The sequence below is a fragment of the Petromyzon marinus genome, chromosome 10 (genome assembly GCF_048934315.1).
Source record: "Petromyzon marinus isolate PM22_M1 ecotype Great Lakes invasive population chromosome 10, UKy_Petmar_22M1.pri1.0, whole genome shotgun sequence".
In the NCBI taxonomy this organism is placed as follows: Eukaryota; Metazoa; Chordata; class Hyperoartia; order Petromyzontiformes; family Petromyzontidae; genus Petromyzon; species Petromyzon marinus.
In genome coordinates, this window is record NC_133676.1 from 11,221,065 (window position 1) to 11,471,811 (window position 250,747).

The 250,747-nt window shown below is 45.6% G+C and overlaps 7 protein-coding genes across 26 annotated transcripts; 4 read left to right on the plus strand and 3 right to left on the minus strand.

Annotated features, from left to right (window-relative positions):
- Positions 1 to 4,771: 4,771 nt before the first annotated feature.
- Positions 4,772 to 21,171, plus strand: LOC116940912 (protein QNR-71-like). The gene is made up of 11 exons (XM_032951288.2): positions 4,772 to 5,182; positions 6,368 to 6,508; positions 7,149 to 7,295; positions 8,100 to 8,309; positions 9,686 to 9,850; positions 12,624 to 12,980; positions 13,665 to 13,808; positions 15,264 to 15,351; positions 16,380 to 16,594; positions 17,655 to 17,751; positions 18,914 to 21,171. The coding sequence occupies exons 1-11, from the start codon at positions 5,095 to 5,097 to the stop codon at positions 19,074 to 19,076; spliced, it is 1,815 nt and encodes a 604-aa protein (XP_032807179.1). The 5' UTR covers positions 4,772 to 5,094; the 3' UTR covers positions 19,077 to 21,171.
- Positions 21,172 to 21,428: 257 nt separating this feature from the next.
- On the minus strand, positions 21,429 to 30,498 carry LOC116940911 (solute carrier family 40 member 1). The gene is made up of 6 exons (XM_032951287.2): positions 29,733 to 30,498; positions 26,757 to 26,872; positions 25,589 to 25,715; positions 24,624 to 24,881; positions 23,896 to 24,525; positions 21,429 to 23,041 (listed from the first exon to the last, which is right to left on the minus strand). The coding sequence occupies exons 1-6, from the start codon at positions 29,881 to 29,883 to the stop codon at positions 22,608 to 22,610; spliced, it is 1,716 nt and encodes a 571-aa protein (XP_032807178.1). The 5' UTR covers positions 29,884 to 30,498; the 3' UTR covers positions 21,429 to 22,607.
- Positions 30,499 to 34,215: 3,717 nt separating this feature from the next.
- Positions 34,216 to 39,166, plus strand: OSGEPL1 (O-sialoglycoprotein endopeptidase like 1). Of its 3 annotated transcripts, none has more exons than XM_032951284.2 (8): positions 34,216 to 34,697; positions 36,423 to 36,654; positions 37,321 to 37,482; positions 37,873 to 38,077; positions 38,219 to 38,367; positions 38,463 to 38,593; positions 38,696 to 38,767; positions 38,852 to 39,166. In XM_032951284.2, exons 1-8 carry the CDS (start codon positions 34,414 to 34,416, stop codon positions 38,928 to 38,930), a joined length of 1,314 nt encoding a protein of 437 aa, XP_032807175.1. In that variant the 5' UTR covers positions 34,216 to 34,413; the 3' UTR covers positions 38,931 to 39,166. The 3 variants fall into 3 exon arrangements, with proteins under 3 accessions (XP_032807175.1, XP_032807176.1, XP_032807177.1); XM_032951285.2 differs by having other exon boundaries at positions 36,423 to 36,508; positions 37,388 to 37,482; XM_032951286.2 differs by having other exon boundaries at positions 34,216 to 34,443; positions 36,423 to 36,508.
- An 867-nt stretch (positions 39,167 to 40,033) lies between these two features.
- LOC116940909 (uncharacterized) lies at positions 40,034 to 57,886 on the minus strand. Of its 2 annotated transcripts, XM_032951282.2 has the most exons (18): positions 57,758 to 57,886; positions 56,016 to 56,125; positions 55,414 to 55,577; positions 54,078 to 54,196; positions 53,565 to 53,711; positions 52,949 to 53,440; positions 51,918 to 52,149; positions 51,217 to 51,297; positions 51,038 to 51,104; positions 50,744 to 50,913; positions 49,615 to 49,857; positions 49,420 to 49,518; positions 48,487 to 48,680; positions 47,480 to 47,654; positions 44,993 to 45,149; positions 43,938 to 44,091; positions 42,862 to 42,973; positions 40,034 to 42,329 (listed from the first exon to the last, which is right to left on the minus strand). In XM_032951282.2, the coding sequence occupies exons 1-18, from the start codon at positions 57,776 to 57,778 to the stop codon at positions 42,145 to 42,147; spliced, it is 2,922 nt and encodes a 973-aa protein (XP_032807173.1). In that variant the 5' UTR covers positions 57,779 to 57,886; the 3' UTR covers positions 40,034 to 42,144. The 2 variants fall into 2 exon arrangements, with proteins under 2 accessions (XP_032807173.1, XP_032807174.1); XM_032951283.2 differs by lacking the exon at positions 51,217 to 51,297.
- Positions 57,887 to 60,439: 2,553 nt separating this feature from the next.
- Positions 60,440 to 82,094, plus strand: LOC116940908 (rac GTPase-activating protein 1-like). Of its 8 annotated transcripts, none has more exons than XM_032951275.2 (17): positions 60,440 to 60,577; positions 62,778 to 62,888; positions 64,367 to 64,569; positions 65,503 to 65,645; positions 66,033 to 66,111; positions 66,945 to 66,998; positions 67,746 to 67,844; positions 68,195 to 68,348; positions 70,045 to 70,145; positions 70,869 to 71,036; positions 74,258 to 74,353; positions 75,360 to 75,558; positions 77,058 to 77,163; positions 78,715 to 78,847; positions 79,532 to 79,688; positions 80,369 to 80,465; positions 80,575 to 82,094. In XM_032951275.2, the coding sequence occupies exons 2-17, from the start codon at positions 62,798 to 62,800 to the stop codon at positions 80,648 to 80,650; spliced, it is 1,956 nt and encodes a 651-aa protein (XP_032807166.2). In that variant the 5' UTR covers positions 60,440 to 60,577; positions 62,778 to 62,797; the 3' UTR covers positions 80,651 to 82,094. The 8 variants fall into 8 exon arrangements, with proteins under 8 accessions (XP_032807166.2, XP_032807169.2, XP_032807167.2 ...); XM_032951278.2 differs by lacking the exon at positions 60,440 to 60,577 and adding an exon at positions 60,597 to 60,692; XM_032951276.2 differs by lacking the exon at positions 60,440 to 60,577 and adding an exon at positions 60,603 to 60,711.
- Positions 82,095 to 83,806: 1,712 nt separating this feature from the next.
- Positions 83,807 to 156,137, plus strand: LOC116940906 (band 3 anion transport protein-like). 8 transcript variants are annotated; one of them, XM_076066152.1, is made up of 27 exons: positions 83,808 to 84,043; positions 84,562 to 84,651; positions 87,556 to 87,654; positions 90,295 to 90,528; positions 91,043 to 91,113; positions 96,322 to 96,530; positions 125,602 to 125,764; positions 126,231 to 126,556; positions 126,655 to 126,788; positions 127,823 to 128,025; positions 129,796 to 129,923; positions 132,906 to 133,089; positions 133,902 to 134,037; positions 134,833 to 135,025; positions 137,353 to 137,467; positions 137,829 to 138,013; positions 138,558 to 138,777; positions 139,075 to 139,335; positions 142,736 to 142,884; positions 143,238 to 143,432; positions 144,378 to 144,629; positions 145,196 to 145,285; positions 146,740 to 146,906; positions 148,619 to 148,872; positions 149,564 to 149,733; positions 150,299 to 150,472; positions 151,435 to 156,137. In XM_076066152.1, the coding sequence occupies exons 4-27, from the start codon at positions 90,467 to 90,469 to the stop codon at positions 151,513 to 151,515; spliced, it is 4,122 nt and encodes a 1,373-aa protein (XP_075922267.1). In that variant the 5' UTR covers positions 83,808 to 84,043; positions 84,562 to 84,651; positions 87,556 to 87,654; positions 90,295 to 90,466; the 3' UTR covers positions 151,516 to 156,137. The 8 variants fall into 8 exon arrangements, with proteins under 8 accessions (XP_075922270.1, XP_075922267.1, XP_075922266.1 ...); XM_076066151.1 differs by having other exon boundaries at positions 84,562 to 84,596; XM_076066155.1 differs by having other exon boundaries at positions 83,807 to 84,596; positions 137,356 to 137,467.
- A 23,065-nt stretch (positions 156,138 to 179,202) lies between these two features.
- On the minus strand, positions 179,203 to 237,358 carry LOC116940905 (neuropilin-2). Of its 3 annotated transcripts, none has more exons than XM_032951263.2 (13): positions 231,516 to 237,358; positions 226,695 to 226,926; positions 221,760 to 221,941; positions 218,841 to 219,086; positions 215,365 to 215,523; positions 213,475 to 213,659; positions 205,169 to 205,327; positions 202,797 to 202,941; positions 197,343 to 197,512; positions 193,145 to 193,342; positions 191,505 to 191,649; positions 186,781 to 186,855; positions 179,203 to 181,645 (listed from the first exon to the last, which is right to left on the minus strand). In XM_032951263.2, the coding sequence occupies exons 2-13, from the start codon at positions 226,790 to 226,792 to the stop codon at positions 181,047 to 181,049; spliced, it is 2,361 nt and encodes a 786-aa protein (XP_032807154.1). In that variant the 5' UTR covers positions 226,793 to 226,926; positions 231,516 to 237,358; the 3' UTR covers positions 179,203 to 181,046. The 3 variants fall into 3 exon arrangements, with proteins under 3 accessions (XP_032807154.1, XP_032807153.1, XP_032807152.1); XM_032951262.2 differs by lacking the exon at positions 231,516 to 237,358 and adding an exon at positions 229,952 to 231,484 and having other exon boundaries at positions 226,695 to 226,923; XM_032951261.2 differs by lacking the exon at positions 231,516 to 237,358 and adding an exon at positions 229,952 to 231,484.
- Between the last annotated feature and the right edge of the window lie 13,389 nt (positions 237,359 to 250,747).

Sequence of the window (250,747 nt, forward strand, 5' to 3'; positions counted from 1 at the left end):
AACAATCATATATTCATTCCCCAGAATGAAAAGCCCTGGTAGAATCACTACAATCCAAATGTTTAATAACAAGCATTCAAAATTTTTACAAAAAGGATGCTTCTCCATTCTCCCATGGAGAAGCAAAATGCTCCTTCATGGAATAAATAAAAGGTGACCTTAGTAACTTTAAATAATCAAAAAGTTAATAATGAAAATTAATCAAAATTTGTGTTGTTATAACAATTTTATATTTATTTAAAGTTGCGCATTTTGATGTGACGCTACATTTCTCAAACCCCCCCCCCCTCCCCGCCTCGTCACGCATCGTCACAAATGTCTGACCCCCCTCCCCCCCCCCCTAGGTGCGTGACGTCATTTATGGACGGCCCCTGACGACGATGTGACAAGAGTCGCTTTATTGGGACACAGACACAATCCGGGACCCTAGGCCTTCGTGCTTTGTCCTCAGCTTGTCACTTCTGTGGTGCCACTACCGCAGAGCAACTCCGCAAGCGCCGCGATCCCCTCCCGGCCCCCGCACTAAACACACACCCGCACGCAGCGCACCCACGTAGTGTCCTGGCGGGGGGTTGCCTGGCACATCGGGTTTTAAATCCGAATGGCCCCTAGAGGGAGAGTCCCACGGTTTCCCGGACGCCAGGAGATTGGCCGAGAACTCACAGGACAGGTTACATTGCGGTGCCCCTAAATTGGCTTGAAATTGTATGGGCGCGGAAGGAAAAGGTTCACTGGGCCAACCGCAACAAGTTATTCACGACATTGGGAGAGGCGGAGGGTGGAATATTAGGCAAGGGCAGACCAGTAGGTTGGAATGAATGAGCACGGGAGAACAATGGGTGAGCGGAGCAGCAGCACACTCCGTGGCGCTCCACGTAGACGGCGCAGGTAAGCGCACGATTGGCTGCGCGGTATGACGTCACCCTGAGCCTTTGAACTTAAGGGAATAAAAAGAGAAGCCGGGGACGATTTTGAGCAGTTGTCTTCAACCTCTGGGCCGTCAAGACCCACTCCCTGCCGTCCTGCCTCCTCAAGCCGCTCGCAGCATCCGTGTGATGCCAGCGAGTGCTGCTACGAGGCAGTGATAGGTAAAGTTTTCTCCAGTCCTTCTCCCTCCGACTCTCACAGCGTCCGTGAGACGCTGTGAGTCCAGCTTCGAGGTACGTGGTCGGACGCCTGAAGTTCGTTGGCAGAGTCAGGCTGAGCTCTTCTCGCGAAATACTCCCCCTTCAGGCAGTGTGTATTTGCGCCGTTAATAAACTTTAGTTCAGAGTATCGGCGCAGTGTGATTTCTGTTTGCGTGTGGGTAGAACATCGGCGTGGTGTCTGCGATTTGTGTGTGGCGCAACTGCGCGGGGCGGACGGTGTGCGCGGGAGAGCGTGCGTGGGGCTGTAGCGTCGGTGTGGTGTTGGTAATTTGAGGGTGTGTGTGAGGCGCGCGTGTATTAAAACATAAGCGCTCGCGCGTGTTCACGCAACAACAATAGCATTGACGGCGAGGCGCGCGCGCAAATTCGCGCAGCTCTTTAGCGCTAGCCTTTGTGTGCAAGTGGATTAGGGCTTAACCACCCGGGGGTGCGCATGCATATTCATACAGCCGTTTTCTTTTAGCGCTAGCCTTTGTGTAAAACAAGCGCCTGCAGGGGCGCGTGCGTGCACGCAGCCGCCTTCGTATTAGTGGTGGTGTATGTGGGCGTGTGCGAGATAACCCCGGGCGGTGGTGAGCCAGCCACTTGGCTATGTCCCTCAGAGAGGGCGCTGGCACAGGGGGGCCGATCACTCGATCGGCGGGGGCTCGGCGAGAGGCGGCCGACGAGGAGGAGGGGGGAGTGGAGGGGGTGGACGTCGCGCCCTGCCCGCTGACAGGGAGCGGGGAGGCGGGCGTCGGCCTCCACACTTCCTCCGAACGTCCCCCACTCCTCGTGCTCTCTCCCCTTTTATATTACTCGAGCCCCCCTTCTGGAACCTTCTTGTCCTCTTTTTTTCCCCTTAGCCAATCCCTGCCCTTCCCCTCTAACGGATCCTCTTTGTATTCCTATCAATCCCTTTAAACGTCTGCCTTCCGACCAATCACCGTAGAGGCCTCTTTCTAACAATCGGAGACCTTTGTTTATTTTCAGATCGCCGTTAGGCTGCATATTGGCTTTGGGGTCATTTTTCGGTCATTACACTTGTGCACCGCTGCCAATGCACTACTGATAAAATATGAAGTGTGTCAAAGAAACCTCCCGTCGAGGGAGGAATTTGAGCCCGGCTATATCGATTATCGGTTCAGTTACTCAACTCATTGGATAACAAGAAAATATTTTGGGGGAAAAAAAAACGTCTTATGTCCCGCCACGTGTGCCACTGGACGGGAGGTTATGGGTTGGGCTTACCTACATCATAATCACTATCAGCTGCGTCACTTTGTGCATGGCTCGTGTGGGGTTTCCCGACTTCTGGAGGCCAGATGAGAGGGGCGTTATATTTCAAGGGTCACCGTATCGGCCAAAAAAATAATAATCACAATTAGTCGGTGAGTCGACTTCGTTGACGATTTATCCCAACTACTTTGAACTTAAGCCTATGTACAAATACCTCAAAACATACACGTGCACACACATGTACATGGACACGGGTACTGGTACATGTGGAAATATCTTACCGTTTAGAGGACCGCAAAGGTTGGGCAATTCTTGGCACGGGCTTACCACTTTGCTGCTGCCTTCCAATGTATCTATGTATGTATCTTGTAGTTCACCAGCGATTGTGACATTCACTTTGCATGAACGACGCTATTTAAAACTCAACAGTATTATTCACATATACTGCACGTTTGTGTACTCATGTTTATGCACACACATGTACATAGACATCTGAGACTACAGTATTCGGACGTAAAATATGGCAGTAGCTGAGTGACTACGGTGCAGTTGTGCGTCCCGACCGAATTATAAGGCTCTGAAGAATATTCTGACACCCATTAACGCCTTAACGAAAATCGCGAACAGGCGACAGCTGGTGGCAACTACTTTTGTCTGGTGACCATCTGGGACCTCTTCTTGCTGTCCACGCCCCCCTACCATTCAAATTAATAGTAGTGGCCGGCAAAATGTGACACCATTTGGTGACTCTGAAAGCCCGACCAAAAATTTGGCTTGGGGTGATGACCATATATTAGGTATCACTGCTATGGCCTGAATATTTAAATCTGTTCATTTTTTATCAACTCGTGAATATTTTTCTGCATACTTACGTTACAAATACACGGATCGAATTTATGGCCTGCAAAATAGTGTTGTTTTCAACTGTGTGCAAATGTTGCATGAACATGTTTATGCTGATACTGTCGTAATGAATAGGACAGAACAAAATAGGAAGGACGGGACAAAAGGTTCAAATGAGAGTGTAAAAACTGATCGAAACAATACTTTGACTAAAGGTATTCTTGGATCAGACCGTGCACATAAACTGATCATGACATAATTTAATCAAATCGCCAGACGAAGGGGGATCGATATATGATTCCTGTAACAGTGAATGCATGCGTTAACATGTTAACTAGGGAGTGCAGCAATTTGGAAAGCGAAATTCCAACTTCCAAGTGAAACAAATGAAACCAAATTTTGATTTAAAGCTTTCATGACTGCAGGGATTCATATTCTTGCTTCTTTCGGTAAAGTCACGTAGAAAGGAAACAATAAAATAATTAAAATATAAAACAAAATTATCACGACGTTTCAACTGCAACACAAGCAATCATCATCAGGTGTGAAAACCACAGCAAGGAAATTTGAAAAAAGTGGCGTTTTTTTTTACATTAGCACCACGGAGAGCGATTTGGCAGTTATTTAGATGGACGAGTCCATCTATGTTCGCATTCTTTGCCAAAGATCAATGATCAACTAAAGTTTTATTGCACATTGGTGTGTATTACAATATTAGGTGAACTATATGAATTTAAAAAAGGCTTATGGTAGGTCACGAATAGGGTTGAATGATAAATTATGGTCTATATAAAACATATAAGAGCAAAGCAAGCAAATCGGCAACCTCACTGATGTCTTGCATATGCGAATTTCATGAGCGAGCTAGGAGCATTCTGTCCTGTATTTACAAATTCAAGGTACAAAATAACATCTATATCAGAATATAACAAGAAAAATTGGTCATTTTTTTATCGTGCATTCAGTGTTTTGTTATGATTACATTAGCATAATTTGTTGTGAATGAATCTTTTATGGTATATATAAGCGAGTCACTTTCGTGAAGAACACAAATCGTCAAAAATCGATATATAGTTTTCAACCTTTCATGTGCATGTGTGCATTGCTATTGATTAAAGTTTCTCAAATCCAGAATGCATCTGGATTCTTCAAAATATTTATTTACGTGGTCCATATGGACCCAGGACCAAAAATTGTTCACCACTGATGTTGTCCGTGGATGGAAATGAAGCTCAGTTCACCAGGTTTATCGAACACTAACTACTGCAACATTGCTCCATTTTACAAGAACAGTCAACTTTTACAAGGTAAAAGCCCATGAAGACAACAAGACTATCTTGCAAGGGTGAAGTGATTGAACAAATTACAGCAAAATAGTGGATTTCAGACGTAAATGTACACAGAGGTGAAGAGGTCAACAAGAGACATGTAGTTGCACAATATTATTAAACACAGATTGTCAAATGAATTAAATTGTGTAATTGAAAGTGTATAGTTTTTTTTTATTAATCACTGCAACATCTACTTAATACTGAGTCATCTCTGATAAACGGCTGTGCAATTCTCAAATAAAAGTATATGTATCACAACATCATGGATAACTGCTCATGTGATTCCGGACGGGAATTTGCGATCCTTTCTAAATCTAGACCACGCATAAATATTGTATGACCATAAATAAGCCATCTCTCTGATGGGGGCTGCGTGTGAGCATAGAGCACATGACAAGTCACATGCTTGCATCTAGTTTGCCAAGATCAACATCCATACAGCAAGATTTGCGTGAGTATATAAGAGCAGAGGCACAGAGCCTTTGCGCATAATCTCAGCTGGACCAACAGCACATGACCTATGCGTGTCGTATACGACATGCACATAGAGTGAAATGAAAATGCACCGGTGCGGGTCTTTGCTCGTGTGCTGGCTGGCGATTGTAATGAGCGTGGTGTCAAGGGAGGCATTCGCTAAGCTAAGTACGAGCTGCTTGTACATATGCAGTTTACCACTACCCATTGATTTCAGTTTTGTTGTTTTAATTTTGTTTAAAGTTTATGATCGCACTTTAAAGTAAAAATGCTGGGCGTGGTGACGCACAGCTGTGATCCAACGCTTGGTGGCAAGGGTCGGTGGGTCACATACATATTTGTGAAACTACCAAGCCCATTGGGCTATGTGATAGCCAGCATATGGAAACATAGACAGTGGACTCATGAACCCATCTGTGCGAACCTTTGATACCATATCATATGCATGGTATTTATTCTGTTGCTTTAGTTTCCTCCCATATATAAAACACTTAACTAGAAATTGCTAAACATTCCAATGTAGGATGTTTAACATGTACATTTTTAGTCTGAGTTTTTGTAGATATAGCGTGCCTGTGATGGGTGCAAAAATCCAATAATAAGTTTGCAGTTCTGTTAGGCGACTCAGACCCCTACACAAAAGCAGCCGTTGTTTAATTGTGCTAAGTGGCTTCATGAACTAGATTCGTGATGTTCTTGCCTATAATTCGCATCATCGATGTTGCCCAGCCTGTAAGAACACCCCGTGTTAAATATTCTGAGAATAGAGACACCTTCAATCTTTTGTCATTGTCATTGCTAATTTATCCATATTTGCTCTTGAATAATGACATTCTATGTCTAATTTTCTCTAATTGGACATTTATTGCATTGATAAAAATGTGGAATAGACATTAAAGACAGTAATTTAGACGCCAACCAATCATGAAAGCAAGAAAGTGGTTTTCTTCTATTGACCATATATAACATATTAGATGCTATAAAAGACCACTGCATATCAAATTCTATAACGCCTAGCTTTGTTGAAAAAATATATACTTGATTTAATGTAAACTGATGCAGAAATGACAAAAGGAGACAGGCAAAGAGATATGCTCTCGCCCATCCAGTAACAGTGACTATAAAATACATTTTTGACCATGGAAACAGGAGGACTGAATTTGGCAGTGGATAGATCATCGCTGATTATGATGATGTGGCAGGACATCGCCAAGACATCTGTGCCAGGATAGGTGTACTTTCAGGACCCATGGAGTAAGTGGCGAAGGTACGCTGGCAGGTCGCAGCAGAAATACAGACAGACCTATGCACACACAGAGCTTGAAAGCTGTGGACGTATGCTGTGCCTTGCAGCTTACCGTGATGCGATGGGTGGATTATCATTCCCATCCTCCTACTCCCCCGGTGCCAACTGGATGCCCGACTCCAACGGATGGTCTGACAAACACTACCCCGTCACCCAGATGGGTGGCTTCATCCCTGAATGCTGGCCCGGTACTCATTGCACGTACACACACGGTAACAAACAACGAGGACAGTGGTGCACACGCACAAATCAAAACAAGTTGACAAACATATCCAATAAGGGAGCCTCTGTTTTCTAAGATACATACACGGTGTACATTATCATGCATTAACATATAGATTCATAATGTGATTCCATTCACCTTCGATTCGCACGATTGGCTACGTTTGGTGCGAAATAAGTTCAACATACGTACATTCAACCAATATATTTTAGTATATAAATGTTTTTTTTTTATATGGAAGAGGTGCACATGCACAGATCAATGAAATGTATCACGCCCGTAAAATGTACAACGCTACTGGGCAATGTTAATGATGTGTGGGTATATGTGTTGTGTGCATACGGCTGTGTGTAGTCTGTGTATGCGATTCGGACAGATCTGAGTAAAAGGAGATGTCATGACGGTATGACAAAGATGCGGACGAAAATATTTCACAGCGAGTTCTGACATCTCTCCATTGCCGTCAATACGGCCAAATCGTCAAGGCGACATTCGGGGCAATTTATAATAAAAGCACGTGAATGTGGCCTCAACAAAACCCCGAAATGGAACACCCCATTGAATCTCACACTGCGCTCACGCACCGTCTCTCCCACATTTCGCAGGCGGCTCCTTGAAGCTGACAATGACCAACGATGGGCCCGCTCTGCAGGGCTCAAGTCTCACCGTGAAGACCAAAACCATCTTCCCCCGGGCCATGTGGGTCGCCGACGACGGGCAGGTGCGCTGGGCGCGCGACCTCTCCTCCCGAGGTAGGCGGTCACGGAGAGGGGCACGCTCTGCGATTCGCCACTGTGAATGCGACTTCGGTGCGTGACTGCACATTGATCGTGCCTCGTCTTGAAAAGTGTGCATGTTGAACTTCTTTTAGCACCGTACGTAGCCAACGGCGGTAATCGGAGGTGTGGGGGAAGGACAATAAACTAAACACAAAAAGCAGTTCGAAAGAAATTGGTTTTCAATCTAGATGACTTCAAAGGGCATCGTTCCAGTTGCTTCTTAATATCAGAAGGAAGAGCGTTCCAGACAGCAGCAGAAGCGCATCTGAAAGTGTGCTATGCGGTAACCGTCTTTGTGACGTTAAGGGGTGGACAATCAGGGTACCCGCCAGGTATATAAGGAGAGGGTTCTGAAGATTTCCAGACGAGGGAACCTAGGGACCCAGAGAGACGTAGAAAAGCAGAGGCAAAGACCAATACAGACACTTTGAGACAGTACCACGCCCCCCTTTCAAATTGTGACCACAAGAATAAAACAATGGTTTTCCCAGGACATGTTCTGTTGAGACATGGCCTGCTCAGTAATTATTTTAATTGGGCATGCATTCAATGATTTTGCATGAAATATTTTTTTCACATGGGAATAATTAACGCTGAGTATTTCATGTCGGTAAAGGGAGATGCCACCAAAAATTGCTCTTACCTTGTAAATTCAGTACAGTGTGTACCGTGGTTGTGTGTCCCTTGGCTTCGTGTAATTGTTTTTTTTAAACAGAGAGAGACGTTCAAGTGAATTTCATGAGCGCCACCACCCTGCCCCGCGCGACACGTGCGCAGGGCGTCTGCGAGTCATCGCTCGGCGTCGCGTGGCCTTCGCCCTGAGCGACTCCCCGGACTGCAAGCAGAACAATAACAACAACTGGGGCCCGTGGCCTCCAGACCGGAACGGCAACAACTCGTACCCCACCTATCCCGACGGAATGCTCATGCCCCAGCCGCGCGAACACTACAAGCAGCGCGAGTTTGTCTACGTCTGGCACACGCAAGGTGCTCGCGCGCACGCGCGCACAGGATGGCAACGCCAACATTTGTTGTGAACTCTTGTATCAGATCTAGCCTCATGCTGTCTGCCTCCTCTTGGTGCACTGGGACTTGTTTGTGGAGCGCCCTGGGACCACAGGCGGATCTATAAACTTCCCAAGGGTTGGTATTGGCGGGGGGTAGTCCTGAAATTTCAAGATTTAAAATTAAAAATGACTCTATGTTAATAAACAACAACAATGAAGGTATTTACAATTGTAAATATCACTAAAATAAATGAAAAATTCGGTATCTCAAGGGTAGAGAGGGTGGCAGTACATTTGCCCTCACTTCCTCGCCTCACCGACTCCCCGAGGAATCGCCACTGGCTGGGACTCGTGTGGTGAAGCCACCACCACCACCACCCCCTTCGAGGGTGCCCTGGTTGTCCGGACTGTGCCGGCTATCCCTGGGGCCCGTTATCTCTCCCCCACGTTTCCGTCCCCTAAGCTGCTCGCCTCCCCCAGTCCCCCTTCTGCCCCATGTTTTGTAAAGCCTCTTCAGATGCGATTGCATTTAGATGCCGTAGGCATTCATTTGTTATCGTTTCTCCAGTTTTGTGCCTTTTATTGGAGCAAATCATTCTCCCAACAGAAATGTATTCAAATAAAGTTGATCACTACGCTCTTGCTTTCCAAGCGTCTTGAAGTGCACTCGTATTTGGACCTAATATAAATGTGTTGTATTTAATTTAATTGCACTGACGGTTCCTAAAGCTTAAGTAGATGACTCTTACCAATAACATCTGCCAATTAAGCAGCTGTTTATTTACGATCAGAGGAAACAAGAAGATGCTCGATGTAGTCGGCACTTTGCTTCGTTCATCATTTAGTGTTTTATGCTTTGCTTTATGTAACCCCCCCCCCTCTCTTTCTACCCCCCTCTCTGCTCCCCCTCTCTCTCTACTCCCTCTCTTCCTTCTCCATGTCGCTCTCTCTCGCTCTCTTTTTTTTTACTCAACATGCCTGGTTCTGCTGGTGAGATCCAAAATGTTATAACCGGTTCCGAGTTTTTCTATTTAAACAAATGCTGCTGGAAGATACCCCCCCCCCCCCCACCAAGAATGTCTGTAGTCTGATGGGATTGAAAAAAAGCACGTTATCGTTTCGTGAAGGCGTGGGATTTTCTCTGGGTTTTGTTGTTGTACCATTTAATTGATTCAAACAGTGTTGCGTCTCCAGTGGTGTAGCTATGGAGTGTGCAGGCAGTTCAATTGCATCAGGGCTCGTGGGCTGAAATGGCTTAGGCACTGGTCTTACGAAGAGAGGCCAAGGCAGATGGCCCAGCATGCTACTCGTTACACCAGGTTCCACGCCCAACCCGTCGACTGTGTCTGCGCGCAGGGAACTACTACCAGACAATGGGGGGCACGGACGCGGGCGTGGAGCTCAAGACGGCCACCATGGACGTGGGAACGTTCCAGATACGAGTGCTAGTGTACCACGAGGGCTCGCAGGCTGGCAGGTTCTGTCCGCTGGCCAACGTCTCCGGCACCTACACAATCACCGGTAACCCCGGATCTGCCATAGCTATTATTATTACTCCAGGCCCACTTTCATCATTGCCATCAGTCGGGATCTTTCCACTGCTGAGTGTAGGCCCCCCTCACACTGTCACCATCGCTCACAGATTTGCATCTCGCTTATGCGCATTGAGCTGGTGTCGTCGCTCCATCTGCATGGTGGTTGACTTTTCCGGCGCTTTCTTTCCTTCGATAGCCATTCTGTCCCCAGTTCCATCCATTGGCCATCAATCCTGGCAATGGCGTGTCCTACTCGAGCACACTTGTATGCACAATACATGTGATGTTTTTGATTTGTGTTTGTTTCCTGATTAATTTTCTCCTCTAATAGTCTCTCTGAGTCATTCCGAGCATGCATCTCGCCTTGGTTATATGTTTGTATATTTCAGCTACTTTACGCATTCATCAATGTGCGTGCATCTCTTTATCATAATAATAATGCAAAATAAGACTTGAGTGAAATAACATAATGTGTGTGTGTGGTTCACTCGGATAGTTTCCCTTTTTAAAACATTTGGTAGGAAGTTAAGCATATTTTGCAAGTAATTAAAGATGTTTTGTATAATACTGCAAGACAAATTTTCACACACACATGAATTAGGATGTGTGTAAAGGCTGTAAATAATGTACGTTTATTAGGATGCTAGCAAAGAGTGTTTTTTTATCAAACATATCGTCAGTTTTACAGGTAGGCTTTCGCGACCAATATCATCCATAATAGAGGTTTGTTGGGTTAGATCACGTAAATATATAAATATGTCGTTTAAAAACCACCAAGACTTTATGGGCTACCAAAAAATTCACAAACCTGAAGTCCGATTAAGACCCATCGTTCGTACAATAGGCTCTGCCACGTACAAATTAGCACAATACGTAACGAAACAAATACAGCCCTCCATCGGTAGGACCTCTTCGTCCATTAAAAAACTCTGAACATCTCGTAAATATAATCAACGATATGAAGCTTAACCCAAATGATATTCTCATAAGTGTTGATGTGACTTCTCTGTTCACGACGGTTCCGGTCAACGAGTCAATTAAATTACTCGACACTAGTCACGTACAAAGGTTTAGCCAAAGATAGCCCAAGACTAGCTGAACACTGTCTAAAGAACACCTACTTCTTGTGGCAAGGTGACTTCTTATTCTTAGTTTTTTCGGTAAAGTCACGTTGAAGAGAAACAACAAAATAATAAAATATATATAAAACAATAAAAAAATTCTCACGACGTTTCGACCATAACTCAAACGGTCATCTTCACCTGAAGATGACCGTTTGAGTTATGGTCGAAACGTCAGATGGTGACACCTGAAGATGACCGTTTGTGTTATGGTCGAAACGTCGTGAAAATGTTTTATTGTTTTATATATATTTTATTATTTTGTTGTTTCTCTTCAACGTGACTTTACCGAAAAAACTAAGAATATGAATTACTGCAGTCACGAAAGCTTTAAATCAAAATTTAAGGTGACTTCTATTAACAAAAGAAAGGAGCAGCAATGGGCTCTCCTTTGTCTCTTGTGATAGCAAATTTTTACGTGAAAGATTTTGAAACAAAAGCGGTAGCTTCAAGCACACTAAAACTACGTTTAGATATGTGGATGACACATTGGTGGTCTGACCACACGGCAAAGATGCACTGAACGCATTTCTAAAACATCTCAACTCACAAAACGCATCCATCCAGTTCACCATGGAAGTGGAGGTTGACAGAACTCTATAGTTTCTGGATATTATGCTCGGATGGAGTCGAAATGGTAAAATAACACACAGTATTCTTAGCTCTTTCGGTAAAGTCACGTTGAAGGGAAACAATAAAATACTAAAATATATATAAAACAATAAAAATAAAAGTTTATTTATATATATTTTATTATTTTATTGTTTCGCTTCAACGTGACTTTACCGAAAGAGCTAAGAATACGAATTACTGCAGTCACGAAAGCTTTAAATCAAAATATAACACACAGTGTTTACTGAAAGAAAACGCATACTGACGCCTATCTGAATGCAGAGTCAGACCATCACCCCACACATAAATCTGCTCTTATCAAGACGCTTATTCATCGAGCTAAGAAAGTGTCAGATGGTGACAGTCTGAGAAGTGATATTCAACATGTTAAAGAAGTGCTGCAAATTAACGGTTACAATAATGCACAAATCAACAGGGCATTGAATGCCAAAAACAAATAAAATAACACGAGCATTGAAACTGTTCTGTTTACGTGACAACCCTTACTAGTTGGCTGTGTCAGGTGGTGGCGGGTTGTAACGACACATTTATATAATTACGCGATCTGACCCAAAAAAAACCTCCATTATGGGCAAACATATGGTGTAAATATCATATATACAAGGGAGCACACAATTTTATGGGATTTAAAAACAATATTTTGCATATATTTTAATACTGTGGTGCAAGTAGCATTAACCACTGTACACTGGGGAAACAAATGTGAATGGTTAAGTTGTAAATCTTTGATGTGATAATTTATAGATGAGACTGCAAGGTGGTCATGAGCTAAATCTGTTTGGACCATTGCATCTTACCCTCCTGTATGCGTGGCGAGTTTTTTTATTGGTACTTCCGTTTCCTCCCATATAAAATCAAACTTTTATTAATGGAATTGGCATCTCAAATCTCCCAATGTTGCAGGACCCTTCTAAAATATAGATTTAGTGCTCACTGAGCATTAGTGCAGGTTTATCTTTATTTTGTAACGTACATTATTTTTGTGCTTATGCCCTGCCCTTGCAGACGAGGTGCAGCTGAGCATCAACGTGTCTCAATCTGGAGACCGCAATCCCAAGGACAACGTGTTCCTGGTGGGCAAAGAGGTCAAGCTCAAGGCCACGCCGTACGACCCCACCGGGTATCTGCGCAGCAGCAATGTCACTTACACGTGGGACTTTGGGGACGGCACGGTGAAGTCGGTGCCTGGCGAGAATGGCAGCGACAAGGAGCACGTGAGCCCAACGGACCACACGTACGCCACGGCCGGCACCTTCCGAGTCTCCGTGGAGGTGCAGGCCGTCATCCCGACGCCCTGCGAGCTCCTCAACGCCACCGTCCTGCCTGATCCCGCGCCACAGAAATTCGACTCGTCTGAGATTCGTGAGGAAATGGAACTATTTTAATCATGATATTTGATGAGATTGTGTGCAAAAATGTATCATTATTATTGTTGCTGCTATTATGCTTACCCAGGAAAACTCCGCTGAGTCTCAGGATTTTGCCGTCAGGGGAATGTTGCTATGTGTAATCCCATTTGAGTAACTTTGCAGGTCAATTTTGAGCAATGGGATGTTCGGCCAAAACCAGTTAATGAGTTTTTGTAGCTATTAAAGGAAACCGGATAACCCGGAGGAAACAAACGCAGAGCAGGGGGAGAGCCTACAAACTCTCCACATTATGGGACCCGAGTTGGGAATTTAACCCAAGTCGCATTTTGCAGTGAGGCACGAGTGTGACCACTGTGCCACTCTGCCACGGTTTCATGACAATAGAATACCGATTTTATTCCAGAGCAAGATATTAGTGGTGTAGGCTGAACTCCGATTGTAATATATTTTTCATCAAATTAAAACTATACCCCAAAAATAGATCAAATACTTATTGGAGATGAAAAGTTAATCAGGCCATGCAGGTCTCTATTACAATATAATGTATATCAGTCCACTTTTTTCCCATATAAAGAAGGGAATAATAAGGCCATGCATCAGGAGGGACCATGTCTTTCAACATGGAAGCTAATTTGCTCTCCGAATGAGTTTATTCCCAGCCGCTCGTCTTCCACAGAGGCCGTGGAAGAGCTCGGAGAGACCGCGTTCCGCGACCGCCAGGTCAGTTGGGCCTTGCCAACGAGCGTGGCCACCACGGCCTCGCCGTCCCTCTGCCAGGTGGTGAAGCGCGGCAGGGCCACCACCAGTGTCAAGGTCGTGCGTGAGTCACGCGACGAGACCCACCTCACCCGCACGCGGCACGGCACGACGGCTTCTCAGCTCGTACAAGCACGACACGAACACAAACGTTTTTGAGCTATAACCGTTATCATCGACAAACGGTGGCAGACTGGTGCCAGAAGTTTGCGAAGCCGGTCGCCTCCATAAAGAGGCTTTATAGGAAGAGAGATAGATCATCATCATCATCAGCGATTTTGAGCTCTCACCCCAATGGTAGAACCTTGGCTCAACTGCCTTCCATCTCATCCGATCGTGCTCCCCTACGCTTCAGTTCATAACACCACACCACGGTTCTTGAGCCATGACTGGGCAAGCATAGTCAGCGTGGTTTTATGTTTTAGATCACACCACCGCCCGATGCAGATTGACATCGTGACCAGGGTGGGCGTGAAATTTGATTATTTTGTACTCAGTTTTGTTCTTTTTTTATGGTTGCACTGTTGTTCCATTTTTATAATTCACAGAGATATTTTGAACAGTTTGTTCCCTAGGTTTCCCGTCCTCGTTGGGCTGTCACCTCGTTATAATGTTCAAGTGTGCATGTGTGTGTGTGTGTATATTTATTCAGTCATTCATTTTATTAGATTTGTATGGGCATGCAAACACAGAGGCCAGTGGGGGGACACGTCTCACTACTTTTGAACGTGAGAGCAAGCCATATATTCTTTGGGTCTTTCGGTAAAGTCACGTAGATAGGTACAAATCTTATATTTATTAGTTTTATTCATTTGTCCCTATCTACGTGACTTTACCGAAAGACCCAAAGAATATGAATTCCTGCAGTCACGAAAGCTTTCAGTCAAGCAAGCCTTATGTTGCGCGCTTCAATTAAAAACCCTTCATGGGCCGCCTCCTTAGGTCAATCAACATGAGCCCATCCCCACCCCCCGTGACTAGTTGCTCATGTGATTCAGGATATTTATTTTGTCACTGTTAGGCGACATTTGTTGAACTCTATATAAAGTGTGTCCCATACAAATCAGCATTTTTATTTGATAAGAGCGTTATTGTAATTTCATTTTGTGTTCATTTGATTATAGTTAATTTGTGCATAGCCGGCTGAGTGGCAATGTTGTTAGGAAGCACAGCTTGCAATTATTAGGTTGCAAATTGAAATCCTGGCAGAGGTACAACAATGTCCTTCGTCTCCCCAGGGTCAACACTGAGTGTCCGATAGACATACTCGGTTCGATTATGACAATGCAGAATTTTCACCATTTGTTCGTGGCTGTTAAACGGCTATGCACATCACACCACTCTCGTTCAGGCAAAGACACCACAACGTTTCAAAATAACACCGATAATACCCTTTATCCAGGAAAGCCTCATCGAGTCTCAAGACTAATTGGGTTTTTGGGGGAGTTTTTTGCTTGCCATATATCGTCGGCAATGCAAGTTCAGTAAGTTATATTCTTGTGTGTCTCTCTCCGCTCAGAGGGCATCAAGAAATTGCAGGTGGTGCAGACGGTCAAGTCAACGAACTCCTCCAGTGGCCTGGACATATTAATCACCTGTGAAGGCAGGTCGGTCACTCAGTCCTTATGATATACTAGCGTTAAGTACCCGGCGTTGCCCGGGCGAAAAAGGTAGACACACACATGGACTTACACACAAACATCGACCCACACACATAGAAACCCATCGACTTACACGCACACACACATATGGACTCACACACACAGACATCGACTTTAGAGGCACACATGTAGTGACACACAAAAATAGACTCACATACATACATAGACTCAACAACAACAACCGCCAGTCGCCACTAAGTGGCGTTGACGTCACTACGACGCTTGTGGCAGGCCATGTGCACCTTGAGGCCACGTGAACTGTCGAACGCCCGCTGGCAGGAGGTCATGGGGCAGACCCAGGTGCCACGGGTACTCGGGAGTGGTAGCGGAATTCGCCGGCTTTCGCTTGGCTTCACATGGCTCCATGATTACGGGGATTGTACAGTTTCAAGTGTTTGACACATGGCTTAATGCAATTTAGAACTTTAGGGTGACCCTGCCCTATGATTGAAACCAGTAAGCCTCTGCTAATTGGTGCCATGACGGATTGTTTTTAAAGACTTATAAGCGTATGCATTACTTGACTATGTGCCCACCTTCATCTTCATAGCTTTTCTGGAACATTATAATCGACATCAGTCGCTGACTCAGTCATGATTGTCAACGTCTGGAGGGTGGATGTTTTGTCGAGTACATCACAGTGTTCTGTACCACGAGTAGAATATATGACACGTGCTTCTGGGCTAATGGTATGGGAGGCAAAAGAAGAATGCTTACCATGTCGGAATGCTCACCTATGTAAGCGTCACTGACCCTTCGATGATTGAGGAGCGGACAGCAAATAATTAAAGCAATGCACGCATGACGAGAACTTATTTATATCTTCACAAAAGCGGATTGTCCCAGCCTCACGGATAATCAAGAGTATAGTATGTGATCATGAAAGGCACAGACTGCCACCTCTTCACCCATCTTCTTCCTTTTCCTCCTTCCTCCTTCATCCCACCGGCATGGCCTCCCCCAATCCGGCACAGCATTCCCACAGAGGTGTGCACGGTGATCGCGGATGAGCTGTGCCTGGAGATTCACCGCAGCTCGTGCGTCCTCTTCCATCTGCCCTACACCTCGTGCGCGCTCACTCTGCACCAGGAGTTCAACACGTCCGGCGTCTACTGCGTCAACATCACGGCCTACGACGACGTGGGCGTTTCGGCCACCAGTACCAACCTGCTCGTCGCTGTTCAGCCAGGTGTGTGTGTGTGTGCGTGCGTCTTGTTGATGTGGGGGAGCGGTGGCGCGGCGGTCGGCGCGTTGCGCTACGAACCCGGCGATCCGAGTTCGTTTGCCGCTCACGGCCAATTATCTTAACTGGTTCTGGACTATTATCTTCACTGGTCTTGGGCCTCCCCGAGGTTGACTCAGCCTCAAATGTGTACCCAGTGCGGTGTGTACACATCGCCACTGGGGAGACAAAGGCGGTCGGCATGGTGCTCGCAAACCCATCCCCTCGTGTACGGTGCTGGCCTTCAGAAGTGTTCGTTAACAGCACTTGCCCCAACAGTTTGTTAAGTCTATACGGCGGATCTTTGTTTTAGTGTTGTTGTTGTTGTTGTTGTTTTTGATTGTGGGAAAAGTAGTAGCACAGTGGTTAGTGCACTGCGCTAAGAAGCTGTCGACCTGAGTTAAATTTAAACCGTCATCGTCAACAGCGAATTTTTGAAATAGTCATGCCCTTCCTAGGCCGACTCAGCCTTAAATGAGTATGGTACCTCGTGCGGTGTGTAAACACTAGCACTGGGGATAAAGGTGTTTTGACGTGGTGCTCACCACATCATCCCCGCATGTGCTGCGCCTGCCTTTAGAGGTGCTCGCTAACAGCATTTTCGTGCGCTGGGTTCACACAAGCCGTGGCATTATACTGCTGTTGGTTTTGTCAATATCTGTATCTTTCCAATAATAACTGAAAACCGCCAAAGCAATACAGATATGAACAATGCACCAAAACATCACTTAAAGAAACTTAACAACAAATAATAAAGCACGTTGTTATTATTGTTTTTTTTTTTTACGTGAGAGTTAGGATCTTGGATGCGTCGGAATCGTGCGTGGCGCGTGTGCGCAATGGGTGATGTTTTATTTTTTTATTTCCATTCTACGTGACTTTACCGAAAGAACCAAGAAAATGTGTGTATAGCGTGTGAGAGGGGTTTAAACTCGCGTGCGTCGCAAGCGTGACGCGTGGGGCTCGCTGGCCCTGCGAGTGTGGAGCAGCGCTGGTTGGTGAGAGGTCGTTCGTGTTCCCCGTTCAGAGTCCAACTCAGGGTATAGGCAAGCACTGGGACCTGCGCTCTTGGCTGGAGGGGCGCTGCCCATGGTGCTGGTCATTTTGGCCGTGTACGCCTACAAGTAAGGACGTGTACATTCACGCCAAAAAAAATGTGTGCATTCACCTCGCGTAAATTGTTGCGCGCTGTGCTATTTAGGCTGTATGTGCAAACCCCAAAAACGAGACGGCTCTGGTAGCTACACGCCTAGGTTATGTGTACCGGGATGTCCCACATGAATGTCGAGCTCTTGCCAAAGAGCCTATTCCGCACACTCGCATTTGAGTTATATTATCGCATTGATATTTTATAGGATTTGCATTGCAACAGAAACAACAGACAAGGACCCACATCACACTAATGTTCGAGAGCTTGGGGCACACAACGCTTTCGTGTGTCGCTACTGGAGAGCTGTGTGTTTCAATTGTCTTTTTCTCACAAACAACTAAACACATTCATCAATAACACTGCCTTACAACGAAAAGTACATAATAGGTGATATTTTGGGCAATTACCCTTATTCATAGCACATAAATATCACGTAAATAGATTAGAAAGGCTTCTCTAAAATGTTGCTTATTATATAGCTTTACATATAGGTCTAGAATTTCACTCAGGTCACAGTGTTGAACAGTGCACCGCATGAACCAATGCCTCACCATTTATTCCACTCATCATAAAGTAACCAATTCAGATGAGATACAGGGCTGGTTTCAGTATGCACATGCTACGTTGGATACCAATATCATACAGAGCGGCGTTTGGTGAGTGAATAATTTTACTATGGGTCGGGTAACCCATGCTGCGTTAAGGGCAAAGCTGCAAGAATGATCAATTATGCGCATGGCACAATGATGCCCGTGTTGGATTTACACTCAAACACGGGACCGTTCCTCATCGGATCTCATCTCCAAAGGGCTTCATTATTCACGGAGTATTTCCCCGGTCACTCGTCGACTGGAGTGGGCACGCGACTCGTAGCCGCAGCCATACATGAGAGATTCTGGATGTTGTGTGACAGGCGTTGAAGTATTCTACGGGTCAATGCCATTCTGCTGCACATCCCTCTTACGTGTGTTTTCCGGTTGTACCAAGTGTTGTTGGGCATGAGCGAGCTCACATTCCTTTCAGTTCTGAAGCAAGCCCCCAGCACGTGGAGCGAAATGTTCAGACGCCATGCCGAGCGATACGTGGTACAACCTCAAAACGCATCGGGGAGCCAAAGCCCTCTCTTCTCCGTGCAGGCGGCGCCAACGACGGCGCTCGACGACGCTGCCCTGCAAGGTCAGGGCATACATGGCTCCGAGCAGTGCTCACTTCGCGACGCAGACGGACCGGGTGGTCAGCGGGAAAGCGTCGGCTGAGAACAATCCCCTGCTGGACGCGTACCGCCTCCGCCTCGTGTGATCGCGCTTGGGTCTCCTCGTCCGTGGGGGGCGGCGGGGGGGGGGGGGGCAGACCGGACGTTTCTTGTTCTTTGTTTCTTTCGGTAAAGTCACGTAGATAGAAAAAAGACAGTGAATAAAATTAATAAAAAATGACAAAAAGAATAAAACCACTCATGTAGACTGTAGCCTGATTCTTAATCGGAGTGAGTGTACTGGCAATTTATAATGTAGACTGTAGCAATGGTTATTAAGCTGGGTGAGTGTACTGGCAGTCTATAATGTAGACTGTAGCCTGGTTCTTCTTGTTTTATTGTAAACCTCAGAATGAAAAAACAACAACATATGCTGCAGTACTGAGAGCATATCTCAGTTAATTGACCATATAGAGAGAGATTGGTCCCACTAGAGTTTTTCCATCTCTAGTTATGTCGATGCCTAGGGGCTATGAGATTAGGAATTTAAAAACCACCGAGTCTTCGCCCCCATACTTTAAATCGTGGTCTGCTCAGACAATATGCATTTAAGAATGAGTGTGAAAGTGCTACACCCTTACAGAGGCCTCCGAGATCACTCCGTGATATCCACTTCTGTGGGATGTTCTCGAACATGAAAGGTCACACTCATCTCTTAATAGATCCGAATAGATGCTGCATCTCATTATATAATACCGATAGCAACAAACAGTAAAAACATTTTGGGAAAATTACCCCCAAAAAATAAAAAAAGATAAGACTATTGTTTGTGATAAAATCCATAGAATGGCTATGTAGTGATCCAAAAATAAAATTGCTTAACGTGGATTTTTTTGAACTGTGGTGTCATTTTTACAAAGGTGAGTGTTTGGGTCAAATTTGTAATTGTTTGGGCTGGGGTTCAAATGTTAAGTCTTAGAGAAATGACTCCCTTGCAGCAACATCGTGACAAAAAATTTAACCCTAGAATTGTGTAATGCACAATTAGTTGAGCAATGGACTACTATAACGCAATACAAATGCAAAGATAGCAATTAAGATTCATGGTTGGGTTTTACAGCTGAAAGTAAATTGAAGAAATCACCATTGTCCCATTCGTGATAGCATATATTTGACAGAAAATTGGACGAAGATGTTTCGTTACAGCACACCTTCATGTAACTTGCTGAGTGGAAACAAATATTTGTTACGAAAGATTACGTTTTAACTCATGGGTTTCTTTCTGCAAACACTTTATTACACTTGCATCTGAATTGCTCCGTGATAAGTTATTAATATACTTGTACTGCAGTAGCCAGAAGACATGCTGTGCTTAGCACGAACCATACCCCCCTGTGTTGGCATGCAGTTGAGTGTTGCGCAGATGCAGAAGTATAAAATGGGTGCACCAAATTGTGCGGTGGGGTATCGTGGAGGTCCTCCCACCTATTCCAACACGTCTGGTTGAGTGTAAAAGAGGAGACCAAACATTTCCCTCAACATGAGCCCTCTGGAGCCCCATCTAATGGAGGTCTTCATGCCAACAAGTAATGTGAGCAAGACATTTGAAGGGTGACACGTTTACATATACTTTGGTATTATCACATTAATTCACCGCTTAAGCTTTGCTGTTTCAATTGGTACCGATGCCGGTTTAAGCCCATACGTTACGTGGGTCTGCTTTTTTTCATTATATTCATATAAACAGTTGAAAGCGCGTGATTGTTCAGTTGTTTTCATGATGCATGGGCAATGATAAAGCTTCTTTCAAAAATAAACCGTGACCCGAGAGCCCAAGGCGACTATATTTTGAGAGCGATTCACAATTGGTCATACCCAGACATCAGAGGCAAGATTTCCCGAAGCCTCCCGCATGACCACGATATAAACGCGCATCGTCCAATCGCTTAAAGACTATAGTCTTGCTAAATGTACGAACATAATGCGTGTTCTCCGCACCCAGCAATGGCAAATGGAAATAAGTGACTCAATTATCCTCGCTTTATTGGTGCTTAAATAATTGGTGAAATACTCATCTGCTTTAGCGCATTAACGTTTAATTTTAGAAATCCGGAATTAATTAGCTCTCTCTCCTGGTTATTACAGAAAGGACATGGATTGTAATTGAACGCACACCTGTGCACAGAAAGTCACAGCGTATTTGCGTGCATTGAAAAAATAGGGCCTTTTCTGAATGCAGACCATATACGGTTTCATGCGTTGTGTAATTATAAGAGTGATGGAAGATAATAAATAATCAAGCCTTGGGCAAATATTATATGAATTACCAAATAAATTCTCATTCACACGTACGTTCAACAAGTAGTGCAATTGTGTGTAGTGTTATTAAGAAAATTTAAATACAATACCAATAAAGTTATAATGGCAATACTCTTTTCATTAAGTATTATGGTTCACCTTTGACTGAGCTATGTGCCACCTTTATATACTGCTTCAAAATGTTATTTTTCATGGCATCGTTGAAGAAAACATGCTGTGATGTTTCCATCACTGACAATAAAGTAAATCGCCAAAAAGAATGCGTTCCTGCCTTTTTGTCAAGATAGGACTCTGGCCAGTAATGTCTTAATCAATACACCATACATTAACGACATAATTACTTTATTCATATATTACATAATGCTTAGAAATCGTAATATATACGGTAGTCTAAAACAGTCAAATGTACTCTATATTTTAAGTGCAATCACTTGAAACAAGTTTTTATTATAAAGTGAAGGTTATTTGTAAACATGTAGTACTATGCACCATTAATTTAACAAATTAAACTGAGTGACAAGCTCTTGTGATATTAAATATAACGGGATCGTTCATGAACATCGATTACAATTAAAATTAAAAATACTGAACCAACACCTTTTTTGTTTTTATTCTAAACACAAACATAGTTAAAGAGCAAAAGCAATGACTAAGGTAACAATTAGTGAGTTATTTTATCACCATAATTGTTGTTTTGATTGTGGTTAAATTAACAAATGTATTTTAAAAAAATCTATGTTGCTGATCCATTGCTCTATGACATGTAAATTAAAAGATGCTTCCTCATCGTCTGAAACTCCTTTCATACATGCTGTTAACTCCCTGATCCTATTCAAGTCCACGCCAAAGAGCTTCCACTTTTCCTCTGCTTATGACTCTGTTGCTTGTAAAAAAAATAAATCGAGATTCTGTACAGCACCTGAAAATGTGGTCACATTTAGACGAAATATTAATTCATAATTGCATAATATTAAATTTTGACTTAAAACTTTCGTGACTGCAGGAATTAATATCCTTTGGATCTTTCGGTAAAGTCACGTAGATAGAAAAAATAAAACAACACAAGCGATCGTCATCCTCCCGATGATGATCGCTTGTGTTGTGATCGAAACGTCGTAGTTTTTATTTACTTTTATTTTTTCTATCTACGTGACTTTACCGAAAAATCCAAAGAGTATTATCATATTACATTAACTTTACATGCTACTGCGGTGCTGCCAAGATAATATGCAGCATAGAACACAGGGGGTACCACCAAATTACACTCCTTTTTGCGCCGGCATGTCAAAGCAAGAAGTCATCCACATGCAGGTGGGTGTTTATACTGAATCTACCGATGAGCGTACTTCACCACCAACACCACCACCACTATCTGCTGTTGCGCCATCTTCCTTTACCCCATCACATCCAATATCCATAGCAGATGAAGACGAACAACTGCCTCTGCCTGCTCCGTCTCCTGACCCTTGCCCTCCGTCGGGGCTTTGCCGTCGAGGTGGCGAGCAGATCCGCGGGCCGAGCGCGCCGTGAGCGTAGGCCAGGAAGAGAGCGTGGCCCGTCACGACGAAGGCGACGGACAGCAGCACGAGCAGACCGAACGCCGGTGGTTCGGGCGCTAGCAGCACGGCCGTGAAGTGCAACAGGTCGAGCAGGTAGTTGAGCGAGCTCTGCACGCCGCTCACCACGCCGCGCTCGTGCTCCGCCACCGTCTCCTGGAGCAGCTGCGTCACCGTCAGGTCAAACGACCACAGCCCTGCCGAAAACGCCGAATGACTCGTGACAATGCAAAGGTAGATGTGTCGGCAATTGCCTTAACTGTTGAAGTCTGTTATGCGGTCAACTCCTCAGGTTCGGAAATGCTGTGTAGAGCTTGTAAGAGCATAGACATAGCGTCTTCACAATCGCTGTCCGAGGTTGTTTGTTTAATCAGGTAAGAACTCAAGAGAGCAGAATAGCCTTATTTGCGAAAGTGACCCAGGTCGTAAAAAAATTGAAAATCATGACTATAAAATGAAGCAGAACCATGACAAAACAAAATCAGAAGAAAAACAACTGAACAGAAATTAGAGCACAAAAAACATGCATTCGCTATAAGAATGTTGCGGATGCCAAATGTAGTTACTTTTAGTCATAAACGAGATACTCCCCCTGTTTTTTGCTATTTTTTGTAAAAACAATTATGAAAATTTCGATTTAAAGCTTTCGTGACTGCAGGGATTCATATTGTTGTTTCATTTTATTATTATTTTATTATTTCCCTTCTACGTGACTTTACCGAAAGAACCAAGAATTATGAAAATGTATTTTTCTGGGAAAGCCTCACATTATCTTAAGATTCTCAGGTGGCTCCTGCATGGAAATGTTTGGCCAATTCCATTCAAGGGTATTAGTGATATCACTCAAGTCTCATAATAACAAATGAGAGTGAAACCCCAGTAACATCGCAAGAATACTCCTCACTGTATTTTAAGTATTTTTCATCAATAATGAACGATCAAACTTATATTCAAACAGCCCAGTACAAACAGCTGGTATAGCTTCTAGAGAAGACCTGTTTGTCTTTTGAGATGTTATCATCCTTGACTGATCACGCTATTGCGGACTCACCGATTCGAGCCGCAATCACTCCAGTGAAGAGCAAGGCGACGGACACGTAGGAGTCTGGTGGCGCAAAATCCGGTTCATCATCCCACGTCGCATTGGACGCGACGCGACTCGACATCGTGGAAGCCACGAAGTCACTTCCATTGCGCTGCACGAGCGCATCCGTAGAATCCCCCGCCATGCCGACCCCGATCGAGCGGAACGGCGAGATCGACAGGTCGAACGGGCTGCCGGGTGCGAAGACGGACACGGCGCAGAGAGAAAGGGCCGCGAGCTGGGCCACGCCTGACAGGAGCCCTGTGCGCACCAGCCCCACGGCCCGACGCAGCTGAGTGAACACCACCGTGCCCAGGAGCCCGGCGACCGCCGACAGTGCTATGAGAATGCCGAGCAGCGAGGCAGAGATTCCCTGGGTATACGCGTAGCCCGTGGTGATGCAGTCGAAGCCCAGCACCGTCATGTAGAGGCAGGCTAGCCCCACACCGGCCAGGTACACGGGCTGCCGGCGGTACGTCACCCAGCCACGCCACAGCGTGCGGAATGGCTCCGTGACGTGAAGCCAGCGGCTTGTGGGCGCAGGCCGCTCCTCTTCCGCGCCCTTGCCGATGAGGGACTTGGCTTCAGCTGGGGCTCCTGTGAGTCAAATCAGCAACGTGTCGATCAGCTGCATGCATTCCGACCACTGAGGCTTGGTGTGGCATCCATCGTCCCAGCAACACGACGAGTCTGACCTGTCACGTCGGCCCCCAGTGGCTGCATCTCGAGTGCGGATGCCGGGGGCCACTCCGCGCCGGCCTTGTGTGCCAGGGCCGGCACGGCGAGGTACACACGGCGCAGCAGCCAGTACTCGACGGCCATCGAGCCGAGGTTCCACACGGCCACGAAGGCGCAGGCCACAGAGGACGAGGCGAAAGACACCAGCTGGCCCACCGCCAATGGCGCCAACACGTTGCTAACTTGGTCGATGCGCCGCAGAATGGCATTCATGTCTGCCGGGATAGGTAGCAGCATTAGTGTTGTATTTAGAGGGATGGGTAATGACATTATTTCTGATTCACTAGGGGTGGAATGGCGATTTAAGTACTGCCCTTTGAACCTGGACGCCTGTGTTCGATTCTCAGCCACGGCCAATATCACTGGCAAGTGATATCATCTTATTGTGAACCTCAAAAAATCAGCTGAGGCATTTTAGACATCCATACAGATTACCCCGAGGGTGTGCTTTGGTTACCAAACCTCCACATGGCGTTATGAGTTGCTATCCAAAGCAATACACAAGAAGAAGTGGTAACAGAACTTGTCCTGGACCTCCAATGGGTTAATTCAGCCTTAAATATAGACCTAGCATGGTGTGTAAACATCAGCTATTGTTGTCTTTATAACTTCACACCAACAGCACCGTACAGTGGTCAAACAGTGGTGAGCACATCGTGCTATAAACTAGACAACCTACGTTTAATTCCCGGCCATGGCTAAAATCTATGGCGAATACTATCTAAACTGGTCCTGCACACCTTTCCCACCAACCTGTACCATCCGGAGTGGTAAAGTTTGCTAAATTTCTCCATGACTGATACAATGTGGAGAGGCCCTTTAACCACCAAGTGGATTGCCAAAGGGATATAAATGAACAGCACTAACATCAACAACATGTAAGGCTATACGGGAGGATCTATATCTTTGTGCGTGATTGGACCTGCCAGTCGTCCGCTGTGACCCTCTGCCAGCACCACCACCCAGTCGCGCTGGATTGTGATCGTGGTGGCTGTGCTCGCGAGGTTGGCCACGTTTGCTGTGCCGATCACCACCACGTAGCAGAAGACCTTGTGTCGGTATCAATCATGCATGCAGGACCAGAGTAATATCTTTACACATGCAAAGCACACGCCACCATCGTCATACATCATCGTTTAGATGGCTAGACATTCTGGCATCCTGCTTTATTCTGTGATTTGATCACTTCGCATTGAGTTGATGTTTAAATCTCCACACCTGTCTGGCATTTTTAGCTGGATGTTACCAAGCCAGCCATCTGCTGTTGAGTGGTTGTTGGTCTTGCTTTGACATCATTCAAATAGCGGTTCCACTGTGTGACATTGTCATGCCCAAATACCGAACATGTGACAAATACAATTAATAATGCCCTTCATCCAGGAAACCTCACTGCGTCTTTGGATTTTTTTCAATCAGGTTTTGAATTGAGACATTTTGCCAATTCCAATGTGGAAGGAAACTGGAGTACCCAGAGAAACCCCATGCATACGAGAATATAACATTCAAAGCTCGAGACACAGTTACATTGAATTAAATTATGTACTACCATCTCCTGGCCAGCTAGCAGTCCAAATTTACAAAACTTGGTATTCCATGGCAGTCTCCCATCCAAGTAGTAACCAGGCTCAGTCTGCTTAGCTTCCAAGATTAGACAAAGTCTGATGCATGAAGCATGATTTGGGCTTAGGTAAATCATCCTAAATGACTATGTGTTAACATTAATACTAAATGTTAGAAATGTCTTCTTCAAAAACAGATAATAATTAATCACAAATATGGCACCATTTTGCCTTTATAGTCTCTAAAATGCTTATTCTGTGACACTCTCTTTTAAGAGACACATTACATGCCTTCAAAGGAATTACTGACATCAGTGTCGTAATCTCAAGGAGTAAAATATTAATATGTAGTTGAACATTGTCCTCCCCATTGCCTGACCACACACATTTAAAAGTATAATGGATGAACTTTCTGAAGGTGTTACCTTTACCATAAAGTACAGACTTTCCATGTCTATTATTTACAAAGTCTATTTGAAACTTAAGGGCTTCATAAGACAGATATAATGTATTCATATCAAAGAACCTTACGATCAGCCAGCCATCCCATATGTTGGAGATGTAATTTTGATACATGAAGATCATCATCAAAACGATGCCACAGAAAATGACAGAGGAGTTTTGTATCACAAGCGATGTCTGGGCCACTGCAACACAGAAACAACAAGACAGTCAAACAATGGTGAACCCGTGTGACATTTCACTGGTAATGTCATAAAGCACAAGACATGCACCACAAAAAAAGTGGGATTTTTATTTGAACACCGATCATTTTACATGTTTACAAGTGCCTGCATGTAAATTGTTGACGAATTTCCTCAAAATAATGTTAAGATCTGATCTCTTCGGAATAATGGTGCCATCTATATCCCCAAGGGCTACCCCATTTGTGATTTGTCAATCATTATATTATTTGGGTCTTTTGGTAAAGTGACGTAGATAGGTTAAAAAAATTAACTATGACGTTTCGATCGCAACACAAGCGACCGTCATCAGGTGGAAAAAGGGGAGGGAAAACACTAAAAGCGAGCTGTTTTCAAGGGTTAAAATGGTCGTAGCTCAGGCGTCCTGGTATCAGAACGAAGTGGGCGGGGCACAAGTGCCCTGGGGCCTGCGCAAGCGTAGATGGTTATGTTGATGTGAAATCGTAATTTAGGAGAGGGGGAGCCGCATGAGACGTGGATAAATTAACAGCTTGTGGTACGCCCAATGCAGGGGCGACACCGCAGGAAATGGAATTGCTTTCCCATCTTTGGCAAAATAAAACTAACATCGGAAGGTGACAAGATGGAAACATCACAGCCAGTTATGACTTAAACTGCTTGATGACTTCTTTCCAACGATTGGCAAGTTTGTACCCATCCTCTTGGTTGAAATTGTGTCTGTGTCTGTATATATGGATCGCTTCATGAACGAATCTTTGTTGATAGCCAGTGGGCTTACAAAGTACATTCATCTTAGAGAAATCAATTTCGTGTGACCCAACCGCATTAAAACAATAATCAGCCACGGCTGAAGTGTTGGTCCTCCCGTGTTTCAAATCTGCCTCATGCTCACGAACACGATCGCTTAGTTTCCCCAATGTAACTACTGCCGCAGACACAGCTTAGTTTGTGGAAGCCGGGGTATTTCAGGGATCTAATCCTTCACAGATGGGATCAGATTTTGATTTAAAGCTTTCGTGACTGCAGTAATTCATATTCTTAGCTCTTTCGGTAAAGTCACGTTGAAGGGAAACAATAAAATAATAATATATAAAACAATAAAAATTATCACGACGTTTCGACCATAACACAAAGGGTCGTCATGCAAACCGACACTTCTTTTAAATGTTTCTTGCCGTTGGGTTTTCACACCTGATGGCGACCGTTTGTGTTATGGTCGAAACGTCGTGATAATTTTTATTGTTTTATATATTTTTTATTATTTTATTGTTTCCCTTCAACGTGACTTTACCGAAAGAGCTAAGAAGATGGGATCAGATGACGAATTTTATGCACCGTGTTAAATCGAACCTGGATCTTGTGTTTGCTCATGATTTTGGAAATATTTTTGGTGACCCCTGCTATGTATGGCAAGGTGATGGTTTTGATTGGGTCCTCAGATGGCTCTTTCCTAATGGTTGGGGTGATAGCTTTACGGATTGTGTAGTCCGAATATCCATTCGTCTTGAGAGCTTGGTGCACGTGTTTCAGTTTACTGGCTAGGTGATGATGGTTGGAGATACATCGAGCTCTATGGTGTAGAGTTTTGATGAGGGAATTCTTCTGGGCTGGATGGTGGTGGGAGTCAGGCTTTAGATAGGCATCCGTGTGGGTGGCTTTCCTGTAGACCGAATGTCCCAACGAGCCATCATGTCTCTTCTCGATCAAAACATCCAGGAATGGTAGCTTGCCATTCTTTTCCACTTCCATGGTGAATTTGATAGACGGGTGAATGGAATTTATGTGGTTGAGAAATTGATTCAGTGCTGGCAGGCCATGTGGCCAGATGACGAACGTGTCATCTACGTATCTCTTCCACAAGGACGTAGGGTGGATGTCTGGATGGCATCTGTCTCAAAATTTTCCATGAAAACATTCGCTACCCATTGGGGTACCCTCATTTTTTCTGTAGAATGTACCATTCCAGGTGAAATATGTGTTGGTAAGACAGTGCCTTACCAAAGTTGGTACATCTGGATTCAGTCCTTGTTGGAATAAGCCTTCAATTATTGCAATGGTGTCAAGTACAGGTACATTGGTGAACAGAGAGACTACATCGAAACTGACAAGCAATCATCCGGAAACAGATGTCCTTGATTAGAGAAACCAAGCGAGCTGAGTTAAGTACAGCTGAGGTGGACTTGCCAGTGAGTCTCAGACAGAAATCCGGGCCAGTTTGTAGACAGAGTGGCCCAATTATTAATCAGCTGATGTGTGGGTGCTAGATTTACTTTATTGCTAAATCGCAGGACAACGAGAAATGGAGGCGGCTTGGGGAGGTCTTTATCCAGCAGTGATTTATCGTGGCTTATATTGGACCTTTCCGGCTTCCAGAACACACATGCCGTTATACCACTGTGAGGCTGCGCTTCTCTCCTCACCTTCACCAACCCCCACTGACCAGCATTGTGACGCGGGGTCAAAAAGGCCCTCATCCAGCAGCGGATTGACATGTAATGTAAGATATACTGGAAATAAGCAGGATTCCAGTCTGTGCCTCCACATAAAAATACAATAATTGTTAAATGCGGCTTATTGTATGGTATCGAGCAGCATTTGTTTAACCAAGCAAACTCTAGAGTGATTCCAATCTTCTGGGTCTCATCAAAATAGCCAGGCTTGTTATAAAAATGCTGCCATGTTGCCTGATGTTACTGTTAAGAACAATGTATATAAACCATGGGTCCCTGTTTAACGCAAAAAAGCATGAGAGTAAACAAATGGATTACGCGTTATTGTCGAGCACTACGAATGTAAGCGTGACACTAGGAAAACTATGACGGCGCCGCTGATGACCAAGTACCCTTGATTCTGGAGTTGGTGTCCACCCAGTGGCCAATGAGGGCCCCGCATAGCAGCACAGAGAATGCCACCACCAGCCCGTACGCTGCCGTGAGCAGCAGGCTGTTCCCGTAGAGCTCCACGAGGAAGAGAGCCACCGCGAAGTGCCACATGCGGTCCCCCTGTTTTCATGCAGCACCACCACCAACCACCACCAACGCAGATGCGCTCTGCTCAGTGCGGTCACTTGAGTTTGGTGATGATCTGTGCCACACCCCCCCCCCCCCCCAATTGGCAAAATCTGTGGTGGTGCTAGCCTTCTAGGGGTTCTAGTTCCACAAAGATATCTGTGAACTGGTCATCTGTAAAACCTACTGGACAGCTGTGAAAAAGAGCTTCATAGCTCATCGGATTCCTCCAGTAAAAATACATGCACCCCTATTATGTCATGAATCCAATGACAATTGAGTTACTTACTGGTGGCCCTAAGCTGTTAGTCTATGCCAGCACCACCACTGGGGAACGTGCTGAGAAGACCCTATAACGATGCATTATTATATGGCTAGAAGATGAACTGTTTCATTACAGTATATATTTGACTGTTACATATATGAAGCTGATGCTCCCAAACTTATGAAAAAACAATCTGAAGATATAACAGATCAACTAATTAATATTGATTTAACTTAAATAATGGATATTGAATTATTACTGACATCACATAAATATCTGATTACATAGTGTATTGTGTAATTATATCCTCCAGTATATTATTACTGTACATGCAATTAATTACAGAAAAAAACGAGTTTATATCTAATAAACACTTTTGTATTATTCCTATGTACAGTAGTTTTATGTAATATTAGAGAACGCACCCATGTTGACAATGCATGACAGATGTAAATGAGACACCTTGAGGACCTCAAGAATCTCAACGTGTTATCTGCAGACAAGGAACGTTTAATACACAGCACAGATAAAGCACAAACCACATACGTTAAAATTTTTTATCTGTATATCTTGTAAAAAACTAAAATCTGGGTGAAGAAATACATTATTCCATCATCTGATAATACAAAAAAATGTTTGCAACCTACAAAAGATTAAATACAAGCATCAGTCACCACAAGACACAATGTCGCATACAATACATCGAATTCAGAGACCTTACCCCAGCAGGTCACCATCTCGGCATCTCCCGCAGGTAAATCTCTTTCACTATGTGTATTTCTGGAACTCATGTTGCGAGAATTTCTCTTGAAGTAAAGTTGGCAAACCTAATGTACAGGTCTAGTGAACAGACACTATACAAAACAAGATTATGTTTTATATTCGTGTTGTATAATAAATTGTGACTTCCAATTATACCACCAACAGTACTCTTCACAAAACTGTGAAAACTTATACCCTGACAAAACTGTGCATGCCTAGACGGGCAGACCATCGCTGTGAAGTCGTCTATGAATCATCATCTGTGTAACAGACAATGCATACAAAGTACTGTGCTGTTGTAAATGTGATTCATAAAAAAAACTATCATTAGTTGGTTCAAAGGTGTTCCATTTACTCCAGCGAGTTAAATATTGCAGGTGTCCATGTGCACTCACCTTCTCACGTGTGGCGGAATCATATATTTACGTCGCAGTGGACTTAGTTATAAATGTACGAAGAGCCAAACGTGGTGCACAATACTAGAAAACCTCAAATGTACATGCTGCTTTAAGCATCCATTCATATAAATAGCAAACAATTTAACAGGGCAACGTATATCATGCTGTGAGATTTAATGTGTAAACACTTATGAATTGAACTGGCTAATCGTTTTAAATCCAGAACGTCCTGAAAAAGGTTTTAATAAATACTGAGAATTACGAATATTATTTTGTGTGGCAAGCAGTATAAACCTCTAATGGCAGTTTTCAACACAGTTGCACTTAAAATTTGCATGATCTTATTCCTCAAGAATGTTTACTGCATGCACGTAGGTAATATATTACAGGGATGTCAACATATTGTAATTTAAAAACGAGGAGTCACTTTCAAGAGATCAAAATAAGAGAATTGGTACAGTTACATTTGCATCTAGAACATCCACTGGAGTTGGTTCAGGGGCTTGTATTGTATGTTTGATGATAAAATAAGCTCATCTACACAACATTAAGCTCATGAATTCTGCCTTGGGGCAACGGTTAGCACACTGGACCTGCAATCCGAAGGTCACTGGTTAGATCTCCCAGCCAGAAGTTAAAATCAACACGTTTTTTAAATTCCTCCCAACTTCTGTTCACCCAGGAGTATAAATGGGTACACTATAGTTAGTCGCTCGTGCGGTGGGGTAAAGCGTGGGTTCTCTCGTCTCTTCCAAGACGTTAGGTCATTTTTAAACAGTAGGCCAAAAATAGCTGCTAGTAGAGACACTTCTAGGTGCAGCCCTGCAATTGCTTGCTCATGCAAAAGATAAATCCTCACATTGGCACTAAATCTCATAACACCTGCAGTGCATCTGCCAAAATGACACAGGAGGTAGTTTATCTTTCATTGGCATCTGTAAATTGAACTTAGCGAAGATAGCTGCATACGAGAACGTTGACCACGGGGATTAAAAGCCAGCACGTGATGGCCACGTGGTCCAGGTACATTATTGTGCTTCATGTGTGGTCACCGAGTTGCTCAATAAATCTTCTGCTTTCAGTATTTTGTGTATATATTGTATGCCAGCAGCGTTGCCATTGTTGAGTTTAATACTAATCCTTCTAATATATTATTTAGTTGTGTCATCTATTCTCATGTTGAGATCTGGATAGAGAAGTTTCCTTAAATAATGTCCAACTGTTGGCTCCGGATGATTGAGAATGGATTTGACGTATTCTTTCCAGAGTTTGACAAGTTTTCCATGAGTCCAGATCATTTTCCAATATTGATCTCTGATGAAGCCAACTTGTGATGTCCAATTACCAGAGTTTATTGACTATCCTAAATAGTTTTGGATTCTCCTTTCTTTGCAGATTCTTCAACTTCAACTGTTACTTTCAGAAATCAACCGCTTGTCTTTCATTGTCCTTTTCTCTCTACAATGTTTATGCTTCTGACGTTTGCTACCCTGCGATATGGCTTGTGGTTAATTTACAGGGCAATTGCTTTCCATGTTGTTTCAGAAATATCTTCTTTCTTCTAGAACTCAGGACTTATTGAGCCACTTCAATCAGGTATGGATAGATGACAAGCACCGCGTGACTCTAAGCGACAAGATTATAATCCCATTTCTCTTCGAAGAATTACCTGAGTACGATGCGTATTTTTTTTTAGGTCGAGGTTTTTAGTTAACTCCACATTCATTAACCACAACCAAGGGCACTTACAATTTTACTGCTACGACTTCACCTTGTGGTAAACTGCACTAGTGCGTGACTCTTTCGCAGGGTTCAGCAGCGTCAGCAAATTCAACTTTCCCCAACATTACACATATACATTATGAGACCTCCTTTGCCAGAAACAAGATATAGGAATAGGTTTTACCCTTTTAACTGGCACAAAAACTGACACCTTTATTCAAAGCATCATGTTTGCAATAACCACAACACAAGCAGTCAAAAAGCTGTCTCGGGTGTGGACCAATCAAATTCAAGTACAGTGCATATTATTATCAGAGTTGTCTTTTTTGTTTGCATTTTGACTGCTTGTGTTGTGGTTATTGCAAACATGATGCTTTGAATAAAGGTGTCAGTTTTTGTGCCAGTTAAAAGGGTAAAACCTATTCCTATATTACACATATAGTCTATGTTCCACCTTACTCCATGTCAAATTTGTAAATGGTAACACTCATCATGGCACAAAATCCATAACTAAAAAAATATTTAACAGCACACAACGGTGCGCATTGCATGTACAAAAGCACTCAAGCCTTATCCACACCACCAGTTTGAAATAACTCAATGTATGCCCATTGTCGTATAGACCACACACTCAATACGTTAATAAAATTATGGCCACGTTCCAACGGGCAGAAGCGAAATAGGCAACAACTTTAGACCGGTTTTCGTTTTCATTAAGACCCAACAGTACAGCAGAGTCATCAATGTCCCTTGTTGCATTACGCCTCAGGGTGCCCACATAAATGAAATGGCTTTCCCTTTCACTACTTATTGAGTCATTGTTGCCTTTAGGTTAAGTGATAATCGGGCCCCGTGGTGAGCGTCTTATAATGCGGAGAGTACACAGTACTGTACTATATACAGGTTGCTTCTATTTTTATTTTGACACTTCTCAGAATTTGCATCAATACCACAATAAATGTGCTCTAGCCTCTGGGCTCCTGGAGACCACCTGGAGAATATTTACAGGCGTAGCGTTGACAACGGTGGCGAACAAGCGGAGACTCTTTGACTTTTTCAAGCTATTAACAAACGTTTGTTATCATTTCACAGTTTAGTATCCGTTCTTTAAGATGTTTTGTATTTGCTATTTGTGGGGGCTTAATGTCTCTTGTCCGCCCTCTGCTGGTTTCTTGATGCGATGCAACGCCGCCGCGTCCTTGGTAAAAACACAAGTTGTTCCGGAGCAACATTATTTTACTATTGTATCCAATGCAGCATCAAACGTAAACGCGCCTAAAAGTTAAAACATACGCATTCATACATATAATCGTAACATCACGATAACATCAGCAGCAGCAAACACACACAACAACAACAACGACGAAGATGAACAACTTCACACGAACGCTGCGCCGGGTGAGCGCGAGGTTCACGGTCTCCGGCGCAGGGGGCCTCCCTCGGCTAGTCGCCCCGCGGGGCTGCCGTTCGCCTTCGCGGGCGGAGTCCGGCGGGGCGAGCCGTAGGCCCCAAGCGGTGTCCACGGGCGGTGCACCTTGCCTGGTACTGGGCTTGGAAACGAGCTGCGACGAGACGGGGGCGGCGGTCCTGTGCGCTCGGAGCGGCGCGCTGCTGGGCGAAGCCCTCCACTCGCAGAAGGAGGTTCACGTGAGGTGATGGGAATGCCACGTTTATTAATGTTGGTTTCATTGATTTTGGTATAGCCCCCTGTGAGCCATTCGGCTCTTGAATCGGGTGCAATCGCAACAAATAAACAAAAAACACGAACAAGAAAAATATCTTAGGGTGACTATGTGTTGACTGTGCAAACAGGAAAAATCCAGGGGAAAAAAACAATCAAAATATTCCTGAAATAGCACCGTACACCAACGCTGTGTGCAAAAAATCCCAGTGGGATGCAAGTCAAACAACAACAACCACAAGACAACTTAGTTTAAAAGCCATCAATCTAACTCCGTACTACAACAAAACAAACATGGCCACACCAAAAAACGTTTTCGAAATCACCTAAATAAAGCCATAAAAGCAATGTAACAGTGATCATAGGAGCTGTGACCGAAATTGTCACAATGAACGACATAAACAACATGTACCACCAAACCCTGTAGCCATAGCTGGCTGCATGAATCACTCCACAACAGCAGGGGCATCAGTAGGAGTATCAACATTTTTCAATGCACCTTTAAAGATCAGCACACTAAATAAAAAACACAAGATCATACGTTGTGTTTTATATCTGCGCAGCAACGGGGTTTGTTTGTTTTTATATCACGTCTTGGACGTCACGGGGTTGCTATAACGCCACGATGTTACTGTAACTTTAAATTGTTGCGGGGTTTTCTTTCTCCTCCTCGCACTGAGTGACATCAAGACAGCCCTGTGCATTTTCAGTTTTGTTGTAAAAGTATATCCTGTAGCGGAGAAAAAACACACATGTTCCATAAGTAGTAGCTGTATAATAATGTCATGTTTTCACGTTTCAATGATTTCGCTTTGCACATACGGTAGTGGTTGCTTTAAAGTCACAGATTTCATAAATTAGCTGTAATTTAAAAGTGATCATACAAGAATGTTCGTACGTTTAAAAAGTTAAGTAGTTGTTTCTTGCTCAAATGAGCATTGAGGCGGTGCCCATCTGTTTACAGCCTTGATCTCGTGGTGGTCATTCCATATTCATATGGCGGGGCGAGGGTGAGTCTCTCCATAGTACAACCACTGTTGACTTCCTCACAAAGTGGTACCTATATTTTAACACATTTTTATTGTTTTCTTATCAACCCCCATGAGTGATGAGTCAACAATTTCCTGTAGATGTAGATGCCACTGGTTCTTCACGTTCTGCAGATGCAGATGCCACTGGTTTCTCATGTTCTGTAGATGTAGATGCCACTGGTTCTTCACGTTCTGTAGATGTAGATGCCACTGGTTCTTCACGTTCTGCAGATGTAGATGCCACTGGTTTCTCATGTTCTGTAGATGTAGATGGCATTGGTTCTTCATGTTCTGTAGATGTAGATGCCACTGGTTCTTCACGTTCTGCAGATGTAGATGCCACTGATTATTCACGTTGTGCAGATGTAAATGCCACTGGTTTCTCATGTTCTGTAGATGCCACTGATTCTTCACGTTCTGCAGATGGAGATGCCACTGGTTTCTCATGTTCTGTAGATGTATATGCCACTGATTCTTCACGTTCTGCAGATGTAGATGCCACTGGTTTCTCATGTTCTGTAGATGTAGATGCCACCACCGCCAGCTATTGCGCCGCGCGTTTGAACAGGCAACTGGACATACGGACAGGTTTGTTCGTATCTCTGAAAGTTCGTTAGTCGAATGTTCGTCAAGTAATGGAGTTCCCGGTATTTGTTTTCCACCAGGAATGGTGGCATCATCCCGACGCTGGCGCAGCAGCTGCACAGGGAGCACATTGCTGGAGTGGTGCAGGAGGCGTTGAGGGCTAGCGGTACAAGCCTCTGCCACCTGCACGCCATCGCCACCTCCGTACGGCCCGGCCTGGCGCTCTGCCTGGCCGTGGGGCTGGAGCACAGCGCCCTGCTGCTGGAGCGCGCCGGCCCGCACGCCAAATTCATCCCAATCCACCACATGGAGGTGCACTTGCGTGGAAACAAGGGTTATTTGTACAAAGCATCATCACTTGGTCCGAGTGGGCATTCTACGATTGACCCCGCCCCTAACCCAAGAGATTTGGGGGAATATTTCATAATCCGTGGTTGTGATTTGATGCGAGAAGTAGCGTGTATGTCTCGTACTTATTTGTTCTGCCTCATTTGCGCTGTTTTGTTTTTGCCTAATTACCTTATTGAAATACCAGCAGTTAATTTTGGGTATTATTTATATAATCTGTAATCAAACTATTCTTCCATGCATGAGCCAATGCATGTATTTTGAACTCAAGAATACATTTTAATACATCGATTGTTACGTGCCTCATACCTGGCACTCTTATGATTAGACGATTATTGCATTGTTTGGCAGTCTACTTTTGCCCCTAAGTGTCGATTTTTTTGTCAGTTCCCATGACCCAAAGTGTGCCTGCCTGTGGGATAGTTTGCTTTGCTTTATACCTACATACAGTAGATACTATCCAATATAAGCATTCTGTAGATTGACACATTCAACTGCCATTTTCTGATGAAAGAAAGGCCTCCTTGTGCCGATTTAGCTGCATTTTTCTCATGCTCAAAATATGTATTGAATGTATTGCTCTCTCTCCTTTCTGGATATCCGGTGTGATTGTTTCTATGTGGTGGTCAGGCCCATGCACTGACAGTGCGGATGATGCAGCAAGTGGAGTTCCCATTTCTGGTGCTGCTTGTGTCAGGTGGGCACTGTCTGCTTGCTGTAGCGCGAGGGGTCGATGATTTCCTCCGGCTCGGGCAGACGCTGGATGAGGCACCTGGAGATATCTTCGACAAGGTGCTGACATGTGGAAATATTTGTTATATGCTGTGGTGATTTATGAAGCAATGGTGTTGCGTTTTGGTGGGTATTAACATTTAGCTAGGACATCCTATAATAGATGGGTAAAACTAACAAGGGAATATGGACTGATGGAGAGAAGGATTAAGAGAAGTAGAGAGAAAATTTGATGGTGGGATGAGATTAGAAGATTAGGAGCTTACTGGGTGGAGGTGGTAAGAGATTGTGAGAAGTGTAAGATATTGGGTGTGTTGCATTTTAAAACCTTAATCTATTTATATATTTACAACTCATAAAAAAATGTAGCAGCCTTTTAAATGTACAATAATTGAATTGTCAACTCTTATCAAAGTTTTTACAACACACGTTATTTCATTTTTTCTGCAGGTTGCCAGGCGTTTATCACTGCATAATATTTCAGAGCTCTCTGCAATGAGCGGTGGTCAAGCCGTGGAGCACATCTCAAAAGATGGGAACAGAATGGCGTTTCATTTTAAACATCCTCTTGAAAAGTACAGGGACTGTAACTTTTCATTTTCCGGACTTCGCACCCAAGTCAGCCAAACAATAAAGCAAAAGGAACTTGAAGAGGGTAACCAGATGCAGGGGAAAGACTAAAATGTGCACTGTATGACTATTTTTGTCCTAATAGATTAATGGATATGCTGTTTGGTTCATGTTCAGGAACTGTTGAATCTGTGATAACAATGCTAGTTCTTATGTATGATTACAGGAATTAAAGAAGGACAAGTATTAGAGTGTGCCAGTAGCATCGCAGCAGCTACTCAGTACACTGTGGCAGCACACATCGCGAAGCGCACCCATCGTGCAATGGTGTTTTGTCTGCAAAACTCCCTCATCCCTACGGACAATCCAACATTGGTGTGTTTGATGCACCTTTTTTGGCTTTAACACAAATGCTGCCGTCAAAAAATGTCATCCAAATGTTAAACAAGTATGGTTGGGTGGGCCCACAGGTGGTGTCAGGTGGTGTGGCAAGCAACAGCGTCATAAAGGAAGCTTTAGGGCATGTGGCTACTGCTGTTGGATTCACTGTCATCTGTCCTCCCCCACATCTCTGCACCGACAATGGCATCATGATCGGATGGTAAGCACTTACTATTTAGAGTTATTGATTTTCAAACTTGTCATGTCATTGAACTGATAGACTGTGCAACACTAGCCTTCAATACCGTTTTCTTTCTTTCAGGAATGGTGTAGAGAGACTGCGTGCCAATGTCGGGATACTTCCAAATACAAGTGGCATTCGATTTGAGCCCAGGTGAGTTGGCATCATTAGCACACAACTCTTGACTTTTAAAAGTAATGCATTGCGTGAAAGTGATCTTGTGATCTCACTTTACAGGTCTCCCTTAGGAGTGGACATTTCTGAACAAGTATCAAATGCTTCAATCCGTGTGCCATTGGTTAATCTCAAAATATAATATACTTAAAATAAAACTAGAAGTACATGATCTAACATTTACTTTGGAGTATGGATTGTTGTGATTCTCTACTGTAATACATTTTTTAAAATTCCATCTCGTGTATTTTATTTAAAGTATATTGTTACATGTCATACATATAGCACCATTAGCCAACAGAATTGGTCATATCGGCTATGGGGATGGCACAAATGAGCTGTATTGTTGGTCTTTTCTGCACTTTGTGAAATGCCTTGTAGAAAAAAGACAAGGCTAGTGTGGCACACTAATCATTCCCTGGGGTTAAGGGGGGTCCCTATGAATAGCATTTAACCTTTCAACAACGCTAAGGCAAACATTCACTCCAAGTACTGCGGGAATGAGTGGGGAATGAACATTTAAAGGACTCATTGACAAGACAAAACCGCAGAGCATTGCAAATGACATGGATTCTGTGGCAGTGCTTTTAACTTCCCGTGCCAATTATTAGACAACGGTCAGTAGGTGGCATCACAGAGAATGCAATTGTTCGTGAACAGTGCGAAACTTGCTCAGTGCACACGCAGGTGCTAAGTGGATCGTTACTTTACAGTATTGCAAGATGTCTACAGCTTGGGAATGTCTTTATCCAACAGTACTGACAGCTGCTGCTGATAAAGCTTGCTAGTGAGGCGTGTTCAGGGCAATGCAGATCCCTGGGTTTGATCTTCCACAAACTTCATGGTCTACGCTTAACCGCATCTGCGCAAACCATCGCAGATGCGAATACCTGATCCACAAATTGACAATTAAAAACTATTCAGTGTGCGACTGGTCATCCAGAACAAACCATACATTTAACGACAAAATGCCCGATCCTGACACGGTTATTTGGCTCGACTACTTGGATGTGAAATAGTTGCTCTGCATCTAATCAGCCATTTGAAAGACGACTCCTGGAGCTGCTTACCTAGGGATGGGCGTTGTAAACCTTCCCACGGCTTTCAAAAGTGCCATTATTGCATTGGATCAGCTACTCACGTTTCTCTCTCCACGTGCATCTATTGTGCTTCAAAAGAACTGACTCAAAAAAAATTGTTTGCACCCGATATGCAAAATCGCAAAAATTATGAAACCAGACGGGGTTGACTTTAATCAGAGCTTTTTTAATGTGAAGCATACTTAGTATACTGCCTGCAGTTTTAAAGGATATTAGGGTGCAATATTGTGCATGTTCTGTTTATGTATGAAATAAAAGCTGTCCATTTTTTTATAGATTGCATCTGTATATGCTTTGCTCAGTACTCACAAGAATTTAGAATCGTAACAAATGCAAAACGTATCCTTAATCTTTGGTTTATTAAAAGCTGAAAATATATTACATTATTCTTGCAATTAATGTATTCAGTTTTGTTACATCCATTGGAAATGCTGAAATTCTGTATCATTCTGAACTCAAGATATATATTAAAACATGCAACATTCACAAGGGTTTTTGCAATTAAAATAAGTATGCAACTATGTTGTCACTTTTATAATCACCATATTATTACGGTAAATAATATTTACGTATAAAATGTGAATGGTTGTCTAGTTCATGTGTCCTTTGTGGGCATGACAGTATTGCAGATGTGGTTTATTTAAAATGAAAGCACTTTCCAAAAGAACAATTGCTCAGAAAAATAAAATTATCTATGCATCGACTTAAGGCATTGACCTCAAACAAATATAATTCACATAAAGCAGCTTTTCCAAACTCAACCGCAAAATCCGATACGTGATATATGGCTCAATGTAATTTACTGCATATATATATCTCTATCATACATAGACTGGCATGAAGTGATGAGAGTAATATATCTTTTTTACTTTATCACTATTTGCTCCAACTTTAAAAGATCGTCAGTGCATTTGAGTTCCCTGTACAAAAATAACAAACCTTTTATGTTAGACACCAGCAGAACATGCAAGGCCCTGAGATGAATGTCTTGGATATATGGGTCATCTATGCCATTGCTGCAAAGTATTTAAATGTGAGCATACAAGTGATTAAGAAACAAAAAAACGTAAATGTCAAAATTCAATCCAAGTTGGGGTCAATAATCTGATTGATTTAAATATAGTCTTGCTCATTGAAGCCACTTTGCTGGACAATCAACAAGTCTACGTAATTCAGGGACTGCCATGTATTGCTCACCTGTGTAGGGGACGCATCGCTCACTTGAGTTATCGACACGCAACTGAACATCACAATGCGTGCCAACTCAGTTACGCTGAAATCGACACCGACCCAGTGGGTCTCAGTGCTTACCCACATCGCTTCTCAGCAAATCTGTCGTGAGACAGCGGCCGGTCACGAGTACAAAAAAATATCAGCCCACACCTTCCGATACATTGGGATGTAAATCCAGCGCTGCCTGTTCGCCTAAAACCATGTCACAGCTTCTGAATCGCAGCAGCATCACTCCACACCACAAATACAAATGAAGGCGAGAGATGGAAGCAAGTCTTGACTGCGGCCGACGTCAAAAATAAACATCTCATACAGGAGCCGACCGTCGAACCTCCCAGTTTCAACCTTACACGCTGCCAACGGTCGACCATCAACCGAATCAGGATCGGGCATGGCCAATGTGGCCACCTGATGCACAAATGGCACATCAAAGATTCGGTGCAAGCACGGCCACATCCCAAACCATCGATCGCATTGTAAACACCTGCTGTCTTCATTCCTTCAAAGGTGGAATGGACGAGATCCACTGCGCTGAACAGCCAATAGAATCCATACGAAAGGGACTGCCATTATACATTTTAGCTGATGTCTTTCAAGTGGCACATTGATGTCACTGTTATATGCCAGTTAAGCTAGACTGTATTAATGGTATGCTAAATGGATAGACACGTACATTCACCATGGCAAGAGACCATAAATTTAAGAGCGGATATTTAATAAACATACTTAACAGTGCTAGGTTATTGCTTTATGTTTCAACCACATATCTGGTCCACTTACCCTTCCAATCGGCATACTTTAAAGACACCACCACTTTTTTCACTCTGAAACACGAATTGTACATATCCTCTGAACCACTGCTCTTCCACATGAGTGCATTTTTTCAGCCCAAATTTTTTAAAACTTCAGTGCACAACTGCCAAATTTCTGCATTTCGGTGGAACGTCTAAGGGTACGTGGCAGATAATGCACCAGTGGTATATTTGCTCCATACCCAGTCACAGCCCACTCACGTCAGACAGGCTAAGGACCGACCGTTGCCTCCTCCACATCGGATGCATCATTATTGCTGATGGTCCTCAAGCCACTGGCCCTGAGAGAGACGATGCTGGGGCAGGACGTTAAGAGAGCCGACAAACCAGCGAAGGTGGCCCCCGTGTGGTCCAGGTTCAGCTGCGCGAGCACCGGCAAGCGCAGCTGTCTCAGGCCTGGGGTGGGGAAGGGGAGCAAGTGCATAGCTCTTAATAAAGTCTGTGGCAAATATTTCTATACGGTACAAAACAGTGCAAAGAAATGCTATGCAGTGTCCTTGTGACACTTTAATCCATTTGTTCATTCATTTATTAAGAACAATTTATGGAAACAATGTCATACTAAATTACCAAATATTATGCCTTTCATGATTTTAATTAAGTGTCATTTATAAAAAGACAAAACATTCTTGGATTTGCCAAGCAATATGCAGAAATGTTTAATTTAATTTACAGTCCTGTCAGTCCACTACTGGATGAAGACCTCTGAAAACTCTGTCAGACAATCACAGGGTTATTTGACAATATTTCATCAAGCTGATCAGTGCAGGCTGAAGGTGGGAAGTCAGGAACAATTCAGATATCACTCGTCACTGACGTTTCGTGCACTGTGCTAAGTTCATAGCACAGTGTGCGAAACCATGCCACCACTCTGCCCTGAGTGTACTTAATTTCTGGCCAGTGTACGAATGTATGGAATGTGTCGCACCCCTGTCTGTGATGCGGGTGCGGCTCAGGTTGAGCTTGGTGAGGCGGTTGCAGTGGCGAATCCCATGCTTCAGGACACTGTTCCCCACATTCGTCTCCACCAGGCTTAGCACCTGCGGCATGAGAGATGTGGGAGCGCCACTGTGAGACGAGCAGGGCACTCTTCAACCACCATGTACATGGACATCCCTTTTGTCAATCCACTGCTAGATAAAGGCCAATGCCTGTGTGGGTCGTGGAGGGTTATTCGAGCATATAAAATAATCAACTAAATTAGTTATTTTTTTGTATTAAACTTTTATTTTACCAGGTAAGGCCCAGAACTAGATTAGCTCTTTTCAAAAGCGACCTGACCACAAATGATAGCTCAACAAAGTGGCATATCATGTGTAAATTGATAGCAGCCAAATACTCTAAACCTACAATTATAAATGTGGGGGCAAAAACCAGAAGACCCGGACGAAAACCTACACGAACACGGGGAGACATGCAAACTCCAAATATATAGGCACCGTCAGGGTTGGGATCGAACACATGTCCTCCTGTGTACCAGGCACCCATAACACTGGTATGGGCTGGTGAAAGCAGGGACCACAGATGGCGAAGCATATACAGTAAATCAGCAGATTTTGCTGCTCAAAAGCCATAATGCATGGTAGTCACCCATTCAAGCTTTATCCAGGCTAAAACCTCTGAGAACTGATGGGATCAGGTGCATTTCAGGTTAATTAATCAGAGCTTCATACCATCATTCACCCACAAATATAAAAGTAAATGATTCAGAAATCATTTCCATCTCTTGTCTCTCACATTGTATTTTCTGTAATATGTTTGGAAAGAATAAATCACCACCAAGCAATTAATACCCAAGTACTTCCAAGAACACACTGGCAACCGCAACCAAAATACATCTCTAACGATCAATTTGGAGGTCTACCTGTCATCCAGGAATGCATTAATGGCCTAAACATCTACAGCAGAATTTACATAAATCATGTTATCTCTCTATTACCATAGCTATGTGAAGATAACTCTCTGTGGGGCATGAGCAGATGGCTAGTGATAGTGGCCAGTGACCTGCAGGTGTGGCAGGGAGACGACGTAGGCTGCCACACCGCGACTGGTGACGGGCGTGCGGTCCAGACTGAGTTCCTCGAGCAATCGAAGACCACGCAGCTTCTCGAGGCCACAGTCCGTCACACGCGTGTTGCTCAGCACCAGCTGCTTCAGGCTGGAACAGGGGACCAGGGGGTTAAAGGCAATTGTGAACAATTCATAGTCTGCTCAAATAATTTCCAAGTCCTACGACCCAAAAATATTGTACGTATCAGATAAAGGCTTCCGTACACCATGTTAGTTATAGGTGTTGTGTGATATTGCAGACATTGAAGCATAGTACAATGAATTTTGGTGCAGTACCTCCTGCTGACAAATTAGGCCCACACCAGCCTACATCACCTATCCAAGCTGACCTCTGCATAGCTTCCGTGATCTGACGAGATCGGGTGCATTCCAGGTGATTTGGTCATAAGCAAAATATTAACTGGGTTTGAATAAGTCAGAGCTCATTTGAATAGCGGTGGTCAAATAACCATTTGCATGTATTAATGTTTACACAAGTGCTAATAAATAATCCCCACTTATGCCTCAAAATAAATCAATTACATGAAATTTTAATATTGCCCAATTATTAATATTACATTTATTGTGCAAGTGTACATTACCAGGAGACTTTAGAAGCAATAGCAGACTGCTGTTCATTATCCCAAGGGGACCTTTTGAGAGAACCCATTCACATTGCATCTAAATACCAAGAGGAAATGTACTTTTGTGACAAAAAATGAAAATCCACATCTGTTGTTTATCACTACATGAGGCTTCTTGCAGTTGCTGTGTGCATGTGTGTATGTATGCACATGTGTATCAACTCATAACACTTGGGTCTGTCCTGTGACCTCCTGTGACTTAAGACCTCAAGACTCCTTGTGGACTCAGGAGTCCATCTCGCTTGGCAAAATTGCCATGGTGACATCACTGATATTTAGTGGTAAATGGAAGTTGCTGTGTGTTTTCACGTGCAGGTCCATGTGTATATGTATTAGTGGTTGTTTGTGTGTCCATGTGTGCATTACCCCTTAAGACATGCAATGTGCTGTGCGCCGGCATCAGAGATGTGAATGTAGTCCGTGAGGTTGAGCTCTGTGAGCAGTGTGAGTCGCGTGATATGTTCCAGGCCTGCATCCGTCACGGTGAGCCTGCATGGCAGACGCAGCACGCTGAGCCTTAGCCCTGGTGAGAGGACACATGTAGGACATGCGTGAGCAATTTGAAATGGGACACGGGTGGGATGTGTGTAGGGTGTAAACAAATACAACGATGGCAGTGCCATACAATGCGCATTTACGTAAAAAATATTCTTTCAAACAATAAATTTGAATATTGTTATCGTTAACCAGATGACAGCCTCCCTAAAATTTTGCCATTGCACAATCTACACGTTTTTTTACACAGTTGAACAAAGCGGTGGTGCAGTAGTTACAGCGAGGGGAAAACGTATTTGATCCCCTGCTGATTCTGTACGTTTGCCCACTGACAAAGAAATTATCAGTCTATAATTTTAATGGTAGGTTTATTTGAACAGTGAGAGACAGAATAACAACAAAATCCAAAAAAACGCATGTAAAAAATGTTATAAATTAATTTGCATTTTAATGAGGGAAATAAGTATTTGACCCCCTCTCAATCAGAAAGATTTCTGGCTCCCAGGTGTCTTTTATACAGGTAACGAGCTGAGATTAGGAGCACACTCTTAAAGGGAGTGCTCCTAATCTCAGCTTGTTACCTGTATAAAAGACACCTGTCAACAGAAGCAATCAATCAGATTCCAAACTCTCCACCATGGCCAAGACCAAAGAGCTCTCCAAGGATGTCAGGGACAAGATTGTAGACCTACACAAGGCTGGAATGGGCTACAAGACCATTGCCAAGCAGCTTGGTGAGAAGGTGACAACAGTTGGTGCGATTATTCGCAAATGGAATAAACACAAAAGAACTGTCAATCTCCCTCGGCCTGGGGCTCCATGCAAGATCTCACCTCGTGGAGTTGTAATGATCATGAGAACGGTGAGGAATCAGCCCAGAACTACACGGGAGGATCTTGTCAATGATCTCAAGGCAGCTGGGATCATAGTCACCAAGAAAACAAATGGTAACACACTACGCCGTGAAGGACTGAAATCCTGTAGCGCCCGCAAGGTCCCCCTGCTCAAGAAAGCACATATACATGCCCGTCTGAAGTTTGCCAATGAACATCTGAATGATTCAGAGGACAACTGCGTGAAAGTGTTGTGGTCAGATGAGACCAAAATGGAGCTCTTTGGCATCGACTCAACTCGCCGTGTTTGGAGGGATGCTGCCTATGACCCCAAGAACACCATCCCCACCGTCAAACATGGAGGAGGAAACATTATGCTTTGGGGGTGTTTTTCTGCTAAGGGGACAGGACAACTTCACCGCATCAAAGGGACGATGGACGGGGCCATGTACCGTCAAATCTTGGGTGAGAACCTCCTTCCCTCGGCCAGGGCATTGAAAATGGGTCGTGGATGGTTATTCCAGCATGACAATGACCCAAAACACACGGTCAAGGCAACAAAGGAGTGGCTCAAGAAGAAGCACATTAAGGTCCTGGAGTGGCCTAGCCAGTCTCCAGACCTTAATCCCATAGAAAATCTGTGGAGGGAGCTGAAGGTTCGAGTTGCCAAACGTCAGCCTCGAAACCTTAATGGCTTGGAGAAGATCTGCAAAGAGGAGTGGGACAAAATCCCTCCTGAGATGTGTGCAAACCTGGTGGCCAACTACAAGAAACGTCTGACCTCTGTGATTGCCAACAAGGGTTTTACCACCAAGTACTAAGTCATGTTTTGCAGAGGGGTCAAGTACTTATTTCCCTCATTAAAATGCAAATTAATTTATTAAAATTTTGACATGCGTTTTTCTGGATTTTTTTGTTATTCTGTCTCTCGCTGTTCAAATAAACCTACCATTAAAATTATAGACTGATAATTTCTTTGTCAGTGGGCAAACGTACAAAATCAGCAGGGGATCAAATACTTTTTTCCCTCACTGTATCACATTGTGGTATGACCTGAAATTGATTTTTGGCTACAGCTAATATCTGACATGGAATCAAGAGGCCTCATCTACCAGTTGATTGATAAAGGGCCATGAAAAATAACAATATAAAAACAATTATATATTATCCTATTGATCCAATAGTGTTTCTCAGTGCAGACACTGTTCAGTGACTTACTTTATATATGAATAGAATAGATAATCTCGAAAAGGTCAACCGTGAGAGGTCGCAATGGATGGGAGTTTAAAAAAACACTGAGGTCGGGAAAAGTATATTCTAATCCATGCGTCAGTAAACAGGTAAATATATATTTGGTTTACCAACCAATATAATCAGAGCCATAAACTGGAAAGGTAGTGCAATAACCAACTAGGTTATAAAGGCTCCACTCTGCAAGCTATCCAACTGATATCTATGTAGATGATAGATGTAACTGCACAGCTTGAGTTAATCATTGCAGGCTTTCTATTGCTGTGTCACTAACCTGAGAGAAGACGCAGAGCCTGGTCGCCTTCAACTGAGCGAACGCCAAACAGACTGAGATATGCGAGCGTAGGGTGGTCCGCAAGTGCGGCCAGCGACTCCTCGCTCACCGCCGTGTTGTCCAGGCTGAGTGCATGCAATGATAGCAGCTGGCGCAAGCAGGACACGTCCACAACCTGGTGGATACAAAGAATAATCTTCTTTGGTTCTTTCGGTAAAGTCACGTAGAATGAGAATAAAATAATAAATTGATAAAATAAAATAACACAATAATATTCTCACGACGTTTCAGCCACAACACAAGCGGCCTTCATCAGGTGAAGGGGCGAGACTGGTAGGTAGGACAGCCCTGATGAAGGCCGCTTGTGTTGTGGCCGAAACGTCGTGAGAATATTATTGTGTTATTTTATTTTATCAATTTATTATTTTATTTTCATTCTACGTGACTTTACCGAAAGAACCAAAGAAGATGAATCATTGCAGTCACGAAAGCTTTAAATCGAAAGATACAAAGAATAAATTTAGTTTTAGTTTTTTTTATGCTTTCCAACTAAGCATTAATGGATGAGCTGTCTTTCGGAAATGTTTGGCTCACGATAACTCTCGTAATGGCCACCCAATATTAATAACATTTTATTTAAAAATTGTGTTGTTATTAAGGACACACTATAGACAACTGATTAAATTGATCTAAGGGTTGCCTAAAACCTGTTGATACATAACTGCACTATAATAATTTGCCTTACCGGTAAAGGTGATGACGTCATCACACGTTTTACATTGTGTGACATTCCGTTGTGCTGCTTGGAACATAACAGTATTGTCGCAAATCAAACACTTCCAAGGACAACCGTATATTGGAAACGTCACAGAATCAAAGACTTACGTATGATTTTCTTCCTTTTTTAATACAAAGAGAAGCTATTCATTTGATATGCTTGATTTTCATGCACGGCCATCTACAGGAGCGCGTGACTGAAGAAGGCGACGAGTGACTGGGCTCTGTACCGCGGTGTTTTTGACGCTGAGTCCATGCAGTTGTGGCACGGTGCGCGGCAGCTCCCGCACGGTGGCCTCGGTGACGGCTGTCTGGTTCAGGCTAAGCTGGACGAGCGACGGCGGCGCCTGCTCCAGGTACGCAAGCAAGCCTGCATCGGTCACTCGCGTCCTGTCCAACACCAGCTGCTTCAGGCTCCTCAGCTCTGGAGCATGATCAGTCAGGAAAGAAGTGTCAGAAGGTAGCAGTCACTGTCTAATGTACACTTAAATCCACTGATGGAAGAATGCCTCTGCACACCATGTGGATTATTGGAATTATTTAACCATTCCACCACGATTATCTAAGTAGTTTGATGAAGGTGGGGAACATAGGGTGTGGAAGCATAGATTTTGCTGTACTGTCCTCTGCTGTCCACCACTTTGACCCACAGCAGCCTGTAAAACCGGTTTTTGCATGCTGATCACCCATTCAAGCACTATCCAGGCTCAACTTTGCTTCGTTTCAGAGATCTGATGAAATCAGGTGCATTCCAGGTGACTTAGTGATCGGCTTACTTTACGATACATGCTATTAATTACATAGCTGTTAGCGCAGTCTAAATATGACTAATAGTATAGCATTATACCTCCTTATATAAAAAAGATAAAATCTCACGAGAAAAGGACACTCGTTAGATCAGTCTTCATTATAAAATAAAGAGTGATATCTAAAATTTCCGAGATGTCATTGCCTATGATCCATATTCGTATGTAATAATTCGCTTTTATGGCAAAACAATGTGCCAGATGGCCTGCACGCGTGCTTCAATGACGTTTTGAAACTTGCGGTCCAAAGTTGTTCTACATGATTATGAAAACGTCATTGTCGACTACCAGATTTGGTTTACAGACCATCAAAGAAACTATAAACGAAAAATGATGTACACCGTAAATCTGCATTACCTTTAATGTAAACGAGGCACTTGTCAGACAGCATAACGCAGGACGCCAGGTTGAGGTGGTGCAACCGCGACAATGATGTAAGGCACTCGAGACTCCGGTCTGATAGAATGACAATGATACGTTTCAACTATCAACACATGCAAACTGATCTCACATAGTGCGTCTTTGCAAGGAAGGTGGAGGTTGTGCACAGACCAGTGATGAGTGAGGAGGAAAGAAGGCTAAGGCTCTTGAGGGATGGAAATAGCCGCAGCTGATGAAGCAGTTCATTAGTGGTGAGCGAGTAGCAGTCCAAGCGCAGGCACTGCAATGGACAGCCCCGGAACAAATCAAGGGTCCTCGGACGTAGCCTCTCATCCTTAACCAGATGAGCAATGATCTTCTCGGCTACGGATGGGTTCAGCCCGGCCAGGCTGCTGGTGAACTGCATGCTGGGGTCTACATTTAGAGGAGGAAGTGGGGAAGAACACATTTATAGCAATTGTTACAAAAATTGTGAACAATTCAGGTCACTGCCTTCTATGTCTACACTTTTTATATACAGGTAGTCCTCTACTTACGATGGAGATGCGTTAAGACGACCCCATCGTAAGTCAAAAGTATCGTAAGTCGAAGATGGCCTAGCCTACCCAGGAGTCTTAAAGAATGGTGATAATTTAGCAAAACAGAGCAATTTAGAGTACCGTACTGTATAAACTAAAAACTGTATGTATTTATTAATTACAATACTGTATTGCACAGTAAAATGTAAAGTAAAAACAAGGTAAATTCTTAGCCTACATATACGAACTGCAATTTAATAGAAAGTTTATTCAGGAAACAATCCTACTGCTATAAAAACTTTGAACATGCATTGAACGTATCGTATCGTGGCAACCCTAAAATGAAATCGCTAAAGCTACCTATCATACATGCATTGAACGTATCGTAACGTATCATATTGTACTGTACTCACCAAGATTCGTACGCTGCTGTGTTTGCCTGCCGCGCAAAATTTACAATATTTTACAATTTTGTCGTATCGCTATCGCCATAGTAAGATCAAAATATCGTAAGTCGGACCATCGTAACTCGGGGACTATCTGTAGCACAAGATTTAGTTTCCAAATCCCAAAAAATATATATTTTTGTCAGTCAGAGATGAAGCTGAGCTTTTGTTTTCAGAATAAAGTCACGTAAAAAATTACATGTGACGCAAGTTGAATTTACACCAACACAATCACATATTCAGAAAATGTTGGTCTAAAAACAGCAATTCTGACGTTTACATATGCATGTGCAGCTGTGCTAAGAATGTACACAACATGTGGTATTTGCAGCTCACCGGTAATCAGCACACACACCGTGCTCAATGCCAGCTCGCCAAGTGGTGGAATAACCCTGCCACGTGTTGGCCTCAGTCCAGGATCAAAGTTCACACTGGGAAAGGGGGGCAGCGCCACCTCAAAGTGCGGCGGCTGACGGTCAGGCCCATCGCCATCTGCGCCCTCATCCCTGCCAAAGGGCCCAGGACATAAACAATTTAATATTGTGCCGCGGATGTCTGTGAAAAAGACTCACCACCCATCACTACCATTCACATCCCAAACGCCTGTGCTGAATGAGTGCTGGTACTCACTGTAGCCGGTGTCCCTGCCCTGGGAAAAGATCGTGGTGCTGCCTGGCTCTTGGAGGAAAGCCCAGTACTGTAACACCAGGTAGGGGTGACATTAAACACAAATGCATTGAGTGGTATTGTGTAAAGCACTTAGGTCATTTGCTGATTCTCTTTAATCTGTTTTCGTAGACGTAGCTAACCTTGTTGCAGTCCAAATCTCTCATGAGGATCAAAACGGTGGTCATCATGCTCCTCCATTGCATCAAAGTTGAGTCCTCTCCCTAAAAAACAGATCCAAGCCAACTACAAGAAACGTCTGACCTCTGTGATTGCCAACAAGGGTTTTGCCACCAAGTACTAAGTCATGTTTTGCAGAAGGGTCAAATACTTATTTCCCTCATTAAAATGCAAATAAATGTATAACATTTTTGACATGCGTTTTTCTGGATTTTGTTGTTGTTATTCTGTCTCTCACTGTTCAAATAAACCTACCACTAAAATTATAGACTGATCATTTCTTTGTCAGTGGGCAAATGTACAAAATCAGCAGGGGATCAAATACTTTTATCCCTCACTGTATATTGAACTTCTTTCGCACCGTAAGTAGCCAAAAATGCTCAATCAATACATCTCTCTATATTACATCTAACTGTATATTTATGTAATCAATTCCTCATAGCTATTTGTAAAGAATCACTCATGCCTCCCAGTGGTTAAACTATTAATCACAATCTTGACTTTTATTTTTTCATCTTACGCTTGCTTTTTTATCTTGCTTAAATCGAATTACAATGGAACCCTACGATACATTTTATACATTGGTTCTCTATAATGGCTAAAGGATGGTGCATAGCAAGCACAAAGTGAATAGCTGTGTCAAGTTGCGTGAAGCTATGCTTACCCCAATTGTGATGGAAGCCAAACCTCTGTGGTAGCTGTCCATCCTCGTCCAAGTCTGGATGGGGTTGCTCCTCCAGCTCCATCTGCCCATCAGAGCCACGTGCTGCCTCCTGTACTGCCTCCTCAGCCACGTCCCCACTGCCGATCTCGATGTCCATGGCTTGATCCCTGCCCGATTCGTGGCTCATTGGCTCAGTACTTCTCTCTGTATGTGCACCACGTCCCTGCTCTTGCTGTGTTCAGAAAATAATTAGCCGACAAGTTCTGCGTTAATATTCTAGTTCAAACAAGGATTATTTCTTCAAGAAATTGCTACCAAATTATTTTCCAGTTGACTTTAAATTAAAATTTGGCATAATGCACCCCACACACAACTAATCATATTGGAAATATGGCTGTCTAGTGACAGGACAATTCCAAAAAGCTTCTCACAATTATGACACTCTAAGTCTGTCATTAATTACTTAAGAACTACCCTATAGCCCATCCAATGACGGCCGTATTGCAGTAAATCTGAAACATTCAAGCGAAAAGCAGACCACGTCATATTCATTGCATCCATTCCTGTGCAATTTGAAGGCTGTGGTGACACAGACTTATTTCATTTAAAGGTTATAATCCCTTGTTCATCAAGATGTCCTTTTTACTTCTATGTCTCAACACTGGGGAGGGGGGAGGAGACGCCTCACCCCATGTGGAGTGACGTCACCCTCTAATTATTATTAATGGCAGGGGGGTGTCCATTTGGAGGGCGTCACCTGTTCATGCTTATTGAGGGGGGCTGTTCGATGTGTGACATCACCTGCTCATGATTATTAATGAGGGGGGGGTTTCCATGTGGAGTGACGTCACCCACTCATGATTATTAATGAGGGGCGGGTCCATGTGGAGGACATAACCTGTTCATGATTATTAATGAGGGGGGCTAGTCGACGTGGATTGACGTCACGCGCATTACACTATGACATTCTTGAGTATAGTAGTAAATACACGTCCATTACTGTGTGCTGTATTACAAATGAGCTGAGTCACCTTTGCAGAGGAACATCCCTCACCCTCTATGGCACCCACGCTGCAGTCCTCAGTTGTCTTAACAACAGTGATCCGTGTGACCGTCACGTCTGTCACAACAGGAGTGTCGACTCCAACAGCGCTGCCACCCTGTGTTGTGATAGCTTCATTATTAACAGCCTCTTCATCTTGTGATGCACAGAAGTGGCCCTGTGTTGACTGAGTGACACCACCACCCTCTTTAGGCATGGGGCAGGCACAGCTTGGAGATGCATCTGCTCGGGAACTCTCCTCAGCCCTACGCACGCACAGTGTGCCATTGGGCACAAGCCCCAACTCTGCGAGCGTCAGCTCTAGTTCAGCGGTGCCAAAGTCCTGCCGTGGATATGGCTGGAAGAGCTGCACGGGCAATGGGAGCCCGGGACGGTGTTCGCTGAGGTACGCTTGCACATTGCGCAGAGTGGACGCGCACGGGAAGCGGTCGCGCAATAACTCTCCAGATGGCAGGCGAATCTGCGTTGAACATAAAAAAAGTGAGAAACATTTCAACAATAGCACAGGATTCTGTAAATGAAGCTTGTTCAACAGTCTGCTCGACATGCCTGTATGTTGTCAGTGGCGTAGGGAAAGGAATGACCTGTAGGAGGCACTGTCCAGACACACTGGTCTGGCGGCGGCCTCCAAGCACGCCGCCCCCCTCTGTGCTTGGTCCAGACCCAAGCGATGGCTTTTCTTGCTGCTGCTTTCTGTCCTCTTCAATCCTCTTCAAAACCATCTCACGCTCCTAAAAAAATCCCAGTCGTGAAAAACAGTTTGTCAATAGAATTATTTTAACTTAAGATTGACTTCATTCCTTTAGGATTGAACATAGTCCACAATTAAAAAGTCATGATATTTACAAAATGTTCATTCCAATTTCAACTTTCCTGGTCCTTGAGTTCTCTCCTGGTTAAACAAAAGAAACTTCAACTTTGTCAATATACAAGATGGCTAAAAAGTTTTTAAACCTAGGTAAAATGAAACGTATGATTTTAGTTATCTCAGTAAAATAACTTGGGTTAACTTGTATGGTAATTGATATAGATGTTTACTAAGAGGGAATGTGAGATATGGATACTTGTTCTTTAGACGTGTCCTGCAGCTAGGATACCTTGATCTTGCGCTGTTTCTCTGCCTTGGCATCAATGGCTTCTTGCTCTCTCTGCTTGTCTCCAAAATTTTCTTTTTCGGGGTTCCGTTTTCTGGAAACCACCTTTAATTCTTGGCTTCCTGTGAACAAAAGAAATATATACGCATAATTTTTGTGGCCATAGTGATATTAAAAATGCTTTGTATTTAATAGTTTCCTTTATACAGGAAAGTCTGAATTTGGATGTTTTGCCAATTGCATTAATGCTTCGCATCTGAGAAGAAACCGGATTAACCAGACAACCCAAAAATATGCCGGAATAAGATTGAAAAGCTTCAGACAGATGGAATCAATCCATTGATGTACTACCATCTCCTGGCCACCTTTCAGCTTCAGCTTACAACACCTGGTATTCCTGAGTTATCTCATGCAAGTATTAACCAGCTTTAACTCTGCTTAGCTTCTGAGATTTGATGAGATCAGGTGCGACAAGGGTTATATGGCGATGCTTCTGACACTATGTTGGTCATCGTCGGTGATAAACCTTTTACACTTGTATGAGACAACTTTATGAATTTGCATACTAATATATAAAAACACAAAACTATGGCTGCACTCAAGTGTCTTGGATTTGTATTAAGTTGTTGCATCTGATTACAGTGGAGTAAATAAAGTTATAATGGATTGAATACACAATACCTACGAACACAATTGATAATCATGTACAAATGACAAACTGCCAATTCTTGAAAGTCTTCTTTGGTTCTTTCGGTAAAGTCACGTAGAATGAGAATAAAATAACAAATTGATAAAATAACACAATGAAATTCTCACGACGCTTCAGCCACAGCACAAGCGGCCTTTATGTTGTGGCCGAAGCGTCGTGAGAATTTTATTGTGTTATTTTATTTGATCAATTTGTTATTTTATTCTCATTCTATGTGACCTTACCAAAAGAACCAAAGAAAATGAATCCTTGCAGTCACGAAAGCTTTAAATCGAAATTCTTGAAAGCTTTTGGGAATATGTACGATAGTGAGAGAGCCAAGATAATGCATCATAAAGATGAGATTTCTTTTAACCGTCAACCACGACCGCAGATTACAAAACGTCACACATGCATAGTGACCAGTGGTTCGCACGCTGCACTATGAACCCGGTCATCCGAGTTCTCAGCCATGGGCAAAATTAGTGGTGCACGATATCTGAATCAGTCACGGGACCATCATTAACGAACCCGCAAACAGCACACATGACTGACAGAGCTTGGGGAGGCCTTGATTCAGCAGTGGCTTGACAAGCGGCCATAATATTTATTCATACAGCAGCGGTTAATCACTAATTGGGAAAACCGGACCAGATCCCAGCTGTGCAGAATCCATGCTCTGGGAAGTTCCAGGTAGCTCAGCCGGGTGGTTGAAGGCTGCCATGGCGCCCTGGCTCACTGACGTAGCGGGCCACTTGAGGGAGAGTTGAGCGCTGCTACCCGGCTGCCGCCTCACGCTGTCGCCCTGAATTAGCCTGCAACAACAGCCACCGATTGACTTGCACGTACTCCCCATTCTTGAGGTATACGAGTTATGAAGTTAAAATGCATTCAAATTTACCAATAAAACATGTGTTAAATGGAACCAGTTGCTGACTTTCACAGAACTAAAACTTAAACACTACTGGGTTTTGTAAAATCATAATAATCATGTCATTTACGTATTTAGAAATACCTTTTTAAGGAAGGTACTGCATTGTGATATTTGGTCAAATTAATTGTCCACAAAGATGTGCTCACAACGTACTTGCTGTACAAACACTAAATGCCAATTTTGCATTTCAGCAGGTTTGTCATAAATCTGCCTTTGCCTCCCAAATGCTGGCTCAGTGGCATATGCCCCCTTACCCAGCCAATACACTAACACAAGGAAGTAACTCGCGATGTGCCAATGTAAAACATGCTGCACTGACCAGTCCACTGCGTCTTGCAGTGACACGAAGCCCGCGCTCAAAGCCTCCCGCACACGGGACTCCTCAAAGCCCATGGCCGTCAGGGCCTGTATCACCTCCCCCAGTGTCTGCTGCTCAGTGAGGAGGCATAGGGGAGATACAGACATAGCAGAAGTGAGGTAGGGAAGTGATTTGTGAATTAATTATGGAGTAGAAATTTGACCGTGCCTGCCTTAGTGCCCAGACGTTCGTGTGCTTCTTGCCCCTACACAATAAAATGCATACGGGCAATTCTAAAGTTGCGTAGATTTTAGTCACTCTATAAAGATGCGGGTATTCATTGGTATAATTAAGTGACTCTTTACTTGGGCATGGTATGCGAATTATGATGGTGAGTCATATCGAAACAAGGTAAGGCTAAAGTGGAACAGTATAACAAGACTCATGGTTTACAAGGGCTCGCCGCCATCAGATTATACATGTAGACATGTTTACTATCCACGGCTGGATAATGGTCTGTACACGCTGTGCGTGTCCCAAAAGTTATGTTACCATACTTCACACCACTCTGGTCAATGTGGGTTGGTGCGGGCGGGAGCATAGACTCAAGATCATAGAAGTACAGTACAACTATGTATTTTGATTAATTGCCTGATACTGCGCGCCACTGCTGAAAAATATATATGAACATAAGCGATTGACAGTGGCACGTGAAATGCCAGTTCTGATTGATCATATTCACTATAAACTTGCACATTACTTCTTCCCTCACTGTGTGGCTGAACGACGAGTGGGCCTCGCTCGGGCGTCCACACCTTCCAGCCTTCCGTACCAGCAACCCTAAACTACTCAGCTAAACAATACACATTTGTTATTTTACCAAGTAAGGCCCATTTGAGCGACCTGGCCACAAATGACAGGATTATCACGTGTAAATGTCTAGCAGACACACTACTCCGAACGCGTGTTTATAAACGTGGAAGGGAAGCCGAACAAAAACGAACGCGACCACGGAGAGAAGAACATGCAAACTCCACATGTACAAGCATCGTCAGGATTCGGGTCGGACCCACGCTTTTCCTGTATACCAGGCGAGGCGATTAACATGATTAATGTAAAACGGATTATAAACACCAGCTGTTATCTCAGCGCTACACAGCTAGGCTGCGTGTCCCGGCCCCTACTTTACCCAAACCTGTTGAGTCTAAATATTCGCCCAACAGCGAGAAAGACAATAATTGCGTTCAAAGTTACGACGAAGGGCATCTGTGGTCGACTTTGGAATCTCTTCGCATCGTCTTCTCTCGAGTTCTCAAAACCTTGCTCAAATTCAAGAAATGTCATCTCGTGCATAACAATCTTGAATGGTACCGTTTGTTGCTGGCCGCTTGTACATTTCTGAGCCTTTCCTATTCTTAGCATGCGTGACATTAGAGGAATCCCGTGGCGCCCGCCAGCTCAGCAATGCGTTATCACCGTCTGCGGAAAAAGAGCTTCACAGCTCATCGGATTCATCCGAATTGAATTAAATTCTGCCGTAGCAAGGGGACCTGCGCGCGAGAAGTCACTTTAAAGAGTCTTGTTTTGAATCATTGACGAAGCCACGAACTCGCGCGAGGCGCACAGCGATCGTTCGTGAGAGGCCGCCAGATAAAATAAAACATACACACTTGACACGCTCCGTTCAACGTCGTCTAATTTAAAAGTAATAAATTGCTTAAATTAACTTCGTTTAAATTAAATCAAACCCGTCCCCGTCTCACCTGCCCCGCTGTCGCGTCCATCGCTTTCCTCTCGCTCCGCGCACAGCACTCTGGGGCATAACTCCGGGGAGGGGGGGGAGGTAAACATTGCAAAGCGCGACGCGATTGGCCGAGAGCTCGACCAATGCAGCGGACGTCACGAGCACGGGGGAGGGGAGGGGGGCGATCGGGCAGCAACAGCATCGCCGCACGCGATTCGCTGACGGGCCAACGCAACCCCAACCAATGGGAGATTCGCGTGCGCTTCGTGGTGCAATCAGAATGAGAATATATATTTTATTTTTTTATACTGGTAGGAACGAAGTTGTAAACTGAGTGTACCAGCCTGCAATAGATTAATGTGTCCGTCCGTCCCCTTTCAATACTTTACCGAAGTGAAATCTCGTGCTGTTGGGGTGTAAAAATAAAATTGCGCAAAATTCCAATGTTCCTACCAGCCCACCCTGCAGGGACCTGTTATATATTTTATATAATATATATTTTAATATATATTATATTTTAATATATATTAATATACATTTTTTATTATTTTGTTTCCCTTCTGCGTGACTTTACCGAAAGAACCAAGAATATGAATCCCTGCAGTCACGAAAGCTTTAAATCAAAATTTAAAACAGAATGAGAATATTTATGAAAATATAATAATATGCGTTTACCCTTTCTGGCAATAAAACAACGTTAAGATGTTCAAGCAGCAAATTGAGAATATTTATGAAAAGATAATAATATGCGTTTACCCTTTCGGGCAATAAAATATCGTTAAGACGTTCAAGCACCAAATGGAGACCCTTTGCAAGGAATGGAGTACTACGTTAACCGCACGTACTTGTGGTGAACATGCAATCAGAAATCGTTGTGTACGCGTTGACAGTGCTGGAGGAATCCGATGAGCTATAAAGCTCCTTTTTCACAGGCGTTCCAGTAGGGGCTCATAAGAACAACACATTCAAAATAATTAATAAGGGGTACAAAGTTTATGAAAGGTAAACAAATCAGTTTAAAATATACAAACAAAACTAAATTACATGTTTATTTTAATTTGACCAGGTAAAGTCCACTGAAGCAATAACTCATTTTTGAGAAGCGACCTGGCCACAATGTCGACAAACGAGAAAGAATCCTCGATCTTGATGTGAGCCAATCAAAAACAGGGGAGGAGGGTTGGGCGTGTCACAGCACGCTATACCAGCCAATGGGATTACTCGATCCATGGATCTGTTGGCAGTGGATCGACACAGCGATTAACCCGTAAATTATAAATTAAACCGGTATTTTGAATGTTTATTATATTGTTGTGGCAATTTCTACATTAAATATAATATTTTGTTCTGATATCCGTTTTTATGGTAAACTTGATACCTAGTGTCCGATTTTTTGTTCAACTTTATTCAATGAGTGCATATAAAGCAAGTGGTATTCTTACGTCCCATTGTATATTGATTCTGCTCGCGTGTACAAATTGTGGGGTAAGGAGTTTACTCCCTCGCTCTGCAGAACTTATAAGTACTGTATAGTTTATATGCATTTTTTTTAAACACAGGCCTTTTGTCAATCTACTGCTGGATGAAGGCTTCATCTCGACTTCCCCCGACCCACCACCTCTCCAATTCATCATCAGCAACATCGGCCAGGGTCTCTCCACCGCTGGATGAATACCTCACTCCCTTAGCCCCCCTCTCTAATTCACTATCAACATCAACCAGGGTCTCTCCACCGCTGGATGAATACCTCACTCCCCTAGCCCCCCCCCCCTCTCTACATCTTCAGCCAGGGTCTCTCCACCGCTGGATGAATGTCTGCACTCCCCCCCCCCCCCCCCCCTGTTAAAATCCCGGGGTTTAAATTTTGATTCAAAGCTTTCGTGACTGCAGGGATTCATATTCTTGCTTCTTTCGGTAAAGTCACGTAGAAGGGAAATAATAAAAATATAAAACAATAAAATTCTCACGTTTCGACTGCAACACAAGCAATCATCATCAGGTGTGAAAACCACAGCATCAAATTTTCTTGCTGTTCTTTATTGCTTTCTATTTTTTTATTTATTGTTTTATTGTTTCCCTTCTACGTGACTTTACCGAAAGAACCAACAATATGAATCCCGGGGTTTGTTTCCGTTTGGCGACGTCACGACGAGCCAACGTTTGTCGCGCGCTGCCATTGGTCGAAGGCGCGCGGGTTTTGAATTGTCGAGGGCGGGCGGTGTGGGCGGTGTGATTGGGTGGGCGGTGTGGGCGGTGTGATTGGGTGGGCGGTGTGGGCGGTGTGATTGGGCGGGCGGTGTGGGCGGTGTGGGTTGGGTGGGCGGGGTGGGCGGTGTGATTGGGCGGGCGGTGTGGGCGGTGTGATTGGGTGGGCGGTGTGGGCGGTGTGATTGGGCGGGCGGTGTGGGCGGTGTGGGTTGGGTGGGCGGTGTGGGCGGTGTTGGTTGGGTGGGCGGTGTGGGCGGTGTGGGTTGGGTGGGCGGTGTGGGCGGTGTGATTGGGTGGGCGGGGTGGGTTGGGCGGGCGGTGTGGGCGGTGTGGGTTGGGTGGGCGGTGTGGGCGGTGTGATTGGGTGGGCGGTGTGAGTTGGGTGGGCGGTGTGGGCGGTGTGATTGGGTGGGCGGTGTGATTGGGTGGGCGGTGTGGGCGGTGTGATTGGGTGGGCGGTGTGGGTTGGGCGGGCGGTGTGGGCGGTGTGGTTGGGTGGGCGAGTGGAGAGTTTGGTTCACATATCACGCAAATGCCACTGATAAATCAGTGGCCCGGGTAAGCGAACGAGGTGATTGGCTGGAGCTAACCAAGTGCAGTGCGCTAACCACTTCAGTCACCGCTTCACGCGGTGAGAGCTTTTACTTCAAATCAAATTCGTCCATAACAAAGTGTTTTTTGGGGGTGGGTGGGAGGGATTGACGCGTTCTTAAAGTTGGGCATGTTGTAAGCAGCCGTGTTCCCGGGTACGTTGCATTTTCAAAGGTTAGTGTAAAGTGCCCATTAAATATGCAAAGCGTTTTCATGCCGCGTGTTGTTGAAGGCGCGCGGTTTTGAATTCTCGTTGGCGGACGAGGAGGGAGGGAGGGGAGGTAGCAGTGAGCTCATTGTGCACCACGTGGAGCTGCGAGTGAGAAGCCGGGGTGGGTGCATCGGCACAACCCCCACAACGCCTTTGCTCAATCCACCGCTGGATCCAAGGACTCTTCCCCAAAGAACAACATCGTGTTCACCTGCTCGACACGCGGGATGATGACACGTTGTTTTTAGTTTCTCGTCGCTCCGTCTAAACGCGCACGCCGTCATTCATATTCGTTGTTCCGTCTGCCGGCATTGTTAATGTGTTGTTGTGCTTGCCCTGTTTTATTGCTATTATTACGTGTTGATTTTTTTTAATACACCTCTTTAAGCGTGGTGTTTTAAGTGCAAGTGTGTGCTTGCGTTGACATTTCGGCGATAATATATCACGTTCTGCGGCGTGTGCATTGAGGCATGCAGTCGGCGCTTTAAGCCGCTATAAAGTACAACTTAATCGTGAGTGTGTAAAGGCATCGCTTATTCACCAATTTGTGGAAACACAGTACGGTACTCTGTACATGTTGAAGTTAGGCGATGCGTTGAAGGAGGCTGTACGGACGAAACGACATCCAACACACGAGCAAAATCTCGATACGGTACCCTATTTGAATTAAATCGTGGAAGGGAAAAGAAAAGTGGGTATTTTCTAATACGATCGGAGCAAATTGTGCAACTTCCAGGCTTTTGTTACTCCGCTGCCGAATTGAAGGACCCCCCACCCACCATGCCGTGTTTATAATTGGGGGTACTTTGACCATCCTCCACGCTGGTCATTTTGGGTTGTTGGTAAATGTAGGTTTGGCGGTGTGTTGGCACCGATTCAGATATCACTTAAATGCCACTGATATCCGTGGCCCGGGGTATCGAACTCGGGTGGCTGAAGCTTACCAAGTTGCAGTGAACCCAAAATCGTCGTCGATGCCTTCTAAAGTTGGGCATTCGTTAAGCGCTGTGCGTTCCCAGAGCGTGTTGCGTTCTCAAAAGTAGTGTAAATGGTCCATAAAATAAATGTGCAAAGCGATTTCTTTTTTTACGCAACTTTAGTACATTTAAAATATATATTTAATGACTTGCCGAGTTGCTTGTAAATAAGTGGGAGATTGCGAAACCGGTTAACCCCCCCCCCCACGTGTCTGCGTGGTGGCCAGGAAATTCTAGTTCGGGACAGGTTTTATTGGATCAATCACTACAGAGCTTCGTTAATCCCGGTACTGCAAGTACAGTAATGCAATTGGGCAAAGTCTCTGCAGACTCGAGGTTTTATAGCTGGCCAAATAAATGGTATCATTATTATTATTGCTTATGACCAATTCAACCGTAATGCGTCCGGCCTCGCCATATTTTCGAAGCCGGTCGGCGGGGTTGTCCCACATTTATGTTGAACTTCTCTTGTACCGTACGATTGAGCAATGGTGATGCTCAGACGAGCAATCGAGCCATGTGCGAAATTGCTGCTGCTATATTCGGCGGGGTGATGCGTTGTGGGCAACGAGACAAGGCAGCAACATCTGCAGCTGCTCTGCTCACCCCACCACTTACGCTCCCAGCCTACATTTAGCAGTGTGAAGTGTCCATATCTGTCAACCCAATACGGTTTATCCCGTACTTTTGTACAGGGAATTGAGTGTTCAGGTCCATACGGCGTACAAACTTTTCAATACGAGGGGGTAAAGAAAAAAATATATATCTATTTGGGTTTCTCCCTTGGGACGGGACTTTTTAGGATGAACGTTGACATTTTTAAGGGCACGGGGTGACCAATAAGGTCTGAATTGGTCTGTGATAAGGTAGACACTGATAATGGGTTGACAGGTATGAGTGTCTAATAATCCGCATCGCGTGGGAAGCCCCCCCCTTCCATCCAACAAGTGCATTGCAATACAGTACAGGATCAAATAACCATGTATACGCTCGCCTGGTTATAGTGATAAAAGGTCATCGAAGGTTCAACGTCATTTTGTGTTTGCTTGCAGCTGTTGCCAGCCCTGCAGCGATGGCGAACAGGATGACGGTGTCGTCTCTGCTCAGCCTCTTCGACCAGATCGTCAGTCAAATGGAGCTGCTCAGCTGCGGCATGGAGCCCGGTTCGTCGTTCCCCCTAAAGCTCTTGAGACCAAACAAGATCTGTTGCAGCATGCACAAGTGCCGGCAAATGTGCTGGTTCGACCTTGGCGACTTGGGCGGTGGTTTCAGCCTAATTCCTGATGTCCCGAAGCATTTGTGAAATTCTGGATTGGGTACGGATGGAGGAGGGCCTGACTGCCAGCTCTCGGCCGTGCGTCCAGGCTGAACCTCTGGGAAATGTTGGTAGCTTTAAGCATTGCACATGCAGCACGTGGCTGATGTGGATGTATGTGTGTTGAACTTCTTTCACACCGAACGTGGTCACCCTACTAATTGGAGGTGTGGGAATGGAAAAAAATATGGAGTGAAATCTTATATCAGCTGAACTTACGTGTCATCTTGGGAACGCAGTGTACGAAATGTGTATTATTTGTGCTCTTGCAACGCACCATCACCTAATTGTACGAGCTTATATTGGCCACCAGGTGTCATGTATGACCCAGCAGAGGAGGTGGCACTGTCATGAACCCTGGCGAAGCCGAGTAGGCACTAATGTTGTTCATCCTGGCCCAATGCAGGAATTAGAAAGGGACTTTCTCCCTAGAAATTGTAAATTCCTGGAGTTGGCTTGCATGTTTATTTTCTTTAAAATATAGTTGGTTGCCTCTACCCACATGCACCTCAAGGCTTGACTGGAACCTGTTATACATGATATGTGCCTCTGGCTTGTCCAGTGTATTCAACAAGCTATGCCAATCAGCAGTAGCGTGCCCGCAGTGTTTTCCTCCGGCCAAACTTGTTAAGTGATGTGTGTGATTATGACTTGGCTGATTATTTGATTTTGATCATGAAAGCTGGGTGGCAGAGACAAAGTGACGGAACTCTCGCATGTTCTTTCGACACATCCAGAGTTTAATGTATGGCTCTATTGCACTCTCACGCACATGACCGAGTGAGGAGGCCCTCATCCAGCAGTGCATTTGCAAAGGGCTGTGTATATATATACATGCCTTTGTTGTTTGTAAAACAAATGTATGCGGGTGTATTTGGGGGCTGTGATTTGGCCTATTGGTTCCATGCTTGCCGTTTGTTGCAGGGGTTTGCTGTGCAATCTCAGCAGCTGCCCTGGTTAATTCTATGGGTGTATTCAGCAAGGATATTCGCTGTCTGCTTCACAGTCGACGTTAAAGATCCTGTAATGTTTTATAGATATAAAAAGGAGTGTGCCTTTCCTGCCATTGTCAGTCCACATTTGATAAGTTACTCATAAATTACTTGGCAAAGGTCGCATATCAACATCGTACTGACAAACTAATGTCCGCTTGCAGCCCAGTGCTGCATTCACCTTGGGACAGCTTCCACCAGGGGTCTCCTCAGCTAGACTGTGTAGCAGGGGCATCGGGCATGGTTGAGATGAGATGTGAAACGAGGCGCTCGGGACTTGCCGAGCCATTTTTACCTCTCCGCACCTTTGCTTACGGCTGTGACGCTCGTGCAGAGTTCATACAGCTTGCGCGCAGCTTCCAGGAGTTCCAGGTTCGCTCGCAAAACATGGGGCGGGCGCTCGCTGCCAGGGAGGAGCAGCTTTCTCAGGCTGAGGCGGAGCAGAAAGCGCTCGAAGTGAAGCTGAAGCACGCGCGTAACCAGGTGGACGTGGAGCTCAGGAGGAGGCACAAGGTGGAGGCCGAGTGCGAGAAGCTGGTGAGCGCACTCCTTGCGAGGGAAGAAATCGGCTGCTGGACGCCACGGTGGCGAGACGTTAACCACCTCGCATGGTATACAGGAGGTCGTAGGTTCAACCCTAGCACCTCTGTTTTTTGGAGTTTGCATGTCCTCCCTGTGGCCGCGTGGATTTTTGTTACATAGTTTAGTTTTGGGGGATTGGTGTTATGAGAGGCTAGGAGAGGTGTAGATTCTTGAGCAAGCCCACTCGTGGTTCAGCCACCCAGTGAGGGAAGAAGTCGTGTGGTGCAAGTAGGTTTGGTTAGGTGTCCACACATCCCAACCTCGCGCTCCACCCATATGACCCTGGTCATTTGCGCTCGAGACAGGATGCCGCTTAAGACCTAAAAATGTAACTTCTACGTGTACACGTTACATGCTTTGTCAATCCACTGCTGGATGAGTGCCTCCCCGTGCATTGCAGGTTGCGGGGTTATTTGACCATACTTCACGATGGTCCGTGCAGGTTACTGAAGACAGGGAGCATAGACGGAGTAAAGTACAGTATAACAATTGTGTTTTATGCACTGCCCTTGGCTGAGAATGTTGCTCCAGAGCAGCCTTATAACACCTGCATCCAAATACTATACAGGCTCAACACCTGCTTAGCTTCTGAGATCTGACGATTTCGAGTACACTCTGGATAATTTGCTTGCAAGCGTAAACAAAAAAACAGCTTCCCAAATTCCAGTTGCGCCTAATCAAATAAAGTTAACACGATTACACATTTCACTAATCTGATTCTAATGATTGTAATGCATGAAGACTTGGATTTTAGAGTTATTGTGGACTGGAGTATGGTTAACTGGATAGAAACTATGTTTTTCCTTCCGAGAGCTGTAAACCTACAGAATTGATAAGTTTTTCTGTGGCATAGTCTTAACACAAGTTTGCATGGTTGCCTGTCCGCAGCAGAGTCAAATGCAGTTGGTGAGGGAGGTGCTGATGCAGGACTTAAGCGAAAGCCGTCTGTTCTTGAACGAGGAACAGAGAACCGCACTGGGCTTCCTTAGTGGATGCGGCCCGACTCCCACCACTCGCAAGTCGCATGGCAGGTCGGTCAATATGTCACGGCCGCAGTTATGCATCAGCCAAAGCACCTGGGTTTTAAATTAAATTTAATACGCAAATCGATACTCTTGTCGGTTAAGTTAATAGAGGAAAAAGTAAATGGCTCTTGAAATTGAAGCCAAGACATTAAGGAAACCACTAATCTCATTCTTATCCTAATTAAACCCCCCTTTACCTGATTTTCCCACTGAACATCCTTGCAGCATCATCTAGAAAATCTGGGTTTTGTGGAGGAAATCTGTTTTGTGTGGGGAAATTTTTTGTGTCGATAGCACTGATGGCCATGCACTTTTTGATAATACGTCACGTCGTTTGTGCTTGACATCCTGAGCTGGTATCTGTCATCACGGTAATGGCTTTCCTTTTTGCAGGATGTCCGCAATCAGGGAGTCGGTGCTGTCTACATCCATGATTTCCGAAATCAGTTATGATCACACAGACGATGACTGGGTACGTGCAATGCCTCGGTTAAAACATCGAGTGTCGGCATAACAAAAGGACATCCGTTTTATTTGGTGGCAGAATGTTCACGAGAACAAGGAGCCAGGGAATTGGTGTCTGTTTCAGTGATGCGGTTAAGATGTGCATTGCATTGTTTTAAACTGCATCTAGCAGTTTTGTGTACTAACTCACAGACAAGGCTGGAGCACAATACTCTGCAAGAGTAGATCAGTGAGAGGGCGGCAGTTCGCAGCACATCTGCTGGGGCATCCCAGGTCGTTCCTGCAAGTTCTATAGCAGGTGATTCTTGATTTGGTCTTTTTACAGATCTGTTTTACATGGGGCTTCGAGGTCAGGTTTCTATCCATGATAATACCTATATATAATGGAGTGGGGTCATAGTACACTGGGCTATCACAGAAGGACTCATCAAGGGTGGTGTCTGCTGCATGATTTGTTCAGGTGGAAAGCACTTGTGGTGGTTTTAGAAGTATTTGGTCAGTCTCCAGCTACGGAAATATGCCTCCAACATTGCTGTGCCAGTTTTCTCTTGATGCTGGAATCCAGATTCTATGAAGGTGGTGAAGGCAACAATCTGTTCTCATTAGCTATGGCCAGTTCGAAATCTGGCTTGTTCAGGAGGTAGCTGGTGAAATATGGTTATGTAACTGCCACGACCCGCCCACCATGGAAAAAGCCCTCATCCACCAGTGGATCAACGACAGGGCTGTACATGTACGCCCATCTTTCCAAGTGGATGTGGAACTTTTGTGAACCTCTCCGCAGCTAGGTGTGGTGTCTTGTCTTGCGAGTGCTAATGATTCTGATTCTGGTACATGCAGGATGCTGACACTACACAGAGGGTTGAGCAACGAGCAACGAGAAGAGAAAAGCGGGTAAGGAAAATGCAGGGGATGATCGTGTATATGCCTATAGAGCTGGGACGATTCGTCGATTAAGTTTATTAATCAGCTAAAAATTGTGGTCAACTACTTTTTTGTGGTTAAACATGCCCCTTTAAAAATGGCGACCACCTCAATATCCTGCTTTCCAATGGTGGGAAACTCCCTACAAGCCATGCCCATCGTGACGAGCCGATGATGTTACAAAGGCCTGTCCATCACCGAGCCAGCTGTACATGGGAGGAAAGAGGTGAGACTTTTTTCCATAATTGTTTTTCATGTTATTTGATTAGTTGTGTAATTGAACCAAAAACCTGTAGAGTAATCCATTACTTATAAAATCAGATAGCCCAGCTCTATATGCACACATAAACCTGTTGGGCCATGCTTATGTTCAATGCAGTCTGAATATATTTTATTGCCTTCTTAATTGAGTTATTACATTAATTATGTATGGAAATGTCATATAATATCCCCTCGTGCATTTTACAGCTGGCTGTGGGAAGGTAATGAGGCATGATTCATGTCTGGAGAAAGCCATTTATACATCCCTTGGTATTCGTTTGTATATCTGTCTAAAGTATGTGACTTGTTATCCTCTGACCCCAATAAAGCACTTGGTCCATGAGAGCACTTAACTGCCTCACTTCAGAAAATGCCATAAATTCCTCATATGACCGCTGCTGTCTCAGTGCACGTGAGGTCTGAAACATGGCCTGGAATTCTTGCATCTTCCACCAGAGGTCTCTCGGGGTCGGGCATCCAGAAGTGTGGACCATGCAGCCCAAAAGGTCCTGCGTGCCTGGAGAGATGCCCACAGCAAAGGCATTCAGTGACAAGGTCACACCACTTTACTTGTTTGGTTAAAAAAATATGCCTACTGGAGCACACTTTTCAACGCTCATGGTCACATTTCAAGAATAATCGCAGACCGAGTGACTCAGCAGTTTCGAGAGTACGGCTCGCATTGAGAAGGTTGAGAGTTCAAATCCTGGTCAGGGGGTTGATCAGCACATCATCCGTCCAGGATCTATAAAGCGAGTCAGTGGGCTCATATCAATTGCACAAGTACGCTCGCCAATTCCACCACATTTAATGTATTAGAATTACATTTATGTTCAAATTCTCCTGCATTCCATTTGCCTAAATATTTTCCTTGTTTTGTTGTTTGCTGCCCCCTACTTGCATAGATAATTTACCAGGGTGAGGAGACGGATCTGAACCTGACGGGGCTCATGCTGGACACTGACAGGATCCAAGCTGACCCCACGCAGCTCAGCTTGAGCGTGGAGATGCTGTCCAGGCGCCGGACGAGCCGCGGCAGACGCCTCTCCGCTCTCATTGGTGCCCACCCGCGCTTCCCCACTGTGGGCTTGTCTCTAAAGTTCATTGTGGGGGCGGTGACATGGTCTAATGGGGCACTCTTCAAATCCAGCAGCCGCCGCAATTAATCACTCACAATGAAAGCCACTGTACATGCAAATTACGCAATTGGGATTGTAAAGAGCAACCATTTCTCCCTACTGCAAAAAAACCTCGGTAGGATCCTCCCGATATATGTATGTGTTCAACTTTTTACGCATCGTATGTAGCCAACCGTGCTAATCGGGGGTGCGGTATGTATAGCTGAGACTTTCCTGGATGATGGCCATATCTCTATCCAACTGTGAAGCTTAGTTGAAAATATTCAAATATTAGATGAGATTCGCAATGGGCTTTGTGCCCTTCTCCAAGCTCATTGTCATCCACTAGTTTTAACACTTTCCAACTACGATTGTTGAAGTTTATACATTAGCTCCCTCCGTCCATTCATACATAACGAGGTGGGCCACCACAGATCCAATATGAACAAACCTGTTTAATAAAGATGTTTTTTGGCATGTACCCTAAAGAAACCTGGACATGGGAAATTTTTGTCCAAATTTGGAAATGCAAGTCGCCTAAAAAAAACGAATTTCAACTATACAAATCCGTTTTGCCCTGACAACTAACTACCTGTTTGTTGGTTTCCATACATATAATTAAACATTTCAGAAGACAAATGCATATTGAAAAGTGTTACTCAATTATTCTATATGCATGAGTCATGAAATAAATATTTTTCCATTTGGAACCATCGCATCTAGCTGTGGACCAAACTACGTCAGAAAATCGCACCAACGAGAATCACACCAACGAGAATCACACCATAGTATATCCCTATAAACATTGCTTAACGCATGTCAATGTAAATGGATTTATTTTTTTAATTCTCACAGCTGGTAAAAATTAATTTAAGTAAAATCCAAATTTGATGCAATGGGATTTGTGTAATGCATTCATTGGTGACTGACAATTCGCTACACTATGGTTGGGGTGCCTGGATCCAAACCCAGGATGTTGGTGGGCCCGGCTCAGTGCTCCCGCACACTATTAAACGCCTTGGCTACCTGACCACCTCATGCTCGTCTAATTTCTAAAGCGGGGTCACAACTTTGTCGTCGTGGCAACAAAGATGGACCAATGCATGGGAAGTGCGCTGTTAGTACCATCCCTGTTGCTTCGTGCACACGCTTGTCCTGTGGTCAGTAGTCGAATCATTGATCCTCAACTAAAATGTTGTGAGGTTTATCTAGTGGATTTATTGCTATTCTTATGGAAAGTTGTAAGCTTATGCAGCCCATTTTGTAGGTTTTGAGCAGTGTGCTCCTGAAGATTATACTACATGTATTTCAACTTTTTGCATGTAATCTGCATGAAGATGTGGACATTAATTATGGTGTGCTAGGATTGCAAACACACATCTCTCCATGCCGCTTTCTAAACTTTTCAGCTTTTTTTTGCCATATTCTTTGCAAGTGTTTTTTTTCTGATCCATTTGTGTCATAGCAGGGAGTATACATTAATGAAAAACTTCCTTTTTCAGACATTGGTATGTTGCTTTCATCATTAAGGTAAGTTTTCCAACAACACTGTTCTTGTCAGGCTGCTGTATTTTAAATTGTATGTACAAGTATTTCATCCATCAACATCTCGACGCAAACTTCATTGTGTGTGATAGAGCAATCCACCATGGAGAACTGTGGAGGGGAAACCTTGCAGGGCACTGTGTCCATGCTGTCCACGGAGTTGGAACGACAGCACTCCTTTGTCCCCAAAACGGTACGCACTCGATGCAGTATTTGTTACAAAAGTGTATCCAGATCGGTCGTGCAGCTTGTGGAGTTGCATACACGTTTTTGTGGCTTTTGTAAAATTTTGGAAGAAATGACGACAGCGATGTAGTCGGAGGCCAATGAACGATCCACTGTGGCTGTCGGGCATGCAGTGAATCACCGCATTCGCTCTCCTCCCAGTGAATCGGTGAATTATCACAATTTGGGGTTGCAACTCAAATCGGCCCAGAAGCGACACAGGTTCACATTTTGAATCAAGCAGTCACCATAGTTATTACTGCGGGTGTATACACCGTAAAAGTACCTGCCATCTGCTTCACATTGAATGTTGAAGATCCCTTGCTGTCATTTGCAATAGTTGGCCAATATGCGTATGTGCTATGGATACATTTTTTTATATTACCTACAAATTGCTCAACTGGGGTTGTTAACACCAATCATCGCGACTCGAGTCGTATGATTTGGTGTAGCTTCAAGGCTCCATTATTTTTAAAAACATTTTTACCGCTTGTATTTATTTTCTTTTTTTCTTCTAAACTTCTATTGGCTCATTTTAAATGTAACAGCATATAATCTAGGTACCTTCAGCTTAAGAACCAATTTCATTCATGAATTGATGCTTCGCTACGGGTCTGCCGGCCATGCACCATTTATGGGGGGCATTTTTCCTTCTGTTTCTCTGTCGCCGCTGCGGCCGCCGGGGTCACAGGTCATAAAGCCAGAGTCGTGTGTGCCGTGCGGGAATAGGATCAAGTTCGGCAAGTTGGCACACAAGTGCCGCGACTGCCGCATGGTGGCGCATGCGGAGTGCAGGGAGCACTGCCCACTCCCCTGCGTGCCACGCCCGCTGGCATCGGCATCCGCCCACCCCAGAGAGGTGCTGTGCCATTCCCTGCCACCTCACAAAGAGTACCCGTCTCGTAAACAAAAATAACTCTGACTCGCATTCATTCTCAGCTGCTGGATGAAGGACTCCCCCAACCTGTTGTCATCTCTCAGAGTCTTGCGATGCAACAATCCATCGGGCTCTTGCACGCGAGCTTATTTCATCGCTGCATATCTGCACTTGACATTATCTGGATCGTGTTTTATCCTTTATTCAGCTTTTTCTCTAACAAAGCAGTGTTCTCATTCCCATTTACGAGATTCATTACTGTATGAGATATCAGTCGGTTGATAACTTTCATTGACAACCAAGTAAGATATTAATTCATAAATAATAACGAGCAGCAGTTGTATTATTGTTGTTGGAAGGGTTGTTTGTAGGCACATGTAAATAAATAATATATAAAACAATTTAAACGCGCTTTAATGAAATGTACCGTACTAGTAATGGCAGAACTCCTCGACTCCAGAAAGTGGCCCCGAAGCTTGCCATGACGTAAGGGGCGTGGTGATTTACGGCCAACGTCAGTTGAGCGTGGACAATTAGAGCTAAGCCGAAACATAACATAAAAAAGATTGTTTCAAAATTTTTATTTTGAATGATAGAATATAGTATTGTCATCAGTATGACATAAGTATACCAAGTTTGCAGTCGATACCACATTGGGAAGTGGGTAAAAATTAAGTTACAAGATTTGAGGATATGACAACAACAACAGACAGTGGGTTAATGGAAAGCATGTAAAAAACATTGTTTAATTTTTTTATATTAATGATAGAATATAGTATTGTCATCAGTAAGACATACGTATACAAAGTTTGCAGTCGATACCACATTGGGAAGTGGGTTAAAATTGAGTTGCAAGCATTGAGGATACAACAACAGCAGACTGAGTTATATTCTTGGTTCTTTCGGTAAAGTCACGTACGTGACGTACGTGACTTTACCGAAAGAACCAAGAATATGAATCCCTGCAGTCACGAAAGCTTTAAATCAAAATTTAGACGGTGAGTTAATAAAAACCGTGTAAAAAAGGTAAAGTTGCAGCCCTGCAATTACCTGAACATGCCACTGCTGGTGGAAAGGCTTCCACTAAAAGGAGCTCTGGAAAGTCCCTCTTAAGGATATTTAGCCTACTCTTCCACTCTGACCAGACATCTTGTAAGAAGTGAGAGTACTCGCAATTTACCCCCTCCACGCGAGAGCTGCCGCTTGAAGAACTGTGGTGTGCCTATCCATATATATACTGCTGGATGGAGAGGTGGGGGGCATTTAAGAACATTTCCCATTCTTATTCTTAGTTTTTTCGGTAAAGTCACGTTGAAGAGAAACAACAAAATAACAAAATATATATAAAACAATAAAAAATTCTCACGACGTTTCGACCATAACTCAAACGGTCATCATCAGGTGTGTCGGTTTGCATAAATTTATTTAGAAAACGGCATATTTATTTATTTATATTTATATAAAAAAAAAATAACGTTTGCGTCACGCGCAACTATGGCAGTTTGCCAGGACTAGTCCATCTATTTTTTGAAAAGAGGAGGGGGGAGACGAAATTTGTTTTTATGTATGCTGTCTGAAAGGCACTGTAAGCGTGAACAATCAATCAAGAACTGAAATGATTTATCAAATCTTTCCAATGATTGCTAAGATAGAATCCATCTTCTCGGTTGAAATTGTCTCTGTGTTTGTATATGTGGATAGCCTCATGAACGAATCTCTCATGGAAGCCAGATGGCTTACAAAGAACCTCCGTCTTGGAAAAGTCAATGGCATGTGAGCCTACTGAATTAGAACAATGATCTGCTACGGCCGAGGTGTTGGTCCTACCGTGTTTAAGGTCTGCTTTATGTTCACGAATGCGGTCCGAGATATGGCGTTTGGTTTCTCCAATGTAACTACTACCACAGAGGCAACTTAGTTTGTAGACACCAGGGTATTGTATGTCCGGAATCACATCTTTTACAGACGGAACCAGATCACGGATTTTATGTAATGTGTTGAAACGGACCTGGATCTTGTGTTTATTCAAGATTTTGGAGATCTTTTTTGTGATCCCAGCAATGTAGGGTAAAGTGATGTATCATAGAGCCCAATGCATATCCGACCAGGAACACATAAGCAGTGAACTCAAGCACGTACACCAAGCTCTTAGGGCTAATGGTTACTCCGACTATACAATCCGCAAAGCTATCACTCAAACCATGAAGAAGAACCCTCTTGAGGAGCCTTTCAAAACCATCACTTTACCCTACATTGCTGGGATCACAAAAAAGATCTCCAAAATCTTGAATAAACACAAGATCCAGGTCCGTTTCAACACATTACATAAAATCCGTGATCTGGTTCCGTCTGTAAAAGATGTGATTCCGGACATACAATACCCTGGTGTCTACAAACTAAGTTGCCTCTGTGGTAGTAGTTACATTGGAGAAACCAAACGCCATATCTCGGACCGCATTCGTGAACATAAAGCAGACCTTAAACACGGTAGGACCAACACCTCGGCCGTAGCAGATCATTGTTCTAATTCAGTAGGCTCACATGCCATTGACTTTTCCAAGACGGAGGTTCTTTGTAAGCCATCTGGCTTCCATGAGAGATTCGTTCATGAGGCTATCCACATATACAAACACAGAGACAATTTCAACCGAGAAGATGGATTCTATCTTAGCAATCATTGGAAAGATTTGATAAATCATTTCAGTTCTTGATTGATTGTTCACGCTTACAGTGCCTTTCAGACAGCATACATAAAAACAAATTTCGTCTCCCCCCTCCTTTTTCAAAAAATAGATGGACTAGTCCTGGCAAACTGCCATAGTTGCGCGTGACGCAAACGTTATTTTTTTTTTATATAAATATAAATAAATAAATATGCCGTTTTCAAAATAAATTTATGCAAACCGACACACCTGATGATGACCGTTTGAGTTATGGTCGAAACGTCGTGAGAATTTTTTATTGTTTTATATATATTTTGTTATTTTGTTGTTTCTCTTCAACGTGACTTTACCGAAAAAACTAAGAATATGAATTACTGCAGTCACGAAAGTTTTAAATCAAAGTTTTAAATCAAAATTTCCCATTCTGTCAACTACCACGCAGGAATATGAAATCGAACTCACGATCTCTTGATTGCAACTCAATTGTGCTCACCATTACACCGCGGCAGGATCCCAAGTGCACGTATTTCTTTATTTTAGGGGACCGTTGCAGACTTCTCGCCACCAACTGCGCCCATGATCCCATCTTTGGTGTTACACTGCGTCGATGAGATAGAGAGGAGAGGAATGATGGAGGTGAGATGCATGATGATCCTTACGCTGCGCGCAGTCTATTGATCACAGAATTGACTTAACAGTTGTAAGTAGATGCCATGGTTTTATAATTATGAAGGCAACTATATATTCTTGCAGGAACATTGATTTCTTAGAAAATGGGGAATGGATTGTGAGTAAATGACAAACCAAATTTTTTTCTGGGATATATTTTTATAATACGATTGACCTTTATACCAGGGTAATTTACCTTTCTGCATCACTCTCCAGAACCATACAAATGGAACACTCCATGGTCCCTACCTATTGCTGTGATACTTAAGACAACCAATATATATAAAAAAACATAATACAGCATATACAACATATATAACAAGTATTGAACAGCCGGGTAATTATAGCATATTTTGAATAAATCTTGGCACCATGGAGCAGATGTTAACATTCACCAATCATAAGGAGTTGTCAGTGATTAACACCTTAATTTCAATGGAACATTTATAAAAGCATATTATGATACATCTCCGTGGGATAGCATCGTTAGCATGGGCCCTGGTGCAAGAGATGAAATGGGGCCCCTTGACCAGTTTTCCCCCTCTTCACAGCCTGGCACCTGGTCACCCTCCAGCCAGTGGGCTGAGGTGTAGTGCAAGGACAAATATCCCCCTTATAGCCTTAACAAACTTGGGGCAAATGGTGTTAGCGAGCACCTATGAAAGGCTGGGTGGGTGGCCAGCCCCACGCCTGGCCTTTGTCCCCCTAGTGAGAATGTTTACACATTGCATCAGGTACTCATTTGAGGCTGAGTCGACCTCGGGGATGCCCAGGATCGCTTCAGATATTATCGTCACTGGTGTTGAACTTGAGTTGTAATCGAACCCAGGTCGCTGGGATCATAGCACGGCCCGCTAACTGCGATGCTACCGCTCCCCCTACTGAATGCATTGCTCTCATACATACACACACACACATCCTTACTTTAACTCTGCAAGCAAATCCGGCGGTTGACACTCGTGTCCACTTGCAGGTGGGCCTGTACCGCATACCGGGTAGCGACCGTGATGTGAAGGAGCTAAAGGAGCGCTGGCTGCGAGGGAAGGGCCTCCCCGCGCTGGCGCGTGTGGACAACGTGCATGTGGTGTGCGGCCTCCTCAAGGACTTCCTCCGCAGCCTCAAGGAGCCGCTGCTCACGCACCGTCTGCACCACACCTTCCTCAAGGCCATTGGTCAGTGGTTATCGTGCTACGCTGTGAAACTGGCGACCGATCAATATATGTTTTTCTCCCAGGTCAAGCCCGCTGAGCTATACAGCTCTTTTTCAGAAGTGACTTGGCCACAAGTGATAGCTCAACGAAGTGGCTTATGTGGAAATTATAGCAGTCAAATACTTTAAATGCATGTTCCGAAATGTGGAGGGGAAAGACTGGAGACCCAGAGAAAAATCCATGCGACCAAGGGGAGAATGTGTAAATTCCAAATATGCAGGCGTCAGGGTTTGGATCGATCCCACGACCAGTATACCAGGCGAGGTAGTTAACATGTTGCTATCGTGGCACCCCTAAGTTGGATTCCTGACCAAGGCTAATATCAATTGCGACTGATGGTAATTTAAGGGCTCTCATCAACTAAAAGAGTGATCCTCAGATAACCAGAGAAAACATCAACAGATTCTTAATTCTTTGCAGGACCAATCTTTCTTGGGATGTTTGGCCAGGTGCGTTTTTGAATATTTTATGCATAGGGGATGAAATCCAAAATACCAGAAAACATCCACGCATAAAGTCATATAAATGTATAACTTTTATGACGAAGGATAAACCCATCGGCATGGAATGGGAATGCAGTCGGCGCATTACCCTCTGGTCCCCAGCCATGATGAACGTCAGTGGTGAGTAATATCTGCTCAGGGCTTGGGTCACTCCCTTAACCACCCCACACTGACCAGTGTGGTCAAATATGGTGGAAAAAAAACCCCAGGACTAACATTGCATGTGAGGAGGCCTTCATCCAGCAGTGTATCGTCAAAGGGTGGTATTATAATAGCATCTAAATTGAATGTCATTGCAAGATACTTTACAATTCGAAACAAAAAAAGATAGAAAAGATACGGGGATGGTCAGGACAGGGAAACATTGAAGGTTAAATTAGTTCACGACATCCTTGGTCGCTGGCTGTAATCACATCATTTTTTAATTAGAAAAGTGCTCAAATGATGGGGGGAGGTTATTGTGGTTTGTTTGAAACTGTCACAACTGATGTATATCCTCATCATGGGAAAAGGGTGAGATGATTTAGGTGCTAATTTAGCCATGTCACTCTGAACTGGTACCGCTGACTTCCTTGCCAGGTTTCAGCCATCTGTCGTTAAACATTGTACATAAGCAGACAAAGACACCTCCTTCCTACATGTCCTCGACATAAAAAACATAAAAGTTATTTTTACACATCCCGTCAGTCGAGACACAGAAAGCAATGCACCATAGCCATTCCGTCGTGCATGTAAAAATCAGTTTGTCCGAGTACGTATGACGCCATGATATTGTACGACTATCTTGAGCGTCAAGAATGGTGGACAATGTGTTGTTTTTTCTGAATTGTAGTAGAATCGTAATTGATTGACAATATCTTCAAATACGAAAAAAAAGTTACTTCAATATTTTACAAATGAATGCACATGTGTATTGTGTCTGCAATGTACGTGTGAAATCGTGGAACTACCCACCAGAAATTTCAGACGAGGACAACCGCGCGGCAGCAATGTACGGAGCCATTGGGCAACTCCCACAGCCAAACCGTGACACCCTGGCCTACCTGATGCTGCACCTGCAGAGGTGAGGGCCACATCTCAAACTGCCACTGGACATGACGTACTGGATACAGCAATTTTTTGTGTTTTATTTTACGGATCGTTGAATGCCTCGTGTCGTGGTTTTCACACTCGCCTTGCAATCCAGGGGTCGCCGGTTCGATTTATGGGTGCGGTATTTGAAACGATGGTGCAGGTTTCTTAAATCCCCCCCGCCTCTGTCTTCTCAGCACTATAGTTAGTCGATCGGCAGGTTGCATGTGGTGGGGTAAAGTATTTAGCCAGTGTGGATGAGTAGGCCAGAATGCACTCTGCAGTACATCTACACCTCAAACCCGTGGAGACCCTTCCGCCAGCAGTGGCTTGGGCAAGAATTTGCAGGCTGCACCTTTACCCCATGCCACACACCTATATTAAATAAACCCTTTGCGTTGGTGTTGAAGTAAATGCTCTCGCTGTTTTGGTAGTGTAATTCCCAATTGTGGGGTTAGTCATGTTCATTATGTAACGTGAGTGGGAAGCCCGTTGAGATTTAACGCGAATGAATTATTTCGTGGAGTTTATTCACTCCCACTGCGATTTGATTAATTTAATTTGATGAATGAAAATTTCACAGTAAAATAATAATGATGTTTGTGTTATAATAATATAATAACAATGTCTAGGACGATAGTTAAACATTTTTTGGCAGTTGGGTATGACATCATTTTGTGCATGTGTAATGTGCTCGTGTAGTCCACTTACAATATCTTGTGAGCTCTTCATCCTTCGTACAATCATGTACAAGAATAACCTAACGCAATAATGTTAAAAGTAGATTGATGAAGCAAATGTAACAATTTCAAGAGGAGGTCTGTTGTATGATATTGCAACCGGGGACGTGTCGGTGCCAGTAAATAATAGAACAGACAAGCAACACAGGAGACGATAAGCCGAATAATCTGGTCAAATGTCATATATTTTCAAAATGTCAAGCTTGTGCACATAAAATACATATCACAAGCTTTCAAATTACAATTCGGTCTTTGAAATTGGTGGCGCGCGGTCTCGGTAAGGTGGAGTATTCCAGACAGAACATATAGACCATTGGTTCTTCACCTTTCCTGCAGCCCTGCACTCTTTGGTTCTCAATCGTAATTTTTTTTTTAATAATTACATCGATTTGATGAAACAAAGTACAGGGTTAAATTTTGATTCAAAGCTTTTCGTGACTGCAGGGATTCATATTCTTGGTTCTTTCGGTAAAGTCACCACGTAGAAGGGAAACAATAAAATAATAAAAATATAAAACAATTAAATTCTCACATGAGAATTTTATAAAAATATAAAACAAAATTCTCACAAATGAGAATTTTATTGTTTTATACTTTTATTATTTTATTGTTTCCCTTCTACGTGACTTTACCAAAAGAACCAAGAATACAAACCGCTTATCATTTACATGATATAGCTAGGAGGCTTTATTTGCACAAGAGGAAGATGCAGCCCCCTCAGTTTAATCCAGTGAGGCTTGTGTATTGGCCTCGCATTGCATTGCCATTTGCCTGTGGCCTGCTTTTACACCTTGCTTGTGAAGAGTGGCGGAGAGCACGGAGTGCAAGATGAATCAGTCCAACTTGTCCCGGGTGTTTGGACCGACGCTCGTGGGCCATGCCACTGCCAACCCCGAGCCCGTGGTCATCCTCAGAGACACGCAGCAGCAGCCCATGGTATGACCATCGCCACCGCCGTTTTCCTGCTCACTGACCCTGAGACGTGAGGTCACAGGATGTAGATTACCTCTACAGGAATAAAAGGTGCTGCATGGAGGGCGAGGAAGGTGCTGGCACAGTGATTAGCGCAGTCTGCTATGAATACAGCAACCCGAGTTTGTCTCCTGCCCATGGTTAACATCACTAGCGAGTGGTATCTGAACTGGTTATGTGACCCCTACCCCCTTCAACCTGCAGTCATCAATATAGTGCAGTATGATCAAACAACCCCATGAAATGTTGTGGAGAGACTTTCATTCAGCAGGAGATTGACAAACAGTTGAAAATAATAAAATTGATAACATAGATAAAGGGCACCATAAATAATTCCCATGCAATGATTCATTACGTATACACAGCTCTTAACTGGGTGTGGTTCGTGGAGGGGTCAAGAAGTCATTGTGGCCAATAACGTTGATGCAGTTACAGCTTGCCAATGCTTCTTCCTCGTTCCCCAGGTGTGGCCCAGTCTACACTGACCTCCCAGGGTCTGCTCTTAAAATATTCCACCATAACCCCTTTTTGTCTTCCCGAGAAAAGAGTGCTCCAAAGTTGAGGGGGAATCTTATTCATGAAGTAGAGAACATGTTGTGAACGAACATTTGGGCGACTCTGAGACAACTTTGTGCACCAATGCTGCAGGTGGTGGACCACTTAATGTCGCTCCCGGCCGAATTTTGGCAGCGTTGGGTAACATTCACAACATTTGTGGACAAAGAAAACAACGACAGCTCAACGGCAGCCGTCATCTCCAATGCCTACGCCAGTGTCTGCACGCCCCCGTTGAAAAGCCGCTTCGGTAACGCACTTGCACTTCAAAGCAAATAATTAATCGCAAGCCGTGTTTCCATCCACTCGTTCTTTGGGTGCACCATGTGAAAATGTGATTGGATGTGTCCAACAAGAATTGAATTCAGCTAATTTCTTTTTTTAGATGCGATCACATCATTTTTCGATTTAAGGCTTTCGTGACTGCAAGGATTCATCTTCTTTGGTTCTTTCGGTAAAGTCACGTAGAATGAGAATAAAATAATAAAATAAGACAATAAAATTCTCACGACGTTTCGGCCACAACACAAGTAGCCTTCTTCAGGTGAAAGAACAGGTGAAAGAACAGAACTGTCGGGACGACAGTTCTGTTCTTTCACCTGAAGAAGGCTACTTGTGTTGTGGCCGAAACGTCGTGAGAATTTTATTGTCTTATTTTATTTTATTATTTTATTCTCATTCTACGTGACTTTACCGAAAGAACCAAAGAAGAGATCACATCATACCTAAGATCCACTCCTAAAAAACCCTTCATAGCCATTAATAACAAAAAAATGCAGCTGCACCATTGCACCAGATGGTTGGGAAATCACAAAACTGCACGGCATTTATCACGAGGCCTGGGAATTAAGAAACTGCAGAGTAAAAAATGCTGCAGGTTCATGTTATAAATATTGATGTTGTTTAATTAACTGCTGTGTTGTGCATCAGGAGGCAATTTGCTTGGCCCCCTGGAAATACCGGAAACATCAAAGATATCGCCCCAGACCAATCGCATGCACCTGAGCAAGATCCCGATCAACACGATGTGAGTTCGCTCACACTACCAATGAGTAGATGAATGGGGCCATCTTGGAGAGTACGTAAAGGTGGCACGCTCTTTTAATGCTGTGACATTTGCTTTTATTTCCTGCCAGGAATTCTGGAAAGAATAGGCCGATGCCTTCGGGGAGGAAGATCGGAAACTACTGGTCTTCTCCATCACTCACTTAAACTCTTCAGTCCCTGTGCACATCCATTAACGAATTCCATGGATGGACCTTGGCCTGGGACTTTGAGGATTGAGAAATTATGGATTGAGCTTCTGTTTGTGCTGCCATCAAATTAACAGCAAATAAATAACAATACTGATTAGTGAATATGGGATCCCCAATGGTGTTTTCCCTTTGCGTCACTCAAAACATTTGTGCTTAATGCCACTTGTGGTTCCTCGGCTGTGATTCATACAATACATGTTTCTGTGCTGCCATTGTATATGACCAGATTTTGTGCTACAATATACAGTGTCACGGTCAAGCCGAGATGTATGTAGTTCCTGCTCATTGTGTGCATCAAACACGGTGTGCACGGTGTAGCAAGTGCACACGTTGATTTGCTGGCAATTTTCACGTGTTGGTGTGTGCAGTGTACAGTTTGTATTGGACTTGTGTGTTGAAGTGATGTAGCAAGAGAGGGCACACTTTAAAAGATTAACTTTTTCATATCACGTTTTTCTTTCACATATAACAACTTGGAACAGTTTGTAGGTCAATGTATATATTGTATTAATAATTAAGTGTGGCTGTGTTTCAACCAGCTCAATTTTATAGCACGTCGCAAAGTATTGCCCCAATCACGTACTCAGGTGTTTGGTATCTTCCATCTGTTATTAAAGCACTCCGTACCCAGCGCAGGCAGAGGTGCCTCAGTTCGTGTTTTAAAATTAATGCACACAGAGCAGCACATTGGAGTTAGTCTGTGACCCTGAATTCCTAGACATGTTGCCTGTGAATGTTTTTTTCTGTGTTCTATTTGACCGTAGTCTGTATTGTTTACACAAATACTAATACTTAACTATACTTGAAAATGGGGGGGGGGTTAAACATAAAAGTTGGAATGTGAATACAAAAAAAATAAAGGTTTTATTGGATAACCAGTCTGGCTAAAAAGTAGTTTTTTGTTAATTGTATTACTTTTAAGTTGACATGTTTCATCATCGTTATTGGACATGATCTGCCCACTGCTTGAAAGCAAGCCTGCTCACGTGATTGTCACCTTTCATGGGCTTGTGATGCCATAAATCCATCCGTTGCTTTTCAAATTCCACGTTGGGCAGTCCCTAGCTTTGGCTGCCCCTTCATCGTTAGTCTCGATCAAGTGTTATAGGTTGACATGTTTAATTATTAACGTACACTGAAAAACGTCCTCGCTGGCCTAAATAACACCCGTTTAGTTTATGCCTAAGGCGACAGCGCTGCCATCAATTTGTGATGGCAGCCGATCCAGCGCCAACCTCCACCCTTGTTTACTAGATAGAATGACAAAATGTAATCGACAGAATAAGACAACAAATGTTATAGGTTCTCGACGAGATGATATGTGAAATTATGAAATGTTTCTCCGCCTACGTCTCATCAATACTGTTGTGTTGAACCACCATACATACTGAAAGTCAAAACGTCTCTTTTTGCTTATTCCCTTACACCTATCGATGTTTGCGATTCCCTTCCATCTCTGTTCGGTAATTTTAACCTTGTGCAAGTCAAGAAATGAATGAACTCATCGTAATGGGCCGTCCATAAATGACGTCACGCGATTTTTGACCCCCCCCCTCGTCACGGCGTCACAAAAAGTCAGACCCCCCCTCAAATATGACGTCACAAAGCTCTGCCCCTCCCCCCTCCAAAACCATATTTGCATTTTGAAAATATAACATGCTTCAAATCGCTTTAAACTATTGTCATTGTAGTGCGTATTTAATGTGTCGCAGCACTCTGATGTTGTAGGAGAAAACATGTATTAAAAAGTCTAATTAAGCAGAACCTGTTGTCTATATTTATTTTAAAGTTGCGCATTTTGATGTGACGTCACATCGTCAGAAATGCCTGCCCCCCCCCCCCCCAGAGGTAAGTGACGTCATTTATGGACGGCCCCAAATCTCTTTAGGCAACCGACTAGTTTCTATCCCTTTGGCGCTTTACGCACGTGGTTTCTGTGCTCGGTGATCGTTATTTAACAATGCCAAATGTATACTCGTGGCACCCACAGTGGCTTATCTCCCCTGGGTTGAACCCAGTTCGCGTGTTTTCGGAGGTTTATTGTGGTGTATTGTGTTTGCGTGTGTGCCACGTGTTCAAAACGTGGGCATTTATGGATTTTGTTGGAATGGCTCACGCGCCACGTACCGGCCTAGATGATTGCGTCGGCAGCATCATAAATCCCTCTCATTATTGCGAGAGCCGCCGAACAACAATGCGCCGCTGTCGACGCATCCAAACATTCGACGATACGTACTCAGCGCGGTGAAAATTTAAAGTGTTCACAAGTCGAAGTTTACAAATGCACTATGCGTGAAGTGAACTACGGCAAGGTGAACAAGCAGATGTATTAGCACGGTTGGCTACGTACGGTGCGAAAGAAGTTCAACATTCTACATTTATAGGAATAGGTTTTACCCTTTTAACTGGCACAAAAACTGACATCTTTATTCAAGGCATCATGTTTGAAATAACCACAACACAAGCAGTCAAAATGCAAACAAAAAAGACAACTCTGATAATAATATACATTTATCTCCACATTCCCCCCCTCCTAGGGGACGTCCATAAATGACGTCACGCACCTGGGGGGGGGGTCAGACATTTGTGACGATGCGTGACGAGGGGGGGTGTTGAGAAATGTGACGTCACATCAAAATGCGCAACTTTAAATAAATACAGACAACACGTTCTACTTAATTAAATCGACTTTTTAATAAACGTTTTTTTTACAATGTCAGTGCAGCGCCACATTAAATACGCACTACAATGACAATAGTTTAAAGCGATTTGAAGCATGTTTTATTTTTAAAATAGAAATATGGTTTGGGGGGGGGGGGGTGGGGGCAGAGCTTTGTGACGTCATATTTGAGGGGGGGGTCTGACTTTTTGTGACGCCGTGTGACGAGGGGGGGGGGGTAAAAAATCGTCCAAAATCGCGTGACGTCATTTATGGACGGCCCCGAGGTTGCACACTGGGAAATCCTAGGATGGAATACGAATTGTACATTTGAATTATTGATTGAAGCTTTCGTGACTGCAACAATCCATATTCTCTGGTAATAATAATAATTTTTTTTCTATCTACGTGACTTTACCGAAAGAAACAGAAGAGTATTTGAATTATTATTATCTCGGTGCTGTACACGCATATCTCTCTGTGTGTGTGCGTGTGTGTGTTCTCCCTCCGTCTGTATAACTCCGTGCATCTTGGAGCAACGCGCGACACACACGCACAGCACTTGGGGATGGTCTTGCTGCTGGGGTCTCCCCCTCCCTCCCCCCCCTAGTCGCTGATCACGTGGCAGGGAAGAGGCGCACGCCGCATGCATGGCGGCTATGGGAGTGATGCGCTGAGCGGGCTAATGCGGTACCAACTCCATCAACACTCGCTCCTCTCCCCTGTCGCACGCATACACACACACGCGCGCATTGTACACGTCGCCGTAACGTGTGTGTGTGTGTGTTGTGTGGCGTGTGTGCGTATCGGACAACGAAGATAGCCTCAACCTTGGACGTTATTCTCAGCACGTGCAGTAGTAGCTTATGGTGTCTCATATCTTCTCGTTCTTTCATTATTTTTTTATTATTCTTTTGATGGGGTTTTTTTTATTAGTGATTCGCCCGGATGCTACATTTGTTGCGTTCCGTCGCAATGCCGTGTTCATTGCGGCGGTCCGGCAGTAGCGCGCTGCGTTGTTGTTATACCCGAGTTCGGTTCGTGGTGGTCACGGCTCACATCGGTGGCATCTGAACGATACAACCACCACCTTCAACCATCGCGAAGTATGGTCAAGCGATGCCCGTGACCGACACGGCGTGGGGGATTCCTTCATCCAGCAGTGGACTGACCGAGGGCTGTGTGTGCCGGGTGTGGCTGATGTGCAGGGCGCCTGCTGTGCCTGTGGGCCAATCTCCAGCCGGTAAGAAGTGTCTCTTCGTCTTTACGATGCTCATTGTGGTGTCGGCGAACCAATGGTAACGATTTCGCGACTCAACTCGGGTGCGCGCGTTGTGTAAGTGGCGGACTATTCTGTTTTGAGTGTCAAATATAAAACATGCTTGACGACACGCGCTTCCGTGATATGTCTTAAGTCGTATTGAAAGTATTGCACGTACGGAGATGCGCGTGTGTACGTGGTACTGTATGCGTGCACGTGCACCGCGGGAGTCACGTGAAAAGCACGTGTAGTTGTGTACTGTACAATGCACACCGCTCTACCATTCAAACGCGCTGCGATTGGTGGAATACAACAATGCGTCTATTGCTGTGATCGTGCGCCGAAACAACACAGCAGTTCATATTCTTAGCTCTTTCGGTAAAGTCACTAAGAATATGAATTACTGCAGTCACAAAAAGCTTTAAATCAAAATTTAACACAGCAGTTGACAAACCCCGCCTTGGCACTCGCGTCGAAACGGGAACAAGAGCAACCCCCGTGCCTCCAGAGCTGCAGGGATTAGGTTTGAACAGCTGGGCGGGGGAGCATTTAGCGCTGATCTGTATTGGAGTAATTTGTTCATTCTGGAAGTTAAGCCGCGTGTTTACGTGCGGGCATAGAGGGCATAGACAGACGTGGCTGGAGTCGGTGGTGCAGTGGGTTGGCAACGCTGCGCTTCTGTATTAACCCGTTGACCCGAGATCGATTCCGAGACACGGAACAACATCAGCGGTGGATGACATCAGAAGCGGTGCTGCTGGGCTTAACCCCGTTCACCAACCCGCACTGAACAGCGTGGTGAAAACTGAAAATTACGGTATAAAATAAAATAACCCCATTACTGACATCTGTTTTTCGTATTCCCCTTGCATGCAATGGATTCGGGCGACTCTTGCCGCCGCAACTTCTGCCGCAAAGTTAAACAAAATTTTCACCGATTCGTGAATAACATCGCCACCCTGAGTCGCGACAATTTACCAAGACGCAGCAGTGCCGGATTAAGCTCGTGCGGGGCCTGGAGCAAATGTTATAAAGGGGCCCTAAATTGAAAAAAAACACAGAAATATCAAAACACAAATTTGTTATTTGCATAGTGAAGTAATTGTATTTTTTCGTTTGCTATACAGCCAGATAATACGACAAATCGCTAACTTTAAACAACCAGTCGTTCATAAAAGTTGAAGGCAGTATAGTACTATAGTAATAGAGCAAGTGCTGAATCATTGAATCGGAATTGATAGCTTGAAAGCATTTAGCGCGGGGCCCGTAACATATGCTACTCTTGCTACTAGGATAACCCGGCACTGCCCAGGCGTCTCTCTGTGGAGCCGATGTGCAATGGGGCCGTCCATAAATGACGTCACGTACCTAGGGGGGGTGGGTCAGACATTTGTGACGATGTGTGACGAGGGGGGAGGGGGATGAGAAATGTGACGTCACATCAAAATGCGCAACTTTAAATACATACAGACAACACGTTCTACTTAATTAAATCGACTTTTTAATAAATGTTTTCTCCTACAACATCAGAGTGCAGCGCCACATTAAATACGCACTACAATGACAATAGATATAGCGATTTGAAGCATGTTTTATTTTCAAAATGGAAATATGGTTTTGGGGGGGAGGGCAGAGCTTTGTGACGTCATATTTGAGGGGGGGGATCTGACTTTTTGTGACGCCGTGTGACGAGGGGGGGGGGTCAAAAATCGTCCAAAATCGCGTGACGTCATATATGGACGGCCCCAATGCGTCTGAAGTGGTACCGTATCCACTCATTGTGACTGTGCGTGAATGAGACTGGCACAGGGATGGGATCAAGGGCATTCATAGTGGTTACTGTTCTACTATCTCGCATGGCAATATTTCCCAGGAGCTAAATGCCAATGTGGAGGGCTGCTAGCCACGACGAGAGGGCTTCAGGAGAGAGTGCGTGTAGTTTTGCCATTCCTCCGTTGAATGAACGCAGACACATGGTTTACTATATGGTACACAGTTTGAGGTTGCATGGCCACACTCCTGTGGCTTGTCTTTCATGTTCCATTCATGAAGGAGATGTCCACGTCGGCCTGTTGATGTTCTGAAGTGGTTAACGGTTCCACCGGTGTCTTCAAGGAATGGGGCCGGCCATAAATGACGTCACGCACCTCGGGGGGAGGTCAGACATTTGTGACAATGTGTGACGAGGGGGGGGGGTTGAGAAATGTGACGTCACATCAAAATGCGCAACTTTAAATAAATATAGACAACACGTTCTACTTAATTAAATCGACTTTTTAATAAATGTTTTCTCCTACAACATCAGAGTGCAGTGGCAAATTAAATACGCACTACAATGACAATAGTTTAAAGCGATTTGAAGCATCTTTTTTTGGGGGGGGGCAGAGCTTTGTGACGTCATATTTGATGGGGGGGGTCTGACTTTTTGTGACGCCGTGTGACGGGGGGGGGTAAAAAATCGTCCAAAATCGCGTGACGTCATTTATGGACGACCCCCGTGTCAAACCAGTAGGTGCGATGTTTGGATCACGAATGATGTGTTTATTCATGGCATCATTGCTGTGAATTGAATTGGCCAAACATCCCAATACAGGGTCCCTCTGAAAATAAATCTTGAGACGCAGCTTTTACCAGTTAAATATTGTGAATTGCTACGGTTGCCTTTACAACGCTATTGGTTGTGTTAAAATGTTTAGTTTCTTTTGAAATGCCAGCATGGAGTTTTTTTTGTTGTTGAAACTCTGCACTTTCACCGAACATTGATTGCCGCTGAAGCTTTCATTAAATTTTGCTGCTTCAGTGCATGTTGTAAATGTAATGCATTTTTCAAAGAATGCAGATCGTGCTTTTCACAGATGAGTCTAACATTAAATCATGTATACATATTTTATTATTGATACCATTTCTGACTCTTACTATTATTTCTGAATCTTATTACAAGACATCTGACTGGCATGGAAGAGTACCAAAGATATCATCTCGAGAAGCTGTCCAGAGCTCCCTCTAATGGAAGGCCCTTTCTCCGGCAGGGCTGAATATTGTAAGCCTACAGTATGCGGGTACTGCATAATGCTACATGCTGGGTAATCCATTTATAAATACCCCACTAAAATGATCGGGATAAAATATTGTATTTCAGAGCCTCTCTCTCCATGTAAGATTTGGGGCAATTGCTTTGAAAATATTCATCAACTTCTTTGAGAAGGAAGCACGTATGAGAATGATTAGAAATCAGCAGGGTATCTATAATATGGATTTCTCTGTATATACAGTGGACTGTACCAACAGTGTTTCATATGCACATTAACGTGATGTACACAGCGTAGAATGTGCGTCGCTCTGCAGTTGGTGTCAAACTGATAGGAATTTGGCGGGAGCTGCTCCCCTTTAATGTGAGTGGAAAGTGGAGGCATGCATGTAACATGGCCCTTGTGCCGCCTATACGCATGCAGCAGCACCCTTGCTGTTCACTTGATAAATTCCTCCTGGTGCAGTGTGTTCACTGAACCAAGAGGATATTCCCGCTAATGCTGTTTTATCCATTGCAAAGGAATAAAACCCTTGTGCTCTGGCAGCTTTGCCAACGCTTGGCATCTCCAAGCTAAGGAACATTGCTCCATTCTGTGTGCAGCTGGACAGAGAGGGTCCCGTACACATACACGGTGTGCTCTATCCATATTTACTATCAGCTCTTAGCCTATGGAATTGTAACGTCCTATCGAGGTGAGGCAACTCCAATCAAGGAAATTCAGTGCTGCGTATGCTTTTTTTTACTGGCATCTCCCATTGTGCATGATAAGACAGATCCTCTGAGCTGGAGTCGGGCCACACCACATCGGTATGTTATTAATCTGCTGGTTCACTGCGATGATTCACTGTTGGTGACGTGTAGCGAAATGAAAGTGGCCCTATGAATTCACTCTGATAGACCAAGCCTATGTAGGGCAGTTAGTGTTTCTTTGCACGCAAGGAGGGGGTGGGGGAGTGTGAGCTGTGCCATGTGCATCAGCAGTGAAGTTTTTATTTCATGTGGATCTTCAGTGTGCCGTATTGTTGAGTATGTGGAAGAGTAGCATCGTGAAACCACATGAAATATAGTGATGGTTTGCGGGAGACCTTCGAAGATCCTGCAATGGATAGATCAGTGCAGATGGTATTGTTGACTGTAAAGTGTCCATGCACACCCTGTGAAATCAAGGCTTCATCATTCACACGGTGCTGAGTTGCTGCTAGCGTTGGGAGTGGCACATTTATGCTAATGTGGCATGCTATTTGTTTTCCTCTGTTTAAAACCGGTTGTGCTCGCCTGGTATACTGCCTAAAGCCTGTGGTTTAGGAGAAATGCTGCTGGGATTCATTCACCTTTTCACACTTTCTCATGACACTTGTAGTCAGAGCTACAACTGAGATGCATTGTTTTTTTCTTATGGCTTGTGTACCAACTAAGGGGCCATCCATGTAGTACGTATGCATGGAGGGGGGAGGATGGTTAACCCAAATGCGTACGCTTGCGTATGGGGGGGGGTCTACTGACATAGTACGCATTGGAAAGGGGGGGGGGGTGAAGTCTCGATAATAATTTGTCTAAATTGGCCTTCAAATTAGTTAGATAGTCCGGCGGTGGATTATCTGTTTGAGTAAACACGTTAATATTATGCGTACAGGGAGGGGGGAAGGTGTAAAGTTTTGACAGATTTTTGCGTACGTACTAAATGGATGGCCCCTAAGCTGTTTAAAACGGTTACATTCTAGAATAGTTGCATGAATAAATATCATTTTAGTATCGTATGGGGGCAGTGCAAATGAAAAATATGGTTTTGCATTTGGGGTTGAAAATATATACAGTATTTTTAATGTGTGTGTGTATGTGGGGAGCGGTGGTTAGCACGCTGCGTTACAAACCCGGCGACCCATGTTCGATTCCAGCTCATGGTCAACACTTGTGACGATTATCTGAAGCAAATCCTGGGCCTCCCCTAGGTCGACTCAGGCTCAAATGAGTATCAAGTGCAGTGTGTAAACATCGCCACTGGGAAGACAAAGGCGGCCGGGCGTGGTGCTGGCCACCCACCCCCTTGTGTGCCGTGCCGGCCTTCATAGGTGCTTGCCAACAGCACTTGCCCCAACAGTCTGATAAACCTATATGGGGGGTCTTTGTCTTTGTAATACACAGGAAAACCATGTCAATTAGCAGTTTTTTTTCCTCTGCAGTAGTGTAATTTGCAGAAGTATAAGATCTTAAGCTGAAAATATATAAAGTCAGGTGTCCCATTTTGTTTACAAATCATGTGACTGGAGGCTCAAAAAACACGTGCGCTGTGTTAATCTTTTAACACTTTGCAGCCTTTTTAGTGTCTGCATGCTTGCTACTCGCGGACACTTTTAGCGGTGGTCACAGAGTAAACTTCACCTTACAATATCCGCAAAGAAAATAATGTCATCCTACGATTCACAAAGGGGCCACAGTGTTAGTATGAATAAGTGAGGTTTGCTGATCAATTGCATCATCAGTGCTTGGTTGTGTAACACGTCATTATAGTATGTTTGATGATTATAAATAATGTGCTTGATACGTTGCTCTCACTCCCTTATTCTTAGTAACAGAATTGGGCCCTGCCCAAAGTGCCACTATTCTTGTGTAATGTTTGACAGCTTGCACTGCGTATGTTTCTCTTTTCAGGTTATGCGGACTCTGGTATGTGCGTCTTGGTCCGACGTTGAGTCTCGCTCTCCTGTATAGGCCCTGCCCCTTCACTGACTTGTGGCCGGCCCTGCTCCATGCTTTGGCTGCCATAGTAAAGCGATCGATGACTCAGACCTGCCAGAGTTGTTGATAAAGAGCTACACGGTCAATGCTGAACACAGGAGTGCAGTGTGCCTGTCAGCACGTGACCCACCAACCTCCAGCCTTTCGGTGAGTAACAACACGAATAGAAAATAGAGGTAGTCGGTTCTATTCCATCTGCTGGTGCTGTCGTTGAAACAATTGTGCAAGTTTCTTAAATAATTTTGCAGTTGTCCATTTTGCAGGATAAATGGGTACAGCAGAGTTAGTCCATCAGCAGGTGGGGTACTGTAGGAGTACTCTCACTTCTTCCAAGGCATCTGACCAGCATGGAAAGTAATGCCAAATTAGCTGTGAGAGGGGCTGTTTAAAATTCCCTCGGAGTGGAGGTCCTTCCGCCAGCAGTGGCAGGGGAAACAAATGCGGGGCTGCTCTATTTTCACAAGCAGACTAAAGCTATACAGACTTGTAATCACACTACACTGGAGTTAGCATCTCCATTGCTTGTAAAACACCAACCTGTCTGGCTTAACACGTGCAGCACGTGAATTCCTGCTGTTTGTAAGCATACCGTCGCCGCTCATCAGGCCGGAAATTAATTGTGTTTTATATTGATTGTTTTATATTGCTGTATTTACATCAGAGATGCATCGCCGCGAGCGGAGACGAGAGATGGACTTTGCAAACAGCGTCTCCAGCCCCGCCATGTTTCCGGTTAGTCTTTGCATGCGTCTTTACAGTTCTCTGCTATAAATAATATCCATTTTGACTTGCCGGCGTGCACAGCTCATCACACATGCTGTGCACAACTCTCTGTGATGCTGCAGGGTAGAAGGTATGAATGCTTTGACGTGAAGTGAAAGTCCTCAATAAGGCATGTGGTGAAGCAGGTAACACAGGTAGTGACTTGTTGCCATTTAGGATGTTTTAAGAAGGTTGTGGAGGCCCTCGGGGTGCTGCGGTGGGAAGATGTTAACTACCTCGCCTGGTATGCAGGAGGATATGGGTTCGATCCCCACCCTGACGCCTGTATATTTGGAGTTTGCATGTTCCTCCCGTCGTCACGTGGATTTGACTCTGGGTCCTCCGGTTTTTCCCCTCCGCATATAGAAACATGCGTTTTTACAGTATTTGGCTGCTATACATTTCCACGTGGTAAGCTACTTCATTGTGCTATAATTTGTGGCTAGGTCACGTCTAAAAAACAGCTATATAGCTCAGTGGGCCTGACCTGGTCAAATATAAAATAGAGGACAGAGTTGTTTAAAGTAATGTGTGTTAGTAGTGGAGATGCACTTATATATTGAGTTCGGTGATTGCTGCTTAAGCCAATATTTGGATTAAGGGATAGGAGAAAAGGCTTTGAAAGTTGCAGGTCTCATCAGGGGCAGTTTTTAGATGACGAAAACAGATATAAATCCGTAGTGAATACGAATTTATAATGCATTTTTTCACTCATTACACACAAAGTACTTGCCACAAATGAACCACAATACCTTGCTGATCTCGTCAATAAACATACATCCTCGTAGCGGCTTTTGGCTAGCCATCAAACAAAAAAGGTCACTGCATTGCAGTGATGGATGCGATTCTGCGACCATCTGGAAAGTTCATCCTTCCGATACTAATAAGTCAGGGGAGCTATGCAATTTAAAATATGTCCTCTATTAAATCCCGGCGTTCCGTTTGTCTGTTTGTCCATCAACTAAGAGCCTTTCATAAGGCCTGAATCAAAAAGTTATAGAAACTGAAACCCCCCCATCACTAGATGTGGGGGCAAAATTTGACCCATCAGGTTTCCAAATAATGTCGACCCCCCCCCCCAAATAAGTTTATTTTGTAGGCATATATTTCTACACATCCTGCATACAATAGAGTCAGTAGAATCTGCACACATTGGGGGGGGGGGGGGGAAGAAGAGGTCATCAGTGGGGGGCGATGGGCGAGGCGCAAAGCGCTGAGAAGCCTGAAATTCTAATATTGAAAACTAATTTCTTTAGAATTGCTTTTTGTGTTTAGTTTGTTGTCCTTTGCTCGCCCTTCGATTAGCACGGTTAACTTCGTAAGGTACAAAAATTCAACATACTTTGTGGGGAATTATGGGTAAAATTATAAATATGCAGAACTCCGTTTTATTTCACCACGTCTTTATATGAATACAATTTTAATTCAGATGCAGGATGCAGCAATGCAGGTGTGTGCTTCATCGGTATGTAAACACCATGTTCTTCAAAAACTGAAATTGTCTTCTCCCTTGTACAACTGTGCGTGTACTGGCACGTTGAAGGCGATATCTAAGTATTGCATGTGTGCCAATGTGTAATGATTGTCCCCCTCCACCACTGTGATCATGTTTTACCCACTCCACAAAAGCCATTAAAAACTGAGAGTTAATGAGCGATTTCAGGAGAACTCTTCTGACCCTTATAACCGCAACCCTGTTACATGCAACTCATAGGAGCAGTGGTGTCGGAAAAACTCATCCTTAATCTTTCTAATGTATGTTGTCATTTACGGAGAGGCTTCCAATTATCCACACCATTTTCAAGGATAATTGTACTTGGGTGGCACATTCCTCCAATTATGTGTATCTTTTTCCTAGTTGATAAGTGGAGTAAATTCGTGGATAATCATATCCGCGAATGTTGGTCTCACGTATTGCTTTGGATAAGAGGAGTTATCCTGGACTGCATTCCTGTGAATGTAATGTAGCTATAAAAGGTACCCTTGTGTTTTTTGTTGTTTGTACCTCCTGGTATGTGGGTTCAAAAATATCTCTGGTCACCAAGCTGTAAACAACTAATTCTGCACTAACTTGGCTGAGCAAGTAGGCAGTGTCTCTGTCCAGATAATCATTTTCAGCTATGTTCCACATAGCCATTTGAGGTGAAATTTTGCTCTGCAACTCCAAGTTCGTGATGGAACAACGATCTGTTCACGTCAAGGTTTCTTGAAATGTGTGCGCATACCAAATTGTTCCAGTATTATTTGGGGAACCAAATACTACTGCCCACTACTTTCTGCTGTGAAGGCGGTCACTAGTTCTACATCTCACTCCTAGGCAATGGTGATTGTACATGATTCACAAACTCCATATCCGTTATTCTTCAATGCATTTTCTGGTTTTTACTACCTGTGGTTCTGCTTGACGTCCAACGTTTCGCTCCACGCGCTGGAAGCTCCCAGCATCCCGAGAGCTACACAACTGCGAAAAGTCCACTCCGCCGTATTACCCATGTACATTTTAGTGATGGATGCAGGAATTCATGCAATAGAAAAGAAAGTTGATGGAGGGGATGATTGAGGAGATCCTTGTGCTGTGGGGTACAGCATAACGATCTTCATAAACCTGCATTGACCAGCGTGGTGAAGTATGGTGAAACATACCCCATGACCGACAGCATGGGGAGGCATTCATCTAGCAGTGGGATTGAAAAAGGGTTGAAAGTGATTACTTGTTTATTACGATAGGGCATAATTCGGAAGACCTAAAACATCGTGGGCTGTCAAGAATGAAGGATGACTAATAGCGAAGTCATTGCTATCTTATCCGTAAGGCATAGCAGGTAATAAACACGAATTAAAAAAACTAAAAAAAACGTTTTAAAAATAGAGGTGCAAAACCTATCAATGCCAATTAGAAATGCTTCATAATAACTGGAGGTAAATGCAGATACGTTGTGATTTAAATATGCCGCATGTGTTTGACATGTTTTGACCTTTTATTTATTCATATTAATGTAACTGTTTAAAACATTTCAGAGCAAGACAGAGTCAGAGGAAGTGAATCGGTTTCGAAGAAATCATTTTGGCTCATTACTGTTTTGTCTCATGCTGTGAGATGTGTCTGTGTTATATTGGCTACACTGCGAATTACATCATTAGCCCCGAGGTGTAAGGCATATCAGTTTCAGACATGTGAGTACAAATGAAGGTCTATTAGATTAAATATCGACAATAAAATCACGTTTAACTATCTCGTCATCCTGTTATCTGGCACCACTGCTAGTGTTTTCTACAGTAAGTGGTAGTTCTGCAATTTCACATCCACATTTCAGACATTTTAAATATGGGAGTAATCGTTACTATAATCATGAAGTGGACATTTTTCGTTGGAATAGTTGGTCAACAAATTATGGCTGTAATTCAGATAGAAATCGCTTCTGCCTTTAATGTAAGGTAGAAATGCTCATTCAATTGTACAATTAAATAATATGGTGGTGGACGTATGCAGTTTGACTTTTGTCACCCACGCTCGGATAGTGATGGTGCATTCATGTCTGTGCGTGTCGAACTATTGTTTCATATGCCACAAAAAATACTTTTATTTTAAACCGTGGATAATTACTTTCAAAATACCCAATATGTATTGTCAGGATAACTTTAATGTTTCATACTGATGTTTCCTACTTTATTCTTACAGTATTGGAGCGTATTGCATTGTCGAATAAACATAGTTGAGCTCATTCATTTTGCACCTAAGTGTAACAATTTATCACGGGACCATTTAAATAAAAATTGTTGTTGATTGTTCTCAACTCCACAACTCCTATTTGGAGTTCCACAAAATGCTCAATGCCGGGACCTTTGCGTAATTCATTTTTGACACCGTTTACATAAATACACACAAAGCATAACTTTGTCGCTGTATTAGAAAAAAATCAGCAAGATATTACCAAGTTGTTTTTTTTTTTCCCACAGAACCTTGTAATGTTTGTAAATACAAAACTCCTCTGAGCTTTTTTTACGTACAAAAATCGAGCCACATTTTGGTTAGGTGACACATTTTGGTCAGGTGACACATTAACGTGTTTCATCGCTCCGTCTCCTTGGGAGAGAAGGGCCTCTCGGGCGTGTTCCGTTCCTCGATTAACCACTCCGTTATAATCCTTGACCATCGTCCTAACGGTTTGCGTGATGTTGTGGAGCGTGTATAGCTCTAAGCAATGTTTTGGAGCACTGACGCAAACGCTCAGGAGGTTCCAGAGGACAACCGGAGCTCAAACAAAAAAAATGTGACTGGTGGGGTTGTTACTGAACATCGATTTTGAGACAACGCTGTCAACATCATTGTGAACGATGGTATTTTTTTTAAAGTATTGTTTCTCACTGTTACTTAGGTTACTTTTGATGTTTTTTTTACAATTTTCCTGACAAAGGCATCTTCCTAGACATGTATTTTTTTATCGCAGAAGTCTAAAGCTGCAACGATGCGTGTTTTGTTGTTGCTGATTAAAATTGCGTCCCCACGGGTCCTTAAGAGGATTGACAGGAGCAATAAGTGGATTAGAGCACTCAAAAAGTTAAATGACCTAGATGGGAATGAATTCGTCGGGCACAATTGTGCATTTAAAACGATCCCGCGTAAGCCGTGCATTACAGCACCGACGAGATTCCAGGACGATTAGCGTGACCGACTTTGCTAAATGTTGCGCGACTTCAAAACTTCTACAAAATGTCACATTGACGGGGAGACATCCGATGTTCTTGCGGCATTAGTATTCAGCTCATACATTAATAAGCCTGACCTTTCGGACAACCTGTTGGGCTTTCGCTAAAGTTATTCAACCTTGACGTGAAAAGATGTTTCCGTAATATTGCATTGGGACAAATACGGTGTGAACGTGTGTGTGATATATTCAGATGTGTGTGTTCTCCCCACCCCCTACCCTCCTCCCTCCTACAAAGTTATAAATACCATTAGATCTCTTAAGAGTATTTGCTAAAGTTTACATTCATGGATGAGCTACATCTTATTTACGTGCCCCTTAGTGTTTGTGCCGCCATAAGCAGTCTTTCAAAATCGCACGGTTCTTGCTGTTGTGGAACACGTGCTTTTTTTTGCTTTAGCAACACATGCTGAAACCCGTTTATTTACACTGTCACCTTCTCTTTAACCCCCCCCCCCCACCTCCACACGAGACGTCCTCCTGACAACCAGCCCCGTTTTTGGCAAACAAAACACCGCCACTCCGCCAAGCAAGCTTTACGCGACGCAAGTGAGAGCTGGATCTTACTTACTCCTCTTCGCTCCCTGTGGAGCACAAGGCCGCAACAAGCCCACGCCATGCTGGACGGTCTTTAGCAGCTTTCTATGCTTCACCCCAAGACAGGCCCAAGAGCTGCCCGTGGTAAAACGGAACGCCGCGACGTGCATGCAGACTGTGCTTGCACGCACGCATGCGAATGCCTGCACGGATGATCTACCAAACGTGTTGAAGTGCTTCTGCGTGCAAATTCCAGGCAGGCGGTGCCAACGTTTACGTAAACTAATGTTGCGAGCGGAGCTCACCTGACGATCAAGGTTCTTTGAATGGAAAAGTCCCGTGGCTCTTGCGATGAACCGTTGAGCTGTTCGAAAAGCTCTTGGTAGGGCATTTATGCTTCTATCTTCAGCGTAACTTATTGGGACTTTGTAGATTGCTCGAGCATGATGCAGGTACATGAGAAAAAGGGGGTTCAATTTGAAATGAAAACATGGATATGGTGATACCAAAGTTTCTGGCAGCACATCGTTCGGCTTATTTTGGATAGATGTTGAGATGCCATTACTGGTTTTGCGCATATTCTGCAGAATGTATTTATTTGAATGGCGAATGATTCGTGTATTATTTGGATTCAGTATGAATTTTTCACAACTGCCGTATGGAATTGAAAATCCTGCCGTCGTTCAATTTGGTGCCCGTCTCCTCTACCCTTGGCCAAAGCACATAGATTTTAGTAGTGGACGACCTTCTCAACCCTGATCTGATCTCTCACTCTCCAGGGATGTTTCCTGCCACAGCAGTTTGTGCTGAAAAAGCAAAGCAGAAGCTCTTAAGTTTTTTTTTTGTAATCTCGTGAAGCCACTGTTAATAACTTCAGTTGAATTGCTAGCACATGTCAACGAGCAATTGGTATTGTTATTGCAAATTGTTCCTGCCAGTGCCAGCCGGATTTTGTTCAGGTCTCCTCTGGCACAAAACACAACTGAATATAATTGCCTATTGTTAGACCATTTGAATAAATCGAATGTAGTTTGGGGCACATGCAGGAAATTCTGTGAAACTGTACTACATTTTGGAAGCAAATTCTGTGGATTGATTAGATGAATTCCCCCCCCCCCCCTTTCCAAACAGTGACTACTTGTCTTAGGTCACAATTTGATAAAAAAAAGAATAAGTTTTTGTCTAGGGTTTACATCCTGTTTGTCTTTGTCTCATTTGGTCTGCCTTTTTCGTTACACTCGAAGCAAGGTATATTAGGTTATCATATTCAAAAATGTTATTTAAGAATCGATTTGTGTTTTGGTATACGATTCGATTATTCCATGTCTTGTTTCACCATGTCATTGTTTCGTTTTACGCCCTCTATTAGCCCTAATGTAATAGCATATAATTTGCACACATTGTAACAATCGATACACCATTACACCCCAAGTGTTTCACCAATAGATGCACAAACTCCTGAAATACAACCTAGAAAGTGGGGCAGTGGTGCACTGGTTAGCAGTGGTGCAGTGGTTAGCACAATGCACTTTTACCCTGGCGACCAGAGTTTGATGATTCCTGGCCACTGCTAATGTAAGTGGTGAGTGATATCTGAAATGGTGCCCCGTTCGGTATATAGACATCTGTCTAGCCGGGGCTTCAATTCAGAAGACCAGCTTGTGAGACCTGTGTGGTAAGACTAATTTGATGAGGACTTTCTTGACTCTGCCAATAAAATATCTTGGAGGTTTCTTCAGTGCTCATAAAATCATCCATCAAGCTGCTGCCCACAACACATCCTGTTTGCTGGATATTTACAAGTTGCACAAGCTGTGCTAACCAGATAGAGCCAAATGACGCATGCCTGCTGCTTCCTTTTGCATCTTATATCTGTTTGGACCGCATAAAGAAACTGCACAATTTACCATTGAAACTTGCAAACATACAGGGGTGACGTAAATTTATACGCGACTGCTTTTAACGATTCTTGTAAACAACCTCTCAGTGAGTTGTTGTGGAACATTTTGGGCGAAGAGTAAAGTAAAACGCACCCCAAATCTGAGCCCGGTGTCAATAAAGTTTACACAACTACCGTATGGTCACACACACACATGCATATCAAATTGATTATAAGGCCAGACCCCCAAACTTTTGTCTTGAATTAGAGGGAATAAGTGGGCGTATTTTAAATTGGAGATTACGGCATGAGCAAAACTCCATCCAACGCCCTCCGCATATACAGTAAATAGTCTTTTATACTGCCGGATAATATTGGTCTGGAAAACCAACAAACCCATGGGCTAGACTTTTGTTTTTATTACATGTGGATACAGGAAATTAAGAATTGTGCTTATCTATTATATACCTTGTGGAATGTGTCCTTGAGTAATGATCTTCTCCTGGCTGAACACAGAAATCTGTTTAGTGTTACCTTACTAATTGCTTTACTTGGTGTGCGACGATACACAAGTTCTACGATTCTTACGCTCACAATACAATCTTGTGTGTGAGAAACGTTAACGATTCATGCAAGTTATTTGTGAATTATATGCCGAGGGTTGAACGTATTAGCCATCTTGGATTGGCTAACGTCGTCATAATAACCAATGAGATATTTGCAGAACGTACCAGAGAAGGCTGTAAGGTTGCAGTGAAGATAATGAGCAGAATCAAAGTCGTATGGTGGTATGTATGCTAAAATTTATTTTTAGGATGGACACTACCTGGAAAGTTGTAATGTAATATGTACTGTATAGCTAAGGCAAATGTTGAAGGCAGAATAGGATCATATACATAAAATGTATGTATGTTGAACTTCTTCTGCACGTACGTAGCCAACCGTGATAATCAAAGGTGCAATTAGCACCTCCGATTGAGGCAAATGAGAGCAATATCGGGTTGCTTTGGAGAACTAAACCTGAACATGAAAAGCAACATAATGTGCTTGAATAAGAAAGTGTTAATTTGGTGCATAGTTCCCATTGTGACTCGTAGAAAATAAAAACCCAATGCTTTTGACAACATGCAAAAAAAGCAGAAAAATAAGCTTAGCAGATGAATGCTTTGCATTGTACTGAGAAACAGGAACATGTTTCTCGGGAAACGGATCACAAATCAGAGACATCGTTTTTGACTGTTGAGGAAATTCAGTGGGCTTGGACAGGGCACATCACTAGATGGACAAAACTTGTGATGGAATGGCAGTCGGAGGAAAGAAAATGTTTGAGAGGATGGCCATTGCGGAGCTGGAGAGGAGGTCGATTTATGTGGAGAGCTGAGATGCATTGTGACATTGCAGGACCATGATGAATGGCAACAGCCTGGGGAGGTCTTCATATAGCAGTGGAAAAAAATTGCTGATTATAATATGCTGATTTAGGCTGAGAGCACACACCTGGTGCATTGCTTCACGCTAATAAGTTCATGGGTTCAATTCCCCTGTTCTGTATGGAGTTTTTCCGGATTCTCCAGTTTCCTTCCATAGCTAAAAACACAATGTGACTGATGTTGGCCAAACATTCCAATCCTGAAAAACTTCCGGCAAAGTTACTCAATTAGAATTATATGAAGCGATATTGCCCCCCTACTGTGAAACCTTGGCAGGACCCTGTTGAAAAATAGTTGAGACTCACTGAGGCTTTTTTGGGAAAACAAGCACAATAAGAATAAATAATACATGGGGGCAAGAAACATTAAAATCGATAACTACATACTTTTTTTATTCGAAGTGTGACTGAATCTTGACAATTTATTGACTATCTAATTAGGGGAAGGGGCGAGGAGTTAATTCCCAATATTTACAGTACTGAATATTTTAATCATATCCTTTAGCTGTGTATACACATTTGCTAAAATGATACAAGAACATTTTCCCCAATGAGAACGATGGGCGTTGCTATGGAGCTAAACGGATTAGCTGACGATTAACATTCTTTGCCATTTAAAACATGTGTGCGTGGCTCAGATTTGCTTCAGTGTTTTCGTCCAACACTTGTGTATTGTTCTAGTGTTATCTCTCGCAGCGTAAAACTCCGGAGGGTTTCTTTTCCCAGTATTTTTTTGGCAGGCCTCTTATGGTCCAAGACTACGCTCTGTGCGAGCCAGTGACAGTGTGTGTGTATATGGGGACTGGTAGTGTAGTAGTGGTCGGTGCACTGCTATGAACCTGGCTACCTAGGTTTGATTCCTGGCCATGGCTAACTTCGTCGATAGCGAGTAATGTCTGGCAAAAACCGATTGGGCAATAAATACTCCGTTTTGGTGGTGGCCTGGTTACTTACACTAGTTCTGGGCCTCCCCTAGGTCCACTTGGCCTTCAGTTAATACTGTCTTCACAGGTGCTCGCTAACAGCACTCGCCCCAACATCCCATGTAGACTACATGTAGGATCTTTGTGTGTGAATGTGCACCATACTTTTGTCTCTGCATGCTTATGTGCTACAATGATGACTGGGAGTGTGTATGCAGGAAAGGCTTGTTAACAAAATATATATTTTTATTTGCATAGAACAAATGTGAAAACCGTAAAAATGCTCCGAGTTAGCATCTTGATACGGCATTAGTTTGTTCTGCAGTAGTTGATTCGAGAAACACAGAGCTGTTATTTGATTAGGTGCTATAAACTTAATACAGCTATGGAAAGTAGAGCCACCCGTTCATTTTCTTTTCCACGTTAGACTTGGGCAGCCGTCCCTGTGAAGCGCAGTGCATGGCAGGACATTAGTTTTGGCCAAACACCAGGCCTCTCAAATTGGAATTTGGACGGTGCGCGATTTTGGCCAACGAGTGGCGTGAGATTGAGCAGTGGTGGCGTTAAGACCATTAGTGGAGGCCAGAGGTAGCTAAGGATTAAGGGTAAGGGCGGGCAAGGGAATGCCATGTTGTGTTTATCTTTACCGTAGGTCGCAGGAGGTCGGAGTAGGGGAAATAAATCGACCTAACGATGCATCGGTTCACCAATTTTAATATAGATTATTGGGCTGTTGATACAAGCATCACATTTATGAATGTCGCTGCCTGCATTAATGTTGACGTTCCCCACTTGTGATCCTGCAGTGGGAACCTTCAACTGTACGGAATACCATCACCAATGCAAGTGGCAACACGGATTCGAAAAAGCTTTTAAGATTCTAAAACTATGCCTATAGGGGCGGAGCAGTGGCTTTGATCCTGGAGACCTGAGTTCGCTTCCAGCCGTGGCTAACAAAAGTGGAAAGTGATTCTAAACCCACCCTCCTTTCACCAATTTGCACTGTCCAGCATAGTGAGCTATGGTCAACCCCGCCCTCCTCCAATGACCGACACTGCTTAGGGAGGCCTTCATCCATCTTCGATTAGCACGGTTGGCTACGTACGGTGCAAAAGAAGTTAAACATACATCTTGCAGTTTATTTTACAAAAGGGCTGTTATTTTTTTAAAAAATATACATAATTGGTTCACATGACCCCCCCCCGCTCCAACCAGCCACTGCATTCACCACAATAGCAATAGAAAATATCACAAAACATTTTATCGGATCGCAATTCTGAATCGTGACAAGTGATCAGGTTGCGAGTGGCTCGAGTTGTTACAAATCTGTTGGCTGTATAAATGGTTATGGCTAAACTTTTTATTTTACCAGGCCAGGCCCACTAGGCTATGTAGCTCTTTTTCAGAAGCGACCTGGCCACAAATGATAACTCAACAAAGTGGCTTATCACGTGGAAATTCATTGCAGCCGAATAATAAAAATTCCTTGCAATTCCTCACTCGCGTTAAATGCACGAGAATCGGTGCAGCAACTGTGAGGAATATGAGCATCAGGCTGAGCGCGTGAGCCTCGAGTGGATCGAAACTCCCGTAAGTTGCCCGTGAGGCTCGCCTGCCCCCCCCCTCAGCCTTTTCTTCAGCCACTTCACTTTCGGTTTTAGTTTTAATTATTCTTTCCGAAAACGTCTCTTGCGCTGGCTGCGGGGCATCGGGCGGCTGCGTTTCCCAAACCCTTTTTTGTTTTCGTCTTTCGAAGAGTCATCCGTGTTCTATGGAACTGCCCACAGCTGTTTAACGGAAGTCCTCGTCATCCTTTCCTTGCATACAAACATCCAGGTATAGCGCAGAGCTCTAATGCAGGGCTCACGATGTGCGACGGTTTCACATGCAAATAGAAACATGATTTTCAAAACACAAAGACCGAATTTCTAGCTCTCTGTGATTTGGGGCCAAACTTAACCATTACATTCCAGTCATTAAATAAAAGTGTTTTTCCCTCCTTAATGAACAGAAGGAGTTTCTTTAAAAATAATTTGAACAGTGTATGCTTTTAATGTTTAATGTTCTCTTAATATGTATTATGGCAGATACCTTAATGGTACAGTGGGCACCAACATTAGATGTGTCAGCGGTCATTAAAATAGTGGGCTCATTGTTTGGCCGTACATTGTGGTCATTATAACGTGGTAATGGCGACCCATGTATCCTCTACCCCTTTACAAGAGAGAGAGAGAGAGCACGCGCAAGAAAAAATAATCTCGGTATAAACACACTCCGCCAGGAGACCGTAGAACAGAAGGGGCCATTGAGATGCGCTGCAAGCAAAATCTATGTACTGAGAAAGGCAGGAAGGAAGGGGAACTTGCTTGTACGCAATGCTGTGTTACCCTAGGGGGGTGGGAACCTGGGTCCGAGTGTGAAAAGCATTTGGGGCGCATGTATTGTCAGAGACGCATGCACGTGGCGTCCAAAGCTGTTTTATTTGGCGCTTTGGGTCTTGTTGGCCCCGCTGGAGGATAAGAGCCGGATGTCTTTGTACAAGGCCCGTGGCTTTGTTTAGATCACACCAGAGGCTCCTCTAAGACAATATTCCGGAAATGCTGAATAGCGGTTTTATAGCCATCGTCGTTTTTGTTTGTTTTGTTTCATTTTGTGGCTGTTGGCAAACACACACTTTGATTGTCGTCCCACTGAAAAAAAATGTAACCTTTGCTTAAAAAAATACTACTGCTATTTATATTGTGGCTGTTCATAATGAAACAATCTCAAAGCACAGTTTTTTTTTAGCATTTAAACGGAGCAGCTTGCATGCAGGCTTTCTTTGCGCAGCGTGTTGAACTGGTGTTCCACACTTGTTTTGCGTGGTTTATCGTTATGGAATATTCTACAACAATTAATTTGTCGTAATGATAATTTTGTGGTGGAGCGGCGGTGCAGGCATTGGCGCAGGGGTTGACCATAACTCTTGCTCCGCTTTTAACATCAAACAGCTCCAGTGTCTCTTGTTTAAAAAAAAAATGTAAAGCCATTTTCCTACGAGCATTGTAATTATTTGCAATTGAAGCCGGAGAGCAGCTGCGGTTGTGCTTCGTGAAAGCAAGCTTGCCTGTGGAACCTTTCCGCTCAAGTTCAACTCTTGGCCATGGATAACGGCAGTGGCAGGTAACCTACGCACTAGACCAATCCAGACGAACAAGCGTGGGGAAGAATGATCGAACCACGGCGTCTGGAGGCCTTCAGCAGCGGATGAACACAAGGGCTGCGAAATTTTTTTGTCAGATGTTACATTCAGAGTACTGTAATGCACAATGTGCAATAATTACAACGAATACATTCTGAAGTAATGCCATCGAATAGTATGATGCAGTACACGCGTGGTGACGCATGGTGAAACAGCCCCAATGTTAATCCACTGCTGGGGGAGGTCTTTACCCATCAGTGGATTAACCATCAGACCAAGGCCTTGAAAATTATAACAATAAAAATACAAAGTAATACTTCGATATCAAAATAAACTCAAAACTGATATCGGTTTTAGCGTGCGATATGCTACAGCAGTTGAGCCACTACAACAGCTGTTTTCTTTGGAACGATTCAACTTGCTGATGGGTGATGCGGTCGGCACTGCCTCCCTTGAGCTTCTGTTTTGATGAACAATTCCTTCACGCCGTTTCGGCATGCCGCTTTTGAGAAATTGTGCATGAACCCTCCCCTCCCGCCGAGACGTTTACTTGCTTAGCTGCGTTAACTGCCTGTTGTTGTTTTGCATTAGAGGGCGTCTGCGGGGCGAATGAAGGTGTTGTCCTAATGCCCCCCCAGGCCCCTATCCTCCCACTGCGGAACCCAGTGTACACATGTAATGTATGCATATATAAGCCGAGCTGAAGGCGCGGTCAGGCAGAGGGGCTTAAATCCACTTGTGCGTGGGGTGTGTAGTCTTAAGCATGGACAATGACCAACCACAGGTATGTTGCTTCAGCATCTTTGATGTGCGGTATCCCATTGTATTGTACATTGTATCGTTCAACAAAATTGCTTCGGGAGTCTTTGTCACCAGTTTGAGTTGGTCTATCCGGGGCGCGGCAGTCGGAGCATTAGTGCACGGTCCTTTGAAATGTTCCCCGCCTCCGTCCAGTGTGGAAGAGTGGAAGCCACAAATTCCCATTAGCGTGGCTCCCTCGAGATCAGTCTCGTGGCGGCCCTTCTGCCAGCAGTGGCATGGGCCAGGAATTGCAAGGCTGCACCTTTGCATTTTAACTGCTGGACATCTGGGAAAAAATTCAGCCTTGGAGCTCATCGGATGCCTACAGTATAAATACGCATTCTGATTAACTTGGGGCAAATGCTTTGACCAAGCTCTTAAAAAAATGAGCGGTTGCTCACTAACGGTTTGTGCAGCTGTGTATGAGGAGCACAGGTCATGGAGACAGTCGGCAGTGTATGGTATTAACCGACGCAGCCCAAGTAGTCGTCCTGCACTGCACACATGACGTAATGCAGTATGAAACGCAAACATTGATCCGCGCAGTTTAATCAGATGGTGGAAAATAGCGTGGATTCTTAATTTGCCTTTTGCGCCATGTGGGCAGGAAAGACAAACGTGGATTATGTAACTTAGATAATTCGGTACAATTTAATGACAGTATGGTAGTTTAATCCTGTCTGTAATGGTGAGCGATATCTGAACCAGTCTTTCCCCCCACCCCGCTTCTCAACCCACACCATGAACCAACATGGTGAAGTATGGTCAAGCCACCTACACGAACAATATGGTGTTGGGAGCGCTTAATCCAGCAGTACAATATCCTGGACACTAAAATATGCCACCGGTCTCAACATACTTAAATCTTTAATTAAAACACACTTGCACAATATTTGTAATTTTTTTCAGCTTGACATGTATGTGAAGTTATTAATATACATTTTTATGATTATCTTTCATGAGCTCGCGCATTAACACAATTAACATGGTCTTCAATAATCTTTTCTTAATTGGAATTTGTCAAAAAAACATGTTTTCAGTGATACAATGTTGAAATAATTAAAGAACAATTACCAACACATCTTTATTAAAACCTCTAAATTGGTCATGGATAGAACAATGGATGATGCCATGTTAATGCAATAGATTAGTTCCAATATCTACTCGTTTTCTTGAAACCTTTTCTACTGTTACAGACTCTAATATATATTTAAGTGCCCTAAATAGTACATGGGTGGTGTTTTTTTAAATTAACGAAACATGGTAGCACATTAATCAATGGTCGATGGTGGAGGAAAAAAATTACACATCATTGTGTTGATATATTTTTTAAGTAGCTTTACAGGGCATTTTTTTTTAGTCATTGTTTAATCCAAGATGTTTAAGCTGTATGTATACTGTACACGGACGCTCCAATGCTTGTGAAAAAAATAAGTAAATTAACTTGTTACTAACGTTCTATTTCATTGCAATGTAAGCTAAAAGAGCAGTGGCACTGTGGTTGGCTCACTGCCCCGTGAAGCTGTTTTCCCGAGTTCAACTGTCAGCCGTGAGATGTCATAATATGATCTATCGCAGTAGTTTGTCAGACATTTCTTTTGTGGAGTTGTCTTCAACCGAGGGCTTTAAATGCAATGCCCTTCTTCACCGTGACCCTGTACGGCTCTGCACCTGCTCAGTATTTCTACGCCAGCTGGCTTTCCGTGTTCGCAAGTGAACGTGATAATGTACAGCATTTGCTAGCATCCGTTTACTGCACAAAATTGACGTTTGGACTATCATGTCTCAAGGACTGGAGTGTGATAATTGCCTGGGATTTGGCATTCTCGTTGGGCTATCAATTCTCAAGGGCATGCTGAATGTTGCCTCTTGTGAAGAATGTTGGATACTCTGATATGCTGATGAAAAAAACAGCTACAAAGCAATAATCAGTTTAATTGCACTAGGTACTGATATGCATAGGTAGCATTACATATTAACCATTTTAAGATTGGTTACCCTGGTCATGTAACCTGATAGAAAATGTACACACATTAATCATCATCTATGTCCGACCACACCTATAGATGGTCTCCCAAATGTCTCCATCCCTGACACTGTTAAGATGCCGTAATCCGTCTCACTTTGCATGTGAACTGATTTCATCACTTCACCTTGTAACCATAGGCTAGTGTGACTTAATTCTTCAAGTACATTTGCTCACCATTCTTGGCTTAAGAAGAAGCACATTAAGGTCCTGAGATGTGTGCAAACCTGGTGGCCAACTACAAGAAACGTCTGACCTCTCTGATTGCCAACAAGGGTTTTGCCACCAAGTACTAAGTCATGTTTTGCAGAGAGGTCAAATACGTATTTCCCTCATTAAAATGCAAATCAATTTATAACATTTTTGACATGCGTTTTTCTGGATTTTTTTGATGTTATTCTGTCTCTCACTGTTAAAATAAACCTACCATTAAAATTATAGACTGATCATTTATTTGTCAGTAGGCAAACGTACAAAATCAGCAGGGGATCAAATACTTTTTTCCCTCACTGTAGCAGTGCGAAAAATGCCAGATTTCTTTGAAGGTAGATAACCAAAAACACAAATTAAGCACAGGCACATAAATACTTTGTTTCATCAATCCAATGTATTAACATTTCCATTTTTTATGATTGAGAACCAGAGGGGTGCAGGCTATAGTAAAGGTTAAGAACCACCGATTTAGTAAACAGGTCAACTAATATTGTTACAACAATTGATCTCACTTTTTTGACGATGTCCACAGTTGTACCATCTTTTCTGGGAGCTTTCCATGTTGCCTTTTCAAGTGTGACATCTGGGACATCCTCTTCCTAAGCTGAAATATATTTAATTGCCTTGGGTATATTTTTTTGTTATTTGGTATCCGAATCGAACGATGATGTTTCTATCATGCACTCCAATTCCATCTTGCTCGGGCTGCTATTTGTGATTTACCGCTCATCAATTATTATTTTTTGCTCCATGCGTAACGTTCTTATGTTCAAGCAGATGCATAACCATGCTTGCATGCACGCGCAGGGAGATGCGATGGTTTACGTTCACTCGTCATGGGAGAGAATATAGGGTTCAGCATGTCGTGTGTACACGAGTCTGGGAAAACTGGTCTGGCTTGCCTTGCAGGTCGAACATATCTTTAGCTCAATGTGAAAGCGATTCAAGTGGTGTAGCTGTCGAGTGTGCTGGTGTTGCAACTGCAACGGGGCCCTTGGACTAGAGTGGCGCAGGCGCCGGGCTACGTAGAGGGCGAGAAAATGGAATAGGGGGCCCCATTCAATTCCTTGTGCTATGGCACATGCGATCCATGCTGCTCCACTTGAGCTACTGTGTGCCGTAAGCGAAATACACCAGTGCAGAGTTGTGCACCTCTTACATTGCTGTTTGTGCTGCCATAAATAGCTGTGTACAAATGTAAACGTGCATCTTAGATTAATTTCCTAAATGCGGTGCTTTCTGATAAAAAAACACTTGGGATTGACTTTTAAAAAATATATACATCGTTTTAAAAAAAAAATCAGTAGCGCCAAGTATAGGACATTAATGTGTTGCAATGAACATCACTCGTTTAAAATATATATACATGACTGGTTTTCATAAACCCAGTAATGGATTTGTATCGGGCTTGCCAATGACACCATTAAATAATGAAAAACTTTATTGATCGAATCTTGCAAAACCGTGCAAGCGTGCCCGACCACATTGCTATAATTAAGAATGATTTAAAAATATATATGTGCGTTTATGTGTAATTAACATGATCTGAACTGACTGTGTCTGACTCAGTGGCCTGGTCTCAGTTATCTGATGAAAGTTGAAAGTTGCAAGTGAGAATTTCATCATCGCCTGCGGCTGGGGTTGGCATCGTCCCCCACTCCTGATGTCGAGGGTAAATGGGCGAGGTTTAGGACTGCGACTCATGTAGCTGCAATGGCTGCTTTGGGTACGCAGTCCAGACCTCCCCAGAGACCCTGGCTCACAGATGAGGTGTTCAGGATGGTTGAGAAAAAGCGACAGGCCCACTGTCATCGGCTACAGAATCCCACGTCAGAGAATGAGGAGGCTTACCGCAGCCTTCGCTCGGAGGTTCGGAGAGCCATGAGGCGCTGCAAGGATGGGTGGTGGTCGCGGGTTGCTGAGGAGATGGAGTCTGCCTCAGTGGCCCGCGATCACAAATCTCTATTTAACTCCAAAAAATGTAACCTGCAGCACCACACCTATTACCATCATTAGGGGAAAAAACGGTGATCCAATCTCCGACCCCCAGGAACAGGTTTGCAGATTTGCTGAGCATTTCTGTGAGGTCCTGGGGGAGGGAAAATCCCTCAGCCAGAAAAACATCATGGCACAAAGTGAGGATGACCCTGCTGAGGCTGCAGTGCCTCATATTGGAAGAAGACACCCCCGGTGAGTGGCTGGCTGAAGTGCCATCTGTTGAAGTACTGAAGGCGATCCGGAGTCTGAGACCAGGAAAGGCAGCGGGCAGAGATGATCTCCCAAGCGAAATGCTGAGGGAGGGTGGCATTTGTACACAGACTGCCCTATATGACATCATAACAACAGTCTGGACCACTGGACGGGTTCCGCAGGATTGGAAGGGGGACCGCACAGACTGTAACAACTACAGGGGCATCTCACTCCTCAGTGTGCCGGGAAAGGTCCTGGCTTGGATTATTCAACATCGCCTTGCCAGGCACGCTGAGGAGAGGCTTGCGGAGCCCCAATGCGGTTTCAGGAAAGGGCGGTCCTGCACAGATGCCATATTTTCTGTCCGTTTGCTACAGCAGAGGTGTGGTATCCTAGGTATCATAGGCCTTGACCTGGTCAAGGCCTATGATACCATCAGTAGGCCTGGGCTCTGGGTTGTTCTTCGTGCTTTTGGAGTCCCTGACCCTCTGCTCACTATCATTAAGGACCTTCATGATGGTGAACGGGCCCGGGTAAAACTACGTGGCCGGGAGTCCGAGCCATTCCCTGTACACCTTGGGGTGTGACAGGGATGTCCTCTGGCTCCCACATTATTTAACATCTATTTTGACCACGTAGTTCGTGAAGCCTTCAATAGCTGTTCCGAGGGAATATCCATATGGTACAGATATAATGGGAGGCTGATCGATGCCCGGGTGCGGTCAAGGGCTGGCTCCCTATTGCTCAACCACATTATGTATGCCGATGATTTGGTAATAGCTGCTCATTCGGAGGAGGAGTTGGAGACGCTGCTGCTAAGACTGGAGCGTGCCACTAGGAGATGGGGCCTTACCATCAGCCCCTCCAAAACTAAGCACCTGCCTGGGTTTTTTGTACCATCGGACACTCCACCCCCACAACTCCCAATCGGTGATGGGGCAGTTGTGGAGAGAGTGGAGAGTTTCCCATACCTGGGCAGTGTGCTTATGACCGGCTCCAGTTTAACAGCAGAGGTCTCACTCCGAATAAGTCGAGCGGCAATATCTTTTCATCGGTTGCGTAACGCTGTGTGGAATCTACCTGGTCTGTCTCTCTGCACTAACCTTCAGGTCTTCTCGGCCACGGTCATTCCCTCCCTTCTCTACGCTTGCGAAACGTGGATCCCACCTAATGGAACAACTTTGCCGGTTAGAAACATTTAATAATAGGGTTTTTCCCCTTTTTTTCCGGCAACAAAACTGAAACCTTTTTACGAGGATTCATGTCGGCATTAACCACAATACCTGCAGTCAAAATGCAAACAAAAAAACATACTATGATAATATATGCATTGTCCTTGAAACTGATTGGTCCACACCAAGGGACGGCTTTCTTTTGAACCTCGACCCAATTGGTGCTCGACCACATGACGCCAGAAGGCGTACAGGTCAAAGACAATGCACTATCAAAGTAATGAGGGCTCGGGGTGAGCATCTACATCATTAGACCTCCTTTGCCAGTACCAAAATGTAATAATAGGGTTTTTCCCCTTTTTTTCCGGCAATAAATCTGAAACCTTTTTACGAGGATTCATGTCTGCATTAACCACAATACCTGCAGTCAAAATGCAAATAAAAAACATACTATGATAATATATGCATTGTCCTTGATGCTCACCCCGAGGGCTCGGGGTGAGCATCTACATCAGCATCTACATCATTAGTTCTGGCAAAGGAGGTCTCCCCGAGCCCTCATTACTTTGATAGTGCATTGTCTTTGAGCTGTACGCCTTCTGGCGTCATGTGGTCGAGCACCAATTGGGTCGAGGTTCAAAAGAAAGCCGTCCCTTGGTGTGGACCAATCAGTTTCAAGGACAATGCATATATTTTCATAGTATGTTTTTTGTTTGCATTTTGACTGCAGGTATTGTGGTTAATGCAGACATGAATCCTCATAAAAAGGTTTCAGTTTTGTTGCCGAAAAAGGGGAAAAACCCTATTATTACATTTTGGTACTGGCAAAGGAGGTCTAATGATGTAGACACATTTAGGCTGGCCTGCCTACGATCCATCCTGGGTTTAACCATGCTGGATTGTGTGAGGAGCTCACAAATCCTTGAAAAATCTGGGCAAGGTCCTATCGGTGAGCTCCGGCAGGCAAGGCTGCGTTGGCTGGGTCATGTAGCCCGCATGCCCAGCCACCGCATGCCGAAACAGCTTTTGTTCGGCCGGATCGAGGGGGCTAAACGGGCGCGGCACGGGCTAGAGAAGAGATGGAGTGATGTGGTACAGGAGGACGTGGAGCTGAGTGGACTTGCCGATGACTGGTACCAGCGGTGTCAAGATCGGCCTCTGTGGAGGAGGCTCGTGAAGGACGCTATTGGGCAGTTGGAGGCAGTCGTCCTCCAACAACAACGGAGGGCGACTGACATGCTTTCAACAAATGAACAATTCATCCCTTAACCAAAACTTCTTTATAGTCGGTGTCTCCACATAAATACTGTAATAATTTTTTTTTTATCCAACAGCTTATTGCCTTTGCAGATCGATATTTTCAAGCGGCATTTGTGTAGACAAAGCAAACTGACTCTGCTGATGAGACCCGTGAGGTTCACAGCCAGCTTGCTTAAACAACGAAATGCTTCTTGATACTGTTGGTTTTGCAAGAAAAACAATGGACTTGTAGAGTAAAACATTTGAACTATAACCCTGCTTGGTGTGTGAATGCGCATTGCAAACGTCTGTTTGCAGAAGCTGCAGGATGCAAAGTTAATTCTGAGTACCTACCAATCCGTTCAGTGTTTTTTGCGTCTATGCCAAGCACATGTGACAAATAACAGCGTCGCATTTTTATTCTGTACGTCTTGTGCTCGCTGGCCTTCACCGACACGCCAACACACGCAGTGAGCTCATTTTGTCAACCGATATACAACCTCCCCTCCGTCCTTCAGAAGCATTGCCAAATGTCCGATCTGATTAGCAGAGATATGTTTTAATTGCATCTTTGTTTAAGGCTGTGGCTTTTTTTTTCTCCCCCAGAGCAACTGCGCAAAGTATGCGCTGCAGTAGTAAAATTGTTGTTGCTGCTTGTGTCATTGAATATTTCCGATTGTGTTCACACTTTGTTGTCCTTTGGGGTGCACAGAAGACCCGACCGTTTTCCTGTGTAAATTAAAATCTGATGTTGAAATATTTTAACCGAACCCAACTTTGATGAACCCGTAACAAAATGAGTCACCGGTTGTGCAATAAAGCTTCAGTATTTTATCAGGCGTAAAAGGTCAAGTTGCAGCCCAACCATTACCTGCTCACGCTCCTGATCAGGGAAGAGTCCGGAGTAGAATTTCTCTAAACAGCCCCCTAAGAGAGTATTTTGATCTACTCTTCCACACTGGACAGATTTCTCGGGGGAAAAAACTGTGGGAGTAACCACATTACCCCACCCACAATGCGACCTTGCGATGGGCCAACTGTGACGTCCCGATGTATACTGCTAAGGTGGACAGCAGAGGGATGGATTTAAAGAAACATGCCCCACTGGTATCAGTTGACACGAAGGGAGATCGAACCGGCGACCTCCTGATTGAAAGTCCAGTGTGTGAACGTTGACAACATGGCTGCGTGCATTATGAGCCATATTTTTTGTATGTTTACTGATAGTTGCATTGTTGTAGTGCTGCACTTGAATATTGCATACGTGTACAACAGGTACATACCAATATTTTGAGAGAATATGGTTAAAAGGGGAAGTATGGTAAAAAACAACCCATACTTCAAGCCGGCAATTGCATTTGCTTTTTGACAGTGTTTGCATGTAGTTTAGACTGGAGTGTCCTCAGATTTGCTCTAAGCGTTATGAGGAATGCATCTGGTCGACACTTACGGTTGGGGTGGGGGGTCAGTCGTGAAAGAGGGCAGCGGCAATTACATTTTTTTGGTGGCTTAGCACAGAGAGGCGTTACGCTTGAAACCCGACAGGTTATCCAGTACGGCATCTCTTGGCTGTACCAAGGCGAGAGCTGTTGGCGAGCTTAGATTAATGGCGCCCCCACTATGAGCTGCATGGTCGGTTTTGCGCTGGTTTAAGCTGGACACATTCCGACAAGCAAACGAAACCTCAAATTTGCTTCACGCGCACATTGCGGTTTGCGCTGAAGAATTGTGTTTTTGCCACGCTCGATGGCGACGCTATCGGTGATGGACTTTCAAGTACTTTTTCAAGTGCTTATATCCTTTGGGTTTTGTTATTTATGGCTTTTATTTTAGAGCTGGTGGGTATACTTTGCAGTAAATCCATAATTATTTCTTGCAGAGCCTTTAGGACGTCTCAGGTGACAGCAAAATTCAAGTTCAGCATCTGCAGCACGCTCATTTTCATAATATTTAAATGAATATAAAAATGCTGGTTTCAGACAATGCTGGTTTCTTCAAATATATCTGAACCAGAGCTTCTCATTTACAATTCAGTAGCCTCATTTTATGGAAACTTTGCGTTTTCCTCTGTTACCGTGTGGAGTGTTGGAACCCTGTGAGGTGGCAAGAAGTGATGTCCAGTGCTCCGAATAATGTGGGAACCCGACATTTTTTGCGTTAGTAAAACATGGATTGAAACTATGGCGACCCTTTTCGCCTGTATCAAGATATTGAATGATAACCACGAGTACTTGTGGTAAAAAAAAACGCAAACGCATTTGCTTTCATAATGTTTGCATTGTCCTTGAAACTGATTTGGCCTGCGCCAGTGGCGGCTTCCTTAATTGCCGTGTCCCATCAGTGCTATAGAAAAAGTTCCACCAAGAGTCAAAGAGTACATCATTAATACTGGCAAAGGGGAGGTCTCATGATCTGGCTGCTCACCCCGAGCTCTCAATGTCCTGATAGTGGCATTGTCTTTGTGCTGTTCGCCTTTTGGTCTAACGCTGTTTGAGACGAGGCTCTAAAGAAAGCTGTCTGTGGTGTGGACCAATCAGTTTCAAAGACAATGCACGCACTGTCAGAGCATGTTTTTTTTGTGTTTGCATGTTCACCACAAGCAAATGTGGTTAATGCAGACACGATTCCTTGCAAAGGTTTCAGTTTGGTGTTGTAACATCTTAACACCTGTTTTATTGCCAGAAAGGGGAAAACCTTATTATCATGAAGCAAATCTTGTTGCATTTGTTTACCACAAGTGTTTGTGGTTGCGCAGACTCAATGCCTTGTAATTGGTGTCTCTTTGGTGTTTGGACATCTTAACGCCTGTATTTACGTCAGAAAGGATTAGGACTTTTATCATTGAATATTAATTTTATTTGGCATTACAATGTAATGCGCAATCATAACCCACAAGCAGTGCAGTTTTAGTTTCTTTTGAAATAAAAATTACGTGCATTTTTCTTTTTACAATAAACTTGTTTTATTATATTCGCATTGAGAAAATGTATTGGGTTTGTAAAACCTGGTTTTTGGACTATGGTGCAAACTTTGTGTACAGTACATTATTCCTAAGTAACATTGCATTTAACATTTACGTATTTTTTTGAATGCATGCTCCATAAGTTAACATTCAATATTACGTGGTATTTCATGAAAATAACATTACTTAAAAATAATGTTGCAATTTATCCCACTGAAATACATATCACTCACTTAGTGTCAAAGTTGGAGGATAATTTACTCAACTGCCCAGAAGCTAGTCAGAAGCCCTTAGGGATATGTTTTCATCTTCTTTGGTTCTTTCGGTAAAGTCACGTAGAATGAGAATAAAATAATAAATTGATAAAATAGAATAACACAATAATATTCTCTCTCATGATGAAGGCCGCTTGTGTTGTGGCCGAAACGTCGTGAGAATATTATTGTGTTATTTATTTTTATCAATTTATTATTTTATTCTCATTCTACGTGACTTTACCGAAAGAACCAAAGAAGATGAATCCTTGCAGTCACGAAAGCTTTAAATCGAAAGATATCTGTTTATTTTACTATTTTTAAACAGAAAAATTATCTTGAAAAAGCTACACCTGACTTCTGGAAACCTACAAAATACAAGTCCTTGTGAAAGTCACAGTGTTTGTATTTTTCCTATGCGAGTTGCCGTACTTTCCACCATCATGGCTCCGCTCTTGGCTTTCGTGGCACCCCGTTCTCGCTTGTGCCAGACACATTCACCTTTGTGATTCAATCCTCCAGTTCGTGGAATCACATGCGTAAAGGTAACTGATCATACCAGCACCAAGTCTGAGCCTCGTGAGCACCCCCAGGATGTAATTGAGACGCATTGGCAGGCGTGCAGATGTCCTGATCACTTTCCCGCACCTTAAACCGATTACATAACAGGTGTCATTGTATCAGTGTTAATTGTGATAATTATTTTCGGATTAAGCAGATAATAAAAGAATCAAAATGAGGAAGGAGCTGTATTAAATAGCTAGGCAAGGTGAGAAATGGAATACTCTACTTAAAGTTGGAAATATATCAGTGATAATAAAAAATCGAATGTATACAGCCCTTTGTTAGTCCACTACTATATGGAGGCCTCCCTATGCCGTTTCAGTCATGGGTGTTTGACCATAATTCACCACTGGTCAGTTGGAGTTGGTGAGAGGAGGAGCCCAGGACCGGTTAAGCTATCGCTCACCACAGCCATTAGCCGTGGCTGGGAATCTAACTCAGGTGGGCAGATTCAAAGTGCACCACTGCATGCGACACGAAGGCAGCCAAATGCATCGCTTTGGCGAATTGCTGCATTGTTGTTGATGGAGGTATTGGTGAGTTTCCATCAAACATTGGACAAAAGTGAACAATCGCCAACATGGGATTTGTGCCAATTGAAGAAGCATGGAGTTGAATGGCATTAACCGTAACAAATGTAAGCATCTATATTTATTCTAGATTTAAAGCTTTCATGACTGCTAGGATCCATACTCTTTGGTTCTATTGGGTAAAGTCACGTAGGTAAAAAATAAAATAACAAAAATCACGACGTTTCGGCCACAACACGGCGCTTGTGTTGTGGCCGAAACGTCGTGATTTTTGTTATTTTATTTTTTACCTACGTGACTTTACCCATCTATATTTACTTGATGTGATGCTCCATCAAGGCTGAAAGAAGCTACGGAAAGACAATTGTCTAGCTCTCCGATGTGTTTTAAGGTCATACCGTGCATTCTTTGGCATGGTGTCAGATGTTTCGGCTACACGTGCGGGGAACTTGTACGTCGGAGAGCTAGACAGCTCAAATGCAAAAACATACGCAGCAGGAAAAGGTGATTTTATTCCAAAATTCGTGATTTGATATTTGTATGCCATGTTTCAGAACAATGTTTCTGCCTGTTATTGAAATCCAACTGAATCAAATGTTTTGTTAACATTTTCATTCATTCAACACCTAATGTTGGCAATGATTCACTCAGACTTGCACCATTACATGCTGTAATTTAGCAGTGCTGCTCGCTGACTGGCGTTGAGAAATGGCATCGCTGCCCCGTGATTTGTGGCTCATTGTGCAATGCCTTGAACCACTGCCAATTCTCACTATGTTGTGAGATTACCCAGGGTGCCTTAATGATAGCCATCATCGTGGCTGTGAGTGTTATTATCCAGAGTGCCTTGTGATTAAAGACCATGAAATATACACAAGGTACACGTGTACAGGAACATCACCTTTGTTGTTTGGGTTAATTGGTCACACTTCACCACAATAGTCGATGGGGCTTGGTAAAGTTGGGGATCAGAGACTTGGGAGCATAGAAGTATTGTATAACAATGGATACCGCCACACGGTTTTCCGCAGCCTACCATGTAGCCCCACAAAGTAGATGGTGCTATAAGTAATGAAGTAATTATTTTGTAATTTACAACCGTTTGTTTATACACTGATCGGTGAAGGTCTTCCCATGCTGTGCTGAACATGGAGATTGACTTATACTTCATTACGCTGGTTAATGTGGGTTATTAAGGTGGAGTCGGAGGGGGACAGTCTGAAAACTGGTTCAGGCATCACTCACCAATGATGTTAGTTTTCTGGAATCAAATTCAGCTCGCTGAGGTCATAGCGCGGGGCTGTAGGAACTGTGCCACTGCTCCGCACATAACGCCAAGAGCAGTGTTAATAATCGAACAACTCGGTATCCCTAGAGGTATCAGTCTTTGCCAGTATTTGTATATTTTTTATATTACGATATTAGAGGGTCCAACCTTGCAGTTACTAGCTCGCACCGCTACTGGCAGGAGAGTCTTTGTGACAGGGGGCTCGACTGAGTCCCTTCTAGAAGGTATATGTCCTACTTTTCCATGCTGGTCAGGCATCATTGAAGAGGTGGGAGTACCCATACTTTACCCCACAAAGCGCAACCTGGCAATTGTGACTAACTCTGCTCATGCAAAGCCCAGCGATATTTTAACTGGTTCTAGCCCCCCTTTCCCTTCGTAAACCTGCACAAACCAGCATGGGGAAGTATGGTCATACAATCCCTATGACCAAAAAATGGCATAGGAAGGCCTTCATCCCGCAGTGGAATAGCAAGGGATGAATATTCTTTATTATTGCTTGAACCTTGCAGGCATTCATTTGTGCAAAAAAAAAGATTTGCTGCTTTAAATAAATGTAAAAGAGTGTTTTAAATAGTCATTCTCCACCTTTTTGCTTCGATTCGTCGGGTGTGTGCATATGGGGACATCAAGATGCGTAAAAATCGGCGCCTCTTCGCCGCCATGGCACCCAAACCGTAGCCGAAGAACTAACGTTCCAGGCCGTGAGCATCGTCTCCTTCATGGGGGGCTCGCCACCGGCTATGGCCACAGAGATTTGTGTTTGCGTTTTGCCCCGTTCGGCGAGTTTTGCCAAATAACAATTGTGGCTGCCGGTTTTTGATAGGCTCCCGCGAGCTATGTGGACGCCCGGTTTCCGCAGCCGAGCGCGTAACAGGGTTGCGGCAAATTGGCCACGCAGACGCCGGCCTGGTAATTGTATAAAGGGAGAGCCCCCTGCGTTGCGGGCTGCTCGTTCGGTCGCCCGGGAGAAGTTGGGGGGATTTGAGGGGCCGTCGTATTCATGGAGTGCATTCCGTATGCCTCTGCCTCTGTAAGTGCTCTGCGGATTGTGGGCCCCCCGCGTGGGCGTTCAGATTGTGGATCCGATGCAGTCCCATCGCTGTCTGTTATAGTAGCTGTCTGTCGTGGCCATCTGGTGTTTATTTTAGAAGTCCGGTGACCGGTTCTTGCCTTCTTGATTGTTTTGTTTAATATGACGTTGGCTACTCTGCATGGGTCGGTCGGTGGTGCGGTGGTAAGTTCTGTTCCAGGTGCCTTACAGCATTTTTGTCCTGGCACTTTTATGGCCGTTTGTTCTCATTTTTCGCGTTAGAATTATACAGCCATATTCTAATTCAGATTTTGGCAGGTGCTGTACATTTTTGGGACTGCGCCATTACCGTGTTGTGTTTTATTATGAAAGTATTGCCGGTGATTATTTAAGCAACTCTTCTTTTCCACGAATTTGTGTATTTTTTGATGATGGGGTTTATATTCAATTTAAGTTCACTAAAATCGGTTGTAAGTTGTTTTTATACAAATGTAGGCCAAGAAGACGCAACGTGGCCATTTCAAATGACTTCCATTGTTTTCTCTCTGTCTATGACTAAGTCACTTGAATGTGTTTCCCTGATATGAGATGTGGGAATCTATGCAATGTTTAGCCTGGATAGTGCTTGAATAGGCAACTACCATGCACAGATTACCAATAGGCAACTACTGGGTTGTGCTACTTTGTGGGCAGCAGAGGGCAGTGCAGAAATATATTGCTGTACTGTGCTTCTATGCTTCCATGCTCCCCATCTTCATGAACCCGTACTGACCAGCATGGTGCAGTGTGGTCGCATAACTCCTATGAAGCACAGAGTGTGGGTAAGCCTTTATCCAGCCGTTGATTGACAAAACGGCTGTTAATGTGCCTCTCCCTCGCAGATATTTGTTTAACTTTATCTTTACTCTTTGGTTCTATTGGGTAAAGTCACGTAGGTGAAAATAAAATAACAAAAAATCACGACGTTTCGGCCACAACACAAGCGGCCTTAAGGCCGAAACGTCGTGATTTTTTGTTATTTTATTTTCACCTACGTGACTTTACCCAATAGAACCAAAGAGTATGGATCCTAGCAGTCACGAAAGCTTTAAATCTAGAATTAACTTTATCTTGCTGTGTGCAGTGCGGCGTGCCATGGAAATGTCTGAGTCAGTATTTGAAAGTAGTTTTGATTGTTACTTTACTCTAGCAGTGTTTATTATCCTAGGTATGCAGTGTCAGTTTTAACTGAGTGTGATAACCATCAATGGCTCATTAAGAACTCAACAAACTGGTAAAATTGTTTACATTTTGCAAATACGAAGCAGCCACAGACCTTACCTGTGGTAGTAGACCAATAAAGAATGATGGCGCATTCTACCACACTCTACGTCTTCACCCCCGTTCTATATAGGTAAGTGTTTTTGTTTTCTGTGCACCCCCCACCCCTCCTCTCCTCTCCCCATTAACCGGATAATTGAGAGTTGATTTTCCATCTCGTTGTTTTTCAAATCAGACCTGACTCAACTTTTGTGGCAGGCATTCGAGTCGGGGAGGCCAGACAACAACCACCCGAACTCGACAAACGGAGCCTTAAGCCCGTCGTTCCAAAGAGCAACTTCGTCCAGGGTGTGGACAACTCATCCGATTCATTTCTATTTTTAATTGACGGCATCGCCCGTTCCGAAGTGCAGCGGTGCTCGTCAAAACGATGCTCAAGTTGGCAAGCAGGTCGCACACGGCGCCGAAGGTGCCGTGCATAACAAGGCGGAGATCGCCTTACGTAACTTGGGGGGGGGGGGGTTTCCCCCCTCGCAGTCTTTTGAAGTCTTAAGTCTTGCGTGCTGTGCTCTAATGAGAGCTTAACTCGGCGATGTGTTGTGGCGGCACTGGCATTTCATCACTCGGCCACCACGGGGGGGGGGGGGGGGGCCCAGTCATTGTTCTGTTTTTCTGTTCCCTCCTGTCGGCTCACGAGTGACACTGGGGCGGAATGACAATGTGTCCTTGTACTCGAGTGTGGATTCCGATTTGCGGTGTCGTTTCTGTGTTCGTTCGCGTGAAGTGCCCAGGACTATTTTCGCTTTCCCTCTTGAACTTTCCTGTAAAAAAACAAAAGCGCCGTCTCTTGTCGTAAATGCAGGTCGTTGTTTATTTGTTAATTTATTATTACTGTCTTCAGTTTTGGGACCCCGAGGATTCCCCTCACCTCGCTCATCTCAGCAGATTACTTTGGTTCTTTCGGGAAAGTCACCTACGTGACTTTACCGAAAGAACCAAAGAGTATGGATGCCTGCAGTCACGAAAGCTTCAAATCACGATTACTTTTATTTGTCCACATTCCTCATCGTCCTGCACCCTGATCCGTGTATAAGTATTTGGGGTCACTGTTGTCTCGTGAAAGCACATTTCCTCGTCGTATTCCACATTCTGTGACATGCATTTTATTTATTCATACCTTAATGGAGCTGTTCACATTTTAGTAAATGCTTTGTAGTATATTTAATTACGTTGTATTAATTCCTTGCTTGCTTTTTGAGAGTTTTGCATGGGACAGTAGGCTGATTTTTCATGATGGACTCATGCTCAGCCCACATTTGCTTGGAAATTGACAAATGACGGTAATAACGTGTGTATTTTTTGGGTAAAAATTACGGACTTGGCGATGCACAGATTAATTTATGTATTCCTTAACCTCCTAATACCTGCATATAATTACATTTGTAAAACCCAATGTTTTTTTATTTGTACATATTGCATGTGTGTAGTGGATTCAACTGAGTCGCAGACGTATTCTTTGGAGGCAACACATTTATTGATACCAACACACTCAACACAAAGTGGTCACTGCCCCTTTACCAGATAACACCCTATGGTGGTGCACCACCAGGCTAACTACACTAATTACACCGTAACTAGCTACGTAACCACCAGGCTAACTACACTAGTTACACTGGGAGTAGCTAAAACGGACCGGACCCCAGCTTGGGTCCAGGTCCACGTGTTGGTGACTTCTTCTTGGATGCAGAACGTGTAGATCTTCAGATGACAACAGCAACACTGAACCCCGGTCCCTCTCGGGGACTCGGTTTATATGCCCGCTGGCCGTGGCTGGCTCCGCCCTTGGCCACGACCACCTTCTCGAATCCTCTGGCAGGATCTCGCCCCGGCACGTGACCACCCCCAGCCCCCACTTGGGGCCCCTGTGTAGATCTTACTCGTCACGTGCCTTCCAGGGTCAACCAGAGTGCCATGGCCTGGGGTAACCTCATCCCGTGGCTGACACTCTCACACTCCATTCTGTAGGAGTCAGCGCTGCACGCCACGCGTGCTGCCACTGAGCGCTATGACCTAGCGCTCACCGAGCCCCCTCTGGGGCTGGTACTACACCCACATATACGGGGTGTCTGCTATGGCAATACATCGCACGCCGCGCCACGCTTAGGCCGGCATTACCCAGTGACATCCACGATGTCGCTACATACGTGATGTCCACGATGTGAGTGCATCGCACGCCGTGCCTCGCGAGAGCCGGCATTACCCAGTGACTTCCACGATGTCGCTACACACGTGATGTCCGCGATGTGAGTGCATCGCACGCCGTGCCTCTCTAGGGCCGGCACCACACAGTGACATCCGCGATGTCACTACACATGTATCCGTTGCATCCACTAAAGGCCACTACATTCACCAACAAAAATAATATATTTTTTAATCGTGACAATTCATTGAATCACCACGGTCGGAGTGAATCACTCCACCACTTGGGAATTCACTAATTACCGACCGTAAGGAAACATCCATTCACTCATGAATCTAAAGTTCCTTCATAGATGTAGATGACCTAAATAATATAATCTGCTGGGGAAACTTAAGCTCAAGTCTGTCAGGATTGTACTTAAAAGTTTCTGGTTAATTATTGTGTTTGCTTAGTTAAATTATCTTTATTTTTGTTCGTAAAAGAATGTAGTCTTGTTTTTGTTTATGTTTTAAACCAGTTCCCTATACCTGTAACATGTAGAGCACAGACCGATACTCGCTGTTTGTATCACGACCCATGTAACCGTGATTATATCACTAAGATCTGTGCTGGACAACATTTATTCTATCGCAGGATGCTCATGAAACCAAGATTAGCAGCTCATTGGGCCCTTGCTGCTGAAATCAATAAAATAAAATAAATCTGAAATCACTTGTAAACATTTAATTGTGTGGCCAATTAGTCCTTTTTTGTAAATAAACAATTTTAATTGATTTATTTGATTAAAAAAACGTCTTAACATGACATTTTGCAAAAAGGTTAATGTGGATTAATAATTTGTGTTGTCATATTTTTGTTTTGTTTGTTATTCATTAAATTGTGTCTATAGCCTGGCGTGCGAAATATAAACTCCCATCTGTCCCTCGTGAATAATCATCGTCGAGTCCACTTTCATTCTCTGAGTCACACTTCTCTCGACTATGGTAGCATCCTGTCACATGCCCTGTTTCTATCAACATTGGGTGAAAAAAACATCTAAAAAGTATTTTTTTTACATGTGTAATGTAGCACTCAGAGACACTGTCTGTATGTATATATATTGTCTATTATGATCCGTCTGACTCGATGGCATGTTAACGGGTAGACGCGAGTTGACTGTACAGTGGGTAACTTTATGTAACTGATAAACGACGTTCACCTATATAGCTGGCTGACTATATCGGAGCCGATGGAGTAGCAGCTACAGCGACGATATATAATCTCCCTCTGGTCTTCCAAGACGACAAGGCGACCCGCTTCCCGTACTGTCCTTACATGACCCTGCCTGTCCCTGTCGCTTCAATGATGATTTACGGCCACTAGGCCTGTCCTTACACATGTGTCTGTGTAGGTATATCATGAGGTATGGGGTGAAGCTGTGGCGCAATGATAATAATTTACATTTATAAAGCACCCTTAAACAATCGTTCTCGGGGCGCTATAATGGCAAGGTGGAAAATAGTTAACAACCAAGTCAAGAATTAGTGAGAAAGACGGTTGAAAATAACTAAAGAGAGAAAGCCATTTTAAACATATGCGTTATTCGTCGCGATTTGAAGATTTTTTTAAGTGTCTCGGAAGTCCTGACCTCAAAAGGCAAGGAGTTAGTTTGGGTACCGCAATTGCAAAGGCAATGATCACCCCAAGTGTGAAGCCTAGACCGTGGGACATTTAGCAATGCACACTGTCCACGGTCAGCTCGGTGTGATTCACACACCGCGCTATGAACCTGGCGACCTGAATTTGAATCCCGGCCACGGCTATACTGTTAATGGCGAGCAGTATCTGAATGGTCCTGGTCCCCCTTCACAAATCTGCATGAATCTGCACGAATCTGACATGATGTGGGGAGGCTTTAATCCAGCAGTGGATTGACAAAGGGCTGTACGTCTATTCAATTATGTATCATTGAGATGGATTATGAGTCTCCAAACTGGGCGTTGCCAATTTGTGATCAATTTAATTCAAACCAAAAATTGTCCAATCATACATGACCAGGCTGAGCTTAATAATGCACTTCACCTGAGAACGTTATGTATTTGCGATTTGCCGTCTGGAATCAAACCGTTACTCTTATCGACGTTGGCAAAGTACTCTCACCATGGCCATTATGAGACTCCCACGAGCGACCCAATCCCCTACTTTCCTGTGACTGTTGGTGTCTGTTGAGTTTAAGGGGGGCCACAACAAACTATAAACAAATATCAAAAGAGCGCTATGCAGAATGAGTAACAGTACGATCTGCTTTTTATCCATCATGCATTCTGCTCTCACCCCTTCTGGATACGGGGAAAGGCTGCGACATCCGTCGCTTTAGTTTTGCTTGTTTTTGACTTTACTATGAGAATTTATATGGGGAGGGGGCTGAGCCTTCAGCAAGGGAGAGTTGCTTGTGGCACCTCCATCCTCGATCTCCCCCCCCCTCCCCATCGCTATGGGGCTGGTGGGAACACCGCCTTGCGGGAACAAGAGCGTTCACTCTGGAACACAAGTTTGGTCGCTGGTATATCAGCCATTGTGAATTTGTGAATCGAAGAGTGTCCTTGGTGTCCCTTTACATCGCACAACGCGCTTGTCGGACCGCTTAACAACAACATTTGAGCTGCATGTATTGTGTTTCGGGTGCGCGGTGTGTGTGTGTTTGCACGTCCCCGGCATGAATTGATGGAGAGAAAGACATTTAGTGTGCTCGCGCAGTCCATATTCACCACGCTCGTGTTGGTGTTATTCATATTTTCGCCGACTGACACAAAAAGTAAACATGTTTTTAAGCAGTGACGTAGCTCTCAATGTGTGCAGGTGGCACAACTGTGCCAAGCCCTACAGGGGCCCAGGCTCCCTGTCCATTGCAGTGGGTGTAACGGACAGGTGGCGTCATACCCCACCACGTCATGCCAATTTGTTTTGAGAGAAGAAAAGGCAAAATATATTAAGTGAATCGACTCTTGTTCTTCTCAGATGACCTTACAAACTGTGGCCCTTGCCTTTGTGAAAACTCACCAAGGTTTCCTTTCCCCTGGTTTTCACCACCGCCACCTGTGTTACGGAGCGGCCCACCTTGGCTGTGCCGGTTTTGTTGTGCCTATGTGCATGCGATCACACACTCGCCTCCTCCTCCAAGTGCACAAAGACAAAGATCCCGCATTGTAGCCTTAACAAACGGTTGGGGCAAGTGCTCTTCGCGAACACCTAATGAAGGCCTGCACAGCACACGAGGGGGTGATTGGCCAGCACCACGCCCGGTCACCTTTGTCTCCCTCGTGGCGATGTTTACACACCGCACCGGGTACTCATTTCAGTCCGAGTCGACCTAGAAGAGGCCCAGTACTGATCTTCTTTGGTTCTTTCGGTAAAGTCACGTAGAATGAGAATAAAATAATAAATTGATAAAATAAAATAACACAATAAAATTCTCACGACGTTTCGGCCACAACACAAGCAGCCTTCATCAGGTGAAGGGACGAGACTGTCTGGAGGACAGCGCAGCTTGTGTTGTGGCCGAAACGTCGTGATAATTTTATTGTGTTATTTTATTTTATCAATTTATTATTTTATTCTCATTCTACGTGACTTTACCGAAAGAACCAAAGAAGATGAATCCTTGCAGTCACGAACGCTTTAAATCGAAATAGGCCCAGTACTGGTTCAGATAATTGTCACTGGTGTTGGCCGTAGGTGGCAATCGAACCCGGGCCACTGGGTTTGTATGGCAGTGCGCTTACAGCAACATGATCCTCCCCTCATCGTCATGCACAGTCGTGTCTCCCTGCATTTCTCCATGTGAACAAATTTCTTTAATTGTGCTTCAGGAGTGTGCGTTCTGGTTAGTGGTTATTTGGATGGTGACCACCAGTGCACACACAGTGTCGTGTGCAGATGCACCACCGGCCAACCGTCTGTCGGCTAAGCTGTAACACAGGGATCCTTCAAAATTTCACGGTGCCTCGAAAGAGCACCTTAGCTTGGCACATTCACCATGGTGACATCACTTCCACACTTCGTGGTGAATAGCGGCCGTCACTGTTGCTGCAGTCAGAGAGGTGTGCGGGGGCCTCAGCTCCGCTGGCAAGAGGAGAAGAAGAGGACCTGGGCCGGGCCCTGTCCCGGGATCGCTCCTTCGATAGCATCATCAGCGATGCGCACGCCACCCTGCCCGGCGACGTGAGGAGGAACTTCAACGAGGACGACTACCAGTGTAGGCGACTCCGCACTGGGCAATGTGCCGCACAGACCAGAAATCAGACAGCGAGCTCCACGTTTAATACGTAGGGTTTCGCGTTCAATGTTTTCAGTAATTTCCCCACGATGCTTTTATACAGCATTTGGAGATATGGCTGAATGTAGATACAATATAAATCCAAAATATTTTGCATTGTTTACAGCAAAACCTCAACGTAACATTTTTCAAGGTACAGGAGCCAAATTTAAGGTTAGATGTGGAAAACTTTAAATCGGAGCACTGACTGTAATTGAATCAATGGAATACAGTAAAATGCACAACAATATAACAAGGTTTCACTGTATTTACCATTGCTTAAGTGAACTCAAAATATACCCTGTCGCAGCATTACGTGTACATTGGACTTTCTCATCTTTCTGGGTCTATTATATTCCTTAATCGTTTTGCTCCGTGCTCCCTTGTCCCCCCGCTTACCCCGCAGACCACCGCCACTCGTCTCACAACATCCACAAGGCGTTCTCCTCGCACCTCCCCGCCCTCTCGTCTCACCGACGCAAGGGCCATGGGGCGCCCCAGGGGGCGGCCGCTGCTGGTAAGGCAGCGCAGCGACGCGGCAAGGCCCGGCCGCCCGACACCCCCACCATCGCCGAGGGTCAGGAGGCGGACGCGGCGAGCCCGGTGGGGGCGACGGATGCCGCGATGGAGTTCCCCGGGGACGCGGAGCAAGGGGAGCAGGCCGCCCATCTTGAGCAGGAGTGCGAGCGCAAGGCGGGCGACGGCTACAAGGACGCGTCTTCTCCCGTCACCGTACGTTTCCCGATCGAGCCGTGTCGCCACGAAGTTGCAGCCTGGCCATTCTGCCGGTGGTGTGAAGTGGCCGCGCGTTGCTTTTATCTCGCCCGTAGTTCAGCCTAGGCGATGACGAGGAGGAGGGCATTGGTGCGGCTTGCGGAGACGCCCGGAAGGAGGAATCTCCCGAGGACGATGGGGAAAAACGGCGGCGAGCGTCACCCCAGCGAGCAAACGAAGAGCATGAGGGGTGAGCAGAGTGGAGATGATAGCCACAACATCCGAGTGTAAATTCTAACTCGGTCTACCCCCCTTCACACCTTCGCTAGTCTGGCAGTTACCAAAATATGTCTTGACCTTCATGAACAAGGAAGCACAAGTTCCACCTGAGGCCCTATTATTCTCTTTTTAAAAAATGTAACAGACCGTTAAATGTGAGGTTTTTTGCACTGTGTCATTAAGATGCATAAATATAACGAAATTTGAGTAAAAAAAAACCACTGTTCATGTGTGTGTGTGTGTGCGCATTGCTTCTAATGGGTTTCTTTGGTGAAGCTTGGAGAGGTGGGGTGAGGTGAGGTGCTGCCTGCTGACACTTTCTCGATTCTGCGTGTGCGATGAGTTGCAATGCCCATTGTGTGCCCCGCAGATGTAAACCTTGCTATTACTGTGGCCTCAAGAGTAAGAGGCTAAGTAAGATGAGGAGAAATTGGTATGAGACACGCGCATAACGATAGCTGGTTCTGAAATATTTATGAGCTTTTCACGGTAGAGAGCGCGTTACCGTTATGAATGGGGCCCGGTGTTTTGTGCCTCACGTGTATGATGGAGTATTAGGTGCATTGCGTTGCGTCTGTTTTGACTTCAAGCGGAAGAAGAACAGAGAGGTATGCCGTTTGTCCGCCAACTACGTGACCTTGTCTGCTGTGTAGGTTCTTGCGGCCGTGCCGTATAGCTCACCGACGTGTTTTCGGGCTGTACCGCACGACTGATTTGCCACGACGTCCGACATTTTTATCCACGTACTGGGGGAGCTCCTTCAGTTTCTAAATAATCTCCCAAAACGTGGCATGTTGTCCAAGGAACTTGCTTCGCGTGCCCGGAACTTCTCCCCGCGCTGGGGAGCTTCTGCAGTTCTCCAGTTCCAGTACGTGGAGCGACACGTCGGACGTCCTGCCGAACAACGCGCGTGGGTCGGTACAACTTGAAAACGCATCGGAGATCTGCGCTTGACGTCGTCTTTGGCGCGGCGCTGTTTTGTTTTTTTCCATGGCGGCGGTGCAGCGAGCGGGCACGGGCGGCGCATGGCGCGTGCCGCGCGGCGGTACCGCCGCCGTCGTCAGGGGCGGCGGCCCACGGCTACAGCCTGAGCTCGCGACGCCGCATCGGCAGCATGACGGACACGGGCAGCACGCTGTACGCGCGCGTGCCCACCGACGAGACGGAGGCCAGCACCCTCGGCAACGCGCACCTGGAGCACATGAAGAGTGAGTGGCGCGTGTGTCTCTGTGCACATGTTGAACTTCTTTCGCGCAGCACGTAGCCAACCGTGCTCATCGGAGGTGTGGGGAAACTAAACACAATAAGCAGTTTCATCTGACCTGCTGCGGCCTTCCGCGGAACGTCCAGGGACACGGGGTCGTACGCGATTGTTCTCCCGTGGTCATATGGGAACTGCTCTGTAATGATGTGTAACTCTTACGTGACGCCATTGATGTAATGGTGGCGAATCACTTACGCAACGTGTTCGGTAGCCATCCATATGTAGCGGGCGACTGCTGTTACCAGAGCTGCTCCTACACTGTTGGCTGCTCTGTGAGCTCGTACGTGAATTTAAATTATTAAGTTAAGCTGGTTCAAGAGTAATTTGTTCTATTTATTTTACGTGCATTGCGTACGTTGGTTTTTGGCACAACCACTGTGGCGATGTCACTGTTACTTAGTGGCAAATATCAGCTGCTGTTGTTGCTTGTGCTCGCATTTTGGATACATTAATTATTAATATATATTTTTTAAATACATAATTAACATTCTCCGATTTCACACGTTACACTCCTTACATTCTTTCCAACAAAAGTGTAGCCAAGATTGAAACATGTACCATGATGTTATCTCTTACGATTTGAGTTACAAAAGAAACGGTGCAAAAAAAAAAACCCCCACAAATTTCCTTGGAGTGAAAATTCAATCGAGTCCCTTCACACACCCCCACGGGAGTCGACCGTACCCTGCGGCCCCTCTCCCCCCTATCTCGCCGATGACTCACCGCGCCGCATCATCAACAATTAATAGCGTATCACGTTGACCGCACGCAAATTGTTTGTATGGATGGCGTGCAGTCATCATGATTTTTTTTTCCCTCACGTCCGAAATTAAAAGTCCGGCTGGTCGCTTGCGCACGCGCGTGGGAGCGCTCGCCACTCGCCGCGCTTTCGTTTCCATTGCCCCGTTTGAATCGACGACTTCCCTGGCGGTGATAATCAACGGCGAGCTTTGCCGGCTCGCTCCTTCGAGGTCGAATGCCTCCCCCCTCGTTGCATGGGAGGGCGGCCGTTTTGCGACGTTGGCTGCGCGAGCAAAGGTACGGCGGCGGCCTGCGTTAAAAAAAGCAACCGCTCACGCGCGTGTAATTTAAACGCCTTTCAGGGGGAATTTAACCCAATGAAGGTAGATGTTCTCTTTGACTTAAGTACCTAAGTACGCATTATGCAAAATGCAGCCAAAAAAGTTGCCATAATTCCCTTTGTCCAGGAAAACCTCAACGAGTCTTAAGACTCTGCCTCAGGAGGGTCCTGTTGTATTGGGATTTTTATGTCAATTCCATTGTTTAGAAGGAAATTGTAGAACCTGGGGAAAACCCACACACCTGGGGGGATAGCAGTGAAAGCTCAGCACGGATGGTTTATGTTTGCTGTCCCAGAAACTCAACTAGATCTGCAAAACATTTTTTTAAAAAATGTAATGGAATCTTTCAAAGTGTGCGCAGATGTTCAAAAGTAGAGGTTCTTTTGTAGAACTCCCAAAATTAGGCATGCGCTCGTAACTATTTTAAAGATTCTCAGACAATCATAGAAGACCTGACTTAGTGTGTTTTATTTTACCCAAACGCACTCAGCAGCAAACTGGAACATTTTCCAGACTGAGGTGCGCCTGTTTAAGAATGATGGAAGAGTAGCTGAGAGCAATGGCTGCCTAACTTTTCTGACCTTTGACCCCCCCTCCCCCCCGGGCTCTCTCTCTCCCCCTCCACAAGCCAGGCCACCGATTTGAAGACGTACCAGGGGTTAGGCGTCACCTCGTCAAGAAGAGTTCCAGGTCGTCGCGTGCTCACAAGGCTCACTCCAAACCGGGTCCCAAGAAGCTCTGTGACCGCCGGCCACACGAGGTGCTGCTTGTGCTGCTGTTAATGTTTCTATTGCTACTGCTGATCTGCTGTGTTGTGCTATATTTTTCTATGTTTCCACTGCTGTTGCTGCTGCTGCTATTGTTGCTGCTGCTGCTATTGTTGCTGCTGCTGCTATTGTTGCTGTTGCTATTGTTGCTGCTGTTGTTGCTGTTTTGCTACTGCTGCTTTTAGTGCTACTGATGATATTCCGTGTTCTGTTTTGGTGGTGTTCTGCTGTTGCTGCTGCTATTGCTGCTGTTGTTGCTGCTGTGCTGTGTTATGGTTTTCTGTGTTTCTGCTGCTCCTGTTACTGTTTCTGACGCTGCTGCTTATTCTGTGTTGTGTTCTGGTGGTGTTTTGGCGTTGCTGCTGTTGTGGCTGTTGCTGGTTGCTGCTTCTACTTTGGTTACCGTTGATATGATGTTTCGTGTTGTGGTGTTCATGTGCTGCTGTTGCTCTGCTGTGTTGCTCTTACCTCACGGTGTTGTGCTGATTGGTGTTGCGCGGGGTGTTTGGCTGTCCCTGCTGTTAGTATTCCGCAGCGTAATCGAATGCATTTGCCATTTAACGTAAGGTCACGCAGGAAGCCGTGCCATTAGAAAATGTACGTCCGTCTGGTAAACTGCGAATTGCAACATCTCTTTGAACTTTTGAAATGTTACTTTGGTTCTCTAGTATATCTGAACAAACGAAATGCATCACGTAATTTTCGAAAACGAAACGAGCGTGTTTTACCAGAAAATTACACGTGCTCTTAGTTTTAATGAAGACAGCACATCAACCAAGTTGTCAAGCAGACACTACCTGTTGATTTTGTCCTGCTCCGCCTGCGATCATTATGGCTACGACAAATTCATCCCAAATGCACCCGATATTGTTGAATCTCAGCAGCTGAGCAGGCTTGAGCCTGGTCGGTATTCGGATGGATGACACCTGGGGCTTGCCTTGAGGTGTTGTCGGCTTCGGGCCGCATGATGAAAACCCAGCATGCACGATGGGTTTTCACTCTCTGGGTTTTCTCTCTCTGGGATCACTGGTTTACTCTCCCATGCCAAACACTTACTAATGACATTGGCCAAACATCTTGATGCAGGACCCTCCTACAACACAGTCAGGGAGACCCTTTGAGGCTTTTCCACATAAATGGCATTATTATTTCCCAATGGAGGAATGGAGAATGAATAACACTTGGACTGAGTGTTGCAGTTAATCGCCAATCCATGCTGGCAACGTTCTGTAGAAGGCAATTAGTGTGTGCATGCAGTTGTTTCTGTTTTTTTTAATTACATAGGCGAGCGGTATCTAATTTTCCACTTGCGTGTCCGGCCACTGCAATACACTGTTTCCTATTGCACAGGCTTTGATTGGTTCCTAAGGGGTTTTAAACCGTGAAATTAAATAACGGGCGCACGGTTGGCCGACTAACAATCCAGCCCAGTCTACCTTATGCGTGCATAGCAACAGCATTACCATGTGTTTTCATTAGCAGACCCGATCATATTCCAATTATACATTTGTTGTTACAGATTATTTTTAAATCCTCTTTGGATTGATATTCGCTTGATTATTTACATTTTTATTTCTGCTCTTTATCATTAATTTCATGGAAAATATCACCTTTGATAGTGACGTTTTTGTTGTTGTAAACACATTTGTTAACCGGACGCGGTAAGGCGCTCACACAGTGTCAGCCCACTGCAGAGAGAGCGAGAGGAAGCGGAGCAGGTGAGGGTTTACAGGCAGCGTTGCTGACATAGACTCGGTAAGAAATCGACGTTAATAAGAGGTGCGCTACAGTTACGGGGCCACCAGGGCTGGGGCTGAACGGGCATTGCCGCGAGTGGCATTCTTGCTGGCAAATGCTGCTTCCTATCCTTGTGCCGGGACTTTCGGCAGATGCCGTGTTAAACCTCCGTCATCATTGTGGCTCTGTCTCTACTTAGGTTAACTTTACCCAGTCGCGGTCTTTTTCTCCACGGTCCAAAATCTCATCTCATCTCCTGCTCTCTTGCTGTGGATTTGCTCTACAGGCCAGGTTGCGAGCAAAATAATGTTGTTACTGCTCGGCGAAATGTTTTTATGTTTGTCCTGTTAATTATATTTCCTTTCTTTGTGAAGTTATATTTTATAACTTAATCCCAAAAAAAACCTCCTAATTATTTGTGCATGTGCATGCCAAAATTTCTTGACGTATCTGTTTTAATGGTATCCTTCTCGTTTCCCTTTCTCTTTGGTTTTCTTTCACCAATTTCACCACCACGTTTGCATCTGCTTTCCCTGGCACCTGCTGCAGGCTCGCCTCTGATCCCTTGCCCTGGCTAGGCTGTGAGGCCGCAATACCCTTTGACCCGCTGTACATACTTTTTCTTCATGCTCAACTTGTGTTGCCTGGTCCCCCCCCGTAAGTTCCGCCTCAATATCTTCCTCTCCCTCTTCTTTTATTTTCCTCTCCTCTTTCTCCTCCCTTTACCATCCTACTCAGGTTTCTTTTGCATTGCATCTCTTTTTATTTTAACCTCCCATTTGTTCACGTGTTTATTGTTCCCTCTACTGAGTTATAAGCATAAAAGCCACACCGTTTAATAATACAAAATCTTTTATAAACGTTAGAATACTTGTTTTCTGAAGAGAAAAAAAAAACTGGCACTCAAACATATTGCCTTGGCCTATTTTCTTCGATTGTGCGGCCTGTTAGCCGATGCAGGGTATTTTGTGACGGGCATCTGCTGCTGACTTACGCAAGATCGCAGAGTTGGCAAGTCATAATTTTTCACCTCGTCCCGTGTAGCGATTGATGGGTGCTTCTGGGAGAGTGTCGTTTCATATCCAGCCACGTGTCCTCTCCTGTGGAGAGAGCGGGCGGACGGGTGAACGGACGGTCGAGCGAGCGTAGGGCTCGCACCGCTGGTGGCGCACGGAGCCATGCTGCTCCTTGCCGCTTCACGATGGTACGTGCCGGGCCCCGCCCCCGGGCGCGTGCAGGTGTTCGTGGAGCTCAACGAGCTGGTGATGGACCCGGCCCGCCAGGAGCTGCAGTGGAAGGAGACGGCACGCTGGATCAAGTTTGAGGAGGACGTGGAGGCCGAGACGGACCGCTGGGGCAAGCCGCACGTGGCGTCGCTCACCTTCCGCTCGCTGCTCGAGCTGCGCAAGGCCATCGCGCACGGTAACGTCGTCTTTGCATCGTCGCTGCGCTGATGATTGTGTCATTGTGCGGTGGGGCGGAGGGAGGGGGGTGATAATTTCGTACGGCACTTTAAAAGCAACTGGTGAGTTTTATAAAAGTGTAAGTTGAGTTTGGAAAGACGTTCGGTGGAATCTGGGGTTGCCAGACAGATTCCATTTGAACCTCCTGCAAAAGCACATGTAGGATGATTATCCGTGGTGGATTGCACTTCACCGAAGTCACAATTAGGAGTTCAAACTGCTGAGTTTCTGGATTTGTATTTGGGTTTTATTTACTCATTCAACATTTTGATTTGTTGAACTCGAACCTGGTTTTTGTTGTGCTATTTAACTTTTGTGTTTTAGTTTAAACCAGTTGTCTCAAGTGTAGTTGATGGTCTCAGCTTCTTGGCCAGGTATGACTGCACAAATAACTTATTCCAGCTGTAAAAAAATGGGTTGATTGCCATGTAGTGAAGACGTTGGAGGCCATATAAAAAAGCTTCCCCTCATGTGGGTAAAGAGACATTGACTAGTGCAGAGAACACTCGTTCATTCCTGCTTCGTAATCTGCTCCAAGATGATCATCTGCTTCCAAGCCTAGTTTCTGATGTAAGGTGGTGCACCACTATATGTGCGAGTTATAAATGAAATGCGTTTCCTGTCTCGGCACCACGCCTGTAGCACAAATGGGAATACAAATAAAATAAAACCCAAGAATGGTCCAAGCACAGTACGTGGCATCCGTCTGTTTGTATCGCCATATCGCTGTAACATCCTGCTCTCGTACGTCTCGCGTTCTCGGCCGCGTAGGGACCGTGCTGCTGGACCTGGAGCAGAAGAGCCTCGCAGGCATCACGCACCAGGTGGTCGAGCAGATGATCATCTCGGACCAGATCACGGAACAGGAGCGAGCGAGCGTTCTCCGCGCCCTGCTGCTCAGACACAGGTGCGCGTCGCTAAGCAAACTCCACGACCGCTCGCTCGCTCGCACACAGGCAGCGGACACAGGTGGGGTAACAAAAGAAGAGTGAGTGCAGTTCTAAGACAATACAATGACTCGCACACAGACGGGCAAGTGCGGTATAAAATACAAGGGCTTTTTTATCGGTGTCATCGCCCTTGTGGGTCATAATAATTATTAAGAATATTTATTTATACTGGAGGAATCCGATGAGCTATGAAGCTCTTATTCACAGATGTTCCGGTCAGAACGTTGCAATAACATCAGATCGTTTCAGCAACATTCCCGACATCACTATTGACTGCCCCTCTACTGAACACTTTGTTGAGCAATATTGTTTATTTTAGAAGATCTGGCCCTGAAGTGATAGAGTAATTTGGGCATAGTTTTGGGGAGCAATGGTGCAATGATTGGTGCACTGCAACATGAAAAAGCAGTGTCCCGAGTTCGATTCCCAGCCACGGTGAATGTTGTAGAGGAGGGATATCTGAACCGGTCCTGGGCACCTACCTCTTTCCACCAACTCACACTGACTGGTGTGGTGAAGTATGGTCAAACAACTCCCACAACCAATGCGGAGCGGGGAGGCCTCCATCGATCAGATCAATGGATTGACATAAGGTTAAACATGACTTTATCTTATTAATTCACTCGCTAAGCCATTCCCCTCTCAGGAAACGCACATCAAAACTCGGGAAACGCACATCAAAATCGCGGGCTTCATTTCAGGACGCGTGCAAAGAGCGGCTCCCTCTGGGAGCGCGCGTGCGTTCTCCACAGGCATCCCAACGACGCGAAGGAGACGACCTCCTCCTTCCTACACCGCAACGTCTCGGCGGCGAGCCTCAGCTCGCTGCTGTCGGGCACCTCGGCCACCAGTGCCCACGGGACACAGAACCACGCGGGGGGCGAGCCGTCCGTCACCCAGCCCCTCGTGGGGGACGGCGCCATCGAGATGAGTGATCTGCAAGAGGTGGGAGCCTCGCACAAAGACAAATATTCCCCAACCCCCACCCCCCACCACCACGTAGCCTACGGAGGCTGTTGGGGCAAGTGCTATTAGCGAGCACCTATGAAGGCTGGCATGGCACTCGTAGGGGAAGGTGGCCCAGCATTATGCTGGTCCGCATTTGTCTCCCCAGCGTGCTCGTTTAAGGTGCACACACACGTTCCTGGGTGTGCGTAAGCGCTCAGCAGGCATAGGCTTGAAGTCCTAGTCTTACCAAGCTTTGCTATGAATGCAGCATCTCACCACTTGCTTGCATTGCTGGGACAGTCGCAAGTCAATGTAATTTTCTCTCATGTAATGTTATCGTTCAAGATGATGAGATACCTGGAGCCCCCCTGAGTCAGACACTGAAGTGAACTGGTGGCATTGACTCAGAGTTGTTTTATGTGTACAGTAATATTTTAATTGATAAGGTCACAGTCGCCTGTTCTAATGCATCAATAAATCAGATGGCTCTTTCATCTAAGCCTTAAAGCAAGATGAAAAGTCCATGATATAGCTCATCACTTTGGTATAGAGGACATCAATAAACATGATTTAATAATCGATTGTCCTATAAGCTAAAATATGAACGTTGAATAAGGTGGCAGTGTACATCCATAAAATTAAGGCTGCATGCATCAATGCTTGGCTCGTTAAATGCTAACACTGAAATCTGTTTTGTGTGATGTGTTTGCAGCAGCTTCGTTACATTGACCGGCAAGACCATAGGCTGACATTGAACGCCTCTGTCTTAACATCTCTTTTTATTCTTGGTTCTTTTGGTAAAGTCACGTAGAAGGGAAACAATAAAATAATACAAATATAAAACAATAAAATTCTCACGATGTTTCGACTGCAACACAAGCACTCATCATCAGGTGTGAAAACTACAGCAAGAAAATTTGAAAAAAGTGGCGTTTTTTAACGTTAGCACCACGGAGAGCGATTTGGCAGTTTGTTCAGATGGACCAGTCCATCTATGTTCGGAAAAGAAGAGGGGAGAGACGAAAATAATGGATGCGGTCTGAAAGCCACCGTAAGCGTGAACAATCAATTAAGACCCGAAATTGTTTATCAAATCCTTCCAATGATTGCTAAGCCAGAATCCATCTTCTCGGTTGAAATTGTCTCTGTGTTTGTATATGTGGATAGCCTCATGAACGAATCTCTCATGGTAGCCAGATGGCTTGCAAAGAACCTGTCTTGGAGAAGTCAATGTCATGTGAGCCTACTGAATTATAACAGTGATCTGCCATGGCCGAGGTGTTAGTCCTACCTTGTTTTAGGTCTGCTTTGTGTTCACGAATGTGGTCTGAGACATGTCGTTTGGTTTCTCCAATGTAACTACTACCACAGAGGCAACTTAGTTTGTAGACGCCAGGGTACTGTGTGTCCGGAATCACATCTTGTACAGACGGAACCAGATCACGGATTTTATGTAATGTGTTGAATCGGACTTGGATCTTGTGTTTATTCAAGATTTTGGAGATCTTTTTTGTGATCCCCGCAATGTAGGGTAAAGTAATGGTTTTGAAAGGCTCCTCAAGAGGGTCCTTCTTCATGGTTGGAGTGATAGCTTTGCGGATTGTGTAGTCGGAGTAACCATTAGCCTTAAAAGCTTGGTGTATGTGCTTGAGTTCACTGCTATGTGTTCCTGGTCGGATATCCATTGGGCTCTATGGTGCAGAGTCTTGATGAGGGACTTCTTCTGGGATGGATAGTGGTGAGAATCCGGTTTCAGGTAAGCATCCGTATGGGTAGCTTTCCTGTAGACAGAGTAGCTCATTGAACCATCAGGTCTCTTTTTTATTAGGACATCCAAAGAAGGTAGCTTGCCATCTTTTTCGACTTCCATGGTAAATCTGATGGCTGGGTGTATGGAATTGATGTGGTCGAGGAATTGGTCTAGAGCAGGCCGGCCATGTAGCCAGATGACAAAAGTGTCATCCACGTACCTCTTCCATAAGGTTGGGCGCAGAGTGGCAGTCTGGATGGCGTCAGTCTCAAATTTCTCCATGAAAATGTTGGCTACAACAGGAGATAGGGGAGCCCATTGGGGTGCCCTCAGTTTGTTTGTAAAAAAAAACGCCACTTTTTTCAAATTTTCTTGCTGTGGTTTTCGCACCTGATGATGATTGCTTGTGTTGCAGTCGAAACGTCGTGACAATTTTATTGTTTTATATTTTTATTATTTTATTGTTTCCCTTCTACGTGACTTTACCAAAAGAACCAAGAATATGAATCCCTGCAGTCACGAAAAGCTTTAAATCAAAATCTCTTATTTGTATTATGTAATTTTTTTCGGACAGCAGAAGGACAGTGTGTCAACGGGGAGCGACCCCCTATCCAGGAATAAGTCTCGGCCAGACCTCAAGCTTCTGGAGAAGATCCCACATGGGGCGGAGGCCACCATCGTCCTTGTGGGTGGGCATCAAAGCAGTCTGCTCAACCACGCTCTCTGCTCAACGCGCTCCACTCACCTGCCCTTGCCATTGACCGACACTTACCACTCGCCTACATCTTCCACTCACCTGTACAGTTTGCCAAGTTGTGACTCGGCCACTGTGCTAACAGGCATTTGACCAGAGAGGCCAGTCCTGGAGTTTGGCTACCACACACTGGGCCCAACATCTCAACTCCAGAACTGGCTTATGACACCAAATGCCTGGCCGCCCCAGTGGCCCAGTCCAGCCCTTTGGCATACCTGCGCAGGCTTCTCCAAAATCAACTGGCGTCAATGCGCCGGCGGTGGCATTGTGTGTGTGTCTGCCGCTTGTGTTCGCAGGCTGCGTGGACTTCCTGCAGCAGCCGGCGATGGCGTTTGTGCGGCTGAGCGAGGGCGTGGTGCTTGAGTCCGTGCTAGAGGTGCCCGTGCCGGTGCGCTTCCTCTTCGTGCTGCTGGGCCCCCAGCAGGCCAGCGTGGACTACCATGAGATCGGGCGTTCCATCTCCACGCTCATGTCCGACAAGGTGCCGTGCCCGGCATGCCCACCCAGCCCTGTGCGAGCTGTCGGTTCGCGACGCCCCGTTACGTGGCAAGAGTAGTGGATAGTGCGTTGTTAATCCATGTGTAGAAACCGGTTTGTGATTATTACATGAGTTCTTTGCCGATAGGCAGTTTCTTGACGCACGTTCCCTCCATACTGCCTTAACTTAAACTTCATTTTAGCAGCTTTCTTTTCCATGGCCATCGATGGCGTCCCATAATTTTATGAATCAGCACCTCTTATTACTTTTACCACTTATGTACCCCACTCTGTTTCTCTTTATGGCTGCCCAACTGATTTCCTCCATTCAACCTCAGGTGCTCATCTCACAAATTTCCAGTCTTCTAATGGCTCTTTTTGGTACACTATCAAGGCCTTTACGAATCACTTCAATGCCCTTTGCAATCCATCTCATAAATAAATGGTAATGAGACACTATCCATCTATCTTTCCTTCTGGCCAACCTTACCTCCGACCCCACGATTCTGACTCGCGACCCCTTGCCTCCACCCCCCACGCCTGGGTAGGATTTCCATGAAGCAGCGTATCTGGCGGATGAGCGGCAGGACCTGCTGACCGCCATCACAGAGTTCCTGGACTGCAGCATCGTGCTACCTCCGTCGGAGCTCACAGACGAGGGTTTGCTGCGCTCCGTCGCCGCCTTCCAGCGCGACATGCTGCAGAAGCGGCGCGAGGAGGATGGGCGGCGCCACCCGCGGGAAGAACCGCCTGTCCAGAGCACCAGGGGTGCGCTTGTGGGTGGGGGGGGGGGCGGCTGTATGTGTGTGGGATGTGCATGGTACATGTAGGAGATACATGCGGGACACTCCTAAGACGTGCGGAATGTGTCAAACGTGTGGGTCGTGCGAGTGAGACGTGTGAAGCATGTGTAAATTAAACAGCGAAACAGGCTGGTGTGAGTGTTTGTGCCAGATAGATTTTTACAACCTAGGACCGTCGTGGCTTGATCATGGCTGATGATGCATTCATGGCGCAGCGTGCCATGCTTCCTAGGCGGGCATGACTGTCCGCGTGCTTGGTCAGTGGTGGCAGTGCAGAGCAATTTGACCGATCGGAGTGGGGTGGAGGGTCGTGGCGGTGGCGGGCACCATCCTCACCGGGATGTGGAGGACCCCTTGCAGCGAACGGGGCGGCCGTTTGGCGGGGTGGTTCGTGACGCGCGGCGTCGCTATCCCTTCTACCCAAGCGACATCAAGGACGCCGTGGACCCACAGTGCCTTGCGGCTGTCATCTTCATCTATTTTGCTGCCCTCTCCCCTGCCATCACCTTTGGTGGACTGCTGGGTATGTAAGAATGAGAGGGTGATAAGTGTGTGTGTGGGTGGGTGGGGGGTAACACAGCAGTTGAGTAGTGGATGTGTAGTGCTGAGCAGTCGTGTAAAACATCACCACTGGAAGGACATGTGGCTGGGCTTGTTGCTAGTCACCCACCCTAGTATGCTGTGCCATCCTTAATGGGCACTTCCTAAGAGCACTTGCCCCAACAGTCCGACTTGTTATTTGGGGAAATCTGTCTTTGTACATCTGTGTGTGCGCATGTGATTGGTTCTGTGTATTTTGGTGCCTGTGTGCCAGGCAGATATCTCCCAAGTTAACTTGTCAGGTAGGGTGGCATCTGTTTGTGAACTTCCCTATGACATAAACACATGGGTTCTGCAGGATTTGACAGGTGGACTCCCTCTAAGGGAGACTGTACTGATTGTAATTACTACCTGGGCATCTCCTCCCTCAGTGTGCCAGGAAAGATCCTCGCAAGGATTAATCAATGTTTTTTTCCAGGCATGCTGAGGAAACATTTGTGGAACTGCTCCAGTGAGGTTTCAGGCCCTGAGGCATCTTGCACAAATGCCTTATTCTTTTTCCCCACTGCTACAGCAGAGGCAGAGGTGTAGGGAATATCAATTGGACCTGCATTGCTGCTGTATGTGTCATGACTCTTGGACAACATGAACGGTAGAGGTGTCTTTATTGATTATTTAGGGCCCTTAAAGTAAATAACTTGGTCAGGGATGACACACAAGTGGCAACCACAGTTAACCCTAGTCCCATGGCAGCCCCGAGAACCTTGGCTCTTGCCTCCTTTTGTTGCTGGCCCGGCCCTCGCTCTGCCCCCAGCCATGACCCTTTTCTCAAACTCTCTCGCCTGTTCCTGAACTTCCCAGATGGTTCCCCCTCAGTAATTACCCCTCCTGACCATGCACTGTTCCTGCAATATCTCTGCATATGCAGATCCACCTTTGCACTGTAAGTAGCCAACCTTGCTAATTGAAGGTGTGGTGGTAGGACAAACCAACCAGCACAGTTTTAAAGAAATTACCATTTAATTTGGATTTTTAAGTGCATAGCGCCAGTGGCTTAAGAGTGGAAGGAAGAGCAGTCCAGATGGCTGCAGAAGCACATCTGATTGTGTGCATTTCCCTCAGTTTGTTTGGTGGCTAGCCAAAAGCTGCTGTGACATTCAAGTTGTGGTTTCTGCTCCTTGACATGGTTAGCAAGGTGTTGTGGTTCATGTGTGGCAAGCACTGTGTAAAGGGACAGGTGCGTTGACCTGGTGCAGGCGTGTGATACTAACAGGCCAGGCAGGGCTCTTGGTTGTTCATGCTTTTGGGGGGGGGGGTGCAACTGCTCAGTCATTAAGGACTTAATATGGGGTGCTGCATTGATGTGTTCTGGCTCCCACTCATTTCATTTTTGGCTACAGGTTTTCATGGCTATACCAGAGGCATGTCAAATTTAGATGCCACCTAGAGGCTGATGCATGTCTGCTTATGGTCAAGGGATGGCACCCTATTGGTCAACCATGCTATGCATGCCCCTTGCTGCTCTGAGTTGGAGGTGCTGCTTATTGACCTGGAGCATGCCAGGAAGAGGTGGGGCCTTACTATCAGCCCCAACCAACACCAAGTACCTTCCTGGGTGCTATGTCTGCCCACACACAACCCCTTTGGCTTCCTATGAGTGATGGGGCATTCGAGAGGGTGGATAAGCTGCTGTACCTGGGGTTGTGCTTTTGGCTTGTTTTGGCACCAGAGGTCCAACTGCATGTGTAACTTTCTTTTCATAAGCTTCCCAACATTGTAGAAGCTACCTAGTTCCTTGCTCCACAAAGGTTCCAGTCTTTTTGGTTACAGTCATGTGCTCTTCTCTATGCTTGCAGAGCATGGACTCGAGATAGCAGCTGCACTGGGTTTTAAAATGTCAGGTTGACCTGCCTAAGAGCCTGGATTTAACCAAATTGGATTGTGAGGAGCTCACGCATCCTTGAAAAATCTGGGCACATTCCCATTGGCCAGCTCTTCCAGTAGGGAAGGCTGTGTTGGCTGGGTGATGTAACCCACATGCCCAAAGCAGCATCTGTTGAGGCTGATAAGAGGAGGCTAAAACAGCCACCATCCAGGGTAAAGGAAAGCTCGCTTGTTGGTGCAGGAAGATGTGGAGATTGGATTTGCCCAGGACTGATATCAGGGGCATTATGAAGGGTGCTACTGGGCAGTTGGAGGCACCCTACAGCAGAGGTTGGAGGAGCAACTCTCACAGCTGTGTGAAGAGCACCAGGCAGCTGAAATATAGCAAGGTGCCAGTGGTGTGTTCGGTTGGTGCATCTGTCAGTCATCTGTCAGTCAACCCATGGCACTTGGGTCTGTCCCTTGCCCCCTGCCAGCAAGCTTTTTAACACTTCACAGTACAGGCTGGCACAAGCACTTTGGTGACATCACCAGCACTGAGTGGCAAATCACGGTTGTTTGTGTAACTGGTTTATAGCGAGGACCACTCAACCCCAAATGGGTACCTGGGGTGCTGTCTGTAAACATCACTCAGGAGCCAAAGGCAGCCAGGCCTGGTGGTAGCCACTCACCCTCTAGTGTGCTATGCTGGTCTTCAGTAGGTGCTCTTGAACAGCACTTGCCTCAGTCTGTTAAGGCTACACAGTGGGTCTGTCTTTCTACTCTGTGTGCATCTTGGGAATGTCTATTGTGGGTAGTTTTTTATAGTACCCAGAGACACTCCATTATGGCATTTGTCCTTAATACCAACAATTGATATTTAAACTTGTCCTATATTGCTCATCATTCACATTTTGTGGAGTGAATCTACATCAGTGCTGGGAGAACACTCCAATGAACAATACAAATCCTACTACCCCCATGTACACCGTAAAGTCTATAGAGTTATCTGGGCTAAAACTCATTACACAAGGGTATTTTGTGGTGGGAGCATTTTTATGAAAATGTTCACACAACCTGTGTTGGTTCTTCCACCTTAGTGTATAAATTTTTGAAAAGCAGATTAATGAGTGTGCCTCCATTCGAATGTAGCCTCAACCAAGAACCTGTGTATGAATGCATGTGTGTATATGTACGTGGTGTGGGCACATGGATGCCTTTTGGCATACTTTATTTAAAAAGGCAGTTTAACGATCCCCCCCCCCCCCCCCCCCCCAATAAACCTTAGCAAACCAAAGTGATAAATTCTCACCCGCTCATTTCCCACGCCCATCTTGACCTCCGTCCCCATCTCGATCCAAATTTCAAGAAAAGTGTTTTATATTCTTCACCCTTCAAAATTACCTTTATTTCTGCAGTTACAAAACTACGAGACCTCCCGTCGTGGCAGCCGCCTGGCTCCTCGCCCTTTGGTGGAGTCTTAATGCAATCGGTACACCATTTTCCTCGTCCCAACACAGGGGAGAAAACGCAAGGGCTCATCGGCGTGTCGGAGCTCATCATCTCCACCTCCATCCAGAGCATATTCTTCGCTCTGCTCAGTGCCCAGCCGCTGCTTATTGTGGGCTTCTCGGGACCCCTCCTCGTCTTCGAAGAGGCCTTTTTCTCCGTACGTATACTCTCCCCGGGAGATGGCAGTGTCCATTGCCGTCTCTCTCCACCCAGTCCTGGCATTGACTTGGTGTTGGGAACATGAGGGGGAATTGGGAGGCAAATGCACAGGTTTTGCTTGCCACCTCTCACCTTTGATCCCCGTCCCAACGGTGGGCATCATGGTATTTCGTTGGCTTGTAAACTATCGTTTACTTGTTCCGTTCGTTAAAATATGGTTTGCAGGGCATGGCCTGGACACATGCAAGGTTTTGGTTAATATGACCGATTTTGCTTTGGATGTGGTAAAACTTATCCTGATAAAACAAAAATAAAAAAAAAACCTTAATCCCCTCCCTGTTCTCCACATAGTTCTGCTGGTCCCAGGATGTGGAGTACCTGACAGGGCGGCTGTGGATCGGCTTCTGGCTCATCCTTATCGTGCTGCTCACGGTCGCCTTTGAGGGCAGCTTCCTCGTCCGCTACATCTCGCGCTTCACGCAGGAGATCTTCTCCATCCTCATCTCCATCATCTTCATCTACGAGACATTCTACAAGCTCTTCAAGGTCAGTGTGCAGGGTCATTTGCAGCTGCTCCCACCACAACATCGTGCCGACAAAATAAGGAGAAAGAGCAGCAACTTTGATAAACTGTCACTGTATTGGGCAGGTGTGGGCTTATTAAGGGTGGCGGGGGGGGGGAAAGACTAACTGGGAGACATCTGTGGCTATAATTTGGAGGTCATGCCTGGAGCAACAAGTGGTGTAATAATGCATAAATAAAGTTTTAATTGAGCCATAAGCTCAGTACAGAAAGTCAAGTGCCTTAAATCAGCTGTTCTCTGCATGTTTGCAGCACTTCTTTTGCACCGTACCTAGCCAACCGTGCTAATCAGGTGCAGTCATGTGTGTAGCTACTGGTCAGGCAGGAGGGGAAGACCTTTCATGGTCTGGTTAATAACTTTCAGCTCTTCCCAATCCACTGCTGGGTGGTCTGCTCGTACCCGTCATTAGGTTTCATTTTGGACACCCGTAAAACTCATTGGGCAATGAAGGCTAATTTTTGTTAAATTATGACCTGGTTACGTAAGGGCACTAGCTACTGTAAACGAGCCAAAAAAACTGTACATGGTCAAGTTCCAAATGGAAAATGTGAGCATCGACATGGTAACAAACAGGACAAAATTCAAGACTTGAAGGATGCACCATACAAAATGAATTTAGTCTGCACATACGTGAAAAGAAATCCGAGGTCCAAAATTTCATTTTAAAGTGGGACAAGGATGGCATGTCTTTTACCTTAAAACGTCGTCACCCTCGGTTACTCCAGGGATTAGGGGCTACCACACGCAAGTAATGTAACAGTTTTGTTCTCCCATGGGGGACGGAACAGGAACAGCGAGGAGCTTCATCCTGTCCTGAAAAGACATTTTAGGGGAAGGAATTATTTGTACTACATTGCACATTCTCCTCATCCGTTTTGCGTCTGCTTCCCACACGTCCCTGAAACAGGTGTTCAAAGAGCATCCCCTGCTGAAGACTTACACCATAGGAGGTACAGACTTGGCCGGTAGTGGAGTGTGGGGCAATGTGAGCATGGTCATTGGTTCGGCGACGGCGGCGGCAAGGAACGACACCGATGCGCCCACCAAGATGCCAAGCCAGCCCAACACTTCGTTGCTATCTTTGGTGCTAATGTCCGGCACATTCTTCATCGCATTTTTCCTACGCAAACTCAAGAACAGCCGCTTCCTTGCCGGAAAGGTACGGGAGCATGAAACGTGCGCATTAACACGCAGCAAATGGAACGCATTACGAACCCACACATACAATATAAAATTCCTCATGTGAGACGGCTTTTGTTTTGAGAGATTTTTTTACTTTGTTTGCTTTTGTCACATTGGTAACCCAGGTAATGAAATTGCCCTAATCTGTCACGTAAAAATAAACTTGAAACCATTTAATTTCATTTATTAGGTATAACCCGTGAGCCATGCGGCTCTTGACTCGGGTGCAGCCGCTACAAAACATAAACATGAACAAGAAACATCTTAAAGTGACTACACACAACAGAAAAATCCTGGAAAAAATAAGTCTTCCAGGAAAAAAAACACCGTATTTCAACGCTGTGTGCAAAAAATCCCAGTGGGATGCAAGTCAACCAATTCCTACCACACCAATCTGAAAACATACAAAAACGGATAACTTACACACAAACATGCACATTAACGCTTCCGCACATACGTGCCCACGCTTGTGCTCACCCATGCCCGAGAAGGCTTACGAAGGCAATAACCGACAGTGACCAAAGTTCTGCACCGGTGCTGCAGGTGCGGCGGGTTATCGGGGACTTCGGAGTACCCATCGCTATCCTCATCATGGTGCTGGTCGACTCCGCCATCCCCGACACCTACACGCAGGTTCAGCTGCCCTCCTCCCCACAATGCTTGGCACTTAAGATTGTTTCGACAGGTAGGAGGTAGCCTTCTCCTCCTTGGGTTGGCCCTACCTCACTCCCGTTGTCCTTGAGCGCACCGTGGCCTCGACTCTGGTACAGATGTTCCACCGATCCATAAAGTTCCCATTATATCAATGCACCATCAAACTACGGTGTAGTGTAGGCCTTTACTCACAGCGTCAAACTTGGCAGCGGGCTGTAAAGTCGACTCTGTGCGCCTCGGTGCCGTTTTGCACCAGAGATTTTCTATATGCGATGCATTCCACTAGCCTTGTTGTGTTGGTTGCAGCACGTTTGATGCACGACTTTCCCAGTCACAAATTTACCATGTATAGATGTTTTTGGATTGTCCATGTTTTTGATTTAAGCAGATTTATCGCGTAAACCAGGTCCCCATCGAAACGTGAGAAATGTGTGCCCATGGCTGCCTCTGGGAGTGCAGCTCCCTTCCACTGCAGGCAGTTGGTGTCCCCAAGCCCTCTATCCCCTCCGTTATGCTCTGAGCTCTCCTTTTATACACAGCCCCTGGCCATCCCTAGCCAATGGGAGAGCAGCTCCCCCCTAAACCATCGTCACACGTGGCTGCCTACCTAATTTGACAAGTTTTCAGGCATATGAAAAACCAACCCAATTGTGAGCAAGAAATTCATCACCCTGCTGGGGAGATGAGTCATTCCCCCTTCACACGTGCAAGTCCCACAAATTGTGAACAAAGTGGTAATCCACTTATCTGCGGGTGATCATCCACTTCACTTATACGTGCAAGTTAAGCTAATTACAGCCAATTACAGCCACACTTAATTGGCTGCAGGAACGCATTTCGAACCAATGGGTGTTCTGACCACAAGATAATACTCAATCATGGCAGTCATCCCATTGTCAGCATGGTTAAAAGCCTGTCCTTGGAGTGGTAACTGCACCACGTCACTCTAAGCATAAACACTCCTGTTTCTACTCGTAAAACATGTAATGCTTTGTTTTTTCATTGGCTCCTCTGGAGTTGTGGACCCTTGTCAAATGCCCCGTTTGTCCAGTCATTGTCTTGACTGCATGCTCGATGGCTGTGAGCAGCATCATTTGAAACGATTTTCAGAAACGTAGTTAATGTGTCGCAACAGTTTGCGCTGCAGCGGAAATAGTTTTGCTGTAACGGTCACGTTCTTCCAATGACCCAAGGTATTTGACATGAGCTAAATAAACAGGCCGGTCTGGAAGCCTTTGAAACCTAGAGCTGATGCCACTGTCGTATTTCCTGTAGTGTTTGGTCTGGAATCAGTTCAACAGAAGTATGTCTTTATAATGTCTTGCCATGTTATGATGGCACTATAGAAAAAAATAATTATTACATTGACGCCAATACCGACACCACCCCAAATCTGATGCCAATGGCCACCACCCCGTTTTTACCGTTCGCAGAAGCTCGCAGTTCCAGACGGGTTCTCGGTGACGTCGCCCGACCAGCGCAGTTGGCTCGTGAATCCACTGGGCGTGCGATCAACCTTTCCCGTGTGGATGATGTTCGCGTGCGTGGTGCCAGCGGCGCTCGTCTTCATCCTCATCTTCATGGAGACGCAGATCACCACGTGAGTCCGCCCAAAAAAATGACGGGAATCCAACCAGCTGTGTGTACTCTATCCTGAAACTTCAGTTTCACAAAACGGCAAGACCTCCTGGACTGAATCAAGGTGCAGAGGATGCCCAGAATGTTGTAAAATAATAGGGCAAGCAACTTGAAAGTTCATGAAAGCATTGTAGATGCATTCGGGAAGAGGTTGTTATGAATGGGACACGTGTGCAGGATGGAGGTGTGGGCAGCTTACCGAGACAGGCACTGGAATGGCATGTGTATGTTGTTGACAAAGACGAAGAATTAACACGTAGGCTTTCTGGACCAATATCATCCATAAGAGGTTTTGTTGGGTTAGATCGTGTAAATATATGTGTCGTTAAACCCGCCACCACCCGACACAGCCAACTAGTAAGGGTTGTTACGTAAATGTTGTGGCTTGGCTCTCCAACAAACTGGTGTGCGACTCGTGGATCTATAAGAATGAAGGAAGCGATGGTGTGGTGTGGTTGCACCACTGACATTTAGCAACGTCGCCTCCTTACTCTTTAAGCTGCAATGCTGATCCTAATTCCTGCTGTCACCGGTAATCCTAAACCTCCGTGCTGGGATAATTGCTAATTCTTAACATTCTTTTTTTTAACACTTTATTTTAACCTTCAAACTTGCAATGCTATTTGAAGCCTTTATATTTTGCTCCAGTGACCTTAGTTTCAACTCTAATTAATAATATTCTGTTTGTGCTGAGAACATTAATCCACGGCAACATCGACTGTTGCTGCAGCCCCAGTTTTATTTATAGGTCAAAAATAAATCAATAACAAATGGGAAGCCATTTATTTATCACAAGTTTTTTTTTAAATTCAATAATACTGTCAGAAAACAATAACTCTTATGCCATGCATTATAGACAATGTATATTGGCTTGCATTGAATAGTGTATTCAATATCATCTATAAGATTGCACTGTGCCACCACCCCCCCACCTATCTTATACATCTGTAAAATGCCTCTAGTGGTTGCACATCCAAGAACTGTGTTGTAAATTGCACATTTTAAAAAAGAAAGTAAATAATGATGTTATTACCTGAGGAGTATCATCCTGGCTCCCGAGTTGTACTTGGTGAACTTCGTTCCACTTCAGCAGCACAGAAGCCAAAAAGTCTCACTAATTTTAGTTCACTTTTCACACTGACAAGAGGTTTTCCCTCCATGTGACGGGCAGGGGGAGGGGGAACGCCCACACCGCTCCACTTGCGGCAGAAGGGGCAGTCCCCACACTCCCTCCACACGTGACTTCCTGTCCAGACAACGTTGTCACGAAACACCTCGATAACACCATTACCTTCCACCACAACGTAAGCTTGCTATTCTGGCTATTATTATTGCTCAATGCTAAGGTTTCATAGAAACTTTCAGTTTGCCAGAAGGGGGCGTATTTTTTCAGTGTGATTTTTACCAAATTACATTTTGCCAAATTTATTTGGAACGTGACACCAGCATATGTGACCAAACTTTTATTCGAATAACGTCACGGGATCCGCAATGTCGACTGTGTGGCGGACGGCGCCTAGTTCTGGTCAATGCCCTCCGCAGTATTAACCAGCGCGGACGCTGGGCTCAAGCCACAAACATCTGTAACAAGTGGCGTGCCACTCACTGGCCAAATGGTGATCGTGATTGATCGCCGCTCGTACCTCCACCCCCCAACCTCTTTGGACACCGCAGGCTGATCGTGAGCAAGAGCGAGCGCCGTCTCGTCAAGGGCTCGGGCTTCCACCTCGACCTGCTGCTCATCGTGCTCATGGGCGGTGCGAGCGCGCTGCTCGGCGTGCCCTGGCTCACGGCCGCCACGGTGCGCTCCGTCACGCACGTCAACGCGCTCACCGTCATGAGCAAGGCGACGGCGCCCGGGGAGAAGCCGCGCATCGAGTGCGTCAAGGAGCAGCGCGCAACGGGGCTGCTGGTGGCCGTGCTCATCGGTGAGCAGCCACGAGGGCACGCGATTTACATTGCACACCTTTGACGGGGGGGGGGGGGCGGGGGAGATTCTTCTTTATTGGAAGACTTAACGATCCGTTTTGATGAGTTAGTTTTGTGCAGGGCTTAAGATGGGGAATGGTGACGATATCGATGCCCGTGAAATTAGTGGTGTCCTTAGAAATTCTTGGTAACCCACGACAGTTGTTTGCCCAGAAAGGAGCGCTTTGTTGAGAGTTGGCAGATTAATGAATGGAGTGAGTTCATTTTGCGGTCATCCGTGGGGTGGTGATCAGTGGTCCAAATGGGCCGGTCAACAACGGTACGCCGCTGTGGCACTTCTCGTGACATAAAATATGTTCACCGGCACCAATCAGAACATTTTAACCTCATGCAACGCTCGTAATATGGAAGAGAAACAACAGATAACTTGAGCTGCGGGACAAATAGGGTTCAGACCAGGACACCCATAAAGTTTCAATTTTGACCACTCGTGATGATACACTACAGTACTATCAATCAAACGTGTTTGTTATGCTTTCCGATGAACCTAGAATAGGTTCTCTAAAAACACATCTGTGTTGTTGGATTATCGAATTTTTCCACGACGACCACCCATTGACGACGAAATGGCCACGTGGCCGATTGTAACAACTGACGAGCCGTGGTGGCTGGCGCCGCTGCCCCCTGCAGGCCTCTCGGTGGTGCTGGGGGAAGTGCTCAGGAGGATTCCGCTCGCCGTGCTCTTCGGCATCTTCCTCTACATGGGCGTTACGTCGGTCAATGGCATCCAGATGTACGACCGGCTGCTGCTTGCGTTCATGCCGGCGAAGCATCACCCGGACTCGGCCTACGCCTCCAAGGTCTGTGCGCCACTGAACTCCGAGCTCAGACACCAAATTCAAACCCTGCCGCAACTCCCGAGTAATCAGACACCGAGGTCCAACCCTTTCCCATGGAATCAGGAAAACTGAAAAGAAAATAACTTTATCGGTATGCCCTCAAGTTAGAAAGGCTTATCGAGGCACCCACAAGGCCATGCGGGAGAGCGTGTGGCACAGTTAGGCATCAGTTATCATAGAGTGCGGTCGTGCCGCTACAGTTCTTTCCTGCGAGTACAATGTCTTTTAAAACAAAGGCGCTACGCTTTTCTAAATAAAATTAACACAAACCGCTTGTGCGTTCCGAGATTCAGTGTCGATCATCACCCTTCTAGCACTGTATCCTGCCCCAGTCCACTTGGCACATGCGATGTCCTTTTTTAGACTGTGAATGAAAATCCTATCCCCCACCCGAGCCGTTAACTCTCGGCCTGAAACAATGAAGCTCAGGTCCTCCTCCATAAAAACCAAACCCGCAACTCTCAACCACGCGACTCGCGAACCCCTGACCCCCCCCCCCCGACCACTGCCGCCTTCATCGCCGCAGGTCAAGACGTGGCGCATGAACATGTACACGGCGATCCAGTTCGTGTGCCTCGCGCTGCTCTGGGTCGTCATGTCGACAGCCGCCTCCCTCGCCTTCCCCTTCGTGCTCATCCTCACCGTGCCGCTCCGCCACTTTCTGCTGCCGCGCATCTTCACCGCGCACGAGCTGCGCTGCGTGAGTGCTCCGCCGACACGTCGCGCCGCCTCTCGGGGGACGAGGCGGTGGCACGGCGGTCGGGTCGTCGCACCTCGTGGGCGCTCGCCCATCGCCGCAGCGTGGTCGCGTCGCGCTCGTAATTCAGTGGCACAGGCGGTGGGGGGGGTTGTGCATCGCCTCTGAACTGGCCGACGAACTCGCTGGCCCAGTTCACGACTTTGCTTTCATTATGGTCCCAAGTGCACGTCTCAATTGTAGCGGCGTGTGTTCGTGTGTGCTCCCGATTGTTTGGGATTTCTCTCTCGCGCCCCCAGTTTCTCCCCACCACGTGTAAAAGTACTGAAGTCGGCCGTACATCCCAAACAAGACGATGGTGACATAGTTTTACTGATCCGATGAGGCCGAGCAGAGTAAAGTTAAAATTAAACCTGTGCCATGCAAGAGATATTCGCTGATGATGCATGCATGGACAAAGTGCGATGCACACAAAAAGACAAACATCCCCTGTATAGCCTTAACAGCCTGATGGGGAGATCCAGGACCAGTTCAGACAATCTTAACTGGCGTTGGCTATGAGCGGAATTTGACCTCGCATTGTTCGGTTAGTAGTGTAGCGCTCCAACCACCATGCTACCGCTGCCTGCAGTGCACACATGGCCACACGCTGATGTGAATGAGACGTCCATGCAGGACCCTGCACAAAATAAATTGTGAATGCTGTCCCAATGTGGGTTAGTTCATTGGGACAGATTTAGATTTAACTCGCCACCAATTAATTGAATGGAGGGCGGCGCCAGGCTTAATTGTGCAATACGGTAACCATGAGGCCACGGCTCTGGCGCACAGTACACATTGCCACGTAGAGAGTTAAAGTGAATGGAGATAAAACGGGCTCACTGGCCGGGGCGTAAGCTCCTCTCCGTTTCATCCGTCCATGGTGCGGACAGGCGTCGTGGGTGATGCGTTTTTTTTCTTGGCAGCTGGACTCTGCCGACGCGGAGCCTCACGTGGATGAGGACGATTGGCAGGACGAGTATGCCGAGGTGCTCATGCCCGTGTGAGCATCAGCAGCAGCAGCCGCCACCGTCGCTTCCACCTCGACCGCTGCTAGCGCCGACTGCTCCACCCAATGCGACCGGACGAAAGCACGGGGGCTTCCGCACTGCCGCCTCTGGGACGCCAGCAGAATCAGCTGCTCGTTCAGCTTTCCGAGTGTGGAGAGATAGACAGGGTGAGCTCCTCTTGAGGAGCACATGCACCAGAGAGGGGGCGAGACGTAGAATGTTGCTGCTTGGGGGAGCGGACAGAGAGCCGCTCTCGCCAGACATATATGTATACACACAAGTCTGTATCTCGCTTTAATGAAGAGCTTTAAAAGAAGAAAGGTTTCAAAAAATATATCAGGAGCCAATCATTTGGTGCGTTGGGCGCTGAGCGTGCACGCGGTTTCAAGTGCCGGGCGCGTTCAAGTGAGCGCGCGCCCATCGCCACAATGTGCTCACGCGTTACTTTGTTGGTGCTCTTGACACTGCTGCTCAGCTTAATGCTCGCTTGTAGAATAGCAGTCGTGTGTCTCTTCAGAGAAAAATCTGTCATCGCAGGCATCTGCCCTCTGGTGGCGACCTTCGTTTGCCCGATGCTCTTAAGCTACATTTCAAAAAAACCTAACTGCGGTATTTGCACATTGCAGTTTGTCAAAACCAAAAAAAAATCAAACCTCTCGACTATTAAGTTTTGCCCTTGAAAATAAAGTATGGCTTTTAAAGAAAAAGTAAAAACTATTTTATATCACTGGGGAGTCAATCCCTGCTGTGAACCACGAACAGGGGCAGATTTGGACCATTTCAGATTTGGAACATTTCGGTGCAAAGATCGCTGCGTGTGGCGTGCGTGCATCCTGTGTGTGGCAAATCTGTGCACGTGCACGCACGTTTTAAGTGAAAGGTTCGGGAAGGGTTCCACTGTGCTTCGGAAAAGTGCTGTGAGCCGCCTTTGGTGAATGTGGACAGCTGTTACCGTCTAAGGGTGCTTGACACGTTTGTGACCAAGTATGTGTGTGTGCGTGTCGGTATGATCTGCCTGCGTTGGTTAACTTTTTCGCCATACGTTTCTAATGAGGATAGCGGTAGAGAGATCCCCTTCCTGCCGAACCACGCGTCACAAGGTCGATTGGTACTCGGGAGAAAAGCATTCTGGCGCGACTTGGCACACTTTGCACTGTGCAGTCTCGTGACAGACCACGGTTGTGTAGCGAGTGTTTGAGTGTGACCACGAAGTGCTTTGCGTGTAATAGGTGTACAAAATCGTGGTGTGCTCACTTTCGCAGCTCCATGTAAGATGGGGTTTTGTTCAACGTCGAACCGCTCGGCCCTCTGGATCAGCTCCGGCCGTGCCTCATCCGCCTATCCTCTGAGCAGCCGTAAAAATCGCACAACCGAGCAAAGCGAGCTGATTGGATGGTTGTTGCCGGCTTGGCAAGACTTGCTTTAAAAAAAATTCACTCGGGCATTGTCCCAACCCCCCTTGACACCACCCCCATCCCCACCGTCAGCAATAGCCGATGGCTTTCTAGGATTTTGAAGTGGAGTGAGGAATCCCTTCTGTGCATGCGTGTGTAATATTCGAGGAATCTGGGTATGAGCGGCGCTACAGCTGTGTCTGCAACTCTCATTTCACACCCACCGTGGTGCTCTCTGGCTCTTTTTTTTAGGGGGGGGGGGCGTTGGTGCTGGGGAAAAAAGTACTCTTATTTTGTTTATCCAAAAATATTATGGATGTCGGCAATACAATAATGTGTTTAGATGTTCGTAAGCTTCGTGGTTTCTCAGAAGGATGCTTGTTGATGTATGTGTATTATGCCCTGATGAGAATTTGACTTCAAACCAACTTATGTCTGTTTTTCGGGGGAAATTTTGTTTTCGATTGACACTGTCACCTAGAACTGAAAGGAAAACCTAGGACCTGATTTATTATTATGCTGCTTTGTCAACTATTTTGTAACTGAGCTACCTTTTTTCTTCTGCTTAGATTTTAAAATGTACGGTGACTGCTTATAGCTTCAGATATGTCGAATGCAGGTTGCTTGGGACTTGACGGTGGGAATGTCTCACGTTACGAGACTGCTGATATTTAAGTTGAGTTGAGCTTCATGGGGATGAGGCTCGCCAGCATTGTATGCACCTATGTTAAACTTATTTCGCACCGTACATAGCCAACCGTGCAAATCGGGGGTGCGGGGGAAGGACAAGAAAGCATTGTGGCTGCTTTGGGAAGGCTTGGACGATCGCTGTAATAAAATATCAGAGGCTGTAACAAGTGATCGTCTATTGACACATTAAGCGGGGTGCTCAAAGTATTCTATTTATTTTCACGTCATATCAGTAGGTGCATTCCTTTTTTTGTAAAATAGATTTAAGTTAAACTATACCAGTGCCAACAATGTTTTTGTCAGTTAAACTGACCGCGTTCAGGGTTTCGATTGGATTGCTTGAATCCGCTGTCCTTTGTAAGCAAATGCGCGTTTAGCACGTATCATTGAAAGTTGTGGAAACATCGGTCGTCCAAGCCCGTGCCGTGCCCTGCACAGTCGACAACTGTGGATGTGTTACGTCTCCGATGTTGGACGAGAACAAAAGGAGCACAACGGGTCCATTGCTCGAGCCGAACCGGCGTGTGTCGGATCGCAATTGTTCCATGCAATCGTGTGAACACATGGAGCCAAATCGGGGAGCGCCCGCGGGTACCACAAGACGGGATTATGGCAAGGACGTGCCTCAGTAGGCATTGAAGATTTGAATCGTTGAGAGAGTGCGGGCCGCGTGGACGAGGTCCCTCTTAAGACGGGGGTGGGGAACCTTTTCCTTACCGAGGGAGGGCCGAATTGGGACTTTGAAAACAACTTTGGCGGGCAACTACACATTAACACGCACTTAGAGCTATCCAAAAATAACACGTAAAATAAATGTGCGTGTCTACCGAGTATAAAAAGGGCCGTTGCAGTGACAGACATGACTCGGCATTCTAAAATTAGAAACGTAGTGTTGCCAGCTCCAACATTCCCCTCTGACACTTGATTAGTGCAGCTAAGGTGCTTGTGGTGCCTGATAGATCTCTCATTTGCAGGCAATTTCGTGTAGCTGCAGACCGTATGAAATAAAAGGCGAGCTGTATCTTTCCCGCGGGCTGTCGGTTCCTCACCCCGCTCTCAGTCAAAAGACTGGCTTGACGTATACACTTTGAAAACCACTTTGTTGCAATGGCAGCGTTAACCAATAGCTTGCTTTGTCCAATAGGTGTTGATTATTTGAATGCTGGTTTTGAGGAAAAAAAATAATGTTTTTGAATATTGATAGGATAGATATAAACATAACAGTGTACCTCTAATAAAAAATAACCTATACCACTTCAGACCAAGGCAGTTGTACTTAAAATTAATAAATGGTATTCAAGATGCACTAAATGAGGGTAAGATATATATTTTTTTGGTAACCAAACATGGCAATTATGTTTGGATTGTAGGGGAGTAACGATTCATCATTGCCACCTCCAATTCCCCGTAGATTCTATGAATTGTCGCGATTTGGGATCGTGAAATGCGTTCCACAATCCTCTCTTTAACTTTGCGGTGTATGCCGTGGCCTCTAATGGATGCAGGGATCAAGTGGAACTGCACTACGTAAGAATATAATAAAGCAGAGATTATCACACACACGACTCGACGCATGTATTGTAAGCGTACACAATGATCTTAACCAATCAATCGGTGCATCGTTACACCTCTAGTTAATATTAGCAGTGGCTGTGATTTTGGGTGCGTAATGAACGTGTTAGAGCGAAGCCTGGTGACCAGGTCTTATTCTTGTGTTTGATGTTCTGGTGTTTCAAGAGTCCCTGTACGCTGTGCGGTAATTAACCAGGCTCAACATTGCATTGTCACGTCAAGTATGAATGCACATGTTAGCACTGTAAAATTGTATATTCTTATACTGGTATGACCAAATAGGAAACAAAAAAATATCCACCCATTGCAATTCTAGTATGGCTGCTCCTGTTTCAATGCGCGTGCGGCCAAGTGTGCAGTTGTGATACCAGCTCAAGTTCACGGATGGCGCTGGGTGCAAGGTTTAGTGTACATTGATGAGCTCGAACACTGGCACGAGCTCAACATCATCAGGCTCTCAAGTAAGAGTGGATTAATCCCACCCAACTGTGGCGATTCAATGAATTGCCACGATTAAGTGGCGCAGTACGATTCAAGAATGTATTCCGTTTTAACATTACGGTTAACGGTTAACGCCTTCAGTGGCTGACCTCAGGGGTGACTTGACCCCTTTACATAAGACATTTTAGGAATTTAAAAAAAACATCGATTTCTTATACATGCAAATTCGATGTGCACATCGCGAGCCCCCAAGAGTCGATATAAATCGGTGAATCGATGCATCAATCCACCCCTGCTCTGAAGCGGTTCAAATCATCTTGGCTTGCATGCAACATGCACAGCGTGTATTTGTGGGACCAGTGGTCACAGTGCAAAGCTGTGTGTGGTGTGCACTAAATACAACTCTCGATGTACGTCGTGACACACGTGTGCTTGCGTTTTTCATAAGTTATCAATCAAAGATTGCTGGCTTATCTGCAGTAGTAATGCTCCGGATTAATAAAAAAAGACCCATACAATTGATGAGGCGTTTAGACAATGTTTCTGGAATTTTAATTAGCCAGGCGTGCTGGTGTGTACACCTGTGATCCAGCGCTTTGGAGGCAAGGAGTTGGTGGCCAAGATCCGACGGTAAAAACGATTCAATGACTCCATCTGTGCAGACCTTTGAGTACGAGTGGGTTTCTCTGGGTACTGCAGATTCCATTCCACATGCGAAACGCTCGGTAATGGAATCGGCAAGGCATGCCAATGCAGGAACCCTCCACAAAAAAAGCATTGCTATTTGGGTGCTATTTCCCTGTATAATTATTAAGGATTCGTGTTTTCTTGGATAAGTTGTCAATTCGAATGAAGAAAACTTGGGAAATTCTGTATGGAATGAAAACGATACCTCCCTTCAAGATTGTACACCAAGATTATACACCACTTGAAGACCTGGAAAAATATTTGTAAGCGTCACATTTAAAAATTATTCTTTTAAGAAGTGGTGAGAAAATTTCGAAGTATTTCTGTAAGTAATGTCTCCTAATACTCATTTGTTCGGTTGCTGATTTTAAACGCACTAACTCTTAACAATTGCGGTCAATAGTACTGGAATTGCGTTCAGTTTGGTTCGTTGAAAGTGTTTTAACACCGGAATGAGCTGCAGTTGAACACAAGGTGGCGATATTGGTGCAAGTTACCAGGGTGGCGCGCTGAAATATTCTCGAATCGACACATTAAGACAATAATGCGGTGCAGATCTTTGTCAGTCCAGTGCAGCGTGAAGACCTATCCACGCCGAATTGTCACGAGGGTTGGTTTAGCCATAAATCATCACGGTGGTCAACGCGGGTCGGTGAAGATGGGGCACCAGGAGCGGTTCCGATGTTAACCGTGGCCTGGAATGGAACTCGGGAGGCAGAAGTTCATGGCTACCCGTTTTCCCTTCACGCAAAGTCACCATCAGCCATAATCCACTGCTGGATGAAGGCCTCCCCAAGCTGCTGCGATTTCGCGAACCTATAGTGTAATCGTACACCTAGCACCTGCCCGTGAGCTGATGATAATCACTCCATCTCCTCTGTTAACGTCCTCTCGATAACGTTCCATTCCTTGGCCGTCACGAACTCAGTTTAAAAACAAACGTAGGCTGCCTCCCTGAAAACAAAGGAATAACTTAAATTCTTGATGAACGTGCAGAATTAAATCTACATTTGCTTCCCAGACTGGTCATGCCGCCTTTAACTTGCAAAAAAACAACGCACGCCGGTTTGGCAACCTCGCTTTTCGAGCCAGAGGTTTGGCAAAGAGGAACTTCTCGTCCAATGATCTCATCATGAGGCCACGTGGACAAACCGTAGAGGAATAGAACGGACTATTGGCCGGTGAAAGTGGATGGTGGGGGCTGGGTGTGAGAACGGGAGACGCTCTTCACAAAGAGCTGTAGATTACTGTAATGGCCTGCCCACAAGTAGCTGCACACGCAAGATTCCATCTTAGGAAATTGCTTGGATAGGTTCTTATAGCAACGGGCCCTGGGTACACACAGTCTGCAGTGTATTATACGGTGTGTACCTTTAGGGGCCACGGCGGTGAACGTTTAAAAATGGGGGCTTTTTTGGCGCCGTGTCCGTGCTTGCAAGGACAAACCTCTACATAGTTCCGTGCCTCTTTTACGTATATAAGCGTGCACTATAATCCACACTAGATAAAGTATTTGAACATTTTGAGTCGAAAGTTGAGTGCCCCCAACTCTCCACTTAAATATAACCTGCCTCTTGTGTTCAGCAGGGTCCAAAGCAAGAATTCGCCTATAAGCAAATCACCCTGGAATGCGCCCGTTGCTCATAACATCTCAGAAGCGAAGCGGATTTCAGCCTGGATAGTGCTTCAATGGGTAACCACCGTGCAATACATATGTTGTTAGAGGCTCTGGGACTCCGTGGTGGGCAGCAGAGGACACTGCAGAAAAATCCATTCTACAGGGTGGTCCAGATGTCTTGTGACCCCCCCCCCCATTTAATTAGCTAAAACTTAATGTTTTTGTATTTACCGATGGACGTGAAAACAGAAATGAATAAGCAAAGGAAAATAATGTTAGGAGTCGATTAATTGGGGGGGGTCACAAGACATCAGGAGCACCTTGTACAGTGCTTATTATACTCCGATGTCTCTGCTCCCAGCCTTCACTCACTCGCAGTGACTCGGCAGGATTGTGGTAAAGTAAAACTCACCCATAATGAAGTTTTTTTTGGGTTAGCGTAAATATATAAATGTCGTTAAATCCGCCACCACCCGACACAGCCAATTGGTAAGGGTTGTCACGTAAACAGAACATGCCAATTCGTTGCTATTACAGCACACTGGTTGTGTGTGGGAGAGCAATTCCACAACATTTTACAATCTTGAGTACGACGTTTCGCCAGTAATTACAACCGGCATCATCAGGCGGCAGCCGGATTTGACAAACCTTACTAATTGGCTGTGCCGGGTGGTGGCGGGTTTAACGACACACATTCACGCAATCTACCCCAACAAAAAAACGATATGATGGATATTGGTCGCGAAAGCCTACGTGTTAAACTAAACTAAGTAAAACTCGCATGCTTTTGCGCCATTCACACAAGGCCTCGCGGTAACCCCCACCAGACGCGTTGACGTGGGATGCAAAGGCCCTCATTTCAGCAGCCGATCGACACGTAACAAGCGGTGTACACGCACAATACATCCCACGGCGTTGTGCCTGTTTGTGTAGGAATACAAAATGGGCATGCCCCCCCCCCCTTCCCGTGCATCCGCCATAGAACAGTTCAAGGCTTATCTTTGGCTCTGCCCGGCTTGTCTGAACAGCAGCAACAACAACTACAACAAAAGTTCCTCTCCACGACTACAATCCCAGCCTCGTGACTTTACAGCCAATTCTGGCTTGGCATCCCCCCCCACGCCGCCACCTTCCCGACCTCCCTTCAATCAATCCTCGCCTTGGTACACCCTTGTTACACCCTCCGTGTACCAAGGCATATCCCTCTTGGTTTCACACGCGTGTGCGTTTTAGCACGTGAAAAACAACAAATTGTGGTTGCTTTGTGTGAGCCGCCCCCCCTCACCCACCCTCCATTTTTTTTGCAAGGGTCATTGTAAAACGCTCTGTAAACACTTAATATTAATGGTCCCAAACCACAATAAACAAGTGTATATGCAACCTATAGTTTGTCACGCTCGTGATGGGTTTCCTGCCTTTGCGAAAATGCCGAGTGGCATTTTCAAAAGCTGTGCTAAAGTCATCATTATGAGACATGTTCAATCCACTTGCATTAAAGTCATCTCCCTGTGATTTCGTAATCCACCTAGAGCCTTCACACACTGCAGAATTCATAGCTTCGCGGTTTATCCACGCCGCCTCAACGCGTACTGCTCTATAGATGCCACCACCTAGGCAATCTTTCTTGACCTTGAAACGTGCCCTGACCAAGTCCACCTCGCCTTCCTCATCGATTGATATCGCCAACCCGCTTATATTATCTCATCCACGTTTTCCTCATACGAAACTAGCCAGAGTAATGAAACATGACCTGTGTTTCGAAGTGTTTCAACGGAGAAGTGCTACGTGAATTTACATTTGCCCACTGGAATGAATCGTTTATTCTGCATACTAAGCTGGGTGATCTTTTCCCCAAACTATATTGTTTATTTTTAACAGGCACTTCCGTCGTGTGCTGTGATTTACGTGCCTTTCCTCCCCCCAATATGCTCCCGAACATAACTCTGGGTTTTGATAGAATATGTGTCACGTGTAGCTTATTTCAACTTAAAACTCGTTCACCTTGTCCGAAATTAATGTAACGATGTAAAAGTAGGTACATCTTTAGCCTGTTCGAGAGCAGTCTGCGTTCTTTCGGAGGGACGTACACATCTACCCCGTCCTTTTGAATTACCAAGCAATGTTTTTTTTGCGTGTGAAATAAACAGCAACTCTTGCGATGAAGAATGGGAATTGTAAATCCCCAAGTGTTCATTGTCTGAGAGATACTGCAACTGTAACGCCTCTGTTGTGACAGCTCGTATCTTCGTTTTCAGATAGTGAGGTCACCACTTTCTTCACACAAATGAGGTAATGCTTGTTGTTGTTGTAAGTGTGCTGGCGTTGTGACGGGCACATTTTGAGTAGCACAGCGGACAAAAACCCAGTGTTGTCAGATGTTCAGTAAGCTGTCGTTCACGCCCATTGAACGTTTTCTCTCAAGTTGAAATTCAATCCTCGCATCACAATTCCACTGCCGTCAACTAAACATGTACATTTACTGCGTATGCCCACATTGATGCATGCAAAATATTATAATTTACCGGCGTAACAGATTCCCGTAACCAACAGTGACCCTTGGGATTTCAAATAAATTGAAGCGATTCGAGATCGTGACTTGATTTGCGAATCAATTATTGTATATGGTCGATGTAGCGGCTTCTAGTGGCTGGATTCTTACGCACGATATTCGATGCTCACTTATACCGTATTGTGAGCTTTAGAATCACTATTCGTCGATTAATATAATGCATAGTTTAGTCATTTATATATCGAACGCGATCGGAAAGCACAAAAAGTCAAAACACAGCAAGACCCCACTGAAGTCATTAGTTTTGCAATGTTAAGTCGAAAATTAACAACCCTTGATTTATAATAACGTTGTTGTGTATTCAGGATGGCCACACCACTGCGTTTGCATTGCGGTAAGAAGAAGAAAACAACCCCATTCACCCCTCTTGATTAATTTTTTTTAAAGTAGAAGCACGGCTACATCCCTCCCCACATGGAGTGGCTGGCGTGCCTTTGCAAAACGTTACGATGGCTGCAGATTTATTGCGTGTGACGCCTCGCAGCTTTTATTTCCAGTTGAAGAGTTGTGCTTGTAATGTTGAACTGCCTCCAAGCCAAACAAGCACCAGCCACAGGATCTGAGAACGGCAGCAGCTATAGGTCTGAAAAGGCTTCGAGACCGGCCTGTTTATTTAGCTCATATTAAACACTTTGGGTTATTTGAAGAACGTGACCGTTATAGCGAAACTCCTTTCCGCTGTGGCGCGCACTGTTTTGACACATGGACCACGTTTTTGAAAATCGTTTCACGAATACTGCTTGCCCACGTCCGTCGAGTATGCAGCCAAGACAATAGACACTTGCAGGGCTGGATTTGGCGATGATAAATGGGACATTAATTTTAACCAAGACCCATAACTCCAAAGGAGCTCATGAAAAAAATGTGTTTTTTATATGTATACAAAATGTCTTGACTTTAAAGTTTTCGTGACTGCGGGAATTAATATTATTTGAGTCTTTCGGTAAAGTCACGTAGTTTTTGTTATTTTATTTGAACCTATGTTTCGATCGCAACACAAGCGGTGGTCTTCAGGAAAAGGGGGGTTAGCTTCCGAGGCAAACTGTTTTAAGAGTTTGAAATGGGCGTAGCCCAAATGTCAGCAGCCAATGATAATGTAAGTGGTGGACAGCCAACCCGACGGTGGTTGGTTTCCACCAAAGGGCTGCCAGGTGAAAATTAGCATGTTAATGAGATCGCAGAGCTGCAACCAAGGGGTCGGCGCGAAGTGACTGTTGGTGTGAATCCTGTGAACGCGCAAATTTTCAATGGGCGTAAAGCACAACTAACATCGGAAGATGGTAGGATGGGAACATCAAAGCCAGTTATGACTCAAACTGGTTGATAACGTTATTTCATTGATTGCTCAGTTTGTACCCATCTTCTCATTTTTAATTGTGTCTGTCTACATATATGGATGGCTTCATGAACGAATCTTTGCTGATAGCCAGTGGGCTTGCAAAGTACCTTCATCTTAGATAAATCAATTTCGTGCGAGTCCACCGCATTAAAACAATGATCAGCCACGGCCGAGGTATTGGTCCGACTGTGTTTCAGATCTGCCTTATGTTCACGAACACGGTCCAAGACATGTGGCTTATTTTCCCCAATGTAACTGCTGCCGCAGACACAGCTGAGTTTGTAGACGCCGGGGTATTGCATGTTAGGGTCACATCCTTCACAGATGGTATCAGGTCACAAATTTTATGTACTGTGTTAAATCGAACCTGGATCTTGTGTTTGCTCATGATTTTGGAAATCTTTTTAGTGACCCCGGCTATGTATGGCAAGGTGATGGTTTTGAGTGTGTCGTCTGAATATCCATTCATCTTGAGAGCTTGGTGTACGTGTTCCAGTTCACTGGCTAGGTGATTACGGTCGGAAATACACTGAGCTCTATGGTGTAGAGTTTTTTATGAGGGAATTCTTCTGGGATGGATGGTGGGAGTCAGGTTTTAGATAGGCATCCATATGGATAGCATTCCTGTTGAGCCATTTGGTCTCCTTTCAATTAGAACATCTAAGAATGCTAGCTTGCTGTCCTTTTCCACCTCCATAGTGAATTTGATGGCTGGGTGTATGGAATTGATGTGGTTGAGGAATTGGTTCAGAGCTGGGCGGCCATGTGGCCAGATGACGAACGTGTCATCTACGTACCTCTTCCACAAGGACAAACGTAGAGTGGATGCCTGGATGGCATGTCCCACATTTTCCCATGAAAATATTAGCTACATCTGGAGATAAAGGAGAACCAATTGGGTACCTTCAACTTGTTTGTAGAAAGTTCCATTTCAGGTGAAGTGTTGGTGAGGCAGTGTCTCACCAGGGACCAAATCTTCAATGATCACAATGGTGTCAGGCACAGGGACTTTGGTAAACAACGAGATTACATCGAAACTAACGAGCAAATCATATGGAGATAGTGAGATGTCCTTAATTAACGATACCAAGTGAGCTGAGTTAAGTACAGATGAGGTGGTCTTACCAGTGAATGGTTAAGGTCTCAGACAAAAATCGGGACAGTTTGTAGGAGGGAGAATCAATGGTGGAGACGATAGGACAAAGGGGTGTACCTTCTTTATGGATCTTTGGTAAGCCATACAGTCTCGGTGGTCTAGCAGAGGGTTTTAAGGAAAACCGCTTGGTTTGTTCGATTAAAGATGTTGAATCGGTGATGGTGCTGTTGCTTATGTCTATTTAGTCATGCGATACATATTGTCGGTTTAAGTTTAATTTGATATAAGCAATACTACTTATCATAATTGCTCTTATATTATATTCTTGGTTCTTTCGGTAAAGTCACGTAGAAGGGAAACAATAAAATAAGAAAAATATAAAACAATACAATTCTCTTATATTGTATGGGTGTCTGTAGGTCGACTAAGCCTTAAAAAAAAGTACTTGGGAAGACAATGGTAGGCTGGTGCAGCACGGACCACACAACGCCTTGAGTGCACCGTTCTGGCCTTCATAGGTGCTCTTTACCAGCACTTACCCCAACAACCTGTGTAGGCTACATGGGAGACTTTTATATTTGTATGTGGGCAAGGGGAGCTGGGGCAGAGAGGTGGGAGGGTTGTCTTCTCTGCTCTGGTGGAAAAGACATCTAAATCTTCCCCTTGGATACCTGTCGGCTTTTTGTCGGTGTGGAATGTTACGTTTCACCAAATGCGAAGCTTGCTAACAGTGCCCCCAGCACCTTTTGCACACGAAGGTGTTAAGATGACTTCACTCCCGTAGACTTATTCACCAAAGTCCCACGAGTGTTGAGTTTATATGCACTCGTGTCTTGCGCTGCACAAGCGTGCGTACACCCGGTCTTTTTGCTGTAACTTCGCCGTTACGGCACGTACATGTGTGCTCATTAACAAGGGAGTGATCTGGTTGTGTTTTTTCTTCCTCCTTTAAGGATCACTAAGAGCTGGAAACCCCCATGTTCCCCAATAGATTCGCCACTGTGTGTGGTATGTGTACGCAATGGCACAGTGGCGGCAGGCTCCTAATACACATTAGCCTTTTCAGAGGTCACCCGAGATTCATTTAGAAAAAAAATGGGAAGTCAAATTGTAACAAAAATACTGCAGGAATTTAACCAAACAAAAACATACCAAGGCATTTTTTCATCATTAGCCAGGATCTATCCACTGCTGGGTGATTTTCTCAAAAGTCGCTGCCGTCGCTCAGGTCTCGCGATTCTACGACACATTATGCTTCCGAACTGCTCTCATTTGGGCGTGTTGGTCGTCTTCTCAAGCGTGTGTTTTGCCTCCTTCGCCTGCCCCTCTGTCATCAAGTCTCGACGACCGGCCGTCAAACCTCGCTACGCCTGGGCACTTATCGGACATGGAATGGAAATATGGCCACTGGCAAAAAAAATGGGAACATCAGGTGAAGGGGTATGGAAAGAAGCGCGCATGCAGAGATGCATGTCGGGAATCACACTGAAATAAAGAACGCATGGATCAGAGTACAAATACAAATTACAAACATGATGACTGCTGAGAAAGGATTCTTTAGCTACTCAAATTGCCATCGCAGCAGTTGATAAGATTTCTGCAGGATCGCTTTTAGATGTCGTTGCATTTTTTATGAGATTGTGCGGGGGCGAAACAAATATAGAGTGCGAGTTGTTTATGTGTTGATACCGCAGATAATTGTAAATGCTAATATCAGTGTCTAGACGCCAAGTGTAATGACACAACATTCATTTCTTTACCATGCACAACGACGCCAAATTGGTATCTGAACATTGTAGCTGCAGCCTCTTGTAGGTTGACTACCAATAAAGAAATGGAGTCGGCCCAACAGGACAATTTCTGACTGTTACGAAGGTGCTGATTGTAAGAGCTGAGATGAAACTCTCCAAAACGGTTTTTTTTCCCCCCCACAACAAAAGTCGATACACATTTGCGTTATATATACACACTCGCTCTAAATTGCACGCACATTAGGCAGTAAATTAAAACAAGTGGTTTGTGCTCTCATAAGTGGCATTCCAGCTGTATTTTATTGCAAGTGTGCCTGTTTATCATATTACGCTTCGGCAGTGGCAGGGTATGCAGTGGTTGGAGGCGAGGGAGAGTGCCGAATGTGCATGGGGGGGGGGGGTGGATTCAGCAACAGTTGAGCGGTTGAGAGGAAGTATGGAAACAACCGAGGAATGAGCAAATTTCCCTCCCTCCTTCTTTCCCTCTCTTCCCATCAACAGAACCCCCCCCCCACCACCCCTCCTTCCTGGAATCTCAGGTCTTGACGCAGGCCCTCTAAGAGAAACACCAGATGTTTGAGCTCGCTCCTACCGAAATAAGCCTTCGACGCCTGCGCTCGCTCATTGAGCCCAAGATAAATGTCACCTCCACCGTGCATCAGCAGGGCGAGCCACCGTGCGTTGACAAGTCTGACTTCTTTATAGTGCGAGCGAGCTTCCATTTTTTTTAGGGATTTTTTTGTGTGTTGTGCGTAGAAGGGGGAAAAAAAAACCCCTAGGTGCCTGGAGATATATAAAGCGCAGCACAGAGCTCGCTAGCTGATCAGTGGCCGGTGATGAACAGTGGCAGCTTTTGCTACGTCTTTCCGCGTGGGTGTAAGGCGGGGGCCCATGCGATCCTGACTTTAATCAGTCTCCCATATGCTTAATTGGCTGCGAGGGCAAACCTTCCGAAGCTCCAAGCGTCTTGCAGCTGCTGCTATTTCTGGTGCCAAGAAAAGCCCTCATCCTCCGTCCGAGCGTCTCGCCACTTTAGCGGGAGAAAAGAAGAAACCTTTATTTACGAGTCACGGTTAGCTCTCCGTCTCTGCCGGATCACGCTTATGTGTTTTTTTTTTTACACAAGCAAAAGTGGGAGAAAGTAAACCGTTAGATCACTACCGAGGCGTTTTAATAATATACCTCAACTTGTCACGACGAAATTTAGTATAGTTTGGCTTCAGTGGCGGCCTGGCTACGAAGCTGTAACTGCCACCGTCGTATTGTTACCCATGTGCTGTTGCAGCCTATTAGGCCGAGTTGTTAGCCCGTAGTGTTGATATTTACTAACGAGATTTTATGGATGTTTTTGGCAACTCATCAATACGGCCAACGCATCAGTGGGCTGCTAAAACGACGCTGGCTTATATATATATACACACGCAGGGCTTAATTTCAGCCGCGTTAGGGTTGGCTACGCGAAAAATATCTTCATACAAGGGATACCACATCCAGTATACTGTATATGCCGCTATAGCTGTGGCTACCAGTCTGCCAGCAACCGAGAAGAATTAGAAAACGAAGCCCTGTACATACACTAGCTTTACTACCCGGCTTCGCCCGGGACTAGGATTCACAACGCCCGGCCGCCTTTGTCTCCCCAGTGGCAATGTTCACACACCACACCAATTACTCGTTTGAGGCTGAGTCGACCTAGGGGAAGCCCAGGACCGGTTAAATTAACCGTCACCAGTGGTGGCCGTGAGTGGGAATCAAACGCGGGTCGCCGGGTTCGTAGCGCAGCGCGCTAACCACTACACTACAATGCGTTACGCTTCCACACACACACAGACACACACACAGACACATACACAGCGCGCTCACCACTACACTACAATGCGTTACTCTTCCACATGCGCGGGTCACATGACAGATTTGACGTCACAGCTCACTTGCCGTGCAAAAAATAAAATGCATTATTGAGCGCCCCCCCCCACCTCCAAAAAAGTGTATTTTTATAATTTTTGCATGGTGTACAGTCTGGAAAGTACCCACATGGCAAATTTAAAGTTTGTTGCATGTCGGGAAGTACGCTAAAGATTTTGAACAGACACACATAATCACAACTTTGCCTTTTATATATGGAGATGTTACGAACGTGAACAGATGTACCCACATTTCCCTTTGTTCCAGTCTCACAGGTAGTCTATGTTACGTATTATTATTATTGTCTCTGGGTCTGAATTGAAGCCACCTGTGAGTTGAGACAGTCACGAGCAGGTGTGAACCAATCCAGATTCACCTCTTGGCAGCGATCAGTGGAAAGGAAATGACTACTGTGGGCTGTGTGGCAATGTACAGTAGTGCCTCTCCTTAATGCGGGTTTCAGAAACGAGACCGTCTGGCCGATCGCAATGGGAGGTGACATGGCGTTCAGAGTTCACAGCTTTGCCAGGAAACAGAACCTCTCAATCGCAGTCTGCCTGCTGGGTTACACACAACACCCGATTCAAGTCCTACCAGGATGACATGAACTACACTACCAACACAATCGAGGCCAAGTGGCTCTCCCAACTGAAATGGAATTTCTGAGAGCCGTTGCAGAGTTTGGCTCCAAGGAAAAGTCAGTAATTCAGATTTGACGAATTGTTGCAATACAGTTAATTCTTTTTTTTACAAAGTGGTAAATGTGGCGGCCTCTAGCGGCTACAGAGGTCACGTGAACCCATTAAATACAACGTATCGAAATTCAATTCTTACACATCAGATTCGATTAATCTATCCTGAGCTTACAAATCAATATTGATTGATGAATCGATGCATCGTTGACGCTCCTAGTTCAGTCAAATAATAATACCATATTGGCTGTGATCAAGTTGAATTTAAATCAGCAAGGTATTCAGCTAATGGTTATTTAATCACCTCTGATGATGGAGTATCTTATGGGGTGTAGGGGATGATGATATAAAAGCTTTATCTATGAATGGCGTGCATTTGACTGAGAACTGGAGGTTGATGAAGGTGTGCAAATGAAGTCGAAACACATCTTGAGAATTAGACTGTGGTCAGAGAGTGCCATTACTACCTAATCATGTTTCACAACTTCAAAAGTTTTGATGCTGTCTATTAAGAAACGTAAAAATAAGTTTAATAAGTGATGGTCAAGTTGAAAATTCTAAATTCCTACGATGGGGGTTAATTTCTCCAAAGTACAATCGATGAAAAACATACATACATATGCAGGTCAATATCACATACAGTACAGGTAGTCCCCGACTTACGATGGAGATGCGTTACGACGACCCCATCGTAAGTCGAAAATATCGTAAGTCGAAGATGGCCTAGCCTACCCAGGAGTCTCAAAGAATGGTGATAACTTAGCAAAACAGAGAAATTTACAGTACCGTACTGTATAAACTAAAAACTGTATTTATTTATTAATTACAATACTGCATTGCACATTAAATTTAAATTAAAAAACAAGGTAAATTCTTAGCCTACCTTTATGAACTGCAATTTCATAGAAAGTTTTTTTTCAGGAAACAATCCTATCTGCTATAAAAACTTTTAACATGCATTGAACGTATGTATCGTATCGTGGTAACCCTAAAATGAAATCACTAAAGCTATGTATCATACATGCATTGAACGTATCGTAACGTATCATATTCTACTGTTCTCACCAAGATTCTGTCCGTCGTCTGCATACTTGAACGATGTTAGGTTGTTGATGGCTACATTAACTTATTTGTCGGAAGAGGACGGCGATGATAAAGTACAGTATCCGTACCTCGTACGCTGCTGCGTTTGCCTGCCGCGCGAAATTAGAAATATTTTACAATTTTGTCGTATCGCTATCGCCATCGTAAGATCGAAACATCGTAAGTCGGGGACCATCGTACGTCGGGGACTACATTGTACATAGGTGATATACCTATATTGTGACTAACATGACATGTAGACAGAAAAGCCAACACTTTTTTTAGAAGGACAGGTGTCCCTCGATTTACAAATGTACGGTTTGGCTAATTTTTGCGCAAACCCAATTGACAAATTATGGACACTGTTCAATTAACGAAATAGAATTTCCACGGTCACGAAATTTCACACGGCACGTGCCACGGGATCAAACAAGAATCACCCGATAGTGTCACTATTACTACCAGTGCTGTGCAACAATAACACTTTCACATCACCTTTACAGTCATTCCAACGTGCAGATCTTTTGACGATTTCCCGAAAAAGGTCAGTTCTTTTTGTTTTAAATTATTTATCATGTGGTCGTTTTAATATGTATGTACTTTATTATTGTTATAGTATTGTGAAAAGTGATATAGGTGTATATTTTCTAGGATAGGGGTAGAGTTGGAACGACTATCCAAAACACATCTCAAATGTTTTGTTATAAATTAATGGCAAAAGCCATTCCGATTAACGAAATATCGTTTTATGCGTGTTTATTGAAGAACACATCGCTTTCGTAAATCGAGGCATACCTGTACTAAAATGTACTAAAATTATTATCGAATTGAAATGTCTGCATTAAAACACCGCAGTGTTATTAATCTAATAACATCGGACCCCTATACATATATATTTTTTACCATTTCACATGAACAGGGGTGGAGTGGTGATGCATTGGTTAGCCCATTGTGCTATGAACCCGGTATCCTGAGGTTCATTCCCAGCCATGGCTAACATCAGTGGCGTGATATCATAACCAATCCTGGACACCACCACTAACCCACACTGTCCAGCGTCGTAATGTATGGCCAAAACAACACCGATGACTGAAAAAATGTGAGAAGGCCTTCATCCAGCAGTGAATTTATAAAGGATTGTACATTATATTGTCTCATTTAACATGAAGCTCTAAATGTATACTTCTAAATGGTTTCATTGTTTCGTGAGATGATTTTATTTTATTTAGCAATGTGTTACATGCTGTTCGCAAAACATTTTGACTGCCCTGCATTATTTACTCATGTACATTAGGACACAAATGCGTATCTATCCCATTTCATAAATCTTTGTATGGCTCATATCTGGCTGACGCTTGCCACATATAAATAAAAAAAACACACTGATTGATGGTGAGATGTTATATTTAAAATCCTCGGCATCAATCATCGTCCCTTAACCATGGGAGTCAATAGCGCACCAGTTAACGCAACTTCAGATAAGAAGGGGAAAAAAAAACATGACCCAGAGCAAGCGACAAGCCGTTTGGAGAGCTCCCGCTCGCTCAGTCCTGTGTGCAATTCAGCGGTAATCGCCGCGCTTTGAGAAATGTCTTAAAGCTTGAGGAATGTTGCCCCCTCCGTTGGCGAACGGAAATACCTGGAGGAGGGGTAGAGAATGGTGAGAGCCAGGGAAAGCGCAGGAGTCTTTACTTGGCTGCCTTCGAAGACGATCTATAGATGAAACTTTTAGAGATGGAATAATACAAAAATATTTTGTCATTTATCCAGGAAACCTCAATGTGTTTAAATGTTTTTTTCAGCAGGGTCCTGCATTACGATGTTTGGCCAATCCCATTGATAAGTTTACGATATGTGAAAGGTAACTGGAGCCCAGAGAAAACCCACCCATATGAGAGGATAACACTAAAATCTCCGCACAGATGCATTCAATCCATTGCTGTACTGCCATCTCCTGGCTACCGCACAGCTCAAGTTGACAACACACTTGTTCCCAGGCAGTCTGCGATCCAATAGCTACGCTTAACCCACCCAAGCTTCAGAGAACGGACAGGAACTGGCACGTTCATTGTGATTTGGAGTGCCAGGGTGCCGAGATGTTCCCTACTTCGCCTGGTATACAGGAGGTTGTGGGTTCGATCCCGACCCTGACGACCGTGTATTTGGAGTTTGCGTGTCTCTCTCCGTGGTCGCGTGGATTTTTCTCCAGGTTCTCCGGTTTTAACCTCCACGTTTAGAAACATGCGTTTAGAGTACTTGCCTAACGTAAATTTCCACATGATAAGCTACTTCGTTGAAGCTGTCATTTGTGGCCAGGTCGTTTATGAAAAAGAGCGATGTAGCCCAGTGGGCCTTACCTGGTAACATAAAAAAAAACCTCAGCTTAGTGTTTTTTTAAGATTTGGTAATAAACCTCTGGCACCAGAAATCCCCGTAGTTTCTCTCTTCAGCAGGCATCAGTCACAGTGACTGGATGCGGCAATCGTTAATGATAACACATGCAGTAACGGTGTAAAACTATAACTGTAATTAAATAAAGTAGGAGCAGCAGGCTCTTAATTACATTATATATTACTACACGTGAAGTACCTGTGTTGTTCAGGACCAGGTCAAAAAGAGGCCACAGCAGTTGCTCCCAAATAATTGATGAGATTCATTAACTCTCTTGTACAATTGTAATTAGATATATATGTACTTAACCTGAAGAATTGTAATGATGTAGGCAGCTACGATGCACTTAATTGCATTTTATGCATGCACTTAATTATCATCATTATCAGCCGTGATCGATCTACCGCTGGATGAAGACCTCCCCACATCAATGGATGTCCTGCAAGAATAAGAATTACATCTTATAGATAACCCACCAAAGCACCTGCACACAAGCTGATTTAATTGCTACATCTCCGTGCCGGTTCATTCCCTTGATAAGTGCACCAAATACATTTTAAACCCACAAATATAATTTGCAAGTAACGAGGTTACCAAAGGGAGGTGTGTGTACTGCACGGTATATATACACAACTGAATGAGTGTGATTTTTTTTTAATTGGTGATTTATATTGTGCTGAAAGGTGAATTTCTAATTTAATGAACTTCTGAGCAACAACCAGTGCTTTCAAGGGTATTCCATTTGGAAGCAGATTCTTCTAAACCTGAGATTGTAATTATCAGTATTGTCGAAGTCAATAAATATTGTCAACACCGCATGCACAAGAATTCGGTGGAGACTTCATACCCATTGAGTTTCACAGGAGAACCCCTAATTTCAGTGTATCCAGTTAATTGCATAATTGATTATTTCCACGTAGCTGACGTTGGACCACAAATCATTTTATTTTTACATTCTGGAATATTGACACCTTGCCAGCAACGTATTTTGGAAAATGCACGCAGTTTTTTGTTGTGGCTATTTTTAAATTCATTTACTTAATTACTTTTGTAATTACTTTTTTTCATGAGGGTTAAAAAAACATTAAATGCATTGACCTCAACACATCCATATCCTAGCGAGGGGAGGAGGGGGGCAAGTGGGTGAGTGAAAGTCATTCGTCTCGTGCACCATCCCCCACCGCATGCTAGGGAACGATCTAAGATTAACCCAAAATAAAAAAAGTCGTGACACTCCGATGGCACTTGTGCACAAGTATAAATAACAAACAAAAACTCGCATTCCTAGAGTGAGGGAAAAAAGTATTTGATCCCCTGCTGATTTTGTACGTTTGCCCACTGGCAAAGAAATGATCAGTCTATAATTTTAATGGTAGGTTTATTTGAACATTGAGAGACAGAATAACAACAAAATCCAGAAAAACGTATGTCATAACTGTTATACATTGATTTGCATTTTAATGAGGGAAATAAGTATTTGACCCCTCTGCAAAACATGACTTAGTACTTGGTGGCAAAACCCTTGTTAGCAATCAGAGGTCAGACGTTTCTTGTAGTTGGCCACCAGGTTTGCACACATCTCAGGAGGGATTTTGTCCCACTCCTATTTGCAGATCTTCTCCAAGTCATTAAGGTTTCGAGGCTGACGTTTGGCAACTCAAACCTTCAGCTCCCTCCACAGATTTTCTATGGGATTAAGGTCTGGAGACTGGCTAGGCCACTCCAGGACCTAAATGTGCTCCTTCTTGAGCCACTCCTTTGTTGCCTTGGCCGTGTTTTGGGTCATTGTCATGCTGGAATACCCATCCACAACCCATTTTCAATGCCCTGGCTGAGGGAAGGTGGTTCTCATCCAAGATTTGACGGCACATGGCCCCGTCCATCATCCCTTTGATGCGGTGAAGTTGTCCTGTCCCCTTAGCAGAAAACACCCCCAAAGCATAATGTTTCCACCTCCATGTTTGATGGTGGGGATGGTGTTCTTGGGGTCATAGGCAGCATTCCTCCTCCTCCAAACACGGCGAGTTGAGTTGATGCCAAAGTGCTCCATTTTGGTCTCATCTGACCACAACACTTTCACCCAGTTGTCCTCTGAAACCATTCAGATGTTCATTGGCAAACTTCAGATGGACATGTATATGTGCTTTCTTGAGCAGGGGGACCTTGCGGGCGCTGCAGGATTTCAGTCCTTCACGGTGTAGTGTGTTACCAATTGTTTTCTTGGTGACTATGGTCCCAGCTGCCTTGAGATCATTGACAAGATCGTCCCGTGTAGTCCTGGGCTGATTCCTCACCGTTCTCATGATCATTGCAACTCCATGATGTGAGATCTTGCATGGAGCCCCAGGCCGAGGGAGATTGTTCTTTTGTGTTTCTTCCATTTGCGAAAAATCGCACCAACTGTTGTCGCCTTCTCACCAAGCTGCTTGGCAATGGTCTTGTAGCCCATTCCAGCCTTGTGTAGGTCTACAATCTTGTCCCTGACATCCTTGGAGCGCTCTTTGGTCTTGGCCATGGTGGAGAGTTTGGAATCTGATTGATTGATTGCTTCTGTGGACAGGTATCTTTTATACAGGTAATGATCTGAGATTAGGAGCACTCTTAAAGGGAGTGCTCCTAATCTCAGCTTGTTACCTGTCTAAAAGACACCTGGGAGCCAGAAATATTTCTGATTTGAGTGGGGGTCAAATACTTATTTCCCTCATTAAAATGCAAATCAATTTATAACATTTTTGACATGCGTTTTTCCGGAATTTTTTGTTGTTATTCTGTCTCTCACTGTTCAAATAAACTTACCATTAAAATTATAGACTGATCATTTCTTTGTCAGTGGGCAAACGTACAAAATCAGCAGGGGATCAAATACGTTTTTCCCTCACTGTATATCAAGAACCCTCATTACGCGCGATGGAACAGACCCAAATAAATATTGTGTCCATTATACCCCCTATTAAGGCAGTGGTTATTGACGAATGTGTTGGGTTCTGAAGAGAAACACGAGATTTGCCACCTCCAACTGCACATTTTTTTTAATTGGGAGTAATCCACCTCGTGTAATAAACGTCTTGATATGCTTTCTGTTCATAAATATACATATAGAATGCAGTTGTTTTTTGCTGACCCAAAAGGGTGGCAATGTATAGCTAAAAGAACTACGCAAGGTTGACATACCATTTGGGCAAGTACAATACTATACAGTAGTGCCTAAATGCGACCGCATCTGTGCAGAAACAGAGCGCGTATTCACGTTGTAGACAGAGGCTGAAGTTCAGAGCCAAGTGCTATTAACAAGCACCCATACCGAGGCTGGTGAAGAAGGTCTTGAACGGGTGATATGTTCAGCATCACGCCCGGCTGCCCTCGTCCACCCGTGGTGCTCTAAGTTCATCAAAGAACACCGTGTAATCATTGTTACGTCTCAGCAAACCTAGTGGAGGCCCAGGCTAAAGGGATCTATATGTCAATTACCACGGATATGGTCATATGCCTGGCCGTGAACTGAAACCACGTCGCAATGAAATCTTAGCGCATTGCTTGCACCACGATGTCGTTCCCTGTGCAGGACAGAATGAGTGGACGCAGACGGACGGGTAAGACAGAAGGATGCGGTGACATGAGATGAAGACAGCGGATGTGACGAGAGAGGGCACAGAATCAATGCACGTGGAGAAAATCCAATCCAAGCAGCCAACCCCATGTATTGTTTGGGAAGCATAGCATCGTAGGAAGTACGTCTATGGGTGCCTATGCAAAGTCCATGGATCTCAATGCAAGTCTATGGAGGCACAGAAGTTGCAGACAAATCTTAAAGCGGCCAAGCCCCAATGCAACCGAGGGGACTTTGGCGTAGGAGGGCTCTCCCGTGGGAGCCAATCGAAGCGAGCAGCTCGCACGAAGCAGACGGCCCCGAACGGCCTCGCATCCACGCGCAACCCACGTGCCGCAGCTGGCAACGCGAGCCACGTGGTCGGAGGTCATGAGACAATGAAATAAAATAAATTAAATCACGACGTTTCGAGACGCAACACGCAAGCGTCCGTCATCAGGTGGGACAACCAGAGCAAGAAACAACTGCCGAAGCGGGCAATGGTGACGGACGCTTGTGCGTTGCGTCCCAAAACGTCGTGATTTAATTTGTGTTCATTTTATACCTACGGTGACTTTACCGAAAGAACCAAAGAGTATGGATCGTCTGCAGTCACGAAAATTTTCAAGTCGAGATTCGTACACTGAGTAAACTCAAGCGACTGACTGAATAGCGGAGCACGCTGTTACGCATAAATGCAAATTAAGTCGATGTAATGAAGCTACGTTGCCGTATATGATAAATAAACTCCTTTAAAATGTTTTTTTTTTTTAAAACAACGGTTTTATTTTAAAGTGCACTAAAAAGTGAACAAGTCGATTGGACAACGGGAAGTGGACGACATCTTGATTACAAGATTTGGCCACGACATACAAACAGAAGGAACGAAGTTTAAGAATATTCTTAGCTCTTTCGGTAAAGTCACGTTGAAGGGAAACAATAAAAAATATACATAAAAACAATAATAAGTTTAAGAACTTTTTTGTTTCACAACTTCGTTTGACTCACCGTCGTCAAGCACGCGATCGATGCGGCGGCGGCTGCTCACACATCAACGCTTGGCGCCTGCTTCTTGGGCGAGGCGATTCCAGTGCTTAGGGACCGCGGCGTTTTTGAGCTAAACCAAATAAATATTTAATTAATACGCCGTCCACGCAAAATTTTAATTGCTTTAAAACAGCCAATTGATTGATTAATTGATGCCGCTTTTGATACAGTCATGCATTGTCACCGGATCTGAGTACGCGTGCAAAATTTGGAATTGATTGGACGACGGGAAGTAGACTACATTTTTATTGCAAGATTTGACCAGGACAAACACAGGAGTCAAGTTAAATAAAACCGTTGAAAACGCATGTTTGTTGATCGCGTGAAGACTTTAATCAGTGTCTGGCGTTAAATATCCTTTAGCCAACAGTTTTTCAACGATTTTACTTAACTTGACTCCTGTGTTTGTCGTGGTCAAATCTTGCAATAAAAAATTAGTCGACTTCCTGTTGTGCAATCAATTCCAAATTTTGCAAACGTACTCAGATCCGGTGACAATGCATGCCTGTATCAAAATCGGCATAAATTAATCGATTAATTCGCTCGTTTAAATCAATTAAATTTTTAGTATGGACGTCTTATTAATTATATATTTTTGTGTACGTCAAAAACGCCGCGGTCCCTAAACTCTGGAATCGCCCCGCCCAAGAAGCAGGCGCCACGTGTCTCAGGCGCGCCTGCTCCGTGTCAACGAGTTAGGGGCACCCTCACTTCCACAATTGGAGATTCATTTATAAAATAACCAATTAATTAAAGTAAGCGTTGATGTGGGAGCAGGCGCCGCATCATTGACGTGCTTCTCGACCGTGACTTAAACGAAGTTGTGAATAAAACCGTTGTTTAAAAAAAAAACACTTTTTTTAAAGGAGTTTAATTTGTTTTCGAAGTCCCACGCAACACGAAGGGAAAGTTCTGCGTGAACTGCCCCAACTTTAATTACCAAAGTTTGCTGCAGAAATCACACATTTGTCTCTAATTAAAAAAAAATGCACAGCACAGCTTCATCCATTGCAATACCTACGAGTCATTACCAATGCATGCGCCTCAACGGATGTTATGTTAAATGAAAACGTACATAGCAGTTGAGGTGTAGTGCTCCCGAGGACAAATTAACAGGTCCCTGCAGGGTGGGCTGGTAGGAACATTGGAATTTTGCGCAATTTTATTTTTACACCCCAACAGCACGAGATTTCACTTCGTTAAAGTATTGAAAGGGGACGGACGGACGGACACATTAATCTATTGCAGGCTGGTACACTCAGTTTACAACTTCGTTCCTACCAGTATTACTGAACACATAACAAACACATTGAACGACTTAAAAAGTTTCACAAAAGCCATTGTAAATGTGTGAAGTTGCTGTATTTGTTGGGGTGGTAGTTAAAAGACCATTCCCCCCCCCACCGCTCCACCATATTCATTGCCACTGCACTGAGCTGAGAGGGGTCTCTGGGCCAAATCCATTGCAAATCATTATTCTTGGCATCGCAATGAGGATGACAATGATGAAATCTCCACGTGTTAAACACTTGGCCCTCTGTGTCCCAACCAGTTTTCCTACAACCCTTCCGCAGGTGCCCGATCTTTTGTTTCCCCAAGTGCACACACACACACAAAGTCCACGTCCATCCCACCAGGTCAATGTCTTTAACGCGTCGTGTGACGCACCGCAAGCAATCTGAATGTGCGTAACTCCAGATAGGATTTCATGGGAAATTGATTTTTAAACAATATGTCCGAGGGGTAGGGGGGGGAGTGTGGGGACGGTGGGAGAGAACAAGGTCACCCCACCCAGTAGGTTTCTACTTCTCTCGGGAGGCGAGGAGGGGGAGCTCCTAGGGGGCATCGTGGCTTCCTGCCATTGTTCGACACGCTGCGAGGGCCTCCCCACGGCCGAGGAGTGCACTTAGCGCTGCCCCGAGGACCTCGGTAACAATGGGGAGCAAGCGGCTTGCAAAATGCAACAAGGGGAAATTTAACGTCGCAGATACGCGGAAGCGGGTTTTTTTTTGCTAATTCACGTGTACGTATTGGATTTGTGAGGCCGACGAGTCCAATTTCTGGAGAAAGTGGTGTCTTCTGCCCGAGGTGGCTGGGAAATGGCTGTCAGAAATGGCTTCTGGAATTCATATTTTTTTTGGGGGCGTTCTCCGCATTTACCCCCTCATGTGCGAGGTTTTTCTCCAGGTCGTCCACTTTCCTTTCACATGCCCAACGCGCATGAAATGCATCCGAAAAAATTGGCCAATGCAGGTACCTCTCCTTAAAAAAAAAAGAGCCTTGAGATTCAATGCGGTTTTTCCTGCATAAAGGTCATCATTATTTACCGTGTCTGCTAATTACAATGTGGGCATTTTGTTTGTTACATTTGCACTTCATTCGCTTCAATGACGGCTCTATCTGGCGTGGATGTAACGGGAAACTCCGAACAGAAGGCTTTGGCCGTGAGGGACAGAATGCGTGCCTCTCTCGCATCCCGTGGTGTCGCCCTAAAAGCCCATTTAATGCACTTAAGTGTTTAGGAAGCACTCAGCATAAGGAAGCCTACATAACAACCGTATCTCAAAAACACACACATTGGCATCGTCGGCCTTAGAGAAAAGGGGATTCTAAAAGTAGCCGACCTCCAAAACAAACACACATATTAGGGAATTCATTAAGATTACAATTTCCCTTATGTTTAAAAATTTACATCGGTGTATACATCTTGAAGCACGATTCTTTGCGCAAGTTTTGGCGTTTGTTGTAATGGAGTACCATGAGAGATGGTGAGAGGCTTGGGGAGCCCTTCATCCAACAGTGGATTGATCATGGCTGCTGCTGGTGCTGATCATGATGATTATGTATGGATCCTTGCAGTCACGAAAGCTTTAAATCTAGAAATGATTGCTTCTATTGCGTTGCAATAGGCGTGCGGTCTTAAGATTATTCTGTGAGCCTTGGGAATTTCTAGTGAAACTTGGGGAAGCTCATATTGAATGATTTGTAGCTTTGGCAGTGTGTATGTACTATATACATATACAAACACGCTGATTGTCTTCCTCACATTGCTGTTAAACCCCAAATATTATGGTACCAATTTCAAAAGAAAGCGAAAACAAAAACAAATGCCGTGACGGCAACAAAGACGCCCGTTCACGAAGCAGAAAATTGGCAACTCAACTTAAATTCCTCTGTAAATGTTTCACGTAAGTGCAGCCAACGTGGATTTCATGTAGAGTTGGGGGGGGTGGTGGTGTAGGGAGGTAGAGGGAGTGTCAGGGGAAAGCAAGGGGCAGCGTTGATGGCTGAAGTAGCGGAGGGAGGAGATTAGTGGGGAGCTGGGGAGAGGTGGCGGTGGGATGTAGTGGTGGGGTGCCCTTCCTTCCCTCGGAATTTCTCTTCCAGCATGATGGCCGTTTCCAGATTGGGGCACGCGGAGGGTAACGACTTTGGCTTGCGTTCCCGGCCTTCCCGCGCTGTGAGGTCAGCAGTTCAACTTCAGTTCTTGTGCCTCCCACCGGGAGCTCAGCTTTCCTCGTCTGCCAATTAACAGACGTGCGCAATCTATTTATAAGGCCTAAGTCACTTGTCAATTGACGCCCGGTCTTAAAGGCCAAGCGAGAAGCCTGCTGGATAATACGTACAGTCCCAACGGGTGAGCCTCAAGAACTGGGCCGAAAGGTCAATGCTGGAAAACCACCCCCACTGGTGGACTGACCAGCCATGACCCAAATTGCAAGCTGTGTCACGCAAATCAAATCACCTCCCCACTGCCGTGGATCTTCCAGAATCTACTTCATGCCGTCCAAAATGCTCCCATGTAAATATATAAACACGCCTACGCTGTCCCAGCCAACTTTATTAAAAATATCAATGCACATAACAAAAACGGTTTAAAAAATATCATTATTATACAAAAACTGCCACTATGACCATACGTTTTAAGTAATAATTCGGGATATATTTTTGCACTTGGGTTGTATGATCTCCAATCACTGGCGGGTCAGTTTTTTCTTGTGGATTTTCAAAATCCTGAAAAAAAATAACATTCAAAAAGTGCATTTTAAACAAAACAAAAGGGAAGATTGGCAATTTGACTCACATTACTGGCAAGAAAACACAGCTCATTACCCTGCTTGCAATGTGCAGAGTTGTTCATATGGTAAGCGGAGAATTTAAGCAATGTTGAAAACCGTGATGCTCAGTGGAATATTGGAACATTTCTGAAATTGGCTGGGGGCTTATAAAGGGTGGAATGGATTGTATTTTGGTGGTGTGACACAAAAGTGTGCTGGTTTATTTGGACAAAACATTAAAACAAACCAAACAGCCCTAAAAACGTGGTATATTAAAAAAATGCATTCCGACCAATTTTACAAAGCAGATCCTGATTTGGCTCTGTGGCAGAGATGCATGCCTCGTGAACTTCTACAATCTTCATGCAGAAATAAATCTTGACACATACTCTGCTCATTAAACTCCACACCACCGTGCTTTGCCTCTGCAGATGCTTGATGGGCAGGGCCCTCACTGTGGTACTAAGCCTCTAGCCCTTGTGGCTGGCTTGATCACGCGACTCAGCAAGAGCAAGCCAGAGCAGAAGCAAAGAATAAGAGGAGGCGTGCTGGATGGAGACGCTTGCCGCTGTGTCAAATGAAATATGCATTTGCTGCTCTATAGCCGCTCGCTCGCACGCACAGACTCAGGCAGGAAAGCAGGAAAAGTTTCCACGGCGGAAAGAAAACCCTCGTGCTGCTGCCGAGAGAGTTTTTTGGTTTTGGCTCACGAGCTTTTCGGGAGACATCCAGAATGTGAGATGGAGTGCAGTTCACTGTCTCTCAAGGGGCCACCCGCCCCAGAAACTCCAATTCTCAGCACTGTACCCGCTGGCATGCGAGGTCCCGGAAACCTGACCGCGTCTATCGACACTGGTGCCTCAGGTGTGCTGGCAGAAGATTAAGACTGCAAGTGTGCCCTCTTTTACAGGCATCCTCTGACAAGCTCTTGATTTAAGATGCTTCGTTCACACTTGCCCTCCAATTTCACTCCATTGTTGCACAGCAATGGAGGTGTAACATTATTTAATTTATCCCCTTCGTGTTTAAATACTCCAATACAAAAGCTGCACTGGCAAAACTACACATTTGTGTGATGTGGCCAGTGGCAATGTGTTGATCTCATCGAGTCCCCCTTACATGAAGTGGTTCCTCTATTTCCAATAGCCTCAGGCAGGCAGTGGGGTTCAAGTCATTTGATATCAGCACAAGAGGCAGAGAAATATCTCAAAGGAAGATGAGTAAAAGCTTAAAACGTAAAAGCTTAAAACCCCTGCATACGTTTCACGCTGCGACAAAAAAACTGCAAGAAGATCCTGCTTTGAAGTTCTTCCGCGTGAAACGTGTCTTTGTCGCGTTTCCATTACCCACGCAAACAGCATCGGCAGGAAGTTGCAATGTGTGACGAGATAAAGCTTCAACGTTCCTTTCCCATACGGTTCAAGTTCCGTTGCTGCCAGTCATGCTCTTCGTCTTCAACGCGTTTGATAGTTAAATAACGGGCATCTACCGCGGACTGCTGCGATGCGGAGATCCACGACGTGCACGAGTCCAAGGGTAACGCTGCGACGACGGGCCATCCCCGGTAGGCCATGCCCCTCCGTGACTCGCGGGTGCGGGCGGCGCGCCTTCACACGATGGAGGAGGAGGCCGAGGAGGCAGTCCGCGACACGACGCTGCTCTTGTGCACGACGTACTGGTTGGGGCGACAGCGCCCGCTGGCTCTGCCGTTGGACGAGGCGGGCCCCGCCTGGGCCGGGTGCCCCCGTGCTCGCCCGCCTCCACAGCAGAAGGGGCAGCAGTTACGACGCGAGCGGCAAAGCAGCGCCGTCGCGAATATGGCACCGAGCGCCACGCCTGTGCCGCTCAGCGCGATCACGGGGATCAGAAACCAGTCCAGGCTGCGGAGCGCCTGCTCCGAGTCCTTCTCCTTGCCCTGCGAGTCGGAGTTATCCTCTCCGTTTTCCAGAACATCTGCCCCATCCTGCGCGGTGGGTTTGGGGGAGTTTGACTCGGAGCCGGTTGGCCCGCCGCCGAAGTTCTTGCCGCCCCTGCGATTGACGCTGCTGCCGGGATCACCGGCGTCGGAGTCCCCCGTCGCGCCGCGGCCCGCGGGCACTCGCGGGGTCGTTGTGACGTGAGCGAGGCTCCACGGCGGTGGGGAACGCGCGGCTGCGGCGTCGCGCCAGCTGCCGTCACCGCTGCCCGGCCCCAAACGCTGCCCGGTGACTGAGGGATGAGATGGAAAGAGAAGGCAACAAAATCAACGAGTGGTGGTTCATTTTAAGTCTACTGTGCTGTTCGAGTCCTTTCTATTCCAACGTTGCATGAAACAGATATTAGGTTAGTGGGGTTTTTAAGCGCATGTATTTATCAAACAACCGTGTTTGCGGTCTCAAAATCAGAAGCATCAGTGGCGTAGCTATCGAGCGTACAGGCGGTGCAACTGCACCGGGGCCCACGCGCCGGAAGGGACTCAGGTCCCAGGCTACAAAGGAGGGGAGGAAACGGACAATCCACTGCTGGATGAAGGCCTCCTCAAGTCGCAGCCATCTCTCAGCTGCCAGCACACCTAACCGCTACACCACTGTCACAGGATACGCTTGCATAGCATTCATACCAAACGTGCATAATGTGACAGGTGCTCGGTGGATTGTCACATTATGTGTATTGGTATGAAGCCTGCATGTGCTAACTCTACAGCAGCGGCATAGCTTACGAGCACGCAGGCAATGAAACTGCACCGCGATGCGTAGGCCAGGAGGGGGTCCAGGGAAAAATTGGATAGGGGGCCCCCCATTTCACGACTTGCGCCGGGGCACATGCCAACCACGCTACGCCACTTATAAAGAGCAAAAAAGTAATAATTACATTTATATTACATCGAGGAAATATAACTTTTGGGAAATATACAAATATACGTAGAAAATAGCAGTCTTGAGAACATGCTGCTTAAGTTTTATTTGTGTTCATGCCGAAATTACCACTTTGCTGGGGGGGGGGGTGGGGGGGGGACACTGCAGATGTAAGTGTCACATTGCAGGGCTGTTCAAACAGCACGCGTGCAACACGTGTGCTGTTTGAACAGCACGCCTGTGAGACACGTGCTGTTTGAACAGCACGCCTGTGAGACACGTGCTGTTTGAACAGCACGTGTCTCACAGGCGTGAACAGCGCGTGTCTCACAGGCGTGAACAGCACGTGTCTCACAGGCGTGAACAGCGCGTGTCTCACAGGTGTGAACAGCACGTGTCTCACAGGCGTGAACAGCGCGTGTCTCACAGGTGTGAACAGCACGTGTCTCACAGGTGTGAACAGCACGTGTCTCACAGGCGTGAACAGCACGTGTCTCACAGGTGTGAACAGCGCGTGTCTCACAGGCGTGAACAGCACGTGTCTCACAGGCGTGAACAGCACGTGTCTCACAGGTGTGAACAGCACGTGTCTCGCAGGCGTGAACAGCACGTGTCTCACAGGTGTGAACAGCACGTGTCTCACAGGCGCGAACAGCACGTGTCTCACAGGTGTGAACAGCACGTGTCTCACAGGCGTGAACAGCACGTGTCTCACAGGCGTGAACAGCACGTGTCTCACAGGCGTGAACAGCACGTGTCTCACAGGCGTGAACAGCACGTGTCTCACAGGTGTGAACAGCACGTGTCTCACAGGCGTGAACAGCACGTGTCTCACAGGCGTGAACAGCACGTGTCTCACAGGTGTGAACAGCACGTGTCTCACAGGCGTGAACAGCACGTGTCTCACAGGTGTGAACAGCACGTGTCTCACAGGTGTGAACAGCACGTGTCTCACAGGTGTGAACAGCACGTGTCTCACAGGCGCGAACAGCACGTGTCTCACAGGCGTGAACAGCACGTGTCTCACAGGCGTGAACAGCACGTGTCTCACAGGCGTGAACAGCACGTGTCTCACTGGCGTGAACAGCACGTGTCTCACAGGCGTGAACAGCACGTGTCTCACAGGCGCGAACAGCACGTGTCTCACAGGCGCGAACAGCACGTGTCTCGCAGGCGTGAACAGCACGTGTCTCGCAGGCGTGAACAGCGCGTGTCTCACAGGCGTGAACAGCACGTGTCTCACAGGCGTGAACAGCACGTGTCTCACAGGCGCGAACAGCACGTGTCTCACAGGCGCGAACAGCGCGTGTCTCACAGGCGTGAACAGCGCGTGTCTCACAGGCGCGAACAGCGCGTGTCTCACAGGTGTGAACAGCACGTGTCTCACAGGCGTGAACAGCGCGTGTCTCACAGGCGCGAACAGCGCGTGTCTCACAGGTGTGAACAGCACGTGTCTCACAGGTGTGATGATGGTGGTGGTGGTTTCATCACCAGCAGCGGGAGTGGGGGGAGGGGGGCAAATAAAAACCAAGCAGAAGACCTCCATGGGAAGAACATGGATGACGATTTACTCATTTAACAGTAACACTAAACATTTAACAGTAACACTAAACATTTAACAGTAACACTAAACATTTAACAGTAACACTAAACATTTAACAGTAACACTAAACATTTAACAGTAACACTAAACATTTAACAGTAACACTAAACATTTAACAGTAACACTAAACATTTAACAGTAACACTAAACATTTAACAGTAACACTAAACATTTAACAGTAACACTAAACATTTAACAGTAACACTAAACATTTAACAGTAACACTAAACATTTAACAGTAACACTAAACATTTAACAGTAACACTAAACATTTAACAGTAACACTAAACATTTAACAGTAACACTAAACATTTAACAGTAACACTAAACATTTAACAGTAACACTAAACATTTAACAGTAACACTAAACATTTAACAGTAACACTAAACATTTAACAGTAACACTAAACATTTAACAGTAACACTAAACATTTAACAGTAACACTAAACATTTAACAGTAACACTAAACATTTAACAGTAACACTAAACATTTAACAGTAACACTAAACATTTAACAGTAACACTAAACATTTAACAGTAACACTAAACATTTAACAGTAACACTAAACATTTAACAGTAACACTAAACATTTAACAGTAACACTAAACATTTAACAGTAACACTAAACATTTAACAGTAACACTAAACATTTAACAGTAACACTAAACATTTAACAGTAACACTAAACATTTAACAGTAACACTAAACATTTAACAGTAACACTAAACATTTAACAGTAACACTAAACATTTAACAGTAACACTAAACATTTAACAGTAACACTAAACATTTAACAGTAACACTAAACATTTAACAGTAACACTAAACATTTAACAGTAACACTAAACATTTAACAGTAACACTAAACATTTAACAGTAACACTAAACATTTAACAGTAACACTAAACATTTAACAGTAACACTAAACATTTAACAGTAACACTAAACATTTAACAGTAACACTAAACATTTAACAGTAACACTAAACATTTAACAGTAACACTAAACATTTAACAGTAACACTAAACATTTAACAGTAACACTAAACATTTAACAGTAACACTAAACATTTAACAGTAACACTAAACATTTAACAGTAACACTAAACATTTAACAGTAACACTAAACATTTAACAGTAACACTAAACATTTAACAGTAACACTAAACATTTAACAGTAACACTAAACATTTAACAGTAACACTAAACATTTAACAGTAACACTAAACATTTAACAGTAACACTAAACATTTAACAGTAACACTAAACATTTAACAGTAACACTAAACATTTAACAGTAACACTAAACATTTAACAGTAACACTAAACATTTAACAGTAACACTAAACATTTAACAGTAACACTAAACATTTAACAGTAACACTAAACATTTAACAGTAACACTAAACATTTAACAGTAACACTAAACATTTAACAGTAACACTAAACATTTAACCGTAACACTAAACATTTAACAGTAACACTAAACATTTAACAGTAACACTAAACATTTAACAGTAACACTAAACATTTAACAGTAACACTAAACATTTAACAGTAACACTAAACATTTAACAGTAACACTAAACATTTAACAGTAACACTAAACATTTAACAGTAACACTAAACATTTAACAGTAACACTAAACATTTAACAGTAACACTAAACATTTAACAGTAACACTAAACATTTAACAGTAACACTAAACATTTAACAGTAACACTAAACATTTAACAGTAACACTAAACATTTAACAGTAACACTAAACATTTAACAGTAACACTAAACATTTAACAGTAACACTAAACATTTAACAGTAACACTAAACATTTAACAGTAACACTAAACATTTAACAGTAACACTAAACATTTAACAGTAACACTAAACATTTAACAGTAACACTAAACATTTAACAGTAACACTAAACAAATGAACATCTGCAGAAAAGTTAATATTCAGCCAAAAATAAATGTCAAGAGTCGGATGTGAAATGTTATTCTAATATTATTTAATTTACAGTCCTTTAATCAAACCAATACTGGGTGTGAAGGCTTCCCCGTGGATTTCTATCAAGGGGTTTGTTTAACCAGACATCTCTGCACTTGTTAATATGGGTTGGTGAAGGACTGATATCGATCTCAGATTGATTCAGATATCACCAATGATGTTTGCCAATTGTGACTGGGAATCGAACTCGGGCCGCCAGGATCATAGCGTAGTGCAATAACCACTGCACTATCAATCCACCCTCGTCTCAAACATTCAGCTGAATATTATTCAAAATAAGCAGCTTGCTTTGTTAACAGTTATTGGAAACAGTGCGCGTGTGTGCGTTAAAGAGTGTGTGTAGCAGTAGTGTGTGTAGCGGTAGTGTGTGTAGCAGTAGTGTGTGCGTTAAAGAGTGTGTGTAGCAGTAGTGTGTGTAGCAGTAGTGTATGCGTTAAAGAGTGTGGGTAGCAGTAGTGTGTGTCGCAGTAATGTATGCGTTAAAGAGTGTGGGTAGCAGTAGTGTGTGTAGCAGTAATGTATGCGTTGAAGAGTGTGGGTAGCAGTAGTGTGCGTAGCGGTTATCGCGCTGCGCTACGAACCTGGAGACCCGATTTCGATTCCCGCTCATGGCCAACACTAGTGACGATTATCTGAACTGGTCCTGGATCTCCCCTAGGTTGACGCAAGACTCAAATGAGTAACTTGTGTGGCCTGCAAACATCGCCACTGGACAGACAAAGGCAGCCAGGCGTGATGTTGGCCAATCACCCCCTTGTGTGCCGTGCCGGTCTTCAGGAGGTGCTCGATGTCACTTGCCCCAAAAGTGCGTTAAGCCTATACAGGGGGGAGGGACCTTTGTCTTTGCAAAACGAGTGACACAAAACTGCTGAAGAAGCAACACAGCTCCGTGTTACCGGTAATTGTGCGGCCCTGCTCTTCGTCATCATCCCCCTCCGTGTCGTCTGTCTCCATTGCACTGGAAGTGGTGCCTGTGCTCCCAGTGGGGGTGGGAGGGGCGGGGGGAAATGAAAGAGACAGAGGGAGGGGTGCGGAGGGGGGAGTGGTAGGGGATGGGGGGGGTCACAGTGTCAACGTCAAGAGTCCTCTCCGAGTTAAGCACAGATGGAGGATGTGTGCGAGTTCGGAGGCGGTTCCGACGATGCCCTAATTCTCTCCAGGCAAACTCTCAGTTTGTATGGCTTGCATCCAATACGATTGTAATGATTTACCCCCTCCCGTGGTTTGAAGAATTGTCACGGTTGAAGGGGCCACGATTGCATTCAAGAATGTATTGGATTTGGCCTGCGCTTAGATGTCTCGTTTGTGTTGTTTTTCGTTACTCTGTCTCGTTCTGTGAATAAGCATACAAATGTAACAAGTCGCGTGTAGTTTGCATATATTAACGAATTAATTCCTAACTAATTGATTATTATACAATTCAGTGACTTTATCGGGAGTGGCAGGATGGATCTCAATCAATGTATCACGAAATGCCTAGTTGCTAGCCTCAGCCAACATGCAATACGTTTACTTATAATGCACAGGTAAAAATAAAACCTCGGAATAGTGGGTGGAGAGGCTATCTTTATCAGCGGGTGAAAGCCCGTTCAGCCATCAATTCTCATTTGCAGGAGAGAACTGAGGCCAAAATAGAACCTGAGAAAAAATAATAAAATCTGGTGATAGTTTCACTCTTGGGCATAGTCTAAGATCGTGGGAAAGTTACGCTTGTTCAACGTTTATGCCTTTATAGAAGAGGGACATTTGTCCATACTTCACCATGCTGATCGGTGCGGGTTTGTGAAGGGCAAAGGGGCAGGGGACTGGAATAGACAATGATACAGTGAGGGAAAAAAATATTTGATCCCCTGCTGATTTTGTACGTTTGCCCACTGACAAAGAAATGATCAGTCTATAATTTTTAATGGTAGGTTTATTTGAACAGTGAGAGACAGAATAACAACAACAAAAATCCAGAAAAACGCATGTCAAAAATGTTATAAATTGATTTGCATTTTAATGAGAGAAATAAGTATTTGACCCCCTCTCAATCAGAAAGATTTCTGGCTCCCAGGTGTCTTTTATACAGGTAACAAGCTGAGATTTGGAGCACTCCCTTTAAGAGTGTGCTCCTAATCTCAGCTCGTTACCTGTATAAAAGACACCTGTCCACAGAAGCAATCAATCAATCAGATTTCAAACTCTCCATCGTGGCCAAGACCGAAGAGCTCTCCAAGGATGTCAGGGACAAGATTGTAGACCTACACAAGGCTGGAATGGGCTACAAGACCATTGCCAAGCAGCTTGGTGAGAAGGTGACAACAGTTGGTGCGATTATTCGCAAATGGAAGAAACACAAAAGAACTGTCAATCTCCCTCAGCCTGGGGCTCCATGCAAGATCTCACCTCGTGGAGTTGCAATGATCATGAGAACGGTGAGGAATCAGCCCAGAACTACACAGGAGGATCTTGTCAATGATCTCAAGGCAGCTGGGACCATAATCACCAAGAAAACAATTGGTAACACACTACGCCGTGGACTGAAATCCTGCAGCGCCCACAAGGTCCCCCTGCTCAAGAAAGCACATATACATACCCGTCTGAAGTTTGCCAATGAACATCTGAATGATTCAGAGGACAACTGGGTGAAAGTGTTGTGGTCAGATGAGACCAAAATGGAGCACTTTGGCATCAACTCAACTCGCCGTGTTTGGAGGAGGAGGAATGCTGCCAATGACCCCAAGAACACCATCCCCACCGTTAAACATGGAGGTGGAAACATTATGCTTTGGGCGTGCTTTTCTGCTAAGGGGACAGGACAACTTCACCGCATCAAAGGGACGATGGACGGGGCCATGTACCGTCAAATCTTGGGTGAGAACCTCCTTCCCTCAGCCAAGGCATTGAAAATGGGTCGTGGATGGGTATTCCAGCATGACAATGACCCAAGACACACGGCCAAGGCAACAAAGGAGTGGCTCAAGAAGAAGCACATTAAGGTCCTGGAGTGACCTAGCCAGTCTCCAGACCTTAATCCCATAAAATCTGTGGAGGGAGCTGAAGGTTCGAGATTCCAAACGTCAGCCTCGAAACCTTAATGACTTGGAGAAGATCTGCAAAGAGGAGTGGGACAAAATCCCTCCTGAGATGTGTACAAACCTGGTGGCCAACTACAAGAAACGTCTGACCTCTGTGATTGCCAACAAGGGTTTTGCCACCAAGTATTAAGTCATGTTTTGCAGAGGGGTCAAATACTTATTTCCCTCATTAAAATGCAAATCAATTTATAAAAATTTTGACATGCGTTTTTTTGGATTTTGTTGTTGTTATTCTGTCTCTCACTGTTCAAATAAACCTACCATTAAAATTATAGACTGATCATTTCTTTGTCAGTGGGCAAACGTACAAAATCAGCAGGGGATCAAATACTTTTTCCCCTCACTGTATATCACTCGCCACTGATGTTAGCCATGGCTGGGAATCAAATTCAAGTCTCTGGGTTCAAACCGCAGTGCATTAACCACCGTCACTCACCTTAAATACATGTCAATTATACGTGGTAAAACTGATCAAACACACAACTAGCTTGAGACCATATCGGGAGTGCTCTAAAGCGACCGAGCGCAGTCAACTAAAACTGCAACATGAAGATTATTGGCATGTTAAGACAGAATTAAACATTAAAATACATCTTTCAGCTCATCTGCACCATCGGCTGTCCCAATGCTTGTAAAGTTGGTCGACAAGATACCAGCCGCTGCTTGGGTGGTCTGACTCGGTATACGGTGGCCCGTGAATGAGAAGCGATGGTTTAAACAGTGCCGTGTTATTTAGATCTAATCCCGAGCTGGCCCTGGGTTTCCAGTGGCCACACTGGGTACAGTTGAATGATCTCGCGTGAAGCGAGCTGGAAACCTGGTAATTCTGTTGTAAAAGTCATTGCTGATGGCCACACTTTATGAGGTGCCTGCGGGGGCGGGGGGGGGAAAAGTTCCGCACCTGGAACTCGTTACTGCAGTCTGCTTGCGGAGTAATGAGCCTTCGAGGTAGTGGGGTTGTCAACCTTCACTGTGTAATCATTTAAAAAGAGGTCTTGTTGGTGCAAGGGCCATCTGCGCAAGAATCCAGAGTCCTGACTACCACGTGTATGTGGAACTTATTTCGCATTGTACGTAGCCAACTGTGCTGCTCTTACACTGGTGATTTTCAGAATTCTATTTTCTAAGCAAAAGGCAGAGATCAGTGTTGGGAGCGGCCCAGCCATGGCTAACAACTGTGGCTTGGGATATTTGAATGGGTTCTGGGCACATTCTTCATGAACGCGCACTGACAAGCAAAGTGAAGTACGGTCAAACGCCGACTATAATAGACACATGTGTGGGTAGGACTTCCTCTAGCAGTGGATTGACGAAGGGCTAAACATTATTATTATTGACAAGCGATGTAACAGTTAATTACCTCACACACCCAATGTGAGCGATTTGATGAACTATTACAAATTGGGGTTCACGATTCAATTCAAGAACCCGTTGTGGCGAATACAGCACCTCAAGTGGCAACAGGGTTTACGTAAACCAATTGCGATACGTACAACATCTACGAATCAAAAAGCAGCTGATTCAGACACGTGACCCAATGTAGCACGAGCGAATGGGAACAATGTGAATCGATGAATGGATGCGTCGTTAACACGGCTAATATTTACCACTCCAGGGTAGTTTCCAAAACACTCGCCTCTACCTTGAGGCTGCCTCCGCAAATGGGAATCGACGCAACTCAACCCTGGTTAGAAGCATTGGTGGATTGCGTCTCCCTTGAACCCTGCTGCCCCCAGAAAGGAAATACGAATGGAGGTCGAGAAGGACGTTTTTGTTGTTGTTTTTTTTTTCTGTGTGTAAGTACGAGCGAACGTACCGGCAAGGAAAGGAAGGCGTCGAATGAATAAACAGCGTGAGAGGAACACGAAGGGGGTGGGAGAAATTAAAAGGAAGGAGCTAATAGATGTAGGAAGGAAGGGAGAAATAACCCCCCACACAGTGGTCGTGGCCGAGGGGGTCAGGCACGATCAAATTCCACCTCCGTTTGGAACCTTCCTTCCCCGCCTGGTTGCGGTGCCGCGTGGCGCCCTCTTGGCCCTCGCCCGTGAGCTCCCGCTCGCAACAACAGCGCCGTATTCACCGCGCCCCCCCCCCCCCCACCGCATGTGCACGACCTGACATGACACCGCCAACTGCCTCGGCCTCAAGGGTGGGAAATCGGCACGGGCGCTCAGGTGGCAAAGCCGAAAGTGAGTACACAGATAACTTCATGGTTTTCGCTCGATTTTAAGGAAGCATCATTAGGCGTAATTATAATGAGCTGATTGCTTATGCAACCGAGTCGCACAACAGATGACAAATAACGGTTATTACCAGAGGATCACTTTCAAGGGACGATAGATTCTTCAGCTCTCCGATGCGTGTGTAGGTTTGCACCACACGTGTTTGTTTGGCGTGACGTCTGGCGCTCCGAATATATACTCTTTGTTCGAACGGGGAGTCCGTTTGCATTAAGGTTTTGGCCATGAGTGGCGAGCAGGGTTCTCGCGAGCGACCGGGAAAAGCGAGCGACAAATCACTCGCGTTGCATTCGCCATTACCGGGAGCGTCGCATCCCAGGACCTCGAGCCGAACGCCGATTCCGTTGGTCGACCACTTCTCGGGGAAGAGGCGGAGGAAGCGAGCCAACGTGGCATTTATTTGGCGAAGCTCCGGCTTGTCGGCATTGGAATTCCCTGGGAAGATCTGGGAATGTTCAAAAGGTTTCGAGTTAAGACGAGAAACATTTTGCACCAATTTGCTAGGCAAAGTATAATGTCAGGATATATTTTTTAAAAATGTGCTGTTGCATAACACTTTGCTTGGAGTTTGGGCAACTGCCCAAAACATTGGCTCACTATATATTATTCAGTCACAGGACAATGATTGTTAGTGATGACTGTGGTACATTTTATCCCACAGTAATTTTATATCTGCTGGCAATGCAGTCTTGGGCCAAGTAAGACATTTTTATATGCGTATTAATCATGATTACGGAATGAACTCGGAATGTGATCATCATCCTCATTATATGCTAAATGAAGGCCTCCTCAAGCTGTCGCCAAGCTGTGATGTAAAGAAATCCACCTAGCACGTGCATACGAGCCGATTTCATCATTCCATCTCCTCTCTTCATTACCACTGGCCATAGTCCCTTCGAGTTAAGTGTCCTAATGACTGTTTTAGCAGTCAAAACTATTCTTTAAACCTGCATGGTTTCTCGTCCACGTTTTCCTCTTTTTTTTGGTGTCTCCCAATGAAATGCTGAGCATGCATCACTCTCTGCTTCCTTGCATACTTTTCCGTTTCTTGTCTCCGTGCAAATGTGTTAATTTCTATTTACGTTTTCGGAAATAAATAAATAAAACACATTAATGAATCTCTCCGCAACGTTTCCCCGGAGCTGGCTGCCTGCACCCCTGAGAGGCCGTTAGAGCCATGGCCGCCCTCATTAGATGGGCCCCCTGCTCAGCCTAACGCACGACTTGTCGGCGTACGGGGGGGGGGGGGGGACACCCCACCGCTCGACTCAAAAGGACAGCCGCGCTCAGCCTAATCTTCGTTGTCGGCGAGTTAATCTGCAACGCGTGCCGAGGCGTTACACTCAAGAGGCCTCCGAGTTGAAGCGCCCCGCCAGTGTTAGGTGTCGGCGCCAACTCGCGGTTTTATCCGGCAGAGGCGGGGGCACAGCCACAACTCACGGCCCCAAGGGTCTGGGGGGGGGGTTGAGTGGAATTATTAAATCTGGGACGTGTGCCTCCCTACCCACTGAAGGTGCAAGCCCTGCGATTGCTTGCTCACAGAACTGCTGGCAGAAGAGGGCCTTCCGCGAGTGAGAGCTTCCGGAGAACCCCACTAAAGCGTATATTGGGCCTACGCTGGCCAGACGTCATCAAAGAGATGGGAGTACCAACACTATACCCCGCAATGCGCCACCTACCAATTGCGACTAACTCTGGTCATGTAATACTCGGCGATTGTTCATGGGGGGAGTGATAGCCCCCGTCCCCACTGGGGCACTACCTGTGGCTACTGTTGGGGCTCAACATGAAGATGACAAGACAATGATGGTGATAATGGTGGAGATGAACAAGATGTTAATGATGAAGGCAATCATAATAAACAGTGATGACGAAGGTGAAAACCAAGACGACGGCCAAGAGGATTGCAAAGATGCCACCGACAATGACGATGAGGTCACCTTGTCGGCGCCTGCCGGGTCCTGCACGCCGGCCCAGCTCTCCCCGTCGAGGCTGAGCTGGAGGCGGAAGCTGCGCACAAACACTTTGCTTTCGGTCTCCAGCGGCAGCCGCAGCGGGGGCCGGCGTCGCTTCGTGGGGCCGATCTTGGCACCCTGCAGCAGCAGGCCACTCACCTGGCGAGTCGTCCCCAGGTCCACCTGCACGGGGGGGGTTGCCATGGCACGAGATGCACACACACACACACACTCGTCAGCCACGGGACTCGCGCGTGAGTCTAGAACGCGTGAGAGTCACGTGACCTGCCAGCGTGTTTGCCACCATGCTGACTATGACAGCGACGATTCAGTCACCACCCCCCCCCCCCCCGCCCGCAGCTTGTGACCGAATGGATTGTCACAGGATGGGGTCGCCAATCGATGACAACATGGATTGCTCGTTGGGCTTGTGTTTGTCGTTTCGTTGGTGTTGCTTCTCACTGTATTTCTGGCTTGTACAATTTGTCAGCTACTCATATCACAAATCATATAATTCGCACACGAAACGTAAATGAATTATTCTTTTGTGCAGAATTCAATACATTGCATGTATGCAAAACATATTAATAATTTTCGATTTAAAGCTTTCGTGACTGCAGGGATTCATCTTCTTGGTTCTTTCGGTAAAGTCACGTAGAATGGAAATAAAATAATAAAAATAAAACATGTTTTAAAAAAATAATAAAAATAAAACATGTTTTATTATTTTATTTCCATTCTACGTGACTTTACCGAAAGAACCAAAATATATTAATAATTTTGACGTAATAACTCGATTAATCTATATGCCAAGTACTGGCCCAATTCAAAACCATGTTTAACTGGGAAAATTGAAAATAATTAAGTACGTTTACTCAACCCCCAGTATTATTTCTTGATTGTGTAAATATTACGATTAAAAATATGTAAATTATCTATCCATATTCTTGGTTCTTTCGGTAAAGTCACGTAGCAGGGAAACAAAACAAATCTGAAACACGGCAAAACGAATTCTTCTACCGTGGCTGATCACTGTTACAATGCTGTGGGGGATCACGATATAATTTTCTCCGATACCAAGGTTCTTTGCAAACCCACGGGCTTTTATCAGAGATTTGTTCATGAAGCAATTCAGATCTACAAACACAGACACAATTTCAACCGAGGGGATGGTTTCAAATTTAGCAACCATTGGAAAGATGTTCTAAATCGAACTAAACATTAAACTAATTTCAATGGTACAGTATATTTTTCAAGTAGTGGTACCCCAAACTTTCGCAGCTCTTATAAATTCCCCCTTTTCACACCATCAATAGGTAAACTCCCCCCTTCCCCCCCCCCCCACGCCAAACTGCGAGTCCACCGGCACGTACACCACCTCTTTCCTAAAATCCGCCAATCAAATGCTATTTTTATGCCAATTTCTTTTTCAGAACACCTTGTTTGCTCGCACACAGGTCCGATGTCTGAGCGTGGTTGTGTTTCGCTAAATTCTCCTGTTTGATTTGTACTAAGTGCCTCGGTGAATGTATATGCTCAAACTTTAACATAGCTATTTCTGTGACCAGTTACAAGCTAATCACTCAGCTATTTCAATGCTAAATTCGATGCTAATTCCTTTGTCAAGGGGTACCTTTGCGGATGTGTATACTTTAACTTAGCTATTTCAATGAGCCATTTCAATGCTAAATTATATGCTAATTCCTTTGTCAAGGCGCGTGGTCTTTTTCTTCTCACACAGCTTAAAGGTCGTGATCTAAGCGTGGCTTCTTCCACTCCAGCGCTAATTCCTTTGTCAAGGGGTACCTCTGCGGATGTGTATACTTTAACTTAGCTATTTCAATGAGCCATGTCAATGCTAAATTATATGCCAATTCCTTTGTCAAGGCGCGTGGTCTTTTTCTTCTCACACAGCTTAAAGGTCGTGATCTAAGCGTGGCTTCTTCCACTCCAGCGCTGTCCTCCAGACAGTCTCGTCCCTTCACCTGATGAAGGCCGCTTGTGTTGTGGCCGAAACGTCGTGATTTTTTGTTATTTTATTTTCACCTACGTGACTTTACCCAATAGAACCAAAGAGTATGGATCCTAGCAGTCACGAAAGCTTTAAATCTAGAATATGAATCCCTGCAGTCACGAAAGCTTTAAATCAAAATTATCTATCCAATTAAGCGAAGTTTAGTCAAAGAACTCACCATGCTCGATACAACATTGACAGGCCTTCATCTAGCAGTGGAGTAACAAGGGGTTGAAAACTATTATTAATTATAAATAATGTGACCGTGTCCACATCATTCCTGTTCAGTGGGTTTCTATGTTGCGATATTTTGGAAATTCCACAACAATGAGTGTGTTTCTAATTATTTATGTTATTTTTTTTTTTTGCGGACAAACCCTGCGTCGGCTGTAGATGAGAAAGGCTCAATTAATGTCTGGTAGCCAGCGATGGTGTGCAGGCAAAGGAACCTGGCATCTGCCGCAGGTTTCACGTGTTCTACAACCCTACAATGATTTTGTACAAAGATTAATCCAAACGGAACTGAACTCTAATCTGTCCAAATCAAAGGCAAAGCTAATCCTAATGAACGTGGCTTCCAATATAGGGTCTCCCAAGGGCAAAGAGAGCAACAAAACTCTACATTAATGTATTACGAACAGCTTGGTTGTTTTTTTGAGGAAAGGGGAAAGTGGGGGATGTTGGGATGTGTTTAGTCAAGATCGGCTGTTAGCATGTCCCTGCTGTCGGTCTAGGAACTCCCTCAACGTATGTCCATGCTTTTTGGGAGTGTCATGAGAATTTTCAATTTTTTACGAAGATTTTAGGTCGGTTTTAATAATTCACGCAGCACTGCTCTTCCCCATGCTCAGAATACGTGTTCACTCGATCTTATGGATGGGCACAAAATCTGTGTTTTTTGGTGTTGTTCTCTGGTCTAACACCGGTGGTGAGATAAGGCCGTAGAAAGGAGGCTGTAGCCCTGGTGTAAGGCCAATCAGTTTCCAAGTCAATGCACGCATCATTATCAAAGCACGTTTGTTTGCATGTTTCACCACATGCACGTGTGGTCAATGCAGACTTGATGATGCCTTGCAATGGGTGTCTATTTGGCGTTTGAACATCTTAACGCTTCGTGCATTGTGGCCGGAATGCGTGAAAACCCGATTCCTGTTTCACGTCTCTGTCAATCTTGGCGACTCTCATCTTTGGTTTCTTCTCTGTCACGGATTCCTCCTCAAACCTCCGCCCTGCTCCCATTGTCTCTCGCGGTTTACCCGCGACGGTATCTTGCGCGTCCGCCCTTGCGGGTTTGTTTGATCACGTTTTTATGCACCAATTCGTCAATCGAGTTCAATTGAGCTCGCACAATACACACATCGGACTGTGAACGTAAATATCATCGATGCTTTTCTATTTGTAAACGTTCAGTGGAATGGGTTTCACATCACCCCTGCAGCCACTAGAGGCGCTACTATTCACTCCAATGGTAAAAACAAAAATCGATTATTGGATTTAATTGTGATTCTCATTCGTTGGGTGGAAGTGAGGTGGGTGAATTATACCACCCCCGAGATGTATTTAGAACTTCGGCAACGACTGTTATCATTGTTGATGGTTTTAATGCTCTATAAATAAGAATGGAAGTGTTTATCCAATAAGAACAACATTTTAGTAGCGTGCCTTGTTGCTATTAGGGACACACCCTTTTCAATTCCAAGAGATTATTCGCAAACATGCAAATAAGTTAAGCCCCGATAGGCACCCATCGGCTTCCGAAGTGCTAATTCCAGACTTGCACAGCCAAACGCACGCCGCATTTACATAACCCGTTCACAGTTACACGATTTACCAGAACTTGTTCAGATAGAATTGACAAAGAAAAAGGAGAGAGCGTCCGGCAGCGGGGGGGGCTAGCGGTGGAGTGGCCCGACACGAGGGGGGGGGGGCTAGCGGTGGAGTGGCCCGACACGAGGGGGGGGGGGCTAGTGGTGGAGTGGCCCGACACAAGGGGGGGGGCTAGCGGTGGAGAGGCCCGACACGAGGGGGGGGGGCTAGCGGTGGAGTGGCCCGACACGAGGGGGGGGGGGGCTAGCGGTGGAGTGGCCCGACACGAGGGGGGGAGGGCTAGCGGTGGAGTTGCCCGACACGTGGTGGGGGGGGGGGGGGGGGGGCGAGAGCGGCACCCACCTGGAGCCACTGCCCACCCGCCTGGACGTTGGCGGGCACCCACCCAGAGCGCGTGCTCAGCAGGCGCGCGGCCGGGGCCCCCCAGCGCGCGTCGCGGCTCGACGAGGCCGACAGCTGCCGGTCCCCGATCTCGCCCGACACCAGACCCAGCATCTCCGAGCAGGGCGCGTCTAAAAGGTGGACGGGGCCGAGGCACGTACACGGCGCGCCGTTACGGGCAAAGACAAAGATCCACCGGATAGCCCGGGCAGACTGTTGGGGCGAGTGCTATTAAGCGAGCACCTATGAAGGCCGGCAAGGGCGCACGACGGGGTGGGTGGCCAGCACCACGCCCGCCCGCCTTCGTCTCCCCAGTGGCGATGTTTACTACACACCGCACCAGGTACTCATTTGAAGCTGAGTCGACCTAAGGGAGGCCCAGGACCGTTTCAGATAATCGTCACTGGTACTGGCGCTGAGTGGAAATGAAACGCGGGTCGCCAGGTTCGAAGCGCAGCGCGCAAATCGCTACACAACCGCTCGCCGTCATGCACACGTGCACGCATACACACACACACACACGCCGATTGAACCCTGTGCTACCGCAGAAGCTTGTACCCCCTTTAGACGTGAACTTGATTGCCATACTACTCATGGTGGGTCGCGTACCAGTCAACGTGTTAAACATTTAATTGAGTATATTTATAACTCTAGAGCATTACTAGAATTTTGGTTTCTCATCCCAAGGTGGCCAGGTAGTTCAGGGGCTAATCGCTTGTTATCAGAACACCGAGTCGGAATCTGCTGAGATCCTGGGGTTGAATCGGTGGTTTCAACCACACGTAATTAAGTCGGGTTCTCAAGTGTAGTGAGTTGATAACGTGAGCCCGGTTGGTCACCAATGACTGCATTAAAAAAAAAAACATCACATTAACACATTGGTTGCCAGACGATCCACAGGAAGTCAAAGAGCAGCAAATCCCGTTTAACGCCTGTTGCCTTATTCCTCCCACAGTGGAAAAATCATCACTTGAGACACAATAGATCACACATGAGCCAACATGTTAATCCTGTCACCTCTATTTTCGTTTTCTTTGTATTCACACCAGGCATCATGAGTATGGCAATCAACTACATTCGTTGACAGTGTTACCGAAAAACACTCTTTGAGGAAGCCATCGGGGAAACCACCTCCAAAAATGTTGGCTAATTAGGGCTCAAGAACCCTAATATGGAGTGTGGTGTAGTGAGGGGGAAAACGGGTCGAGTAGGATCAGATGCGATGGAAGGAGCTTGAGCCATGGACCTGCTCGTGGCCACAGAAGTTAAGAGAGGGGGAGATTTATACCAGATACCCCGTGTCAGAGACTCATTGTCTCAAAGGGCTATTGGGTAATATAAAGTGAACGAGAGGATAAAGTATACTATGATGGATATATACTATGATGGATAATACACTATTTAAAATCGAATTGCTGATTAATATTTGTTTTTTTAGCTGGTGCCATCAATTTAATATATATTTTAAAGATGATATCACCTGTTTTTGGAATTTGAAATGTGAAAAAAGGCAAAAAAAACACAACATTCTACATGCATACAAGTGCATATACGGCAAAAAAAATGTATCCAACAAAAAAAAACCCATTTATATGTGGTGCTCCAGCGAATGCAGTACAGTGTCGGCGCATTACAGTTATGATGTCGTCGATTCGATGATTAGCGATGTGGTTTTAACCTTTGACCGAAGGTTAAAGATATTGCTTATTTCGGGAGCCAGCAATGCCCCCCAGTGTGCACCGAGGCCGGCCCGTGCAGCGCTGCGAGCGCTGAAGACACGCCTGGGACAAACACGTGCGAATCCCATTACAGGCAGCGTCGCCGCCGTCGTCGCTCGCTCACTCGCTCGGCGTTCAGCAACGAAGCGGGGGGGGGGGGGGGAAGGGAATACCCCGTAAATTCCACGTGGTGGAGTGGACGATGTGTGGAGAGGGCGGCACTAAGAGAGTTTCCGGAATTCAGCATCGTCAGCCATGATCTGTCAACTGCTGGATGAAGGCCTCCCCGAAAAATGATCGTCACCTCTCTCAGTCCTGCGACGCAACAATGCGTCTTGCTTGTGCGCACGAGCTGATCTCTTCGCTGCATCTTCGCAGCGGTCGTGATCTCGGGGCATGTTCGTCACCTTTGGGCTGCCACTCTTGTCATTTGTCACAACCACTGGCCATCATCCCTTCTGAGCAATGTGTCCACTTATTTTTCTGAACGGTCTTTGCGTGTTATTGTTTTTTTGTTATGGCCTCGAGGTGCACATGGCCTGGCACAAGCGTCGTGGTGACGTCACCGCCACTTAGTGGCGAATGGCGGTTGTTGTTATTGTGTATGCTATGGGATACATGCCTTCTTTTCACTGTCTCAGTGTAATTCCAAGCATGCTCCTCCCAGTGCTCTTGTTTTGTAAATATGTTCCCTTGGCTGTGAGTCACTGCTGCGTGACACTGCTGTGTGACACCAAGTCTGAGGTTTTCATGGAAATTATACTTGAACGTGCATATTATTATAGCACTCTTGTGATGTTATTGCCATAAATAGAATATTGTGCTTCCATACCGTTTGCTATGTTATTACAGTGACATCACGAGTGCATCATGATGTACAGCTGAACTAAAGTCTCTCTCCCTAAAGAAAGCGTGGACACACTCATCTGTGAAGCAAGACCTCTTTGTGTGTTTTTGGTTTCCCTCGAATCAAAAGCACGACTGGACTCTGACTCATTCTGAAATGTGTGTGTTTTGTCCAGATGAACGCCTGCGGTCAGTGACAGAATCGAGCCACATGTCACCATAGCCGGTGGGTGAAAACATTAATTAGGGGGGGTGGGGGGGTGGGGTGGGAGGCTGAAATACATTTGTTAATAAATTAAATGTTTTAAAAATAATTTATTTTTGGAGTGAAAATTTATATCCTAAAACGTGACAGCGCAAGGTTGCCACTAGCAGGGCACGTAGTCAACCGACAAGCCCCAAGCGCATGGGTTCAATCATTTGCATCTGTCTACCATGCGTCCTGCTTGTATTGACCTAGTGCTCTCTTGTTTTTGGACAGAAAGTCGCCCCCCCCCCCAAAAAAAGTGTTAAATGTACGGCCACAAAGATTGAATCGGTCGACCGTGTGCTCTGCTCGTAGTGGTGACCTTGTGCTATCTTGACGAGCACAGCTCCTGCATGCGCCATGCTTGAACGCTAAAGCCAGTGAATAGATTTGAGAAGGGCTAAGCCCTGTTAGCTACGGTACTAAGTGCACTACAATACATAATACAGCAAACAGCTCAAGGCTGTCGAAAATTAACGTGCTTCACACTGGCATCTTCAGGTCATCCGTGAGGACAATACTGTCTTTTCGCTGAAGTGTTTCGGTAATAACAGGTCCCGAGCCCTTCCTTTCTACCCACATTGACAAGCGCGGTGAAGTATGGTCAAACAATCTCCACGACCAACTACGGTGCTGGAAGGCTGTAATCCAAATAGTGGATTTAAAAAGTTATGTAAAGAATTCGAGTTAACTGCTATACCAATGTCAGTAAGAAGTTAGACATATTTCGCATTCAATTGCTTTTTAAGCGTAGTTTGGGGAGAAATGTTTTTGTTAATGTTAAATTATCGGGCTTGGCTGTTGATTTAATCCATCTTTTCGTTACAACCTCAAGTCATGGCAGCCATTATTAAAGCTTGCATGGCATGCATGACTTCATGATTGATTCCATCTGCAGCCTTCATCTTCGCCAACAGTTAATCACTTAAAGGTCACGCTGCATGCAACGACATGATAACATTGTCAGAGAATGTCTGAATAAACCCATCCCGGTGATGCTTATGCCCAACATTTTTGGTTGCACTGAACACTCTTAACCCTTCTTCTTCTCTTCTTCAACTGTCCCTCGCTCATGCACTCAAGTCGGCTTCAAAACTTTCCGACGCTTGAAAAAGAGCAAAAAGAACTTCATATTCTCAGGCCTGGAAACGAAAATGATCTGTTCCAGTGCCAATTCATCACGCCTCTATGACTTCCTGAATGGTTCTGACATGTGTTCATCCACAAACAATTCTAACAGACCTATCCCCCCCCCCCTCCCCCAAATTTCGCGAAGGGATTCGCAAGAGGACGTTGCCACATGGGGACGTCGGTGCTTATTTGCTGTTAGACAAATAAGCGCCGACTCGCTGGTGAAATTGTTCTTGCTTCAAATAAAATCCGATTCGTGAAGGGTTAACAATCAGTAAATGAAACCCCAAGAAAGTCGGTGAAAGGGCAATTTTAATCAGCCTCCCAGTTGACGTCGCCATTTGTTAGAAAATGTAATCGCACGGGCACAATTGCTCGCATATATTTTCACGATAACCATTTTAGCTAACAATTAAGGGCTGACTGATAGCTGATAAAAAAAGTTACATTTGCACCCTGGATGGCGATTGTTCGGTGACGGTTCATTAGACATCGTCACTCCGAGTCTCTCTTATCGGGATGGCGTGCAGTCCGGGCCGATTATCCCAGACGCCATTCACTCCACGTCTACCCGAGGGGGATCCTGGAATCTGATAGACGAGCGCAAGCAAACGAGCAAGCTAGCGAGTGAGCACGTGTACGTGCATTCTGCTCCGGTCTGCTTCTATTCCAGACATTTAGACACGGAGATATAAATTTCACGCCGGAAAGCCACCAGTGAACATTTAACCACCTGGGGTAGTCCTCAGGGACATTTATTTTTATATTTACTTATTTGGGGGTGGGGGGTGTGGGGGGCCTCTCGGGTGAGGTTGGAGTACAGGGGGAGGGGGAGAGGTCAGGAGGATTAACCGGACGAATGCCCCCTTCGTGTGTTTAGGGCAAGGACTTTTTTTTTTACAATAATTTACCAATGTCCAGATGGCATGCCTCGTCCGAGGTTGTTGACAAAAAAATAACAAAGGGGGGAGAGGGGGAGGACGCATGGGATGAGGCTTGTGTTGGCACTCGGGCACGCGCGTGCATGTCGATACATACGGAGCACTCGGAGAAAACACGTCGGAGCAACGTGCAACATGCCAGGGGGAGGCGGCCACCCCAACGTGAGCAGCGTCAGGCACGGACACACAGATGGAGAGACAGAGAAACAAAGGAGAGAAGCAGAGGAATACAGACAGATGGACAGACATACAGCCAAACAATCTGTGCAAGTAGACACACAGGGGCATACAAAAATAACACAGAGAAGCAGAGGAAATGACAGAGAGCGAGAGTGAGGGGACGTAGGGAGGGCGAGGGATTTTTCTCTTAACAAAAAAAAAACTCATTAAAAAAACATACACGGCAGATGTGAGTGTGTGAGTGGGCGAGCGAGTGAGCGAGTGAGAAAGGGAGCGAGTGAGTGATTGAGCGAGTGAGCGAGTGCACGAGCGAGCGAGCGTTGGAGCGAGCGAGTGCTCGGCGCTCACTCACCGGAGATGTGACAGCCGTAGAGCTCCAGCCGCAGCCCCAGGCCGCCGTGCCACCGCACGGGCTTAACGCGCACGTACCGCGCCACCACGGCCTCTGCAAAGCGGTGCAGGGCCACGCCACCATCGTCGCGGTTACCCTGAATCACCTGCGGGGAGCCGGGAGTGGTGCGGGGGGGGGGGGGCGCACATGGGGCAGAGTGTGGTGGCGGTTTGTGGTTGTGGTGAGGTAGCAAGCGATAGAGGGGCACGAGGGGTAGGGGTGCATAAGAATGCGGCATCCCATAGAGAGACCCCCCCCCCCCCTCCCCCAATCGGCCACGTGGACTCACGGCTCCGTATGCACGGTCGCAGCACGTACAAAGTGTGAAGTCATTTATGGAATGTTCAGGTTTTTTCCTTCCTTTTGGTAGTTGTTTACGGTTGGACCTCCCCACGCGATGCCACCGTCTGCACTGTAACTCTCGTGTGCACAGAGACAATGATTCCACCTCCCCACGTTGCCTTTATCAGACTGTTGGTGGCAAGTGTCGTTAGCGAGCACCTATTTAGAAGGGCAGGGGGAGGTGTGGCTAGCAGCACATGCTAGCTTGGCTAGGTTGACTACCTGCAACAGCCTCGGTGAGGCCCAGGACCGATTCAGACATCACTCTCCACTGCTATTAGCCACCATGGGTGGGAATAAAATTCAAGGCTCTGGGTTCATACCGCAGTTGATTAACCACTGCGCTATTTCTCACACACACACACATATGCACACAATGAAATGGTTAACCGAAACATTGTTTGTGGCATGTGTTCTCCCCTTCCTTATGAAACAAATTCCATTTTCCCCTAACGAAAAAACATTCAACGTAAAGTGGCAATAAGAACGCCTGGCATCAATTAAACAGGAGCTCGCAGTGATTTACTGCGAGGGTAAAATAAATAAAAAAGTTGCAGTGCGGCGTGTGGTTGTGCTTCAGGAGGCGTCGCAAGAAAATGGGGAGGAGAGACAGAGGAGACGCTGGGCCCAGTGTCAGGTTTTTTTCCCATTTTCACACGCAGGAACGTGCACGCGAGCGCACGAAAGGTTAACCGAAGGCACGAGGAGGTGATTGGTGGTGCACAAGGGCTGAGCTATCAAACAGAAATGACCTCTCACGTGCAAGCCGCTCGGCTTTCAATTAAAGCTACGTCTGGTCGAACTGTCTGCGATGACATTTACCCATCTCACTCCAATTGATCAGTCGATTTTCCTTATTGATTTCAATTCACCGTACCGACCGCACGGTGTTTGCGTGACCGAGAAATGCAGGGCCGAGAGGCCATCGCCTCCCAATGCTGGTGGCCGCAGCTGGTGGCGTAGCTGTCAAATGCGCAGACGGCGCAACTGCACCGAGGGCCACGGGCCAAAAGGGGCCCGGGGCACGGGACTATGAAGAAGGACGAGATAAATTCTACGGGGGAGGCATTATTACATTCCTTGCACCAGGATCCATGCCAACCCACGCTATGCCACCGGAAATGATCCGACACGAGCCGTGAGAGATGGAGGATGATTTCGCACAGGATTTTTAGGCGGGGTCAACGTTACGTGCCTTGACAGGTGAAACGTGTTCAAACCACCACGGTGGAACGTAACTTAACGTTCGGGTAACATGGTATAGCACGTGGTGTGTGTGTGTGTGATGACTGTATAATCTGAATGTGATTGCTACTGGAAATAATTCAGAGCCCTTGGCTCCATCTAATAAATATCATTGGCTCCCAGTTCATTTATCGTTTTTTTGTGCATTCTAAAATTTTACCTCACGGATATAGTGGGACTCTTGCAGCTAGTAGTGCGTCACCCTGTGTCAGAGAATAGCCCCAGAACACGCTAAAACAAGTACAGCTCAAGTCAGTTCTATAAGCCTCTTTATCCACCCTAGGGTCATAAATTTAACATATATTTAACATATTTGTTTTGTGCAGTCATCGCTGACCTAGCTGAAGCTTTCAACTCGCGGTTTCAAATGCGCCTCTGCGGCCGTCTGGAACGCTCTTCCTTCTGATATTAGGAAGCCACTGGAGCTATGCCCTTTTACATCTAGATTGAAAACTAATTTCTTTAGAACTGATTTTTTGTGTAAAGTTTGTTGTCCTTCACCCCGCACCTCCGATTAGCACGGTTGGCTACGTACGGTGCGAAACATGTTTGGCATACACTTAATAGAAAACCTGGCATAATGACAGGCGGCAGAAGCCCAAATTCAAACCCAGGATTGTCAGTAGAGCTGGCTCAGCGCTTAAACCCCCTGAGCCACCCGGCCAACCTCTTAAACAAGGGAGCGTCGACGACGCACGCGCCTCAAATAAACCCCTTGGATCAGGGGGTCGAAAATTGACGCCCACCTTGTTCTTCTCGACGTCGCGGTAGACGGTCCAGTCGCTCCCCGAGGTGCTGTACTCGAGCCGGAAGGCCGTGACGAAGCACGGCACGCCCGTCGAGTTAGACGCCAGCGCTCCCTGCGTGGCCACCGCACCGAGCAGACGCACGAAGCGCAGGTCGACCTACACGGCAGGGCAACACAGCGCCCGCTTAGCCGGCCGCCATCGTGGGCACGAGCCGTCTGTACGGATCCCACCGGGGGCCGACTGCGCCGAGCCGGACAAACAACCTGAGCTGTGTATTCTTGGTTCTTTCGGCAAAGTCACCACGTAGAAGGGAAACAATAAAATAAAAATATAAAACAACGCAATTCTCACGACGTTTCGACTGCAACACAAGCAATCATCATCAGGTGTGAAAACCACAGCAAGAAAATTTGAAAAATATTCTTGCTGTGGTTTTCAAGAATATGAATCCCTGCAATCACGAAAGCTTTAAATCAAAATTTAACCTGAGCTGTGGTTAATAATGATGGTGATTATTATTGTTGTTGTTTTTGTACAAGTGTTCAAATTAATCCTTGAGAGTTGTATTTGTGCAAGTTGTTGAAAAGTTTACCTATTGAGATTTTGTTTTCCTCAGTTTGTTTTCTTGATGCAATGATTATCACTGGAATGAGGTATTCGTCTTCATTTGTGTCTTTTCCCCCCCAATATATGACAAGTCTATATATATGCCAACTGAAAACACGTCACGAGCTGCAGAATCCAAAACTACCGCGAAGTGGTGCAGAACCATGTGTTAATGAACTGTCCGAGGAAGTGGGTATCATAGAACTACTTCTGAGATCCCTTCGAGTGACTTCACAGCCACACACTGCGGCGGCATCCCTTTCCCACCTGCCTTGCTGAAGAGTAATTTCAAATTAAGAGAAAATCCCATATTATTGTGATGGTGTTATCTGTGCAGTCATTGATGACTAGGCTGAGACCATGAAATAATACACTTGAGAATTAGGTTTAAATCACAGGCGATTGACGCATGTGTATGTAACCACATAAAAAATAATTTTAAAAAATCTGCCTAATAGCTGTACAAGTACAATAACAACAACAAAACTGAACACATCCATCAACAACACTGCCTTATTAAGAAACGCTGTAAGATTAGTGATGCTTTTAGCAATGGCCTTCTACACAGCACAGAGAGGCGTTTAATTGGAGTACTTTACAATTTCCAAAACTAAACAATGCACATTCTGCAACACTGTGTTGCCACATAAATAATAATAGATGGGTAATGAGGATGATGCATGTCTAAGAATGGTGCTGACGTCTGTAAATACCACCACCGCCCCCCTACTCATCAAATCACCAGGACACTGTTCATTGCCGCACCCACAGACATGCTTGCTTCCGTTGAATTGGCCGGTCCAAAAATACACAGTTTGCCGAACACTTGTTAAATTAGGGTAAAAAGAGCAGGCTACAGAGCTTGTGGTGCAGTGATTCAACGGCCATATTGTAAATTTGCCATCATTCTGAGGAAGACGGAGAGCTGGGTTTGAAAATAATACATCATGTGCGCCGGTGTTGTTTTAACTGGCTCTCAGAATTCCCCGGTTACTACAACGATGCCTTCATAAGCGGGCTCTGGCAACGATTCGTCTTTTTTCCCTGAGCAAAGACTCCTTTTGGATGTGCTTTCGGGTCATACCGCACGCGGCTCGGCACGGCGTCCCGACGCATTTCGCTCCACATGCCGGGAACTTCTTCAAATCGGTCGCAGACTGCAGATTTGCTCTGAGCAGGTGCAAGCGAATGATTGATGATCGAATGCAATACGCTGCAATCCGTTTGTTAAATCGTTGCACTGTTAGCTCGGTGCCCTCCACGTGTATTCGACTCGTACCGTGCGTTGTACTGCACAATGTTTGACTCCAAGTGAACCGAAACTAAATTATTGCTTATTTTACCGGCGAAGGCCCACTGAGCTATATATCTTTTACAAGTGACCTGGCCACAAATGATAGCTCAACGAAACGGCTTTTCACATGGAAATCTATAGCAACCAAATACTCTAAACACACGTTGATTCTAAATGTTAATGGGAAAAACCGGAGGACCCAGAGAAAAATCCACATGACCACGGGGAGAACACGCGAACTCCACATGTACAGGCGTCGGGATCGAACCCACGACCTCCTGTATACCAGGCGAGGTAGTTAACATCTCCTGGCCACATGGAAACTCCAAATATACAACAGGCGTCAGGGTCGGGATTGAACCCACGACCTCCTGTATACCAGGCATGATAGTTAACATCTCGCCACCGTGGCACCCCTGTGCCAAGGTCTTCTTCAGGAACTGAATGGAAGAAGCTTCCGGCACGTGAAGCGAAAAGTTGGACATCGTATTGAACAGCACGTATTATGGCCCGAAACACATCAGGAAGCTGTACAGCACAACTGCGAAAACCTATGCCAGTAATTAGAGACTCTGATTGCTGTTTCTTCTTTAACTGGGTTTGACAACAATGGGTGCCTCTTGATTTTAATTGGCTAAATCCAGCCGCGATGCTCCCTGTGGTCCTTCACAGCAGCCTCTCCAAAGTGGCGCCACGGCGCAAAGATCACCTTGATGCGGCTACTTACCACCAAAGCAGACACGCTCAAGTCTTTAAAAAGATGGACATTTTTAGTAAATTGCTGAAAAGTATTTCGATTAAAATTTTAACATACCGGAGGTCTGAAATAATAATAATATGCACTTTACATGACTTGTGTACTTTTAAAACAGTGTCGTATTTAGTCTTAAGAATGAAAGACTTACGAATGCTCGTTAATGGGTTAAGGCCATAAAAGAATAATGGACGCCGTGCGGAGACACAAATTGTCCGCGATCGCTCATCTGAGTATGGGGCCACGGAGTCCGCGGCTCCGCATTGGCAGGCTCAGCGCACTTAGTGCTCGAAGTGTGCGGGGACCTGAAGCTCTGCTCCTTCACAACCTTTGCTGGCATATTCTTAGTTCTTTCGGTAAAGTCACGTTGAAGGGAAACAATAAAATAATAAAATGTATATATAAAACAATAAAAATTCTCACGATGTTTCGACCATAACACAAACGGTCGTCATCAGGTGTGTCGGTTTGCATAAATTTATTTATTTTTAAACGGTGTATTTATTTATTTATAAAAAACGTTAGCGCCACGCGCAGTGATTTGGCAGTTTATTTAGAAGGACTAGTCCATCTATGTTCTGAAAAGAGGAGGGGGGAGACGAAAATGTAATGTATGCTGTCTGAAAGCCACTGTAAGCGTGAACAATCAATTAAGACCTGAAATGGTTTATCAAATCTTTCCAATGATTGCTAAGCCAGAATCCATCTTCTCAGTTGAAATTGTCTCTGTGCTTGTATATGTGGATAGCCTCATGAACGAATCTCTCATGGTAGCCAGATGGCTTACAAAATTTAACCTTTGCTGGCGTTTACATTTTTTTGCGTTCTGATTCTCTGGAGAAAAACACCAACATGGCGACGAATTACCTCACGGCTGTATCCCTCGAGGTAAAACGTTAACTTTGCTCCCTCTTGGCGCGGTGTACACTTTGCGCTTTGTTCACGGCATTTCCGTGCGAGATGGAGGCATTCTCCCATACTTTGCAATGCTAGTCAATGGAGGTTGGTGAAGGTAGGCTTGTCATTGATGTTAGTCATGGCCAGGAAACAAACTTTGGTAACCAGGTTTGTGACAGTATCTTGACCATTGTTCCATCACTTTCCCCTAACCCGTATATATTCATGTTAAAGAGTCATGATATTGATTTTTAAGTCGTCGTGGGGTTGGGAATGGCCTTGGCCAAGGGATGATGGACTGTGGACGAGACTAATGATGCAGTGGTAGCCAAAGGACGGAACACACCTGAGACCAAGTCTCACACGGAGACAGAACAATTAATTCAGGTACACTTTTATTTCTCAAGACCTGTAAGCGATGGCTACGGCTCAGGCAGACCTTAACCCACAAACTAATTTAAATATGCAAGTAACACAAATGTAAATTAACAGGTTTTTTTTTGGGGCAACTCTAGCAATTTGAAAGGCTTTGCGGTGGCGCTGGCAAGTATAACTCTGATCACACGCTCACACTAACCGCAGTTTACAACTTGCCTGCCAACACTCCGCCGTGTTTCCCTTTCCCCTTCCCTCGGCGTCGTTTAAAATGTGGACGTGCCCTCAGGCTCCAAATATAGCGAAGGTGAAGCCAGGGGATGCGCGAGCGCCATGCGGACACCGAAATCGGCACCACCGACCACGACCGACGGGCGCTCGCCGAGCGGCCAGACTTCAGAAGCGGCGCCGGGGCGCACAAAAGCGCTTTGTGAATTTGCTCAACCTCGGTGGAAAGAATCGGGAATGAGGGCTCAGGTCCCATCACCACCGCTCCGTTGAGACCCCAAGAAAAATAAGACCTCCTCCCAGGAGGACGCGCGAGGCACGCCGACACATTTTCGGGTTCTTACGCCGCGTTTTCTCGGACTCGCTGGAAAACTTAGCACCGCTCCACCCGGCCCATGCCTCCCCACCCCTCCTCACCCACTGAGGGATTTCATTCCAAGCTTGACGCCTCTGCCCCGGACGTTTACAGCACGGCTCGTGGGTTTCCGTAGTTCAACAGCATGAACGTTGCTCTCCCTTAACTCGTCAACCTTTGTTCCCCTAGCTTCTCCAACCTTCGAATTACAACGGGCCGATTCTTGACAGAGGTCAGCAGGTTTTCATAGATTTTTTTTAAACCTCATTTCTCCCTCCCCCGCACCCCTCGGTAATAATGATGTTATCGAAGTTGTAATACAGCAATGTTAATTATTAATATATTGTTGGCCAAAACCAGAACGTCCCTCTTCTTTTGGCTGACGAGTGCTTTTCAGGAGCACGTGTTGCGTTGTCTGAGTCCGGCCTTGTAGGGCCCAATTTTTTTTTAATCAATTTCATTTCTCTACGTCAGGTGCCGGTGACGCTGATTTTATCAACCCAGAATGCGTGCATCAAAACCCTTTGCCGTTTGAGACTCTTTTGTTACATGTGTGGCATTGTGCCGTACAAAAAAAGAGAGAATTTTTTGTCGTCAAATAATACAACTATTTAAAAAAATGTGCAAACTTTCTTACAGAAACTCGACACTCCAGGCCGGCTTTTCCACATGCGAGGCGCCTACACTTGTGTAAGCGAGCGCGGAGCTCCCGTCACGGCAGAGAGTCACGGCACACGCACGCACGCCCGGCAGTCGGGCTAAGGTTTCAGCTCTCTTGTGAAGTTCAGATTGTTGGAAGGGGGCTTGCAGTGTGTGTAGTAGCGTACACGTGTGTGCCTTGGCTTACGCTGCCATTCACAATCTGACACAGACGTGGGCAAAAAAAAAAATTCCCGTTAAAGAAACGAAAAATACTTGAAAAAAAAAATGCCTGCCTTTTAAGCTGAAGGAAATGGCTCCAAATGTATGACAGCAACTTTCCAATTGGCATTGCAATTGTGTTAGTGCGCCGAGCATTAAGCAATGATTACCCTATATTCTTAGCTCTTTCGGTAAAGTCACGTTGAACGTGACTTTACCGAAAGAGCTAAGAATATGAATTACTGCAGTCACGAAAGCTTTAAATCAAAATGATTACCCTGTTTGTGGCGATGTGAAGAAAAATTTAGGTAAATGAGATTTTCATGCAGACTTTTTGTCAGTCCGCTGTGGATGAAAAGTACCCCACTCCGTGTTGGTCATGGGAGTCATTTGACCATATTTTACCATTCTGGTCAGTGTGGTTGATGAAGGGGGTGGCCCAGGCTCAGTTGATATATCACTCACCGCTGGTGTTAATAACCGTGGCTGGATATGAAACTCACGTCGCCAGGTTTATAATGGCGTGCACTCACCACTGCGCCACCGCTCCCCCCCAATGCAATTCAACCAGGACAGTATGTATACCAAGTATAAATAGTTCTGCTTTACAATAAAAGGGACGGAAAAAGTAATCGGCGCAGCAAGCATTTTCATTTACAACCCCTGGAGAGAACAGAAAGTCTCTGCAGCTAATGCTCAAACACAAATTCATGAGTGTGATCGTGGGATTAGTAGACCCTGAATGTTCCATTGTTCTCAGAGATTTTTGGTAAATATGCTATACATACCTCGTCCACTCTGCTTGTTTGATGACAACTGGTAAATTAGTAAAACAGTAACCGTTTCCCGAATCAGTTACCAGTTCCGAAAGGCAGGCACCGGTAATCGTGTTGGGTGAGGTTTTTGTAACAAATGTACCGATCGGCTCACGCGAATCTACAAACAGCACGGCGGCCTAAGATCACCACGTGATATGTTTGCCCTCGATTCTCAGTTAAAAATGTAAAAGGGGCAACCCTGCAAATGCTTTTCTCAAACCACTGCCGGCAGTGTCTACTCTTCCACACGGAACAGGTGTCTGGGAAGAGATCGGCGGTCCCAACACTTTATCCCACCGCACGCCGAGCTGCCGATCAATTAACAATTAAACGTGGCTAAACGTATGGTTTAGCCATGTTTGTTTGTTGAAGTACAGAGTCAGCCTGATAACTTTGATCTAGATTGTCTTATGGTTGTTATTGTTTGACTTGCATCCCGCTGGGATTTTTGCACACAGCGTTGATATACGGTGTTTTTTTATGGAAGACTTTGCTATTTTTTCCTGGATTTGTCTGTTGCGCATAGTCACTTTAAGATGTTCTTTGTTAATGTTTTTGTTTGTTGCGGTTACACCCGAGTCAAGAGCCGCATGGCTCACACGGCTATACCTAATACATGAAACTGAAAACTGAAACTCAAAAACTGTGGTGCGTTCATTTATACGGCTGGGTTGGAGAAAAGGGAGAGGCTGGTGCGGAATTAAGAAACTTGCCCCATTGTTTCAACTGCCTTTCTGGATTACAAGTCCAGAAGTGTGCCAACCATTACACCATGGCAGGTAAACATGTTACGTTTATTTCTAGACATTTCGTGGATGATCGACAAACCGGTGAGCAGTTTTTTTTATCGTTTTCTTTCGTGCGGTTACAGGTGACGCCCTTCTATCTACAACCTGAGCAAAAACCAAGCAACGAAATCAGTTGTTGCTGCCCTCCAGAGGCCCGGGTTACGTCTGCGCGTCTGTTTGTACCGTGAGATCACCCACAGCGATGATTTGTCTCGAAGTGCCACTGACGATGCGGGAAGGTGTCATCACCAATTAACTTCGGTAAAAAGAGAGGAATATTTAGATGGGGAAAGAGCAGTCAGCAATTATATAATTATATACATGTAAGATAAACATGGCAAAGGGAAGTCGTCAATAATAATAACAATGGCCTTTATTTACTAAGGAAAGCCTAATGACTTTATCAGGAGGATCCTGCATTGGGATGTTTGGCCAGTGAAATGAGTGGCTATTTGGCTTCAAGTGGAAGGAAACTGGAGCACCCTGAGAAAACCCACCGCACATGTGGGAGTTATATAGAATCCACTGCTGCACTGCCATCTATGATTATTATCACGCTTGTTTAACCCATGGAAAACCTCGCTGAGTCTCAAGACTCGGTGAGGAGGGTCCTGCCAAGTTTTCCTCAGCAGGGGGCGATTATTGGCTATGTATTTTGCAGTGGAATAATTTACGGGTCAATTTTTACATTGTTGCCAACTTTGCAACAAAAACATGCCGACACACAATGACCTACTCTTGCGAATGGCGTCACAGGATCTCTACCATCCACCGTGAAGCAGACAGCGCATATTCTTTCGGCTGCCCTGCTGCCCAGTCGCCCAGGATGCAGCGGCAGTCTGTTGTGTCGGATGAGGAAATTATCAGTCGGCTGGAGTAGGCATGTAAAGAACTAAACTAAAAAAAGATATATAAAACATTTCTTTTATTTTACAAGGTCAAGGCCCACTGAGCTATATTGCTCTTTTTCAGAAGCCACCTGGCCAAAGATGATAGCTCAACAAAGTGGTGGATCATGTGGTTTACAGCAGCCAAATACTCTAAACGCATGTTTCTAAATGTGTAGGGAAAAACCGGAGGACCCAGAGTAAGATCCACATGACCACGGGGAGAACATGCAAGCTCCAAATATATACAGGCATCGGGATCTGGATTGAACATACGACCTCTTGCATACCAGGCGAGGTAGTTAACATCTCGCCTTACCGTGGGCACCCCGAGTAGCCACAGCCACGAGTGTCCCCGACGCGGTGTGCCGGGTGCGAAAATATCTTCCGGGTCGTTAACTCGGACGGACACATCTGCAACGCAGCTCAGGTCGCGTTACCTGGAGCCACTCTCGCGCGGATTCCGTGGGGGCGTGGATGCACGCCGCGCCGGCGCGGTGCAGCCGCGTTTGCTCCGCGCGCCACTGCTCCGCGTAGAAACCCGGCGACGCCGAAATCTGCTCGTCGAGGATCTCGCCCGACTCCATGCCCAGCGGCCGCATGCACGCCCCCTCCCCATGGCGGTCTGGATGAGATCGACGGAGGATAATAAAGTAGCCACACGCTTCAAAAGAACTTGTAAGTAAAAAAATATATAACAGACTCATTAAACGTAATCATAACTATAGAAGGCTCTTGGCACGAAGGCTTACGCAGCCGCATGTAAATCCTAAGTGTGGTCTTCCGGCTGAGGTCGCGTGCTGAGCGTTTCTTCTCTAAAGCTTTCACCACGCTTTACTGCTGGCATCGAGAAAAAGAGTTCATGATAAACCTTGAGAGAAGATATATTCTCAATATGTGGCCTAACCTGGAATTCTACAATTGTAATGACAGGCTTTTTTGTACTGTAACCCGCTGCGTTAACACTGAAAAGTAGGAGCAACAATTGAACGTATTTGGAACAGAATTGCCCTGAATTTGTTTGTTGCCCTTTATCGGTCACGACTGGCTTTTGTGGGATGTAGTTTATACATTGTTTTTACTGAAGCATCCTGATCATAACAGCCTGTGATTAGATGGAACATCAAGTGTAAGCTTATTTAGGCTTGAAACTTATTCACTGGGCCCTAAATGCATTTATCTGACAAAATATAAAGTATACGTGCATTTTCATCCTGTTTGAGAGCAGATTAAAAAATGTGGAAAGACATAAAACATTGATATCCATCCTATCAATCTTGCAAGTATTTTTTTATTCAAACAAATGGCTACCGTTTTTTAATTAAAAAAAGAAGTGAATTTGGAAACTCGGCAAAACAAAGGATCGAGGCAAATGGGATGTGAATAATGACCCAGAGTGAGCCAAATGGAATCAATGAGCGGATCTGACCGTCTGCGTTTCGCGCGTGCTTGGCCTGTGGCTGCTGTAGACTCCGCTCGAGTGGGTAGACCGAGCGTGCACACGCGGCGACCCCAGCTCCATCTGTGTCTGCACGATGATTTGTTATTGTGCCGACTAACCTCAATGCTGCCGAGGATGTTGCGGTGAGGCCGAGCTCACCGCCGCATTCGCACCTCAACCCCAACCCCCCAGCCCCCACCCGCAGCTAATCGTGACCCCCTCCCCTTCCCCCGTTACTCTCCTGAATTTGGCTGGGATATTTGTTTTTTTTTCTCTCTCGTTCCAAAGAATCGCCCCTCCCCTCACAGCCCTGCAAACGGGTCAAAGGTGTATTTGTGCAGATGTTTGGGCAGTGATATCACAGCTTTTCGGAGATTTCCGGGTGAGAGATCTTAGATTTGAATATTCCCCGGAACGAGTGCTTCGCACTCTTATCGTGTTAGTTTTCATTGTTTTTTTTTTATTGCTACACGTGTTTACCATTGTTTTAGGTGGGAAATATTAAAAATCGTGAGCCGCTGAACTGTATTATTATTGTTTCCCTTCTAAGGTGACTTTACCGAAAGAACCATGAATATGAATATGTTTGATAGTGGTTCTTTAAAATATGATGATAGCGCCGCACACTCGCTTTGTTCTAGGTTAGTGTCGGATCGTTTTCCCTGTCCACCGCTTCGTGGAGTGGTGTGGTTCGTTACAGCCGTGCCATCCTGCCTCGTTGAGCGCTGTACCGTCGTGGGTGACATTGCGTGTCCTTGGTCCTGCGCCTTCCCGTCTGGTTCTACCATACCGCGGACGGCACTTTTTTTAGTTTGAGTTTCGTTGACACGTTTCCGTCGCGCGCGCGCGTTTCGGTTTTACATCGGCTCGATCCCGTCGCGCGCCGTACCCTGGCGGGTGACGTTGCGGCGGGAGGTGGTGTAGGAGGCGGAGAAGCCGTCGCGCGCCACCTCGGCGTCCGTGTAGAAGGAGAGCGAGAGGATCCCCGTGGAGGAGCGCACGAGCCCCGGGGAGCGCGTCCCACAGAAGCGCCCCACCAGCAGCCCCACTGTGGGCAGCAACCACACCCCCGGCCACAACATCAGCCACTCCAATGGCTAGATCAGCCACACCCCCGGCCACAACATAAGCCACTCCAATGGCTAGATCAGCCACACAACCGGCCACAACATCAGCCACTCCAATGGCTAGATCAGCCACACCCCCGGCCACAACATCAGCCACTCCAATGGCTAGATCAGCCACACCCCCGGCCACAACATCAGCCACTCCAATGGCTAGATCAGCCACACCCCCGGCCACAACATCAGCCACTCCAATGGCTAGATCAGCCACACCCCCGGTCACAACATCAGCCACTCCAATGGCTAGATCAGCCACACCCCCGGCCACAACATCAGCCACTCCAATGGCTAGATCAGCCACACCCCTGGCCACAACATCAGCCACTCCAATGGCTAGATCAGCCACACCCCCGGCCACAACATCAGCCACTCCAATGGCTAGATCAACCACACCCCCGGCCACAACATCAGCCACTCCAATGGCTAGATCAGCCACACCCTCGGCCACAACATCAGCCACTCCAATGGCTAGATCAGCCCCCCCCCGGCCACAACATCAGCCACTCCAATGGCTAGACCAGCCACACCCCCGGTCACAACATCAGCCACTCCAATGGCTAGATCAGCCACACAACCGGCCACAACATCAGCCACTCCAATGGCTAGACCAGCCACACCCCTGGCCACAACATCAGCCACTCCAATGGCTAGATCAGCCACACCCTCGGCCACAACATCAGCCACTCCAATGGCTAGATCAGCCACCCCCCCGGCCACAACATCAGCCACTCCAATGGCTAGATCAGCCACACCCCCGGTCACAACATCAGCCACTCCAATGGCTAGATCAGCCACACAACCGGCCACAACATCAGCCACTCCAATGGCTAGATCAGCCACACCCCTGGCCACAACATCAGCCACTCCAATGGCTAGATCAGCCACACCCCCGGCCACAACATCAGCCACTCCAATGGCTAGATCAGCCACACTACTGGCCACAACATCAGCCACTCCAATGGCTAGATCAGCCACACCCCCGGCCACAACATCAGCCACTCCAATGGCTAGTACAGCCACACCCCCAACCACAACATCAGCCACTCCAATGGCTAGATCAGCCACACAACCGGCCACAACATCAGCCACTCCAATGGCCAGATCAGCCACACCCCCGGCCACATCAGCCACTCCAATGGCTAGATCAGCCACACCCCCAACCACAACATCAGCCACTCCAATGGCTAGATCAGCCACACAACCGGCCACAACATCAGCCACTCCAATGGCTAGATCAGCCACACCCCCGGCCACATCAGCCACTCCAATGGCTAGATCAGCCACACCCCCAACCACAACATCAGCCACTCCAATGGCTAGATCAGCCACACAACCGGCCACAACATCAGCCACTCCAATGGCTAGATCAGCCACACCCCCAACCACAACATCAGCCACTCCAATGGCTAGATCAGCCACACAACCGGCCACAACATCAGCCACTCCAATGGCTAGATCAGCCACACTACTGGCCACAACATCGGCCACATGAGCGGCTACAACATCAGACCACAACAACATCAGACCACAATACCAGCCACATTACCGGCCACACCATTAACCACACCCCCAACCACACCACCGGCCACAACATTCGGCACACAAGCGGCTGCACCACCAGCTACACCAGGGTCCACACCATACATGGAGGATCAGGGTGGGGGGTATGGGGGGCATTTAAAGACTGAGCTCCTCACCGAGACACATAAACAAACACCAATGTCCCTCCCTGCACCCCTACTAACAAACACATGCTGCATTCCAATTATTTTTGCGAGGACTCATGTTTAACGTCATGGACTGCATTTTTCATAGAGGTAAGGGGTGGTACAATTATATGGCTGTACAGACGTAAGTAAAGCTGCAGGCCTTTAGAGGTGTGGTGTCGTGCAAGTATAACAGTATAAAGATGTGGGACTCTACAGATTTCGGGTATTACAGATGTGGAGCTGCACAGGTGTATGTAAAGATATACGACGTGGAGATGTAGATCTGTACAGACCCTCGGTCAATATGACGATGTGCTGCCATAAAGCCAAATTAAAAACATGTGGCTCAACAGAAGTACATCTACGGTCCTATCAAATTCCATCCCCGCATTAGAGAGACCACACACAGACTCAAGCCTACGTGAACATCACGCAAAACGACACATTTACAAGCAATCATGACAACAAAAGTCTCGATTCAATTAACCGCAGCTCAAAGCGCCGGACATAATTGAGAGGCAACTTTAGGGAAGCAGAATGAAATGGGGAGGGGGTGGGGTGGTTGGGGCAGGAACACATGGGAGGAGGGGGATGAGGGGGAAGAGGAGGAGGGGAGAGAGAGAGAGAAAGAGCATGACATTTGGGTTCCACCGAAACAGAATCTGTATTTATAGTGGAGGAATCCGGTGAGCTGTAAACCTCTTTTTCACAGATGTCCAGCCGGGGCGGGTCAGAAAGTTACACTAAAAAGACAACAGGAAAGGTAAGAAAATCACATTTTTTTGGGTTATTTTACCAGGTAAAGCCCACTGAACTACGAGCTTCTTTTTCAGAAGCGACCCGGCCGCAAATGGCAGCTCAAAGTAACGGCTTTTCACGTGGACATTTATGGAAGCCAAAAGAACATCTCAATAATCTAACTAACAGATGTGGAGCTGTATAATCCACCTTCCCCCACACTTCTGAATAGTACGGCTGGCTACGTACGGTGCAAAAGAGGTTCAACACATACAGATACAAAGATCCCCCAAATAGCCTTAACAGACTGTTGGGGCAAGTGCTGTTAGCTCGCACTTATGAAGGGCCGGAACGGCACACGCGGGGGTGGGCGGCCACAGCACCACGCCCGACCGCCATTGTCTGCCCATTGGCGATGATTACACACCGCGCCAGGTCCTCATTTGAGGCCGAGTCGACCTAGGGGAGGCCCAGCACCGGTTTAGATAATCGTCACGGGTGTTGGCCGTGAGTGGGAATCGAACTCGGGTCGCCAGGTTCTGCAGCGCAGCGCGATAACTGTTACACTACCGCTCCCCACACACACACACAAGCTTCTGCGTGCACGGACGCACACACACACACATGCACACACACACACACGCACACACACACACGCACACGCACACACACACGCACACACACACACACACACGCACACACACACACGCACACACACACACACACGCACACACACACAATTCTGCCGCGAGCTTCACGACGACCACGTGGGAAGCGGCCGCGTGCCACCTCACCATGCGGCAGGCCGTCCCACACCTCGAGCCGGTCGTACTGGCACGCCAACGCGGGCTCCACGGCCCCCGGGGCCCTCGTCGCGCCCTCCAGGTGGAAGTGCGTGAAGCGGAGCGACAGTTCCACGCCGCCCCGAGCTGCACGGATCACGTAGGTGCACGCCAGGAACGGCGGGTACTTGTCCGGGAAGCCGGGAGACGACACGACGCCCACGGGGCCCGTCAGGTTGCGCGAGCACGCGTCCGAGCCTGCGCCCGGTTCACAAAAGTAAAACCCCCGAGCACAACGAGACAAGTGACCAACTGTGCTAATTGAAGGTGCGGGGGGTGGGGTGGGGTGGGGGGGGACAACAAGCTAAAGAAATAAAATATTTTTTTTAGATACGAGTTTCCTATCTAGATTAAAAAGTGCATAGCTCCAGTGGCTTCCTAATATCAGCAGGAAGGGCGTTCCAGACGGCCGCAGAAGCGTATCCGAAAGCGTGCCGTGCAGCGACCGTCTTTGTTCGATGGCTCGCCATTGTGAATGAACGTGACCCGGTCTCGTCGCGGCTGGCAAGCTAAGTGGTGGTTGCGGCGAAGTTCGCAGTTGGGCAGGAGACTGACTGCGCCGCTTTTCACTTTTTTTCTTTTGCTACATTCTGACAAACATTTGCTTTCTGGAGAATGTGGCACGTGAGAACGTGACGTAAACTGTGAATTACATAAAATGTCAAAGCAGGAGCCTGGTTCCACTGCCTCACATCTCATGACTTGAGGCTCATGACTTGCTCATGTCCAGGGGTGGCCACTGACACCATGAGAGTGGTCGATGGCAGAAGATATGCCAGTCCCACGTGCCTTTATTACGAACCCACTCTAAAACTAAACAATAGCAATATTACATTTCATAGAAAAAATACAATCACACTTACAGAAAATTTCAAACAATATCCCTTATTCGGAATAAATTTGTTAATGTACTCTGTTGAAAGCCCATTGCCTATAATGTGATACACTTCTTTTTCCGACATGCTTACATAATAATTTACTGCTCACAGGCTAAAGCTAAGATTTATAACAATCCATGTTCTGTGTTCTCCTTACATTGACATTCCAAAACTCTGATAATACAATGGCCACCCCCACAGCTTCGTTTGTCAAGATTTCTCCGATCTTACATTTACATGCAAATTTCATCTCTAGCCCCTCCCACTGACCCTTGAGCTACACCCATCCCAAACCTTGACAACTCCTTACCTTAGCAGCGCTCCCACCATATATTCTCAGCAGCTCTCCCGTGATATTTCTCACCTGAGTTGCGATTGCTTGTGTTGCGATCGAAACGTCGTGATAGTGTTGTTATTTTTATTTTATTATTTGATCTATCTACGTGGCTTTACCGAAAGACCCAAAGAATACAGATAAGATAGTTTGGAAAGTGAGATGCACTCCAAACGGAGGTAATATTAACAAATTGCTATTTATAATGTGGAGAAAACAGTACTATGGAGAGTCGTTTTCCAGACAATTAATATAAACATGCCGCTTTAAATTGTCGAAAGATGTCTTCAGGAAAATAAATTTGAATGGCTGGTGTCTTCCGTCCTCTGGGTGGTCGAGCATCTCAGTGGAAGACCATCTTCCGAAAGTTGATTCTGAACTACTAGATTAAAAATACGTCTTCCTTATTATTGTAAGATGCACCCCCAAACTTTTGTGTCGCATAATCCAAAGACAACGGCATTTTGTTTTAACATATTTTCGTATTTTTCGCAGAGTTACCAGCCACGCGAAAGAGCATTAAAACACCTGTGAAAACACCTGCTAAGCACGGCGCATGATTACAGCCACAGTCGATGTACCACGCTGTTCGCAGGATGCAGGAAACACTGCTAATTACACATTTAGCAGTACCCTGCATTTACCCGCTGACGACGACATCCTGGGAGCCAATTAAAGTTGTACTGCACCAATCTAAAAATGAAAGATTGCAAACGGCAGCTGTAGAGAGCTCTACGTTTCGAATCGGTGCGGCGCACATACAAAGACAAAGATCCCCCTTAACGGCTCATCAGACTTTTGGGCCAAGTGCTGTTAAGCGAGCACCTACGAAGGCCTGCGCGGTACACGAGGGGTGGGTGGCCAGCAACCATGTCCGGCCGCCTTTGTCTCCCCAGTGGCGATGTTTACGCACTGCACCAGGTACTCATTTTAGTGAACCTAGGGGAGGACCAGGACCGGTTCAGATATATATATCACTGGTGTTGGCCGTGAGTGGGATTCGAACTCGGGTCGCTATGTTTGTAGCGCAGCGCGCTGACCGCTGCGCCACCGCTCCCCGCATACACACACGCGTCCTGTGAGTTGCTCTTGCTGTAAGCATCGCTTTGTGATTCTCTGCCAAAATATATATTGGGCAGTTTGACGGCACGGTGTGATGGGGTGACGGATGATGCGGGACCTTTGGTCCCCAGTTCTCTCTGCTGTTCCGAGCTTTGAATGCGGAGATCACAGGGAAATCTAAAAAATTGGGAAGTGGACGTGGGCACGGTGCCAGACTTCATAGGTGGTCGTGCGAGCGCATATTTTAGCCACTTTACCAGCAGTGCAGCTTTGAGTAGAGACACCAATTCAACTGTACCACACCACCACGTGGTCCTGTGTGTATTTTTTTTAAATGTACGGCGTGCTCGTTTTTGTTTTATAACAACAACAATGTACAGCCCTTTGTCAATGTACTGCTCGATGAAGGCCTGCCCATCTCGCGTCGGCCGTGGGTGCTGTGTGACGACATTTTATCGTGAGAGCAGAATGAGATGAGATGCGAGAGGTAGGAGAAAGCATGGAGGGTCGTACAGTCAGATGAGAGCGTTAGGTCAGGCAAGCGGGCTGAGTCCACAGAGACAGAGAGACAGACAGACGGACGGCGAGACTGCTCACCCGACTTGTGTATCTCGTAGCGCAGGGAGAATCCGGCGCCCTGGTTGGTGTAGTCTGAGACGAAGCGGATGAGCAGGGCCGGCCCCGAGGACACAATGGGCGCGGGAGCCACGCTGCCGCAGAAGCGGCCCATCGCTTCGGCCGCGTCTCCCTCGCCGTCTCGAACCTCCACGTAGTCAAACCTGCACGTGGTCACGCACACACAAAGTGATAATAAGTAATGATGTGCATGTGCAACATTTATAGCCCATTTGTCAATCCACTGCTGAATGACAGCCTCCCCTTCGCCATGCTTTTTGACCGCACCTTTCCAGAGCATAGGCACGAGAGCATACGACTCCCATACAACAATGGAATTTGACGCAATGCCCTCTGCTGCCCGTAATTATATCCCTAAAACAGCCTATAGCACCTGTAATATCCAAGCAAAAATACCTTCTGATTAAACAGGAAAGCCTCGACCATGTCCATCGACTATGATATTTGGCCAATTCCCTCATGGGCGTTTATCACGTGGGGAGAAACCAGAGCACCTGGAGAGAACCCAAGGGCGGTAACGGCCAACTCTGCACGCACAGATTCACTAACAGACTGCTGTACGGTCATCTCCTGGTGGAACTCACAATAAAGCGAGTGCCAATGCTATCCCACAAAAGTCGACCATGCAACGGGGACCGGGTGCAGTGTACTTGCAGGATTCACGTGGCCCTGGGGCTGGTATACGGTGTGCATGCAAGCGCTTTGAAATCCTTGGACCGGCAAGCGTTGTGTATACATAGGTATGGAAAGAAATAAAAATCTATCCTGTTTATCCCTATAGATTATAGAGTCGCAAGCTGTTCGTGAGCACCTATTAAGGGTAGATCGGTGCACAGGGCAGCATATGTGGCCAGCATCACATGCGCCCAGCTGCCAAGCAAGGTTCCCATGGTGTTGGTGTCCACAACTATAGCAGCTGCTCATTTTGGACAAGGAGTGCGGTGACGCATCGATTCGTCAATCCACATCGATGCTTCAAGATCACGACACACATGTGCATCGTATCTTGCGTGTGAGAATCAATATATTTTTTTCGTTTCATAAATGCTGTTTGTAATAGTCCAAGTCAGGCCTGCAGCTACTAGAGATGCAACTGTTTACCGAAATGTTAAAACGAGACCGGATTGCGGGATCAAATTGCCACCCTAAATTGTGACGATTTAATCGCTTCGGGGTCAATCATTCCACCTTCAGTTTTTTTTTAATCCTATGACAAGCACGGCCAGGAATCAAACACGGCTCACGAATGTTGTACTCCAGGGAAGTGCACCACTACTCCCAACATATAAACAAAGACAAAGACCGCCCGTATAGCCTTAATAGACTATAGAGGCAAGCGCTGTTAGCGAGCAGCACCGATGAAGGCCGGAACAGAACACGAGGGGTTTGGGTGGCCAGCATCAAGCACGACCGCCTTTGTCTCCCCAATGGCGATGTTTACATACCACAACAAATACTTATTTGAGGCTGAGTCCACCTAGGGGAGGCCCAGAACCGGTTCAAATAATCGTCACTGGTGTTGGCCGCGAGCGGGAATCGAACTCGGGTAATTGGGTTCGTAGCGCAGCGCGTTAACCACTTCACTACTGCTCCCCCAACTCCCTACATATATGTATAGTACACACACACACATACACACACACACATACACACACATACACAACAAAGATCCTCCGTATAGCCTTAACAGACTGTAGGGGCAAGTGCTGTTAGCGAGCACCTATGAAGGCCGGAACGGTACACGAGGGGGTGGGTGGCGATGTTTACACACCGCACCAGGTACTAATTTGAGGCCGAGTCGACCTAGGGGAGGCCCCGAACCGGTTCAGATAATCGTCACTGGGGTTGGCCGTGAGCGGGAATCGAACCCGGGTCGCCAGGTTCATAGCGCAGCGCGCTAACCGCTACACTACCGCTCCCCACATACCCACACACATACACACACACATACAAAATAGATAAAGATCCCCGATGTAGCTCTCAGCCTGTTGGGGTGACGAATGTTGCAAGCGAGCAGCACCATGACGGGCGGTGGATCACTGGGCACTATCAGGATGCCTTCTAGATTCCGTTTGGCAAATGAAGGCTTGTTGAAGAGGAGACAGAATTGGGAGAAATAAATTGTCGAGCCAAAACGAGAGAACGTGCCTGAGGAGACAACTGCCGTGGAAAGAGAAGAGTTCAGATCAGCTCGAGTGGAGGGGTGGGATGGATTTTGACAGCTCACGGTCGTGAGGGATGGCAAAGATGTTGGGGAAGGAGCGCCTGCATCCAGCAGTGGGTAGACCATGGCTGCCGACGATGATAACAACGATAACAATGAAACAAATGTATTGTTTCGAACATACACACACACACACAGATACACACATACACATACACACATACACAAAAAATCGACTAATCGATTTAAGACAATGTTTTTGGAGAAAGTCTATAAAACTACACAGAACCACAGTAGTAGTAGTAGTGGTGGTGGTGGTAAAAAAGCAACTTTTTCTCTGAGCGACCGCTCGCATTCGGAATAAGCGCGAGGGAGGGCGGCAGGGTTGTGGGGAGTTGAGTGGGAAGGACCCCGCAGCACGGGGCTAATCCAGATGTTGACTCGTGGCCCCGACTGATTTTTCGCACCCCCCGCCCCCCCAGCCAACCCCAGCGAGGCGACCCACGGGAACAATGTGTCCCGCTTCGTAAATCTCTCTCGGCTGCCCCGCACGTATTAAGCGGCGGCGGCGGCGGCGGAGGGAGCTGTGTGCGTTAAGTTATCTACAAGGGGCCGATGCTACTCGGCGAACGCGCCCCGTTGTTGCAACGGGGTGCAAGCCGCGTCCCGATGCATTCTCCCTTTGGCAAGGGGAACTTGCGTTTACTGCAGACACATGGCGGACGGTTATTGATGTGGCATGCGCTTTGAGTGGCGAGTGGGTGATTTTAAAATGTTGACAACCGACGAGCATCTTGTCTGTCAACGTAAAAATTACAGGAACAATTAAGTCCATCAGCAGCTGCCTTTGTTTAATGGGCCCGCCCTAATCTGCTGATGAGACTCAGAAAGTCAACACCGGTTCAGAGTTGCCTGCTCAAACAAATCCTGCAAGAAAGGGTCGGGCCATAGAGCTTGGACTGATGTATTAAATTATTTAGTTTTCACGCAGAAAAACAGACCGTAGTCTGTTTGTTTATGTATCAACCACAATCTTCCATTATCCATTGATGTACTGCACTTCTATGGTGCTACGGCTATGCTCCGCGTTTTCAGTAGCCTGCACGAACGAGCACGGCGAAGTATGCTAAAATAACCTCCATGACCCACACGGCATGGGGAGTCCCTCATCCAGTAGTGGTTTGACACAACATTTAAAAAGGTAGATTTAAAAGTTGGCATCTGTGCGTACAACTAACGTGCCATCATGAGTGACGGTACATGCTGCATACCATTCACAAGTGCAACAGCTGCAATTGCGATCCTCCGACATTTTACCGAAAGTTCCAGGGATTGAAAAGTTGAGCCCTCCGTAGCTGGCTCACTGACAGGCAGCACGGTGACCCGTTGGTCGGTATCATCCTGTAAAGTTTCAGGCAATGACACCTCTTACTATCCACTAAAGGGTCATGGTCCACGTGTCTATACCATGTTGAATTTCTAGTGACGAGGGCATGAATGTTTCATCATCAACATCACAATGAACTCGCTTTTAAAACCAGGTGAGAGTCCAATGATATACATTTATTTTTGTATAAATGTATGTTGAACTTCTTTCGCACCATACGTAGGCAACCGCGCTAATCGGAGGCGAGGGAAAGTGAACACGTGGAATGCAAAGCAAGTTCTAAATAGCTAAAAATATCTGAGTACAGGTTAAAACAAAACTTGAACACAAACTAATCAACAAACTTTTCACGAATATGTGCAAAAACCAAAAAACTCTGGTACAGTCATACTTTTAACACATAACTTAGAAATGTTTTGTTGTTTTAGCACCAGTTGTCTACTCGCTGCCATCTACAATTCTTAATATAGTATGACCATTTTAACATTTGATATTATTCACTGTTACCGAAAATATAATAATTTCAACTTACACGAAACTGTTCAAATTTTACGCATGTAAAAAAAAGGGGACCTACCAATGCCACCTGTGACGACCGTTGCCCGCGTTATAAATTCAGAAAACATCCGCATCCGTGATCGCCATGAAGTGACGACCAGAATGAAGTACTGACAGCACATGTCACGACAGAGGTTGGCAGCGAAACTTGCACTCACGATACAAAATGTGTCTCTGGACCAATCGATTGTTTACTATTTGTGTAAATCATATGCAATCGTCAAGATGTTACATTTAGCTTAACCGATTGAACGGCACTGTAGAAATGAGATGCAAAAATGGGAAACATCACAAAACCAGATGGTATGAAGCGAGACAAAAACAATAAGAACGCATTTCTCTGATGGAATTTTGACCCTGACGGTGGAGAGGCCTGAAAATAAATATAAGGACTGGGAGAACGGATCATTACAGCCTCCAACAAAATGCAGTCCCTTGCAATTTCGATAAACAACCATCATCGCCGGCATAAGCTCTGCACTTGCACTCATGCTTCTCAACGTCCACTCTCTCTACTCTGAAGAGCGGCCCATTGCCCATCAAGTCAATGAATCGTCGAGAGGAACGAATGGGCTCACTAAAATCGTCCCCGCCTGTAATTCCACAAAACCACGGTTCCCCAGGAGCGCTTCACAACATCCCTCCGTCGCCTCTGACAAAATGGTACCTGCCCAGCAGTTGATTGATCCGCTGGATAAATGAACAATTACACGCCCTGAACAACGCGCAGCCCCCGTAATGCCTCTAAACGACTGTCGCTTTCGGCGGGGGGTGGGGGTCCCTGCACCTGCAGTCGTGCTTCTCGATGTCGAAGTGCGGGTTGAATGCCAGGGCGAGGCGCTGGCCGGGCCCGGCGGCCCGCAGCAGCCACTCGCAGCGCTGCATGGGCGGGTAGTCCTCGGGGAAGCCGGTGGAGGCCAGGTAGCCGGGTCTCTGCACCACCAGCTCGCCCCCGCACGCCGGGCCCGCTCGCGCCTCCTCGCCTTGCGCCCTGCCAGGGGGTGGAGGGCGGCGGCCTGCTGGAGGAAGGCGAGGGGAGGGCATAGGTCAGCTGGTGGTGGGGCCAGCGTGTTGCAATGCGACACCTTGGTACGTTCAAGTGAATAGTATTGTGTTGCTGCCATCATTATCGTCGTCCTCACTGCCATTGTTATCGTAGCTGCAGATTGATGCATTTATCTACGGTATATGTAAAGTGTTGGGTGTGTTGAGGTAATCATGATTATGTCACGCTCATCATCGTTTTCGCAAGTCATCATCGAACGAATGAATAGCGTTTTTTGTAAATGTCCATAGGGCAATGTTAATCAAATGTCCCTTTCTTTCAGGGCATCCCAGAGTGTGAAGTGCGATCCCAACAATAAGGCAGTCAGTCGCCCAATCTGTACTCTTGGTCTGCTCTCAAAAAAATGCCACTCCCTGAAACATCAGTCTGCTACATAATTGATTTCTTTTATAAGGCAGTGTTCACGATGAAGGTGGCTAGTTTGCTTCAAATTTCATCTTCAATATGGTCAACGAAATATTAATTACCATCATTTTGCATGAGGATGAAAACAATAAACCCCTCGTTCCTGTCAATAAATCCTTAGACCATCAGGTGTTAATAGCTTGGCTATAGAGTTGTACGCGTCGCAGGAACAGGGTATATCTCTTTAAGGAGATCTACTGGTGACATACCATAGCAAGGGTTAGAGAGTCAAGGTTATGGTGATTTTTTTGTATGATTAAGGTCGGAAAAACCAGTTCAGGATCTAAAAGTCGTAGACCACTGTGTGTTTATGGATAGATCACCAACGATAAGAATACCAAGAAATGTTTGCTGCACGTTATGAATTTCCCAACTCTGCATGGGGTAATTCTATTTAGAATATGGAAGAGTGTGTCCGCTGGGGCAGACTGCCACGGCCCATGCCTGCACATTCAATCAAGGTCCTTCATATTAACGTGGTAAAGTGCATGATTGGAAATTACATTAAGGCAGATAGAGGAATGCATGGATACAAAAATCATACCCACACGAAAGACTCAATTTAAACTGTAAGGAAAGTAAGTGGGATTTGGGCAATCACGGAGTGGCAGCCGAGGAACGGAATGCATCTTAAAGGATATCCACTAAGGAGATGGAAATTATCTTGTGTGCAGAAGGATTAAGCTGCATTATTAGATCTCAGGATCACGAAAATAGGCGGCGACTTGGGGAGGCTTTCGTCCAGCAGTGGATTTACCATGGCTGATGATGAGGATGATGCTGGCGGATGCACAGAACTATACACATCGTCCGGATTAAACCGCACGTGTGCAGCTGCAGTGGACTGTGCGTGCTTATTGAACCCAGCTCCGACACACGCTGGACTCAAAGCACGAGTCTGTGCCCGTGCACTGCACACATATACAAAGCTTTGCTCTTGCATAAACACACTTTTCCTGTCTACCTTTCTAAACGTTCCTCATATTTCCACAGACCGTTTCAGCACTCCCTCTCTTTAAATTACCACATTCCTGCAGCTCCACAGAAAGAAGGTTCTGTGCTTTGAGTTTCCTTTATTTTGATTTAGGTGACGCTATAACCATTAATTCATCTACCCCGTGAATGAAAGTTCAAAATACATCCTATATTTTTGTTTGGCTTAGAACATTCCAATTTAATGGTTCACATTTATTTTACCAGGTGTGAACCTGAACAGACAGTGGCAGGGGCGAGCCGTAAAATGAATGTTCAATTCAATTTCATTCCATCTCCTGTCCAAGTCTAACATATTCCAAGATACCGTGTTCCGTAGCCTTTACCCAAGTCCAGACTGCGATGCGCATCATGAATACTGCATCCCCAGGCTCACTGTGTTTGACAGCTTACATAAGGAAAAAGGATGCGTAAGCAGCGGAATAATATTGCCCATCGCCCGCTCCTATTTCCGTCGTTGTCTCCGTATATGACAGGAATTCCTGTAAACGAGCACTGGGATCTGGCGAATTAAAATCTTGGCACTTGATGTATGGGATTTCCTGTCCGAATAACTTAGCCACTCGTGTTGCACTCAGCTATAAAGAAGCGGAGATTCATAGAACCTCACATGAACACCTCCGGTTAGCACAGTAAGAAGTTCAACATACATACATACACCAAATGACGTGCTATATCGATACAAAATATAAAACCCGGGGTGGATCGGTGGATCACCACTGCACTTTGAAACTAAATACCTCAATTGGAGTCCCTCCCACTTCAACTCATCATTGACCAGCGCGGTGAAGCATGCTCAAACATTACCTAGGATCGACTGACATGGCTTGAGGAGGCTTTCATCCAGTAATGGACTGACAAATAGCCGTACATTATTCGGCCTATTTTTAAAACACAACTATTAATCTTAAGTGCGTTATAACAAAACGTTCTTCACTTTTGTCACGTGGCGTCCAAATGTGTATACATCGAGAGAGATGCATCATGTGGTCTGTAAAGAAACATGACTGGGCTTGGGCTGGACGCGTCGCTAGATGAAATGATGGCCAGTGGTCGAGACTCATAATGGAGTAGCAGCCAAAGGATAGAACACGCACAAAAGTACAGCCATCGCGAAGACGGAGCGATTAAATAAAATCGACTAGCATTCAAGAGCTAGACGGATTGTTGCATAGCATGATCGCGACGCTTTAATCCAGCAGTGGATCAAGGTTGATGATGATGAGACTGCATCACGTATTCATTGAAAATGCGGCGTGAAATTGAAACAGCTGCGCGGCAATCATCGACAAAACACGATCGAGACATTGATCTGCGTTGAAGAAGCGCAACGTTAATGAATGGGGGAACGGTGACGCAGTGGTTAGCATGCCACGCGATGAACCCAGACACCGGAGTTCGATTCACTGCCACGGCTAACATCAATGACGAGCTACATCTGCACTGGTCGTGGTATCCAGAGCCCTTCGCTGACAAGCGCGGTGAAGTATGGTCAAACAACACAAAATTATCCAACAGTGGATTGAAAAATGAACTGTAAAAAGTAAACGGTACCGTGATGCAACTATTTGAGCACTCACCATCCAGGAGGTCGGACGCTGCGAGCACGTGGCCCAGCGCAATGGCTTGCAAGAGAACACGCGCAATCATCTCAAAGAGCGTGGTCAAAGAACTCGTTGGGTTCGCAGGCACCACAGGTCCTTCTCCTACAGGTCCTACAGGTTCTTCTCCTCCAGGTTGTTCTGTAGGGGACGATTTACGACTTCTGGAGCAGGGTAACTGTAGGCTTAATAAAAGAGCAGCTTCTTGTCGGTTCGATGATAGAGGAACTTGCAGGTTCAGTCAAGGGTGACCTTGGAGACCTAAGTCACGTAGGAATTAGTAGGTAGGTTCAAGAGGCAGTTTGCTGGTTCGATCAATGTGGAGCCTGGAGATCCAGTCAATAATGTCCTTGAAGGCTCAATAAAAAAATACTTGTGAGCGCTCAAGCAGCAGCTTGTAGGGCTCAAGGATGAACTTACAGGTTCAATCAAGAGGCCGCTTGTAGACTCGGTCAAGGAGGCTCTCGCAGGTTCAAGAAGCAAACTTGGTGGCTTCAATAAAGAGCTGCCGATGTGTGGAAGTCTCAACGCGTGGCCTTTTAAAACTTTTTTCCGTGTTGTTCTATAACACGGCACGCTATGCAACGCAACATGAACGCCGATCCCGTGGTTAGACTGCAGTCGCCACTCCCCGAGCTGCTGTCGCCACCGCTGGCAACCGAGGTTGGGGGCAGGTGGGGGGGGAGGTCGTTCTCTTCTCCCTCTCTCCTATTCGTCTGTGGGGTCTGGGATCCCAGTGGCCGACAAGGGCCCTCCCCGAGCAAACAGCGGAGGCGACATGAAGCGAGCACCCTCCCGCCGCGCCAGCGACTCCCGTGTGGCTGGAAACCAAAACATTTACGCGTCTGTGTTGTGTTTGTCGCGGCCGGTGTTGACTCGTGTTTCTCAAGTCGCCGACGCCTCTACTCCGTCTTTGCCCCCCCCCCCCCCCCTTTAAAAAAAACTCAACTCCAGTTGACTCCGGGACCAAATGGTGCCCCTGCTGCTACTGCTGCTGTTGGCTGAATTGCCCCAACTAAAACACACACACACGCGTATTAGATTTGAACAGCCCACTGCCTACACGTTTATCGCGAACACATCACCGTGTCTGGTTTCGGTGTTTTTTGTTGTTGTTTGTTGTCGCTTGTCCCGCCTCGCTCACAAGATGTGCCGCGTTACGGGACTGAGACGTCTCGCGTACGACCTCCAAAAAGGTCCCCACCCCGTCTCACTTGAACAGCCTGCGCTAATTCATGCACCCAACTACAACTACTCACAACTCCTGCCCTCACTCGTCTCGGGCAGTTGAGCGCGTGTGCCACTCGCACGGTACCGCCTTGTTTATCTGCACGATGTAAAACAAAACGCGCATTGAAAACAAACGCGCGGATTAAATATAAAAAACACCCTCCACTGGCGTCTCCAGCTGTCTCAGCCCCGCACTGCGTTCCCGTTGCCTCCTTCAGACTCGCACTCCTGGCAGACCCTCCTCGCCTTTACAGCGCAGCACCTCGGCCCCTCCCTCCGCACACCACCCCCGGCCGGCACCCCCCTAGCATACCTTGTACAGCCGCCTACTCCTCCACCTCTTCCTCCTCCTTTGTGCCGAGAGGAGCTTTCGTTGGAGCGCCCCCTCCTGCCGGCCCAGCGGTCGGGCGAGCGAGCGGCTTTGCGTTTTGGACTCGCGGTGCAGGAAGAGCGCAGAGAGAGAGAGGGACAGAGAGACACGGGAGGGAGAGAGGCGAGAAGAGTTTGCGAGGTTGTGGTGCGCGCTCGGTATCCATAGCCAAACCGGGCAGACAAACACGACACGAGTACTCGTTCTACCCTAGCCCGAGTCAACCTCTGGCCCAACTCTAGCCAAATTGCTAAAGACACCAGTACAAGCCCTCACCCGAACCGACTATCCAAACAGTATTCGCCCGACCCCAACTAACTAACCACTTGGACTAGCTCTAACCCTGACCAGCTAGACAATCAGCCACGAGATTAGCCCTACCTCCAACTCTAACCAACTAGCCACTAGTACTAGCCAATACCATAACTATCCAACCAGCCAGTAGTACTAGCCCTACCTCCAACTCGAACCAACTAGCCACTAGTACCAGCCAATACCACAACTAGCCAACTAGCCCTACCTCCAACTCTAACCAACTAGCCACTAGTACTAGCCAATACCATAACTAGCCAACCAGTCACTAGATTAGCCCTACCTCCAACTCTAACCAACTAGCCACTAGTACCAGCCAATACCACCACTAGCCAACCAGCCACGAGACTAGCCCTACACCAACTCTAACCAACTAGCCACAAGTACTAGCCAATTCCATAACTAGCCAACCAGCCACTAGATTAGCCCTACCCCAACTAACTAGCCCCTGGTACTAGCCTGAACCCTTACCAACCAGACGATTCCTAACCTGAGCCCAAGTCTAACCAGCTAGCCAACCAGAGACGAGTATAGCACCACGTCAAGGCCTCAACAACGAGCAGACAGAAACGTGACTGTGGCCTGCAGCAGTCTCAACACTGGCCAGAAAATACACTTCACGGATGTCAAATTCATATAAGCGGATGCACGAGGTTTAGTGTATATGGTGTGTGCGTGTGGGGTCACTTTTTAATTTGTCTTACACAGCTTACCCTGAAGGAATGCTGAAGGGGCTTTCATTGCAATTTTTAAATTGATGAGTGAGCCGATATGACATTGTTTAAATGCCAACGGGATCGTGCGGACGATAGGTGATATGTTGGGACTTTTTTACACCCAAAAATGGGCATATCTGCAGCAGTGAAACGAACAGCAATATGTACGTATAGTTTTCTCTAGGTTTAATTTTGACACGGCGAATGCGTTGCGTAATGATTATTATGATTACGAGTTCAGAGCTTTGTCAATCCGCAGCTTTTTGATAACTTCCCCACACAGTGTCGGCAATGTGCCTCGTTAGACCATACTTTGCCATGCTGGTTAGTGCAAGGCTGGTGAAGTGAGAGCCCCAAACCAGTTCAGATATCACTCGCAAATAATGTTAGCCGTGGCTGGGAATCTTACTCAGGTCGCTGGGTTCGTAGTGCAGTGCGCTAATCACCGTATCACCGCTCCACCAACCAAAAGGCATTACATATGTTCTATATATAGCCACACAGAGAAATGTAGGCTTACAAAACACATTGTGAAGCACTTAACCCAGACCTGAGCTGTCCAGCTCAAAGGCCGTCTCAAACTTTGCTGCAAGAAACGCATTACTGTCCTGTAATGGAACAGAATAGCATCATCAATCTGTGGTGGAGCTGTGCGCAGGCTCCATCATTGCAACATCTGCTACGTAGAAAAAATAGTGAAATGGGCATCCCCCCCCCCCCCATCTTGTGTTTCAGCTAATGCTCGAGCAATTTAATGCAGGAATAAAGGTTAAGCTTTGAGTACAAAAAAACACGATTCGAAGATTTACTCAATAAAAATGTGCAACTGTCACATGCATCTCGGACGCTATTAATCATAAATGTAAAATTCAGGGTGCAACGTGAAGGTATAATCGACTCTTAAATAACTGCAATTAGACAGCAGCTTGAGTCAGATCTATAAAAAATATATATACACTTGGTAGGGTGAAGATTTTATAGTAATACAGTAATATTCCTCGAAAAATCTCCACGTCTCCTACGGAGTGTTGGTTTCACACATCGAGACCCAGGTCTTTGCCAACATCTTGGGTGAGATTGTTTTGAATGCTCCTGTGATGTAGTTGTGAAGACCACTCAATATTTCCCACTTTTAAAACTCAAGTGTATAATAAATACGTTGCCAATATTTGAACCACACAGTTCAAACCGCTGTAATTATTTAATAATGGACGACACCATCTTGGACACGTTTTGGTGCTTTCTAGCATTAGTGGCGTAACTACCGAGTGTGCAGTCGATTCAACTGCACCAGGGCTCATGGGCCAAAGGCGTCAGGATACAAAGAGAGAGGGGGGGGGGGAATTAGCATGTATGTTGTATGTATGCATGTTGGACTTGTTTCACAGTAATAATTTGAGGTACGGGAGAAGGACAACACAACAACCTGTTCCAAATAAATTCGTTTTCAATCCAGATTTAAAAGTGCATAGCTCCAGTGGCTTCCTAATATGGGCAGGAAGAGCGGCTCCAGACGGCCGCAGAATCGCATCTGAAAGCGCGCGATGCAGTGACCGTCTTTGTTTGATGGTTTGCCGAAAGCCACTGCGAAGATGACCAGAGCTCGCGTGATGCTTTATGCTCCTTGACGAGATCAGCGAGGTATTGTGCTTAATTTGTGGCAAGCACTTTGTGTGCAATTGAGTGCGACCTTATAATTAATTGCACCGGGGCCCACGCCAACTATGGAACACGCACTGTTTACCACAAAAGACAATGTTTAATACGTAAAATAAAACCCCATAATGCATCAGATGATAAATGATCCTGGACCACCTGGTGAGAAGTCTTGCCAACGAGTCACAGATTTGCGTAATGCAGCCCGGCTTGAAGATAAAAATAAAAGTTCATAGCGGTGCATCCCAGGAGTCGGCTTCACAGAGACACACCAACGAGAGCTATCTCAAACGTCAACTTAAAATGCCTTTCTCTCCCAAGAAACTCAAACGGGAAACATTAAAAATCGGACCGCAGACCTTCCGGGTCAGCCAGAATCTGCATACATGACACAGTCAGTGTATACAGTTTAAGTCTGCACTACCTTAGCAAACACGCTACATTTTGCATACACGGTATGTAATGTTTGATTTGTGTATATACACTACAGGACAGTGGCGTGCAATGATTGGCATTGGCCCTGGTGAAATGTGGGACCCCTATTCAATGCCGCTCCCAATCTCCATAGCCCGGCATCTGGGCCTCTCCAGCCCATGGACACCGGTGCAGTTGCACCGCCTGCACACTCGATAGCTTCGCCTCTGCTACAGGCAAAGCACACATAGAATGCATACCAAACATAATGAGGCGTACTAATTTGTAAATTAATATCGATTAAGCAAGCTCACGATATGCCCACTTAAGTCACGCGTGTAGGAATCGATGTTTTAAACTTCGTATTGTCGTTTGTGATGCGTTCACGTAACCCCCACAGCCACTGGTGGCTGCTACATTAACGATCACTCCAAGGTTTGCATTTCGAGACGCGGACGCGCGGCGATTGATGGAATCGCCGGGGGTTAATAACTACATCGCTTATAATAAAATCGCTGTCATAAACCACACTTCCTTGCAGGCGTGGCGAAGCAAATGGACACCTGCCTTGAATAAGCGCCCGATCCTCGCGACCGACGCCACACATGAAGCGTCGTCCGTACAGTCGAGGAAACGCAGAATATCCGTCGACTGCCACACGCGCTTAGTTGCCATGTCTTTAATTACCAAGCGTTTCCAATGTCCGTGATTGTCAATAACGCACCGCAAACAACGAGCGAACAATGACATGACCCCTACAAAGAGCAGGGGTCAGGTTATATATATAAAAAAAATCAGAAACATTGCTGGCCGCTGGGCTATAGAATGCGCAGCAAATAGATTGCCTTGCTGGAGGCAAGCATCCCATGAAACTTCCATCAGCAGCAAAAAAAAAGAAACAAAAATCCTTCAGGAGGGGTGGGGCGGGGGCGCAACACAAAGGGACTTGTTGGGGATTCACCACCACGACCGCGCTGGCCACACAAACAAGTGGCAGTGAACACGCCTTGAATTTACATCGCACGGTTAATAGTGGGTTCATTAACCGAATTGAAAGGAAATGGTGAAGATGGTTTTCAGTTCGCCGCACGTGTAATAATGTCTATAGTAACGAACGTAACGTGCTTACCATGTTTGCCTGTTGTAACCGCTAGCACAATGGACTTGCAATCCAGAGGTTGACAATTAAATTTAATCTCCCAGCATTGCAGTTGAGAAAAAAATTGTGGGGTTTTTTTTATTCCCTTTCCCGCTTCTGTCCCCCCCCGGGAGTATAAATGGTCCGCGATCGATCGCCAATGGGCAGGTCGTGTGCGGTGGGTAAAGTGTGGGTACACACACCTCTTTCACAGCTCCCTATAGAGCTACCGCTGGTGGGAAACAAGCAAGCGAGTTAACAAATGTCAAGTTTATCTTGTGTAACCAGGTGAGAACTCAAGGGACCAGCATAGTCTAATTTTGAGATTGCATTTTCTCTTCGTGGGCCGCGTGGATTTTTCTCCGGGTCTTTAGGGTTTTCACCGCCACATTTAGAGACACGAGTTTAGAGTATTTGGCTGCTATACATTTCCACGTGATGAGCCACTTCGTTGAACTATCATTTGTAGCCAGCTCCCTTCTGAAAAGAGCTCTATAGCTCAGTGAGCCTTACCTAGTAAAATAAAAACTAGTTTAGTATTATTTTTCAATTGCAAGAGTGATTTAGAGCATTAGTCTGTCAGAAAGGGGCGAATATCGCTGTATACAATCTCAATTGAAAAATTTCGGGTAATTTACAAATTTGGCAAATTTGGATCCTTATGCCCGGAACACAATGGCCTCATCTTGCGAATAACGTCAGGGGATCTTGACCGTCCACTGTGAAGAAGACGGCACACATCATGAAGGTGATTATACCCACATCACTAATCAGAATATTTGTTTATACTGGAGGAATCCGATGAGCTATAAAGCTCTTTTTCACAGATGTCCAGTAGAGGCGGGAAAGAACGTTACAAGAACAAACAATAACAAACAAACATGATAGTCGTGCAAAGTACAAGAACGGAAAACAAATCACCTAAAAAACACACAAATAAACCTAAACCATCCCCACCCTACCGGGAAAATTCCATTAAGGTATTAACTTCTTTTTTCAGAATCTACCTGTGACCACAAACAATAGTTCAGCGCGGCCGCCGGATCAGAGCCCATGAACCTCTGCGACAATCGCGGACGTCCTATCACGAGGCCACGTCGCCGCCCGAGCGATTGCAGTGCTGCAGCGTCACCTTTTAACTGAGAAACGAGAAGGCACATGGACGACACGGCGACTTAAGCCGCCGTGCTGTGTGAGTACGTTCGCGCGCACGCGTGCCAAATCAGCAGATTCGTTTCGAAAGTTCGACTGGAAACGGTTGGCGGTTCTCCAACTTTTAGAAACGGAAATGGAGTATGACAATGGTGACCAGTTTAATGGTTATTGTTTAACAACCCCTAACTTACGTAATAATGTCTCACTTATATTCGTCTTACTTATATATTCGTAAGCAGAAAATATGTATTCACGTCCAGATGACTTCTTAACCGCTCCACCAATTCCAATGAGTAATCCCAACAATTCGCTGAATTCTAGGATCAAAGGTGACATGAAAAAAATCATAAACTACAGTGTATGTCATCAGCATTCAAACTACATCTGATTCATTGACACAACATACTCATGATCTTGTTGAGTGAAAGCCATTACATCTCAATGGACTACCCACTTGTAGTGTATAACGTTGTAACTGCATCTCATCATGCGGTACAATATAGGGGTGGCATGCAGATCTGGGAGATTTTGAATAAATTATGGTTACAAAACGATCTTATATTTTGTTTATTCAAATAAAAACAAATTTACAGTTCATTATTGACTCAGGAAAACCGCAATGAGCATCAATAACTCTTTTTTTGGAGTTTCTTGATAAGTTTTCACTTTGAGGCAATGCTTGCTATATGTGATCCAAATTGAGTCATATGCAGCTTACATTTTCAGAATTGGGACATCCGATTAAAACATCCAACAAAGTAGTAATCAGGCTCACCTAGCTTAGCTTCTGAAATCTGCAGAAATGGAGGGTATTTAAGGTGATTTGGCAGTGATGAAAAGGGCAAGAGGTTATAGTTCAGCTCTTCACTATCGACCCAAATATTAAATGTTGTGTTCAGGCGCCTGGTTGTTTATTTGTCTCTCAAAGCAAACAGCTTGCAGTGACACTAAAACATTCACAGAAGGGCACGTTTGGGCATTTTCCTGACGGACGAGAGCCTACAATGAGAATGGAAAATGCCTGGTCTGTTCAGACGGGAGGGAGTGATGGAAGAGAGAAGGGTGGGGGGCGGGTGTAGGAAGATTTTTAAGGAGGAGAAGGATACTTCCCCTGGGAGTACGGGGTGACTGGGGAAAGTGTCCCGGGGGAGCACGTGGGAGGGCAGGAGGGGGCACGCTGCTGCCTGTTTTATTCTCTTCTCGCGGCTGTTTCTTCAGCTGCTTCCTGGAGCCCCGTGTCGGGTCGCGTCTGTCTTCCGGGCCACGTGAGAATTAAGGGGAGGAACCCGGGGTAACGTGCAGGGGCCGAGATAGAGAGGGCAAGGATGGATGGGGAGGCAGGGGAGCTGCCGCGAGGTCACGCTAAACAATCCCCGTGTAAACCCCGGTGTGGAGACACCGCACTGCCGAGCCCAGTTTTGAAACGCATACGCAGGGGTTTGCTGGCTGTGTAAAAGGACAGGAAGGCACAGATGAGCAACATGCCCTGGTACACATACTGTCGACCTCTGTATCAATGACAATTATATATGGGGCCATGCCACGCACGCCACCCCCCCCCCCCAAATGAAGGGCACCACCCTCCTCCGGCCTCCCACTGAGTAACAACACATCACTTAGCATTACTGGAGAGCCACTCAAGTTCAAGTTAAAGAGGTCATCACGTCCAATATCCACCACACCTCTCCATTGCTTCCTTCCTTCCGTCAGATCTTCCCCAATGCCACGCAGACACCCACTCTTAATTTGAATCTGGACTCAAGTAGGGTCACATACATCACGTTCAGCTATTGTTCAGATCCGTGCTGTGTATAACAATGCAGTTTTGAATTTTAAAGGACATAACTGGTAAACGTGGAAAGGAATCGCGTGGCGAGTAATGGGGAACGGAGCTTTGGAAAGTCCCTTCCTTCTACGAATATGAATTTGCAAGACAAATACTCTAAGCAGCACGGATAATTCTTGAGCGCAAGAGTTGCACGTCACACGGAGCTTAATGAAAGTGCACTCACGTTGCTGGAATTAATGAATTACCAGCCCATGTAGAAACGTGAATTGTTTTCCGTGGCAATTAATCAGTAGCCCAACCATAAGCGAGCACTGGCCATTGATGCAAGTGATTCCCAAGCAGTGACTAAGTGAACCTCTGTAGAGAATCGATTGCGCAACCCTTCAACGTGAAATTATCAACACGGTAAATACCAATGCTGAAATGCAAACAGGGCCTGTTATTTGTCTTGTAACAGCGGGGAAGTGGGACTGTCATTAGCTGCAGCAGATCATCAATAGTTATAAATGCAAAAGTTAAAATGATTGATTAACTCCAAGAATATGCATTCTGCATAGTAACATATTGCAATAAATTACGGACTACAAAATTATAATAAGCCGATATACTACATTTCAACGTATAATTGGCAGCCCGTTGTCAATAAACTGCCTTCCCACCCTCAAGCTGTACTTCTCGTGGGAGTTGTTTGACCATACTTCACCACGCTGGTGAGTGCGGGCTAATGAAGGTAGTAACGGGACCCAGGACTTGTTCAGATGTTATTAGCCACCCATGTTAGCTGTGGCTGGTAAATAAGCTCAGGTAATTGTGTAGAAAGTGAGAGTGTGTGAGACACTCCATCGCCGTATAGTTGCTTTTATTATTTTCAATGTATTATTTTGTATTTAATATTTTTTTTCTATCTACGTGTCTTTACTGAAAGAACCAAGAATATGCCATATAGTCTTCTTTGGTTCTTTCGGTAAAGTCACGTAGAATGAGAATAAAATAACAAATTAATAAAATAAAAGAGATGCCGCGAGTGAGAATTTTATTGTGTTATTTTATTTTATTAATTTATTATTGTATTCTCATTCTACGTGACTTTACCGAAAGAACCAAAGAAGATGAATCCTTGCAGTCACGAAAGCTTTAAATCGAAATGCCATATAGTGTTTCGCAAATAAACGTGTACACAAGGGTACATACACACATATAGCTTGTGCGTGTCGGTGCAAGTGAAGGAGGCCAGGAATGGCATGGCGACATAGTTAGTGCAGGAAGCAGTGCCGGATTATCCGAGTAGCAAAAGTAGCTACATATGTAGCAGCTACGGGCCACGCACTTTCAAGGGCCCCGCGTTAAATACTTTCAAGCTATCAATTCCGGTTGAGCGATTCTGCACTTGCTCTATTACTATAGTACTATACTGCCTTCAACTTTTTTTTATGAACGACTGGGTGTTTAAGGTTAGCGATTTGTCGCATTATCTGGCTCTACAGCAAACGAAAAAATACAATCACTTTACTCTGCAAGTTATACATTTGTGTTTTAATATTTACGTTTTTTTTAAATTATGATTATTATTTAGGGCCCCTTTATAACATATGCTACAGGCCCCGCACTAGCTTAATCCGGCACTGGCAGGAAAGGGTTGTTGATGTTATCAGACGGAGGAGGCTGTGATGGGTGGGACGCGTGGGCAAGAAAGGAGGAGAGCATTTAAGTCGCAGAGGGCGGTGGATGTGAAACTGAAGGATGTTGCGACTGTAAGCTCAGGGTTTGGACCGCAGTGCGCTAACCACTGCACACACATATATTGTACGCCTGTACATCCGTACATATTGTAAGCCTATAGCATCTATAAATAACACCGGCAAGAATACCGTATCACTTAAGGCTAATGAATGGCTGGATTAATGAAAGTAAACAACTTTCGCAGGGTGCAAACGACACATTTAAGTGGCAGGGATCCACGCGCACCATGAGTCACGTCCGTGCTACATTTTCCGTGATGTGTGTTTCTGTGACGTGCACGTACTGTGTGGTGTGTGTGCTGTGATTTGTGTGCCATGTTGCGTACTGTGTAGTGTGTGCTGTGATGGCCGTGCCGTGTTGTGTGTGTGTGTGGTGTGTGCTGTGATTTGTGTACCATGTTGCGTACTGTGTGGTGTGTGATGTGATGGCCGTGCCGTGTTATGTGTGTGTGCTGTGATTTGTGTACCATGTTGCGTACTGTGTGCTATGATGGCCGTGCCGTGTTGTGTGTGTGGTGTGTGCTGTGATTTGTGTACCATGTTGCGTACTGTGTGGTGTGTGATGTGATGGCCGTGCCGTGTTATGTGTGTGTGGTGTGTGCTGTGATTTGTGTACCATGTTGCGTACTGTGTGCTATGATGGCCGTGCCGTGTTTTGTGTCTGGTGCGTGCTGTGATTTGCGTGCTGTGATAAAACCGCGGGGGGCAAACACTGAGGACGTTCTCACCGCCTCTTTAATGTGCTCACACCACATTGCACCCCCACACACCCCCTCCCTATCGTGCATTTTTAGGGCGCTGTAGGGGGGGGGCATTCGGATGTATTTAAGCCACCACTTTTGAACTCGTTAAACACATTTGGTGCTAATGTTTGCACTTGCCGTATGAAAATAATGTTTGTACCAGCCACCACCTACAGGTGACAGTTTTACATATTCTGTTAAAAATAAACCTCAAACTAAACAAAAAGTATGGAATTTTATAAACAACACCCAATAGCTTACAACAAAAATCCAAACATAAGCTGTAAAAAAATGCAAACATAAGCTGTACCTTGGTACAGCTATTCTGCTGTGACTGTTCCACCTGAAGACTGAAGCTTGTGTTGCCTCCGAAACGTCGTGATTTAATTTAGTTGTTTTATTTTATTTTACCTACGTGACTTTACCGAAAAAACCAAAGCGTATGAATCCTTGCAGTCACGAAAACTTCAAATCTAGAATTATTATAAACTAATGTCTGTGGAATTAATAATTTATACTTTGCGAAGAAAGCTCCGAATCCAAACGAGAATAAAATAATCGCAACATAAATAATTCTAAAATTATCTTGGCAGGGTCTTTATTTCTTTGAAATCTGCGTAAAGTTTTGTCTGCGTCGCATTTTAACGAAAGCCATGCGCGCATGCGCCACAGTCGTTTCCTGCGCCCTGCAAGTGGAAGGGCTGCCAAAAGGAATGCAGAGAGCATTGCCCTTCTCCTCCGACTCCGAAAACGCTCCCATCCGCAAGCCGTGGCACACACGTGCGTTCCAGCCACTCACTCACTGGCGCCCTGCCCCAACTAAGCCTCTCGGGTTACAGTAGCCAAAATACACGCGCGCGCATGCGAAGCGTGTAATTACGCAGAGATATTAAAATACACACGCGCGCACGCGCGCGCGCTCGGATTCATTTTCTCATTAAACAATTAATGTTCGTGCCCATTGTTAATTAACATTGGATCAGTCCAGTAAGCATTTTTCACACATCTCCATCCTTCGAATACGCGTTGCGTGACTTGGGAATAGGATTCCATAGCAAGGATATCACATTCATCTTCTGGAGGTGACGTCTTATCAGTTATCGCTATCGATACTACAGTCGTCATTTCACACCTCCATGCAGGCATGTGAAATGTGGTCGGTACTTGGGTTTGATTAGAGATTGTAAATCGAGGTGTATACATACCAAGCAGTAGGGTGGAGGGGTGGCACAGTGGTGAACGCACTGCACTATAAACCTAGCGACCTAGCCTCGCCTGGCCGTGAAACGATCATAGCCTCCCTCCTTTCACGAACCAGCACTGACTAGTCTGGTGAAGTATGGTCGAACAACCAAACATGACTGACGCGGTGTGGGGAAGCCTTCTTCCAGGAATCGATTGACGAACGTCTGTAAATTGTTATTAATAATGTAGCTCCATAACTGCCTGTTCCATCTCTCCTCTCCTGTGGTGGGCTGTGTGCCGATGAACTCATGATGACTACGATGTTGTTGCTGTGGTGGCAAAAAACAAAGTAGCAAAAAACTGTTCACTACAAATGTGTTGTGCGTATATATATGTGTGTGGAATGGAACTTGTCAACTCCTCGTTGGGTGGCTAAGTGAACGCTGCAAGACGTATGCCGCACATAGACAGAGGAACTTCATGAAAAGCCCCTATACTTCTGTAGACCAAATGAACCCAGCATTGCGTCTGTTAATCGCTTCAAGCCAGGCCAGTGCTGTGGAATCCACGTCTGCTTTATTCAGCAAAAGCACCGGCATTCTAGACAGGAATATGCCTCCCACACGATTTTTTTCTCAAATTGTATTTTTGGTGATAAAATGACTGTTCTTTCAGTGCCCATTTTGGCTCCAGCTTTTTGCCAGCTTCAAAATTGTTGACGTCAAGACGGTGAAATTCTTTACTGTGAAGCTATTGTATGCCCATATGCACGTCAAAAGAGAAGAAGAAGTAGCGGCACATTATTGAGACTTAGTTTTTTTTTCCCCAAGGCGGATCTGTGAAACGTATCTGTGAAACGTATTCGGGAACTTATTTTTTATGCAACAACCCTTGTTTGGACAAGAAGGCTGGAACGTTGACCGTCTCTCTTGCGGTTAAGAAAATAAATGGTTGATTTATCTGGTACGTTTTCTTTTTATAACGCAAATGTTCTCATTAGCTCGATTTTAACAACCCTCCTTTCCAAATTGCTCAGAACAATCCGGAAAGTAATGGGGGTGCGGAGGGAGGGTGCTGAAAAGGATTGTTTCCGATGGAAATTGGCTGATATCCAATTAATCGCAAAAAAATGCAAAGCAAAAACAAACGTGACGTTTCTGCGCAAGTGACGGCTGATTTGTTATTAAACGTTTCGCGCCGCAAGTCAACCGTCGGTGGGACGACTCTTCACCTGCGAATGAAACAAAAAATCGCCACACTTTCCGTTCTCGCTTTTAACCCGCCCTTGAAAAACAGAACGAAACAGCTCCAGATTAAACCATTCAACACCTGCACTTCAGCGGTACCCGCTTCTTCTTGTATAAACGACACTGCCTTCATGGTGTGGCACGATCCTGCGTCGGTCCACGTGCCGAGGAGTTTTATTTGGAACGTGGCGATTCGTAATAAGGGAGAATTGCGGAGGATACTGTCTTGGCAAAAAAAAAAACCTCTTGGTAGCAAAGCTGGAAGCGTCTAAGGGTAATCTAAAACCTGTTATTACTCTTGTTTTTTTGTAAAAAAAAAACTTACGAGGCTCCTGCCTCATCTGTGTTTAATTAATGCCGGTCATATTTTCCAATGGAATATTTCTGTTTAAAGTTAGTCTCTCGTTGAGCTCTCAAACGGGAGTGGTTTTTGTTGTGTGCTCGAGATAATTAACCCATAACGGGGGGGGGGGGGGGGGGGGGGTGGAGAACTAGTCCACAGGAATATGCCCTTTTTAAATGTAGTCACACGCTTATTTTTGTCCCCCCCTCCCACTGCTCACCTTGTCTTTGTGTAACACGCTTTGCTTAAAAACACTCTAATTCTGTGATCTCCTTATCACCCACATCTGAAGTGTGTTCAACACTTCTGTTCTGCCCTTGCTGTAAATAACAGCATGACACGCCGATTCTCCCTAAACATATATCTATCAAAATACCCTGTCTCGTTTTTTTCCGAAATGTCCAGCCTCTTTTCTGCAGCGTCCTAAGCCAAGAAGAGTTTTGCCACCGAGTCACCGTCTTTGCTGCCCTGCAGCGCCCGGCAGGCTGTCTCTGACTACCGCATTTGGCTGCCAAATCGATCGCGCGCGCCAATACTGGGAAACATTGCGCTGTGATTTCTCGCTCTCTCTCGCGTAGCCGCTCTGCACTCACTGTATGGCGGTATTAGTGAACTCCTGCCCAAGCGACACTCAATTGTAATGAATGGCTGAGTCTAAATAAAGGAGATGATACCACCCGCCCCCCCCCCCCCAACTATTCCAGGCAACTCTAAAAGTATTTTTTTAATTCATTCCCCATTGGCCCACTGTTTTTCTCCTGCCACCCACAGTGTTCTTTGTTTTTGCTCTAAAGATCTAAAGGACGGTGTTGTGCTTTACAAGGCAGCACGTGGTTGCGATGCCTTGATGCGTTTTTTTTTCCCTCAGTATTTATTTACTCTCATATTATTCAGTAATTTAAAACAATTACGCTTTGCAAGTGCAGCAGAAGAAAACATTGCATCAAGGTAAACATGTTTCCAATTAAAAGGTCAGGACATTGAGCACCAGCGCGAAGGCGATTCTGTGCGTCTACGTAATCTGCTCCAATTAACATCGTGATTTTTATCTTGTGTTCACGTGCACAAATTAGTTAGCACGGTGTTTACTCGACAATGTTCCAGCATAAAAGTTATAGCGCGTCGCGTGTCGACCATATACTAAGCACCCAGAGAACGGTCACTCCGGTTTCTTCTTCACAAAGATGTTTCATTTAGTGGCCCCGAGTCACAAGCAAAGCGTCTGGTACCAGGACTCATCTTGAATTGAGACACCTTGGCAACCAGAGGCAACCAAGGGATGGTTTCGACTTTTCCTTACATCAGACGCAGAATCCCCACCGCTATCCTTGAAACCGTCCAATACACGGCACCAGAAGCGATAGGGCATCGCCCGATGCCAGCAAAGGGCTGTGGCATTTTACAGCGTGACCAACGAAGAAAAAAAACATTCCACGGGGAGCTTTCTACTACAAGGCATCCGGGCGCTGCCTCTATCCCATGACCAATGTGGGCATGCAGTGCATGCGCCGTGGCCAATTTTTTTCTAAATCAAATTTCAAATACGCCTCATCTCTCTATTTTTTTTTGGGGCCATGACACCTGTAGTTTCTCTCGCGTCTACCAGGCCCCCCGCTTCGCCTCTTCGCTTACACGCGCCGAGGGGAGGGGGGCCTGTGGCGAGAGGCAGCGGTGTCAGCAGTCGTGCGAGAGAGGGAAAATGAAAATCTCCGACCTTGCCTGCCTGACAACCTGGGACAATAGACACCCCGTCTAAGTGTCGGTGCTTTTACAAATTATTGCAATGATTAATATTGTGCTATTCTTCGAGCCGATACGGCTTGGAAGAAAATGTATCCCCTTTTTTTTACAAAGTACAGCTCCCAGTTATTTTAAAAGCAAGATCTTCCCACAAAATACAAAATCCCCTGTATATCCTTTCACAGACTATTGGGGCAAGTGCTGTTAGCGGGCATCAATCAAGGCCGCAACGATACACAAGGGGGTGACTGACCAGCACCACGCCCGGCCACCTTTGTCTCCCTAGTGGCGAAGTTTACACAGCACACCAGGGACACATTTGAAGCTGAGTTTGCCTTGGGGGAAGCCCATGACCGATTCAGATAATCATCACTGGCGGTGTTGGCCGGGAGTGAGCATTGAACTCGTGTCGCTGGGTTCGTAGCGCAGCACGCTAACCACTACACTACCGCTCCCCACTCCCACAAGCACTCACAATCATGTAGCGAAAGCCTACGTGTTAAACTAATCATGTAGCACCTGTCCTTCTTACATACGACTGCTACATTCTAGCTATGTTAACAAGTTACATTAAGGTACTGTATGTGCCTGTATATACATGGCCATTATACGAGTGTACATGACTACTTCACGCTAACCTGCATTTGACTAGCATGGTGAAGTATGGCCAGACAACATCAATGACCGACACTGTGTGTGGAGATCTTTATCCAGCAGCATATTGACAAAGGGCTGTAAATTACTCGTATTAATTAGTATTTGACCAAGATAACTGAACATGCGTTCTTTTCTGACGCTCAACGGTTTAATTGATGACCCCAACAGACTCTCCTCAAACAGTACAAGTAGTATCACGCTCGATTGCTCTCGCAAATGTATCCATATGGACAAGCGAGCCATCATGAATCTACATGTAAATCCCATTGTCTGCTTCTGCACAGCGCCGGCGCGCAGGCTGCATTAGTAATCAGTCGCACGTCACGGCACTGCGTGGATGAATGGTGCCTGTTTAAATTTCATATCATTCCGTTGCGATTATCGCTGATTATAATGTATGGCTTCCAACGGCGGTGTCACGGTGATGAACGCCACCGCTGCCAATGCACGGTCGTTTAGAGCCTCCAGTCCATTCGTTGTCTCTTGCGCCCCTCGCGCGCAGCTCTGGAGACACGATCAATGCAGGAGATGGAATCAATTTGGAATGCCGTAATTTCAATAGGAGTTTGGACGTGTCCACAGCAATGAGCTGCGTTTGAGGATATGGATTAGCATAGCCAAATTGCGGAGAGCAGGAATGCTAAGGAGGTGGACATTTCCACGCTGAACGATTTTGTCACTCGAAGTGTGAAATATCGTGCCAAGATATCTCTGTAAGTGGTGGCGGGGTGGCGCAGAGGTCAGAGCGCTGAGCTGGCACCGCTGAATTTGTTGGATCTGAGTTTAAGTCGCCCGTGATTAAACCAGTTTCTCAAGTGGAGTGCGTTAATGACTGCACGACATTAAGCCATAATTACATTTGGTTCTGGACTTAATCTGACATTGAAATTTGAGAAATAAAAACTGGTTGACAGTCATGTCCCAAACAATTCACATGTCTCTCTTTTGCATGATGCGGTGGGAAAGTGATGCCCTCTAGTTTGGAAAAGAGATCACTCTCATAGATCTTAGAAGCAGTTCTGCTTTATCTGCTTCCACAGGCTGTTCTCAAACATGGCTGATGCACTCCTCTGCAAGAGTTCTGAACGGAATTTCCCTCTCATAGCATGATGTCGAGAGCAAAATTTGAGTAAAACTGGGAAAAATAAACGTGATTTCAAAACAATGAACAATCTTTATTCTTATTAAGTTTGTTAAGCTTTGCTAATATAGATACATGGTTACAGATACACCCTGCAATTATTTTCAATAAAAAACGAGTACTTATTCACTTACAACTTTACAACTCTTTGCCAATCCACAGCTGTATGAAGAACTCCCCACGCCGTGCTGGTCACGGGGGTTGCATCACCACGCTGGTCAGTGTAGGTGGGTGAATGGGATGCGTCCCAGGTCTGGTGCAAACTATCACTAGCTACCGATGTTTGTCATGGCTGGAAATCAAACTCAGGTCGTTGGGTTCATAGTGAGTGTAATAACCGCAACACTCCTACTCGCACAAACATCGCATCGCGTGTGGGTACATTCGTTTTCAGAATTACTTTAGACGTCTCCAATGTTATTCACCACTCAACTGGCAGGCAGCTGAAGTGGGGGAGCTGTGGCGAGGAGTAGGGGGGGAGCTGCAGGAAGAGGAAAAGGCTGGGTGCTGCGTGGGTGGTAGTGGGGAGTTGGTGGGGGTAGGGGGGGGGGGGTCGGTAGGAAAAAGAAGCTACAAACATCACGACTTTTAACACAGCTATAGCTGAAATTATCAAATCACTTCCACATTCACACCTCCCGCCACCCCCTCGGCGTGCTCTCACGGCCTCGGCGCTCGCAGGCTGCGGGGAGCCTTTGTGGAAAAGAGCGGAATGTTGACGCGTTTCACACCCAAGCGTGTGGACAGTTCACGCCACCGCAGACTGTGTTGACCCTCTACTCAGCGCGGCCATAATGACACAACAAAGGTGCGAAGCGTGGTCCACGCGCGGTCATCACCACCGTCCCCCATGATGCAGCTGACAGCTGCCGGTTGTACGAGTTCAGGGTCCCGTTTCTCACCGTGAATTGCCCCAACGTGCTCGTCATTCTGTTGACGTTCTGAGCCGCTACCAGCTCTCTTTCTGATTTTCGCACTTAGCTGGCACGTGTTTGGACAACACGTTAAAGAACCAAAGAGTACGTTAGAGAAGTAACACCAGAAGCTGTTGTTACACGATGAGCACAGCAAATAAATTCCTTCTGTGGGGGAGGGTCCTGCATTGGGATGTTTGGATAATTTTGTTAAGAATTGTTTTTGGAAAAACTGTGGTAAAATGGAGTACCCGGAGAAAACCCAACACATATGAAAGGCTGTCATATAAAACACCATACAGATAGATCCAAGAACCCATTTGTTGCCATACTGATTACTCGCCATCCCAGAGCCCAGCGAGTTTGGGAGTTTTACAAATCTGCGTGATCCACTAACCCTCGACTCATAACGGCTGGATGATGGCAAGCGTGCTTCACTGGCAATATGAAATATGAATTTTATGCAAGACCAGAATATATTTTTTCCAGGAGCTCACACATTGACTTAAATTAGGTGGTCGTTCATCTGTGTTTAAAGCAATGCACATGTTTTCATTTCAAGAAGAACAATTAGTAATCGAATGCCACATCTATGGTTCAAAGCTCATGGATGCTTTACATATTTGCTTGTTATTTTAAGTTCATCTGCGAGAATTCTTGTCAATAATTAATTTATTCCATAATTTATTGATTGGGATGAATGATACCCAGCTACGGCTGGGCACTCCTCCTCACCAGCCCACACTGACCAGTGTGGTGAAGTATGGTCATACAGCTGACACAAAATCAGGAGGCATTTGTCCAGCATCGGAATGACAAAGCTTGAGCTCACGAGCGCTGGTATGGGGGAGGTTTTAGAGGGAATGTGAATAACCACTTCCAACTTCCGACATTTGTTTTGAACACATGCCGCCTGATCACTTACATGTACTGTATTTGACTGGAGAAATGCTGGAGGAAATTGCCATTTTTGGATGTTTTCTTTTTAACGTTGACCCTAAAATCACAACAATTGAAGCTTGACCTCCAAATTACTACACGTAATTGAATATCATGGTTGGCGGCGATGTGGGTGGGGGGTAAATGGATCCACCCATCATCACCGTGATGATCTTATCTCGTTAAAAATACTGGGGCTGCATGTCGGCTGGGTGGGTCTAGGTTGGCGACCAGGACAATGTCACCTCACCCAGCACACCAAATCCAGTTTACATTTCGCTATGGGCTGCTCGTAGCCACGTGGCTACTCCATGCTGCTGGCGACACGGACAATTAGAGACACTCCAGTGCGCGACTTGTGGTCATCCAGAAATAAACCGTACAGCTGATAACGACGCAATGCCCGAACCACAATTACGACGGAAACAAAACAGCGATCGCTCTTTTTATCTTTTTGCCCCCCCCCCCTTCACTGGAACAAACTCCCCCTCCACGTTAAAGAGTCACCTTCGCCCACTAGTTTACGATCTGCACTCAAAACTCACTTATTATCTCTAGCTCACCCCACGACCCCCCGATCTCCCTCTCATAACCGCCACCGTTAATTTTCCCTCTTCGTAGTCTCATTATGTGGCTTTCACTCATTCCCCAATCAATCCATTCATCATCATTTATTATAATCAATTTCGCTTTAATCGAATTCACGCATTGCAGATTTGCCACCCCCCCCCCCCCCCCCATGGCTTCCTCTCATCTATTTCATTCACCTCATCTCCACCATTACAGTCATATCCACCATTACAGTCATATGTAGCGTTGTTAATTCTTAGTATATCGCCTTGCTTAAGGCTATATATAAATTATTTTAAGGTGAGATAAGATACACTCCTCTGCTCCTGAGGCGGTTATTATCTGGGCTTGGCCACCTGCATGTGACATTGTAGTTGTTGCACTGCATCTACATGAGCCGTACGAAGGAAGAAGACGTAAGGTATTCGGTGAGAACTGAAACCCCCATGGGCAACTGATCAGTACAAATACAACGGCCACGTTCCTCTGCAGCAGCAGCAGCACCCCCTTGTGGACGCGCTGGAGAACGCCGAGAGACAAGAGGCCAGCAGAGGGCATCAGGACCCAACACCAAAGCCACAGGCGGACCAGCGGAAGAAAAAAAACCAAGAGGGGATGGGAAACAATTGAGCCATCGAGTTTAGAATGTAAAGCTTCGCCACATACATTGGCAGTGCTGGGCCTCGAGGGAAGGACCCGATCCATTTTTTTCGTGTCAACTAAATCACGAGGCGGCCTGAAATTCGTGATGTGCAATTTACAGCCTCAGATGGGGGT

Coding starts and splice junctions, on each gene's coding strand:
- LOC116940912 (XM_032951288.2), top strand. CDS start 5,095: ATGAAAATGCACCGGTGCGGGTCTTTGCTCGTGTGCTGGCTGGCGATT. Junction 12,981..13,664: donor ATTCGACTCGTCTGAGATTC/GTGAGGAAATGG, acceptor CGTCTTCCACAG/AGGCCGTGGAAGAGCTCGGA. Junction 17,752..18,913: donor TTGGCCGTGTACGCCTACAA/GTAAGGACGTGT, acceptor TTCTCCGTGCAG/GCGGCGCCAACGACGGCGCT.
- LOC116940911 (XM_032951287.2), bottom strand. CDS start 29,883: ATGTGGCACTTCGCGGTGGCTCTCTTCCTCGTGGAGCTCTACGGGAAC. Junction 25,716..26,756: donor TATGGGATGGCTGGCTGATC/GTAAGGTTCTTT, acceptor TACCGACACAAG/GTCTTCTGCTACGTGGTGGT. Junction 24,882..25,588: donor TCACAGCGGACGACTGGCAG/GTCCAATCACGC, acceptor CTATCCCGGCAG/ACATGAATGCCATTCTGCGG.
- OSGEPL1 (XM_032951284.2), top strand. CDS start 34,414: ATGAACAACTTCACACGAACGCTGCGCCGGGTGAGCGCGAGGTTCACG. Junction 38,078..38,218: donor GCAAAAGGAACTTGAAGAGG/GTAACCAGATGC, acceptor GTATGATTACAG/GAATTAAAGAAGGACAAGTA. Junction 38,368..38,462: donor CTACGGACAATCCAACATTG/GTGTGTTTGATG, acceptor GTGGGCCCACAG/GTGGTGTCAGGTGGTGTGGC.
- LOC116940909 (XM_032951282.2), bottom strand. CDS start 57,778: ATGGACGCGACAGCGGGGCAG. Junction 54,197..55,413: donor TTCTGCACAGCTGGGATCTG/GTCCGGTTTTCC, acceptor TTTTGTTCACAG/GAAGCCAAGAATTAAAGGTG. Junction 51,298..51,917: donor TGGCTTCCATCACAATTGGG/GTAAGCATAGCT, acceptor TCTGTTTTTTAG/GGAGAGGACTCAACTTTGAT.
- LOC116940908 (XM_032951274.2), top strand. Junction 66,999..67,745: donor CAACGAGAAGAGAAAAGCGG/GTAAGGAAAATG, acceptor ATCTTCCACCAG/AGGTCTCTCGGGGTCGGGCA. Junction 74,354..75,359: donor AGAGGAGAGGAATGATGGAG/GTGAGATGCATG, acceptor GTCCACTTGCAG/GTGGGCCTGTACCGCATACC.
- LOC116940906 (XM_076066152.1), top strand. CDS start 90,467: ATGCTGAACACAGGAGTGCAGTGTGCCTGTCAGCACGTGACCCACCAA. Junction 91,114..96,321: donor CCAGCCCCGCCATGTTTCCG/GTTAGTCTTTGC, acceptor CCTCCACACGAG/ACGTCCTCCTGACAACCAGC. Junction 143,433..144,377: donor CATTCTACAAGCTCTTCAAG/GTCAGTGTGCAG, acceptor TCCCTGAAACAG/GTGTTCAAAGAGCATCCCCT.
- LOC116940905 (XM_032951261.2), bottom strand. CDS start 230,021: ATGATTGCGCGTGTTCTCTTGCAAGCCATTGCGCTGGGCCACGTGCTC. Junction 221,942..226,694: donor ATCGAGAAGCACGACTGCAG/GTGCAGGGACCC, acceptor GACCACGTGCAG/GTTTGACTACGTGGAGGTTC. Junction 186,856..191,504: donor CCTGGGATGCGACGCTCCCG/GTAATGGCGAAT, acceptor CTGGGAGCACAG/GCACCACTTCCAGTGCAATG.